Source organism: Amphiprion ocellaris, chromosome 3 (genome assembly GCF_022539595.1).
Source record: "Amphiprion ocellaris isolate individual 3 ecotype Okinawa chromosome 3, ASM2253959v1, whole genome shotgun sequence".
NCBI classification, from domain to species: Eukaryota; Metazoa; Chordata; class Actinopteri; family Pomacentridae; genus Amphiprion; species Amphiprion ocellaris.
Window position 1 is genome coordinate 38,796,613 of NC_072768.1, and position 288,358 is coordinate 39,084,970.

Here is a 288,358-nt window from a genome sequence, read left to right on the forward strand (position 1 = left end):
GCTCAGATTTTGCTCATTTCCATAACAATTTTGCACCTGATTCTTTTTGGTACTGTCATAAAGTAGAAATTTTAGTGTTTCTTTCTGTTTCTATAGTTTGTTTGCTTTAATAAAAGTGTAAATTTGACTGTATTTGTTCATGATGATGGTTATTAAAATTGTTTTAAGTGTTTAAATGTTTAGTAGAGTTCAAAGAACCAAGATGCCATTAAATTTAATGAATGATTGAATGTTTTTATTTTGGACATGTGAGAAAAAAAGACACAAGAACAAATCAAAATATTCAAAACAGCAAAACAAAGCAAAAAATAATAACCCAACATAACTGTTTAGCAGTAGGACGAAGCTTATTTCCTCCTACCCTGTCATTCACTCCCACTCGCATAGTTATTTATGTACATATTTACAAACTAAATAGAAAATATAATAATATAAATCAACAAATATGAAATAATCAGAGATAGACTGATATGTCAGAGCCCCTCCTCCTCCCTGTTGCTTGTGAAAACCATATTTTTGTACTGATTTACGTCACATGTACTCATGGTTTGTTTTGTTCTTCTTCTAAAGGTAACCTTAATCAACCAGCAGGGTATCCGGTTCCCATGGTAACTCAGGCCCCTCCCATACAGCCCCTACCGGTGAGGCCAGGTGTGATCGCTCAGGTAAGACACAGACTCAAACATGGCTTCATTAGACGTGTGATAAGGGCTGAAACATCAGAATCAGAAGATTTATTTTAATCCACAGTAACTTTAGTGTATTTAAAGAAGCCGTAAATATCAGCATGTAGTTGGTCAGAACAGTTACAGTAAATGAAAGGTCTCACTTTTATTCCACCAAGGAATGCGACAGAATTATGTGATGATTATCGTCTGTCTGCCTGCCTGTCTGTCTGCCTGCCTGCCTGTCTGTTGTCTGCCTGTCTGCCTGCCTGCCTGTCTGTCTGCCTGCCTGTTGTCTGTCGTCTGCCTGCCTGTCTGCCTGCCTGCCTTCCTGTCTGTTGTCTGTCGTCTGCCTGCCTGTCTGCCTGCCTGCCTGTCGTCTGTCTGTCTGCCTGCCTGCCTGCCTGTCTGTCTGTCTGTCTCTGTCTGTCTGTCTGTCTGTCTGCCTGCCTGCCTGCCTGCCTGTCTGTCGTCTGTCTGTCTGCCTGCCTGTCTGTCGTCTGCCTGCCTGCCTGTCTGTCTGTCTGCCTGCCTGTCTGTCTGTCTGCCTGCCTGCCTGCCTGTCTGTCGTCTGTCTGTCTGCCTGCCTGCCTGCCTGTCTGTCGTCTGCCTGCCTGTCTGTCTGTCTGCCTGCCTGCCTGTCTGTCGTCTGTCTGTCTGTCTGCTTCTCTGTCTGTCTGCCTGCCTGCCTGCCTGTCTGTCGTCTGTCTGCCAGCCTGCCTGCCTGCCTGCCTGCCTGTCTGTCTGTCTGTCTGCCTGCCTGTCTGTCGTCTGTCTGCCTGCCTGCCTGTCTGTCTGTCTGTTGTCTGTCTGTCTGTCTGTCTGCCTGCATGTCTGTCGTCTGTCTGCCTGCCTGCCTGTCTGTCGTCTGTGTCTGTTGTCTGTCTGTCTGCCTGCATGTCTGCCTGCCTGTCTGTCTGTCTCTCTGTCTGTTAGCAACATTACTCAAAAACAGACAAACGGATTTGGATGAAATTTCCAGGGAAGGTCAGAAATGACACAAGGACCAAGTGATTAGATTTTGGCAGTGATGCAGCTTATAGTCTGGATCCTCGGATTGGTTAAAGATTTCTGTATCATTGCCAGATAGCAGCACAGCGTACTGTAACCATGACAACAAGTGAACACTACATCAGCTGCCTGCTGACGATCACATGATTGTGATCCTACCACAAATCCACCACTGAGGACCACAAATGTTTATAAAACTGTAACTGTGAATAATTCCTACTTTTTAGAGAAAATTTTAATAGTTTGAAAACATTTTAAAGTCATTTTGAACAGATTTTGAACAGTTAAGGAGGAGTTTCGAGCAAGTTCTGGACTAATTTGAGTAATTTGTAGTCATGCATGGATTTCGAGTCATTTTTGACAAATTTTAACAACATTTAGAGAACACACTTATTTTTTAGGCAAAATTTGAGTCATTTGAATGTGTTTTTATTGTTTTTAGTCATTTTTGGAACCCTTCTCAGCCATCCTAGATGCTTAACTCATTTTGGACAGATTGTGAACAGGAAAAGAGGATTTTTTTGAGCAAATTCCGGACAAATTTGAGTGATTTCTAGTCATTTTGCACATGTTTTGACTCATTTATTGGACTTATCAGGACTTCAGTCATACAATCATACGACAGCTGAGCAGCCTTGGCAGAGTAGTGCACTCTCTGAGTGCTTTTCTTGTTACCTATATTTGACACCAGGATCGTGTTCTAGATACGATTTGTTCTGTGCCAAAATAATTTTAGAATTGTGCTCAGCAAAAACCAGAATTGGTGTTTAGATTGTGACTGTACGGATGAAGTTCTGAGGCTCAGAAATGCTGGAAAAATGCGTAAATCAGGACCCACCTCTATGTACTTCTAGAAATATTCACAGTATGAAGGTAGAACTTGGCATGGCTTCAATAAATATACTAAAGTTACTGTAGAGAAACAAAAAAACCTGCTAATTCTGAGGGATTCAGGAGGGAGGCCTTGACTGAATAGTCTTGGAATGAATGTAACAGGTTGTGGCCCCTGTTGGGGATCTGTAGAAGGTGTAAATAACCTCCCCGGGTCTCCTCCTCCGTCCTGCAGCAGGCCTGGTCCAGTCGGGGGCAGCAGCTCCTCGTCCCGGCAGCCTGGCAGCCGATGACTCCCGTGGGTCCTCCTCCATCCCACCCGCCTCCCCCACCTCCATCCTCCCTCAGCAGTGACACGGCGTCCGGCCCACAGAGGATCAGCGACTGGGGGTGAGTCACCAAACTCTGAGTCACCCGCAGCTCAAGTCTGGAAAATCCCAGCCTGCAAGACTCACTGCTGCTTTTTTATGTTGCATCCTGCATGGAAATGTTTTCTGAAATACCCGAGTTGTTCCTGGGAAGCACCTCAGTACATATAGAATAACGGCTCTAGTGTTATTTTAGAGTTCTTGTCATGAGTTACAACAGTTTTTGCTTCCGTCAGAGCCTGTATGAAGCAGAATGTTTCCCTTGCACTGAAGAAAACTGGAGTGTTTAAAGAGACAAAGAACTATACATAACCTTCATACTCCCCTTAGTAGACCCTTCATACTGTAAATATTTCAGATAGGTGTCAGATTTTACCTTAGTGTTTCTCCTCCTAAATGTCATGGTTCTATCTGCTGGACTGATGAAGTTCTGAGGCTCAGAAATGATGGAAAAAGTCCATTAAAAAGTGATAAATCTGGACCCACCTCTATGGAACTCTGGGAATATTCAGTCAACTTTGTACTTAAGTTACTAAAAATACAAAATAAACAGATTCTGAGGGGATGACCTCCTGCAGGTTTGGTAGGGTTAGATTCAGGTCATATAAATGCAAGTAAACTTCGTCGGTGTCTGATTTGGAGATCTTCAATCATGTCTGCAGGAAAGTGCGTTCCCACAGCAGCCATTACAATGCAGTGATGCAGCAGCCCCTCCTGACCAATCAGATGCCAGCCCTGTCTGCTCATCAGCCAATCAACATCGGCATAGCTCATGTTGTGTGGCCTCAGCCGGCCAATAAGAGGAACCGACACGGTCACAACAGGTGGGATTCAGCTCCTGTTCGGTTAAACTGCTCTGACAGTTTGTTTATGTCTCATAAATGTTAATTATTCTGATTAAAGGAACCTGTCCCACACCAGCAACGTCCACATATCAGCCTGCCGGACGCCTAAACTGGCCGACGTCGTTGGCCAGGCGGTGGTGGGACGGGAGGAGCCTCGGAGGACGGCGCCTCCTCTGGTGGAAACCAGGCAGCCGGAGGTCCAGAACACGGACGAGGAGGAAGACGACGGCGAGGAGGAGGTGAGCTGCTTCAAAGACGTGGTTCCCAGTGGGAGTCTGTCCAGGCAGCAGCAGAGAGACGTGGCAGTCCTGATGGGCGACACGCCGAGTCCAGCTGCCAGCGTCATCAGCATCAGGAGTGACCTGACCGACGCCGAGGACGAGAGGGAAGATGAAGACCCTCAGAGGTGCCGTCTGACCGAGTGAGTAGGAAAACATCTGCATTTCAGGGCCGGTATTCTGCATTTTTATGGTATTTTATGTGGTTTTTTTTTGTAACCAGTCTCCAATAACATACATTAAATGCACCATTTTGGCTCTGATGCAGCCTCTCTCCGTCCTTTAACATCTTTCTGAAGTCAGATTCATTTTGAAAATCTCAGTTACGCTGAAAAATGCCCAAATAATTCACTTGTGGTCGTTAGGGCAGCTGTAACTTATTTAGCCCATGCAGCTAGGCTAATGCTATCACTAAAAGGTTTGCTGCGCCTCTTAGCCTGCAGTTAATGCTACTTGGAGCATCGTAGCATCTTTCTAAAATTAGATTAACTTTAACAATCTCAGTTTCCCTGTTCTGCTTACAATGCCAAAACTTGCTGGTGCAGCTGGAACTTATTCTGCTGATGGAGCTAAGCTAATGCTATAACTAAGAGGTCTGCATGCCTTTCAGCTTGCATCTAGCATTATCTGGAGCATCATTAACACCTTTCTAAAGTAAGATTAACTTGAAAAATCTCAGTTACACTGAAAAATGCCAGAATAATTCATGTGTTGGTGTCGATGCAGCTGGAACTTATTTAGCCCATGCTGATAGGCTAATGCTGTCACTAAGAGGTTAGCTGTGCTCCTTAGCTCGCAGCTAATGTTATCTGGAGCATCATTAACATCTTTCTAAAGTAAGATTAACATAAAAAGTCTCAGTTCTGCTGAAAAATGCCCAAATAATTCCTTTTTGCAGGTAGAACGTATTTAGCCCATGCTGCTAGGCTAATGCTGTCACTAAGAAGTTAGCTGTGCCTCTTAGCCTGCAGCTAATCAGCCCATTAGCTGCTTTCACGCTAACAGCTAGTGGCTAAGCTAGAAGCAGCTGTAGATGAACCTGAAACGGTGTCTGGAACACAGTAACTAAAATAGCTTAAAGGTCTGGACCTTAGTGAGCAGTAAAAGTGACGGAACAGTTAAAGATTAACACAGCAGAGAAGAAACTGTGGGAGATAAACATTCTGAATCTTATCGTAAATAAAGGAGAGCCTCGTAGCGTCAAGGAAGTCTCTGACATCATGTCTGTTTCTGTAGCTCACAGTCAGTCACAGGAACTGATTAATGAAGAATGTTATGAATGACAGCATCCCTGCTATAAAACGCTGGACATCCTAAAGACTGTTTGGTAAATCCGTCCTGTCGTGTCCTCAGGTGTAAGGAGGAGTGTGAGTGTGAGGCCTGCAGAAACACCAGCATGTCCATGGAGAGGGTTTGTTCCCTCAGCAGCCCCGACAGCAGCCTCAGCACCAGTTCATTCGCCTCCAACTCGCTGCAGTCCAGCCCTTCAGTCTCACCCTGCAAGAGACCCAACAGGTAGCCAGTCAGTGCACGTAAAATCAGCCAAATCACGAAGAAAACTCACTCACAATCTGCTAGATTTGTGTCTACATAACTTTAATGAAGCCATGCAAAATGTTTACCTTCATACTGTGAATATTTTACAGTCACAGGCCCATGAAGTACACAGAGGTGGATCCAGATTTATCTAGGTAAAGGAGATAGGAGACAGAAAACACATTAAATCCCTTAGATAGATCTCTGTGGATATGAGCCTTGAAAGTTTACCCCAAAGTAAAGTGTTTCTTAAGTTTTCTCTGGTGAATTATCAGAAAACAGAAACACATCCAGGGTACCAATCAAAAATGGTCTAGAACAAACCAAAATGTGTTCAAAATGACACAGAGGTTGTTCAGAATTACTCAAAATATGTCCAGAATTATTTTAAAAAGTCCAGAATGATGAAAATTATTAATTAAATTATCCAAAAATACTGAACACAATGTCCAAAATGAGTCCAGAAAAACCCATAAAATGACATGAATTTCAAAGTTTGCCCACGTTTTTAGTTTTAGATTGTTTAATAAAAATGAAATTGCCCAAAATGTCATGAAAGTTGCTCAAAACTACACAGAAATTGTCTCTAAATTTCTCAGTAAAGCTCAAAAACTGTTCAAAATGACAACAAACAACCTAAATGACACAAAACTATCCCCAAATTGTTAGAAATTTGTCCAAAACATGACAAAACCTTTCAAATAGACTCAATATTTCCCCCCAAATTACACCAAATATAATGAATTACTTAAATTTATGGACTTCAAGGACCTGGAACTCTGGAAATATTCCCAGGATGAAGGTAGAACTCTGGTCATGAATAAAGTTAATGGACATGAAGAACCAGATGAGACAATTTGTGAATCATTTAGGGGAAACACTGAGTCAATTTGAAGGTTTTTGTCATTTTTTTGGGACAAAAATTAACAGTTTTGTGACAATTTTTGTGTAATTTTGGACTTCTTTTGTCATTTTTCAGCTTTTCCTGAGAAATTTGAGACAATATTTGTGAGAGACAAAGACAATTTCAATTAAATTTTGGATAAAAGAAATTTTCAAGCAGTTTAAGACAGTTTCCAACAAATTTCCTGTAATTTTGGATCATTTTGAGTCATTTCGCACAAATTTTGAGTAATTTTCTGTGATTTTTGAAGCATCGTGGACTAATTTTATATCCTTCTGCAAATCTTCAGTTTGGATCATTGTGGGGTCATTTTGGGTAAATTCTGACTCATTTTGGACAATTTTCTTGTCATTTTCAACAAGTTTTGTGTCAACTTGGATCTTTTCTAATCATTTTGGATCATTTTTGTGTCTTTGGGATCATTTTTTAGTCATTTAGGACAAATTTCATGTCATTCTGAACTCATTTTCTATAATTTTGGATCATTTTCAGTCATTTTGGACAATTTTAATGTCATTCTGGTTCTCACCTGGATGGATGTACAACTGGTTTCAGTTTTTATTTTATCAGAACTCAGATGTGTTTTCATCCAGATTTATCACTTTTTAATGGACTATCCAGTTGTCACAGTCTAAAGATTATTAAAATTTGATCAATTCTGGACAATTTTAGAATCATTTTGGACAAAATTTCAGGTACCTTTGAACATTTTTTGAATATTGTGGGGAAATACTGAGTCATTTTGGAAGGTTGTCATTTTTTTAATCAAATTTTAATAATTTTGGGACCATTTTGTGTAGTTTGAGCCATTTTGGACAAATATTGAAAAATTTTAGCCAATTTTTATATAATTTGACTAATTTTTAATAAAAAACACATCTGGGTTCTGATAAAAACTGACACCAGATCAGTTTCACGTACATACAGGTGTCACAAATTCCACCAATTCTGGACAATTTTTGAGTCATTTTGGACAAAATTTCTGGTGCTTTTGAACCTTTTTTGAATAGTTTGGGGCAATACTGAGCGATTTTGTCACAGCCTAAAGCTAATCAACATTTGAGTTCTGCCGGGTATTTTTTTTGTAGGTTTGGACAAATATTGAATCATTTTTGACACGTTTTTGTCATTTTGGACACATTTCGTTTTCGTGTATTGAAATAATAAATAAAAGCTGTTTTTTTTTTTTTACTCAGCATGTCTGAGGACGACGGCCATGAAAGCGGCTGCGACACGGTGGAAGGTTCCCCCACGTCCGACACGTCCACGTCCCCGCGTGGCAACAGCTCCTACCGTTACCTCGACAACGGCAACCACAACAACCGGCCGCCGCTGGCCGCCATGGTGGCGCCGCTGCCTTCGCCCAGCCTGCAGGGCCGGAGCCACGGCGGCATCAGGACCATGGTGGTTCCTCCCATGAGGGTGCAGAACAACAACACTCAGGACAGCGAGGAGCGAGTCCAGAGAACCGGTCGGTGGATTTATTTACCCTCAGAGAAACATTCTGTGTTTTAGTAGAGAATCTAGAGCTGCTGTTTGTGTGTTAACCCACATTTTTAAAGCCCTAAACGTGCCTCATCTCCACCTGTCCTGTGGTCTGTCACCTGTGCTCTGGCAGCGTCTTGCCTTGCAGGTCATGTGGAAGCAGTAGGGCAGTACCGCCCCCTAGTGGGTCATAGAGGCTATAACAGGTGATCCGGAGACACCAGCAGAGAACTGCTCTGGTCTGATAGCTCAAAGATGCATCTGCTGAAGGCAACGCTTAACGTTGTCTGACAGTTTATGGCTTTCCTTCCATCAAAATATACAATAAAATCTTAACCCTTAGATGCATAAATGGATCAAAAATGACCCGGTGAGGTCGTTTTATTACAATATGTTCATAATGAAAAGTTTTTATCATTTCATTTTCCAGCTGTTCCTCAAACAAACAAACCAAAATCTGTTCAGAATGACACAGAAGTTGTTCAGAATTACTCAAAATTTGTCCAAAATTGTTTTAAGAAGTCCAGAATGACTCGAAAATTGTCCAAAATTATAGAAATTACACAGATATTGTTGTAGATTTCTCAAAAACTGTCAAAAATGACTCAGTATTTGTCAAAAATAACTGAAAATTTCTTCAAAATCACACAAATTTTCTATAATTGCAAAAAAATTATCCAGAATTAATAAAATTTCAATTAGCTGGAGATTGTAGCACCTTCAGTGGATATAAAACTGATTTGTTGACAGTTTTTAAACAGAGCTCAGATCAGAATGTGATTAAAAATATTATGAAAGATGTCCAAAATTCCACAACAGTCGTCTTAAATTGCTCACAATTTATCGAAAATGAAAAAAAACTGTCTAAAATGACTCAGATTGTTCACAGTGACACAAAAATTGACAAAAAAAAAAAAAATCCAGAAGTACTCAAATTTCGATTGTCTTCAGACTGAGACACCTGGATGGATGTAAAACTGATCTGGTGTCAGTTTTTACCAGAACTCAGGTGTGTTTCTCCTCCTAAATGTCATGGTTCTATCTGCTGGACTGATGAAGTTCTGAGGCTCAGAAATGAGGGAAAAAGTCCAGTAGAAAGTGATAAATCTGGAACCACCTCTATGGACTTCATATACATACGATGAATAGATATGAACTCATACAACCAGGAGTCGAGGATAAGAATCAGATTTTACAAATTATTTAGAGGAGCAAGTGTCCAAAACCACTCAAAGTTGTCCGACATGACTTGAAATTTGAACAAACTTGAAATGTGTCAATAACCACTATAAACCTGTCCAGTATGATTAGAAATTTGTCCAAAATGACTCAAAATAGTCTAGAATGACTTGAAATATGTCAAAAATTACTCAAGTCATCCAGAATTACTCAAAATTGTCCAACATATCTTGAAATTTGCACAAAATTACTTGAAATATGTCAAAAGCTGCTTAAAACCTGTCCAGCATGACTTGAAACCTGTCCAGTATGATTTCAATGTGTCCAAATTACTCAAAAATTGGCCAAAATTGGTCAAATCTGGATTACCTTCATATTTTCTGAGCTCAAATCTGTAGTTTTTTTAGGTTTGGATGGAAAGACGGATGCATTTTATTTGCTACCAGACCAGATTCTGTTGTTTTCTCTTTGCTGGTTTCTGCTACGGAGCTGAAGTCGCCCAAAGACACTGATTTGAGATCAGTTTAACTCATTTTTCTCCAAAGATTTTCACCTGTAATAACAGTGGAGTGAGTTTAGAGCTGCTACAGATCAGAGTCTTTGGATTGATTTTGCTCTTTAGGTGTCCTTTTTTCCTGAGTGTCGGCGATCTGCTTTTCTTTCCCAACTTCATTTATATTATCATCTGCTTTGATGGTGCTGTGTTTTATGTGGAAATTCACAACTATTTACACGTGAAGTTCTTCAACTGGCATCAGAAATAGCAGCTAAAATGAAAACGTGACACTTCTGAGACATTTCTTGTAAATAAGCTGTGACTGATGATTTGTGTTCTCTGGAGTCAATTCTTTGTAATGAAATGACACTTTTTTTCCGCAGAAATTGTAGAAATTGACATATTTCTGCAGGAGCAAGTGCCTTTCTATTACTAGCATGCAGCTGATCAAGTGCAAAGTCTGTAGTTAGGCCAAAATGTTTTGTTTATCACCTTCAACCCTCTGAACTCCAAGCAGTTTCTGAGCGTTTTTTGCTTCTGTCAAAATCTTCCTCACCGTGGGTTTATTTTTAACTGCAATATGAAGTCCTGCAACTTTTTATGGGACCAGAACAACCATAGAATGCAGTAATTTATACCCTAAAAAAGGCAAAAGTTGAGTTTCTTTGACTATTTATTTTACAAAAATTAAAAACAAACAAACTTGGAAACAACATGAGTGCCCACGAGTGTTACAGTACTGGAAAAACTTTTTAAATCTACATATTAAAGGTATTTTTACTGCTTTGTTTTGCGTATTTAAACACAGCCTGCAGTTCAGCCTAATTCAGTTAAAAACTCTCAGAATTTCTCTAATGTGACTGTTGGTCGCTGCCGAGTCGCTGTTAAATTCTCATTCACACAAAGAAATGCAGAATTTTTATTTTTTTACAGAATCTTATTATTGGAAACTGTTTATTTCTGGTGAATTTTTGAATAAGACAAATAGAATAAAGGTATTTTTGATCAAATATCACAATTTTACACTTAGTTTTCAACAGAACCACACGTCACACATGATTAGTTGAAGCTTGTATTGAAAACCTTGAGATTTCTCTCTGTTTTTATAATTTCTGACTCCAATAAAGGGCAGAATTTTGCCAGTTTCTTTTGAGTTTAGATGTTAATGCATGAGTTAAAATGCAGCTGTCTCTTTAAGCTGTCAGATTTTACCTGCAATGTTTAGATTCTGATAAATCTGTAAACATTTAGTCATGTGGATTATTTTAAAATTAAATTAGCTCAGTAGTAATAATAAATCCACCCTGGAGTTTTGTTTACATATTAAACTGTATTAAAACCTCATTTCCTGTCCTCTGTGCTGAACTGTTTTCTCTCTGCTGTGTTCTGGTTTGAAGTGTTTAGTCTCTTGCAGACTAAACCTGCCTCTTTATTTCGTCCTGACTAACCCGTGCCTCCGTCCCATCCAGCCTCAGAGTCCTGGTCCCGGTCCAAAGGGCGCTGCAGCCTCGTTGGTCAGCAGAACACTCCCTCCTCCGTCCCCCTCCTCCCATCCGGCCCTCACCTGTCCAGGCAGCAGAAGGTGACGGCGGGGCAGCAGCAGCATCCTCTGGGCTTTGGACAGGTCGGTTCACTTAAATATATGAGAGGTGTCTAGGTAGGAGAATGTTTTGGAGGTTAGTTATAGCAGGACTCAGGCTCTTTAGAACATTTTGGCCCAATTTTGTCTGACTGGACAATGAAACCAGTAGAAATTACTCCTTGTTTCAGTTGTTTGTTTGATCTCCAGACTACTGCTTTCTATGTTACCACTGCTGCAGCCGACTTTCTCCCTCGCTGCACATCTGCGTATCGATAGACGCCACATTTACCAATGTTGCCTCAACGTCCTGGAATGCAGCCTGCAATATGTAATGCTAGATGGTGGAAGTACTCTCTGAATGTAAAGATCTCTGCTGGTTGTTGCTTTGGAGCAAAAGTTACCCAAAAGATAGTGATCAGTTGTTCATTGTTGAGTCTTTGGATCCACTTTGCTCTTTAGGTGATCTTTCCTGACTGCCAACAGTCTCGTTTTTCTTTCCCCAACTTCACTGATGTGAAGATTCTGAACTTTTTAAAAGTGAAAGACACAGTTGATGGTTCTTTAATGGCAGCAGAATTGACGTTAAACTCTGCTTGTTTGCTGGTTGTTTACTAGTTGTTTACTAGTTGTTTGTTGTGTTTCAGGTGCAGCCGTACATTTCCAACCACATTTCCAACAAAGAGTGGAACGGCAACTATGGTCCTCTTCGTCCTCACGCCTTCATCCCCCCCACGGTCCACACCTTCAGCCACCTGCCCCACAGCAGCCCCACCCACAGCCAGGCCGCCCCCCACACCCTGCTCTCCTACCCCCCCAGCGGGCCCCTCGCCTCCGCCCACCACCCCCACCCCATCCTGCCCTCCCGCCCGCCGCCTCCCCCCCTCCTCCAGCACGGCTACGGTCTGTCCCACCCCCAGGGCGGCGCCATAGTCCACCAGGTGACGCTGGGCCTCGGCGCTCCTCCCCCGCCTCACCCCCACCACCCTCACAGGCTCCTCCCCTCGCCCACCATCCACCCCCACCACCAGCCCGGCTACGCCCACCACCCGCACCAGTTCAAGCCCCCGTTCCCTCCGCCGCCTCACCCCTACATGGCCTCCCCCGCCGCCTACACCGGCTTCCCTCTGAGCCCCACCAAGCTCGGCCACCACCCCCAGTTCTCCTACATCTGAGGCGGCAGCAGCAGCTCCTCCTGGTGGGGAAGTGGACGGGTGGCGGGACGTGGTCTGGACGAGCTGCCAGCAGAGGACAAAACGGACTCCTGTGACGACGAGGACGAGGAAGAAAGACGGCGTGTCGAGAAAGATGTTTCGAGGACGGATAAATAAACGGTCGCACCACGATGAGACTTTCCTGAAGCATGCGTCGCGTTACCTCCTTTTTTTGGTTGTTGTTGTTTTTCTCGGAGGCTGGAGATCTTTGCCCCCCTTCCCTTTATCTTCGTTGCCTTGTAGCTCGGATCTGTCGCTTTGAAGCCATCCCAGTCTGTTCCAGCGCACCATTTCACCGTCTATGTTTCAGGCAGACTTTTCTATTTTGTTGTTGTGTTTTTTTGGTTTTTTTTGCTCCTGCCGCCTCCTAGTGCCTTAAAAAAAAACCTCCTTCAGGAACTTTATAGATTGTAAATTTAAAAAAACGGGGCTTGCAGCACTTAAAACCTTCGGGCTCAGCGGATGATCATGAATATGAGGCTTAATTATGGATTTACTTTTAGCTAGAGGCTGCACATATATAGGGCTTTGACTGAATGAGCTTTTTATGTAGATATATAAAAGAAAAAAAACAGTGATTTGATATTTTGATAATCAATTTCTATTCACTATAGTACTTAATTCATAACAGTATTGTCACTGTTTACTGTAACTGCAATACAATCTAGATAGACTCTGGGTTGCTGTGTTTTTATTATTATTATTATTTTGCATTTAGGCATTAATTAGACTTTGGGAGTGGCTTAATTAGAGGTAATTCTTTTTGTGTTTTTAAAGCTTCTCAGTGTTTGAATAACCTATCAACTTACAGTATCATTGCTGGGCTTTTGAGTATTAGAGCTGTAATTGTTTTGGTTTTTTTTGTCCATGTATTGAAGCCTGTTGTCAGTTTTGATACATTCCTTCAGGGTTTGGATGCATAGCCTTGATTTTTATTTCTAATTCTGGTGTTATTTTTGTTTTATTTTACTCCAATCAGCACCAAAGACTGTTTGTTAATCATTTCTCAAAGCATCGGTCGATGATATTTCTCCCCTTTAGAAACAAAAAAAACACGAGGTTTTATTTTTCTGAGCTTTGTTTGGCATAAACACACAAAAAACATGTATTTGGAATGTATAGATAATAATAAGCTGCTATGTACCGATTATCTGCCACTTCGTAGCTGTGAATCTAGAGGATTAATCTCATCCTAGCCTGCGTTCTCTCTTTTTGTGTCGTAGTTTGCGACGAGTAGATCTGACAGAAGTGGGTTTTATTTTGATCCTGGAGTATATTGATGCTATTCCTATATGCTAGTGCCTCTGTATATTGGCTTTGTTGTTTATTTGAAGTGATTGTAAACTGCTGTAATGGAAGTTTTCCTCTTTTTTTTAATTATTATTATTATTTTGTTGCTTATTTTCGTGTTTTTTCTTTTGTGCGTGGTTATTTAGCATCAGTATTTCAAACGTAGGCTGGGTTCGCTCTTTAAATTGCTGTTTTTTGGTTTTCCGTTATTGGACTGTATTTTGTCTGCGACTCTTCGTACTGTACAACTTAGTGCCTTCTTTCAAACAAGTGGCTGAAGGATGATTTGTAGACGAGCTTCTAAACAAAACAAAAAAAGAGAAGAACCCCAAAGTTAGTTGTTTGTTTGTTTGGAGTCTGTAAACAATCTTTTTTCTTCTAACAGAATCCTAAGAAAGTACAAGTCAGGGAAGGTTTTCTCAGCAGGAACGCCGTGCAGCACTCGATAAAGCTAAACATAGGGCCTGATTTTACACAAATGCAAAGCTTTATTGTCACTCGGTGAATGTATTTGTGCATCTGGAGACACCTCACAGCGTTTTCTCATGTTTCTGTATGCAGCTATTAGCACAGGCAGACACAGTGTTGGGTCAGAAATGCTTTACATCCAGCCGTCAACGTTCAGCTCCAAAGTCGTCCCACCTTAATCTACTTACCGTATTACGTTATAATGGTTTATTTTGCTGTCGCTTGGGTGTATTTTGTGTAATTATGCTAGTGTGTTGGTGGCTTTGGAACGAGAGGACGCACCGTTTGACCTCGGATTTAGAGGAGATGGTTTTAATTGTAACCCTGTGGTGTGCAGCCTCTCCATGTGTCTGTTTGTTTGTTTCTGTCGGCTCAGAACAGACGATGAGACGAAGGAAAAGGATCCGTTCTGTCGCCTCCATGCAGCTTTATGGCACACAGTCCAGACGGGTGAACTACGAAGCCAGATTAGCCAGTTAGACAGGTATGTTGAGCCTTAAAGTCAGAGTTTTTAGTGTTGTAAAGCTGCTAAACCACCATTTTAACTGATGCTGCACAGCTAACCTTCTCTAGAGGAAGTTTAGGACTTAAATCAGCTTGAAGAAGCTCCACAATTCATATCTGCAATTATATTGAGTGACTGTATGCAGAAAATGCATAAATTTGCTGCCAGGTTCATTTTGTAGCTTTATTTCACCTTGATTTGGCCAAAAACTAAAGTGATTTCAACTTCTGTTTCATTTTGCAACAGTTTCAGGCTGAAAATGTATAAAATATTTCTTGTTTTTCAGCTCTAATGTGCAGCTGTCAGTTAGAAATGAACCTAAAACAGAGTTTTTACTGTCACAAAGATGCTAAATCACTATTAAAACTGATTCCACACTGCTAACCTGCTCTAGAGGAGTTCCAGTTTAGAGTTTTGGATTTAAATTGACTTTAAGAAGCTCCATAATTCCCTGCTAAAGTTATATCTGCAACTATGTTGAGTGACTGTATGCAGAAAATGCTTAAAAAAGGTGTTTATCAAAGAGAATATTCAATTAAAACCATTAATTTCACTTTTATTTGGCCAAAAATGAACTAACTTCAATATTCCCTTCATTTGGGGACAATTTCTGGCTAAATATGTTGAGTTTAATGTTAAAATATTTAAAGTTTAACAACTCAGAAATAAGACACATGATTAAATTAGTAACATTTCTGCTTTTTCCTGTAACAAATGTTTTAATTTCCATTATAATTATCTATTATAACAACCTGCTCCTATTGGCTAAAGTAGCCGGCACACGATTGCTGTCAAAATTAGTGCAAAATGAAAGGAAATTAGTTGAAAATTAAATAAAAATTGTCCTTAATTGCTTGAAAATGATCCAAAATGTAATTGAAATTGTCTAAAATTTCTTTTAAAAAAAAAAGTTGTCCAAAACGATGCACAAATTGTTCAAAATTACACAGAAATTGTCCAAAAATACTCAAAAAAAAATGTAGAAATGGCAGAAAAACTCCAAAAGCATCCTTTTAGTGTGAACGTGCTCAGAGTGTAATGAAGAAAACTTGGTTAGAATGAAAGAATGCCATCAACATTTTTTGATTTGTTCAGGTTTTATTAATCCAGCTAACTCTAGAAAAGCCTGACTTTGTTAAACTTGCTTCACATTTCATCCCTCTGGAGCTGAAACCAGCACATGGAGCATCAAAAAGCAGGTCTGAGGACTCATATTTCTAAAAATATGATTAAAAACATGAATTTTCTGCGTTATTTCGCCTCTGACTGCTATAAAAACCACCAAATCACGGATCTCAGCGTCTCATTCGTGTCCTGAGCTGAAATATAAAAACAAATGACTCCTAAGACTTGGACTAATTATTATTATTCTCATCATCATCGGGTTGTTGTATTTAGACACGTAGAAAATGGCTAAATTTGAACGTGTTACTGTTCTGTGTAGATTTGTGTGGCTTTCTGATTTCATTTTGTTGATTCTTTTTTAAATGCTACACTAGTCGGACATGTAGCGACTGCACTGTGCAATATAACGACAATATACGAGGACTGGGAAGATGATCTGGGGTTCGTAACGATGTGTGTCCCCCCTACTTTTAGTTCTCAGTCAGTTTCTATGTGACCGAGCCTCGTGTACTTCGTCACAAAAAGCGGGTTTCCTCCTCGGTGACTCTTATTGGTGAGTGTCAAATTATGAATCGATGGTTGTAACTATGTCAAGATTCACTTTGAATTAAAAAAAACAACAAAAAATATCTCTTGCTTCAAGAAGTCGCTGTCTGTCGTCTTTTTCTGTTTGTTTTCTGAGTGGTTTAAAAGCTTTTATTTTAAAAGGACACCGTTGTTAGTAAAAACCAGAGTTCTACCTTCATCCTGTGAATATTTCCAGAGTTCCATAGAGGTGGGTCCAGATTTATCACTTTTTAATGGACTTTTTCCATCATTTCTGAGCCTCAGAACTTCATCAGTCCAGCAGATAGAACCATGACATTTAGGAGGAGAAACACACCTGAGTTCTGGTAAAATCTGACACCAGATCAGTTTCACATCCATCCAGGTGAGAACCAGAATGAAAAATGATCCGTAAATACAGAAAATTAGTTCAGAATGACCCAAAATGACAAGAAAAGATCCAAGTTGACATAAAACTTGTTGAAAATGACAAGAAAATTGTCCAAAATGAGTCAGAATTCACCCAAAATTATTAAAAAATGATTCGACCGACTGAAGTTTTGCAGAATGACACAAAATTAGTCCACGATGCTTCAAAAAATTATAGAAAATGACTCAAAATTTGTGCAAGATGACTCAAAAATGATCCAAAATTATAGAACGAGTTCAGAATGACATGAAATTTGTCTAGAATGACTCGAAAATCATCCCAAAAATGATTCAAAATGTTGAGAAATGATCTAAGTTGACATAAAACTTGTTGAAAATGACCACAAAATTGTCCAAAATAAGTCAAAATTCACACAAAATTTGTCAAAAATGATCCAATCTGTCTGAATATTTGGAGAATGATGAAAAATTTGTCCACGGTGCTTCAAAAATTACTGAAAATAACTACATTTGTGCAAAAAGACTCGAAAATGATCCAAAATTTACAGAAAATTTGATAATTATTTGCAATATTTCTTTATAATGTGCAATATTTTTTGGACTATGAAAAACTATTTAGCTTGTTTATTTTTCTTTTCAGTGATGTATAGTTCCTAAATCTTTTTTTCCCGTATGTTTATGCAGCATCTGGCACAATATTTCCCTTCAGGATTAATGATAAAATCTTATTTTTGATTGATTAATTAATTAATGCAGACTGTATTTGATCCTCATGTGCAGGTTACTAATGACTTTACAGATGCAGAATAATAATTATTTCACAGATTCCTCTCCAGTAATTTGGAGGTTTTCTGGCCGAAGCTCCACCAGAGGTCGCCGGCTGCCCGCTCATCTCTGCCGGGCCTCAGAGCAGCAGAGCGGGGCTCCTGTCGCTGCCCGCCCCGGTGTCTGGAGCTCTGCTGCGGCTGAATAAAGGCGGTGGAAGTGACTTCTGTCCTCTGCTGTCATCAACGCTCCGACCGGACATTTAACCGAGTCACCGGACAAACGGCCCGGTTCGACCTGCAGAGGCAAGCTAGCAGCAGTTAGCCTCTCCTTCACAATAAAAGCCTTTAACTGGCGCTGAAAATATATATTAAAAAAAAAAAAAAAACACCTTTTTACTAATGTTCTAACAGTGAATGGAAGCATAAAAAACAGTAATACTAAAAAAAATTAACTGACTGTGTGAAATTACAAATAATAAAATTAGCTGCTGTTAGCTAGCCAGGTGTGCAGAAATGCTAATTAATTTATAGTAAGATGCAGAATTAAAACAATGTCTATTTTCTTTAAATGTGTGTGTATTATTATTTTAAATATTATAGGTTATAATAGGTGTGCTTAACTAAAACAAATTTAATTAAATCATAAGTATTTACAAATGTGTTACTAAAAAACTAAATGTGGAATCTTGCAAAATTAGCATCTTACCCCACAACCCAGTTTTTATATAAATTCTTGTCACATAAAGTTAAAATACTCGTGCTTTTACAGCAGATTTGCTAAACAGGTTTGTTTTGTGATTTTTTTTTTTGTAATATGAAAAATACATTTTTGATTTAATTTGCAAAATAAAATACAAAAATTAAATATAAAAAATGTAATAAAAATAAAGTGAAAAAAGGTTAAAAAAATTCTATAAAAAAATAAGTTGTTACAGCAGCATGGATATTCAGATAAAATTAAAATTGAATTAAATATTAAAAAAGTATTTAAATGAAGTGAAATAGGCTAAGAAAATAAGTAAATTAGAATAAAAATTAAATGAAGTTGTTACAACAGCATGGATATTCAATAAAGAAATAAAAAAAAATAACAGAATATTACGGTATAAAGTAAAGGTAAAATACAATTAAAAATGTATAAAAATAAGGTAGAAATATACAAAAAAATCACATAAAGTTCTTACAGCAGCATGGATATTCAATAAAGTGGTTAAAAATAAGATGACAGAATATTAGGGTATAAATTTGTGTTGTTGATCCTTTGACTAATTTTACTTAAAAGTCCAACCAGGGACGGAAGTTGAAAATTAGCTCAATGCTACACACTCTATATGTAATGCATCACTTCTATGTGTTCGATGATAATTGCATGGTCCCTGATCAAATAAAAGTAAAAACTAAACAATAAAATTCTATATTAAAAAAGTTACAAAAATAAAGTTAGCAAAGCTTTACATATATATATATATATATATATATATATATATATATATATATATATATATATATATATATATATATATATATATATATATATATATATTTATATATATATATATGTATATAATAGAAAAACTGACAGAATATACAAGAATTGCCGTATTTTCTTTAGAGCGTACAGAAATGTGCAAATGACATCAGAAGGTGCAAATAAGTTTACATTTTCTACATCTTTAAAAGTTACATTTTTTTCTCTGTAGCCATTGAAATAAAGTAAAAGTAAACTTCATTTTTACAAATAAAAAAAAAAATCACAAATAGGTCTTTTTGTGGTCAAGTAGGGAGGCTCCCAACAAAAACAAAAAAGTATTCTAACTTTATTTTGACTTATATCACAAAAAATCATATTTTCTGAAAAGTCTGGTGCCTGTAACAACTCTGCTCAACAGTTGCAACAAAAACTCGGAGACAACCACTGCACGGTGAAAAACAAAGGTTTATTGCCAACTAAAAGGAGTTCACAATGCTGTCAAGGCCCAAACGACACAAAAACCCACAGGTGAGGCTGGATCTCCACAGAGACCAGCTCCTGTCAGCGAACCCTGTCTAGACTGCAGAGGAGAGCAGTTAAATGCAGCTGAACCGCTGATTACAGGTGTGGTTCAGTCAGGTGGAGACCCTCAGCTCCTGATCAGACACACCTGGTGTCCACATGGAGGGTCGTCACACCTGTAACAACTTCGTTTTTTAAAAATTAATTTAGGATTTTATTTGTCTTTACAGTTCGGATAAACTGGTCCTTTGAACACATCCTGCCAAAACAAACGACTTCCGGAAAGCGCTTTTATTTTGAAGGACGGCTCAGCTGTTGTTTCAGGCTCGCAGTTGCGCATTGACGCAGGGATGGAGAGCAGCGCGCCGCGGCCGCAGTAGGACGTCGGAACCGGACCGAGCTTCACACAAACACGACCGGAGAGACGCGGAACAAAAGAACCGGACCGGCGGCGGCAGTTCGACCCTCGGAGCCGCCTGAGGGCTCATGGAGAGCGGAGCCGCGTCTGTCCGCACCGGGGGCGCGTTGATCGGAAGCCTTTCAGCCCAGCGGCGCCGTTAGATGCTCCCCGTCCAGGATTAACCCGATGGCTCCCAAACATGCGCTGCTCTCCGGGCGGGTCAGGGGGGTAGACGGAGGGGACGAAGCCCGCTGTCGGTGCGGGGACGCGCGGATGGATGCTGTGGGGACTGTGGCCGCCTGCTCGCCCGGGAGGAGGACGCTGAGGCGGGCGGCGGACGGGACGCTGGCCCGGTGGACGGTGGTGCTGCTGCTGCTGCTGCAGAGCTCGGACGGTAAGATGCTGCTGTTTTCCTCCTACCTGTAGAGCGGATTATTACCTGAGATGTTACGTAAACACACCGTTTATCCACATTAATGCGGGTATCTGTGCGTGATTGGAGGTTTTCTGATGCACGGAGAACCTCACAAACAACATGTGCCATTAAATGGAGAATCAATGAGCTGATTTTTGGTGCACATTTTCCCTCCACACGACCAATTAATCACATTTCGCGGCTCTGATTTGATTAAAAAGCGCGTATTTCCTGATTGGAACCGCCTCCGTGGCTTCGCTCGGGGCCCTCTCCGGTGTCACGTCCCCAGATAACGCAGCCGGAGCGCACCGTGGCACCGCAGCGCTGCGCATTAAAGGCAGGAGGAAACTTTTTATTCATTCATGGAGCCGCGGAGCCCCGCAGGTCACCAACGTCCAGCCGCAACACAGGAGGGACGTTTCATAGCCGGAGCGCATGAATTATGGATGAGCTGCGCGTCCTCAGACATGCGAGCAAAACAAAAATAGCAGCGGCAGGTTTTCAGGCACGTCGCTCCGCCTGCAGCTGGAGCCGAGAATTAAGGCAGGAGCTTCAGAAGATGCCCCCAGCTAGGGCTAATATTTGGGGAAAAATGAAGGAAAAGCGCGTTTATTCGAGCACAAATGCGCAAAAATGTCGCTGCGTTTTGGCACCAAATCGCCACAAAGAGTCGTTTGAGTCGTTTTTAACCGCAAAAATCCATCAAATTGTGGTAAAAACGCACCAGAATATTGGTTAAATCCAAAGGTTAATTATACAAACACGCTTTCCCACATGTGAATAGTTTAATCTGCGGATATTTCGAAGTTTCTTTCAGCCAAACTCACCAGATGTGAATGAAACATCTGCAGCACCAAAGGGTGACATTTATAAAAAACCCAAATGTCAAATGTCCTGTTTCCTTCCAAGAATCATGACTCAGACTCACTTACACTCTAAAAATAGAGTTTAGGCTCAACAAAAAGAATCAAAGCATCAGTGTTTAGAGTTAAAACAACTTTAAATGACATTATGTTCAGCCAAGGAGCGATAATGAGTTAAAGGAATCAGATTTTCCTCTAGAATTAAAGACGTTTTTATTTAAACGTCTGAAATCATCCAGATCCTGAACTCAAAAATCCAGTTTTCAAGCCAATTTCCTGAAAGTACATCAACTTGAATGTAATTTTAAATCAATTAATGCAGAAATTTGAGTTCAAATTACACAAAAATATTAAGTTGATGCAACACAACTCATCAAAATAATGCTTCAAACTGTAAATGTTCATCTAAATCAGTGTGTTAGTCAGTAATATATGTGTGTAGACTGTAAAAACAAATGTTTAGGCAAAAATTAAACACAAATGCAACAATTTGGATACATTTTTTTTGAGTTCAGACAACTTCTAATGAAATAATGTTCAGCCAACAAGCTCTAATGAGTTAAAGTAATTAGATTTTGCGCTACAGTTAAAATTATTGTTGATTAACCATCTGAAATTGAACTCTGGGTGAAAAAAAAATTACATTTTCAAGCCAATTTTATCAGGTTACCTCAACTTGAAAGTATTTTTGAATCAACTAGTGCAGAAATTCGAGTTTGAATTACACAAAATATTAAGTTGATGCAACACAACTCATCAAAATGTTTGTCTAAATCAGTGTATTAGTCAGTAATATATGTGCGTAGACTGTAAAAACAAATGTTTAGGCTCAACAAAAAACATTCAAGCAACAGTTCGGATCAATCTTTTTGAATTGTGACAACTTGTAATGAAATTATGTTCAACCAACAAACTATGTTGAGTTCAGAGAATTAACTACAATCAACCATATTTTGGATTACTTAATAATTAGCAGCATAAATACAATTTTTTAAGCTTTTAAAGACTTGAAATCCTGAAAAATTAAGTTATTAAGCCAATTTTATTAGTTTATTGTAACTTCAGCTTTAAATCAATTAACACAGAAATTTGAGTTGAAATGATGCAAAAATATTAAGTTGAAGCAACAGAACTCATCAAAATAATGTTTTAAATTTGAAATGTTTATGTGAATCAGTAAATTAGAGCATTTAAGACTCAACAAAAAACATGAAAGCAACAGTTTGGATCATTGTTTTGAGTTCAGACAACTTCTAATGAAATTATGTTCAACCAACAAACTATATCAAGTTCAGAGAATTAACTTTTCCTCTACGATCAAAGTTGTTTTTAATCATCAATTAAATAACTGGTGGCATAAACACAAGTTTTTAAAACATCCTGAACTCAAAATGTAGAAAAATGAAGTTATAAAGCTAATTTCATTAATTTACATCAACTTAAATTTGAAAAACTTCAGACATTTGAGTTGAAATTAAACAAAATATACAGTTGGTATAATTACTAACATTATTATTGGTAATATCAGGTCCTCTGAATGAATTTTTAGAGTTTAGGTGTTTTTTCTTTCAAGACAAAAAAAATCTAGATAAAACATCAGTGAAAACTTTTCATTTTAACTGAAAGAAAAATGGTTAAAAAATTATCTAAAACTGAAAAGATGAGCAAACAGGGTCAAAAATAGAGAATAAAAGCCCCTTAAATGAACCTCTGTGTCTCTAAACAAACATTTCATAACATTTCATTACAAACAGAGAATCTGCTTCATGTTGGGATTAAAATCTGTTTAAATGTCGACTTTTATCCTTAGAAATTAACTTGAATGTGCAACAAATATTACATTTACATGCTCATTATTAGTTTTTCTACCTATATATGGTACTTAGACTGGTTAATACTGGTTTTTACTGTAAAAGAAATCCACATTCGCACCTTTTTTCTTTAATTTCATGTATTTTTTCACCGTATTTTCCTTATTTTTATTAAATTTAACGTACGTGAGCTACAAGAGGATGAATAAACTATCAGTATATTAATTTATCTTAGATTTAAATGCAGTTTGGAGACACCCACGACTGATTTACATCATTTAACAACATCTAGAAACCTGATTAAACTGTGGTAAATAACCTAAAATGAGCGTTTTACCGATAAATAGTTCATCAGTTGATTTCCTGGCGTTTATTTCTGTAATTATTTGAGCGTTTAGCTGATCAGGAGTCACCTCATCGACCTGTCAGGATTCATTTGAAGCCCAGATTTGTGAGATTCTGCTGGTTTTGAGTTTTAGAAGATGTCCGGAGCATTTGGAAGAAGACGGTTCAGGTCTGCAGCGAGTCGCCAACTCGTCCTTCTTCCTCTGTTTTCTCTTCGCTGCTCGTATTTTTGTTTATTTCTGCGTCCGTGACGGTTGAAAGAAGTCGTTTTTCCAGGCTGCCTGGTGTGTTTGTGTGGGCGTTTAGTCTCCGATCGGTCCTCGGAGATGTTCAGTCGATAGCTGAGATCCGTTGCCATGGGAACCGATCGGTGGAGGGATTGAAATAACAGCAGAGTAAAGTGGCAGGTTGATGACACAGCAGCAGCTCAGACGCAAACCTTCTGCTGCCGTTTTCTCTCCGTCAGTAAAGTTCAAACCTGTTGAACGACAGAAATCCACCTGTAGGACGGCGCTTTGTTGGAGTTTATCAGCAGAGAGCAGCGATTAAAGCTGAGTGTTTTCAGTTTAGTGTCTCACAGGAGGAAAGAAAACAGAAAATATTCACGTTTAAGAAGCTGAAAACAGAACTGAAGCGGTTTGAATGAATCTGTCGAATCTAGAAGATGATCCTGGTTTCAAATTTAGGTAAACATGAGAAAAATTTGTCAAAAATTACACATAAATTGACCAAAATTACTTAAGAATTTGTCCAAAATGACTCCAAAAATGTGCATTTTTCTGTAAAAATGAGACATTTCATTTGCTATAACTTGTTCTGACTGACCACCGATCACACTTTACTTGGAAATTGTTGAAAATGATCCAAACTCTATCAGAAATGTAATTTTTAGTTGAAAATGAGATCTTTTATTTTATATAACTTTGTTCTTTCCAACCAACTGTCACACTTTACCTGGAATTTTTTAAAAATGACTCCAAAAATGTTCCAAATCACTCAGATTGCAGTTTTACTGTTCAAACTATCTTCTATCTGAGATGATATAAACTTAACTTTGGTCCAAATAGACTTAAAAGCTCTGAAAATGAACCAAAAATAGTTCAGAGTGACTGAAAGATTATCCAGTTTTATTGACTTAGTGTTCAGACTGTGAACCTGGATGGATGTAAAACTGATCTGAGGTCAGTTTTTACTTTATTTTTGTGTTTTTCTACAGTGTTCTGATGTTTTATAATTTGGTTCTTTAATAATGAGTGTGATTCTGCTAACGAGGCGCCGCTGAGACGATGATCCAGACCATCGTTTATCTGCTGTCGTCAATTAAACTCATCGATCGGATCCTCAGAGTCTCTGGAGGCTGAAGGAAGATTCAGAACCAGATTTAAAGTTTAGATCTAAACGTCAGGAAGTGAACGTTGTAAATACTTTAATTAAACTGTAGTTTTACAGAGTTTCACTGTTTTAAATTTAAAAACTTTAATTTACATTTTATCTGTAAAAATAAGACAAAAGCTGTAAATAACGTCCAGATGAAAATTCAGACGTAATGAATTAAAAATATTAATTGACCAATATGTGCTGCCTTTAGGGGAAAAGAAAAGAAAACAAATACATACATTTATACAAGAGATAATCTGTAAATGAAAACAGAAAAACTAAATAACGGTTGACAAATGTTAAAATTTTATTTATTTATTTATTTATATATATATATATATATATATATATATATATATATATATATATATATATATATATATATATATATATATATATATATATATATATATATAAAGTGTAATTAATGAATTAATGAATGGAAACTATTAATTGAATGATATTTGCTAACTTTTGGGGGAAAAATGTTATTTTGGTCAGATTTAAATCTGATAAAATTATGTAATTTTACAGTAAAGTTTTTGGGGAAGAAAACAGAAAACACACAAATTACAATTTGAAAAAACAAAGAATTTTTGTTGTGGATGTTTTATTTTTATTTTATTTATTTTTTTAGTAACATAAGAATGATATTTTCTTATAATAAATATAACTACATATCTGTAATTTAACAAAACAGTAAAATACCTTTTAAAAAATTATTTTACCATTTTTGAATCTTTAAAATACTTTTTTTAATTTGTAAAAAATAAGATTAGTTTTGGCTGATTTAAAAACAATTGAACAAAAAGCATGTAATTTTACAATCAAATATAAAATTAATACATTTACCATTTTGTAAAAATACTGATCTTTGATATTATTTACTATTTAAGTTAACATTTTAAAACTGTATTTATTTTATAACGAAAAAACAAAAACAAAAAAGGGGCAAAATTGACAAAAAAAAAACACTAAATTTGAAAAAATTACAGTTAAAATCAGTAAAATAAAAATATAACAAGCATTTTTTTACATTTCATCTCTGTTTTAGTTGCTCGTGTTGTTTTTTTGGTCATTTTTATGTGTTTTATCACCAAAATAACGGTTTAAAACTCATATTGTGCTGAACTTGAGTCGAATTCAGTCAGAAGGACGGAGCTTCAACGTCGTAAATATTCCTCCGTCTTCTGCATAATTCATGACGCAGCTTCTCACAAATCACTCCGAGGCAGAAACTCTTTGGGAGAAACTGATTTCTGATCCCGATTAGCCACACGTTGTGTTTTGCTAATCTTGCGGGGACTCTGAGCAGCACTTTGATGCAGGAAGAGTCTCGACATGCGTCTAAAGCTGCAGCTTGTCCTGCGATGCGCTCTGCAGGTTTACATGCAGGTTTTCACACAGCTGTGGTTCCCTCCAGATGTGGTGCTGCATTTTAATCAGCGACTAACGAAGCTCTGCAGCGTTTAATAAGAAACAAGAGGAACCCGATGTTTCTAAAGGGGTGGATTCACACGAAATCCTCACTAATGACACGAATCCAGAGAGACGATGGACTTTATCTGCAGAGATGTGAACGTTTTCCATCTGTTCCTGTGGGCTAAAGAAGAGACACGAAGGTCGAAAAATGTCTATAGAGATCAGAATTATTATACTGATGTCCATGTTGTGTTACGTTCCTGCTAATGTGCAAAAATCTGCATCAAAATAAGACTTTAAAAGAATTTAGAACATCTCCCAGAGGCGAAATTTACATATTAAACACCTCACATGCAGGTTATGCTAACTGCTAACTGAGCTTCTAGTCTCCATTTTAGCGGCTATTTTAGCTACGTCTGTGTTGTGCTACGTTTCTGCTAATGTGCAAATATCTGCAGCAAAATAAGACTTTACCTGAATTTAGAACATCTCCTGGAAGCAAAATATACTTAAAGTTGTTCCAAAATGGTGCTTTTTCTTATTGATACATGCTACCATTTACAGATGTTCCCTAAACGCCTCACATGCAGGCTAAGCTAGCCGCTAGCTCGGTGTCTGTACACAGAGAAGCTTCTAGTCTCCACTCAGTTCCAGCAGATCAGACGAAAATATGGCTTTAAAAAGTGTGAAATGAAATGTTCTAATGACAGATTTACCAGAAAACCAGTGATTTTATCCACATCTGCTGTTTTCTAGATTAAGTTTTTACTGAATCTTGATGCTACAAATTGTTTATTTTTGATGATTGTTTAGATAAGATACGTAGAATGAAGTGAATCTGATTAAATGACACAATTTTTGGCTTAGATTTGGTTAATTTTCCCAACACAACGATATGTCTTGGGTGAAAAAAAGATCGACTGCTTCTCTAAATGAGCATTGGAGCTTAAACAGTTTGAGTCAAAAAATGTTTATTTATCGGTGAGAATCTTAAAAACAGATGGATTTTAGATTAATTCTGCAGCTCTGCTATGAACCATTCATTCAGTATTTGTACACAGTTGTGGTTTTGTGTAGATTTCCTTTTTTCACTCACTAGTTTCCTCTAAATAGAGTTCTGGGAACCGTAGGATTGTTAGCAGAAAGCCTGATTTTCTCATTCCTGTGTGGAGGTCAGGACAGATCAGAAGTTTCATAACTCACTTATTAACATCCAGATGAAATATGAATAAACCCACACAGGTGCTTTTATTACCGACCGAATATCAGGACTCTCCAGCCGCCATTCATCTTAATAATATCTGGACTTTTAATACGGCGACGAGTCAAACTGTCTGCTGGGATTGAGGCTCTGAATGACAGTTAGCCGTTAGTTTACACCCACATGGTAAAAATGAAAGATCTATTTCATCAGCTGGGGCCAAAAAACACTGGAAAATAACAGAAAAAAGCATTTAGTAACAATTTTCTGTCATTAAAATTCATTTTTCAGGCCTCAATTTATGAGATTATGTATATTTTTTTGGGCATTTTAATGCTGGCAACAACAACAACAACAACAACAACAGTAAGCCAGTATGCAAAAAATACTGTAAAATAACGGAAATGAATCATCCCGTAAAATATAGTAATTTTCTAAAATGAAAATCCCTTTTTTTCAGTCTCAATTTTCTGCAATATTATGTGTATTTGTGAGCTTTTTAATGTTTCATAGAATATTTAAAATATATTTTCATATGTAAATATATTAAAATTACCTGTTTTTTTAAAAAAAAGTTAGATAAAAAAACATTCATTGTCATTTTATTATCAAGAGGCAAAAAAAATACTGTAAAAGGACAGAAAATAACTCTCATGAAATATAAGATTTTTCTGTAATTAAATAAATTTTCTAGCCTCAATTTTGTGTGAGATTATTATTTTTTAATGTTTATAAGAAACATTTTCAAATGTAAAACAAATAAATTACCTATTTAAAAAAGTAAATTAATACAATTTAATAAAAACACTCATTAAATATTTTTACTGAAAAACATCTGGAATTATATAAAGTATTTTATTTAACATAAATTGATGTAAAATTACTTCTTTTTCTAAAAAGTAAGAACAGTACAATAAAAACACGTAATATTCTGGCAGCTGGGATGGAAAAATATACTTTTTAAAAACAATAAAATTAATGATTTGTAGAGCAACTTTTTTATCACATAAAAAACAAAAAAATGGATCCAAATGTTTTTAAAAAAATGCAGCTTCTGTAGTCTTTTTATTTGCAGTATTTTGATCTCACATGCATGATTAATTATATTTGTCAAATCTGTTGGAACCACTCGTTATTGATGATTCCGTGAACTGAATTTGTGTTTTAGGTTTTGTATAAACCTGATAAAATAATCAGAAAGGTCCTTGAACGTGTCGTTTTACCCTCAGAATGTGGAGCTGATTTTACTTCTTCTACTTTCTTCCTTATTTACTGGATTCAGTTTGTTGGCAGCAAAAAAACCCTGATGGACACGAGGAACAATCAAGTAAATTTCACTGATGATCCAAACGTGGAACGTCAGTCATTATTTCATAGCTGAAATGGAACTAATGGATTTTATTTTTCTCTCCTGGATCCCATTACTGGTTTTCAAGGTCGGAAAATCCATTTTGTAACGTCGGGTTGAGAGAACCGTTGTGGAGGTTTGTGCTGTCAGCGAGGACGGCATGATTGAACGGACGGAGAAAGGTTCCGGCGTGACCCCGTCATCGAATTATTTCCACGAGGTCCTGAACCCCCCATGATGCAACAAATGGAAGAAGTCCTGCTGACGGAGCAGAGAAGTCGCTGCTCCGGGCAACTCGCCACATGAAGCCCGGAAAGTGGAAATTTCCCCGCAGAGGTAGACAGACGTGGAGGAAGTTTTATTTTTTAAAAACATGAAGTGAAGAGGCAGAAAATATCAAATCTGGGCAACAAGAGGGAAGAAAAACAGAACGAGATCAGCCTGCGGAGAAAATAAAGAGCAAAAACCAGCATCGCAGTTGACGGAAAGTCGTACGGGAAACAACGGAACTTCACTGTCAGGACTATGCAGTCACTGGTAGTCCTGGTCAGGTTCACACCAAACATCTGGACTCCATCTGAGTCCAACTAATTTATCTGAACAAAGAATGTTCTCCAACATTCATCAGGCCTCTCTTAACATCTTGCAGTTTTTTTGTCCTTTTTCATGTTGTTTCATTTACGGCACCAAAAAATATTGTTTCCTTGTCTGAAAAAAATCCAAAAATTCAGCAAAAGAAATCACCAAATTTCTGAAAATTGGCAAAACTTTCAGGAAGAAAATTCCATTAATTCCTTAAAAGTTTCCCTTAAAAGTTTTATTTAAAAATAACTGGCAAGAAATTTTTTTTAAAAAGTAAATATTTTCAAAAATAAGAATAAAAATCTTCCAAAAAAATCCTAAAAATATCTAAAGTGATTCCATTTATATCAGTAAAACTTCTAATATTTTCTTTAAGAACATCCACATAAAAATCAACCAAAATCCAGCGAAATTCACTGGATTTTGGTTGATTTTTTTGTGAATGTTCTTAAGAAACGTTTTTTTTAGCATTTCTTTTTTCCTTCAAAAGATGTTCAAAGATTTCCCAAAAATGTTGAAAATTTGGAAGCTTTCACTGTGAAAATATATATTTTTCCCACATTTTCAAACTTTAAAACGGGTTAATTTGACCCTGAATACGACATGAGGATCAACACAGTTTGGATGATGAATGTATCCTGGAAATAATACAGAAAGAAATGTTCAGTCCTTCATTTCCCTTCACAGTCTGGGTTTTCTTTTCATACCTTGTGTCTTTCATCTTTCGCTTGTAAGAGCTGAATCTTCTGAGTAACTGATTTTTTTTTCTGTCCTGTGCTAAGCGTCAGGACTTGTTAACCAGAAGATTTACTTTCTGTCTCTAAAATAAAAAGAAACCCTGCATTGCTTTAGTCCTACTCCCCGCTGCTCCTGTGAGGCTTTTATTCCATCACAGCAACTGCAGAACGTGTCTTCAAGGTGTGTTTGTATCGTTCATTCCAGCCTCGTTTGAAGCCGCTACGCCGCTCACTTCAAAAAAAATAAAAAATCAGCTCCTGGGAAATCTGCCCGGACACAGAAAACGCAGTCTGAAAGAAGTCAGTTTGCTCAGATGAAACTTGCACGGCAGAGGTTTTTTTTTTTAGCTCCTCGTAGCCACAGGAGGCCGGATTTATTTCTACTGTAGCGTCTGAGAAAGAAAGAGGAAAGTGCCGAGTGGGAAACAAAGCGAATGAAAATGTAATCATGCTTGTGAGGATTTCTAGCTGCTCGACCTCGACTCCTTCAGCTCCTCCTCGGATCGCTGCAGCTGCTCCAGCGCTAACAGCGTCCGTCCCCGTCTTTCCCTCTCACTCTCTGATGTGTCATTTGGCCTCCAAGCCAGAGTTGTGTGGCACAGCCACGTCTTTTTCCTTTTTTCTGTCTGAGGATGCAGTTCTGGCCTTTAATAAGCTTCATTCACTGCAACTGTTGCATAAGATGCAGTGAAAACATGGATGTGTGGAACCGATCCTTTATTGACCAATATTCCTGTCAATAGTTGCTCCGTGTTTCACTGGCAGGACGATGCATGAAGTGAAGCTTCGTTAGTTGCATCATTCCATCTCAAATGCATCCATAAATGTCCTCTGTCAAACACCTGTTGTACCCGTGAAGCCCCAAATCCTGGTCAGGAGAGACACAAAACAACCACAAAGACACACAAACGACCACTAGGAGACGCAAAACCACAACAAAGTGATACAAAAAGATGCAAAATTACCACAACGTGATCTAAAATGCACACAGAAATACACAAAATGACCACAAAGACGCACAAAAGGACAACAAAGAGACACAAAATGACTACAAGAAAACACAAAATGCCTCCGTGCTTCACTGGCAGGACTATGGCTTCACTGTGGTGGTCCTGGCTGGGTTAGACTCAAAACTACCACAAAGTGACGCAAAACTGCCACAAAAAGACACACAACGACAACAAAATGACCACAACAACACATGAACAACCACTAGGCGATGCACAACGACCACAAAGAAACAGAAACTGACCACAAAGAGACTCAAACAACCACAAAGACACACAAAAAGACAACAAAGTGACACAAAATGACTACAAGGACGCACAAAGTGATTCCGTGTTTCACTGGCAGGACGATGCATGTAGTGAAGCTTCGTTAGTTGCATCATTCCATCATGTCGTCTGTCCAACACCTTTTGGACTCATGCTGCCCCAAATCATCACAGTTTCACTTCCGTGCTTCACTGTCAGGACGATTCCTTCATTCCGTCTTAAATGATCCTCTCTTTCTGTTTGACCACATCTGATTTGCCTGAAATTTTTATGACATAAATTATAGAGATTTATGAAGATATTTGTAGAAGTTTCGCTTGATATATTGAATGCTTTGACATAAATGTTTTAAGAATTTCAGCTCGTTATTCCTCATTTTGAAATTTGGACGACGATGTCTGAGAAACTATTGAAGGTAAAAACCTGAAATTTTCACTGTTTTCTCATCATGTCGCTGATTCAGAATCTGTAATTCTGCTGTCAGGACAAGAACATTTACACAACAACTGCAGGTTTTAGTATTTTGTACATGGATTATTAGAAATGTGTTGGGTAAAATGTCCTCCAGTTGTGGGATGACCCGACTAACAGACAAACTCAGCAACCAGCTGGTGAACACGTCGTCTAATTTTACAGTATTTATTTTATGGCTAAAAAGGCAGAACTGATAGAACTTGTGGCCAAAACTGTGGAAATATGACTCAGGTTCTCATCTCTGTGCTCGTTTGTGATGCAAACAGGAGTGAATTTGACCTCGGCCGGGACTTTGTGCGATTATCCTGGATGTAAACAGCAACTGGACTGAATAATGTGGAGTTCAGGCTGCAGAACGTTTGGACAGCAGGTCAACAGCAGAAATCATAAACCACCGTACGATCCTCTGGCTGCTTTATTCAGAAGCCCTCCAATCAGCAGCGGTTCAAGGAATCTGTTTCCACACGGCAGCTTGTTTGCTTCCTTATGTTCGTCTGCTGAACCAGAGTCTGTGTAAACGGAACAATTGCTTTCGATGGCAAAGGTAATTATTCCCCGGCGGCTTTAACCGAGTCGCTCCTGACCTCCCCGTCTATTTACCAGCCCCAAGAAGGAAATCTGCATGAAATATTCATGGCTGCGCATAATCAGACATGCTGCTGGAGACCTAGTTTAGGTGTTAGCGAGCTGTGAGCGCTCAGCAGCCCACATTTAGTCAGAGAGAGAGAGGAGTGTTTAAAAAGCGGAGCTCCAGAGTGAAGATCAGAGCTTCAGTCAGAACACAGAGGACCTCCTGATTAAAGCAGCGAGTCGCTCCTCTGCTTTTGTATTTTTCATGCTCTGGGACTGAAGTAAAGCGCCGTCACTCAGCGCTGTGATTTTCTTCATGTCTCGCTAACCGCTGGAGAAGAACTCTGCTCTTCTGCTTCAGACGGTTACGTAACGGGGGCGGACTAATTAGTGAAACTTCTTCAAACAACACCAGACCGTGTTTTTGCTTTATTTTTTTCTCTCGCCGAGGAGCCTCTGATGGACATGAACGAGGTTATGGATGATGACGACTGCACCTAATGAGAAAGGTGGAAAAATGACACAAAAAGATGTTGACTGGACATGAAAAGATGCAAAAATGTCACTAAAAGGCGCAAAAATGTCACTAAAAGATACAAAAATGTCACAAAAAGATGGAAAGTTCCACCAAAAGATGTAGACAGGACATGAAAAGATGCAAAAATGTCAGTAAAAGATGCAAAAATGACACAAAAAGATGCAAAATGTCATAAAAAATGGAGAAAATACACAAAAAGATGTAGAAAGGACATGAAAATATGTAAAAACATGCAAAACTGTCACAGAATTGTAGATGTGAAAATGTGAAGAAACACCACCACCAAACAGCTTTTTGTTTTGTCTTCCTCTGACGGACGAGGACGAGTTTACGGATGATGACGGCTGCATTTAATCACATTAATGTCTGATTTGTGCTGCCGGTAATGAAATGGCACTCTGTGCTCACACCATATGTGTCCCATAAAACACACAACACACACTCGCTCAGCGCCGCCACCGGGGACACGTTAAGGGCAAACACACATCAGGTGCTCGGGGCCAATCGGATCGACGCCGCTCCCTCATTGGCTCGTCAGGAGTCACATGGCGCTTCCTGCAGCACTTTTGGCTCGTGTTTTTTTTTTTTCTTTTACTGGAAAATCAATACACACACACACACACACACACACACACACACACACACACACACACTAGCATGCAATGTTTAAAACTCCTCCAGAACATCCCCTGATGATGCTTTTTGCTTTGTGTGGCCGTACTTGACTTAACAGCTGATTTAGAAGCGAACTGGAGCTTTGAACTTCCCTCTCTGAGAGCCGTTGTGCGTCTGAATTTGTGTGTTTTTGCACCACAAAGAAGCTCGTCCTGATTTGTGACGTTCCTCAGAGGAAACGCTCGTCTCCAGTAATTTGACAGTTGTTGTTTTTGTTCTTTAAAAACTGCCGTTTCCAGCTGACAAACACATGACAGCTCCTGAAGCTGCATCTGATGTGACTGGATTTTCAAACATGCAGGAGACAAACTGTGTCTGAAACCAGAAAGGTGTATCTGTTTGACAGAAATGAAACTGCACTAAGATTTTTGATGAGATTATGTCGTATTTTAGACAACATGCACAATGAGTAAAATCAAAGAAACTGTCTGCTGTATTGTTTCTGGAACCAAAATGTATTTTATTCTGTTTTATTGTTTCTGTCGATACTCATTGATCCCCATAGTCATACTTTAAAGAGAGAAAACTCTTCTTGTTTTAAATAATTTGTCTCATAGGGCTGCACATTTAACCGAATATTGACCATTTTTGTCGTTTAAATTATTGTTTTTTTTGCTCCTGTCATATTTTTCCTCACTGTGGTTCATTTTTCACTGCAATGTAAAGTTATGCACCTGTATGGAAACAGAACAACCATGAAGGAGAGAGAACTCAGAGATGTCTTCTGTGCAGAATGACACAGTTAGAATAACAGAAAGGGACAAAAATAGCTCGAAAAGATGAAAAAATGACCCAAAAAATGCAAAAATGTCAATAGAAGATGTAAGAATGACACAAAAAGAAGGAAACATGTCACAAATGATGTAAAAATGACACCGAAAGATGCAAAAATGTCACTAAAAGATGCAAAAATGGACCCAAAAAGATGCAAAAAATGTCACTAAAAGATGCAAAAATGACCCAAAAAGATGCAAAAATGGCACAAAAATATATGTAAAAATATCACTAAAAGATGCAAAAATGACATAAAAAGATGTAAAAATGACCCAAAAACATGCAAAAATGTCACTAAAAGATGCAAAAATGACCCAAAAAGATGCAAAAATGGCACAAACATATGCAAAAATGACACAAAAATATGTAAAAAATATCACTAAAAGATGCAAAAATGACACAAAAGCATGCTAAATGTCACTAAAAGATGGAAGAAAGGCACAAAGATGTAAAAATGACCCAAAAAGATGCAAAAATGTCACTAAAAGATGCAAAGACAAATAGTAGCTCTACATACTATTTATATTTACTCTGAAATTAAGCATTTTTCACATTTTACCACTACTGTTGATTTTGTTTTTTTACATTCAAATTGTCTTCATAATGATAACAATCAATTTTACTGTAATAATTTCCTTTTTTCCAGCATCTTATCTCCATGACAGATGCAGTGTAATGAACTCTAAACCCTTCCCATGCGCTGAAACCTGCTGCATTTTCCTTCAGAATCCAGTGTTTTGAAGCAGCTGTGTGTTGAGTCAGTATTTATGAGGAAACATTAAACCTGTTTCCACTGAGGCTCTCAAACTGTTTCATTGCTGCGCAGCTTCGACGTCCTGATACGATAAAACTGCATTGAGTTTCCCCCCAGTGACTGAAAACAGACGCTACTTAATCCAACAGGCGGCTGCTCTTCACTTTACCTTCAGCCGGTTTAAAACCCGACTCTAAAAATAAAAGCTGCCGCAGTGTGTTCTGTTGTGAGGATGCAGAGAACAACTAAAAGCCATTAGGAGGTATTCTGGGGTGTCCAATGACCCGAGAGGGAGACAAGATCATCGGCTGTCGTTAGACTCCGTTCAGGTCTGAACCGTCAGCGGCAGATTGGAAATGTGTCAACGGTAAACAAAGAGCCGCAGTTTTCACTGAATCTGGCTTCTTTTTAACAAGTAGGAGCTTCATTTATCAGCATGTCCATCTCAAACTAACATACAGCAAAGTATCCACCACAAAGAGACTCAACAAAGAGACACAAAACCATCACAAAGAGACTCAACAAAGAGACACAAAACCATCACAAAGAGACTCAACAAAGAGACACAAAACCATCACAAAGAGACTCAAAGCCGCCTCAAACAGATGTAAAACCAACCTAGACAGACACAAAACTACCATGAAGAGACACAAAACAACCACAAAGTGATGCAAAACCAACCTAAAGAGATGCAAAACCCCCACAGACACAATGCGGTAACAAAGAGGCTTAAAAGTCATCCCAAAAAGACACAAAACCACCACAAAGAAACACCATATGACAACAAAGAGACAAAGATACTCTAAACAGAGGATCGTCCATTACTTCATGATGTCTTTGTCTCATTTACAACATAAAAATGTGACTTTCTGTGTAAATAAGCATCTCTTTAAACCTCTATCTATGTTTCTCCCTATGAGAGGTGATCAACTGATACCAGAGAGGATTATAACGGAGTCTGGTTTGGTCTCGACGGTGAACTACTTCCTGCTGTTTGGTAGACAGATTGAACTTCCCACTCTGTGTGGGTGGAAAAGGTCTTCCACCAGTGACCTCCACAGACTTTAATCTGGGCAAACAGGGCGACAGTGTGGCTGTCAGAGAGCAGGAAGGCTCCGGAATAATGGAAAACCTCCGTCATTATGGCTTGTAAACAACTCTGACACACAGTCCTTCATCTTTTAGGTCGATGCGGTGAATTTATTAGAAGTTATTGAAACATCTTGTAGTTTCAGAGCAACGTTTGGACGTCCTCCACATTCTAATAGGCTTCTACAAGAAGAACATATGGAAATGATATCAGAAACTGGTGTTTTAGGATCGATTTCAGGTTGTGTTTCTAGTTTTCACCCCATTTAAGAGTAATGTTCAGTCTGTTATTAGCTCTGTTTTGGTCTCCACCGACACCCAAAGATAATATACAGTATATGAGGCAGAATAGGACCTAATAGATACAATATCATCCATTCTGATCATAGAATAAAGGAAAAGAAACCCAACAGAATGGATTTAAAATTTCCAGTGTAGTTGTAAGAAATGTACAAAAATGGAAGTTTGTGACATTAAAGGTGTATTTTAACCCAAACCATGATCCTTTTCTAAACTGAACCAATGAGTTTTGATGCCTAAACTGAACCAAATACCAAGTAAACACCAAGTGACACAATACAACAACTAAGAGACTCAAAGTCGCCCCAAAAAGATGCACAACCAACCCGAAGATAGTCAGAGTCACCGCAATGAGACACAAAACAACCAGAAACACAATATGACAATAAAAATGCACAAAACGACCACGAAGAGACACAAAACCACCACAGAGACACAGAACTACCAGAAAGAGACACAAAAGCACCACAAAGAAACACGGAATCATAACAAAGAGACAAAAAACTACCATAAAAGATTTAAAGTTACCCCAAAGGGATGCAAAACCACCCTAGCAAGACATAAAACTGCCACAGAGACACAAAACCAACATGAAGAGACATAACACTACAATAAAGAGACACAAAACTACAATAAAGAGACACAAAACTACCATAAAGAGACTTAGTCGCCCCAAAGAGATTCAAACCACCCGAAACAAAGACAAAACTCCAACAAAGAAAGAAGAAGGAAGACTTCACAGCTTCAGTGACAACCGAATACACAAAAGAACAAACTACGAATAGTTGACACCCGCAACTTTACACCAACACGCTTTAAAACTTCTCTCATTTTGTTGAGAGAATAAAAAATTAAGTCAAATCTTCTTCCAACTCGACTCCCTCAGGAAACACTTCACCAGCCAACAATCATTAATGTGTATTTTCACAGCATCGAACTCGGCTGGAAACGCTCCAGATTTTGATTTTTCTCTCAAAAACTGTGATTCACCGGCTGTCCAGAGCGGCAGAAAGGTTTGAGGGCAGCACTGAAAGTTTGGAAGCAATCCTTCGCGTTTCTTAAACTCGACTTTTACATACTTTTGTGCATTTTTATGCTGTTGACCTATGAATCAATCCCCCCGGCGGCTCGCTTAAACTCTCAGATACGTCTCGGTTTTTTTCTACCACGTCGAGCAGCTCAGTGGTTTTTTTGTCGAGCCTCAGGGATCGGACTGGCAACCCACAATGCACCGGGCTCCTCTTCCCTCCTTAGTTAGCAGCACAAAGTTCCCTGTTCTGCTCCAGAAACTCCTCCTCTTCCTCCGTCCTCCTCGCTTTCATGTCAAAACTGCAGAATCTGTTCATTAAAATCCTTCCTCGGCTCCACCAGACCCTTAATTAGACCCTGTTTACTCTTTGGTGATTCAGTCACATTCACTTTAATCCACTTTTTTAAAAATCCAGTTCACTTCCTGCTTGGATTGGGATAAATTCTGTCTCAGGTCCTGCTTTCCTGTCAGATTCGTTGCAAATTGGCTTCACACAGTCAAGATTGTTGGCTTGATCTGAATGTGTGCCTCTTATCTTTGGCGGCTTGGTGTTTGTTTTAAAATAGACTAAAACATTCAGATTTGTGTCTTTTCTGCATCGATTATAGTGGAAATGTCTTCAGTTATGTAAACGAAACCACAAAATTCAACAACAATGAATAAGATTATTTCAGACCAACACTCTTTTCTGTTGAGTTGACGTCTTTTGAACGTGTTGGCTTCATGTCTGGATGTAGATCCCGCTCACTTTTCCATAAAAGTGAGCTCCGAGGCGACCCACCACAACGCAGCTCAAAACGTGTTGCAACGCAACCAGCATGCAATGCGATGCGTTCCACATAGACAACAAGAAAAGCACTCAGAACACAGTCCTCCTCCAAGGCTGCTCAGTTGTTGGATCATTTCTGACAGATGAAATCTGGAAAAAGTTTGTGGCAGAAATCACGGCAACATAGAACGTATCCATTTAATATAGATGTACCCACAAACCAAATGACCTTACACTGAGCACAGACGTGTGTTATGCATGTGTACTTTATGTACGGATACTGAATCATGTGACCTAAATATGTAGCTGGTGGCAGGAATTGATGGGACTCAGAAACACCCCCACAATTTAATCAGTTGTTCCTTGGATCATTTCTGATGGATAAGTCCTGATAAGTCCTCAGTGGTGGATTTGTAGTAGGATCACAGTCATGTGATCATCAGCAGGCAGCTGACGTAGTGTTCTCTTGTTGTCATGGTTACAGTGACGCCGTGTCGCTATCTCACAATGATACAGAAAACTTTAACAAATCCGTGGATCCAGACTATAAGCTGCATCACTGCCAGAATCTAATCAGATGGTCCTTGTGTCATTTCTGACCTTCCCTGAACATTTCATCCAAATCTGTTGGTCTGTTTTTGAGTAATGTTGCTGACAGACAGGCAGACATACAGACAGGCAGACAGACAGATAAATGTACGCCGATAGTCATTCATTACTCTGTTGCATTTGTTGGTGTAGTAATGAATGGGATGGGAGAAATTGACAGATCCATACCTTTAGCTATGACAGTCCTGGTAGCAGCTAATGGTGTCGCCATCCCATAATAGACCACTTTTTGAGACATAGAGTCTTAAATTCTTGAATATAATCACTATAATTACACTTTGAGTTTGCAGTAATCTGTGAATGTAGTAGAAAGTTGAAAAATACAGATAATTGTTGAAGAAGTTTGGGGTCACTTAGAAATGTCCTTATCATTTTTTCAATGAAGACAACATTAAATGAATGATAAATCCAGTCTAGACATTGTTAATGTGGTAAATGACTATTCTAGCTGGAAACAGCTGATTTTTAATGGAATATCTCCATAGGGGTACAGAGGAACATTTCCAGCAACCATCACTCCTGTGTTCTAATGCTACATTGTGTTAGCTAATGGTGTTGAAAGGCTCATTGATGATTAGAAAACCCTTGTGCAGTTATGTTAGCACATGGAGAAAAGTGGGAGTTTTCATGGAAAACATGGAATTGTCTGGGTGATACATGTCTATTCATGGATTCAGTCGTCAACCAAAATTGATTTGAGTTGAGAAACTTTGCCTAATGTTCTACTGTTCTGTTCTACATTCCGTGTTGACGACGGAGGTTTTGCCTCTTTAAAACTCCTCGAAGTCTCCACTCCAAACCTTTTGAAACCGTCGGAGGAACAAACGAGGTTAGCGTCGTCCATCCATCCGTCTTCCACTGCGTGCACACAAACACTTCCATCGCCATCCGTCATCGTTTGTCATCCCTGAGTCGTCGTCACGGCAGCGAGGCCTCGGCGGCGGCGATGGCGGGTCGGCTGCAGGAAATGAAGCGGGGGATGAGATGGGAGCTGGCGTTTGTGTGTTTTCTACAGTTTGCTTCTTGTCTCGTGTCAGACCGAGCTGCTCTTTCCATTCTTATCTGCGTGTGAGCGTCGGTTCTTCGAGGTTTCCGTCCACATGTGTTGCTGTAAACGGACTGGGGCAGATGTTGTAATGGTGTAATTTCACTGGATGCATCTCGCTAGTAAAACACAGGAAGGTACTGAGCTTAGCGGCGCTTTAATCCCTCATTTTTTAAAGTGCAGCATTAACCACCAGCACAATGATGCAGGTTTTTTAGGGTTTTATTCTTAGAGAGCCTCAGTGTGAAACCTGAGACTAATATTGAAGATGGATTTTATTATTTCAGGCTCTCTCCAAGGCCGAGCGGTGTGTGTTTTAGGAGCCATTGCAGTCGATAAATTACACTTAAATCTGCATAATTGAGGCTGGCATCATTTTAAAGCTTTTGGAGAAAATAGGTGGAATCCTTCATCCTGAATCCGACCATAGAGGAAAGTAAGCTTTAATAATTCGCTCTTTTCTGCTCATGTCCCGAATACGTTAGAAAACTGAGAATCGAAGGACCTCCACTGCTTCTGTTTATACGTTAAATACAGTGTTGTGTTCATGCAGTGTGGTGTTGTGTTAATTCAAGGCAAGTTTATTTGTATAGCACCCTTCATGTCCAAGACGATTCAAACTGCTTTACGTAAAACTTTAACCCTCCTGTTGTCTTCACTTATGGGCACCCAAAAAGGAATCATTGGAGTTTTCTTCCTGAAGGTTTTGCAAATTTTCAGAAATTTGTGGAATTTTTTTGCTGAATTTTTGGATTTTTTTTCCAGACAAGGAACAATATTTTTTAGTGCCCATAAATGAAGACAACAGGAGGGTTAAACATGCTGAAATGATTGGGAACGTTGTCCAGAATGGCTCAGAATTGTCTGCATGACTGAAAAAAACAACCAAAAGTACTAAAATTTGTCCAAAATGGCTCAGAATCATCCAAAATGATGGAAGAAAAAGTCCAAAATGACTTAAACTTGTCTGAATTACTGAAAAAAAGGCCCAAAATGATAAAAAATATGTCCAAAGTGACTTAACCCTGGTGTTGTCCTCCAGGTCAAATTGATCTGTTTTAAAGTTTGAAAATGTCTGGGAAAAAAATATGTATTTTCACAGTGAAACTTCTGATGTCCACATTTTCAACATTTTTGGGAAATCTTTGAACATTTTTTGGTGGAAAAAAAGAAATGTTAAAAATGTTTCCTAAGAACATTCACATAAAAATCAACCAAAATCCAGCGAATTTTGCTGGATTTTGGTTGATTTTTATGTGAATGTTCTTAAGAAAATATTAGAAGTTTTACTGATGTATATGGACTCACTTTAGATATTTTTAGGATTTTTTTGGAAGATTTTTACTCATTTTTTGAAAATATTTACAAGAACTTTGTATTTTTTTTCTTTTAAGGGAAACTTTTCAGGAATTATTGGAATTTTCTTCCTGAAGGTTTTACAAATTTTCAGAAATTTGGGGAATTTTTTTGCTGAATTTTTGGATTTTTTTTCAGACATGGAAACAATATTTTTTGGTGCCTGTAGATGAGGACAAGGAGGGTTAATATAGTGTTGTGTTCATAAGTTACTGTGCAGATCGGTGCATCTACAGCTGTATTAAAAGTACAGATCAACGCGTTCATGAAGGCGTTTAAATGTAAAAGATGGAGGGGTTTGGAGCCTGAAAGGTCTGAGATGTATTTTATCAAACAGCAGCTTTGTGTTTTCTCTTTTCATCCTGGTATCTTTAAGGAAAACAAACTCTACAGCCCATTGATGTAGATACAGACCGTCGATGCTTGTTGCTATTCATGGCTTTGTGCATCCAGACCAGCAGCTGTAGTCGACTGTAATCCTGGACACTGATGGAGCCTCCAGAGTCTTTCACCCCCACAGAGGAGGAATGGTGGTTTCAAAGAAAGAAAACAACAAACCACCCTGGCGTCTTGTTCAAATGGTGTTCTGGTCCACGGAGGAGAGAAATTACTGCACTGAGAGGTGAAAGGAAACTTTGAAAAGCTTAGAAAGTTCATCCCAGGCGAGTTTTTTAAAAGTCTGACGTCTCTTTTACTGGACCATGTCGCCTTTTCTGAACATGTAAGATGATTTTTACCCCATTTAAGAGATAAATTAATGTTTTAAATAGTATTTTTTTCCACAATTTACTGCTATTTTACTGATTTTCTTCTTAATGTGTCCTTAAATTACAGTAGCTTTGAAAAGACACAAAAAATACACTAATTTCCATGTTAACCATAAAAAAACAGGGCAAAACTCTTAAAATCTGTGGTTTCATACGTGGTCAATAGTTTTTAACGACGTTTGTCCATAAATTACAGTTTTTTACTGTATTTAAATCATCAAAACTGCTATTTTACAGATATTTGCCCATATTTAAAATTTAAAAACAAAAAAAATATTAAGGATTTAAAAATAGTAAATGCTTTTTAAACAGCAGTTTTATTTAGATTATATCTAGTAAAATCACAGTAAAAATATTATTTTACATGTTAGCTTTACAAAAACAGGTTTAAAACTGTAAATAATGTCCAAATCAAAAATATGTATTTGTATAAATGGTATTTTGTTCTTTTACAGCGTTTGATCATAAAATTACACAGTTTTACTGTATTTAAATGTGCAAAATTATAGTTATTTTGCAGATTTGCTGCTATTTGAAAGAAAATTATGTATACTAAAGATTTTTTAGAAATATTATTTTACACTTTCTCTCTGTTTTGTTAAATTAAAGATAAAATCACAGAAAATAGGATTAATTTGCAAAAAAAACCAATAACTTTCTGCCAAGATTTCAATCTGGACCAAAATAGCAATTTAGCTTTTTTCTTGTTGTTCTGTTGTCTATTTTTATTTTAGATGAATTTAACATATTTATTGTTGAATCAAACATGTATACAGATAAAAGCATTATAATTTCTAATCCAAACATGTACAGAGGCCTTGTTGTCGTCCCTAAAAGGACAATTTCCAATGTGAAAAATGATATTAATTGAAAATAAACACACAAATTCTAATTTCTAACCAATTTTGTTTGCTGGAGTTTTATCCATTCAAGGATAACAGGCATTTTTGTTCATAAAATGATCAGAAACAGCAAGAATATGTAGATTTTTGTCAAAAAAGGAAACATAGACTCTTCAATAAAACCCCTAAAGCAGATTCTGAGCCAGAAAAAAACCCTGAATTTCATTTTAAGCTCCGGAACGTTTGTGATTCTGGTTCTTTCTTTAAGCTCCTTCTGCAGGATTTCCTCTTTTATATTTCACCAAAAGATGCAGAAACGTCATCTGGCAGCGGAGATAATTCCTGTTTGTAGTGTTTTTATTTTATTTTCATGCAGATCAGCTGCTGTGTTTGTCAGGTTTCTGTGGAGAAGAAAAGCTGAATCTAAAGAGCAGCAGTTCGGCTCCACTGCAGCTTCCACTTCTGTTATTCCATCATTATTTAACCGTATCAAACACGTCCATTTTCAATTTCAGTTCTACAGCGACGAAGCTACGAAGCCCTGATCTCTTAGCGTGGCGTCGTCACGGAAACGTTCCTGAAAACAGGACACAACACTGTATGAACATAAAGAGGTTAAAAAACCAAAATAAAAACTGGAAAAATCTAAATGTCTGCATCAGCAAATAGTTTAATTCATGCAATAATCTTCCATCTCCTTTAAGGTTCTTCTTCTACATTCTGACATTTTAATGCCAAAAAATGTTAAAAAGCAGAAAAAGCACGTTGAATTTCTAGAAATATTTAACATTTTTCCAAGTGCCAGATGTTCACAGATGACAAGAAAAGTTCAAGATCCAACAAATGTTTTAGGTTTTATTATTATTATTATTATTATTATTATTTTTTACAATTCTCAGCTGTGATAAATGTAGTTGTGGTGATTTTGGAAAGACAACATGCCTTCATACAATGGAAATATAGTGCAGGACGAACAAAAGCTGTCCAAAACAACCATCATTACTGTGAATATTAACTAAGTTTGGTTAGAAAATCTTTTTTTTAAAACTCACAGTGGTTCTTTCTTTGTTCTTGGTGAAGTCATTTAGAAAGAAAAATGGTTTTGCAGGTCAAAAGTTAAAGCTTTAAGTTGTGATTTTGACTAAAATTTAGAAAGTTACCACCTCAGTTCGTCACAAAGACCAAAAATCAAAGGATTGATTGTCTGAAATAGTGCAATAACCTGAAAGAACCAGCTCAGATTGTGTAAAAGCCCACTTCTAGAGAGCAGACTGTAAACTGGTGGCAAAGATCACAGAGCAAATGTCTGCAGATCAACACGTCTGAGTCGGATATTCAGCCAAAGCAGCTCTGAAGCTGCTGCAAGAAGAAAAACCAACAGAAAGTTCAGAGGAGATCTGCAGCAGGAGGAGGATCAGTAGAATCTGTGATCAGACGGATCAACAGATTCTGTCCAGCATCACATCTGAAGCTCCGCTGAGGAGGAAGTTCTCCACCATCAGAGTCCATCAACACTTTCTGTAGCGTTAAAGTCTGATTTACGGCTGAGACGGACTGAAAAACACGTCAGACAGTTAACACAACAAACACACAAATATCTCATCACACTGATGGAAAAAAGCAGGGATTTTCTTATGTTCTGGAGAACAAATATATCCATGAACCTCAGGAAATCATTTATCCTCTTAACCCTCCTGTTGTCCTCATTTACAGGCACCAAAAATATTGTTTCCTTGTCTGAAAAAAATCCAAAAATTCAGCAAAAAAATTCCCCAAAATTCTGAAAATTTGCAAATTCAGGAAGAAAATTCCAATAATTCCCTAAAAGCTTCCCTTAAAAGTTTTTTTTTTTTTTTTTAAATCCCCCAAATTTGGCAACAAAATTCTTGTAAATATTTTCAAAAAATGAGTAAAATCTTCCAAAGAAATCCTAAAAATATCTAGTGATTCCATATATATCAGTAAAACTTCTGATATTTAAGAAAATTCAGGAAAAAAATCTTCATTTTTTTGTGAATGTTCTTAAAGAAACATTTTTTTAAAATTTCTTTTTTCCCCACCAAAAAAGGTTGAAAAAATTCCCAAAAATGTTGAAAATGTGGAAATTTCCACTGTGAAAATGTTTTTTCCCACATTTTCTAACTTTAAACGGTTCAGTTTGACCCGCAGGACGACACCTGGGTTCATAAGAACAACAACACAACTCCCTCTTTTCTCTGGACAATTTACTTTTGATATTTTGTCTATTTTTCTACTTCTCTGAATGAAAACCTCCACCAGGAAATAAATGAACCTACTGACAGAAACTTACGCACAACAACACTATACTGCAACACAAACACACTATATGAACACAACAGTATCGTGTTGTGTTCAGTGTGTGTTGTGTGCTTGTGTTGCAGTATAGTGTTGTTGTGTGTCTGTTTTCATCAGAAATCAGAGCTGCAGACTGTTGTTGCCTCTGAAAGTGTTTGTGAGCGTCGCTGGTTTGCGTGTTTGTGTGTTTGTGACCTGGATCTGGTCACATGACCTCGTCGGCTGGTCACATGACTGGTCACATGGGATGTGAGCCACAGTTGAGCAGCCGTCTGGTGGACTCTTTAATTACTGCCTGACTGACAGTAAAACTCTGGTTTGTTTTCCTCCACTGCAGCAGAAGTGAAGGATGCAAACGTTGGTCCTGGTTTGACCTTTTAGCAACAAAAATCACATTTCTGCTTTAAAATAAACTGATGTCATGAAGCTTGTTGTTTGTCATAATGATGAGAATTCTGCTCCATCATGTTTATCCTCACTGTAGCTACATTTATCGTCACTAGAGTCTCATTTGTAATCATTGTGAGCCTCACTGCAGGCTTGTTTTGACTAACAGTGGGCTCATTTCTCCTGACTGTACACTCATTCTTACTCACTTTATGCTCATTTTGATTCAATATTGGCTCATTTTTTGCAAATATAGGCTTATTTTTGAGTCGTTATGGGCCCATTTTTCCTCACTCTATGCTTATTTTGACTTAATGTAGACTAATTTATCCTCACCGTAGACTGATTTTGATTCATTGAGTGATCATTTTTGCCACTGTGAGTAATTTTTTCCTCACTGTTTGCTCATTTTGACTCATTGTTGGTATTTTTTTCCTCACTCTAAGCTCATTTTGGTTCATTGTAGACTCATTTTTTTGTCACCGTGGGCTAATTTTTCTCACTCTCAAGTCATTCTGACAAATTGTGGCCTCATTTTTCTTACTTTAGGCTCATTCTGATTAACTGTGGCTATTTTTTCCTCACTGTATGAACATTCTGACTCATTGTAGATAATTTTTTTGTCAGTGTGGGATCATTTTTATTCATTGTGGGTCCATTTTTCCTCTCTCTAGGCTAATTTTTTCCCACTGTTTTCTCATTTTGACTCATGGGCTCATTTTTACTTGCTATATGCTTATTTTGACACCTTGTGGGTTAATTTTTCCTCACTGTATGCTTATTTTGACTCATTGTAGGCCAATTTTCCCCACTGTATGCTAATTTTTCATCACTGTAGACTTGTTTTGCCTCATTGTGATTTAACTTTGCCGTACTTCAGGCTCATTTTCCTTAGTTTAAGCTTTTATTCCTCACTGCAGTCTTATTTTGATCTTTGTAGTCTCCTTTTTCCTCACTGTAGGCTGATTTTATTAAAGTCTGGTTTCCTGAACAACATAATGACGGTAATAGCAGCATAAACAACGTTTTAAATCTCCAGGAGCCGACGGTAGAATCGGGCAGCAGCCAGAAAACTAAATATCACCATCCGATGCCAGACGCCTGATGAGGGGCATGAAGCCAGATGGATCTCCCAGTAGACCTCCCCCCGTTATCTGGCTCACAAACCCAAATTATTACCGTTACTGAGCTACAACTTTAAACACGGTGTCGTGATAATGACCTGCTGAGATCCGCTTGGATCCTGGAGTCGTACAAACCACATTTCAGGGGAGTTTCTCACCTTCATACTGAGGATATTTCCAGACTTCCAGGTCCTTGAAGTACATAGAGGTGATTAAGTTATGCAGAATGAAGACAAACAGATGCAGAAAATGACCAAAATGTGACAGAAAATGATCAAAATGTGGCAAAAAATGGCTAAAATATGACAGAAGATGAATTATTATGACAGAAAATTACCAAAATGTGACAAAAAATGAATAACTGTGACAGAAAATGGCTAAAATATGACAGAAGATGAATTATTATGACAGAAGATGACCAATATGTGACAGAAAATGACTAAAATGTGACAGAAAATGACTAAAGTATGACAGAATATGAATTAATGTGACAGAAGATGACCAAAATGTGAAAGAAAATGACCAATATGTGTCAGAAAATTACTAAAATGTGACAGAAAATAACTAAAATATGACAAAAATGACAATGTGACAGAAAATGACTAAAATTTGATAGAAAATGAATAACTGTGACAGAAAAAGACTAAATGTGATGCAAAATTTCACTAAAAATGACCAAAAGTGATTCAAAGTGATTAGAAAAAGATGGTAAACATTATAATTCTATGCACTCCGGGTGTCACAAATCAGTTTTTTTTGTCATTTTGAAGATTTTTTGTGTCATTCTGAACAAAATTAATTTAATGCAGGAAGCAGCATCATTGACTCAGATTTAAAACCTCATGAACGCCTGGTATTTTTAAAACTGAGAATATTTCATGATGTTTTCCCCCTGCAGCTCGGAGGTCAGGTGGATTCTCCAAGGTCAGGACTCGCTGCGATCAACAGAATCAGAGCTCAGTGAAGCGTCTTTGATCTGGATCTCTGCAGCATTTCTAGAGCCAATAATCCAGTTTAACCTGAGCTGATGTGCTTCAGTCCGTCTGGTGTTGTTGATCCTCTACAGCAGAACAATATGTTCAGCTTAAAATCTGGTAACACAAAGGTTTAGAGCTGTTATTATCAATAATATGAGATTATATATAAACAAGTACATCATCAGCAAAGATTCAAACTGGCTCAAAAGCAGTCGAAATTAAAAAAGTTTGTTCAGAATGACACAGAAGTTCTTCAGATTTGTGACGCCCGCAGTGGATGGAATTGTAATGTTTAGCATCTTTTTGTGATAATTTTGAATCACTTTTGGTCATATTGCGTCAAATTTCACATCACGTTTTGTCATTTTCTGTCACGTTTTAATCATTTTCTGTCACGTTTTAACATTTTCTGTCACATTTTGGCCATTTTCTGTCCCATTTAGTCATTTTCTGTCATATTTATTAATTTTCTGTGACATTTTGGTCGTTTTTTTTGTCACATTTTGATGATTTTCTGTCACAAAACTCCATTCTCCAGGATTTGCTGACGAAGCTCCTCCTCCAGCTTGAGGATGTGCTTATGAAAGAGCTGACCATCTTGAATCTTTTCAGCCATCTCTGTCTTGTCACTGACAGTTGTTGACTCATTATGGTCTGAGCCCAAGGTAGTCTCAGTAGAAGGCTGGTCCAAAGAACTCACTAAAACTTTAGCTGGATGTTTTGTTGATGTCTGGACTTCAATTCTTGGCCCTTTAGTCATTTTCTGTCATATCTGTCAAATTTCAGACAACTTTTCTGTCATTTTGAACATTTTATCGAATCATCGTGGACAAATATCGAGTCATTTTTGACATATTTTTAATCATTCTGGCCAAATGTAATTAAATTTTTCTGTAATTTTGGCTCTTCCATGCTGTCACAGAGGCCGTATTGAGCGGATGTGTTTGGTGCTTTAATTCTAGGTCACTCAGCAGGGGTCTGAACCCTCAGAGCCGCCGGCCTCCACATCAAACGGAGTCTAAATATAACCTGTAGATGATCCTGTTAATGGAAACAGCTGAAGCAGACGTTTATTAGAGGATGTTATTTTATTAAGAAGACCTTGTTGTTTCCGTGTGTGTTTTTAAACCCTGGTATTTTTATTTTATCCCGCCATTTAAAATCACCTCTTCTGAGCTGAGTGAATGCAGGCTGCTAATGCTCCGTCTGAATCTGATTTCTGTGATCGAAGCCAAAACAAAAAATAAATAAAACTCGATGACGGTTTCAGACCCAGAAAGTTCCTTTAATTACTGTCACTATTTCAAGGTGAAGCGTCACATTCAGCACAGAACGCTCCGTTTCCTTCTTTATCCGTCCATGGCGACGGTTGCCCCGACGACAGCATCCCCGTGGTTGCCATGGAGACCCAGGAGGAGGCAGCGGCAGGCGGCCTCTGTTGTCGAGATGATTTACTAACAGCTCTGGTCTGTGTGATTTTAGACAGATTTATAGCAATTTTTGATAAATCTGAGTCATTTTTGATGATTTTTTATGTGATTTTGGACAAATTTTATGTCATTTTGAACAATTAAACAAGTAATCTTGAACTTTTTGAGTCATTTTTGTCCAATTTTGAGTCATCGTGGACAAATTTCTAATAATTTCTAACTAATTTGAGTACTTTTGGATAATTTTTGTGCCATTTTGAGTCATTCTGTGTGTTTTTTTTGGGGGGGGGCTTTTTTGCTGTTTTTTTAAACAATTTCTGAATAATGTGTGATAGGCGCTCTCATTTTTACCTGAAAGATATTTTTATGTGTCAGTTAGGACACGTTTAGAGTCATTTTCACCACATTTGAATAATTTTGGATGATTTTTAATGTCATTTTGGACAACTTTTGTGTCATTTTGAATAATTAAACAAGCAATTTTGAAATACTTGACTCAATTTTGGGTAATCTTTGACAAATTTCTAATAATTTCCAACTAATCTGAGTAATTTTGGATAATTTTTGTGTGATTTTGGACAACTTTCGTGTCATTTTGAATAATTTTGTGTTTTTGAAGTTTGCCCCGGCGACAGCATCCCTGTGGTTGCCGTGGCGACCCGGGAGGAGGAAGCGGCAGGCTGATTTACTACCAGCTCTGGTTTGGGTTCTGCAGTGGAGATATTTCATTGTTCTGCATTCTATGGTGACAGCAGCTTTCTTTGAGCCTCTGAAGATTAACATAATATGAAATATCTCCTTTCTTTCCTTTATTTCTGTGTTCGGTTATGGAAGCAGCTGAGCGCAGATGCTTCAGAAGCTCTCAGAGAGGTGAAAACACAGATATTATTCCTCAGTTTGTCTGTCACTGCAGTTATTGGAACAAACCTGAACCTGATGCAGCGATTCTTTCACATCTCAGCCTCCAAACACCCCGAGTGTTCAACTTAAACAGCTGTGAAAAGTGACATTTCAGTTGACATTTGGTGACTTTTTCTGCTCCCTCATCCAAAGAGTGGAAGCCTAAAGCCTGCAGTACGCTGCACTAAAGGGGAAAAATAATGAGGAAACAGTTATATTTATGTTCAGAGTTTTAGACGTTATCAGCCCCTTAAATGGTTCTCATTCCTATATATATATATATATATATATATATATATATATATATATATATATATATATATATATATATATATATATATATATATATATGGACCTTATAGGCTGTTATCAGCTCATTTATTGGTGGTGAAGTGCTGGTTTTCCATATTTTCAAGATGAGTTATCTTGGACAAATTTCTAATAATTTCCAATTAATCTGAGTAATTTTGGATGATTTTTAATGTAATTTTGGGCAACGTTTATGTCATTTTGAGTAATTAAACAAGCAGTCTCAATATATTTGAGCCATTTTTGTCCAATTTTGGGTCATCTTGGACAAATTTCATATAACTGCCGACTGATTTGAGTAATTTTGGATCATTTTTGTGTAATTTTGGACAACTTTCATGTCATTTTGAACAATTTTGTATTTTGGGGGGGGACTTTTTTGGTCATTTTTAATGTGTGATCAGTGGTCTCATCTTTACCTAAAAACTGCTTTTTTGAGTCAGTTAGGAAACATTTAGAGTCATTTTCAACACCTGAGTAATTTTTAAAATCATTTTTAATGTAATTTTAGACAACTTTTATGTCATTTTGTGTTTATTTTTGAACAATTTCCAAGTAATGTCTGAACGGTAGAAGCCTAAAACCTGCAGTACGCTGCACTAAAGGGGAGAAATAATGAGAAAAGCTTTTTATTTAAATGGTTAACCATTAAATGGTTCTCATTCCTGTATATATATGAACCTTATAGGCTGTTACCAGCTCGTTTATTGGTGTTGGAGTGCTGGTTTTCCACATTTTGAAGGTGGACACTTGAGTTTGAATCCAGTTTTAGAACAATATTATGGTTGTATTTTGTCATTTGAGTCTAGTTTTGACTTTTGTTCACACTTGCTGCTTTTCACTCGGTGTTTTCACTTGATTTTTGGTTTAGTTTACTGTTTAAACAGGTTCAATTTAGCTTACATTAGCTATTAAATTATACTGAGACAGTAGTAGTGATTTCTAACTCATGTTAAACAGGAGGTCATTAACCGTCACAGAAGGCTTTGTCATTGCGCCCGTTGCTAGCTAAACTCCCACAATGCTCTCTGTTTTAACATGAACTGTAGTCTGATTGATGCCTCCTCTGGTCTGTACAGGAAGAGGCTCCACCTGGTGGAACAACCAGGAACTACAGCTGATCTATGATACATTTTCTTACATGCACAACCTTCTTCTTTTTCTACCTTATTGGTTAACATATTTTTATCGGTTAAATTATTATTGTATTTATTCATTAGCACACCTTGTTATGATCCAGCCTCTAGGGTCAGCTGGATGTAACAAATCACCAGAATGTTATTTGCTTCAGGTAAAGGAATTTATTGCTCAGTAGCAAATGGAACATAAACGTGATCAAACAGAGAACACAAGACTGGTGGGTGTCGCCAAATCAAAGAACAAAATCAAACCAAACGAAGGCTAAAGCTACGTGTCCACTACATGTGATTTTCCTGCATGTAAACATGCCGCATCTGAAAATCGCACGGATGGCGGGCGGTCACTGGCGGACCACAACATGGTCACATGACAGCGCTCTTCATGAAGCCACAGTCTTCATTAAGACTTCATTAAAAAGTATATCCGTCATCAATCAGCCTTGCATTTTGTGCTGCGTTTATTTTTCTCCTGGGCTGGTTTTTAGATGTGAAGGTCATGCAGGACGTGCTGTACGTTGATGAATTTATCAATAATTGTACGTATTTTCTGAATTAAAGAGGCGTCAGTATTTATAATTTCATCGCGTCCAGGAGCTTTTCTTTCTTCTATATCGTGGCCTGTTATTGAACACGAGGACTGATCTCGCCTTGGCTTTTAAGTCGATTACGCCTGAAACGAACTCGTCCTGAGGCTCCGATGTTTCAGCTTCAGCGGCCCTCAAACACCACTTTAAAGTAGCTTCAGCCGAGTTCAAAGAGCTGCCATGTGGCGTCTCTGGAGAAATCTGTGGAAGGCCCTGAGCACAAAATGACTGATGACTTCAAGCGAGGGGCTAAGCTGCTTCTGAAAGCCAAGGTCAGGAACTAGAGGACATGTAGAGGCTTCTGAAGGGAATATTTACCAGGAAAGTGATCAAATATGACAGAAAAACCTTCTCTCTTTGTTTTCTTTATGCCTAAATACACACATTTCTTCTTGTTCTTTCCCCTGCAGACTTAAAGGCGACCTACATTTGGTTTCAGTTTAAAAAGCTGCAGCTATAAACTGAATTTACGCTCATAGAGAGAGTCCAGGCCTCAGAATCCTCCATAGAAGTGGAACTGATCAGATTTAAACTGAAACACTTCATGATGGTTCTGCAAGAACATCAGCAGAATGTAGATGATGCAACTTATAGAAACCAAGGAAATACATCCATCCATCATAATTACATTTAAAATTACTTTATTATTTAGTCCACACAAAAATGAATAAAACTGCGAATTATATCCACACAAAACCAAAATCCATATTTCCACTGCTAATTAGATGCATTTTAAAACATTTTGTAACTATGAAATCAAACAATTTATTCCATCATTATTGTTATTTACAGATATCTTCTGTTATTTTAAAGAAATGTGGAATTAAATCATTATTTTATCATCATAATTCCATTTAAATGTGTCTAAATGAGGCTGAAACTGGCTGTTTTTTGCGTCTCAGTTTCGTCTTTGTGGTGCAAGTGAGAAAAAACACAACAACGAGAGAAAAAAAATCAAACCTGTGTCGCCATAAAGCCTCTATTTTGTGGTTTTATGTAAGAATGAAGAGTGTTTTGTGGCTCGGTGTGATTCTGTGCTGCATGATGCTGTTGTCGGGCAGTTTTCTTACACTTTGGCAGCTCCGGCTGAGAAACCCGTGGCTCGGTTTCAAGTCCTGCTCCTCAGAGAATATTAAACTTCTGCTCCGGTGTTGGTTTGCTGCACGTATTTCAGATACAAAGGAGCAGAAGCTGAGATGTTCCGTCACATTTCTGCATCTTTACGGCCATTTTTCTGATGATTTAACGCTAAAAGCTCCACCTAAAGGACTTCATAGATGGTCTGAGGTGGTTCCTCCAGCAGACAGATGGAGGCTCTGAATAGATCCAGGAAGTGCTTCATGTCCGTCCTGTTGGACCACATCTCCTGGACCTCGACCATCTTCCTCCCACCGAGTCTCCAGCCATCACCAGAACTCCCACTGCAGCCGCTACAGCTTTATTTTTATAGAAGGAGAGGAAAGAAGCTCATCTCCTGCTTTCAGATCATCACCTTAAACTGTCCTTCAGAGAAAAACTCCGTTCTTGCAGCTGAAATCAGAAGAATTTTAATTAAAATACACTTCGATCACTAAATAATTAATATAGAATTAGTAGAATAATAAATAATTCTTAGTATTCAGGCTGGGAAATGACACAGACATCTGATTATTATTATTATTCACATAATTTACTGAGCCAAAGCCAAATTACTGTGATTTATCTGCTTTACAGAAGAAAATATGGTTAATATTAAGAATTTATATACAAATATTTATGGAAGGTATCAGAGTAGTTTATATATTTAGGATTAAAACAACAAAATATAAATTATGTAAAATCTCATATAGAATAAAGGCCAAAATGTAGTTTAAATATGGAAAAAATTACTATTGTTAAATATATATATATATATATATATATATATATATATATATATATATATATATATATATATATATATATATATATGGATATATATTTAACAATAGTAATTGTTTTCATCATTAAAACACATTTTTACTTCATTAAAAAAAACATTAAAGTAGTAAATTTTTTAAAAAGTAAAAAAAACTATAAAAAGCCAAAATATAGATTAAAAAAATCATTAGAAATTATTTTTATTTTTATATATATATATATATATATATATATATATATATATATATATATATATATATATATATATATATATATATATATATAATAATGTTTTGACAGATTTAATCAACATTTTTGTTTTGAAAAAATCTGTTATGCAAGATAAATTTATTTTAAAAATATATTTTATATTAAATTTGAATTCAAATATATCATTTATTAAATAAAGAGGAAATATTTGTGAAATTACAAAATTTGTGAATATAAGTCTTTATATGTTAAATAAATTTATTTATTAATAAATGGAAATTTTAGGGTTTTTTTATTAGTATTTTTTCTACAGATACAGATTTTTAATGTTATTTTACATTCAGTTCATTCAGTCATTTCTGGCAATTTTATGGATTTTTTGTGCTTCACTAAAGTAACCTGGAAAATGGACGATTTTAAACTCCAGAATCTTCATTAGTTCTTATAAAGTTTCTTTATTTGTCGTCTGCTCTGTGAGATAATGATCGAGATGAAACCTCGTTGGCAGATTAAACCTCTTCCTCCTCGGCTCGGTGCTCTTCTCACTTCCTCACCGCCTGGGCAGCTCTGGGCTCTGATTGGTCGATTCCAGACACCTGAGGAAGCTGCCAGCGACCTGCAGAGCTTCATGGTGTGTGTTGGAGCTGCAGAGGGTCAGCTGGCAGGGCGTCAGCACACAGTAGCGGTGCGGTCTAAATCCTGGAGCTGCGTCGCTATCTGGGATCGGCTGGTGGGGTCTGGTGGGTTTGTTCCACCTTTGATCCCAGCAGTGGGTGGGTTCTGGTGGTGGAGTCATATGTTGCTCTCAGCCAGAGCAGCTGCTGGACGGTGGGAGAAGATTTCAGCCCTGAAGCCTCCTTCACTCAGTTATTCATTGAACCTGGATGAATTTAGAGTCATTCTGGACAAATTTCATGTCATTTTATGGGTCTTTCTGGACTCATTTTGGACATTTTGAAGCCATTTCTATATTTTTTGAGTTTTTTTCAACAATTTGTGCATCATTGTGGATAAATGTTTGTAATTTTAGGCACATTTTTAGAAATTTTAGACAATTTCAATTAAATTCTGGAAAAATGTCACATCATTTTGACTAATTTTTGATGTATATACTCTGCTGAAAACTGACACTAGATCAGTTTTACATCCATCCAGGTGTTTCAGTCGAAACACTAAATCTGGTTTCTGTTCAGAAACATTTCTTTCTATAATTTTAGACAATTGTTGACTCAGAAATTGGATCATTTTCAAGCAACATAGGACACTTTTCATTTCATTTTCAGTATATTTCCTGTAATTTTGGATCATTTTTGAGTCATTTTGCACAGATTTTGAGTCATTTTCTATCATTTTTGACTAATTTTGTGTCGTTCTGCAAATCTTCAGTCAGTTTGGATCATTTTTGAGTAATATTGGGTGAATTCTGATTCATTTTGGACAATTTTCTTGTCATTTTCAATATGTTTTATGTCAACTTGGATCTTTTCTCATCATTTAGAACAAATTTCATGTCATTCTGAACTAATTTTCCATCATTATGGATAATTTTTGAGTCATTTTGGACAATTATTCATTCATTTTTGACGTGTTTTTATTTTATGATTACGGACAGACCGAGAAATGCGGAACAAATTCTGTGTAATTTTGGACAATTTTTGAATCCATTGGACAAATATTGAGTCCATTTTTACAGGTCGTGTCATTTTTGAGACATTTAGAGAAGTTGAGATGGTTTTTCTGTAATTCTGGACATATTTTCATGACATTTGAGTGGTTTTCAGTAATTTTAGATAATTTCTGTCTCATTTTGTGCAATTTAATGACAAATATTGAGTCATTTTTGACAGGTTGTTTGTCATTTTGCACAATTTTTGAGAAATTCAAGCGTCACAGCCTGAAGCTAATGCAAATTTTAGACATTTGGGACTAATTTTAGATCATTTTGAACAATTTTTGATTTATTCTGTAATAATATTGAGTCAATTTTTCATTTTGAGAAACTGGGATGATTTTTTTCTGTACTTTTGGACATATTTTCAGCACTTTTGAGTAATTCTGAATAATTTCTGTCTCATTTTAAATAATTTATTTTTTTATTTTGAAGAAATGTTGAGTCATTTTGACAGGTTTTCATCATTCTGGACACATTTTGTATGATTTTGGATTTTTTTGTGGAATTTTCAACAGCTTTTGCATCATTTTAAACATTTTAAGTCATTTTGTACAAATATTGGTTCATTTTGGACAGTCTGGATGTCACAATGCAAATTTAATTGAAATCTGAGAAATTTCGGATAATGTCTGTCTCATTTTGAACAATTTAACAAATTATTTTGACCAAATTTTGAGTAATTCCAGCGTCACAGTCTGAAGCTAATACAAACTTAGTTCATTGTAGAAAAAAATAGTCATTTTTACAGGTTATGTCAATTTGGACAAACCATTTTGAGAAATTTGACACATTTTTTGTCATTTTTAATCTTTCATGACATATTTAGAAGTTTTTAATGAATAAAAACACATTTTGGGCTATTTTTAGGTCACTTAGGTCAATTTTTGAGTCATTTGAGACAAATATTGAGTCATTTTGACATATTTTAATAATTCTAGACACATATTGTGGAATTTTGGATTTTTTTGTGGAATTCTCGCCAATTTTTGCATCATTTGAAACATTTTTTTAAAAAAATCGTTTTGGGCTGATGTTGGTTGATTTTTGACATTCTAGGTGTCACAATGTAAAACTAATCGAAATCTGAGTAGTTTTGGATAATTTGTCTCATTTTCAACAATTTAATGAGTCACTTTGGACAAATCTTGAGTCATTTTTGACGGGTTTTTGTCGTTTTGAACACATTTTGAGCCATTCCGGTGTCCCAGCCTGAAGCTAATCCAGATGCATTAGAGGAACCTTGGTTCACTGAGAGGAAACGATGTCGTCTCTTCCCACGTTCTGCTGGTCTCTGGAGGACGACGGCTTAATTAAAGACTCTGAAGCAGCCATAAAGCATCTCTAGCCGACAGCAGAAGCAACTTTAACCCTCCTGTTGTCTTCATTTACAGGCACCAAAAAATATTGTTTCCTTGTCTGTAAAAAATCCTGAAAATCAGCAAAAAAATTCCCCAAATTTCTGAAAATTTGCAAAACCTTCAGGAAGAAAATTCCAATAATTCCTTAAAAGTTTCCCTTAAAAGTTTATTTTAAAAAAAAAACAAAAAAACCCAAATTTGGCAAAAAAATTCTTGCAAATATTTTCAAGAAATGAGTAAAAATCTTCCAAAAAAATCCTAAAAATATCTAAAGTGATTCCATATATATCAGTAAAACTCTTTGTGAATGTTCTGAAGAAACATTTTTAACATTTCATTTTTTCCACCAATAAATGTTCAAAACTTTCCCAAAAATGTGAACATCAGAAGTTTCACTGACATTTTTTTTTCTCCACATTTTCAAACTTTAAAACGGATTAATTTGACCCGCAGGACGACACGAGGATCAACCTTAATTTATCAATAATCTGATCCAGAAACACCACATATCCTCATGGATTCACTGGATCTCAACGCTGACATGTAAAAACAGCATAAATCCTGATTTACTTATTTATTTATTTATTTTTATTTATTTTTATTTATTCATTTTGGTGGTGGTAATGCCCCCCCTCCTTAGATGTCATGCACATACTGCTTTTCCTCTTAGCATTTAGCACATGAAAAATCATGAATTTTGATTTTTTTTTAATATAAAAGCAACACTGGCACCATATAAACTGGCATTTTAGATTAAAAAACATATTAATAAAACACTGTGTTTACAAAAATAGCTACACCGAGGACCTTAAAGACAAACATGTCACACCTGAGAAAACACTTTTTAGGCTTTTATTCTGAAGTCTTGTCTTTAAAGTGGCTATTTTTTAAAATTATTTTTCACCAGAGGGTGTTGCTCTTTTTTCAGATTTGGAATATATAGCAAATACATGATTTCCTGTCAGCATTTAGTATATGAACAATAATGATAAATAAAAATTATCAGGAAAAAACCCTATAAAAGCTACATTCTGGACCTTAAAGACAAAAATGTCAATCAAGAAAACAGTTTTTAGGCTTTGATTCCAAAAGAAAAACAACACATGTAATCTCAGCAATTTTTTTGTCATTTGAAGCATTTTTTTGAGTCATTTTGGACTAAAATTGTGTCGTTTTTCACAGATTTCAGTCACTTTGGACAGATTTTGAGAAGATTTTTATTCATTTTCTGATCTTTCATGACATTTTGAGCAATTTCTGATGGAAAACAAACACATTTTTCACCAATTTAAGGTCACTTTGAACAATTTTTGATTTATTTTGGACAAATGTTGTCTTCTTTTTTTTTACCGGTTTTTGTCATTTTGGACAGATTTTGAGATACTTGGGGTGATTTTAGTGTAATTTTAGATCTTTAATGACACTTCATTCAATTTCTGATATAGAAAAGACATTTGAATTGTGTTAAAAACTGCAACCAGATCAGTTTTACATCCACTCCAGGTGTAGCAGTCAAAATTGGAGTCATTTTGGATCATTTTTGTTGAATTATTTGGGACGAACATTGAGTACATTTTGACAGGTTGGTTTAATCGTGGACACATTTTGAGAAATTTGAATGATTTTTGTGTAATTCTGGACATCTTTCATGACATTCTGAGCAGTTTGAGTGACTGAAAGACACATTTGAGTTTTGTTTCATGTTAAACAATTTTTGAGTCATTTTGGACAAATATTGAGTCTGTTTTTGATAAATTCTGGGACAGTTTTGTGTAATTTTGAAAGATTTAGTGTGATTTTGAATGCATTTTTTGGGGTGATATTCAGTCATGTTTGACAGGTTTTGTCATTTTTGAACAAAAAATGTTGAGAAATTTGAGGAGAATTTTGTATAATTTTGGATCTTTCATGACATCTTGAATAAAAAGTTCTGTTCAAAACTGTATGATCAGTTTTACATACAAGGTGTTGAAATCTGGTTTTTATAATTGTGGACAAACAGTCAATTTTGAACAAATTTTGAGAAACTGGGGATGAAGTTTGTGTAATTTTTAAAGATTTGAGCAATTTTTTCAGTCATTTTGGATGATAGTCAATTTTGACAAATTTCTCTCATTTTGAACAAATTGTATGACATCTGAGTTGATTTTTGTGTAATTTTCAGTCATTTTGAGGTGATATTTAGTCATTTCTGACACACTTTTGTAATTTTGTACAAACTTTGAGTAATTTTTTACCATTTCCCTGTCATTGTGAACATATTTTGGTTCCTTCTGGACTATTTCAGGTCGTCTCGGCTCGTCGTTGACCACGTTCTAGAGTCGTTCTCCTCAGATGTGTGTTTGTTCTAGGAATAGTGAATCCAGCGGCTAGCACGGCTAACACGGCTAGCACGGCTACCCAGCAGATCAGATTAGCGTGTGTGAAATCAGCTGATTAGGGTGTGTGTCCTGATTTATTCGCTCTGGAACATCTAAATTAATTCCCTATGCTTTATCCTCTGAAAACATAAGTGACCTACTTTAGATGTTATTTCTACAGTTTTTTTTTCCTTTTTAATCCCTTTAGATGAGTGAGAGACAGAAGTCCTTATAGATGTCTGATTTCTGCACAGCAGCTTTAAATCCCCTGAGGACAGTAATGAGTTCAGGTTTCTGAGTTATTTTGGAGAAATATTGGGCCTTTTTTTCTTTTAATTTTGAGAAATTATACAGCTTTTAGGTGACTGCTATGTGTTGTCATGACAACCTTCATTAATTCTTGGGGGTGAATCTAAAAAAGAAGTTATACAGAGGACCCTACAGACAAAACTGTTAAAAAAAAATAAAAAAACATGCATAAAATATTATATATTAATATTATTTTCCCCTTCCAGTTATTTCTTTTTTAATCCAGGATCAGTAACCAGCATCATAACTACCACATAATCATCCATTTTCAGGATTTTAATCCTTTAAATGCCAATTTGTTTACAGGTGTTGCTTAAAAAAAATGTTACATGTTACATGTATGAAAATATTTTTTTCATACATGTAACACTTAACCTTCGTGTCGTCCTGTGGGTCAAACTGACCCGTTTTAAAGTTTGAAAATGTGGGAGAAAAAAAATATTTTTACAGTGAAACTTCTGATGTCCACATTTTCAACATTTTTGGGAAATCTTTGAACATTTTTTGGTGGAAAAGAAGAAATGATAAAAATGTTTCTTTAAGAACATTCACATAAAAATCAAGCAAAATTTGCAGGATTTTGGTTGATTTTTATGTGAATGGTCTTAAAGAAAATATTAGAAGTTTTACTGATATATATGGAATCACTTTAGATATTTGTAGGATTTTTTGGAAGATTTTTACTATTTTTTTGAAAATATTTACAAGAATTTTCTTGCCAAATTTGGGGGATTTTAAAAAATATTTTTTAAATAAAACTTTTAAGGGAAACTTAAGGAATTTTTGGAATTTTTTTACTTTTACTTTACTTTATTAGGGTTAAAGGACAATTTCTCTTTTGAGTCAGTAATTAGCACAACACTGATTATTATTATTATTTTGCATTATCAGGTACCAAAAAAAACTAAACTAAATGATTTTTGTGTAATTTTGAAATATATTCTGTGATTTTGAACATTTTTTTCAATTATTTTGGATAAATATTCAGTCATTTTTGACAGGTTTTTAATCAACTAAGTAGTTTTTACATCCACTCCAATAATCACAATCTAAAGACTAAATTTCAATCAACTTTTGTGTCATTTTTTAATAAACAAACAGTCCTTTTAGACAAATTTTAGGTCACTTGTAACAGTTTTGGAGTCATTTTTGATGAACTTTTGTCATTTTGTACAAATTTGGATTGATTTTGGATGATTTCTGTTTCATTCCGAGCAAATATTGGTTCATTTTTGGGATGATTTTTGTGTAATTTGTCATTTTGGACAAAAAAAAAGGTTGAGAAATTTGGGACAAATTTTGTATAATTCTTGATCAGTCATGACATCTTCAATAAAAACACATTTGAGTTCCATGAAAACCTGCAACCAAATCAGTTTTACATCCATCCAGATGTTAAACTCTAGAGACTATCTGTTTTTTTAAAAATAATTTTGGACAGTTTTAGAGTAATTCTGGACAAATAATTAAGTCAATTTTAAACAAATTATCAGTCATTTTGGATGATATTCAGTCTTTTTTGACAGGTTTTGTCATTTTGTACAAAGTTTGAGTCATTTTAGGCAATTTCTGTGTCATTCTGATCAAATTTGGGTTTGTTTTTGACAGGTTTTGTCATTTTGAGCAGGTTTAGAGTCATTTTGGACACATATTGACTCAACTGTGACAATTCTTTTGTCATTTTGAACAAATTTTAAGAAATTTTGCGATGATTTTGTGTGATTTTGAACAATTTTTTCAGTCATTTTGTTCACTTTTGACAGGTTTTTGTCAACTAAACTGTTTTTTCATCCACTCCAGTAGTCACAATCTAATAACCAAGTCTCCATCAACTTTTGTGCCATTTTAAAACAAGAATTTTTTTTTGGTAATTTTATACAAATTTTAGGTCACTTTGAAGAATTATGGAGTCATTTTTGACAGGTTTTGTCATTTTTTGCTGCTCAGAACTCCTAATTAACCAGCACTTCTGCTTCTTCTTCCTGTTTTTGTTTCTGCAGCAGCTCTGGGAGCTCGTGACGAGGAGACGAGGCCGGTCGACTCGGAACACAAAGACGAAGACGTTCCTGCCGCCGCCTGGCCGGAGGGGAAAGTGTTCACCGAGGCCAGAACGGCGGTTTGGACGGAAGCGGGAGTCGAGGCCGGGGTGTTTGCCGAGACGGGGATTATGGCGGGAACTGGCGCCTGGGCCGAGGTCGGCGTGGACTCGGAGGGGGGCGGCCTGCCAAGCGTGCCCAGGGGCCCTGCAGCCTGGCTGGGCCAGCAGAGGCTGCAGCCGGGGGCCCACAGGGAGCAGCCGGACCTGTCCTCGGTCCTGGATGTCCTGGCAGAGACGCCTAATAAACCTTTAGGGCTGCTGTCTAAAGCCGCCTGGGCATCCAAGGCCTCCTCATCCTCTACAACAACCACTAAAGCTTCCTCTTTGCCTTCATCGTCCTCCTCTTCCTCTCCAGACACCAACAGTCAGACACACAACACATCGCACAACTCCTCCAACAACGACAGTCTGGGTACGTCTGCTGGTTCAACATATTCCTTTTTAAATGAAGCAGATCAAGTTTTTCTACAAATCTGACACCATTTTCCCAGATAATACACACTACAAGTACATTAAAGGGATTAAAATCAATCCAGCATGTGATCAACACAGCTGAATACAAGGTGAAGGTAGTATTTGAGGGTTATCTGATTTAGATAGCTAGCCGACGCTCATGCTAACAATGCTAAGCTAGGAGTTTCAAATGCTAACACAGGCTGGGAGTGTCTGACAGTGAAGAGTATTAGATGGTAGGATGTACTGTGTCTCTACAAACTCCAAAAGATGTAGAAAACCTGTATTCTCTACATGATGTCAGTAAATGTATCATAGATCAGCTGTAGTACCTGGTTGTTCCACCAGGTGGAACCTCTTCCTGTTTAATACTGTAGAGACCAGAGGAGGCGTCACTCACACTACAGTTCATGTTGGCAAACAGAGAGCATTGTGGGAGTTTAGCCAGCAACAGGCACCATGACAAAGACTTCAGTGGTGATTAATGACCTCTGACCAGTAAATGTGCTGAAATACTGCAGTTGCAGCTCGAATTATACGCTCATTGACTAAATAAATATATCTACAATGCCTACTTTGTGTTATTAATTAATTGATAATTGATGGACAAACCTGCTGGTTGAGAAATTATTCAAAATTAGTATCTCTAATGTCCTGCCGTTGCTCAAACTACAAGCATTTCATGTTAGCTAGCAATGGGCACCATGACAAAGACTTCTGTGGTTGCTAATGACCTCCAACCAGATTTTATGTACTTAAAACAAACTGGAATCAACTAGTTTCCCACTTTAATTAATTTGTATGAATAATTAATGAATGATAACCCGACTGATCATTGATGGAGATAATTATTGAAAATTTATATCTCTAATGTCGTGTCACAAACAGAACTCTAACAAAACTTCCAGATCAGGTCTTTGACATTAAATGGAAACATCCCTAAAATGAAAATTTACTGAACTTTCTTTGAAAGATAATTGTCATATTTTATTTTTGCTGCAACCAGCCGCTGCACTGCAGACCTGTCAAACTGTGATTCTTCCACATGCTCAAACATTTTGCTTCAAGCACTAAAAACAGATCTCCACTGTTTATCTGAAAACTTCTGAAGGGTTGTGTCTTTCTGTTTTTAGCTTTTCCAAAACCAAAAACAAGAGAAGAAACTGATTAAATGGTCCATTTTTTAATTCGCACTAGCAGAAGCTGCTGTGAAACTTTGAAAGCGTTCTCGGTTCATTAGTTGCTACTTCCAGAGGTTACTTTCAAAGCCAAGGAGCACCTTAGCAGCTAACAACGTTACCACGATGGATTACAAAATAAAGAGTCTTCCCTCTTGAAAATGCGAGACAAATTAGTCAAGATAAGAAGCTGTCTGGGCATGTTCATGGAAACGAGGGGGATTTAAATGCTGAACTCAAGGTGAAGAAAAATCAAGTCATCAAGCCGATTTTAACAATTTACCTCATTACATTTTAAACTACAAACTCAGTTAAGATACACAAAATATTAACACCTTGAAGTACTTTTTAAAGGCTCCCTGCAATAAAAAACACATTGAACTGTGTAGTATTAATACAGAAATGCATACTTTATGCAAAATCATAAGTACATTCAAAATAATTGGTTGTTCTTTGGGAATAAACACACATTTCATACGTTTCTCAACAGTATCTTCTTGTGCTTTCACACTTGAAGTTTACTTCCTCTGACTGTGATTTCGACCCAGAGGCGGCAGATTTGTGCCTGTGAGTTATTTTTCATCTGTCAGTAACAACCAGGAAATGTCAGACTTTACTACTTTCGCTTTTATATTGCACAAACCCGTTAATAGACAAAACTGCCTGCAACCACAAGATTTGCGTTGGGTTTTGAGGAACCCTCGGGTCTTTTATCTGACCAATCACCTCATCTCATGCTAAAAAAGAAAATGGATAAACGGTTCAAAATGGTTCAAAATGACATGAAAGTTGTTGAAAATGACACAAAATTTACTGGAATTTGTTGGAAATTACTAGTAATGTGTCCAAGGTGACTCAAAATTAGTCCAAAATTACTCAAATTGTCCAAGATCACTTGAAAATTGTCCAAAGTTATAGAAACCAGATTTAGTGTTTAGACTGTGATGCCTGAGTGGATGTAAAATTGAATTGGTCAGTTTTTAAACAGCGCTCTAATGTGTTTTTCATTCATGAGAAATTGCTCAAAATGTCAAAAAAATAAGTCTACATGACTCACAAATTGTTCACGATGAGATGAAAAGTTCTCCTGAAGTACTCAAAACCTGTTGATAAAATGCTAAATCAGATCCAATGGCAGGATCTGATTTGTCCAGAATGATTCAGACATTTTTAGTGTTTAGTTTGTTTAAATCCCATTTGAGACCAGAAACCTGATGTGTCGCAACTCTGGATGTCTCAATCTGAGCTGTGATTGGAATCAGGCCTGATCCAGGCATTTATTAATTAATCTGCATCACCTTTTACCTAATTCTGATCCATTGTTTACGTCTGCTGTGACACGTGTTGTAAATTAGTAAACTAGCCAGTGGCACTAACCATCCATGATCAGTTGATTACACAAACTGAGTACAGTGGACATTTATCTCATGTTGATATTGATCTGTTACATGTGTCACTGGGATATAGGAAACTAATTTGTTTTAATCAAATGAGCTCTTGTCAGAGGTCATTAATCATCAAAGAAGCCTTTGTCATGGTGCCCCGTTGCTAGCTAAACTCCCACAATGCACAACGTCTCCTCTGGTCTCTACAGTATTAAACAGTAAGAAGCTCCACCTGGTGGAACAACCAGGTACTACAGCCGATCTATGAGACATTTACTGACATGCACAACCTTTAATCGGTTCATGTATTTTTAAGCGCTTGAATTATTAACGGCTATTAATCAGTTAACTGATAATCATTACTATCCCATAGGTAAGTGCAATTCAAGATATAAGTAGACAACCCACCCAAAAAGAGACTATGAAAGGGGAAAACCACAGTGGAGTTATTGATGATTGTGACCAGATTTGAGTGATTAGTTTAGTTTTCTTAACCCTCGTGTCGTCCTGTGGGTCAAAATTGACCCGGTTCAAAGTTTGAAAATGTGGGAAAAAAACGTATTTTCACACTGAAACTTCTGATGTCCACATTTTCAACATTTTTGGGAAATCTTTGAACATTTTTTGGTGGAAAAAAGAAATGTTAAAAGAGTGAATTTCACTGGATTTTGGTTCATTTTTTGTGTGACTTTGCTTGAAGAAAGTATTGGAAGTTTTACTGATATGTATTTAATCACTTTAGATATTTTTAGGACTTTTTTGGAAGATTTTTACTCATTTTTTGGAAAATATTTACAAGAATTTTCTTGCCAAATTTGGGAATTTTTTAAAAAATATGACTTTTAAGGATCTATTGGAATTTTCTTCCTGAAGGTTTTGCAAATTTTCAGAAATTTGGGGATTTTTTTGCAGAATTCTTGAATTTTTTTCACACAAGGAAACAATATTTTTCGGTGCCCATAAATGAGGACAACAGGAGGGTTACGTCTTTACTGACATCATGTAGAGAATACAGGTTTTTGTTTGGAGCTTGTTGAGGCTTATGACCACCTTCCTATGACCACCACAGTATTTTTTCCTTCATACATTGCTGAGCTTTTCAGTTTTTAAGCATATACATAGGATTTGAATGATTTAATGCACTTGAAATGTGCATTATCAAGGAAAATCATGTCAGATTCTGTATCAGCAAATACTAAATCTTAAATGACTTGAAAAAAAAACCATAATCAGGACATGCCTACCTAAAAAAGAGGGTGGGAAATGACAAACATTTAGGTGTTTTGTTCATTTGCATCCTAAAATGTGTTCTCTTCATCATTCCTAACCATTATTTCCAGCAGTGCTATCATCACTTCATCCTCCCATCACCATCGTCCTCATCCTTTTGTCTTCATCTTTACCATACTGTCATCCCTGTCTTCATCATCATCATCATCTTTGTCCTCACCACCATGTCTTATTGCCATCATCAACAAGGTAAATCCTCCACAGATACTTCAGTTTCCGTCCAGAGAACCAACAGAACCTAATATTCCGCTGCCTGATATTTCCCGTCACTTCGGCTCACATCACAAACCCAACAGTCGCTGTCCTCGGGAGGTTTAGGGAGGCAGAGATTGAATCTGGGACTCAGTCTGAGAACGATTGATCGCCTCCCTCTTGTTTATTCCAGCCTCCTCCACTCCTTCCATCAGTTTGAGTCTCATATTACTATGTAGATGGAGCCTGTGGCATTAAAATGCTGCTCTGGTTTGCACGTTAAAATTGGATTTGTATTCCCTGTGTAAAATTGGAAATGATGTGCACTTCATCTTGTGTAATTTCAATTTGACAACAACCTCCTCGCCCTCATTGTTCCTCAGTCATGAGAAAACTGACAATTGAGTTTTGCCAAGTTTGTTATGAACCCGCAAACCGTTTCATCTGCATAACTTTTTACTTATTCATTTGGAGACACACATTTATATATAATTTAGAGTGTTAAAATACGACTTTCTTAGAAAATTGTTTTGACACTGAAGGAATCATGTCTAGAAGAGGATCCTGGTATCTAATGTAGGTAAAAATGAGGCCTTTCGTTTACTATAGCTTGTTTTAACCAAACATCCCATCTCATGTTATACTCGAAAATTTGTTGAAAACAACTAAAAAATTTATAAAAATACTCAGAAAATGGTTTAAATTGATGTGAAAGTGGTCCAAAATTACACAAATATTCTCAAAAATGACAGAAAATTGTTAAAAATTACAAGAAATTTGACTCAAAATTTTACAAAAATGACTCAAATTGTCTAAGAAATGATCCTTTCATTGTCTAGAACTTGTGAACAACCACCTATCACATGCTGCTCATAAGTAGTTGAAAATGGCTCAAAAAATGTCTAAAATACTCAGAAAAATGGTCAAAATGAGGTGAATGCAGTCCAAATTGCTCAGTTTTGTCAAAAGTTAAGATATAAAATTTGACAAAAAAGCCTTAAAAATTGGTCCAAAATTACTCAAAAATGTATGTTTCGCTAAAAATGAGACCTTTAATTTGCTATACCTTGTGTTGACAAACCACATATCATACAATACTCATAGATTGTTCAAAAAGTCTCCAACCCTCTAAAATTTGCCATAATTATTAGAAATTTGTCGAGAAATGACTCAAATTGTCCAAGATTACTTGAAAATGGTCCAAAATGACCTCCTTTGTTTTTAAGTACAAATGATCCTTTCATTGTCTAGAACTTCTTATGACCAGCCACCTATCAACATGTTGGTATGAGCCTCGAAAATTTACCCAGAATGCACTTTTAAAGGTTTCTCAGGTGAATTATCAGAAAAGAGAAACAGATCCAGGATACCAATGATTGTTTCTATGATTCTATGTCATAGATATTAAACTGTTTGCACTAGGATACATCCGTGATTATATCTACTAGTACCTGCTCAACAATGGTCCAAATCGACTTAAAAACTGTCTAAAATTTGTTCAGAATGACACTAAAGTTGTTCAAAATTGTCTAATTAAGTCAACAAAGTCCAGTATGACTCAATAATTGAAACCAGATTTAGTCTTTAGACTGTGATACATGGAGTAGATGTTAAAATTCATTTGGTAATTAAATTAATCAGAAATTGCTCAAAATGTCATAAAAGATGTCCAAAATTACATAAAAATGATCCCAAATTTCTCTGAATTTGTCCAAAATGACAAAAACCTCTCAGAAATGACTCAATAGCTGTCCGAGATGACTCAAAACATTCTTCAGAATGACACAGAAGTTGTCCAGTATTACTTACTTTTTGATTAGCTTTAGATTGTGACACATGGAGTGGATGTAAAACTAGTTTTGTTGCAGTTTTTAAACAGAACTTAAATGTTTGTGATTAATCAGAAATTGCCTAAATTGACATAAAAGATCCAAAATCACAGAAATATTGTCCAAATTTCTCAAAATGACAAAAAGGGTCAAAATTGACTCAAAATTATTTTAAAATAAATCAGAAATTGTTCAAAATGACCTAAAGTGAGTCCAGAATGATTCAAATTTGGATTAGCTTTAGACTGTGATACCTGAATTCCTCAAAAGTTGCCCAAAATAACTCTTTTATTGTTCAAAATTAAACAAAAATTATCCAAAATTACTGACATTTTGGTTGGCTTTAGATTGTGATGCCTGAATAGATGTACAACTGATCTGTTTGCAGTTTTGAGCAGGGCTTAATTTGTTTATCAGCCATCAAAAATTGTTAGAAGTGGCAAAAATCCATCCAAATGACTCAGAAGTTGTTCAAGATTACATGAAAAGTTCTCCAAAACTAGTCCAAAATAGTCCAAAATGAGTCAAGCATTTTTAGTGTTTAGACTGAGACACCTGGATGGATGTAAAACTGATCTGGTGTCAGTTTTTACCAGAACTCAGGTGTGTTTTTCCTCCTAAATGTCATGGTTCTATCTGCTGGACTGATGAAGTTCTGAGGATCAGAAATGATGGAAAAAGTCCATTAAAAAGTGTTAAATCTGGACCCACCTCTATGGACTTCAAGGAAATATTCATAGTAGGAACCTTGGAAATTCACCGTTTGAGGATGTGGAAACCATGAATTGACCTTCAGCTCCTTCCTTCAGAAAGACAGATTGATTTTAAAACAATTAGTGTTAAATTTAATGGCAGAATCTCCAACATCCTTGAATTTCTCTAGTTTCTAAATGTTTTTCTCCCTACAGAGGAGTCGGTGAGCAGCCTGCCAGCCTGGGATCTCCCCACCGTCCCGGAGTCGCTGCTGTCCACGGTGGGCGACCACGACATCACGCTACCAGCCAATGTCACCAGCCCGTTCTCCACCCACCAGTGGAACACCACCATGCCGGTCCGCACCAGAAACACCTCGCGGCTCACGACCACGTCGACCACCACCACCACCGTCGCTCCGCTGCCGCCAACCACCGCCTCCACGTTCTCCAGCACGGCGCCCCCAGAGCCCACCACGGCTTCACCCACCACCAGCCAGGACACTGTGACCGACCTCCAGCTGACCACGGTAACCACCACGACGCCCGCGATGACCACTCCGACTGTGACCGAGGTTGCAACGCCGCCGCCCACCTCTGGGGGCGCTGTGACATCACCGCCACATACCAACACCATGGCAACCACGCAGCAAACAACTAGCCTCAAAGTTACCACGATGACCACAACAGAACCTACAACCACCACTACAACTACACCTGCCCCCACTACCACCGCAACTACCACCGTCCTCCCAACTACCACTACTACTACCACCACCACCACTACTACTACTACTCCTGCTCCCACTACTACCACCACCGTACCTACAACTACTACTACTACTACTACTACTACTACTGCTCCCACCACGACCACCACAACAACAAAGGCTCCTCCCACCACGGTGTTCGTCCCGGTCCAAACTACTCCACCTCCTACCGTGACCCAACCACCTCCATCCAGTACCAGCGCCGAGGAACTTCCTCTGCCTTGCAACGTGACGGAGAAGTTCTGGGTCAGAACAGGTACGAGACGAAAACCTGATCATGAAGAATATTTGGAGTTTTAGTTTTTATTTTGGCTGCAGAGTTAGCATTTATATGTACACCAATAAGATGTAAGAACACTGTCCAGTTTGTTTTAACACATGAACTCCGGTCGAGTGTCATTAACCACCACAGAAGTTGTTGTCATGGTGCCCGTTGCTAGCTAAACTCCCACGTTGCTTTCCGCTTGCCTATATCAACTTCCTGTAGTCTGAGCGACGCCTCCTCTGGTCTCTACAATTTTAAACAGTCATAGTCCTACATGGTGGAACATGCACGACCTTCTTCTTTAATCGGTTGCTATATTTTTAATCCATTAAATTCTGAATGACGATTATATGTGACGACTGTTAGATATTAAATAATAAATAATCCTTGATTAGGACATACCTACTTCATTGTGAAACGCGAGTTTCGGAATGTCTTCGGGGTGAAAAATGTTTAAGGTGAAATGCGAGTTCTGGAATGTCTTTAAGAAGTAACGTGAGTTCCGGAATATCTTTACAGTGAAATGCGAATTCCGGAATGTCTTCAAGACAAAAAATGTTTTTAGGGTGAAATGCGAGTTCCAGAATGTCTTTACAGTGAAATGTGAGTTCCGGAATGTCTTTACAGTGAAACGCAAGTTCCGGAATGTCTTTACAGTGAAACATGAGTTCCGGAATGTCTTTACAGTGAAACGCGAGTTCCAGAATGTCTTTCCAGTGAAACGTGAGTTCCGGAATGTCTTTCCAGTGAAACGTGAGTTTCGGAATGTCTTCAAGATGAAAAATGTCTTTAAGGTGAAACGCGAGTTCCGGAATGTCTTTACAGTGAAACGCGAGTTTCGGAATGTCTTTACAGTGAAACGCGGGTTCCGGAATGTCTTTACAGTGAAACGCGAGTTCCGAAATGCCTTCAAGATGAAAAATGTCTTTAAGGTGAAACGCGAGTTCCAGAATGCCTGCAAGATAAAAAGTGTCTGTGAGGTAAACGCGAGTTCCGGAATGTCTTTGCTGTAAAACACGAGTTCCGGAATGTCTTTACAGTGAAATGTGAGTTCTGGAACGTCTTTACAGTGAAATGTGATTTCCGGAATGTCTACACGATGAAAAATGTCTTTAAGGTGAAATGTGAATTCTGGAATTTCTGTTGCTTTGGAGCGCAATGTACCGTCAAACTCTGTGTCTTTTTATGAAACTTGCAGACTGAAGTTTTTATAATTGAGTCAGTTAGATTTATGTAGTCACTACAGTATCAAACAATAAAAGGCTCCACCTGGTGGAACAACCTGGTACTACAGCTAATCTACAAAACATTTTCTGACACGCACGACCTTCTCCTTTAATTGGTTAATATATTTTTAATTTGTTAAATTATTAACAACAGTGTTATGTGATGGCTGTTAGATACTAAATAATAAATAGATCAAACACCTTGATTAGAACATGCCTATTTCATTGTTAATGTATTGTGAGTTTAAGCTGGTTTTCCAGGAGTTTCTGTTGCTTTACAACATACCATCCAATTCAGTGTCTTTTCATGAAACTTGCTGACTGATGGTATTTTTATTTAATAAGTTAGATTTATTTAGTCACTACAGTTTTAAATCCAAAGTTGTTTAATTCAATCCAACTGGACTTTAAGAAGGTTCCTTGAAGACGTTTCACCTCTCATCCAAGAGGCTTCTTCAGTTCTGGTGGTGGTTGATGTTGCCTCAGCTTATAACCTCTGTGAGGCGTGGTCAGTGTTATTCACATTCTGACGACCATTGCCAAGGCCCGTCTGGCTCCTCAACGATGGTCGTTGGGAGCCAGGGAGTGACAAAGGGGGTCGTTGAAATGCGAGTTTCACCGAGCCCTCGTATGCTAATGGTGGTCGTTAGCATGAGCAGTTTGAACAGTTTTAAACAGTAAGGTGGAACAACCAGGTACTACAGCGAACCTACAAAACATTTTCTGACGTGCACGACCTTCTCTTTCTTCTGCCTTATCGGTTAATATACTATTATTCTGTAAAATTATTAACAATTGGATTGCAACTCTGTTTCAGCAGATCCTATATATTAAATGACTGGTCAGATCGGGGACAACAGCACTTGATCAGAACATCCGTTTTTCTCAACAGTTATTAAAACCGGAATAATTTCCAACACATGTGAGAGAGAAATCCTGAATTTGTAGTGAACCTGCCAACTGTTTCATTTGTGTTTGGATGCATGTTATTTTTATTGCTTTAGAGGAATTTAAGATGTGCTGCTTTGCTGAGAGATTAATGCATCTGCATCCAGGTGCAGATAAAGTCGGTGAATAATCTTTTTAAAAATCAAAATCTAATCATAATTACACATATTCATGCAGGTATAGATGTTTACAGTGTGAAGGAATTCAGTCAGGAATATGTGACAATATCATGTAACATCAATATTTTAAAGGGTAAAAATAGCAATTTTCTACATGTTTGTCTACATTTTGCCTCTAAATTTTAAAAGGTTAATGCACGTTTTTTACCTATATGCTCATTTTGATCCAAACTACACCACCTCCTATCAGGAAAGTCCTCTACACTGCAACATCCATCCCATCACTAGGAATACAGGAGCTATATTTATTAACATATATTAAAACTGAAGTAATTTGTGGGAGGTAAAGAAAGAGAAGTCGTAAGATGACCGTCTAAGACATCAGGACGCTGTCATACAGGACAAGCTCCTGTTATTGCACGGCCCCTTTTTCAAATTACAGACGACATAATCAGTGTTATGTAAATGTGGGCTTTAGCCGTTGTTCTGGAAAAAATGATTACAAAGTATGATGAAAAAACACGAAATGAAGCTCAGGAACAACGTGTACCGGTTACATGACCAAGATGTAGGAACATTTACACAAATTAATTAAAACCTGCACCAAAGCGAGCGCAGATTTTCCTCAAGCAAAGACACAAGAATAGGAAAAATATTAATAAGAACAAGCCAGAGATCGCAGCATTCTATTGGATGTACCAGAGTTTTTACTCAGGCTTGACAGCATTTGTATTTTTTAGGGTTTTCCTTTGTTGTTTTTTGAGCTTGTAAAAGTTCTGCCTCTTCTGGTAGAATTCATTCACATACTAAGAAAACTGCAGTTACTAACCAACCTTCATCTGGGAGACGGTCAAATTAAACATGAGAAAAATCATGTGTTATGACCATTAGCCCTTCTGTTACGTTGCAGGTCAAATTGACCCGTTTTGAAGTAAAAAAAATCTTTTAAAATGAAAACTGTTAAAAATATTTTTTTGGTGTCAAACTTCTTCTGCTTCTCTTAATAAGTGTAATCAACATATAAAATGGAAATGGTTCATTTTCAAATATTTGCAAACCCACCCTGAACAGAAGAGGTGTCTTATGTTAATTTATCAACACCACGCCATTAAAAAAAATTAATTTAAAATGTAAAATTAAAAAAAAACTAGGGCTGGGACTTTAACGCGTTAATTTCGATTAATAAAATACAGCGAAATTAACGTGTTAAAATTAATAAAACAATTAATTGCACCCTCCTCAGTTCCCTCATTTCTTCCACACCTGTAACTCTGATGAACTCTCCAGCCCAGTAGGTGGCAGTAATGAACCTAAAGTCTGTTTGTAGCCATGAAGAAGAAGCACAGGAAGTACTGAGTGAAGTCAGGCACTGGTGAACAGTGAAGGAAGACCAGATTGAGCTTGTTGGGCAGAAGGTTTTCTTTTAAAAATCTTCCTGATGGCAGCTTGGATAAAAGCCTGGTTGTGTGCAAATTGTGCAACAAAGATTTTTCTGATCACTGCGTCACTTCAAGCCGACGGTATCACCTCAATGTAAAACATGTTGCTGTTAGCACCAGAGCTAACGTTAGCTACGAGTCATGCTAACGGCTAACGGTGTAGCCATCCCATAATAGACCACTTTTCTAGACAGTGCTTTAGTTTACAGAAAGTCTTAAAATGTTGAATAAAATCGCTATAATTGCACTTAGATTTGCAGTAATCTGTGAATGTAGCAGACAGATGAAAAATGCAGATAAATAGAAATGAAACATTTTTGTGGTTTAAGTTTTTACTCCATTGAGGCTCTGCCTCCTGGAGGAGGAATAACCTAAACAACAAAAAGATCTCTTTAAATAACTTAATTATAAACTTTTTGTTTATTAAAAAATTACATAAATAGAAATTGATATTCCTATAAAAAGAACCATCAAAATTCCACCATTTATCAGACCCAGAAAAGATGAAAACAGAATGAATCTCTGGATTTTCAACTTTCTGAAGCTCCTTGAACTACTTATGCTGATTTTATGTGCCATAAAGTAGAAAAAACAACTAAATTCAGGCTTTAAGTCATCAAAATCACTTTTTTCTATATGTCCCATTTTCCTTTATTAAAATACATTTTAAATTATAAACACATATGTCTATTCATTGATTCAACTGTCAACCACAATTTTATTTGAATTGAAGAACTTGACTTATTGTGTCAAATATTGCTACTTGACAAAACTGCAATTAATTGCGATTAATTAATTACAAAGCCTGTAATTAATTAGATAAATTTTTTAATCATGTCCCACCACTAAAAAAAACTTTCTTTGTAGGGCTTCCTGATTTACATTTTTAAAAGTTGCATTTTTTATGAAAAACAAGTAAATTACCCTCATTGAACCGTGATCTATGAGAGGTAAAGAACCCCATGACACTAGACATTGAATGAAATGATTAGTAATGGAGTTAATAATGAGATATAAACAATGTTTGTTGGGATTTTGGGGTTCCTGACAGTTTTGATTAATTAAACATCATTGCTGTTCCTGGGAAATTAACCTAACAAGAGGGTTAAAGCATGTAAAAATGTTCTAGGAGACACCTAAAACTACACTTATTATGGAGTAAAGGTCCATTATATGAACTCTCTAATAAAAAGAAAGACATATTTCATAATGTCTGTACTTTCAGTTGGGGTCTAAGTGATTCTATGCCTGTAACACAAGCAGCGAACCAGACTAATCTTCAAAATATTCTGCTCAGACCTTCAGTATTTTTTCACTTTCTGCTTCACAGTTTTGTCCATCGAGCTACGAAGGAACCGCCTGGACCTGATCCTGAAGCAGAACCTGTCTAAAGGCCTGAGCCACGCCCTGCAGAGAGCCCTGAACGACTCCACTGCCTCCGCTCAGGTTAGTGCTGGTTTACAGTTAACTACAGCAAATACAGATCAGTGTTTGTTGCTGGTTTAACTGCAGTAACCACTAGTTACGCAAGTGTGTTTATGTAACCGGAGCTTATCAAGCAGTCTGTGGTCGTAAACAGTGCAGTAGTTGGTAAATGTAGGTCAGCTGGTGTCTGGAGTCTGTTCTACAAAGCATTACTGTCAGGATTACTGGTTAAATATAATCAAAATAAGCTGCCTAGATCTACAGTAGATGTTTACCTCATAACTATTCACCAATAACTAGTAACTAAATGTGCTAAACACAGGTTACGAGGTAATAAACATGTTAGCGGCTACTAACCACAGCTAACCAGTAAATGCAGATCAGTGACTCATAAACACAGGTTAGTAACTAGTAAACTTTAGTCAGTGATTAGTAAACACAAGTAAGTAGCTAGTAATCTTCACCCACTGGTTAGTAAACACCGATTAGTAGTTAGTAAACTTCAACTGTTGGTTAGTAAACAGGTCAGTAGCTCGTAAACTTCAGTCAATAGTTAGCAAACATCGATCAGTAGCTAGTAAACTTCAGTCATTGGTTTGTAAACATCATTCAGTAGCTAGTAAACTTTAATTGGTGGTTAGTAAACAGAGGCTAGTAGCTTGTAAACTTCCATCATTGGTTAATAAACAAGTCAGTAGCTAGTAAAGTAGTCAGTGGTTAGTAAACACAGGTTAGTAGCTAGTAATCTTCAGTCAGTGGTTAGTAATCACTGCTCAGTAGCTGGTAAACTTCAATAAGTAGATAGTAAAAACAGGCAAGTAGTTAGTAAACTTCAGGCATTGGTTAGAAAACATTGATCAGTAACTAATGAACTTCAGTCAGTGGAGAGTAAATACAAGTCATTAGCTAGTAAACTACTCAGTGGTTAAAAAACACTGGTCAGTACCTAATAAACTAAAGACAGGGTTAGCAAACATCAATGAGTAGCTAGTAAACGTCCATCAATGATTAGCAAACACAGGTCAGTAGCTAGTTATCTTCTGTCATAGGTTAGTAAACATCGATCAGTATCTAGTAAACTTCAGACAGTGGTTAGTCAACATTGATTAGTAGCGAGTAATCTTCAGTCATTGGTTTGAAAACATTGATCAGTAGCTAGTAATCTTCAGTCATTGGTTAATAAACACTGGGCAGTAGCTGATAAACTTCAATAAGTAAATAGTAAAAACACGCAAGTAGCTAGTAATCTTCAGTCACTGGTTAGAAAACATTGATCAGTAGCTAGTAATCTTCAGTCAGTGGAGAGTAAATACAAGTCCTAAGCTAGTAAAGTAGTCAGTGGTTAGTAAACACTGGTCAGTAGCTATTAAACTAAATTCAGGTTCATGTATTGTAAGAACGGTCCATATGCTAATAATCCAAAGACAGGACAGGTGAGTGACTAGTAAACATATCAGTGGGTAGTAAACACTGGTCAGTAGCTAGTAAACTGACTGGTAAATGCAGTTTATTGACTAGTTAACACAGGATTAAACAGGCTGGTGAGTGGCTAGTAAAGACGTTAGTGACCGTTAAATACAGTTTTGTGGCAAGTAAATGCAGGTCAGTGGCTAGTTAACTCTGGTCAGTGCTTAGTAAACAGAGATTCCCTCTTGGACTTAATGTTTGGTGTTTTTTCTGATGGAAGGAGACATTTAAGGTGGAATAAACTCAGTAGAAATCCTGTTTGGGATCAATACACGACTGTTATCATGGATTAGTTGACTGAAATTTTGTATTTAAGCATTTGAATTTGAGTCATTGCTGTTCAGAGGTTCCATGGTTTTCAGACTAGTAGCTCATTTTTGCTTCTGTATTCACATTTTTTATGCTCTAAATGTAAAATAGAAAAAATGTCTACCTGCTGCCTAAGCTGGATGAAAGCGTGTTTCTGTCTGACTCTGCAGATAAAATAATTATAAATAATGTGGTTCTCGGTGTGTCATCACTTGATGGCGTTCTGCAGTGTTTGTTATTCTCTGCTGCTCATAAGGACTCGTCTGCTGGGTGACTAATGCAGACTTCTGGCCTGCTCAACACTCACTGTTTGCTCAGAGAGGTTATTACACACTCTCACACACCGCGATGACCAATAAATCCACAATAAATGATTCATTCCTGCCGTTTCATCGCGGCGCAGTCAAGTGATCCTCCCGTTCTGCTGCTCTTTGTGTTTAAAGAGTCTATTTTTGTTTCTTCTTCCTGCGTGTTTTCTAACTATTTACATTTCTGGTGTCGCTTCCTTCTTCCTCCTTCTCCTCGATCCGATCGCTGCCTCCGTCTGACTTCACTGATTTTCTGTCAGCTGTTTCTGCCCCCAGCGTCCGTCCGTCCATCCACCTGCCTCCCTCTATCCGTCCGTCTGTCCGTCTTCTGTCTTCATCTGCTGCTTTTTCTATTTTTATCCAGTTGTTTGTGAGGCTACACTGTGACAAGAGGCCGGCGAGGCAATAAATACTGTGTTTTGATGAGACGCACGGATGTTAGGAAGAAATATGAGGCAATGCTCATGAAAGCTGTCATGTGATGCTTTCAGCTCCATTCTTCTTTGTACAATTCAGCAAGAAATATTTAAATCCTACACTAGAAATCTAAAAGTATTAACTAGAAATTCCCAAACCAATACCAGAAATCTTAAAATCCTTCGCTAGAAATGTCTAAATCTACATTAGAAACCTTCAAGTCTGGAATAAAAAAATGTTCAAATCTATGGCAGAAATTAAATTCTTCACTAGAAATCCTTACATCTATATTAGAAACCTTAAAATCTATACTAGAAACCTAAAATATTTACTAGAAATCTTCAAATCTTACACTAGAAATCTTTAAAGCCCCATTAAAAATCTTCATATCTTTACTAAAATCATCAAGTCTGTGTTAGAAATTGTCAAGTCCCTCACTAGAAACATTCAAATCTAGACTAGAACTCTTCAAGTCTGTAATAAAAATGTTCAAATCTATAGCAGAAACCTTTAAGTCCTTAACTAGAAATCTTTAAATCTATATTAGAGACCTTGAAATCTGTACTAAAAACCTTCAATCTAAACTAGAAATCTTCAAATCTATACTAGAAACCTAAACTCTTTACCAGAACTCTTCAAATCCTTCACTACAAATCATTAAAGCTATATTTGAAACCTTCATATCTTTACTAAAATTGTCAAATCTGCTCCAGAAATCTTCAAGTATTTCACTAGAAACATTCAAATCTATACTAGAACTCTTCAAGTCTATAATAAAAATGTTCAAATCTACAGCAGAAACCTTTAAATCCTTCACTAGAAATCTTTAAATCTATATTAGAGATCTTGGAATCTGTACTAAAAACCATAAATCCATACTAGAAATTGCCAAATCTAAACCAGAAATCTTCAAATCTTAACTAGAACTCTTGCAATTTACACTTGAAATCCTTACATCTATATTATAAACCTGAAAATCTTTACTACAAACCTTTAAGTCTCTCTAGAAACCCTAAAATCATAACTACAAATCTTTAAATCTTCACTAGAAATCTTCAAATGTATATTAGAGACCTTGAAATCTATACTATAAATTGCCAAATCTAAACTAGAACTTGTGCAATCTGCACTTGAAATCCTTAAATCCACTTTAGAAACCTTATAATCTTTACTAGAAACCTTTAAACCATCAACCAGTTACTCAACCTTTATCTACACTAGAAACCTTTCTAGTTTTTCACTTAAATGAAGTTGTCGGGTACATATAGTCGACGAGAGACGAGGAGGAAGTGATGAGCTTCAGCTTCACTGTGAGGTTTTTACCTAAATGAAGATGTTAAAGATGGTAAATCTATATTATAAACATTAAAATCTTTACTAGAAACTGTTAAATCTGCACTAGAAACCTTTAATTCTATATTATAAATCTTCAATCTTTAGTTGAAACCTTTAAGTCTACTCTAGAAACCTTTAAATCTCCACTAGAAACCTTTGAATCTGCACTAGAAACCTTTAACTCTATATTGTAAACCTTAAAGTCTTTACTAGAAACCTTTAAATTTGTATTATAAACCTTAGATCATTACTAGAAACCTTTAATTCTAGATTGCAAACCTTAAAGTCTTTACTTGAAACCTTTAAGTCTACTCTAGAAACCTTTAAATCTATGTTATAAACATTAAAACCATTACTGGAAACCTTTAAGTCTACTCTAGAAACCCTAAAATCTTAACTAGAAATCTTCAAATGTACACAGATCTTGTGCTGTATCACAGAGTCGTATTGTGAGCTTTCCATTACTGATATATTGTGATACTCTGACTCTCAGTAAAGACTCTTCTTCCACCTGCTTCCCTCCGTCCGTCTTCATCTGCTGCTTTCTATTTTTATCCAGTTGTTTGTTTGCTCTTAGTGACTCAGAGTCTTTCATCAGATCAGTTATTTGGTAAATCAGACCAAGGTAGAAAACGGTCCAGATCCTTGAAGGCCTTGATATGTTTGCAGGTCAGTATTTAGCCTCCTCTCCGTCGTCGGACAGCGTGAAATTAGCATCCAGCAGTATTTAACGTGTTGCATCGCTGAACAGTGTGTTTGACTATAATTGCCTGCAGCAGCGTCCGGTTTAACAGCCTTCAAGTGTTGGCAGGAGGAAGGAAGCGACAGCTGAGATCGAGGTCGTCGCAGACAACACAGATTTTCAAAATAAAAGCTTCTCCAGGAGGCAGGAGGACTGATAATGGATAAAGCAACCGCTTAGCATGTGTGTGCTGCATAAACAATGAATCTGTGGTTTATTTTAACACACTGTGGCTCTTTCTACTTCATAAAACACTAATAACTCGTACATAAATACAAATGGATGCTCAGTAACAGCTGGACTCATGTATTTCTTTATCAGGTTTAAAATATCACATATATAGTCAAATATTCAATCAAGCTTTGTTTATGTAGCACACGTCAGGCAATAAATGCAACTAAACGTGTTAATTATAGCGTTTATTAAAATTACATACAACATAAAATTTATTAAAAAACAATAATAAAACAAGGTAGGAGAAAATGATAATACATAATAATAATAATTGTGTTGCATAAAAGTCTTTAACCTCTATTTGTTTGCAAATATAGGTCATTTTTACATACATATTTCTATATATTTAGCAATTTTATAAGACACCATGAAGCTGTTGTTTAAACAATGAAAATTCTATATAGTATTATAAGAAAATATCATATTATAGTCATTATTCTTTATTCATCTATGCATTTGTTAAAAAATAAACTCAACTTAATTCTGCTAATAATAATAATCAATAAAATTAAACAATTTTACATGTGGTGGGATACGGTATGAACTTATTCAAAAATAAAGTAAAGTATTAGAAAACAGAAACACATCCAGGGTTCCAGTGATTGTTTCTATGACTCTATGTCATTAAACTGCTGCAGTTTTACTGTTCAAACTATGATACATCCCATAATACTGATGATCAAAGTTGTTTTTTTTTAACAGAACTCAAATGTGTTTTTCATCAGAAATTGGTCAAACTACAGAAAAGTTGTATAAAATTGTTTTTTTTCCAAGTCACAAATTTCTCAAAATTTGTCTAAAATGACTCAAAGAATTGTTCAAAATGACATGAAAGTTCCTTAAAATTGCACAAATTCATCCAAAATTATGGAAAATGTGTCTTTTTTTTAGTATTCTTACACTGTGACACCTGGATGGATGTAAAACTGATCTGGTGTCAGTTTTTACCAGAACTCCGATGTGTTTCTTCTCCTAAATGTCATGGTTCTATGTGCTGGACTGATGAAGTTCTGAGGCTCAGAAATGATGGAAAAAGTCCATTAAAAAGTGTTAAATCTGGACCCACATCTATGGACTTCAAGGATCTGGAACTCTGGAAATATTTATAGTCTGAAGGTAGAAACCAGATACAAAGCGTTAAAATAATTCAATTATCTCCAACAACAACCACTTGTGTCTTATTGTAATTAAGCTGAAGACGGTTTTCTGCCTCCTGAAGGTGATTAAGGATGGAAGTGAAGGTGGAGCCATATTAATTATATGAAATAATGAGTCTGAAGGGAGTTTATACATAACATTATAACAGGTAGAATCCTTATTTCTACTTTTAACTCCAATTATGCTGCTAATACATGCAAACCGAGGAGCTTAAAACAAAACATTGACCAGGCCGCTGATGTTTGATGAGCTTTTAGTTAAAGCAAGGCGGAAAATCTCCTGCAGAAGAGTGAACATTTAGTTCCATACTGATTCCGTTTGACTTAAAAGATCCAAAAGCTCCTTTTTGTTTTCTAATGAAATGCAAAACCCAAAGGTGGGCTTCTGGAATAGAAGGAGTGTCATTAAAAACTAAAGAGCTGCTCAGAAAACTGGAGCGGAAGCTTTGACAGGAAGTTAAAACAATGAAAAAATGTCTTGAATAAAGATGTTGGGTACGTATAGTCGTACAACCTGGTTTGATTCTGAGATGAGGAGGAGGAAGTGATGAGATTAGGCTTCATTTTGGGTCTTGTACTCAAATAAAGTTGTCGGGTATGTATAGTCATAGAACCTGATTTGGTTCTGATGAGATTCAGCTTCACTGCGAGTCTTCTACTTAAATGAAGATGTCGGATATGTATAGTCGTAGAACTTTGTTTGATTCTGATGAGACTTGACTTCACTGTGAGTGTTTTACTTAAACATGTTGGTACGTATAGTCGTAGAACCTGGTTTGACTCCGAGACGAGGAGGAGGTGATGAGATTTGGTTCCACTCTAAGGTTTTTATTTAAAGAACGACTGAGCCAGGGGCAGCGAGTGCTAAGAGAGGAGGATGAGGATGAGGAAGATGAAGCCATAGTAACAACAGCCGGAGAAGGTGGAGGAAGGTGGGCGGCTTCACTTCCACAAATACAAACCTTGACTCACCAGCGATTGATGTTTTCCAGGACTGCTGAGCTAAAATATGTCCCGGAGGCAGATTTAACTAAAAATATAGAACGAGGATCATGAATATTCAGAGCCTGATGTGTTTTTATTTTAAATCCACAGCAGAAGAAGATGCTTCATTTCAGTTCAGTCCTCTAAGCCACTGTCACGTGGAAACACTGATTTATTCCTGATATGTCGATCTGGAAACACTGATTTATTCCTGATATGTTGATCTGGAAACACTGATTTATTCCTGATATGTTGATCTGGAAACACTGATTTATTCTCTGATATGTCGATCTGGAAACACTGATTTATTCTCTGATATGTTGATCTTTGCCCACTGAAAAAATAATTTTAGAATATTTTTAATTCCGTTTGGTAGCATTTTGTTCTTGTTTTGTTAATTTACAGATTATAACTAGAAAATCACAGAAAAAACTGTTAATTTACAAGTTAACTGTAAAAAATTTATGTTTTTCCAATGGCAATTCACCCTTTAACCACATTTGAGCATAAAAATACTCTGTTTCTGATGTGTTTAAATAAGAAAAAATACCAAATTTTTACAGATATGTTTGAAAAATATATTGAAAAATGATTTTTGTAGATATCTAATAACATCATAGAAAAAATTATTAATTTAAATGCTAAATGTAAAACGTCAGGCCAAAACTGTAGCTAATCTGAATTTTTAGAAATGGTAATTTGCTCTTTTGCAATATTTGACCACAAAATTAGATTATTTATTTGATTTTTATTTAATTTTTTTTTACTATATTACCAAAAGAAATCAAAATTTTACAGACATTTGCTGTTATTTAAAAAATAAGTCTATATATTAAGGTTGTCTGTTATTTTACAGATTTACTCCGTTTTGTTAAATTACTGACTAACAAAACAAAAAAATTACATGTTGACTGTAGAAAAACAGGATAAACTGTAACCAATCTGTATTTTTCCTAATAGTAATTTGGTCTTTTACATTTAACTAGAAAATAATTCTTTTTAAATCAGCAAGAAAAATTTAAATTTTACAGATATTTTTTTTTTTTAAATCAGATTTTTTTTAAAAGAACAATATATTGTAAATCATGTTTTAAAAGAGGCTGATACTATACATATTGCTCACTTTAAAAATCTGTGTTTTTACACAGGTTTCTTGTATTTAATTTGGTGAAAAATTTTGTTATTTTAGAGATAATTACAGTTATTTTGAAAAAAAACATGTAAATTAAGGATTACAGATAATAACTAGTAAAATCACAGACATAAAGTATGAATTTATGTATTAACAATAAAAATAAGGAGGACATAAAAAACTGTATTTTTATAAATAGTTATTTTTTGTGTAAAATTGCACTTTTTAAAAAACCTTATTTAGATTTTATAGATTTTTATTTAGAGATTTTATATTTATATTTTATATTTAAGATAAGCAAAAAGCAGATATTTGCTATATTAAGGACTGGAAAATCACTTTTTTAACTTGTTATTTTACAGATTTGTTCCTGTTTTGTTAAATTACAGATAACAGCTGTTAAAATCCTATAATAAAGGTATTAATTTACATATTGACTGCGGAATGATCCAAAATTATGCAGAATTGGATGTTTAGTGTTTAGATTGTGATGGCTGGATGGATGTGAAACTGATCTGGTTGCAATTTTTGCCACAACTCCAATGTGGTTTTCATCAATCAAAAAAATAATTAACATGTCATGAAAGTTTTCCAGAATTAAGTGGAAATTCTCCTAAATTTTTCATAATTTGTCAAAAATGACTCAAATTGTTCAAGAGGACATGAAAATAGCTCAAAAAAGACTTGAAAATGTCAAATATGACTCAAAAAGATCTTCAAAGTTTCCTAAACACCGTCCACAATTAGATCTGTCAAAAATAAATCGAACTCTAGAAGTGACAACTGGAAAGGATGTGAGATTAACTTGCTTGCAGCTTTTAGCTGAGCTCAAATGTATGTTTTATCCATCAAAACTCATGTCTTAAGTCGTCCAAATAAAACTAAAATTGTTGTAAATTGTACAACTAGTATTTTTTAAAATTTAAATCAATCCTTATTTTGCAGATATTTGCTGTTATTTTACAGTTTTTGTACGTTACAGTGGTCCAACATGGTCTTTTCTGCCAGTTTTTCTTATTTCCAGATGCTTTTCTGTGTGTGAGATCTCTGAAACAAGCAACCTGCAGATAAACAACCTTGTTTTTCAGACACCTCTCGCCTGCCTGTCTCCAGATACGCTTGTGATTCTAAAAAAAACCAGCCGACTCTTGTTTTCTCCGTCCGTCAGGTGGAGCGAGACGACTGCAGCCCCACCAACGTGACTCTGGGCTACTACGTGACCAGCGGAAAGACCGTCTACATCTCCTCGCTGGTGGTGGAAGCCCTCAACGTCTACGGCTTCGACAAGCTGCTGTCCGACATCCGGCAGCACACCTCGCTGGTCAAGGCCGTCCTGGTTCCTGTGGCAACCTGGATACCGATTCCCAGCATCCACCTGCAGCTGAAGACAGGTGATGGAGGCCGAACAGCAGCAGAGAGAGGCTGGATGAATGTGGATGAATAATAGCAGCAGATACGAGTCCGGGGAGGAAAACACGGGGGACGAACAGAGCCGAGACAAAATTAGAAAATTCTGATTACATGTCTGCTCTCCTTTACTCTAAATCCCAGACAAACTCCCAGGATTGCAGAGCAAAGGCAAATTGGTCCATTCATTTAGTCGGCCTCTTAAGCCTCTTAGAAAAACACACATTTCTGCACACACTCGTTTAGAGTGAGTCTGGTGGGAGCGAGAGCAGCAAAATCAGTGCAATTAACAAACTGTTGCTTCACATTTACACGTGTAGATTAGCATGACTTCACCAAAATGAGAATTTTACTTTTTTAAATCCATGTGGTCCAGACTTTAGAGCTGATTCATGTCCAGAGACAGACTTTAGCAGGTTTTTGTAGTGGAGTTATTGTTATTTTGGTGTTGACTCTTTTGTTTATTAGAAAGAAAGCTGATCTTTCAGAGGGAGCTCCAACTAATTACTTTACCGATGTGCTATAGGAAGGCATGACTTCCCACACATCACGCTAATGAATAGCAATTTTCATTAACATGCAGAAAGTTAGAAAACATTCAGGTAAACGTACCACGAAACTGTTCACATTCAGTTCACGACACATTTTCAAATCTACACTCGAAACCTGCAGATATTACAATGGAAATATCCACTTCTTTCACAAGAAATCTTCAAATCCTACACTAAAAATCTACAAATAATCAAATCGTACCCTGGAAATCTTCAAGTCATACACTAGAAATCTTCCAATTCTAGTCCTAGAAGTCTTTATATCCTTCACCAGAAATCCTCGAAGTTAGACTAGAAATCTTTAACCCTTTTCAAATGCTACACTAGAAAAAGCTCTAAATCTAGAAATCTTTATCCTGAAATTTTCAAATGTTACACTAGAAACCTGCATATCGTACAACAAAAATCTTTACATCTTTCACTAGGATTTTAAAATATATACTAGAAATCTTCAAATTGTACACTCAAAATCTTCCAGTTTGTGCTAGAAATCTTCTAGTTCTACACTAAAAATCTACAAATAATCAAATCTCACCCCAGAAATCTTCAAATATTCAAGTCCTACACTAGAAATCTTCCAGTCCTGGTCCTGGAAATCTTCCAATCTGAAGATATTATATCTATATCTATATATATCTAGAAATTTTAAAATCTATACTAGAAATCTTCAAACCTTCAAATCCTACTACCAGAAACCTCCATATCTTACAATAGAATCGTTCATTTTTTTTTCTCCAGAAAATTTCAAATCTATTCTAAAAAATTTAAAAATCTATACTAGAAATCTTCAAATCCTTCACAATAAATCTACAAATCTTTAAACCTATACTAGAAATCTTCATACCTTCAAGTCCTCCACTATAAATCTCAAATAATGAAATCCTACACCAGAAATCTTCAAGTCCTACACTAGAAACCTCCCAGTCTTTATTAGAAATCTTCACATCTTTAAATCTATACTAGGAATCTATTCTGTGACTCTTACAATGGGAGGGAAAGCAAATCAGACAGCTTATTATATGAATAAACTCATTATATAACACGCTGTTTTCTGCCTTTTTACACAGATATAATGTTGTATCATGGAATGGTTGTATTGTGAAGCCACAGTTATCTGTTTGTGTATATTTCAGACAGTCGGTGTGATTATCAGTTACTGTGAGATATTCCTCCAAGGCATTAACATAAAACCCATCAGCTCATAAAGCATTAATACAGATTCCAATTTACTGCCTCAGCACCGTTTACATAAAACCACCAACTGGGTCAACGGTGGAGACGAACACAACGGGATCTTTAGAGGAGGTTCACAACCGCTCTGGATGTAGGTCAGAATATTGTTCCTCTGTAGAGGTTTTTTAGGAAGAAGAACAGAGTTCAGGAGGAGACAACTTTAAAAACGTCCTCCGTAATCTGCTGATGGGTTCAATATTGTTCAGCTGCTGCTTGTTCTCGTTCTAGACGCTGGAGATAATCCTCTTTCTGCGATTTATCGGCCACACTGAGCTCTACTTTCATTAATACCGAAAACACGGATATGCAATCCTCATAGAGCTGCATGAGGCCACAGACTTTCAAAATAAGAGTCCACCTATATCCTAGTGGTTCAGCTTGCAGATGTGATTTCAGATAACTAGTGATTTAGACCAATTAACATCAACCATAATACATTCTGGAATTTGTGGTATTTAAATAGATTCGGCACAGATGGAACTTGATTTTCCTACTTCTTACCAAAACAAACTCAACTGGCTTCATCTATAAATAACCTAAATGTCAATATTTAATAAGATATAAATATTTTAAAAAATTAAAAAATGACAAAGATTGAGAATATTAAAGGCTTTAATTTAATAATATATTGTTTTTTGTGTTGTTTTTAATAAGTAGGATAGTTTAGACTTCTTATAACTGTCTTTAACAGCAAATAAATTGCATAAATAATGTACAGAAATTTAGGATTGACTTGCTTTATATATTTAAATATAGACATATTATAGTGAAACAAGCCAACTTGTTTTATTCTTACCACAACAATTTCAACTGGTTTCATCTAGAAATTCAATAAATGTTAATGTTTCATAAGAGTTACATATTTAAATTATGTAAAACATACAAAATCCACAACAGTTGAGAATATTAAGGTCTTTCATTTCATAATATAATAATTATGTTGTTTTTTGATAAGAGGGCTGGTTTTACAGTTATCACAGCTTCCTTTAATCGAAAATAAATTGCAGTTGCATTGATTTAATACCTTGACATAGTGCGTAATGTTCAAAGGTTTAAGGTTAATGACCACTTTAAAGCTTAATTAAAAAGTATTTGTATAAATAGACATTTTTAGTAAATTTTTTGTGGTGTTCCGCAAGGCTCAGCATTGGGCTACTTATGTTTATCATTTAAATACACACAGTTTTCAAAAATATTCACATTTGTTTAATTTATAGATGAGACCAATTTAGTTTTTTGTGGTAAGAATTTGAAAAATGTGGATATTGTGATTTTTTTTTTTTTACCAAGCTACATTGAACATCAAATCGGTGAAGTTTTGATTGTGAAACTCAGTGTCTGAAGTAAAAAAAAAAAAAAATTGTGGTGTTCCGCAAGGCTCAGTGTTGGGCCTCTTATTTTATATCATTTAAATAAGCATAGTTCAAAAATATCCACATTTATTTAATATACAGATGACACCAATTTAGTTTTTTGGTGGTAAGAATGTGAAAAAATGTGGATATTTTGAACCTTTTTTTTTTTTTTTTTTAACCAAGCTATAAACAAAATCAAAATCTGTGAAATTTTGAGACTCAAAGAGTGACGGAAATACAATTCTTAGCAGCAATAACAGATAATAAATGAGGCTGGAAGCCAAAAAATCGAAACAGCAAAAGTCAGTTTATCCAAATACTTTCTTAAACCAAGCTTTTTTATAAGCTCTGCGCAGTTTATTTACAATAAACTTGTGTACTTTTCTTATTATATATAAAACCAATGCAAATGCATTTTGAGCAAACAACAGCACTGTTGCATTATTACATTACAAGACTGTGTTAATATCAAACTCTGCAGATTTTTGAAAGAAATACCATATTTTACTATATTTTCTTGCAGTGTTGAGGTTCGTCGGCCCGACAGACAACATCTACTCCTGTAGTTTCATCCAGATGTTGGAGCAGAGGTTGGAAAACGCCTTCGATGAAGCTCAGGACAAAGTGTTGGAGACGTACAACAGACTCACTGTGGAGGTAATGTATGGAAACTGTTTATTTAAAAATGCAGCAGCTAAATGTGATATATTTGCATCCTAAAGAGGAATAATAAAGCTCTGCCATACGTAGCGGTCACGCTGATTACTGTGCAAATGGTTTATTTCTGCAAGCTGGCATTTCACTGTTTAAATTAGCACATGAAATTGGCTGGTAATTTTCCAATAAAAGGTCTTAAATGTCAGACAGCTTTGTAGCAATTTGCACTTTAAAGCGAGGACGACTGCAGACTTACATAACCGTTTATTTCTGGAGACTCAATCAAAGCTCTTCTGTCTGTCTGCACAGCTTCTTTCCATCTCTATCTTCTTCTTCTTCCCTCTTTTCTCCGGCCATCAAGGTGTCCTCACAACCTCACGATACAGAACATGCACACACCATCATGGCTATAAAGTAGGTCCATTCATTATTCATCCCCTGAAATATCCACGCTCATGCAGGAATGTGATGGGAGTTCCTCGTATCACTATCATCCGCTTTACTACGATGACTCAGTTCCATTTATTTCCAGCTGCTTGTTGTTATTATTATAGAGGGGAAAAACATGGTTGGTTCAAAGTGCCTCAATGTACCTGGAGAGCCGTTTATGTTCATTGCAGACATTTTGTTTGGAAAACCTTCCAATCATAGACTAGAAATTCTTCCAATTGAGAAAGCTTTAAATCCTTCACCAGAATGTTCAAATTTAGACTACAAATCTTCAAATCTTAAAATTCTACACTAGAAAACTCCCAGTCTTTATTAGAAATGTTCAAATCTGTGTTGGAAATCTTCAAGTCTTTAAGTCCTGCACCAGAAACCTACACATCATACAATACAAACCTTCAGTTCTTTCACTACAAAATCTCAAGCCTGTACTAGAAATCTTCATACCTTCAAATCGTACACTTGAAGGCTTACGGTCTTTGCTAGAAATCTTCAAATCCTACCCTTCAAATCTGCAAATAATCAAATCTGATCCTAGAAACTGTCAAATCTTCAAGTTCTACACTAGAAATCTGCAAATAATGAAATCTTACCCTTCAAATCTTCAAGTCATACACTACAAATCTTCCAGTCCTTATCCTAGAAATCTTTAAATCATTCACCAGAATTCTTCAAATTTAGACTAGAAATCTTCAAACCTTCAGATAAAACACTAGAAAACTCCCAGTCCTTATTCGAAATCTTCAAATCTTTAACTTCTACACTAGAAACCTGCACATCTTACAATATAAACCTTCAGTTCTTTCACTAGAAAATATCCAATCTGTACTAGAAATTTAAATCTTCAAGTTCTACACTAGAAATCTTCCTATCATACACTAGAAACCTTCCAATCCTTGTCCTGGACGCCTTCACTAGAAATATTCAAATTTAGACTAGAAATCTTCAAATTTTCTAGTGCTACACCAGAAACCTGCATATTGTACAATAGAAATCTTTAGTACTTTCGCTGGGAAATTTCAAATCTATGCTAGAAGTTTTAAAATCTATAATAGAAATTTTCAGACCTTCAAATTGTACACTCAAAATCTTCAAGTCTTTACTAGACATCTTCAAATCCTACTCTAGAAATCTGCAAATAATCAAATCTGATCCTAGAAATCTCCAAATCTTCAAATCCTACACTAGAAAAACCTTCTAATCGTACATGAGAAATCTTCCAATTCTTGTCCTGGAAATCTTCGAATCTGTACAAGAAATTTTAAAATCTATTCTAGAAATCTTCAGACCTTTCCAACTGTACACTAGAAACCCTCCAATCCTTGTCATAGAAATCTTCAAATCCTTCACCAGAATTCTTCAAATGTAGACTAGAAATCTTCAAACGTTTAAATCCTACACTAGAAACCTCCCAGTCTTTATTATTATATCATCATTTAGCTACAGATATGTGAATTAAAGATGGAGCTATAAATAAAGCAGTGCGATCCCTCCAACGCTGCACCTATGGGGGGGGGCTCATAGAATCCGAATGAAACATTAAATTGTTGTTTTTGTGCGTCTCCAGGTTCAGAGTGTGTCCCAGGAGCCCGGCTCTCCGTCGGTGACTCTGGTCTACGTGGTGAAGAACCAGGACGCCATTCTGAACGGAACCATATCCAGTGGCCTCCTCAACCAGCTGACCGCAGAGCTGGTGGGCTACTTCCTGTTCTACCCACCGCTGGTCATCGCTGAGCGTAAGTACAACCAGAATGTGCCGGTTTTAACGTCGAATTGGTCGTCCCTGATTGATTTTAGGTTGAATTCCAGCCAGATTGGTTGTTGTAGAACATCTGAGGAGGATCAAAATACCTGATTATTCTCTTGACATGTTTACAAAAAGGGTTTCTTACCAAAATAAATGACTACATGCAAATTCACGAGGCCCAACAAACAGGTTGAATGCATTTCCTCCTTCAGAAACCATTTTCTAGGTCCAGTTTTGTTTATTTTTTGTCTTGCATTCTTTATATTATTGGTACGATCACGTCTTTTTGAGCAGAATCTGAATTCTCCTGACGAATTTACTGTATATAAAGTTGTGCATTTGGCTGCTTGATGGTTTAAGTTAACGCTAAACTCACAAACCTCCTGTGTGGATGAATTTCTTCAGTTTCCAATCCATAATCTGTTCTGTCCACCGCTGGTCATCGCCGAGCGTAAGTAGAACCTGAGTGTGCCGGTTTTTAACATTGAACTGGTCGTCCTTGATTGATTTTAGGTTGAATTCCATCTAGATTGGTTGTTGCAGAACCAGTGTTTGGCTAAATGCTGCAGAAAGATTTTAACTTTACAAAATGCACCGTCTCAGACTTGTTTGCCCAAAATAAAACAGCATTAAGTTTGGCTGCCATTTCAACAGTTCTGCCCTAAAGTGACATTTAGCAGCTCTGAACTACATCATAAAACATTATTCAGACGTGACATTCTGTTGTCCTTACTTTAGCTCGTTGTGCTCCTCATAGTTAACTTAAAGCTGAAAAAGGTGAGGCTTTTCTTAGGCACTGAAACCTTATCTACGGTTTTCATCATCTACCTTGAAGAACGTCTCTTTTATTACCCTCTTACCTCCCCTTCTGCACCTCTTTGCAGTAGAATTTCTCCGAGGTACAGACACTAATAAACCTGGACGCGTTGTACGTTTTGCTGTACTTTTGCTTCAAGAAGAGAGTCTGAAATGTGTCGGAAAGGTGTGAGGAATCCGTATTTTCTCTCACCTGCATCAGCTTTGCCCTCCGGCTGGTGAAAACAAAGACAGAGGCTTTGCCCACATTCATGTTCTGAGCTCTGTGTGAACTCTGAGCAGCAGGAAGGGAACCAGAGAGTACAGGGTTCTAAAAAAAGACTTGAGTGTTTTGGTGCTGAAGGCTGAAAGGCTGGAGGAAGAGTGGAAGTGAAGGATGTCGGTATCGACACAAGACGAACGAAGGGCAGAAAATAACCCGAGTGCTCTCCAAGAAAGAAATCTGTCAAATAAAACTAAATAAACTGCAGCGTTAGATAAAACGGAACGTTTTAACTGTAGCGTTTGAAACCGTTTACTGTTATTTCACAGATTTTCCCTCTTTTGGTAAATTACAGGTAATAACCTGTAAAATAAGAGAAAAAGGTGTTAATTTACATGTTTGTCATAAAAAACAGGCCAAAGCTGTATTTAATTTAGCAAAAAAACAATCATCATTTTACAGATATGTGACATTTTCTGAAAGAAAAAGTATATATTAAAGATATTAAAATGGTAAATGATTCTTAAACAGCTATTTTACAGATTTCCCCAATTTTGTTAAATTACAAATGAATTAAAATTAAATTATGACTCTATTTTTTTTACTGTTTAATTCAGCAACACAATCATTATTTTGCCATTTTTTGCCATTTTATAAAAGATGTATCTATCTATCTATCTATCTATCTATCTATCTATCTCTCTATCTATAGTTTATCTATCTATCTATCTATCTGTCTATCTATCTCTCTATCTATCTATCTCTCTATCTATAGTTTATCTATCTATCTATCTATCTGTCTATCTATCTATCTATCTATCTATAGTTTATCTATATATCTATAGTTTATCTATCTATCTATCTATCTATCTATCTATCTATCTCTCTATCTATAGTTTATCTATCTATCTATCTGTCTATCTATCTATCTATCTATCTATCTATCTATAGTTTATCTATCTATCTATAGTTTATCTATCTATCTATCGATCGACAGACAGACAGACAGACAGACAGACAGACAGACAGACAGACAGACAGACAGACAGACAGACAGACAGACAGACAGGCCCCCAAAAGATTTTTCCTCTTTTGGGTTGTAAAATGACATGGAAAGGGATTAATTTACATGTTTACCTTAAAAACAGCCAAAACTGTAAATATTGTCCCATCAAAAATCAAATTAACTCTTAAACCATGAAATGACACTTTTTTACTGTATTTAATTCAGCAAAAAAAATCATTTCATTATTTTTGATTTTTTTTTTTTTTTTACACTTTTTGAAAGTGTTCTTTTACAATGTGTAACCATAAAATTGCAACCTTTTACTGCATTTGAATGGCCCAAAAATACTGTATTTTACAGATTTTGCTGTTATTTTTACTATATTCACAGTTTATATTACAGGATTCCACCATTTATTAACTGTTGTTTTTGGCATCCTCGTTCGAAGTTCTTTTATGTGTATATATATATATATATATATATATATATATATATATATATATATATATATATATATATATATATATATATATATATATATATATATATATATATATATACATATATATGTGTGTGTGTGTATGTGTGTGTGTGTGTGTGTATTCATATTTCTGTTAAAAACACTAAATAATAATGATTTGTGTTTTTTGTATCTCTAATTTGTTCATCATTTTAAACAGAAACCAAGACACGACAACAATGAAAACCCATAAATACACCTGTGAATCATGGACAGTTAAAACATACAGCCAGTAATACGCAGATGTTTGTAAGAATCTGACCTCGGTTTGTCTCATTTGGAGTTTTTACCGTCATAACGCCACAGAAACTGGACATTTTTCAGACTGCAGCGTCTTTGTGTTAATTCTCCAGCCGTTACATAACAGCTGTTGTGCTGCTGGGCTCATGCAGAACTCCTCCAACGACTACTGAAAAGAGTCCAGCGTGGAGCGATGCATGATTCATGACTTAGCGTATGTTTGACCTGCTTCTCGACAATTCAACGATTCCGTCTGGATTGTTTAAGTAACCGACACTGTCAGACGATAATACAAACTCCAGCGTGGAACAAACCTCACAATTCAACTGTGTTAATGTACGGTTTTCAAAACGTGTTATCAAAAAAAAAACAATAAGTTCTTTTACTATGTGAAACCTTTGTATTTAAAGGGCCTAAAAATACTGCATTTTACAGATTTTTGCTGTTATTTTCACTGTTTTCACAGTTTCATATGTTACAGTATTCCACCATTTATTAACTGTTGTTTTTGGCATCCTTGTTCGAAGTTCTTTTATGGATTATTTTCACAGTTTGTACTAGGATTAGGCCTTATTTAGTCAGTTTATATTCATTTTATATTCTTTCCTTTTTTTAAATCCTCTTCTCCATGAGTGTTTTCTTTCAAATGTCAGTTTAAAGAGTCACCAGAAATGAATCACAGTAGCTATTAATTACTGCAGCAGTTCACACAGACACTGTTTGTTTTGGTTATTTCCATCTAATAAAAGACATTAGAAACACGAGTATACCACCATGGACGACCCTCATGAGCTCCGTTTGTACCACCTACTAAAAGACGTTAGAAACACGAATATAGATGAGGGTCGTAACCATGGTTGACCCTCATCTGCTTTGTTTGTATTCCAGTCCGGCCTCTGAATCCATCTGTGAGACTTTAAAAGGGCAAACAGCTGTTCGGCTCGTATCGTCTGAATCGTGCCACGGGCGATCTGTCGTCCACGTCCCTTGAATGAGCTAATTTTAGCCCGCCAAGATCAGATTAGTATCTGTTTGTGCTCTGAACACCCGAAGGGCTGAAACATCACACTTCACATGGTCCAAACCCCACTTGGCATCGCCATGGAAACCCAGTCTGCTCCACATTTAACTCTACATCCTGTAGATATTAACATTTTTAATCTTATATGTGTCGCCTATCTGCTCTGAGTAAATACAGCCTGTAGTTCAACCGAAACCTCCCTAAACTTTTATTTCCTGACGGTTGGTTGCATCTGAGTCAGTAGGGCTACACAACTGCACCCAGGAGCCCAGAACTTTTAGTTTATTTATAGAAACTGGTCAAAGCAAACTCTATATTATTGGCAATTCTTCAAATGAAACATGCAAAATTAAGGGATTTTGTGATCAGTAGTCAATATGTAAATTAATATATTTTTTCAATGCTAGTATCTGTTATTTAACAATAGAAATTAAAACTGTATTTACCATTTCTCATTAATATACATAGTTCTTTACAACACTGAATTATGGTTTATATATTTTGACTTTTCTGACATGAATTCACCAAAAATTAAAGACTCTTTCATGTCCAACTGAAAATTATTTCTACAAAAGCCATGTCAATTAATTAAAACTGCAAAATTTGTTGTTTAAAAAAACAGAGAAAATCAATAAAATAGAAACTAAAAATGCATTTACCAGTTTTCAATCCTTAATATACGTGCTTCTTTACAACACTGAATTATGTTTTATATATTTTGACTTTTATTGACAAGAAGTCAAAAAAATAAAGACTCTTTTATGTCCAAGTGAAAATTATTTCTGCAAAAGGATGTCAATTCATTAAAACTGCAGAATTTTTTTGTATTTTTTTTTTTGTATTTTTTTTATTTATTTATTTTTTTAAACAATCTTGTTAGAGCAAACTGTCTGTTTTGGGAACTTTTAAAAATTAAACATGCAGAATAAAGTGATCAATAGTCAATATGTAAATTCATATTTTTTTCGGTGATTCTTCTAGTTAGTATCCATTATTTAACAAAACAGGGAAAATCAGTAAAATAGCAATTAGCATTTGTTAATCTTTATATACATAATTCTTTATAACACTGAATGATGTTTTATATATTTTGACTTTTTTTGCAAAAATTTGCAAAAAACAAATACTCTTTTGTATCCAAGTAAAAAATATTTTCTACAAAGCCATGTCAATTAATTAAAACTGCAGAATTAGTATTTTTTAAGCAAACCAGGGAAAATTGGTAAACAACAATTAAAAGTGTGCTTACTATTTTCAGTCCTTATATACATAATTCTTTACGACGTTGAATTGTAGTTTATATATTTTTACTTTTTTTGAAAAGAATTCATCAAAAGGACTCTTAAGTCCAAGTGAATTTTTTTTACCAAAAATGAAACATGCAGAATAAAGTGATTTTATGATCAATAGCCAATGTGTAAATTAATATTTATGTGATTTTACTAGTTAGTATCTGTTATTTAACAAAACGGGGAAAATCTGTAAAATGGCAGCTAAAAATGTATTTACCATTTTTCAACCCTTAATATACATAATTCTTTACAACACTGATAATTCAGTGTTGTAAAGAATTTGTAAAAGTTTGTTTTGACAAGAATTCACAAAAAATAGTCTTTCACATCCAATTAATTGAAACTGCAGAACTTGTAGTTTGTTTTTGTGTGTTAGTTTTCGTTAGAGCAAATTGTTTATTTTGTCAAATTCTTAAACAAAGCATGCAGAATGAAGTGATTTTGTGTTAAAATACAACAATTTAAAAGTTTTATTGGCAGAATGTTCTCTTTGGAATGGTATGTCACAGATTAATAGTCTGAAAAATGAAAATCTGAAGATATTTTGTGATAAATTCTGTAATTTATGATTTTTTTTTTACATGTCTTTCAAACCCACTCGCGTGTTTTGGAGATCAGAGGGTTTAAGGCCTGCAGGGTGATTGACTGGATCAATCAATCAGCAGCATGGAGATTAGATTAGTATCTATTTGTGCAAGATCTCAACACTTCAGGGGCTAAAGAATCTCCCTTGATGTTGTTCAAATCCACTCCTAAACCCCGTCTGCTGCCGTTGTTTACCAGGTGAAACAATGAACAACTGATTATGGACCGGTGTGAATTGATAAACCAGATAAACGATCGGTTAAAGAAAGGCTGTATCTGATGAGAGACACATCGGTCACAACGTTTAACAGCTCAGGCATGTGTGGAATCGATTTTAGCACAAATGGATAATCAATTATCAGATCGACCTGCGCTGTCTGTTTGCATGCCGAGGCCTCTTCTGTCTACAACACATCTCTGTTTGACTGTGGAGTCCATTCGAGCCAAAGTCAACAGCAGATTTATTCATCGTCTGTACTTAGAGGATAAAATGTGAAGCCCTCTGCCAAACCGCTCTGCCAAAAATGTAGCAGGTTCAGATTTACACACTGCATAATAAAGAAAAAGGTCAATTTTTTTACCATCCTGCATTTATTATTGAAGCAAAGACTAAATGAAATTTGGCATCTGTATATCTACACAGGTTTAGCTAATTAGCTGCCAAAGTTATATTTGTTTGCACGAGTTTTGGTGCATATTCTGACCCTGAAGGGCATTTTTGTCATGTTTATGTCACAATGGTTTTGAGAACCTTTGACGTTTGATGATTTTGTTAATTTTGTGGGACATGTTGATAGAAATCAGGATAAAACTGAAGTCTTTGTCATTGATAGTGAAACTCAGAGAAACTTAATGTGAAACGGCATTAAAACCAAGACGTAAAAAAAATTGATATTTTCTCTCTCAAGTCAAAACAGAGACACTGCTACACCTTTTTATTACCTGCAGGATTATGATGTTCTGATCTAAGTGAGACGAATACATTTAAACTCGTTTAAGTTGCACTTTTTTTGGCTAAAACTAAAAGTAGAGCACACATTAAATCAGTTTTAAGATCCTTTTTACTAGTTTATAAAGTTCTTTATGATGTCAGCTCTTGCATATTTATTTATCTGTAAAAACATCCTACCTGCAAATCCATTTTAAAGGTTCAGTATCTCCAGAAATAAAACTCCTGCAGCCGTGAAATTTGTTGAGGACACAGAGAGAATAGTTTAGAGTAGAAAGTTCCTGTAAGTGTATCGAGAAAACCTCTTACGGGAAAATTCTTTAAGATGAAATCAGCCTCATATGTTGTTAAATTTCCACACGAAGACAACTCTGCACTCATCTACCATGAACATCTAGACCCCTATGAACATGTAGACCTCTATGAACACCAACATCTAGACCTCTATGAACACCAACATCTAGACCTCTATGAACACCAACATCTAGACCTCTATGAACACCAACATCTAGACCTCTATGAACACCAACATCTAGACCTCTATGAACACCAACATCTAGACCTCTATGAACACCAACATCTAGACCTCTATGAACATCTAGACCTCTATGAACATCTAGACCTCCATGAACACCAACATCTAGACCTCTACAAACATCTAGACCTCTATTAACACCTAGACCTCTATGAACATCTAGACCTCCATGAACACCAACATCTAGACCTCTTTGAACACCTAGACCTCTATGAACATCAACATCTAGACCTCTCTGAACACCAACATCTAGACCTCTATGAACATCTAGACCTCTATGAACATCAACATCTAGACCTCTATGAACACCAACATCTGGACCTCTTTGAACACCTAGACCTCTATGAACACCAACATCTAGACCTCTTTGAACACCTAGACCTCTATGAACATCAACATCTAGACCTCTCTGAACACCAACATCTAGACCTCTATGAACATCTAGACCTCTATGAACATCAACATCTAGACCTCTATGAACACCAACATCTAGACCTCTTTGAACACCTAGACCTCTATGAACACCAACATCTAGACCTCTATGAACACCAACATCTAGACCTCTTTGAACACCAACATCTAGACCTCTTTGAACACCAACATCTAGACCTCTATGAACACCAACATCTAGACCTCTATGAACACCAACATCTAGACCTCTATGAACACCAACATCTAGACCTCTATGAACACCAACATCTAGACCTCTATGAACACCAACATCTAGACCTCTATGAACACCAACATCTAGACCTCTATGAACACCAACATCTAGACCTCTATGAACACCAACATCTAGACCTCTATGAACACCAACATCTAGACCTCTATGAACACCAACATCTAGACCTCTCTGAACACCAACATCTAGACCTCTATGAACACCAACATCTAGACCTCTATGAACATCTAGACCTCTATGAACATCTAGACCTCCATGAACACCAACATCTAGACCTCTACAAACATCTAGACCTCTATTAACACCTAGACCTCTATGAACATCTAGACCTCCATGAACACCAACATCTAGACCTCTTTGAACACCTAGACCTCTATGAACATCAACATCTAGACCTCTCTGAACACCAACATCTAGACCTCTATGAACATCTAGACCTCTATGAACATCAACATCTAGACCTCTATGAACACCAACATCTGGACCTCTTTGAACACCTAGACCTCTATGAACACCAACATCTAGACCTCTTTGAACACCTAGACCTCTATGAACATCAACATCTAGACCTCTCTGAACACCAACATCTAGACCTCTATGAACATCTAGACCTCTATGAACATCAACATCTAGACCTCTATGAACACCAACATCTAGACCTCTTTGAACACCTAGACCTCTATGAACACCAACATCTAGACCTCTATGAACACCAACATCTAGACCTCTTTGAACACCAACATCTAGACCTCTTTGAACACCTAGACCTCTATGAACGCCAACATCTAGACCTCTTTGAACACCTAGACCTCCATGAACACCAACATCTAGACCTCTATGAACACCAACATCTAGACCTCTTTGAACACCAATATCTAGACCTCTTTGAACACCTACACCTCTATGAACGCCAACATCTAGACCTCTTTGAACACCTAGACCTCTATGAACAGCAACATCTAGACCTCTATGAACACCAACATCTAGACCTCTTTGAACACCAACATCTAGACCTCTTTGAACATCTAGACCTCTATGAACACCAACATCTAGACCTCTATGAACACCAACATCTAGACCTCTTTGAACATCTAGACCTCTATGAACACTAACATCTAGACCTCTATGAACACCAACATCTAGACCTCTTTGAACATCTAGACCTCTATGAACACCAACATCTAGACCTCTTTGAACATCTAGACCTCTATGAACACCAACATCTAGACCTCTTTGAACATCTAGACCTCTATGAACACCAACATCTAGACCTCTATGAACATCTAGACCTCTATGAACACCAACATCTAGACCTCTTTGAACATCTAGACCTCTATGAACACCAACATCTAGACCTCTATGAACACCAGGTTCTGTTTCCTACCAATGAGTCCACATCAACATTTCGTCTAAACATCTAAAAACTGGAACCTTGTCTGGTCAAACTTTCCACACATCAGATTCTACTGATGTTAGAGCCTCAAAAGTTGCTGAAATTTAGACCAAAGTCTGTATTTTAGGAGAAATATGGATCTATTCATATATATTCACTTAGAGGAACCTTCTGGGGACACAATACCAGTCTGGTTTACAAATGTTGCACTTTTTTCCATTTTCAAGGACATGTAATTACATATGTGTTGTCTGCTGGATCCATTTTATTGATTACATCTGCTGGAAACTATTCTGTCTGTGTCTTCACCAAATTTCATGACTGAGAGTTTTATTTCTGGAGATATTGACCCTTTAAAATGGCGTCTCAGGTTTTTTTGAGGGTAAAAGGTGCTATAAAAAATGTGATTGATTTATTGATTGAGTTAGAGACATGGAGGCTTAAGCCAGCTTGAACTTTTAAACCACCATTATCTCTTTTAATTAGAGGAGCTCCCTGTTTTGTTTTTTTTTTAATATATGTTTTCGTCTTCTTTTTCATAAAGAATTATGCAGCTACATTTTCCGGATGCCGTGTTGATGAAATTAATGCAGCGGATTCATCTGCATGCCGAACAGATTCTTTAATATTCACCAACCGAGTCTGAACCGTCACACTCCAGTGCTGTTTGTCTGCAGTATTTATGTGAACTTGTTTAACTCCAGTGAAGAGTGCAGTGAATGTGAATACAGAACCGAGGCAGCAGCAGCAGCAGCTGCAGAAATACTGGCTGGTTGCAGCAGCTGAAAACACCGAAGGCTCTGCAGACATTCAGCTCAGACAGATGGGAAATAAGGAGGCAGAGGCTGACGGATGAATCGGATGCAGAAAAGAGGTGGACGGACTGAGGGAGTGATCATGTGTAAATAAAGACAGACGGAGACAGTTGACCAGACGGGAAAGAGTTTTAGGAAATGAATAGTCTGACAAGTAAACAGGTTAAGAAAGAGATGAAGGCAGAAGAAAGAAAGGCTGCCGCAGACAAAAGCAAAAATGAAACCCGGCAAAGAGAAAATCTGTGACTCGCAAATGAACCGCTGTCACATTTACATGACCTCTGGAAGCTTTTAATCAAATCATGTCAGAAATAATTAAAATACGTCAATTAGGGAGATATTTAGCACAGCATGAAGCTCATAGTTCCATTTTTAACAACCCACGACCTTCGGTCTGTGCAGAAATACACTGAAGTTCAGCTGAGGTGAATGTGAGGCTTCAGCAGTGACAGCTGGATGAACCTGACAGTCACGAAACAAACTTTACTAACAGACATAATACCTGAGAGACTGTTGTCAGATTCTGGTGCTGCATCACTGCATTCACACCTCAATATTTTATTTGTCCTAAAGACTCTGCAATATAGTTATAGGATTATTATGTACACTACTGTTCAATGGTTTGGGGTCACCCAGACAATTTCATGTTTTCCATTAAAACTCACACTTTTCTCCATGTGCTAACATAACTGCACAAGGGTTTTCTAATCATCAATGAGCCTTTCAACACCATTAGCTAACACAATGTAGCATTAGAACACAGGAGTGATGGTTGCTGGAAATGTTCCTCTGTACCCCTATGGAGATATTCCATTAAAAATCAGCCATTTCCAGCTAGAATAGTCATTTACCTCATTAACAATGTCTACACTGGATTTATCATTCATTTAATGTTGTTTTCATTAAAAAAAATATGCTTTACTTTCAAAAATAAGGATATTTCTAAGTGACCCCAAACTATTGAACGGTTGTGTAAATATATATACATGCTTTTTCTTTTATATATATATATATATATATATATATATATATATATATATATATATATATATATATATATATATTTTTTTTTTTTTTTTTTTTTTTTTTTTTTTTCTGAATTAAGTACAGTAAAGATGAATTAAATTGATGGGACAATAACTACATTTTTGGATTTTTTTATGGTAAACATGTAAATTAATGCATTTTTCTATTATTTTAAAAAGTTGTTTTTACCTTTGTGAACAGAAACTTGAAGTTGCTTCCAAACATTTCTCCAGTAGTGTATATTTTATGTCTGTTGTGAAATGTCTCTTGCAAGTAAATAATCAAAGCTAAAGAAAAGTGCAGGTTGTAGCGTAATCAGGGATGACATTTACTGATTACAGGCCTATTATTATAATGTTTCCAATGTTTATATGTGTTTGGTTTGTTTGATATGTCTGTTTATATATTTGAAAACTAGACTGCAATTAACATAATTCATATATCTCCTACTCTTTAACATGCTGAGACTAATTCAGATTTTTTATTATAAAATACCTTTCACTGTAGCATAAAAGCTAATTCTGTGAACTCAGTTTAGTTTGTTGGTTTGAACATAATTGCAGTAAAAGTTGTCATAACTCAAAAAGAATATTTCAAAATGTTATGTTTTTGTTGTTGCCCTTGAATTGATAAATTTCAACTGTGGCTGCTGCTAAAGAGACTTAAATTAGACTTTCTTGTTATCATTTCTTAACTGTAACTTTTTCTTTCTCTCTCCAGCTCTTGAATACCATAACCTCAACACATCGATGGCAACCAAAAACTACTGGGTGAAAACAGGTAAATTACAGACACATCAACACACAGGAAGAGCTCGGACATCCATTACTGTTGTAATACTAACTCTGACCTGCGGAGGCATTGTTGAGTTTTACGGCTGAACTTTAACCCTCACACACACCTGCCAGAGATTCATTTACCATTTACCACACACACACACACACACACACACTATCACACAGCAACACACAGTAATACACACTGTCACCAACATGCACACACAATAACATACAGGACACACAAACACACACTGTGTCTCCTCCTGATGTGATGTGAACTGATCTCAGTCAGGAAGCTGTGAATTATACATCAATAGAAGAGCAGCTAAAGACGCTGTGAGAGGGAGGTAGGGGGTTCTGTTTCCTACCAATGAGTCCACATCAACATTTTGTCTAAACATCTAAAAACTGGAACCTTGTCTGGTCAAACTTTCCACACATCAGATTCTACTGATGTTAGAGCCTCAAAAGTTGCTGAAATTTAGACCAAAGTCTGTATTTTAGGAGAAATATGGATCTATTCATATATATTCACTTAGAGGAACCTTCTGGGGACACAATACCAGTCTGGTTTACAAATGTTGCACTTTTTTCCATTTTCAAGGACATGTAATTACATATGTGTTGTCTGCTGGATCCATTTTATTGATTACATCTGCTGGAAACTATTCTGTCTGTGTCTTCACCAAATTTCATGACTGAGAGTTTTATTTCTGGAGATATTGACCCTTCAAAATGGCGTCTCAGGTTTTTTTGAGGGTAAAAGGTGCTATAAAAAATGTGATTGATTTATTGATTGAGTTAGAGACATGGAGGCTTAAGCCAGCTTGAACTTTTAAACCACCATTATCTCTTTTAATTAGAGGAGCTCCCTGTTTTGTTTTTTTTTAATATATGTTTTCGTCTTCTTTTTCATAAAGAATTATGCAGCTACATTTTCCGGATGCCGTGTTGATGAAATTAATGCAGCGGATTCATCTGCATGCCGAACAGATTCTTTAATATTCACCAACCGAGTCTGAACCGTCACACTCCAGTGCTGTTTGTCTGCAGTATTTATGTGAACTTGTTTAACTCCAGTGAAGAGTGCAGTGAATGTGAATACAGAACCGAGGCAGCAGCAGCAGCAGCTGCAGAAATACTGGCTGGTTGCAGCAGCTGAAAACACCGAAGGCTCTGCAGACATTCAGCTCAGACAGATGGGAAATAAGGAGGCAGAGGCTGACGGATGAATCGGATGCAGAAAAGAGGTGGACGGACTGAGGGAGTGATCATGTGTAAATAAAGACAGACGGAGACAGTTGACCAGACGGGAAAGAGTTTTAGGAAATGAATAGTCTGACAAGTAAACAGGTTAAGAAAGAGATGAAGGCAGAAGAAAGAAAGGCTGCCGCAGACAAAAGCAAAAATGAAACCCGGCAAAGAGAAAATCTGTGACTCGCAAATGAACCGCTGTCACATTTACATGACCTCTGGAAGCTTTTAATCAAATCATGTCAGAAATAATTAAAATACGTCAATTAGGGAGATATTTAGCACAGCATGAAGCTCATAGTTCCATTTTTAACAACCCACGACCTTCGGTCTGTGCAGAAATACACTGAAGTTCAGCTGAGGTGAATGTGAGGCTTCAGCAGTGACAGCTGGATGAACCTGACAGTCACGAAACAAACTTTACTAACAGACATAATACCTGAGAGACTGTTGTCAGATTCTGGTGCTGCATCACTGCATTCACACCTCAATATTTTATTTGTCCTAAAGACTCTGCAATATAGTTATAGGATTATTATGTACACTACTGTTCAATGGTTTGGGGTCACCCAGACAATTTCATGTTTTCCATTAAAACTCACACTTTTCTCCATGTGCTAACATAACTGCACAAGGGTTTTCTAATCATCAATGAGCCTTTCAACACCATCAGCTAACACAATGTAGCATTAGAACACAGGAGTGATGGTTGCTGGAAATGTTCCTCTGTACCCCTATGGAGATATTCCATTAAAAATCAGCCATTTCCAGCTAGAATAGTCATTTACCTCATTAACAATGTCTACACTGGATTTATCATTCATTTAATGTTGTTTTCATTAAAAAAAATATGCTTTACTTTCAAAAATAAGGATATTTCTAAGTGACCCCAAACTATTGAACGGTTGTGTAAATATATATACATGCTTTTTCTTTTATATATATATATATATATATATATATATATATATATATATATATATATATATATATATATATATATATATATATATATATATATATATATTTTTATTTTTATTTTTTTTTCTGAATTAAGTACAGTAAAGATGAATTAAATTGATGGGACAATAACTACATTTTTGGATTTTTTTATGGTAAACATGTAAATTAATGCATTTTTCTATTATTTTAAAAAGTTGTTTTTACCTTTGTGAACAGAAACTTGAAGTTGCTTCCAAACATTTCTCCAGTAGTGTATATTTTATGTCTGTTGTGAAATGTGTCTTGCAAGTAAATAATCAAAGCTAAAGAAAAGTGCAGGTTGTAGCGTAATCAGGGATGACATTTACTGATTACAGGCCTATTATTATAATGTTTCCAATGTTTATATGTGTTTGGTTTGTTTGATATGTCTGTTTATATATTTGAAAACTAGACTGCAATTAACATAATTCATATATCTCCTACTCTTTAACATGCTGAGACTAATTCAGATTTTTTATTATAAAATACCTTTCACTGTAGCATAAAAGCTAATTCTGTGAACTCAGTTTAGTTTGTTGGTTTGAACATAATTGCAGTAAAAGTTGTCATAACTCAAAAAGAATATTTCAAAATGTTATGTTTTTGTTGTTGCCCTTGAATTGATAAATTTCAACTGTGGCTGCTGCTAAAGAGACTTAAATTAGACTTTCTTGTTATCATTTCTTAACTGTAACTTTTTCTTTCTCTCTCCAGCTCTTGAATACCATAACCTCAACACATCGATGGCAACCAAAAACTACTGGGTGAAAACAGGTAAATTACAGACACATCAACACACAGGAAGAGCTCGGACATCCATTACTGTTGTAATACTAACTCTGACCTGCGGAGGCATTGTTGAGTTTTACGGCTGAACTTTAACCCTCACACACACCTGCCAGAGATTCATTTACCATTTACCACACACACACACACACACTATCACACAGCAACACACAGTAATACACACTGTCACCAACATGCACACACAATAACATACAGGACACACAAACACACACTGTGTCTCCTCCTGATGTGATGTGAACTGATCTCAGTCAGGAAGCTGTGAATTATACATCAATAGAAGAGCAGCTAAAGACGCTGTGAGAGGGAGGTAGGGGGGAGGCAGAGGGGGAGGGAGAGGGGAGGTAGAGGGGAGGCAGAGGGGGAGGTAGAGGGGAGGTAGAGGGGAGGTAGAAGGGGAGGGGGAGGGGCAGGTAGAGGGGAGGTAGAGGGGGAGGGGGAGGTAGAGTGGGAGGGGCAGGTAGAGGGGAGGTAGAGGGGAGGCAGAGGGGGAAGGGGAGGGAGAGGGTGAGAGAGAGGGGGAGGGAGAGGGGGAGGGAGGGGGGGAGGTAAAAGCGGAGGCACAGGACAAAGTAGAGTTCCAGGGTGAGGCTTCCTGTTTCTCTGCAGTGATCCAGGACGTAGACCGATCCTCTCTATCAATAACCTGTCTGATTTCTTCTTCTCCTTGTTTCTCTGCAGTGATCCAGGACGTAGACCGGTCCTCTCTATCAATAACCTATCTGATTTCTTCTTCTCCTTGTTTCTCTGCAGTGATCCAGGACGTAGACCGGTCCTCTCTGGAGGAGAACTACCAGAGCTTTGCCAGCCTCATGGAGCAGCGTCTGGCTGAGCTGTTCCTGGTGGCTGGGAGGCAGGGGTCCAGGACGGTGAGGGCCAGGAGGGCCACCACGGTGGGGGGCTACACCGTCCAGGTAGGGGTTAATGGTTATTAATTATTGATTATTGATGTTTTGTGAGGTAAAGATGGAGATTCAGAAGTAAAAACATCTTTGTTCTTGTGTTTTTCCTTCATACGTGACCTCGGTTCTCCGTGTCGCTGCAGAGCTTCATGTTGGTCTCAGTCGACCAGTTTAACGAATCATCGTCCGTTTAATAAACTCACGTCCTTCTTTTAACCGCTAAATCAAATGACCATCCAGGCTCCATTAAAGCTGCATAGTGCTTGGTCTTTTGTCGCTGAATTTGTGGGGAATTTTCGCCTTTTTTTGTCATTTCACAACTTGTTGGGACAATTTTGTGTCTTTTTGTGTAATTTTGCGACTTTTTATGGTGATTTTGTGTCATTTTGTTGTGATTTTGCGTCTCTCTGGAGATTTTGTGTCTTTTTGTTTTATTTTGCGACGTTTTTTGTGGTTTTACATCATTTTGTTGTGTTTTGAAGTCTTTTTGTGGTAATTTTTGCATCTTTTTGTTGTGATTTCACAACTTTTTGTGACAATTCTGTCTTTCTGTGGTGATTTCAAGTCTTTTTGTGATGATTTTGTATCTTTTTTGTTGTGAGGGTTAGGGTTTCATCATTTTGTGGTGATTTTGTTTGTTTTTGTGTAATTTAGCATCTTTTTGACGTGATTTCACAACTTTTTCTGACAATTTTGTGTCGTGTAATTTTGTGACTTTTTATGGTGATTTTACATCATTTTGTGGTGATTTTGTGTCATTTTGTGGTAATTTTGCATTTTTTGTAGTGATTTTGCACCTTTTTTCACATCTTTTTTTTGTGACTGTCGATGATTTTGTGTCTTTTTCTGGTAATTTACAAAAAGACAAAGTGTCTGATGTGTGATGAAAGGAAGTTGAGATTTGCCGTGACTCCAGTTATCTCGGTGCTGATCAAATCTGATGCTGGCTTCTGATTGGACGGCTGTAGAAGTGGCAGGATGAAGGTTTGAAGTGCGTTGGTATTTCTGTGTTTAGCCTGGACTAAAACCTGCTCTCTAACCTGCTACAGATGGTCTCCATGCGTCGGCTGCCTGGTCCTAAGAACCCTGCTGAGATGACGTACTACGCCCAGCAGAACGGAGCTCCCATCACCGGAACCAACGCCGCCAAGACCCTCAGCAGCTTGGACTCCCAGACCATGGCGCTGACGCTGGGATACTTCGTCCAGGTCCAGGCTGAACGTGAGCATCTCCTCACCTGTTCACTGTTCTGATGTTTCCAAGTTAATACAGAAAACAGAATCAGGCAGAATGTGAACGTCTCCTCAACATGATGTGTTCCATCATGTTGTCATCAAGCATGTGGACCAAGAACCGGACGATATGCAGCAGACTTGGTTTAGACAAATAGAAAACATGTCGACAAGCCTAGAAACAAATCTAATACAGTTATTTTATTTAGTTAGTTGTATGATTTCTGAAAATACAACTATAGCAGGTTGTGATTTCCAGTCTTTCTGTGGTGATTTTAAGTCTTTCTGTGGTGATTTTCAGTCTTTCTGTGGTGATTTTCAATCTTTCTGTGGTGATTTTCAGTCTTTCTGTGGTGATTTTCAGTCTTTCTGTGGTGATTTTCAGTCTTTATGTGGTGATTTTAAGTCTTTATGTGGTGATTTTAAGTCTTTGGTGATTTTCAGTCTTTCTGTGGTGATTTTAAGTCTTTATGTGGTGATTTTAAGTCTTTATGTGGTGATTTTCAGTCTTTCTGTGGTGATTTTCATTTTTTCTGTGGTGATTTTCAGTCTTTCTGTGGTGATTTTAAGTCTTTATGTGGTGATTTTAAGTCTTTATGTGGTGATTTTCAGTCTTTCTGTGGTGATTTTCATTTTTTCTGTGGTAATTTTCAGTCTTTCTGTGGTGATTTTAAGTCTTTATGTGGTGATTTTCAGTCTTTCTGTGGTGATTTTAAGTCTTTATGTGGTGATTTTCAGTCTTTCTGTGGTGATTTTCAGTCTTTCTGTGGTGATTTTCATTTTTTCTGTGGTAATTTTCAGTCTTTCTGTGGTGATTTTCAGTCTTTCTGTGGGGATTTTCAGTCTTTCTGTGGGGATTTTCAGTCTTTCTGTGGTGATTTTCAGTCTTTCTGTGGTGATTTTAAGTCTTTCTGTGGTGATTTTAAGTCTTTCTGTGGTGATTTTCAGTCTTTGGGGATTTTCAGTCTTTCTTTGGTGATTTTCAGTCTTTCTGTGGTGATTTTAAGTCTTTATGTGGTGATTTTCAGTCTGTCTGTGGTGATTTTAAGTCTTTCTGTGGTGATTTTCAGTCTTTCTGTGGTGATTTTCAGTCTTTATGTGGTGATTTTCAGTCTTTCTGTGGTGATTTTCGGTCTTTGGGGATTTTCAGTCTTTCTGTGGTGATTTTAAGTCTTTATGTGGTGATTTTCAGTCTGTCTGTGGGGATTTTAAGTCTTTATGTGGTGATTTTCAGTCTGTCTGTGGGGATTTTCAGTCTTTCTGTGGTGATTTTCAGTCATTCTGTGGTGATTTTCAGTCTTTCTGTGGTGATTTTCAGTCTTTGGGGATTTTCAGTCTTTCTGTGGTGATTTTAAGTCTTTATGTGGTGATTTTCAGTCTGTCTGTGGTGATTTTCAGTCTTTCTGTGGTGATTTTCAGTCTTTATGTGGTGATTTTCTGTTTTGTTGGTGAATTTGCATCTTTTTGTGATGATTTTGGCTTTTTATGGTGTTTTTGAATGTTTTTGTGACAATTTCATGTCTTTTTGTGGTCATTTGGAATTTTTTATTGTGATTTTCCATCTTTTTGTTGTGATCGCAAGCCTTTTTTTGTGGTTTTGCCTCACTTTGTTGTGATTCTAAGTCTTTTTGTGATGATTTTCATCTTTTCATGATGATTTCAAATCTGTATGTGGTCATTTCACATCTTTTTCTGTTTTTTTATATCTTTTTGTTGTGATTTCAAGTCTTTTTGTACTAATTTTGTGACTTGTGGTGATTTTGCATCTTTATTTGGTTTTGCCTCTTTTTGTGGTGACTTCATTTCTTTTTGTTGTGATTTCCACTCTTTCTATAGTGATTTTGCATCTTATTGTTGTAATTTTAAATGTCTTTGTGGTGATTTTGCATCTTTTCATGGCAATTTCAAGAGGGAATGAATGGATGGTTTCAGACAGAGCAGGAGGAGAACTAGCAGAGCTACCAGACAACAGTCCTGAAACTTTTTGATTGCACTACTATATCTGATTGGCCACTGGTTCCAAACACATATTTACTGTTCCAGCATTTTTTTCCTGAATATCAAACTATTCCTGAAGCTCCAGTTCCAGACTTTCCTTCTTTCTATTCATTGTTCTGATGTTTTCATATTAGTGCACAATTTGTTGCTCAGTTAAACGACACACTTTGACCTGCGGCAGATATTTTAAACAGCACAGGTGTGATAATAACAGCTTCTATTAACTTCATCTGGGCTTTTCCTGCTGCTTTTACTCCACGTTTAGAAATGTTAGTACACAAACACGTGCACTTTGTTCTGTTTTTACTCAGTTTTTCTTTCTTTAAACGTAGAACTGTCGACCCTCTGAGCTCATTTCCACGGTGGAGGCTGAAGACGTTCCTCCTTTAACTGCTCTTTAGGGTTTATCTGCTGAACTCAAGCAGAACAGCTCCGGCTCGCTCTGACATTCTGCAGCATTTGGGTTTTCCATAAATTTCCATACATTTCCATATTTAGCCTATGCATCCAATAAGGCTTCAGAGCTCTGATTGACAGATTAGAAGCTCCTTGTTTCATCTGATGCAGCGTTCAGGTTATCAGGTGTTCACCATGTTCACACTGTTCAGGACAAACTTTTCACACAATCTCTAATTACCAAACTGGAGAGAAGCCACCAGAACTCTTCATAGCTCCTCCTGATGCCGTTTAGGCCTCAAACGAACAAAATGTTCCTGCAGAATTCAGTCTGTTTAACTTCAGTGGAAACCAGCTGCATTAATCCTCAGAGTGAAAACTCCTCCAGGAGCTCAGAGAAACGAGAAATTAGGAAGATACTGGAGTGAAAAACGAGAACAGGAATGTTTTCTTTCACACAATGTAGTTGAGTAAGAAAATAAAAGACACACATAAGAAACAAGACCTAAATGTACCATTTAAAGATAGAGTAAACAATTCTAGTTCAACACACTTTTTGTTTAATTCAATGAAAATCTTTTGCACGTCTTTTATTTTTATTTCTCTCTGCTGCTACTGCAATTAATAAAACAGACTAGAAAATATATCACTGTATTGGTATTTGGACATTATAAGAACTTGTTAACAAGGTAAAAAAAAAAAAAAGATTTTTACCAGATTGAGTATGAAAATATGCAGTAAACTGAATATATTTGCTTTGTGGACAAAGTCATATTTGTCAACTTTTTTCACTTCTTTTTTGACATTTTATAGCTTAAATAATTATTAATCAAGAAATTAATCAACAATAAAACAGCAAAATTTGCGCCACTCATGTCTAATATTCTGAATTTCTGTGATTTATTTTTATATATTGTTTTCTTTTTACAAAAATAATTTAAATTCAACATTAAACGCCAAAAACACACATGATCTTGTGTCAAAAATAAGGTTGGAAAATGTATTTTAATTATAGAAATTTGTGTTTGCATTATTTACAGTAATTTATATATTATTTTAAAATATATATATTTTACTGTTCTCTTCCACTCTATTCTATAAAAATCTGTATTTTTACAGAATTTTATTTCTTTTTATTTTACCAGTTACAGATTTTTTGAAATACACAAACATTTAAATAAAAACACAAAAAATAGACAATAAATTTACGTGCAAAATGTAATTTAACATTATAAACCTGTCATTTGAAACAACACAAAATCATATTTTTAACATTAAAAATGGTGAAAATAATTTGCAAATGTTTATGATTTCAGAAATATGTCCTTTTTATTTAATACTTTTTGTTGTAAAATTCAAATAAATGTAGAAAATTGGAAAGAATTACTGACAAGTAATGGAAGAAATTAAATATTAATATACTGCGGACAAAACATTTGTCATCTTTGTCAACATTTTTTTCCATTTTCTGACTTTTTTGTCCAAACAATGAAATAATCTTTAAAATGTTACTTTGATCTTGAACTCCTGATCTCTTCCTGGCAGTGAAAATGCATTAAAAGGACTAAATAATGACTGAGACGTTAAATCAGAATGTTTTTTCCTGCAGCGGTGGTGAAGACTCCCCCCAGTAACCTGTGGATCATGGCCGTCCTGACGCCGCTCTTCCTCCTCTTCGTCGTCATCGGGATGGTGGCCTTCATCCTCTGCAAGAGGAACCGGGTCATGTTCAAAACCGGAGCCTTCAGGACCTTCAAGACCCGATCCAAGGTCCGAAAACCTGACTTTACCACCGTCTGCTGCTTCAGTTTATTCCCCTAAATGTTCCCCTCTACTTTCCTCTTCTACTCTTTCTATTATTCTTTCTCCTTCTACTCTTTCTATTTTTTCTTCTTCTAGTCTTTCTATTGTTCTTTCCTCTTCTACTCTTTCTATTGTTCTTTCTTCTTCTACTCTTAACACCATAAACCAACTCTATTGATGTGTGTTCAAACATCACAGCTTCGAATGAGTGAATCCCAGAAACTAAATTTAGACTCTAAAAAGTAATTAAGTCGACCCGTTCTCACCACTTAACCCTCCTGTTGTCCTCATTTACAGGCACCAAAAAAAAATATTGTTTCCTTGCCTGAAAAAAATCCCAAAATTCAGCAAAAAAATTCCCCAAATTTCTGAAAATTTGCAAAACCTTCAGGAAGAAAATTCCAATAATTCCTTAAAAGTTTACCTTAAAGTTTTATATATATTTTTTTTAAATCCCCCAAATTTGGCAAGAAAATTCCTGTAAATATTTTCAAAAAATGAATAAAATTCTTCCAAAAAATCCTAAAAATATCTAGTGATTCCATATATATCAGTAAATCTTCAATTATTTTCTTTAGGAACATTCACATAAAAATCAACCAAAATCCAGTAAATTTCACTGGATTTTGGTTGATTTTTTGTCAATGTTCCTAAGAAATATTTTTAACATTTCTTTTTTTCCACCAAAAAATGTTCAAAGATTTCCCAAAAATGTTGAAAATGTGGATTTGTTCAGTTGGTGAAAATGTATTTTTTTTCCACATTTTCAAACTTTAAAACAGGTCAGTTATGACCGGCAGGACGACACGAGGAGTAATTAAATGCTTGTTTTCAAGATTTACTGATTTAAACAAACCGTTTAGGTTGCATTCTACTATACACCATACACTGATTTTGACGGATCATTTTCTGTTATTTTACTGTATATTTTTACTTCAAAAAACTTTTTATTTGCAATATTCTGCCAGAATATTAGTTTTATTTATGTATTTGTTTATAAATTGTTCTAATGTTTTCTATTTTATTCTCTTAAAGTTATATTATGTATATTTTTGTATTTCCAGAATATTTCTTCTATTTTTTTTATTTATTATTTTATTTATTTATTTATTTTACAATTTTTACAATTTAACAGTGTTTCTATTTTATTCTATTTAAACTGCATTATGGTATATTTTTCTGTATTTATATTTTTTCCATATTCTGCCAGAATATTACCTTTATCTTTCTTTCTTTCTTTCTTTGTTTCTTTCTTTCTTTCTTTCTTTAAAATTAAAATTCTATTTTTTAAAAGTATTTAAATTTTCAAGTATAATACTCAAATTCCTAAAATTAGGTAAATATTCACAATGGACAGAAAAATGAATACTATTTTTTACTTTTTTCGTTCATTCTTACTCTTAAAAAAATAATGATAACGATAATAATGAAATCAATATTAAATCCCAAAAATGGTTATCTTCTGTTATTTACCTGTTTTTGGAAGCTTGTCCAATTTTTTATTTAAACTTTCTATTCTGTTCTGTTCTATTCTATTCTGTTCTGTTCTGTTCTATTCTATTCTGTTTTTTCTGTTCTGCATTAATCCTCCCTGATTTGTTCCTTTGACTCTCTTCCTGTTTAGACGTCGTATCGAAGGGAGGGCAGTTATCACCACCAGGTAGTAAATCAGTCCCTGACTGGTGGATCTCTGCCTGGATGAGTGGATTAGTTGATTAATTACATAATTAATCAATAAATGAATGGATGAATCAATGAATGGATGAGGATCAATTTCTGCCTCTTGCTGTTTGCTGCCTGCTGCTGTTGTTGCTGCTGTTGCTGCTGTTGCCGGGTAAAACTCTGCATGTGGCTGCTGTACTGAGGACATGAATTATTCCTGCGTCCTGATTGGCTGTCTGAAATCAATGAGAGGAGGAAGGAAGGTGAAAACATCCAATAATCGGGCTGTAAAAGTCTCAGATCTAAAACGTCTTTGTTTGATTAATGAGGAAAAGCAGCGTTTGTGTTTTTATCGGCCGAACAAACTGCAAACCAAACAGATCTGCTTTTATTTAGTCCAGAAAGAAGTTCTGTTCCAACATCAGGTTCTCCAATAAACAGCATTAGACTTATGGTCGGGTAAAAATCATTTATCTTTTTTCCAATTTTACATTTGCCTTTAAAATTATACTTTTAGGTTTTGTTGCCGTATTTAACTCAGCAAATAATATTATTTTACTGATATTTCTGTTATTTCAAAGAAAAGTTAGGTAAGTGTAATTGTAAATAATCAGTAAAAATCCAGATTTTTACCAATATTTGCTTTTTTTTTTACATCGAGTGACTGTAAAAATGCAATTTTATTCTATTTAAATCAGCTAAAAATGATAATTTTACACAAATTTTCAGTTATTTTCACAGTTCTTTTTTTAAACAGGTTTTTCGCATTTTGTTCAATTACATCTCATATCTGATAAAATCTTATTTTTTAAATTTTATTTAAAAAAAAAACTTGCATATAATGTCCACATGAAAAATCTCTGAACATTTGACGGTAAATTACAATTTTTCCTTCATTAAAATCAGCTTTAAAAACATCATTTTACATATATTTGCTGGTATTTTCACTCATTTTTACACATTTTGAGCGTTACAGTGGTTTTAATACTTATTTTTGTCTCCTCTGCTGTGAGATTTCTTTTTTTCCACAGTGCAGATTTAAAGACCATTGCGACAGTACAACACGACATGTGAACTGTTGCTTTTCAAGGTTATTCCCTTTGGCCTTTCTGAGAATCCATACCGTCCTCACGCACGACACGATCCGTTACCCATCAGCCACTGGGGCTAACCGGCTCCTCTATAATCCATACTGCATGTTGGCACAAGTGGACTTTTTATTTTACTGATTTCTGCACAAGGCTGCAGGAAAATGAACGTTATGGATTTTCTAAGAACATGCATCATCTCAGCGGGTGGGCGCTACATGCATGACATGAGACGTTACCCATCAGCCATTGGGGCTAACCAGCTCCTCTATAGTCCATACAGGGGTCCTCAATTTACGATGTCCTCAACCTACGTCGTTTCGTTGTTACATCGGTACTGGTTACAGTACCCCTGTACTTAGTAGTACATGTGGCCTTTACATTTACTGCTTTCTATGTGAGGTTGCAGGAAAATTTACATTTGGATTCTCTAAGAGCCTCGTCTGTCAACAAGCATCACCTCAGCGGGTGGGCGCTACATGTATGACACGATCCGTTACCCATCAGCCACTGGGGCTAACCAGCTCCTCTATAATGCATACTGTATGTTGGTATATGTGGAGCTGCACTTGAATGTTGGAAAATTAATGTCTGGATTCTCTAAGAGCCTCGTCTGTCAACATGCATCATCTCAGCGGGTGGGCGCTACATGCACACACTCTCCAACACGCTACATATCGGTTTCCGTGTGCGGCCGCAGCCACATGTGTTGCGGCTCCGTGACCGATGCATTATTAAAGAGCGCCGTCAGCCGCCTCACTTCACCTCACACGCTCGCAGGATTCAGCATGCATCGCCGAATGCATTCCATTTTAGAGCGGCTCGAAATAGAAAAATCAGGGTTTGGTCCGCGTCGTTGTGTAACCAGAAGTGGGTCGATCTCTGCTCCTCTTTTTATATTTTGTTCTCTATTCCTTAAATTGAAAAGTGTTTAATAACGCAAAGAACGTGTTCGGGCCTCGGAGGCTTTAACTAAAAAAAAAAACAAAAAACGTCTCTTTATGACTTCAAAGGTGCCGCTAAGCTTCATTATTTATTTCTTTCCCCGACTTTTTCATTACTGCCAGCTCTGGTGTTTGGAGGCTGATAAAAACCGATGGGGAGGAGGGATGTCCGTCCAATTATTTTTATCTGAAATGGAAGAAACACTTTATCTGGAGGGTTTCTACGCTTTAAAATGCAGGACACGGTGTCGAGTTGGAGTTCTGACATTTGTTCAGCGGTGAAGGCTTGTTGATTAAATCATAGTGACAATAGACTTGTTCTGTTTGCTGCTTCAGACATTTGTGATTTTAACAACTTATATCTGTCCACTTGGAGGAATCTGAAGATCTTCAGACAGAATTGACATTTAACATAAGAATTAACCAAATCTGCTAAAAGTTCTCCTCAGAATCATCTGGTTCTTCATCTCCAGTAACTTTATTAATGATCAGAGTTCTACCTTCATACTGTGAATATTTTCAGAGTTCCAGGTCCTTGAAGTCCATAGAGGTGAATGCTCCCTGTAGAAAGTTCTAGAGTAGACCTACTGACAATTTGTCGGTAGGTCTACTCTAGAACTTTCTCCAGTTGTCGGTAGGTCTACTCTAGAACTTTCTCCAGTTGTCTGTAGGTCTACTCTAGAACTTTCTCCAGTTGTCTGTAGGTCTACTCTAGAACTTTCTCCAGTTGTCTGTAGGTCTACTCTAGAACTTTCTCCAGGGGACGTTCTCCTTTCCTGCTTCCAGTCTTTAAGTTTAGTCTCACTTAGAACATTCCAGATCCTTGAAGTCCATAGAGGTGGGTCCAGATTTATCACTTTTTAATGGACTTTTTGACCAATTTTTAACATCCATCCATCCATTATCTATACACCGCTTAATCCTCACTAGGGTCATGGGGGGGCTGGAGCCTATCCCAGCTGACTCGGGCGAAGGCAGGGGACACCCTAGACAGGTCGCCAGTCTGTCACAGGGCTACATACAAAGACAAACAATCACTCTCACATTCATACCTACGGGCAATTTAGAATGATCAATTAACCTCAGCATATTTTTGGACTGTGGGAGGAAGCCGGAGTACCCGGAGAAAACCCATGCATGCACAGGGAGAACATGCAAACTCCATGCAGAAAGATCCCGGGAAAGCCGGGACGTGAACCAGGGATCTTCTTGCTGCAAGGCGAAAGTGCTAACCACTACGCCACTGTGCAGCCCCCAATTTTTAACATTTTTGACTAATTTTGGAAGGTTTTTGTCATTTTTGGACAAATTTTAATAATTTTTGGACATCTTTGTCATTTTTTTAGCCATTTCTGGCAAATACTGAGAAATTTGAGAAGTTTTTGTGTAATTTCTGTAGTTCTGTTAAAAACTGACACCAGATCAGTTTTACATCCATCTAGGTGTCTCAGTCAAAACACTAAATCTGGTTTCTGTTCAGAACCATATTTTTTTTGTAGAATTTTAGACAATTGTTGACAATTTTTATGTCATTTCCAACAAATTTTCTGTAATTTGGGATCATTTTCGAGTCATTTTGCACACATTTCATTTTGGATCATTTTTGTGTCTTTGGGATCATTTCTGAGTCATTTAGGGCAAATTTCATGTCATTCTGAACTCATTTTGCGTAATTATGGATCATTTTTGAGTAATTTTGTACACATATTCAGTCGTTTTTGATGAGTTTTTATGATTCTCGACAGACATTCAGAAATATGGAACAAATTTGTGGAATTTTTGACATTTTATCAGGGTTTTTTTTGCATATTTTTGAACAACTTTCATGCAATTTAAAACTATTTATTAGTGATTTTAAACAATATTTTCTTACTAATTGATGGATGAAACACACATTTGAGCTGCATAACTTTGAGGCCAGAACTTAGTATCATAACTTTATTTTTTCATCCTCTAATTTGACTTTAATCTCCTGTATTTTAACTAAATTCCCTCTGTTTAAGGCTAATGTTGCTAAATGTTGGTTTAATATCATTATTTTTATTTAACAAAGGTTATCATGAACAACTTTACTGGTAGAAAAGAGTTTACACACATATTAACCACCATAAAATGTATGTTTAGTGGTTGTTTTTATGTTTAACTGCATAATATTAAAGTTACACAGGATGGAAGCATCTTTTTTTTACAATGTTTTGCTATGTTTTCTGCAAAATAAGTTGGATGTTGTATGTCTGACTGTGTTTGCTGCTTTGTTCTTTGACTTTAACTCCATTTTTAAACATCTCAGCTGCAATTTTCTCGATGTTTTCTGCATATTCTGCTTTGTGGGTTTGAGTCACAGTGTTTCCACCTCATCAGCCTGCATTGTGTTGTAAATCTGGGAAACTCTGCTGCTGATTATCACTTTTACAGGTCTTTGCATGAGCTTCAGGAAGTCGCTGCTTGTTTTCGTGTCTCTGTGTCGCTTTTGTTCCATCAGACTTGGAGCTACATTGATAAAAAAAACAATAAAAACTCCATTTTCTGTCCCCGAAGCTTCGACCTCCAGTCATGTCTCTGAGTGTTTTTTTGTTTTTCTTTCAGCCTGTTCAGGGCTTTGACTACGCCAAGAAGCACATGGGTCGGACCGGCGACGACGCCACCTCGGTTACCAAGGAGACGCTGGTGCTGGGACTTCCTGTTCGAGACGCTCCTCTGTCGATGTCGCTGGACAAGAAGGTTCACCAAGACGGAACCGGTAGCAAGAGGCCTCCATCAGCCGATCCGCACAAAGGAGGGTAAGAAACGGAACCTTAAAGTTTGGTTTTAATCAGGTTTTTGGGAAATAATTGGAAAAAAAGTGACTTTTGACATCAGGATATCAGCGTTGTTAGGCAGGATGCTCGACAACCAAAGAACTAACACATTTCTAGTAATTTTTTGACTAATTTCAACAGTTTTTAAAATATTTTTGGGCAATTTTGGGGCAGGTTTTTGTCATTTTGGACAAATTTTGAGACATTTGAATTGGTTTTTATTAATTTTTTTGACAAATGTTTGATGAGTTTTGTTAAAAACTGCAAGGAAATCAATTAGTACCCAGAGGTGTGTGGACATTTTGAGATTTTAATTTACTTTTTTCATCATTTCTGAAAGAAAAACACTTCCAAGTTCTGCTAAAAACTGACACCAGATCAGTTTTACATCCATCCAGGTGTCTATAATTTTAGACAATTGTTGACTCAGAAATTGGATCATTTTCAAGCAATTTAGGACAATTTTCATTTAATTTAAACAAATTTTCTGTAATTTTGGATCATTTTCGAGTCATTTTCTGTAATTTTTGAAGCATCGTGGACTAATTATATTTACTATAATTACTATTATTCAGATTTTTGTGGCCTGTTTTTAGAGGTTAACTGTTTTTTTTTTCCCTGTCATTTTACTCGATATCAGTAATGTGGGGAAAAGCAGTAAAATAACAGTGTTTATATATATATATATATATATATATATATATATATATATGTATACTTTAAAATGTATTTTTTAAATAAACCATGAAGTTAATAAAATTAAAATTATTATGATAAAATTTGATTTTGGTTTCATTAGTGTTTTTAAAGCTATAGATAAAAATATGACTCACACCTTGAACCTTACAGAACATTAATTAATATATTTAAAGACAGATTATGAATTAATTACTATTTATTAATTATTGTTCAGTGTTAAAGCAGCAACAGTTAACTGGAAAGAAATTTAGATTTATTTTTCCTTTGGTTTGTTCTTGGGTGGAATAAAACACGTGTGATCGATGCCTGCTGGTCGTTAAGGAGGCGTCATAATTCATAATTCATAAATTGATCACAGTCGGTTTCCAGCCGGAACCACAAAGTTCTCCAGCAGCTGTTGGAGCCAGAGAACGAGGCGGAGACAAACCCTGAGATCGTCCAGACGTCAGTGTTTGCTCTGGAATCTCAGCGAAGCCTCCGACAGACTGACTGGATGTGAGGATAAGTCCAGAGTTAACGAGAGGCTGTTTGGAGACAAATACCTCGAATCAGAGCCGGAAAACTGGATGCAGCAGCCTGATGTGAGGAGGGAGGGAGGGAGGATGCTGTTAGCGGGTTAGAAGAACATAAAATAAAGATTTCTGTGATTTAACTCAGGAATTAGATGTAAGCGTCTCTAATCCAGGAGCTAATCAGCAGATAGCAACAGGGTTTTATACAAGTTTGACTCCAGAATGTGTGTATTTTATTATTATTGTAAGTCTGACGAGGATTAAAACACCTGATTATTCCTGAATGGATCATTTTATTTACGTCTTTTAGCCAAATTTGGACTCCTTTTTGACCGACGCTTCTCGTGTTTTTTCTTAACCCTCCTGTTGTCTTCATTTACGGGCAACAAAATATTGTTTCCTTGTCTGAAAAAAATCCTAAAATTCAGCAAAAAAATTCTCCAAATTTATGAAAATATGCAGCAAAATTTGCTAGATTTTGGTTGATTTTTTTGTGAATGTTCTTAAGAAACATTTTTAACATTTCTTTTTTTTCCACCAAAAAATGTTCAAAGATTTCCCAAAAATGTTGAAAATATGGACATCAGAAATTTCACTGTGAAAATATATTTTTCTTCCACATTTTCAAACTTTTTTAAATTTTAAAACGGGTCAATTTTGACCCACAGGATGACATGAGGGTTTAACAAAACAGTACAAAAATAGAGCTTTACATCGACTTTATCAGTAGGGTTCAAGTAAAGAAGGTTTTCTTCGTGTCCGGAATGTGGACTAGTTGTAGTGATGGGACAATATTTTAAAAAATGTGGTGTTATTTATGTTGCATGTTTGCAATTCTTGTAATTTTTGCAAAAAAAAATTTGCAAGCAACTGCAATTATTGTCGATTACGTTGGCAAATATATATATATATACAGTATATTATTGGAATGTTTAGTTAAAATATTAAACATTTAACCTCATATTCTGCTGCAGAGGACTAAAATCAATTATACAGCAATGAAACTACAACTGTAAAGCTAAAAATGATGCAGGAAAATTTGCCAAAAGTGACATTAATTACTGCTTTTCTGTGTCCAGATTGTTTCAGCGTCTCATTTAAACCCAAAGGGACCCATTAAATAAAGTTTCACTCTGGATGAAGCGTTTTCTTGACATTTCCAGTGAAGGACAGAAATCTGTGTCCTCTCGTTAGCAGAAATGACCAGAGCTGGATTCTCTCCAGCCGGAATGTTAATGAATGTCACGGATCGGTTCTCCAGAACACATTTTTATGAGTCAGAAAGAAGCTTCTCGCTGCTAAACTTTTAGCTGCTTTCAGGGAAAGAATAAAAAAGGCTTGTGGATTCATTAAGTAGCTCAGATTTATCTGTAAGAAAATGTCCTAAAACTGAACCGATGCACCTCAGACTTTTGTTTTTTAACATAAGATTCAAACAAAACGAGAGAATGTTGTTTCTACTTGATCTGAAAAGCTCAATGCTGCTTTATCGGTCTGTTAAAGACGAAGGTCACTTTGACATTATTGTTCCTCTGAGACTCTTTCAGATGGAAAAGTTTATTAAAAAGACTCCTAAAAGCCTAAAAGCACGCCATCCAACTTTCAGAAACACATTCAATGTTTGGGCTGAATGGCTGGAACCGAAAGGTCACAAATAAATATGTTTCTGCAAATAAAAAAAAAAAAAGAAAAGAAACTTTAAAACTTTTGGTTCTGTTCATCCTTTACTTATAAGAAACAGATATACAGTAAATGCAGTGATATTTAATTCAGAGTAAGGCACTAATAAACTAAAGACTAAATCGACTGTGTAACAAATCATTTAATATCAACTGATAAACTGCAACTAAACTAAACAAGCTAAAAACAGCCTCATAAATGAACTTACTGCTGTTATATGGAAATGTTTGATAATCATATAGATCCTGCTGCTCTCTGATGCTGCTGATAAACTCAGAGGAAATGATCCGAAACAAGTGGAAGCAACAAACTAAACTTCACCTCCTGTTGAGGCTTCATCAGTTTAGTTTGTTGCTTCCAGTTGTTTAGGATTATTTCCTCTGAATTTACAGCATCAGGATCTATATTAGTGTCACATATTTATGTATAACAGATAGAACTTCATTAATTAGGCTGTTAATAAATACAAATTAGGCCCAACATGGAGACATGATCCATCAGGATCTAACATTCAAAAACAACAGCAAGTCACTTAAAATACTTTTCTTTTGTCTGATGCTGCTGATATTTAATAAATTCAGAGGAAATATTCCTAAACAACTGGAAGCAACAAACTAAACTTCAGCTTCAGTTAACATTTCATCAAAACCTGGATTATAGTCATGATTAATTACTTATTAATGTTTGTCTAATACTAGATGGAAAACACTAAATGTAAACAGCCTAATTAAGGAAGTTACTGCTGTTATACATAAATGTGCACAGATTCCTGGCTTTGTAGACGCTCATATGGATGCTGCTGCTCTCTGATGCTGCAGATATTTAATAAATTCAGAGGGAATAATCCGAAACAGCTGGAAGCAAAAAATTAAACTTCACCTCTTGTTGATGTGTCATCAAAACCTGGATTATATTCATGATTATTATCAGATTATTATCAGATTACTATTACTTGATTTGCTTACAAATAAACTCAGAGCAAATAATCCTAAACAACTAGAAGTAACACCTACGGTCGAAACCTGGATTATATTCATGAATGGTGGCTGTTCAAGCTGTATTTTTATGGACATTTCAGTTTTAGTAGATGAGAACTTGGAGAGCAAAGTAACTAAGAACAGTGTTTTACAATTTATAAATGCAAACTGTGACTTTTTCACAGTTTTTGATGATTTTGGGATGAATATTGGTACTGAAAAATGGGAAAAAAAACTCCCTGAAAACACTTCATACCACTCAAAGCACTGTTGCTTGTGCATGTAGTTTAGACCTTTGCAGATTAGAGTTTTTTTTAAAGGTTTGTGTTAGAAAATGCACCATCTTTTGTTTGTTTTCCCAAGAGAGAGACACATTTTTACTAAAATGCTAATCAGATCCATGTAACGGCCGAAACGTTCAGGTACACACCTCACAGGGCTGGAGAAACTCCAGAGGATTAGACCTATTAACTGCACACTTTATTGTATTTCTGTTAATATGCACCATTACAAAGGATATTAGAGAAATTTAGGTCGCATTAAACTGCTGCTAATCTTCCCGTTTTATGGAGTTTTGTCTCAACTTTTCTCCAAAGTCCAGTATTTTATCTGCTTGCAGCTCTAATCTCGCTCGTTATTGTTGATTTTCAAACATCCGTCGGAATCACACAAAATTTAAATGTTCTTCTCCCAAAAGACTCCGACCGGGATTACGAGTTCTAATCTGCGAACAGCGGAAACGTTTAACAGTTTTCGGTAAACTTTTCCCTCCCCAGACGTCTCCCTGCTACGTTCCCCCTTAAGGGAAGCCATAAACGAGACGCCTCCTCTCACAGAAATGCAAATGCCGGAGATGCACACAAGACGTCAGGAGGTGGGATTAGTTGTGCTTTGCTTCCCGGGGATGATAAGCGCATGTATATTTATATCCCCAGCCGGAGGGAAGCGTTCTGTGCAACAGTGATGTCGGTGTGAAGTGCTGGAAGAGCTGCCACAGTGTGATAGTCTGCCTCAGCGACCTGTACGTCTTATAGGGAGCAGATCTTCTAAATAAAATAGTAAAAAAAGGGTTGCAGAGGTTATTCCACCACCTGGGTGAACACTAATTACATCCCCTATTCTCCAAGCGGAGCAGCATGAATGGATTTCACACCGAAATGACAACAAAGGACGCAAATAATGTTGACGTTTATACAGAGGCAGGAACAGGAGGGGCAGTTAATCACGAGGTAGATAAGAGAAGAAAAACCCTCCTGGACAAGAAAACAAAGCATCAAACCGTCTTTTTATACAAGATTTATTCAGTAGTTTACTGAAAAATGAGATTCTAGATGTTTATTGTGTCACCGCTGACAGATGCGTGGCCTTCACATCTGTTAAATGACCCTTTTAATAGCAGAAAGTATTTAGATAATACATCCAATGTGGACTTTTTCTCGCTGTAGGAACAGAACTCCAATGTAAGTCGTGGACCTCCTGTACAGGATTTATTCAGCAGTTTACAGGGATCTGTAGTTGATAACATGGTACGGTCTACGGCATTTCATTGTTTCATTGGAACTGGTTACGCTGCTTGGAACTAGTTGGTGAACGGAGCGGATAAGTACGTTGTCATGTAACGCTACAAGAGGAAGACGGCTTTGTTTACATTTGCCAGTTGTACGCTACGTACGGTATTCATGACTTTTCTGAAGAACTGATTGATATCATGATGTACTTCATGTGAGTTCTGACTAACGGTGTAAACTGACTTATGTCTCGCCGTAGGAACAGAACTCCGATGTAAGTCGAAGACCTCCTGTACAGGATTTATTCAGAAGTTTACTGTAAAGGGAGATTTTGGACATTTATTGTGTAACCGCTGACAGATGACCTTCACATCTGTTAAATGACCCTTTTAGCAGAAAATAATGGATAATACATCCAATGTGGACTTTTTGGACGCTTTGTTGTGCATAAAGATTCACAATTCAAGCACTCGAGTAAAAAGATGCAAATAATGTTGATGTTTATGCAGGGGGTCCTCGACTTACATCGGAATTCCATTCCTATGGCACGACGTAAGTGAACTATCACCGTAAGTCGGAACTCACACACTCCTATGCGACCCCTGTGTATAACACAGTGGTAAAATCACAATCTGGGACATAAAAACACTGTACAGGAAAAATAAACCACGCCATGTGACGACGTATTCGTCCGCTCCGCTCGCCAACTAGTTCCGCGTAACCAGTTCCGACAAAACGAAGAAACGGCGTAGGTCTAGGACGTCGTGAACCAAGGACCCCCTGTACTTAAATTGAGATTTCAGACGTTTATTGTGTCACCGCTGACACATGCATGATCTTCACATATTATAAATGACCCTTTTAGCAGAAATTAGTTCACATGCTGTGGATAATACGTCCAATGTGGACTTTTTGGACGTTTTGTTGTGCATGAAAATTCACAATTTAAGCACTCGAGCAAAACGATGTGGACGAGTAGGAGGTAATTCCAGACACATTGTGGGAGTACGTCTGAGTCTTTATTTAGCTTCCTTTACCTGACTTATAGGACCTTTGAGCGTGTTTAGACAACGCAGTAGAACCTCTGAAAAACTGCCAAATGAAAAGGTGCTTTGGTGAAGAATTTTTCATAGCCCGCTAAGGCTTTCTGACACGTCATTTTGTCGGGAAAAAAATGTGCTAACACAAACCTTTCTTTGTATTTTTGACCTTTTACATAACTGATGCTTTCTGTGCTCCATCTTTGTAGTGTTATCCTCTTCTAACTCTCACTTTCTGCAAAGTTTCAGAGCAAAATTTGTCCTTCAGTAAGATTTTTCTTATGTCCGACACAAAATGTCTGTAAAAATACTTTTTTATAATGTTAAGGATTTATAATGAATGTAGTGTTAGAGGGTAAATGTAGTACTAGAGGGTAAATGTAGTATTAGAGGGTAAATGTAGTATTAGAGGGTATAGTAGTATTATAGGGTAGATGTAGTATTAGAGGGTAAATGTAGTACTAGAGGGTAAATGCAGTATTAGAGGGTAGTTATAGTAGTATTATAGGGTAGATGTAGTATTGGAGGGTAAATGTAGTACGAGAGGGTAAATGTAGTATTAGAGGGTAAATGCAGTATTAGAGGGTAGTTATAGTAGTATTATAGGGTAGATGTAGTATTAGAGGGTAAATGTAGTACTAGAGGGTAAATGTAGTATTAGAGGGTAAATGCAGTATTAGAGGGTAGTTATAGTAGTATTATAGGGTAGATGTAGTATTGGAGGGTAAATGTAATAGAGGGTAAATATAGTAGTATTATAGGGTAGATGTAGTACCTTCATTTTCATCTTCAAGGTTGCTGTTTGTTGATAAAAACAGCAGTGATTATTTTTGTGATTGCTCATGTTGTCAGAGCAGAGAGTTAGCCGGATGCTAACCTTGGATGCTAACCAGAATGCTAAACTGAATGCTAACCTGGACGCTATCTAGAATGCTAACCAGAATGCTAACCTGGACACTATCCAGAATGCTAACCAAAATGCTAACCTGGACGCTATCCAGAATGCTAATCAGAATGCTTACCTTGATTCTAACCAGAATTCGAACCAGAATGCTAACCTTGGATGCTAACCAGAATGCTTACCAGAATTCTAACCTGAATGCTAACCTGAATGCTAACCTGAATTCTAACCTGAATGCTAACCAGAATGCTAACTTGAATGTTAGTCTGAATGCTAACGTGGATGCCAACCTGAACGCTAACCAGACTGTTAAACAGAATGCTAACCCGGACGCTATCCAGAATGCTCACCAGAATTCTAATCGGAGTGCTAACTTGAATGTTAGCCAAAATTCTAACCAGAATGGTAACCTGGATGCTAACCAGAATCCTATCCTGAATGCTAACCAGAATTCTAATCGGAGTGCTAACTTGAATGTTAGCCAAAATTCTAACCAGAATGGTAACCTGGATGCTAACCAGAATCCTATCCTGAATGCTAACCAGAATGCTAACCAGGATGCGAACCAGAATGCTATCCCGGATGCTAACCAGAATGCTATCCCGGATGCTAACCAGAATGCTAACCAGGATGCTAACCAGTTTATCCTCTACAGTGATTATTGATTGTTTTGTTCTCTGTGATCTGAGCTGCAGATTTTCATGAACAAAACCTGTATTTCTGAGTAAAACCACCTGTAGTTGGTCACGTCGTGTAGCTGCTGCTGCTCCCAGGCCTGCAGGCGCTGCGTGTTCATGTGGTCATGTGTTCATGTGTTTATGTGTGTGTTCATGTATGTGTTCATGCATGTGTTCATGTGTGTTCATGTGTTCATGTGTGTTGGAGAGTAAACTCTATTTCCGCCCTCGTCCATGTTTATGCTTCAGTTTATCGTCTGCCCTCGAGTCAACTGTCTGTGTGTGTAATTGTGTAATTGTATTATTCATGTTGTGGGAACATAAATGTGTTTTCGTCCTCGTGGGGATAAATTCTGAGTTCATGCGACAGGAAGCATCAAGACTCGCTTCCAAGGTCAAGAGTGTTCACTGTCATTCCCACATATGACTGTAAAAAAAAAGACAATCTCTGGAACAATTTATTAGTATTTTACAGATTTCCCTTGTTTAGTTAAATTACAGATAATAACAAATAAATAAAAATAAAGCATTTCAAAAATAATTATGGAATAAGAGCCTTAATTTACTTGTTGACTGTAAGAAAAACAGCCACTGTGCATAACGTCCACATCAAAAATCTGTATTTTTTTTAGACGTTTAAATGTAAACTCTACAGTTGTACTGCGTTTAAAGCTGCCATAGTGTTGTTATCTCACAGATATTTGTCCTTTTTAAATGAAAGTTCTGTATATTAAGGTGACCTCTGTGTAGATGTGAGATAAAAAGACTCACAGTGATGATGTTATGTAATAATATAGGAGATGTGGTTGGTGTAGGTCGATGTCATGTCCTCTGTGTGTTACTGTGTGTTATTGTATATTAGTGTGTTGTAGCGTGTTCTTGTTAGTCATACATGTGTGCTGAGCTGTTTCCACTGAAGCCCTTCAGCCAACCTGCCCAACTCCATCAGGACTGTTGTTGCTCTGGTCGTCCTTTACAGTCATCCTGGACTAATCTAAATGTTCTCTACTTATTGTAGCACGTTTTTATAGAAAACTGGTGATAAAAATGAAAAAAAAAAAAAAAAAAAAATGGCCACACAATAGTTGCCTTCTGGTGTTGACAACATCTTGCAGAAGTCAATTAAAGAACACAAAGAGACACAAGACAACGAGACTATAAACTGTCTTGTTTTGGTTCAGTTTGCCTCGTTTTCTTTCATGGACTTCAGGTGAAATGTTTGAAAGGAAACTTGCAAAAGAACTGATTATAGTTTTACTTTCATTAGGGTTTTTTAGTTTTACATCTATGAGCGTCATAGAAACAATCATTGGTGCCCTAGATGTGTTTCTGTTTCCATTTGGCCAAAATTAAATGTCTCATAATTGGTCCAAAATGAAAGTAAAAAAGTCAAAAATGAGCCAAACATTGTTCAAAACGCCTTGAATTCATAAAATGGACTCAAAATCTTTCCAAAACCACAAAAATCTTCCCAGAATAACTCAAGAATTGGTCAAAATGACTTGAAAACGGTCCAAAATGACTCACAACTTGACCAGAATGACAGAAACCCTTCCTGAACGGGACTCCACATTTTGCAGTAAATTTTATAACCGACATTGAGCATCAGTATTGTGGGATGTATCCTAGTATGAACAGTAAAACTGCAGCAATTTAATGACATAGAGTCTAGAAACAATCATTGGTATCCTGGATGTATATCTGTTTTGTGTTAATCCACTAGAGAAAACTTTAAAAAGTGCATTCTGGGTAAACTTTAAGGCTCATATCAGCATGTTGATAAGTGGTTGGTCAGAACAAGTTAGAGACAATGAAAGGACCAATCATCTATCAACATGCTGATATGAATCCTGAAAGTTTACCCAGAATGCACTTTTTAAAGTTTTCTCCATCTTTAGTCAGAATTATTCAAAAACTGTTACTTAGAAACTTGTTCAAAATGACAGGAAAGTCATCAAAAATCACATAAAAACTCAATATTGTTCAAAATAACATATAAGTTGTTCAAAATTCCTTAAGAAATGTTTAAAAATTACAAAAAAACTGTCCAAAAGTCCTTAAAAACTGAAAAATTACCCCAAATGTGTCCAAAAGTAGTCAAATTTTTTCAAATTTTGCTCAAAATCATTCAAAAATTCATCCAAAATGAAAGAAAAATCATCTAAAATGAATTTTTATTTTGCTATAACTTGTGCTGACCAACCACCTACCAACATGCTGATATGAGAGTTTATCCAGAATGCACTTTTTAAAGTTTCGTCTGGTGAATTATCGTAAAACAGAAACACATCCAGGATACCAGTGATTGTTTCTATGATTCACATTATGATACATCCCATAATACTGATGCTCAAGGCTGGTTATAGAAACAAAACAACAAAAATCTAATTTAGTCTTCAGACTTTGAGACTTTAAATGTGGCTTATTTGTCTTTTTAGGTTTACATTCGAGATTTTGAACACAAATCTAATTTTTCTTTGCATCTTTTTGATGGAATGATATTTCTGGTTGGTAGATTATTTATTTGCAGGAGTAATAGTCTTAAACCACATTACTATTTACTCACACTCACATATAGAACAACACAACATGTTTTTGGCTCGTAAAGTGTTTTTTAATCTTTTTTTACTAAATGTTTTGCTAATATCAGTTCATGCTCTCTTCTTTAATTTCCCGTTAAAGCTGGCAGCATGTTCCAGTAATAACCATGAGGTGATGCCCTGTTTGTGTAGTCGCTCACCCGACTCTCTCCCTCTCTCTCTTCCTCTGTTGCCATGGCGACTGCAGCCGGTTGCCAAGCGAGGAGGACGGCTCGGTGTCGAGCAACGGATCCGGAAAGCTGAACACCAGCAAGAGCTCGTCGGCCCGAAGGACGGCGACCGGCAGCAGCAAGAACGGAAAGGAGGAGCTGCAACGGAGGAACGGTGAGGACCAACCGAGTCGAAGAATAAGAAAAACAACACAGAAAAGCAGGAAAATTCTGACAAAATGAGAAAAATGAGACCCCACATGAGAAAAGAAATGTAAAAATTGGAAAAACAAGCCAAAAAAATTAGACATAAAATGAGAAAAACAAGACACAAAAGCAGGAAAAATTAGACAAAATCAGAAAAATCAGACCCCAAATGAGGAAAAATTTGGAAAAAAGACAAAAAAAGAGACATGAAATAAAAACTAGACAAAAACAGGAAAAATGACACAAAATGAGAAAAAAGGAGAAAAACAAGAGAAAAATGAGACATGAAATAAGAAAAACAAGACACAAACAGGAAAAATGACTCAAAATGAGAAAAAATGAAAAAAACAAGGGGAAAAATTGAGACATGAAAAAGGAAAAACAAGACAAAATGAAAAAATGAGGAAAAAATATAAAAATTAGAAAAATAAAAACAAAAAAACAGGACATAAAATAAGAAAAAGAGACAAAAGACAGAAAAAGACACCAAATGAGAATTTTTTTTAATAGAAAAACAAAAAAGAGACATAAAATATGAATAAAAAGACACAAAACAAGTCAAAAGAGAAAAAAATTGAAAAATTAGACCCCAAATAAGAAAAAAAAAAATTCTAAAAACAAGACAAAAAATGAGACATAAAATGACAAAAATGACAAAAAATTGAAAGATCAGACTCCAAATGAGAAAAAAATGTAGAAAATTAGAAAAGCAAGACAAAAATGAGACATAAAATAAGAAGAACAAGACAAAAGACTAAAAAACTGACAAAAAAAATCAAAATGAGAAAAACAAGAAAAAGAAGAGACATCAAATGAGAAAAAACAAAACAAGAAAAATGAGACTAACTGAGATTCCAAATGAGAAAACAGTTAAAAATAAGAAAAACAAGACAAAAAAAAGAGACACAAAATTTGAAAAATGTGTCGACTGATAACACAACGTCCTGCATGTGAGATTTCTGTGTTTTGTGGTGGAGAAGCTTCAAATGTGCAGCTGATGTGTTCACTGACACCATTTTCTGCTGGTTGAAACAGCATTTAGCTTTTTCTCACAGTACAGTTTAACACGTCCCAGCAACAAAGCACAGGTGGAATAATGCAGTTAATGATGGATGACCTCTTTCAGTGTCTGGTCTTGATGTTGAACATGAATCTCACACTGTCTGGGTTTACGAGGACGCTTTAACAGAACAAGGAGAAGAACTAGGGGCGCATTGGAGCTTTGTTGGCTGTTTCACTGGCTACTAACCAAGAAAAAATGGCCACAAAATAGAAAAGAAGAAAACACCCCAATACAGCATCATGTGCATCCATTTTACTCATCAGATTCTGTTTATACTTTAGGTTTTGCATTTGCTACCAAAACCTGCACCTAGAAAAACCTCAAAACCTTATTTAAATTTGGGTGCCGTTCCCATTAGAGTGGTGTTTTTGTGCAACAATACTCTGCTCCCAGTGCTCCTGCAACATTCAGTAGTTTATTCCCTTAAGTGTATCTACCTCTAGTTGTCCCTGGAGGCTCTACAGTCCTTCAGGTCTCTACATACAGGATCTTACCTGAGATTTTTTTCACTTCTTTTGGCATTATCAGGACCAATTTCACTGCATGCAAGCTGCCAGTCACGATATAATGATTGTTGTGGAACTAGGACACGTGAAAATGGACGTTCTTGCAGGACTTTCAGGATCATCTACCACAGGATCATCAAGAATTTAATCATTTATAGGTGGTGGCTCCTTTCTGACCCACAAATGGATGGATAGTTGGTTTAAACAGCCTTTAGGTGTCGTATCCATTAGAGTAGTCTCTTTATGCAACGATACTCTGCTCCCAGTGCTCCTGTAACACTTGTAACGTTCCTGGAAGCCCAAGTCCCAGTTTTCCCTGAAGTTTATCCACCTCCAGTTGTATCTGGAGACTCTACAGTCCTTCATATTTCTACATACAGAATCTTAGCTGAGATTTTTTTACTTTTTGGCATAATCGGGCAATTTTCACTGCATGCCAACAGTGCAAGCTGCCAGTTGCCCTTTCATGATTGTTTTAGTACTAGGACATGTGAAAATGGACGTTCTTGCAGGATTTACTGGATCATCTACCACTAGAACTTCAGGAATTCAATCATTTATCAGTATTGGCTCCTTGCTGAATGTCAAAAACTCCCAAAAACTGGATGAATAGTTGTTATAAACAGCCTTTAGGTGTCGTATCCATTAGAGTAGTCTCTTTACCCAACGATGCTCTGCTCCCAGTGCTCCTGCAACACCTATAATGTTCCTGGATGTCTTAATATGTAAAAATGTGGTGCACCAACTGCAATTACTGTCAACTTAAATTTCATTTTGGAAGTATATGTTCCAGGTAAGATACTAGATCCGTTGTTGGGTTTAAGCAACACTTGACAATTTGTTCAAATCCTTCATCCAGTGTCCAAAAAACAGACTTTACAATAAAAATAAAAAGATGTGATTTTAAACACACCAAAAGCTGCTCATTCTTACAGTTAAAGGCATCGTGGATCAACAGATCTGTTACATAAACTCTAAAACCTCCTGCTTCTTGTTCACTGACATTCTGGGGACGCTGTGATTTTCAATCTCTTTTGCATCAGCAGACCAGCGTTCGTGGCAATTTGTGTGATTTATGGTGTTTATGGGAGCGAATGAATGAAGGAAAACCCCGGGGAGAGGAGGGAAGATGAGTAATCGTCTCATTTTCTCAGAACTGGAGATGGACAAACGTAGTGTCTTCAAAAGAAAACAAAAAACGAGCATAAGAACGGAAACACTGACGCTTCTGGTGAGGAAAATCCAGATGTTTAGGACCTTTCCTTCTCTTTTATCTGCACATTTGCATATAATAAAACTCTGTCGCTGCTTATTGCATTTTAAAGCAATTATCCTTTAATAGTTAATGGTGCAGAGAAGCTGAAAAGGTGAAGAAAATACTTAACAAAAGGTCCTGGTTGGGATTAAAGTGACTCAAATCGATGCTCTTCTTCACCTAAAGGTTAATGATCAACTCTTTCTTTTATGTCCAATATGTTGAAACCTTAAAAACACACGAAAGTCCATTTTTTAACCTCGTTAACGGGACGGTTTGGTGGTTTTTTATGTGCTGGAAGACACATAAAGAGCAGAATAAGACACAGATTCAAACTTTTAAGCTTTCTTATGTCACAAACCTTAACAACCAATCCTGTCATTATACCTCCATGTTTGATTAATTACTACAATATTACAGCTTGTAATTGTGTAGAATACAGTAGTTTTGCAGTGTTTGAACATAGTTTAAAGTGAGCTGGTGTGTTTGAGCTACAGAAAAGTCCTAAATCTCCACATTTTAAGTCTTTCTAAGGCTGAAATTGATGATTTTTATGAGAGAAACCTCATAAATGTGCAACTTTAATGCACAGTAATGACGTTTTAGGGGTTAAATCAATAACCGGAGTCAGACTTTAAAACAATGATCATCATCCATAGTAACACAGCTGAAAACTGTGCATGTGTGTGGCAGTTTAAACAGGAACTATTTAAAAGTGTTTCCAAAATAAAAGTGGAACTGTTACTGAGTATAAGGTGGTCATGGCGATAAAAGACAAACTCTTTAATTTTTTACAGCCTCAATTCTTCAGAGATCATCATTAGAGATGTGAGCAGGGAAGTCAAAGCAACAGACATTTAACAAAATAAGACAAAAAAACTCAAAAACACTGATGCAAACTGTTCCAAACATGACTTTCTAGAGTGTAAATCTTTTTCTGGCGGACTAAACAGTATGGAAGTATTAGAACCGCCCCTAGTAACTAAAAACATCTAATTAGGAAGTGAATGTTGGCGTCATCGCAACAGTGTAGAGCTGCATCTGAGCCATTTTAAAGCAGGAATGGCACATTTTTAGGGGCTACAGCAGCAGAAGACCACATCTGCATGTCAGCTAAGAACTGGAAACTGAGGCTACGAATCACACAGACTCCCCAAAATTGGACAATAGAAGATTAGAAAAACATTGCCTGGTCTGATGAGTCTCCATTTCAGCTGCGACATTCACAGTTTGGCATAAACAACATGAATGCTTGGATCCATGGAATTTGAAAAATTAGACAAAAAAACCCCCCAACAAAAATAGATTGAAAATGACAAAAATGGAGGTAAAAAACAACAAAAATAGATTGAAAATGACAAAAAATTAGACAAAAACAACAAAAAGATTGAAATGACCAAGAAATTTACAAAAAAAACAACAAAAATAGATCGAAAATGACAAAAAATTAGACAAAAACAACAAAAAGATTGAAATGGCCAAGAAATTTACAAAAAACAACAAAAATAGATCGAAAATGACAAAAAATTTGACAAAAACAACAAAAAAGATTGAAAATGCAAGAAATGAGACAAAAAACAACAAAAAGAGATTGAAAATGACAAAAGGCAGATAAAAAATGTTCCAAATGAGACAAAGCAACCTTGAAAAGATGCAAAAATTAACAAAAACTGTCGCTAAGTGACCAAAGTCACATAAAAAATGTTCTAAATGAGACAAAAAAAAACCTTGAAAAGATGCAAAAATGACTAAAAGTGACGCAAAATGACCAAAATCAGACAAAAAAATATTCCAAATGAGACAAAAAAACCTTGAAAAGATGCAAAAATTATTTTAAAAAAGCGACAAAAAATTTTAAAAATCAGACAAAAAAATTTCCAATTGAAACAAAAACAACCTTAAAAAGATGCAAAAATGACTAAAAAGTGACGCAAAATGACCAAGGTCACATAAAACGGCCCAAATGAGACCAAAACAACCTTGGATGCCACCTTTTCCTAGCTAATAAAGTGGACAGTGAGTGTGTAACCTCCATACAACTGCAGACTTACAGCAGCAGATTCACCGTCTTTACCTCCCTGAGCTCAGAAAACAGCTGCAGACTGTAATTTATTCAGCAGCTGGTGTTTCTGCAGGTCAGAGTTCAGGTTCTCTTCATGTCCAGTCGGTTCACAGACGTCTGGACCTCGACCGTCGGCAGCAGATTAAACAGCAACCAGGAGCAGAGTTGAAGCTTTGAGCTGCATGATGTGGGTCAGTGAGTCACGGAGGAGTCGCTTCAACACAACGACGTCCATCTGCTGCTACATTTAAACACAGTCATGCTGTTAGCTAAGCAAGTTCTTCATCAGGACACAAACCTGCATCTTTGTTTAAACTCCTGGGACTAAAACTCTGTGCTCAAATTGCTTCAATCTAATTTTGCAGTTTCCATCACAACGAGTTAATCTCATATTCGAGGCGACTAAAGGAGACAAATGTTGTTGTTTTGGAGCAGAAAACAAAAAACAACCAGCAGAGGCTCCAGGAACTCTGGGAGGTTCAAGAACTTCACATGTTCAGAGGGTTCCTGCAGGAAACCCATTGAAATACCATCTTTATGTAGAATAAACCTGCATTTACACTTAGAATATAATCAGCTTATCATAAAGGAACAGCAGTAGTAACAGTATCACCATGTTCTGTTTGAACGGTTCTTTAAAAATCTCTTTTTCATAATATATACAATCTTTCTGTATTCTGGGTCAGGAAGATAAAACCAAAGTCCTAATTGCTGCTGTTTTTTAAAGCACTCTAGAGATAATTCATTATTTGGAGCTTCAGGATCATTTTCCTTCATTTTTGTTTTTTGGCAATAAATTCTGGAGCAAATTTGGAATCTTGTCTGACTTTCTGCCAACAGATTTGTGTGTAAATGACTCAAATACTAATGTTCCTATTTGCAAAAATATAAAGAAAGTCTCCATTTTAATTAGTAAATGTACAGTACTGTCTAATATTTATTTCTTATGGTTGGAGAGTAGATAATAATAATTTGAGAAAATAAGCCCGTATTAATGCCACAGTGGTGAATAAACGGCGAAGGGGAAACATTTAGGAAACAATAAAAAAAATAAATAAAAGTACTAGTTCAAATAATACTGACAGAGAGTATTAATATTGCATAGATTCGTTCAGTATTTAATAAATAAATGACAATATTGCACAGATTCTGGTATATGAGAAAAACTGATATTGCACAGAATGTTTTAAATGTACAAAATATTCATAATTTACAGCAAAATAATGTGTTAATATCACACATAATAATAATAATAGCAACAATAATCATAATCATATTCATAATCATAACCAATTAATTCACAGAGGTGTTCCACAGGGTTCAATTCTTGGCCCAACACTCTTTAACCCTCGTGTCGTCCTGCAGGTCAAAATTGACCCGGTGTAAAGTTTGAAAATGTGGAAAAAAATATATTTTCACAGCGAAACTTCTGATGTCCACATTTTCAACATTTTTGAACATTTTTGGTGGAAAAAAGAAATGTTAAAAATGTTTCTTAAGGACATTCAGAAAAAAATCAACCAAAATCCAGCGAATTTCACTGGATTTTGGTTGATTTTTTTGTGAATGGTCTTAAAGCAAATATTTTACTGATGTATATGGAATCACTTTAGATATTTTTAGGATTTTTTGGGGGAAGATTTTTACTCATTTCTTGAAAATATTTACAATTTTTATTTATTTATTTATTTATTTTTTTAATTTCTTGCAAAATTTGGGGATTTTAAAAAAAAATTAAACTTTCAAGGGAAACTTTTGAGGAATTTTTGGAATTTTCTTCCTGAAGATTTTGCAAATTTTTACAAATTTGGGGAATTTTTTTGCTGAATTTTTGGATTTTTTTCAGACAAGTGAACAATATTTTTTGGTGCCTGTAAATGAAGACAACATAAGCATTAAAGTCAGTTTGAGAAACACTTCAGGACCGCTGGACCACTGTTTTCCTATTTTAAAAGTCTTTGCGTAATTTTTTTTGTAATATTGTGTGATTCGCTGTACATGTAATCTGTTTTTGTTGTTTGTGTTGTTTGTGTTTCGCCTCTTGGCCAAGTCGTTACTGAAAATGAGAATCAGTTCTCAACTAACTTAGCTGGTTAAATAAAGATGAAATCAAATTTGAAAAATGATAATAATACAAGTTTAACATGGGACACCAATTTCTCACATTTCAAAATAATGCAAAATTAAATAAAAATCATATTTACTGATTAAAGTAAACCTTTAAAGCTGCAAACATTATTTAGATGAGCTGCTTTGATTCAGTAATCTTGCATCAACTTCATATTTTGTGTCATTTAAACTCAAATTTCTGCGTTAGTCGATTAAAAACCAAATTCAAGTTGAGGTGACTTCATGAAACTGGCTTCAAAACTTAATTCACAGTAAATTTGCAGTGAGAAACTGGTTTTATTTCAAATTACCCTCCTGTGTCTACTCAACACTAGAGCAAGTTTTTTAAATTTGCTAAGTTAAAAACATTGTGTTCATAATTATAGTAATTAAAAACGTAAGACATCCTTTAACATAGCACAGAAATACTGCTGGGGTTAGCTTCGTTTTAATGAATAATTACATAAAAACTCATATTTGTGCCCCCAATCATGAGATAATTAAAAATACTTGATTGATTGTAGTGGAAAAGCTAATTATCCTAATTAAATGTAGTGTGTTAGTTGGACTTAACTGCATTAGAAGTTGTCATAACTCTGAAACATTGATGCTTTAATGTTTTATTATTGAACTGAAACATTATTTTTTAGATAATTGAATAACTTCTGCTGCAGAAAGGAAGAAAACTCGATTCTAAACTCACATTTTCTCTCCTTTATTTGCTATTTCTTTATACAAAAGACCAGACAACGTGGCCTATTCTGCTGCTCGTCCTTCAGCACCAGATCTTTATTTTCAATCTCTTTCTTTAAAAAGCAACATGTTTTCCCTCTAAATGTTTTCTTTCATTTGATAACAAGGGTCAAACTTCTCAAATGTTAAATAACATCAGCAGAAGCAGCCAAACAACAACAACAACAACAACAATTTGTTCTGATTAAAAGAAAATAGCAGGTCGGCGAATAAAAGGAACAAAATAAGAAACATTTGATTGAACATTTTGATGTAACTTTGCACAAAATGAAACCTTGAAGCTCAAACATTTGCTTTCTTATGCTGACCAAACCGAAGCTGAACATACTGGAGACTTCTTTTCTTTTCTTTTCTTTTCTTTTCTTTTCTTTTCTTTTCTTTTCTTTTCTTTTCTTTTCTTTTCTTTTCTTTTCTTTTCTTTTCTTTTCTTTTTGGTGCATTTGGCTCCGTAGCTCAGCAGATGTGTTGCCTTACTAACCTAAATAGTTTTCTGCAGTTTCTCTTTCACACGTTTCACAGGTTTAATGCTGCATTTAATCTCGTTTTCCTTCCAAATGTTGTGCTTTTTTCTCTGGAGAATCTTTCATTTCTGCCGTGTCGAGAGTTCAAGTCGTAGGAGGGAACGTTCTGTCGTCTGTTCTTCTACTAACTCAAAGCTGCTCAAAGTAACAAAAGGACCAAAATGTGAAACAACAATTCAGCAAAAGTGAGCTGGAAAAATATTAATAATGTAGTGAATAAGTCTGATGAAATCCCTGCACAGGAAAACCAGAGCAGCTGTCATGCTAATGTAAGCTAAATGTCAGCTAGCATCTCAAAAATTTAGCACATCGTGGAAAGGTTGAATGTTTTCCATCCGTTATCTAATAAAAATGAAAACTGAAGATATTCTAGACTCATTAAAGTGAAAATATTTCAAGCCCTTTGTGTCTTACATTTGATGATTATGACTTACAGGACAAAAAATGAACTGAAACTGAGGCTACAATTCACACAAGCTCACCAAAGCTGGACAATAGAAGATAGAAAAGCATTACCTGGTCTGATGAGTCTCCATTTCTGCTGCGACATTCACAACTTGGCATAAACATGAAAAAATTGATCCATAAAATAAGAAAAGGGAGACAAAAAAATGAAAAATCGATTGAAAATAAGAAAAAACATAGACAACAATAACAAAAAGAGACTGAAAATGACAAAATTAGATTAAAAAAACAACAAAAAAGATTGAAAATGACAAAAAACAAAAAAGATTGAAAATGACAAAGAATATGACAAAAAAAACAACAGAGATTGAAATGATTTTTTAAAAAATTGATAAAAACAAAGAGATTGAAATGATTTTTAAAAATAGATAAAAACAACAAAGAGATTGAAAAAATGATTTAAAAAAATTAGATTAAAAAACAGGAAGATTGACAATGACCAAAAATTTGACAAAAAGAAAAAAAGAGATTGAAAATGACAAAAATGAGACAAAAAACAACATAGAGATTAAAAATGATTTAAAAAATTAGATAAAAGAAACAACTAAAAGATTGAAAATGACAAAAAATTAAGAAAAGACAACAAAAAGGTTGAAAATTATTTTTAAAAATAGATGAAAAAACAACAGAGAATGAAAATGACAAAAATCAAGACAAAAAAACAGCAAAAAGATTGAAAATGATGAAAAATGATGATGATGGACATGAAATAATGTGACGAGGCAATCAGAGAGCAATGTGGGGGTTTAGCTAGTAAAGGGGCACCATGACAAAGACTTCTGTGGTGTTTAATGACCTTCTACCAGAACTTAAGCTTTTAAAACAAACAGGATCAACTAGGATGATGTTCACCTATCAAAGCTGAATTTGTGGCTCTTTTCATGATAAATGTCTGCTATGCTCAGTTAGTATGACTGATTAATCCATTATTGACTGTCAGTTATTTATTAAGAAAAACATTCAAAAATTTCCATCCTTAGCATCCTGCTACAAACGATTCTCTCTCTATATGACACTTGTGTGACAAAAAAAGGGATCAGTTTAATATTTTCCATCAGTTACTTGATAAAAGTGAGAACTGAAGATATTCTAGACTCATCACATTTCAAGTGAAATATTTGAAGCCTTCTTTTTGTCTTAATATTCACGATTGCGCCTAATAGGTCATGATAGAATTTGACTAATATTATGGGATACTGTTCCATAATGAAGAAGATATGGAAATAACTTTTGTTTTTGGCCAAAACAAAGGGAAATTAATCTTACTGATTGAATATATTTTCTGATAAATATGTGTCCATGTTGGCAAGCAGAGAGCATTGTGGGAGTTTAGCTACCAACAGAGCACCATGACAAAGTCTTCTGTGGATGTTAATAACCTCCAACCAGAACTCAAGTGTTTAAGAGAAACTGGGATCAATGTGGACAGTCATATATCAGAGTAACAAATTAAGTGTCCATTGATGAAAACAGCAACATCAGCACGACATAAATGCTTGCTGTGCTTAATTTGTGAGCCGCAGATGATCTATTAAGGAGAATATTCAAAATTTGCATCGTTAGCGTCCTGCTCCAAACTGTCCTCTCTCTTTACTTGTGTGACAGCGGACTTCAACAAGGTATCATGCTCCAGGTTTCTACGGATACAGATCAGTTCAAAAATACCAATTTAACAGACGATTTAGATCCCAAGCTCTGAACAAAACCTCCTCCAGCTCAAGTTAGCAGTGCAGCATCAGTTACCATGGCGATGTAGCTGTGCAGCATCAGTTACCATGATGATGTAGCTGTGCAGCATCAGTTACCATGGCGATGTAGCTGTGCAGCATCAGTTACCATGAGGATGTAGCTGTGCAGCATCAGTTACCATGGCGATGTAGCTGTGCAGCATCAGTTACCATGATGATGTAGCTGTGCAGCATCAGTTACCATGGCGATGTAGCTGTGCAGCATCAGTTACCATGATGATGTAGCTGTGCAGCATCAGTTACCGTGGTGATCTAGCTGTGTAGCATCAGTTACCATGGCGATGTAGCTGTGCAGCATCAGTTACCATGATGATGTAGCTGTGCAGCATCAGTTACCGTGGTGATCTAGCTGTGCAGCATCAGTTACCATGGCGATGTAGCTGTGCAGCATCAGTTACCATGATGATGTAGCTGTGCAGCATCAGTTACCGTGGTGATCTAGCTGTGTAGCATCAGTTACCATGGCGATGTAGCTGTGCAGCATCAGTTACCATGATGATGAAGCTGTGCAGCATCAGTTACCGTGGTGATCTAGCTGTGCAGCATCAGTTACCATGGCGATGTAGCTGTGCAGCATCTGTTACCATGACGATCTAGCTGTGCAGCATCAGTTACCGTGGTGATCTAGCTGTGCAGCATCAGTTACCATGGCAATGTAGCTGTGCAGCATCTGTTACCATGGTGATCTAGCTGAGCAGCATCTGTTGCCATGGTGATCTAAATGTGCAGACACGGTTACCGTGGTGATCTAGCTGGTTAAAATTGAAAACTAACACCTTCATCTCACTTTTGCTTGAAACTGGAATCCGACTTCATTTGCAAACTTTTTCCTCCTTTTATATTAAACTCTGATTTTAAAAAATACTGCCCAACCCTGACATCTAGACTGTCTCTGTGTGCTTATTTCTGACCTGTTTGTGTATTTCTTCCCCTCAGACCCTTATGAAGACCACTCAGGCTCCCTCCGCCTCATCACCATCAAACCCATGACAGCCCAGCCGACCTACTCCTACCCCTCGTCCTCCTCCCACAGCCAGGACTCGGTGGTCGTCAACGGGGAGGTGAGTCTGTACACAGCGTTCAGATACACTTCCTCAGAGCTCTGCTGCGTGTTGACAGCGTAGAGCTAAAAACTAGGACATCATGGGGATGAGTCACTCAGACAGATACAGTAAAGCAGCCATGTTTGTGTCGGTGATACCAGGAGAACTAAAAGACACAGAACCCTGTCCGGTGTGAGATCAGGTCGTACAACTAAACAGATAAAAGCTTTGAGGTTCATCTATTGTTACCTCCATCTGCTCTGCTTCCCCTCCTCCACCGTCATATAACATAACGACTCCTCCGAGACACGCTGTGCTGCTTCTGAATTTAGCTGCTCCAAACTCCACTCCTCTGGATCTGCAGCGACTCATGATAAACCGTCCATCAATCTATTAACACCACAGCAGATAAAACAAACCCTCAGGGAGTCTCCGGTTTTACAGCTCATCTGCTGCCATTTACTGACGCACACGAGCAGAAAAGATCATGTTTAGTGTGTGATATGCTCTTAGGTTATCTGACCGAGGGGATGATGAACACTAAACATCAGGGATCAAGTTTATTTTTGCCTCTGAGCCAATCTGCAAACACTTCATATTCAGTGTTTGCAGACAGCAGTGATTCCTTTCCATGATTTTGTCAGATAATTAAAACAGTTTGTAGCAAAAACAAGCACTTTTTCTTTGATGTGGACAAACGACTGATGCTAAAAATGTCCAGATCAAGTGTTTGTTGTCATTTAATATTTAGCGTTAATCAAATATCTATGTAGTATTAGAGGGTAAATGTAGCATTAGAGGGTAAATGTGGTATTAGAGGGTAAATGTAGTATTAGAGGGTAAATGTAGTATTAGAGGGTAAATGTAGTGTTAGAGGGTAAATGTGGTATTAGAGGGTAAATGTAGTATTAGAGGGTAAATGTAGTATTAGAGGGTAAATGTAGTATTAGAGGGTAAATGTAGCATTAGAGGGTAAATGTGGTATTAGAGGGTAAATGTAGTATTAGAGGGTAAATGTAGCATTAGAGGGTAAATGTGGTATTAGAGGGTAAATGTAGTATTAGAGGGTAAATGTAGTATTAGAGGGTAAATGTAGTATTAGAGGGTAAATGTAGTGTTAGAGGGTAAATGTAGTGTTAGCGGGTAAATGAAGAATTAGAAGATAGGATATACTGTGGCTCCACCAGCTCCAAAAGATGTATTAAGCCTCCATGATGTCAGTAAATGTACTGTAGATCAGCTGTACTTCCTGGTTGTTCCAGCAGGTGGAGCCTCTTACTGTTTAATACTATGGAGACCAGAGGAGGTGTCACTCAGACTACAGTTCATGTTGGAAAGTAGAGAGTATTGTAGAATAGAATAGAATAGAAGAGAATAGAAGAGAATAGAATATTCTTTATTGTCATTATACAATGTATAACGAGATTGCAGAGCTTCTCCTTTACAGTGCAAGGAAATCTTAAAGTAGTGCAAAAACTGTCTATTTACATATATACAGTATAAATAACAGAGATAAATAACGGAGTGAATATAAATAGCAGTGAATGAGACAGTGGTGTATATTGCACAGATGCACTACGTTGTTGGCTTTGTGTGAGACCTGTGAGAGTTGTATGGGTTTAGCTAGCAACGGGCACCATGACAAAGACTTCAATGGTGATTAATGACATCTGACAAACTCTCATGTGTTTAAGACAAGCAAGGACTGGCTAGGACAATTAAAATAAGACATCCCTACTAAAAAAGGAAGAAAAAACTTAGCTAAAATGACAAAACTTAAACTTTGGTTTCCTCAAGGCAAATAAACGAATGAAAGACTTCAATGAAGACTTAAACTTCCTGTCTGCAGGCAAACCACGGTGGGCTGAAGCAGAAGTCGGACATCGAGCACTACCGGAACAAACTGCGTCAGAAAGCTCGGAGAAAAGGCTACGGCGAGTTCTCGCTATCTGAGACCGGTAGCCACGGTTACAGCCACCGCGACTCCAGGCACAGTCGCCACGACAACGGAGTCAAAGAACCAATGACTGCCGAGGAGAAGAGGGCTTCGTTTGCAGGATGTCATAAGAGGTACGTGGTGGCTCAAGATGAATGTACCGTCAACCACAACAACACTGAAAACAGAATATAAATATGGGCGATAATCCACCAACTGCTGATAAAACAGATATTTAATATTTAATTCCAAACTTGCAGAATTCTTATAACCCTATTAAAATATCCTGTGGTACAATACTCCATAATTTTTGTGCTACTTTTATCTTGCGTTACTGTCATAAACACTTGTGTCTATGGTATTTTGTGCCTTTTTCCATGGGATTGTTCCTGTGCTGTACTGTACCAAACATTTTGTGGTACCATATCATACATTCTGTTGCACTGTACTACTCATTCTGTAGTACTATAGGATATATTTTATGGTACTAGTGCCTCATTTTGGGTACCATGTCGTAACAATCAAAAGAATCAACCAAAGAATAGAAAAATGTGTGACGACGTCAAATTAGAGGATTGGACTCAACTGTCAAAGTAGACTACTGTTTTATTATAAGGATTTCTACCCTTACTGTGGTACTTTTACCTCATGTTACTTTAGTAAATTATCAGGTATATGGGGATGTTTATCACGGGATTGTACCTCAGGCTCTGTTGTACTGAGTCATACACTCTTTAGTGTTGTACCACATGTTGTTGTAAACTTTAGTGATACTCAAAGGTTTGTATGGTATTTTGGGACATTTTACACATTGTACAGTGCCTCTACAGTGCTTTACCATGTATTTTGTGGTACTGTACTAAGAAGAAGATAGACTACAGCACTGGTAAATCTGTTGTTTTTGCATATCCAAGCTTGTTAAGAAGTTGTGCAGGAAAACCCAGCTGTAAAGGAGGGACCTGGTATTGAACCTGCAACCTTATGATTAGATGACAACCAGGTCTACTAACTGAGCCCAAAAAACCCAATTCTGTCCTGGTTCTTATGGACTTTTTAATATACTACACATTCAATGTCATGTAATATATATCCTGTAGTAGTAGTACCTCACGCTCCTGTAGTAAATTACTGCGGTACTTAGTGTGGTATTTTACTCCTGAACATTGCAGAAGATTAAACAAAGAATTAAAGTATATTTGACAAGCCCCAAATTAGAGGATTAAACTTGACTATCAAAGCAGAGTCCTGATTCATTGTCTTGGCCTAAAAAGTTCTTTGATCCTTCTGAAAATTTCCTACGGTACAGTGTCATACAGTTTCTGTGGTACTTTTACTGTATGTTTCTGTAGTAAATTCGTGTGGTACTCATCTGTTTGTACAGTATTTTGGGACATTTAACACAGGATTATACCTCAGACTCTGTGGTACTCCATCATGTTTGCTTTAATATTGTACCACGAGATGTTCTTGTTGTAAATTTCAGTTTTATTCAGGTTTCTGTGGTGTTTTAGGAAATTTTATACATTGTCCAGTGTCTCTGCAGTACTTTACCATGTATTTTGTGGTACTGCACTAAGAAGAAGCCTTTACTTGTCACAGTTACTACACAGCACTGTAAAATCTGTTGTTTTTGTATGTCCAAGCTTGTTAGGAAGTTGGGGTCAGAGCACAGAACCTCAACCACTAAGCCACAAAAAGTGCAATTCTTGATGAGACTGCAAGTATGATTGGTGAAAACAGCTACTTGCAGTCATTAGAGATTGTCCACTTGAGCAAATGTAAAGGAGAAACCTGACATTGAACCTGCATTCAAGTTATATCCTCCACATCCTGTAGTAGTAGTACCTCATGATCCTGTGGTACTGTACTGCATGTTCCTGTAGTAAATTACTGTGGTACTCAGTGTGGTATTTTTAGGCCTGAACACTGCAGAAGATCAAACAAATCAAAAGAATCAACCAAAGAATCAAAGTATGTTTGACAAGCCCCAAATTAGAGGATTAGACTCGACTATCAAAGCAGGATCCTGTTTCATTAAAACTCTTCTGTAGTTTTTTATTCCTCATCATCATTCAGGCGGTTAAACTAAGTGCTGTTCAGCCGCCTGATGATGTTCGGCAGAATGAATCTCCATTTCATGAAATAGTTTTATTAATGCCTTTTCACTTGAGTCTGTACTAATATAATGCAAAATAAATGGCATTTTTACACCGAGAACGATAAGCTAACGAGATCTGTGGCTGTGCAGCAGAGTTGCTAAGCAACACATAAGGAGAGAGTGAGTACTGAGGGGTGAGTTTTGGTCAGCACATTAATATTTTACTGTTCGTACAGATGAGTGTCTGCTTTGTTTCTCTTTGTTGCCAACAGATTCAACACACTCAGCCTGTAGATGGTAAATAAATCCAGAGAAAATCACCTGTTGTCTTCTGAAACTTCAACTTCAGCAACAGAAAATCTAGAACTTCACAGTATTTTAACAGCAGTTTGGTTGTTGTGGTTCTCAATTCAGATGTAGTTCAAATTAAATGGGCTGTTTGATAAAGATATGTGGCTTCTTTCTCATAAACAGGTGATTTAGTAGCATAAAATGTGATGAAAACAACATTTAGATTAGCAGAAATCCAAGATAAATTAGTAAAAATTAGTCAATCCAAGCTAAATTCAAGGAAAGTAAAATGAAGTGGTGATCCGACCACTAATGAATTGTGACAGTTGTTTTGTATCCGACCAGTTAAAATACAGCAGCATTTCTCCTGATGGATTCATGAATCATTTTCTGTAAATATCATTTGTCTACATCTTCTTTTCCAAGACACTGAGTGTATAAATACTGCAGCGTTACCTCGAGGTCATCGGTAGTAACTCTGACTCACAGTTTGTGTTTCCGTCCACCAGGTACTCCCACCCACGAGAGCCCACCTACTGGAGCCGGCAGTCCCTGAGCAGCCCGAGTCCGGTGGAGACGGAGATGGACCTGCTGGTTCTGAGGGAAAGATCCAGGAGGGGAATCCGCAACAACGGCTACGATGTGAGTAAATGGACGAGATTTAGACCGACTGAAACGGGAAAACGATCAGGGATGAAAACAGAAATTTCAATGATTTGAAGGAAAGATCCCAGGAAACCTTCAGGCTAGTTCATGCTTTCCATGTTTGCAACTTCTCAGGGGTCTACATGGCATAAATTTCATCCACCCAAGATTGCAAAAAAGATCCAAACAGAACTCTTGCAAACTGTCCAAGTATACAAACTGAGCATGAGCCAGGAAACAAATGGCACTCAAAACTAAAGATGCCAACCTTTTAGGTTTTGCAGTAGGGTGTCACTTGGAAGCAAAGTGACCCCTCACAGCCAAAAACACCCCTGTAGATATGTAACATTAGGTTGTCTTCATCCAGATTTCAAACTGGACCAACATGGCTGCCTGAAATGTGTCTCTGGTAACGTTTGAGGTGAAAAATACCACTAAATCTTTCTTCAATTTAACAACAAATGCTTTAAAAGACCTTTAGGAGTTTCCAGAGTTGGTGAGCCGTCCTTGATTTGCATAAAGTAGCCAGGACCTCAACAAATAAGGAATGGACAATGTGATGCCTTTTGTCTCTTGACACAACACCACTAGAATCCCAAGAGTCGAGCTAAATCAGATGAACATACTTCAAAAAATTCTCGATCTCACCAGGAAAGAAGGGACGTAACTCCCATTTTGTGTCCTAAAAGTCAAGTAGTTGAAGCAGTAAGAGAATAAAGGATGGGGAAAACTTGGTTGTTGGTGCAGGATAATATATCCGTCCATCCATCCGTGACAGATTGGACTTCTACCAGTTTCCCAAAGTGAAGTCGTTATTTGATGTGAAGGTCATGCATGCTGTTGAGGAGAATCTAGAGGCTCAAGGTCACAGGTCCACCCATTGCGTCCCCAAAAGTTCAATTTCCAGTGTAAAAAGAATAATACATTCGTCCACTATTGCACAGTACAAGTGGTAGAAGCAGTATCTGACTTCTATCAGTTTCCCAAAGTTATCATTCGATGTGAAAGTCATGCATTCTGTTGCAGAGAATCTGGAGGCCCAAGATCATAGTTGCACCTAATGCATCCCCACTAGTTAGATCTCCAGTGTTCAAAGAATAATATATCCCTCCACACAGTAGAGGTGGCAGAAGCACCATCTGACTTGGATCAGTTTCCCAAAGTGAAGCCAATTTTTGATGTTAAGGTCATGCATGCTGTTGAGGAGAATCTAGAGGCCCAAGATCATAATTCCAGCCAATACGTCCCCACTAGTTAGATTCCTCAGTGTTAAAAGCAACAGTTTCAAGCTACATTAGCAATAATAACCCAATGCTTTGGAGGCTGTTTAAGTCGAAATCATGTTTAAATTTATTCGAAATCTTTACCCACAGCATAAGACAAACGCAATATTTTTATCACTTTGATTCAAATACACAAGCCTCCAAAGCGTTTTTCTTGTGTATATGATAAACATTTATAACCTGTTATAGCCATTTGGGTCACTCTAGGTAGACTAGAAAGGATTTCTGCCATCACCATGACTTCCAAAGTGAAGTTGTCATTCAATGTGAAGGTCATGCATGCAGTTGTGGAGAATCCGGAGGCTCACGGTCACAATTCGAGCCAATGCGTCCCCACAAGTTAGATTTCCATTGTTAAAAGAATAGTACATCCATCCACAATTACACAGTACAGGCGGTAGAAGCACCATCTGATTTGGATCAGTTTACTAAAGTGAAGTCATCATTTGATGGGAAGGTCGTGCATGCTGTTGTGGAGAATCTGAAGGCTCAAGGTCACAATTCCACCCAATGCAACCCCCAATGCGACCTAGATTTCCCAGTAGTAAAGACAAAAGTTTTGAGCTACATTAGCATTAATAACTAGACACATACCCGATGCCATTTCTCTCATAATACAAAACAAACAACTTTGCTGGTTTTCAACGACTTTACTGCTCAACTGAAGAATGCAGCAGAAGTGTACACCTCTTAGACAAACCTGAAGCCCGTAAATAGAAATGATGTGAAATCAAATGGGGATAAAGGGAGCAAATACACTAACAAAACCCTACATACCACATTTACAAAGACGACTAATATACAAGTGTAGTAATTAGAGGTCTCTTGCCACTTTAACCAGAACCTCTGATGTAAATATGGTCTGTTAGCAGAAGGTATGCATTTGCAAGATCATCATCAGCTTTCAGGTCTGTCCTGACACAAATGAAGATGTTAAAATGAGGCTGCTGCAGAGTGAAGCGCTGCCACTTTGTAAAACTGATAAAATAATCTTCTAAAAAAGCTTTTATGACTTTAATCCCTCCTTTTACTTCCGCTCCGATGCCTTCAGCCTCAGACCTGAAGGATTAACAAATTACCTTCCGATGAACTTTATAAACCTGCACAGAACAGAACAGAGAGATAGAAGGGGAAAGAAATTAAGATGAAGAAGGAGGAAGCGACAAAAAGATTAGAGAAAGCCTGATTCCCTCATTTGAACACGAAAAAAGGAAGAAAGGCTGCGATAAAATGAGTGAAATCTCTTCATGCTGCCTCTTTGATGCACCATAGTAACAGCAGCCACCTAGCTGAATGTCAATGACTCTGAATATGATTACAGCCTTTTCATGGATTCAGATGGGAGACTCGATAGCGGTTAATAGCCTCGGATGCAGCAGGCGGTTGGAAACAGGAACACAGTGTTCATGTGTCTGTAGTGTACGTCTTATCACTCCTGTTTTCATGCTGTCGAATCGATGCCATGAGCAACTTGTTACAGCACACTTTGTTTTTAGGATGTTTGGAGGTGAGGGTGGTTTGTTTGCTGCAGAAGAAATGGTGCTTCCACATGATATATGTAGAGATTAGAATACACAGCCTGCAGTTCAGCCGAGGAGGTTTTCTGACACGATTGCTGGTCACAGATGAGTTGCTAATGGCTACACAGTTGTCCAGGAAGTGCAGAAGAAATGGAGAATTTGGGGCTTTTTTGCATTTTTTTTAAATGTGTATAACAGACTGATTTTGATTAAATGTCACATTTTTTAGCTCAATTTTGGTTAAATTTTCTGATGGAACCGGACAGATGAGTAGTTCAAGAACCATAGGAAAGTTGAAAATCTGCTGTTTTTATAGTTTCTGGCTTTGATAAATGATGTAAATGTATGTCAACTGCAGAAGAAAACAGTGGTTCCACATGCTATATATAGACAGAATACACAGCCTGCAGTTCAGCCGAGAAGTTTATCCGATGAGTAATTTTTGCAAAATTTGGGTTTTTTTGCATGCTTTTTTTTAAAAAAGATGTGTATACCAGACTGATTTTGATTAAATGTCACATTTTTGAACTCAAATTTGGTTAAATTATCTGATGGAATAGGACAGATGAGTAGTTCAAGAGCCATAGGAAAGTTAAAAATCTGCTTTAAAATTCATGCAATAAGTGACTTATTACAGCACGTTTTGTATTTAAGATGTTTGGAGATAGAGGTGGTTTGTCTGCAGTGGAGGAAAATGGTGCTTCCACAAGCTATATGTAGCGATTAGAATACACAGCCTGCAGTTCAGCCGAGAAGTTGTTTTTGATGCGATTGTTGGTCACAGGTGAGTCGCTAATGACTTCACAGTTGTTTAAGGAACACAGGATCTCCCAAAAATTTTGAGTCCAGTTGAGTTTGTTGTGGAAAAAATAAAGAGTCAGTTTGTTTCACTGTACCATGTTGATATTTAAGATATTAAGACAAGTCAATCATACATTTCTGAACATTATTTACGATGTGAAAGCATAAAACCAAGACAAATGCCATTTATTTGCTTTTAAACACTGCTGTAAGGAGTGTAAACCAGCCTACTTATCGAAAACAGCCAACAAAACAATTATATTATTAAATTAAAGTCTTTAATATTCTCAAATGTTGTCATTTTTTCTATATTCTCCATAATTTAAATATGTACATGTTACGAAACATTAGCATTTGGTTTATTTATAGTTATTTATAGAGTTTGTTGTGGCAAGAATTAGAAAAATCAAGTTCCCTCTGTGCAATCCATTCAAATACCACAGATTCTAGAACATGTTATGGTTGATGTGAATTTGTCTAAATCACTAGTTATCTGATATCATTTCTGCAAACTGAACCACTGGGAAAAAAGTGGACTCTTATTTTGAAAGCCTCTGGCCTCATGCAGGTCTTTAAGGATTGCGTATCCGGTTTGTTTTGGCAAATTTTTAGACAGAATCCCCTGTAATAGCGTGATTTTGATTAAATATCCCAGTTTTGTGCTCAGATTTGGTTAAATTTTGTGATGGACGGGACAAATGAGTAGTTGAAGAACCATAGTAATGTTTAAAAATGTGATGCTTTTATAGTTTCTAACTTTGATAAACAGTGTAAATGTACCTTTACTGCAGAAGAAAACAGTGGTTCCACACGTTATATGTAGATATTAGAATACACAGCCTGCAGTTCAGCTGAGAAGTTTTTCCGACGTGACTGTTGGTCATAGTTTCATTAAGGAGGGCAGAATTTTAATCTGTTTACAAAATCTCACAAAAACTGTTTACTTTTGGCAAATTTTTAGACAAAAACAAGTGATTTTTATTGAATGTAATGATTTTCAGCTCAGATCTGGTTACATTTTCAGATCTAAACAGTTGCGGAACCACAGGAAAGGTGTGAATCTGTTGGTTCTTTGTGTTTTTTTTAATAGTTTCTGTGTTTGTGTGTCTGTACAGATCTTTTTTCATTCTTTAGAATTGATGCTGCTTATTACATCACTCTGTATTCATGATGTTTGGAGGTGGAGGTGGTTTTGTCTGCAGCAGATTTGTGCTGTTTTGGATTCTGTACTTGTGGTTTAGGTAGTGTTATGTAACGGCGTAATATTGTAATATCGTTCATCAACTTTTAGCGGCAATAGCATCATGTTTTGTGATCCTATTATGAAGTTCTGTTGCCTGAATTAATCAACCCCAGCAAACTTTAATTAAAAACTGACAGTGAGTTATTGGAATTTTTGTTACATGTCTGAGGAACTTATCTGATGGAAGTCACTTTTTTTTCTGTGATCCTGCAGAAATTTCATCAGGATACGGCTGATGGAGCCATCAGAGCTGAAGCATCATCATGTATTAATTTAAGTTGAATTACCAAGTCCACAAGTTATGTGTATTACATCTAATGTGTCTTGTAGAGGAATGATTCCCAGCAAGAATCTTATGATTGGGAACCAGCAGGAACCAACAGTAGAAAAATAAACAGAAACCACACAATGCATGCTGTTGATGTTGTACAGGTTGTTCAGCATGATGTGTGTTTGGGCTCATTTTCTGGTTGAAACATACAACTGTGTCCAAGATCAAGCTTCTGCTGATGGTTTTAGGTTTTCCTGAAGAACGTGGAGGTGATCCTCCTTCTTCATTATTCCATTTACTTTGTGTAAAACTCCAGTTCCACAGAGCATGATACTGCCACCTCCATGCTTGATGGTAGGTTTGGTGTTCTTGGGGTTAAAGGTCTCACCTTCTCTCCTCCAAACAAATTTCTGCTCAGTTTTTCTTCCATCTGACCACAGAACTTTCCTCCAGAAGGTCTTTTCTTTGTCCATGTGATCAGCAGCAGACTTGAGTGGAGCTTTAAGGTTCTGCTTCTAGAGGAAGAACTTCCTTCTTCATGGATCCTCTCAGCTCATGTTGATGTAAAACCCTGTGGACACTGACAGCTGTGTTCCAGCAGCTTCTCATTCATTCAGACCTGCTTTCTGATGATTCCTGGTTGACTCTTGACCATCCTGACCAATGGTCTCTCAGCAGCAGGTGATAGTTTGTGTTTTCTTCCTGATGGTGGCAGTAACACAACTGGACCATGAACTTTATTCTGACAAACAGATGATTCTGGATCTGAAGCTGCTTTCAAATGGCTCCAAGTGTCTTTCTGACTTGTTCAAGGCAATGATTTGCTTTTTCAGATCTTTGCTGAGCTCCTCAGACTTTCCCACTGTAGAGTTTGAGTCTAATGAGTGGATCTATTGTGTTCTATTTAAACTGGATCAGAGGAATCAGGAGCTGTAGTCGATTATAATCACTCAGGAGAAGTTAAGAGGCCATGAAACTAAGAAAATTTGATTAATACAACTTTCGATATCAACAAAACTCAATTCAAGTTGCTGTATGTATATTTATGACCCAGAAGACCTTTAATAAATCTTTGAAAGAATCAAAATCCATGATTATTTTTTTGTGACACAGATTCATGTCATCATCATAGAAAATTAAGAGTTCCAGGAGTTATTGCAAACTCAAGACTGTCATGATATACATGGGCTTTACAAATGTATTTAAACTTTTGTTCATTGCTGTAAATATCTGCATTTTATGCTGTAAATATTTCCGGTCAGATCAGAGGTGGTGGAGCAGATATTGTTGTGATAATCTGATGATATGAGAATAGATTTGTGGCAGATTTATTCACTTTTCATGGTACAGGTTTACAGCTGGAACATCCTGACGCTAACTTTAGTTGATTTTTTGTTGCTTTTTCATTGACTTATGTTTGCATCAACACCAGAATCTGCTGCTTGGCAACCTTTAACTCATGACTTTGTTTCTAAAGTTCCTGGATGTTGTGTCAGCTGATCCTCGTTCTCCTCCTCAGGGCGAACCGGAGCCGTTCGAGGAGACCAACGTAGACCGTCTGATGAGCTCCCTCGGCTATGGAGGCGGATCCACCGGAACCGGCACCGGCAGCCTGGGGGTCAAGGCCCACCGCGGCTCCGACTCGTCCACGCTCAGCTCGCAGCCGTCCATCGACGAGGTCCGCACGCAGATGCACATGTTGCTAGGCAACGCCTTCAGCCTGGCGCCGCCGGACCACGACCCCCCCTCACCACCGACCAGGTAACCTCACTGTTCACCACATCGCCATGGCAACGTGCAGTGAAGTTAGTTGTTATTTTGAAATTTTTTTTGAGGCCTTTTGTTCATTTTTGAGTAATTTCAACACATTTTGAATAATTTTTCATAATTTCCAAGTCATTGTTAACAAATTTGCGACAATTTTCATGTAATTTTGAACAATTTTGAGCCATTTTGCACATTTTTCCAGCTATTTCTGAGTATTTTCTCAATAAATTTCATGTCATTTTGATGTTTTTTGCCATTCTGGACAAATGTTCTGCAATTCTGGACATTTTTTGGTCTTACTTCAAGATTTTTTAGACAATTTTAATGCCATTTAGAACAATTTGAGTCATTTTGAATGGTTTTTTGCCATTTTTGAAAAATTAAAAAAATTATTGGAACCATTTTCATGAGAATTTGAACAACATTCATGTCATTTTGAATAATTTGAGTCTTTTGGGACATTTTTGGAGTTATTTCAGCTATTTCTGAGTAGTTTTTCCATACATTTCATGGCATTTTGATGGTTTTTCCCATTTTGGACAAATTTTGAGATATTTTTGACATTTTTTTGACTCATTTCAGTCTGTCTTATTCGATTATAAATTTCATTTAGGACAATTTTGAGTCATTTTGGAGATTTTTTTTGAGTCTTTTCAGCTATTTCTGAGTATTTATTCAACACACAGGTTGAAATTGAGTTTTTAGGAGCATCCAGCCCACCTCCAAGCTGTTTCCTCACAAACAAAAACTAGATTTATCTGCTCGATTTCGGCTCAGTCCTCCAGAGAGGCTAAGGGCAGAGTAGGTGCGACGACTAAACTTTGTGTTTTGTGTTTTTCAGCCACCACCATCATCACCACCACCACCCCCACAGCGCCTACAACCCGTCCCACACCAGCCACTACAGCGACGGGGTGACCAGCGCCCCGGGGACCATGAACCATCCATGTGGAGGCCGACAGAGGAGCACCGGATACGAGGACATGCACCAGTGCAGCCTGCCCAAACCGGTAAGAACTGCAAGTACAGAGCATCCGGAAAGTCTTCATATCGCTCCACTCAGATATCACGTGGATAAATATTCACACCCTTTGCTACGAAACCCAAAACTGAGCTCCACTGACCATCTTTGAAATGTTTCTACAACTTGGTTAGAGTCCATTCAGTAGATTGGACATGATTTGGAAAGAAACACACCTGTCTATATGAGGTCCCACAGAGAATGTCAGAGCACAACCAAACCATGAAGTTAAAGGAATCGTCTGTAGACCTCTGAGATGGGGTTGTAGACCTGGGGAAGGGTTCAGAAACAGGAACATCCTCTGGATGTTCCTGTTTCTGTTCAGTCGGGAAATGTTCAGGTCTTTCCAGAGATGAACCAGATGGAACATCTCTGGAAAGACCTGAAGTGTTCAGGACCTTCTGCAGCATTGAAGGTCCCAAAGACCCAGTGGTCTCCATCGCTGGTAAATGGAAGAAGTTTGAAACCATGAGGACACACCACCTATAGCTGGATGCTCGGTGGAGAAGTCAGGGAGTTGACCAAGAACCCGATGGTCACTCTGACAGAGCTCCAGCGCTCCTCTGTGGAGATGATGATCTTATCCAGGTCGTACATATTTCATCTTTCAGTAAATATTTGCTCACAGACAGAGTTGTGTAACTGTTATTACCCTGTGATTTAGGAATTAACCCCCCACGACTGTGTTTGGAGCGTCAGAATTTACTGACCTGGATATGATAATAACACCCAATAATAAATGAAACAATAATAAATAAATAAACCTGCTCCTTAAACACTCCAAGCTTTAGAACTGTGAAGATGGTTGAAGGATTCTCAGGCAGGAAAGACTTCACCAGATACGTCAAGAAAAGGACAATATTCATGTCATATTGGACATTTTTTTAATTATTTCAACAATTTCTAAAGATTCTTGAACAACTTTCATGTTATTCTGAATATTTTTTAAAGTCACTCACAGTGTGGTTTAAAGTCTTTACTGGGATTAAAGGAGACGAAACTGAGCAGAGTCTCCATGTTTTAGATCTGTGATCAGACACAACTCTGATTATTTCACCCTTTTATTAGTTTAGTCTTGAATTTAGGTTGCATTTTGCTGATACACTCTTCAACTCTCTTCCTGCAGGGTTTCCGGTTCACCCAGCTCCCTGACATGGGCATCGGTTCTCCTCCTCCACTGATCCCATCCAGACCAGGACCTCCACCTGGAACCTCCCTACGACGGTAACACCACCTCAGTATTACAGAAACACGTGAATTTAATTAACAAAACACACTTTTAGATGAAGAAAAACCACAATAAACCTCCACCTGACCTCCTCATAACCATCTGTTCTTCATCCTCAGTAACTTTATCAATGATCAGAGTTCTACCTTCATCCTGTGAATATTTCCAGAGTTCCATAGAGGTGGGTCCAGATTTATCACTTTTTAATGGACTTTTTCCATCATTTCTAAGCCTCAGAACTTTATCATTCACAGATTTCTTCACAAATTTGACCAATTCTAGACAACTGTCCCGTCATTTTGGACAGAATTTGAGTAATTTCAACCATTTTCAAGTATTTTTGTACAGTTTTTATGTAATTTTGAACAATTTGTGAGTCATTTGAACACATTTTTTTCATATTGGACAAATTCTGAGACATCTTGGCCAACTTTCATGTCACTTTGGTTCATTTTTGATAAATACAAAACACATTTGAGTTCTGTTAAAAAACTGCAACCAGATCAGTTTTACATCCATCCAGGTGAGAACCAGAATGACATAAAATTTGTCCTAAATGACTTGAAAATTATCCCAAAGACACAAAATGATGCAAATTGACGAGAAAAGATCCAAGTTGACATAAAACTAGTTGAAAATGACAAGAAAATTGTCCAACATGAGTCAGAATTCACCCAAAATTACCAAGAAACAATGATCCAAATTGACTAAAGATTTGCAGATTGACACAAAATTAGTCCACGATGCTTCAAAAATGATGGAAAATGACTCAAAATTTGTGCAGAATGACTCGAAAATTATCCAAAATTACAGGAAATTTGTTGAAAATGCAATTAAAATTGTCCTAAATGACTTGAAAATGATCCAATTTCTGAGTCAACAATTGTCTAAAATTATAGAAAGAAATGGTTCTGAACAGATTCAGTGTTCAGACTGAGACACCTGGATGGATTTAAACTGATCTGATGTCAGTTTTTACCAGAACTCAGATGTGTTTCTCCTCCTAAATGTCATGGTTCTATCTGCTGGACTGATGAAGTTCTGAGGATCAGAAATGATGGAAAAAGTCCATTAAAAAGTGATAAATCTGGACCCACCTCTATGGAACTGTGGGAATATTCCCAGGATGAAGGTAGAACTCTGATCATTGATAAAGTTACTGGACATGAAGAACCAGATGATTGATGTTTCATGAATAAATACCAGGAGAATATTAATGGAGCCTCCTTCAGCTCCAGATGTTTGTCTGCATCTCCTTCATTTGGATGCTGCTGTCTTCAACACTGCAGAGTGGTTTTCTTCTTATCATATGGAGGCACGTGATCGCCATCTAGTGGAGAAAAAACAACATTTACTGGAAGGAAAACAGCTGCAGAATCTGGATTTCTGCAGGAAAATGGAAGAACAGTGCACTGATTTAGTAAAATCACAGATATTTAACAACGTTTTCTGAATTTTTTTCTGCATTTCTTCATTTTGAGTCTTTCTTTTGATTGAATTTAGACTCAGAATCGTGAACATTTGGTCATTATTCTGCTTATTAACAGCAGAAACCGGTGACATTTTAGCAGTTAATCAGTTATCTGGGTGTTAATTCCTCAACATCAGTCCTCTGAGTTATTATATTTATTATATATTTATGTCATTATATCAGGTTTGCATAATTTTTTTAAAACTTACAACAAAATTCTATTCAACCAACAAAACCTGGTGAGTTTTTAACGTTATTTTAGGAGAATTTCTGTCGTTAATTCATTGGGATCATTGGGATTTTCGGCAGTTTTTGGCTTTTTGTGTTTTTCTTCAGAAGAAATGAAGTAATTGTGCAACTAAATTGATCCTAGTTGCGTGTCTTTTTGTTTTTTCTGTGGTTGAGCTGCAGGGAAAATATAGAATAAGTTAGATTTCATCATGTTCCATAATTAGAGCTAATGTCGACTCGTTCATTTTTGATGGCGGGAAATTAAAAAAACAGATGTTCGAGCATTAAAACTGTGCTGTTGCCTCAAGTGTTGTGTTTTATTGGGATCATTTTCATTCAAAAAAAAATCTAAATCTTTCAATTTTATCCACAAAGATGGTGTTTTAGGGGTTTCATCAATGAATTAATGACTGGAGAGACTGGAAAACTTTTGAAACTTAATCTCAAATGGAAATTTTAAGGGTTTTTTTTAGTTCTTGCACACTTGACCAACATTTCAGCATTTTTTATAAATCACTTTCTACATTAAACCACAGAGGGACTTAAAATTGATTAACTTTGCACTTTAACATAAACCTTTAATGCATTTATTAAGCTTTAAACTTCATTTTTTTCCATTTTTCAGTGTCTTTTATGATCTGTTAGAAAGTGACTTTCTGTAATGTCTTTTTTTGTAGAATTTTGACACTTTTTTACAAGGTCTTTATGCATTTTTTGTTTAGTTTTGCGCAGAATTTACTCAAAATGAAGTTGTATTTCTGCCCTGCGTTGCATTTTAATGACAATAAAGCTTCTAATTCTACTGACTTCTAGACACTCGGGTCCAAACATTTCCAGTGTTTTGCAGAGTTCAGTTCCTGGACAATTTTCAGGTCATTTTGAACAATTTGAGTGATTAAAGACGCTAATTCTACATCCACTCTTCTTGTCACAATCTAAAGCCAAGAACTGTGGACACATTTTGAGTCATTTTGGATAAATTTGATTAATTTTGGACAACTTTCATGTTATTTTGAATATTTTTTTAAGTAATTTTGTGCATTTTTGAATAATTTCAACACATAAATGACTTTTGATACTTTCCACACCATTTTCAACAAATTTGGAACAATTTTCATGTACTTTTGGACAACATTCATGTCATTTTAAATCATTTTTAAGTCACTGTGGACAGATTTTTGTGGTTTTTTTAAACAATTTTTGAGAAATTTTTGACAGCATTCATGTTGTTTTGACTCATTTTGTGTCGTTTTGGACATTTTTTGGAGTCATTTCAAGAATTTTTGAGTATTCTTTCAAGAAATTTCATGTCATTTTGATCTATCTGGGTCATTTTGGACATGTGTTTTTCCATTTTTTACATAAATTTTACATCCAATTTTAGATACATTTTGTCTTTTGTGTTTCTGTGAGTCATTTAGACAATTGTGGTCATTTTGGACAAATTCTTGCCATTTTTGACTAATTTGGGACAATTTTTCCTGTCATTCTGATTAATTTTGAGTCATTTTGGATTTTTTGTGTCATTTCAACAATTTCTGAGTATTTTTTTGGACAAATTCCGTGTCATTTTGAACAATTTGAGTCTTTTTGGACAGGCTTTTGCCATTTTGACACAAATTTCACATTCACTCCTACTGTCAAAATCTAAAGCAATAATTCAGCTTCAGTGTTTTCAACCTAAATTGCACGTAAATTATTTCACAGTTTTTGGACATTTCAACCTGTTTCCACCTCAGATTCATCCACCACCATTGCAGTAGAAACTAAACAAAATGAGTCTAATATATTTGGAGCATTTTGCTTTAGTTTTGTGGCGCTTTATCACCTAGAACACTTCATTTCCATTTGATTCCATGTGCAATATTTGACTTTCATGTACAAAACTATCAATGTAATGTGCAATACTACATTTTTATATGTGACTTTACATATTAACTGCATTTTCCAGCGTTACTTTATTATTTTTACTGCTTATTATAGCTGATTTACTTGATCTCTGCAGTGTATCGTATTAATAAAGTCTCAGTTTAGCTCGTTTTAGCTTAGCTTAGCGTAGCTTAGCTTAGCAAAGCAGTAAAGAACTTGCTAAATTGTTGGCACCTCTTGGGTTTAATACGTATCTTTCCTCTCCACCAACAGTTCCACCCCTGACGTTAGTCTGAAGCCTCGAGTGACGGAAGCCTCGGACCTGCAGGCCCAGCAGCACAACGGCGCCCCCTACCTGCCGCTGTCCAGGACGCCCTTCCCCGCCGTCACCGTGGACCAGTCCATCACCACCTACTCAGGTAAGGTAGAGTAAAGACATTAGCATGGAGGCGACAGGAAGCCGGCGGGGCAGTTTGATCATGTGATTCATTACATCACACAGGAAACCCAATAACAGCCGTCTACGCGATATCGGCCAACCGCCCCGGCTACTCGGATTACTTCGTCATGTCGCCGCCGTCCTCGTACCGGAGCCCGTCCTGGATGTCGTATCCACCGGAACCGGAAGACCTGCCGAGGCAGTGGAACGACACGCCGGTCAGACACGTCTGCTCTGTAGTGAAGATCAAAATACTGCGACGCTTTGTGCTTTCAGCGCGTAAAGTTCTTCTTCTTCTTCTACCTGCAGAACTCACGTCACCTGGAGACCATCTGCTGAAGTCGTCCTCCTGCGACACTGAGTGGAAACAGCCAAAAGCTCGGTGGGTCGACTGTCCTTTGTTGCTGGTTTGTCTGAGGAACTTTGTTGAACTTTACCTTAGTGGTTCTTTATGTTCATACGTGCTTCTTTTAGAGGTGGAGTTTGCACCTTTGGAGAAACCTTGTTGGTTTTTAGATGGTGAATATGTCCTCCTCTGAGCGTAAAGGTGGACGGACCACACTAGGATTGCTCAAAACCACTTTGTTGTTGTGTGCACTTCACCCCTTGACGCCTATTGTCATGAATTTGCAACATACCGCAGACTGCAGCCGAGATAGCGTATCCACTCCCCCAGTGCTGGTTTGTGCATATTCAATACGTACCTCGGAAATTTATGTTGAATTATATGTAGTACAAAAACAGATTTGCAAAGAACACAACCTAAATTACCAATAATATAATCAAATTTAACAATTTTACTAACATATCTGCTATAAGTGTAGGCACCAGATGTTTTCCATTTGCAGTTACAGCCTGATTTTAGTTACTCCAGAATCTAAATCTCAAATTTTACAGTAAACAGTATCTCAGTAGCACCACAGAGCAGTTTTTTAAAATGATTCTGCAGCACTAAAGAGAAAAACGTCCCCTAGAGACGTGAATCTTTCACTGTGCTGCGTTTAAATCTGCTTTTCTTCGTTGACGGTTGTTTTCCTTGGTTTTTAAAGCCGTCAGCAGCTTTTATTCCACCCGGACGGCGAAGCCATTATCTGGTCTGGAGTTGAGATTTCAGAGCAGCCTGCAGGTCAACGGCTGACAAGAATGAAGCTTTTTTTTTAGTCAGTCGGTTTAAAGATAATTGGGATTCTGTGCAGGTTATTGATGTGGAGGCAGTTTTGGCTGCATTTGCTTACCGCAGCAGATCAAAGTGTTCATGTTTTAGACCAATAATTAACAAATACTAAAGAGAATTATGAGACAAGATCACAACCAGCAAAGAACATCTTTAAAAATTAAGTTCTAAGATCTGATTTAGAGGAAATTAAAAAGCTTGTAGAGCTAATTATGGGATTTAAACAATATTAATATCAAACTTGTGTTCATAAGACATGGTAAGAAATGACATAACACTTAGAAATTCCTTTTAAATAACGTGGAAATACTAGTTGGACCAATTAATATGGTTATTAAATACATAACACTTCTGAAATCCCTTTAAATAATGTGCAAAATGCTGTTGAAGCAACCTCATTTTATGAGTAATCAACTTTGAGAACATGCGTTGACGCTACCAATCATTGAGTAATTAAAAACACCTTTAACTGTAGAGGAAACGCTCATTTTCTTAACCCATTATAGTTTGTTGGTTGAACATAATTTCAGAGTTGTCTTAACTCAGAAAACTGTTGCTTTTATCTTTGTTGAGCTGAAACATTACTTTTTCTAGTGCAGGTGCTTCGGTTGCCTTTCACAGTACCAGAACATGCATGCTAAGCTCATTAGCGACTCAAACTAGCCTTTAATTGGCTGTAAAAGTGGGTGTGAATGCTTGTCTATCCTGATGTGCCGGCGCTGTGATTGATGGTATCACGGCCGTCATCCAGAGTTATCTGGACAGATCCAGCCTCCCTACAACCCTCTGGGGTAACTGGGGTAACTGGGCTGATGGACGATGTTCCTCCTGGCAGTTTGGTCACCATTTTATTCTGCACAAGCTGCTGAAGAGGGAACATAAAAGCTTAAACACCTCACTGGTGCTCAGTCAGCAAACATGTCAGCTCTTAGTTTAGTCTGGTTATTAATGAAAATCAATTGGATCAAAAGTATCCATACACCTTAACAAGGTTCTTTTGGTTTCTGTCCACAAGCTTCTGGTTTATCTTCGACTTCTCTGGACAGAAGTGGTTCAGTTCAACTGAATCTGTCGTCTTTCTATTCCTGCCTCTATCTGTTCCTGCAGGTGCCTCTTTGGACCTTTGAGGACCCCCAACTCCCTGAAATCTCTCCAGAGCTCCATCTTCCCTCCTGGGCTTCGTCCTTCCATCCTAATCCCCTCCAGCGTCCCACAGTTCCTCCTGGACCTCCTTCAGCCATAATCCCATCTTATCTTTCTGTATTCTGAGCCCCTCGGCCTCCACCTACCGGGTTCTGCAGAGTCCTGCGGAGGCCCGAGACACTGCTGAACTGAGCTGAGCTGAACAGAACGCAGCGCTGAGCGACTCTGCCAGCCATTGATCGATTGATTGATTGATTGATTGATTGATCGTACAGTAACTGCCATCTGACCCAGCACTCGATGGCTGCCAGCGCTGCTCCGTTACAGCGGTGATAACTGGACCGAACCGGGCCGAGCCGAGCTGAGCCGTCCTGGACTCTCTTCCCCACCACGAAGCTGGGAAAATGCTCGGACTGTCTCGAAACTGTGCTTTTTATTGACGAATCCAAATTCCTACAGTATGTAAACCTTCTACGGCTGGTTAATATGTGTATTTTAAAACTACTCGAGTAGTATAATCTGAGGAAAAAGGAAAAAAAAATCTCTCGTCTTGAGCTGTCTACAATTTCAGTTTTTGGATATTTGTGTGCTTTTGTCTTTTACTTTTGTGCATTGATTATTATTATCAATGGGATTATTGTACAAAAAAAAAGAAAACCAGTGAGTGTTCTTTCATTCACCTGATTTTGAGGCAAAAAATATCTCGGAGGGCTGAGAAGTCGGCGGCTTTAGTTGTCTGTGGTTGATGGCATTTCTGTACTTTTTAAAAAGAACTACTCTTCGTTTTTATCTTTTTTCCTTCATCGGACTCGAAAAACAAAGGATTAGTCGCTACGTTCCGTCCATCATCTGATTATTAAAGTTTCTGTCTGCAGACTCGAGTCAAACCCGACAAAATCCTGCAGTTCTGTGATTTGTAGCTTTGCAGACTTTAAAAAAAAAAAAAAAAAAAAAAAAAGAAGCTGCATTCGAAGAGATTTCAGCTCCGGTTTGACTCGAGTCTATGATTCTGTGAACTCTTAAAAAAACAGTTCTTTTACTTGAAAGGTGTCTACTGTATTCTACTGTATAAGGAACTTTTTTTGGGGTTATTTTTTGGTCTTTCTTGGGGAACCGCCGGGTCGATGTTGGATTGCGGTGTAGTGTGAGGGCTGTATATGTAATGATTAAATGTATTCCTGTACATAGCAGATGATCTAACGAAGAGATTTATGCAAGCTAGCGCGGGAGGGAAACTTTGCTTGACATTGTTCTGATGCCATCTTCCTTTATTCTGTCTCCATTTTTGTAACTTTTCCCAACATTTCGAACACGATCCATCACCAAAAAGGAAGCAGGTTGAGAGGTTGAAGCGAGCTAATGTCATCATTTATGTTTGGAGCAAAGCTAATAGCCATAATAGTTGGAGAATAATGCAATTTCTTTTGGAGAATGTGATGGTTTTTAAGTATATCGAGCCTCATTTTTACTGAGGAGGACTGGATTTGTGGGAGCACGCTGTATGTAAAACTCCTCATCGCTTAGATGGTACTAAAGGAGGAAATAGCCATAACTTACCTTCACCAAGTGGACAGAAAGACATGCAGCGTTGTTTCAAAATGATGCCAAATGAGAGTATATTAGAAAAGATAGAGATGGTATAAATATAAATACATGTGAAAATAGATGAGATAGATTTAGTTGAACATGAAACGAGCACTTTTATATTAAAAAAAAAAAAAAAAAAGCCCAAAGTTTGGAGGAATCGATGCACAACTGCTGTTTTACCCCATGAATCTGCAAAACGTTGTAGAAATATGTAAAGCCTGGAACTGGAAATGCAAAATTGTCATTTAAAAAAAGAAGTTTTTGTAGCTACCGGTGATAATAACTGATCAGAGGAAGCGTTTATATCATAAAATAAGTCACAAAGTGAGACAAAAATGATGATTTATAGCCAGATTTGAATGTTTTTTGAGTCGAAATGCTTAAATTTGACAGTTTAAGGCCCAAAAATCAAGTCTGGCAGCTTTAAAACTGCATTTTCACCCATTAAACCACTTTTAGAAGAGGAGAGATTTGCAGAAAAGATGTTTTAATTGCAGAATTAACGTAGTAAATGTGGAAAAAAAATTGATTTTCAGGCTGTCTTTGGTCAAAAGTTGTTCTCTTGACCTCTAACATTGATGATTCATTCAGCATTTTGACCATTTAGATTTATAAAAAAAATATGTTTCGAATGTGGAAATAACATAGGAAATGTGGTGAAAGAAACATTTTCAAGCTGTTGTGGGTCAAAAGTTGGGTTCCTGACCTCAGATTTATGAAAATCTTAGCTGCTGCTTCACTTCTATGAACTTTTTTCTCCCAATAAATTGGAGTTTTAAAATACTTTTGCATCCTTAGTACAAGATTGTAGCTACTAGTGATGGTAACTGAGGAGTTTACATTATAGAATAAGACATAAAATGATGTGTTTTGGCCAGATTTGGATCTTTTTTGAGTCGAAAAACTAAAATTTGACAGTTTTAGGTGAGAGTTTTGACAGAAAACATGTTTTAATTGTCAAATTAACTTTGAAAATGTTCTTTTTTCCCACATTTTCTGACTGGTTCAATAAATGGACTTCTGACCTCAGAAAATGTAAAATTTTAGCTGCAGCGCAGCTTAAAGTGAAACTAAATAAGGTCTTTTTCCAGTTCAGGTGTTTATTTGAGATCCCCTTCTTCTCTAAATAATAAATATTAGATGTGAATCTTTAGGGAAAACAAGTGAAGGTATGAGGTTTGTGTTTTTGAATCATGTTTCATCCTGTTTTAACTCACTGTACAGACTCATGAAGATAAAATCGCCTCCACTCACCTTTAGTTTGACTTGTTCAGAGGGTCGGGAGGGTTTCGGACTCGATGCTGTAAGTTGATGTGCAATGTTTGTGCTTTACACGAGTAGCGGCGAGACGCTTTCACCGGCAACGGACTCGGAGACGGACGACTGTCAGAGTTTTTTTTTCCCGCCGTTTGAGCCGCGTCACGATGCTGCTGTGACGTCGTGGCGGCGCTGATGATGTCACACTGTTGTCACTCGGGTGTCGAAGTCGCAGTGACGACAAAATACGAATGCTGTTGGATGTAGTTATGCAGAAAAAATTTTTTGGTGAATTTAAACAATAAAGACGAATTACAAACCTCGGCTCCTATGTGGTTTTCTTTCAACAGATTTGAATGACATCATAAAATCTGTTGGGTCAAAAGTAGACATATACCTAAGTTTGGTTCTTTTGGTTTCAAGCTTCTGGTTTATCATTGACTCCTCTGGACAGAATTGGTTCAGTTCAACTAAATTTGTCGTCTTTCTGACTTGTTTCTTCAGGTTCTTGATGGGTCTAAGTCAGGACTTTGGGGAGACCAGTCTAGAACCTTCATTCTAACCTGATGGAACCATTTCTTTACCACGTCTGATGTGTGTTTGGGCTCATTGTCTTGTTGAAACATCCAACTGTGTCCAAGATCAAGCTTCTGCTGATGGTTTTAGGTTTTCCTGAAGAATGTGGAGGTGATCCTCCTTCTTCATTATTCCATTTACTTTGTGTAAAGCTCCAGTTCAACAGAGCATGATACTACCACCACCATGCTTCATGGTAGGTTTGGTGATCTTGGGGTTAAAAAAAGACCCGCCTAAGACAGTCTGAAATCAGTCCTCAAAAAGTCTAAAACCAGGACTAAAACCAAACCTAAACCAGTTAAAAAAAATTACTCAGAACCAGTCAGAATACAGCATGAAACCAGTCAAAAAAAAAAATCTAAAACCAGTGCAATATCGGAACAAAAATCAAACCTAAACTACTCCTATAAAAGTCCAACGCCCATCCAAGACAGTCTGAAACCAGTCCTCATCCAGGACCAGATCCAGAGTGAAATAAGTCCTAAAACAACTTTAAATCACATCCAAAACCAGGAGAACCAAGACTGAAACCAAACATAAACCAGTCCCAAGAAAGTCCAGAACCAGTCCAACATCCAGTCTGAAACCAGTCCAGAAGCTCTTCTAGAAAGCCCAGAGCATGATACTGCCACCTCCATGCTGGATGGTAGGTTTGGTGTTCTTGGGGTTAAAGGCCTCACCTTCAGTTTTTCTTCCATCTGACCACAGAACTTTCCTCCAGAAGGTCTTTTCTTTGTCCGTATGATCAGCAGCAGACTTGAGTGGAGCTTTAAGGTTCTGCTTCTAGAGGAAGAACTTCCTTCTTCATGGATCCTCTCAGCTCATGTTGATGTAAAACCCTGTGGACACTGACAGCTGTGTTCCAGCAGCTTCTCATTCATTCAGACCTGCTTTCTGATGATTCCTGGTTGACTCTTGACCATCCTGACCAATGGTCTCTCAGCAGCAGGTGATAGTTTGTGTTTTCTTCCTGATGGTGGCAGTAACACAACTGGACCATGAACTTTATTCTGACAAACAGATGATTCTGGATCTGAAGCTGCTTTCAAATGGCTCCAAGTGACTTTCTGACTTGTTTAAGGCAATGATTTGCTTTTTCAGATCTTTGCTGAGCTCCTCAGACTTTCCCACTGTAGAGTTTGAGTCTAATGAGTTGATCTAATGGGTTCTATTTAAACTGGATCAGAGGAGTCAGCAGCTGTAGTCGATTATAATCACTCAGGAGAAGTTGAGGTCACGAAACTGAAAAAAAAAATTAACACAACTTTCTTGATCATCAGAATTGATAATTCAAGTTGCTGTATGTTTATTTTTTAACCAGAAGAGTCCAATTAACACAACTTTTGAGTTGAACACTTGAATTTGACAGGTTTCGGTTACAGAAAATTTGCTTTGATTATCAAATTAGCTTGGAAAATGTGGAAAAAAAGAACATTTTGAAACTGTGTGGGGTCAAAAATATGTTTTGAATACAGAATTAACAGAGGAAATGTGGAAAAAAGAACATTTTCAGACAGTTTTTGGTCAAACATTTCCCCTTTGACCCTAGAATATCTCAAAACATAGCAATCAGTGATAATTAGTTTGTTTCATTATATAATGTGGAGCTCCTTGTCAGGTTTAAGTTACGTGTTATATCTAGAATTGGTTGTTTTTTAAGAGTCAAAGCACTTAAATTTGATGGTTTTAGGCTAAAAACAAGTCAGGCAACCAACTGATTTCAGTAGATTTAACCTAAATCTGTAGCATTGATACAAATTTTTTGACTTAATTTGGATAACTTTGCTGCAATTCATTGAAACTGATGCAATAGTTCCCTTTTTTATGGTAAAACATGATGTATGAAGAGCTGTGCGAGAGCAGAATACAACATTTTATCTTCTGACCACTAGAGGGAGGCAAACACACACCGTTCAGGTTAAATCCACATCGGCTGCTCTCTAAAGCATAGGCGTTTCTAGAACATTTTTGGGGATGCTCAAGCACCCCTAAATTGAATCCCAGCACCCCTAAAATTTGAGGGGGGTTTTGTATTGCATGTCCTTTTATTAACAAACCAGAAAAGTGTAAAAACCATACAGTACTTGGTTGATAGGTAATGTCTTAACAACAAAAATACTGCAACCCCCCCCAATCTTGCCTCTAAAATGGTTTGATCCCCTCCAACTTTCCCACCTGGGCTCTGAGCTTCTACCTGCACAGAGCTCAGCTGCCTCCCAGAGATGTACAGTGATGGTGGAAGTAGCTGCTTTAAACCAGGAGATGTGGCACAGTTCTGAACTTCTACCACCCAATACCAACTCATTATTATCATTACAAGTCCTTATTTCTGCTGCATTTAATCACAGGTTCCTGTTTATGTTGTTAGCTAGGAGTTAGCTGATGTTCTTTCTAGCTAGCAAACGTTCCAGGTGGTGATGTTACGAGACGTGCCGAGGTTTCGAAGCATGTTGAGTAATGGAGGGGGCGTGTCCACGAAGCGCGTATCGAGGCTTGCTTCATTTAGGGGAGGAGCCAAAAATGATGACGTTCGAAGACTCGCAAGCCGGTCGTACCACGTGACTGGTTCAGGAAGTGGTTGGCAGGTTTGACGTTTAATTCAAAATATCAGGGGCAGCGAAACGCAATGGATTCCCTCGTTCACATTTATTGGATTTTTACCTGCTGTATCTTTGCATTCAATCGCTTTGAGACTCTTTTTTTATATAACCAGCCAGAAAGAGAAGATTCTCCTCTGTCTGGGAATACTTTGACCTGATTTCTCCTAATAAAGTAGGCACATAACAAGTGTAATATGAATAACTGTGACAACACCACACACCGCTTGTTCTAATTTCTCCTTTTCTGGTATTTTAAAAGGTGAAGTGTCTGTTGTGTTCCAAGGAGCTCGAGAAATATTGTCCAAAAAAAAGAAGCTGCTGGTGTGTCAAGTTCATGTGTTCATATTAAAGCCAAGGTGCTGCTGACTGGATGCCCAGGTTCAGGTAAGAGTGTCAGATCAGATGGTCTATCAGGAGTAATGTTGGATCAATGTTTATTTCTATTATTAGATATAAAACGCATTGTTTGATTATTTGCCTTTAGGTTGACAGTACAAAGAGAGAGAGCGTATGTTATTTATTAGTATTCTTATTGGTATTTTTTCATATTTATGTAATTTTTCATCTAGTTGAATACAATCTATTTGTGTATGATCGTCAGTCCAAAGAGGGAGATGAAAAAGGAGAGGAGAGAGTTTAAGGTCAGAAAGAACCAGGTAAGAAAACAAACAGAGAATCATGGCAGCAGAACAGCAACTGTTAAGCTGACAAGCATTTAAAGAACCTTTATCAGATTGGATGGTTTAGTCTCAGACTTTTTCTTTCACAAATGTGGGAATGAAATTGCGTTAAAATGTACAAAACAGTGAACTTTATCTTGCCTGTCCGGGAACATCTGGGTGCTCAGCATCAGTGTTTCCAACTCCTCAGTAAGGAAAGTAGCTATTGGCTGTCCTAGAAGTCGCTAGAAGTCGCTAAATGACATCATCGCCTAATTTGCATCATTTCCTGTTTGCATGTAATTGTAATCAACGTTGTAGGAGAGATAAAAAGTGAGTATAAAACACCCAAAATCTGTTTCTGAACTAGAGGCTGAATGCAGGGATTTATTTTAGTGACATTTTCATTTCCATCCCGCTCTGTAAGCAGGACGGATCTGCAGAGACTTTGATTCATCTGCCGTCTGGACATGGAGTGATGTGGGTCTCCTTCCTCTAATCAGACAGTGGGATGCTGCAGGTCACTAGACTGACCTCCTGTGCTTTGGAAGGGGAGGAGCTCACAGCGCCACCTGCTGCTTGTTGAGGACAGTAACTGCAGAAAGATCCCAGCTTTCATGTCAGACAGGGGCGGATCCAGATTAATTTTAGTGGGGGGGCACAGGGGGGTACAACAGATATTTTGGGGGGGTTGTAAGAAAAAATGAAAGCTGCTACCAACCTCTCGCTTTTACAAAGTATTTTTCATGTGTTTTTTGGCTCTTTAACCCAATAGGAAAGCTGTATATGACCTTTTCATTTTGAACTGTTAACATTCAAATTATGATGGACGTGTTTCCTTGTTTATGTGAATTACAGCATCATTAGCTGCAACATCTGCCTGTTCTGTAAAACTGGTAGCTCAATGACAGCATCCTGAGGGCATTTAAGTGACAAATATTGAGCAAGAACAGCACTATTACAACCCTGTCAATTTCCACTTCTTAGAATGTTTACTGCCAATTATCACACATAAAACAAGAAATAATATTCTGTACTTTTACCAGCCAGTTCTCAGCTGTAAACCATAAACATCACAGGGTTCTGTATGCTAATCAGTCTAAATCACAATGAGTACTACTCAATACACAGTGAATAAATATTATCTGAAAGTCGGGTTATTGTTGTTTATCAGCACAATACAAAAAGATTCATGTTAGACATATTCCAGTTAAGACTCTGGAATATCATGATTTATGTAAATTTACCTCAATAATATGAATGTTCAGGTTAAGATTGTACAGTGATATTTATTATGTAAGTTTAGCTGATTAAAATTTATGACTCTGCACTAAAATATTATTTATTATTTAAATTTACATCATTATTATAATATTTAGGCTCAGACCCGACAGTATTGAGATTAAGAAATCAAATATTCTATAAAATGTAAATACACTGAACTCATTTGGATATATTTAAGTGAGACTCTACAATATTATTTATGACACAAATCTAAATCAAAATTTTACTAATTTTTACTCCAAACATTTACTGGACTGATTTAAATATTAAAATCGCTCCTTTCTAATCCTCTGCTGTACGTTCAAACCTGAGGCCTTAAATAGAAACACACAAGTATCTGATTGAAGGAACTTCTGCAGAGTCCTGTAGAGTCGTTTTAAAAATTTTGTTTAATATCATACTTACATGTTTTGTATCGTGTTTAATTTTCTAATTCAATATTTTGGCAGTTTAATGTCAGTTAATTGTATTAAATGTTTAATTTCATTAAACTGCCAAAATATTAAATAGAAAATTAAACACGATACAAAACATGTAAGTATGATATTAAACAAAATGTTTAAAATACAATTATTACAAATTACAGAGAACATATTTCAGATAATTAAACATTTAAAAAAAACACATTTTAAACAAGAATGATATTAAACATTTTTAAAAAAATACTTTTTAAACAAGAATGATATTAAACAACAAATTAGTATCTGAGTGAGTAGCTCAGGGGATAAGAAGACAGACTACCAACTGGAAGGTTGCAGGTTCAAGACCTGCCACTGGCCTTTTCTTTCTTTGTCAGGATTTTGATAAAAATTTAAGAAGGGTCTGGTCTTATTTAACATTGATAAACACTCTTTATTCTTCTACCTCAGAATAAGATCTGCATGTAAAGCCTATGGGGTTCCCTGGGGATCGGAACTGAAGGATCACCCCATTTCTAAGCTGTTACTAGATGCCCCCAAAAGGATAGTGTCTTTTTTTTATGATCAATTGCTGAAACAAAGTGTGGTGCCCTCTGTGGGGATGAAAACATGGGAACAAGACATTTCAACAGACACATTTAAACCAGACTGGCAATTAATTTGGTGCAATATCGAAAGAGCTTCCAAAAATTCTAATCATCGCTATATACATCTGAAGTATTGCCATAGAGCATATTTAACTCCATTGGTGAGGCATAGAATGGGGGCAGCACCTGATCCCTACTGCCCTTACTGTCTCCCGGGAACTTTAGGCTCCTTTATTCATGTTGTATGGGAATGCCCAGCAATTCAGGAGCTCTGGATGAAGGTGGTGAACTGCCTTAGTACATTAACAGGAGTCCCTCTACCAATGGATCCCGTGGTACACGTTTTGGATGATGACTCTCAAATATTGCTTCATGGAAAGATGCGTAAAATCTGGCTGGCAGGTCTCACGGGGGCCAAAAAGATCATTGCTCAAAGATGGAAAACTAATGATGTATCATTCACTCACTGGCGTCACTGTTTTCTGGACATTGCTTATATGGAATTATCTGCTGCAAGGATTAACAATGCAGCATCTAATACAACTGAACTGTGGTCACAACTGATAGAAGATCTTGGAAAAATACTCTCAGAATGAAGTGTTATGTAACTGCCATTTATATGTTTTGTGATAATGTAGTTGCATGACATGTATATGTACTGTAGCTTGTTGATGGCAGGGGGATAAAGGGAGGGAGGATGGGGGGGTGGGACTGAGGGAGGGAGGATGGGGAGTTGGGTCAGAACGTGTGATGTTAACAAAGTTACAGAAGATCACCAGTTATGGTTACATTGTACTGTTCAATGTACATGCTTTAAGTATACTGTGATTTTCTCAATAAAAAAATGATGATTTAAAAAAAAAAAAAAAAAAAAAAAAAAAGAAGGGCCTGGTCTTGAACCAGCAACCTGCAACCCGAAAGGCAAATCCTTAACTCACTGAGCTACAGATCAGATGGAAAGAAATAAATACGTCATCCTACTATGGAACCAATTTGACATGTTCAGGTGTTCTTTGTGTGAAAACTCAGAGATTTCAGGTATCAGAAGGTGGTTTTCAACTTTCTTTGTTAACTTTCTGCTTCAACTTTAAACTAAATTTACTTCACTAAGCCAGCCCTCTGGACTTCCAGGAAGCTGTGTTCCTATTGGCTGTCCAGGTGGCTGCTTGGTGTTATCAGGAACACCTGAGCAGCTCAGTGTCTTCCTGCTTTATTTAGCTGCAGACAAACATTTCCTCTGTTTCTCTTCACCAGTGAACTGGGTTTGGCTCCATTGCTGTAGTTTGTTCTTTAGACATTGGTTTGCAGCTTCCAGCAGTAAAATCGTCTTTAATGTGTTTCTTGGTGTGTTTTAGGGCTTTGTACTGAATAGTTGTCTTGGTAAATGTGGCTCTTTGGCCACAGTTAGTACATGGTGCTAATGTGTGCAGTGATTAGTGGATTTGGTGCAGCTGAGTTGTGTCTTTATCTTGGCTGTAGTGAGTCTTCAGAGGTTTCTGGTCAGACACATTCTGTATTCTTGTTTGAGAACCAGCGTTGGTTGTCCAGAAGGTAAGAGTTCCTGTCCTGATTCTCTGTTCTCAGAGGTTCTCTGGTAGGCTGCAGGAGACTTTAGTGTTTGGGTTGTGCTAGTGTGGTTTTTGTATGGTTTCATTTAGACGACTATCTTGAGGCCCCTCCATGTGGTTTAGTGAGGTTTTCTGGAACAGTTCTACAGAGCAACCTGCAGCAGAAGAGACTTTGAGAGTTTTTAGGAAGTTCTGGAGAGCAGACTTTAGAGCAGCAGAAACATTTGTCAGCAGTTTGAGCAGGAGAAGGTGAGCTTCAGAGTAGAAATGAGACAGAAACCTTCTTGATCCGTGTGGTGAGGTCCTGTACCAAGAGTTTGAGCAGGTTGTGAAGAGTCTGTAGTTCTTTGGTCTGAAAGCACAAGAAGAGTCGACTCATTAAAGGAGAAAACAGGAGATATTGTTGGTTCTTCTGTCGCTCTGCAGTTTCCTTAGACTGAATATCAAGTTTATATTTTAAATGATTTCCCATGTGAGCCCAAGAAGACTTCAATAAACTCCCTCCATCCCCTGGACACAACATATTTTATCACCATGTTAAATCTTTCTTTAAAATATGTTTTTGAGTTTTAATCATAGTTTTAGTAGTTTTTTTCTCTTTGCTTGTTTAGTTTTGTCATCTGTGTGAAAGGTGCTAAACAAATAAAGTTGAATTGATAAAGTGAATAATTGACTAACTCATGATTGTGACAACAGAATTATTTTCACTGTGATTTAAGGGTTTGTTTCATTTTTAAGTTTGGGGTTAAAATCTTGATAGAAAAAAGATTAAAGCAATAAACTACATTTAAGAAGCAATGAAAGGAAAAACACATTTAACACAATATAACTTTAAGAAAGAAAATTAAACATTAAATACAATTAAATTATATTAAACAGACAAAATATTTAATTGGATAATTAAACAGAAGATACAAAACATGTAATTATGAAATTAAACAAAAATGTTTAAACAAAAATATTAAAAATTAAAGATGAAATATTTGAGATAATTAAACATTTAAAAAATACAATTAAACAAGAATATTAAACATTTAAAAAAATACAAAACATTTAATTCAATTATTAAACATTTAAAAAGACAAAACATTTAATTAAAAAATTAAATGTTTAATAAGAAAATTAAATCTTAAAGACAATAAAACTTTAATTAGGAATTAAACAGAAAATCCAGTGAAGCATTTAAAAAGAAAATTAAACATTAAACGGTGGTAAAACATTTAAAAAGAAAAACCTTGACAAAGATTTAATCGAAAAATTAAACATTGGGAAAGAAAAGGAAATTTTTCAAACAAGCCGATAAAACATTTGAAAAAACAACAATTAAACATTAAAAAGACAAAACATTTGGAAATCAAATCAGACATTAGAAAAGAATAAAAGGTGAGAAAAGAGCAAAACGAAACATTTAAGAAGAATCAAACTAAAGACAAAACATTTGAAAAGACACCAGTTAAACTTTAGAAGATCAAATTAAACAGAAGAGACAATAAAAGGATCAAAAAGAGCAAAAACAGATAAAGGTCTTCAAGCGTTTTCTAGTCTGAAATGAAAACATCAAGTTGTTTCTTCAAACATTTCCTTTTTCTATGTTCTTGGTTTGATTATGGACAGATTTACTAAGAACTCATTTCAGAAAACTGCTTTCCAGATAAAGTCTACTAGTAGTTGAAGGCATCGATCAAACTAATGTTACCTTCTGATCTCCACAAACTTTACTGTTCAGTGAAGAGAATCAAAGTTTGTTGAGGATTTCTAAAAAACACACAGGTGAAGGTCTGAGAAGAACTCAGATGGATGATCTAAATGTGAAATCAAGACTCATGGTCACAAGTTTTAAGGCTTCTGTTAACCAGAAAGTTCAAACTAACAGAGAAGTACTGAGAAACTTTTAGGATTTCAGTCCTCAGACTGTCTGAAGGTTCAAACTATCAGAGAAGTACTCAGGAACTTAGAAGATATCAGTCCTTGGACTGTCTGAAGGTTCAAACTAACAGAGAACTACTGTGGGACCTAGAAAATTTCAACCCTCAGACTGTGTGAAGGTTCAGTCTAACAGAGAAGTACTCAGGAACTTAGAAGATATCAGTCCTTGGACTGTCTGAAGGTTCAATCTAACAGAGAACTACTGTGGGACTTAGAAAATTTCAGCCCTCAGACTGTGTGAAAGCTCAGGTCCTGAGGACTCGGGAGGTCTGGAGGCTTTGGAAAGTCTTGGAACTGAGGGTTCCACCCTCCAGCACAAAGGCTGAAGTCCAACCTCCTGAGAAAAACGGTCGAGTCGAGACTCAAGTTAAAAAAAAACTCGAAAATGACAAAAAATAGATGATAAATGCGCAAAAAAAAGGAGATTTAGTATCTGAGCGAATAGCTCAGGAGGATAAGAAGAGAACTACCAAGTGGAAGGTCGCAGGTTCAAGACCCGCCACTGGCACTTTTCTTTCTTTGTCTTTGTCAGGATTTTGAGAAAATTTAAGAACTGTCTGGTCTTGAACCAGCGACCTGCAGCTCCATAGGCAAATCCTTAACTCACTGAGCTACAGATCAGATACAAAGAAATAAATTCGTCGTCCCTTTGACATCGTAGTTACTGAAGTGACCACATGGGTGGAGCCAAGGCGGAGTCTGGGTGGAGTCAGGGCGGAGAGTAGGCGGGGAGGTGGGTGGCGGCCTCCCCCCTCTACTCCCCCACCTTCTCCCCACCACCCACCACACCTTCCCCCGCCCGAGGAGTTTTTCGAGTCTCCACGAGTTCTTCGAGTCTCCACAGGTTTTCCCCAGTTTCTGGAGTTTCCACCAGGTCAGAGGCAGAACAAGTTGTCATGAAGAGGTGTTGAAGTCGGTCAGGATGGACTGACTTTTTACAGCGACTAGAAGGAAGACCACTAGAAGAGCAGGTCTTTAACCACCATCCATAAAATCCATGGAGTCGCTCCACAGAAATGAAGGGAGATCAACTTTTATCAACCTCCATCCACATGTTCAACTTCATATCTTTACTTGAACATTTTTAGCACCACAAACCTTTAGTATCACACTTTATTATCATTTATTAGGACTTTCATGGAATCCACCAGCAGATTTAGTTTTTGTTGACAAACTTTATTCTTGTCGTCGTGTGACTGCAGTATTTAAAACTCTTCCTTCTATTTGACCTCATGTTTATTAGTTTTAGTGGAGAAAGTTATTTTAATTGTCCATTAGTCTCTTAAAAACCAAATAATAAATTGGATTAGTCAAGAGCTTTAAATTTCTTATTTTGTCATATTTTTAAAAAATACAAAAAATATAAAAATAAAGCATCTTGAGACAGTTTGACCTGTAATTGGCGTTATATAAATAGAATTGAATCAAAACTGTATGTATCTTGTAATGTTGGAGTAATTCAGACATATATGTTGGAAAACACATTTTCTTTGTCCATTAATCTGTTGATTGTTTTCTCCACTAATTCAATTCTTGTTTTGGTTTATAAAATGTCAAGCCCAAATATATTCCGTTTACTGCCATAAAAACCAAAAAGATTTACATTCATGATGCAGGAATCAGGCAGTTTTTCACTTTTTATCTTAGTTTAGTCAGAAAGATAGTTGATAATGTGTGAATTGTTGCAGCTTGTGAGCCGTAAAAGGTTTTAATCTTTGGGGCCGAGTGTCAGAAAACATTTAGAAACCAACATCAACAAAACACTCAACAAAGATTTGAACATCATTAAAGGGAAATCCAACTTTTGCATGACAATGTCTAATTAAAGGACATTTATTTCCAACGTAAATGTGTGATATTCATCCTCTGGAGCTTTCTCTTCACATCGTCTTCCACCTGGACTGGTTTGGTCGGGAGCATGTGCAACAAACATTTGAAAAACTGCACTTTAACATCAATGAATGACACTGAAGTTTAATCTCTACATAAATGAGACTGAGTCTGGATGTGCTGCTCTGTCATTAACTCCTAAGTTTAGGGAAAGTTCAAACAAAAGAGGACAGTTCAGATCAGACTTGAGAATGAGCTTATTTTGAACAAACATCTCAGACTTTCTGAGCTTCAGCACCTCTAGCAAGATATTTTAACAACAAGCAACTCAAGAGATCCAGAAGTTGGAGAGAGTTAGCTTTAGCTGAACCAAAGAACATGTGGGACGCTAACCTAGCAAACATTTCAGACTTTTCTCTGGGAATTCTGAGAAATAATTGACTATTTAATGACAGAGCTACACATCTTAACTCAGTCTCATTAAAACAGACTCTAATTCAGTGTCATCCATCCATATTAAAGTGCAGTTACCCAAAATGTTTGTTGCATGAGCTCCAACAAAACCTGTCCAGGTAGAAGGCCACTTTGACAAACAGGAAGTGGAAGATTCCAAGCAGATTTATAGAAGGGGGAACCGGACTGTACTAAGTGTGGTCCAGTATAGAGGGGTGTTTTGTGGGTTTTTAAGGCTGATAATGATTATTAGTGAGACAGTTGGAGTAGATAGTCATTTGCAGTAAATGAAAGTATTTACAGTATTTCTTAATTGATTCTCAATTCTCAACACTGTCAAAAAAAAAGCGATTTTTCAACATGTCGTGAAAATGTGCCATATGATAAAATAATGTAAAAGAAGCCATGAAAAACACTCAAGAAAGGTTTTCTTTGAAAAAAAAAATCAGCATGAATTTTGGCGCAAAAAAAACGCCATAGTATACTATGTCGAAAAAAAATGCCATTTTTCAACATGTTGTAAAAACGTGCCATATGATGAAATAATGTAAAGCAAGCCATGAAAAACACTCCAGAAAGGTTTTCTTTGAAAAAAAAACAAATCATCATGAATTTTGGCCCAAAAAAACGCCATAGTATACTATGTCGAAAAAAAGCGATTTTTCAACATGTTGCAAAAACGTGCCATATGATGAAATAATGTAAAAGCAGCCGTGAAAAACACTCCAGAAAGGTTTTCTTTGAAAAAAAAATCATCATGAATTTTGGCGCAAAAAAACGCCTTACTATACTATGTCGAAAAAAAAATGCGATTTTTCAACATGTTGTGAAAATGTGCCATATGATAAAATAATGTAAAAGAAGCCATGAAAAACACTCCAGAAAGGTTTTCTTTGAAAAAAAAATCAGCATGAATTTTGGCGCAAAAAAACGCCTTACTATACTATGTCGAAAAAAAATGTGATTTTTCAAACATGTTGTAAAAACGTGCCATATGATGAAATAATGTAAAGGAGGCCTTGAAAAACACTATGGTAAAGTTTTCTTTGAAAAAAAAAAACCATCATGAAGTTTGGCGCAAAAAAACGCCATAGTATACTATGTCAAAAAAAAATGATTTTTCAACATGTGAAAACATGCCATATGAAGAAATAACGTACAGTAGGCCTTGAAAAACACTATGGTAAAGTTTTCTTTGAAAAAAAATCAGCATGAATTTTGGCGCAATAAAACGCCATAGTATACTATGTCGAAAAAAATGCCATTTTTCAACATGTTGTAAAAACGTGCCATATGATGAAATAATGTAAAGCAAGCCATGAAAAACACTCCAGAAAGGTTTTCTTTGAAAAAAAAATCATCATGAATTTTGGCGCAAAAAAACCGCCATAATATACTATGTTGAAAAAAAATGTGATTTTTCAACATGTTGTGAAAACATGCCATATGATGAAATAATGTAAAGAATGCCGTGAAAAACACTATGGTAAGGTTTTCTTTGAAAAAAAAATCATCATGAATTTTGGCGCAAAAAAACGGCATAGTATACTATGTTGAAAAAAAATGCCACTTTTCAACATGTTGTAAAAACGTGCCATATGATGAAATAATGTAAAGGAGGCCGTGAAAAACACTCCAGAAAGGTTTTCTTTGAAAAAAAAAAAAATCAGCATGAATTTCGGCGCAAAAAACGCCATAGTATACTATATCGAAAAAAAATGCCATTTTTCAACATGTTGTAAAAACGTGCCATATGATGAAATAATGTAAAGGAGGCCGTGAAAAACACTCCAGAAAGGTTTTCTTTGAAAAAAAAATCATCATGAATTTTGGCGCAAAAAAACCGCCATAATATACTATGTTGAAAAAAAATGTGATTTTTCAACATATTGTGAAAACATGCCATATGATGAAATAATGTAAAGGAGACTGTGAAAAACACTATGGTAAAGTTTTCTTTGAAAAAAAAATCACCATGAATTTTGGCGCAAAAAAACGCCATAGTATACTATGTCAAAAAAAAATTGCAATTTTTCAACATGTTGTAAAAACGTGCCATATGATGAAATAATGTAAAGGAGGCCGTGAAAAACACTCCAGAAAGGTTTTCTTTGAAAAAAAAATCATCATTAAGATTTGGCGCAAAAAAAACGCCATAGTATACTATGTCGAAAAAAAATGTCATTTTTCAACATGTTGTGAAAACATGCCATATGATGAAATAATGTACAGTAGGCCTTGAAAAACACTATGGTAAAGTTTTCTTTGAAAAAAAAATCATCATGAATTTTGGTGCAAAAAAACGCCATAGTATAGTATGTCGAAAAAAAATGTCATTTTTCAACATATTGTAAAAACGTGCCATATGATGAAATAATGTACAGTAGGCCTTGAAAAACACTATGGTAAAGTTTTCTTTGAAAAAAAAATCATCATGAATTTTGGCGCAAAAAAAAAACGCCATAGTGGGCGCCCGTATAGCTCAACGTGTTGAGCAGGTGACCCATGTACAGGGGCTGGTCCCCGACGCAGCTGGCCCGGGTTCGATTCCCGCTCGGGGCCCTTTGCTGCATGTCTTCCCCTGACTCTTCTCCTGTTTCCTGTCTCTCTCACACTGCACCTATCCAATAAAAGCCCATAAAAAGCCAAAAAAATAACTTAAAAAAAAAACAAAAAAAAAAAAAACGCCATAGTATACTATGTCGAAAAAAGTGCGATTTTTCAACATGTGAAAACGTGCCATATGATGAAATAATGTAAAGGAGGCCGTGAAAAACACTCCAGAAAGGGTTTCTTTGAAAAAAAAATCAGCATGAATTTTGGCGCAAAAAAACGCCTTACTATACTATGTCGAAAAAAAATGTGATTTTTCAAACATGTTGTAAAAACGTGCCATATGATGAAATAATGTAAAGGAGGCCTTGAAAAACACTATGGTAAAGTTTTCTTTGAAAAAAAAAAACCATCATGAAGTTTGGCGCAAAAAAACGCCATAGTATACTATGTCAAAAAAAAATGATTTTTCAACATGTGAAAACATGCCATATGAAGAAATAACGTACAGTAGGCCTTGAAAAACACTATGGTAAAGTTTTCTTTGAAAAAAAAAATCATCATGAATTTTGGCGCAAAAAAACGCCATAGTATACTATGTCGAAAAAAAATGCGATTTTTCAACATGTTGTAAAAACGTGCCATATGATGAAATAATGTAAAGGAGGCCGTGAAAAACACTCCCGAAAGGTTTTCTTTGAAAAAAAAATCTGCATGAATTTTGCCGCAAAAAAACGCCATAGTATACTATGTTGAAAAAAAATGCGATTTTTCAACATGTGAAAACATGCCATATGAAGAAATAACGTACAGTAGGCCTTGAAAAACACTATGGTAAAGTTTTCTTTGAAAAAAAAAATCATCATGAATTTTGGCGCAAAAAAACGCCATAGTATACTATGTCGAAAAAAAATGTGATTTTTCAACATGTTGTAAAAACGTGCCATATGATGAAATAATGTAAAGGAGGCCGTGAAAAACACTCCAGAAAGGGTTTGTTTGAAAAAAAAATCAGCATGAATTTTGGCGCAAAAAAACGCCATAGTATACTATGTCGAAAAAAAATTGCGATTTTTCAACATGTTGTAAAAACGTGCCATATGATGAAATGATGTAAAGCAAGCCATGAAAAACACTCCAGAAAGGGTTTCTTTGAAAAAAAAATCAGCATGAATTTTGGCGCAAAAAAACGCTATAGTATACTATGTCGAAAAAAAATTGCGATTTTTCAACATGTTGTAAAAACGTGCCATATGATGAAATGATGTAAAGCAAGCCATGAAAAACACTCCAGAAAGGTTTTCTTTGAAAAAAAAATCAGCATGAATTTTGGCGCAAAAAAACGCTATAGTATACTATGTCGAAAAAAATGTGATTTTTCAACATGTTGTGAAAACATGCGATATGATGAAATAATGTAAAGGAGGCCTTGAAAAACACTATGGTAAAGTTTTCTTTGAAAAAAAAACCATCATGAATTTTGGCGCAAAAAAACGCCATAGTATACTATGTCGAAAAAAAATGCGATTTTTCAACATGTTGTAAAAACGTGCCATATGATGAAATAATGTAAAGGAGGCCGTGAAAAACACTCCAGAAAGGTTTTCTTTGAAAAAAAAATCTGCATGAATTTTGCCGCAAAAAAACGCCATAGTATACTATGTTGAAAAAAAAAAATGCGATTTTTCAACATGTTGTAAAAACGTGCCATATGATGAAATAATGTAAAGGAGGCCGTGAAAAACACTCCAGTAAGGGTTTCTTTGAAAAAAAAATCAGCATGAATTTGTGCGCAAAAAAACGCCACAGTATACTATGTCGAAAAAAAATGCGATTGTTCAACATGTTGTAAAAACGTGCCATATGATGAAATAATGTAAAGGAGGCCGTGAAAAACACTCCAGAAAGGGTTTCTTTGAAAAAAAAATCTGCATGAATTTTGGCGCAAAAAAACGCCATAGTATACTATGTCGAAAAAAAATTGCGATTTTTCAACATGTTGTAAAAACGTGCCATATGATGAAATAATGTAAAGCAAGCCATGAAAAACACTCCAGAAAGGGTTTCTTTGAAAAAAAAATCAGCATGAATTTTGGCGCAAAAAAACGCTATAGTATACTATGTCGAAAAAAAATTGCGATTTTTCAACATGTTGTAAAAACGTGCCATATGATGAAATGATGTAAAGCAAGCCATGAAAAACACTCCAGAAAGGTTTTCTTTGAAAAAAAAATCAGCATGAATTTTGGCGCAAAAAAACGCTATAGTATACTATATCGGAAAAAAAATGTGATTTTTCAACATGTTGTGAAAACATGCGATATGATGAAATAATGTAAAGGAAGCCTTGAAAAACACTATGGTAAAGTTTTCTTTGAAAAAAAAACCCATCATGAAGTTTGGCGCAAAAAAACGCCATAGTATACTATGTCAAAAAAAAAAGATTTTTCAACATGTGAAAACGTGCCATATGAAGAAATAATGTACAGTAGGCCTTGAAAAACACTATGGTAAAGTTTTCTTTGAAAAAAAATCAGCATGAATTTTGGCGCAAAAAAAGGCCACAGTATACGATGTCGAAAAAAAATGCGATTGTTCAACATGTTATAAAAACGTGCCATATGATGAAATAATGTAAAGGAGGCCATGAAAAACACTCCAGAAAGGGTTTCTTTGAAAAAAAAATCAGCATGAATCTTGGTGCAAAAAAACGCCATAGTATAGTATGTAGAAAAAAAAATGTCATTTTTCAACATATTGTAAAAACGTGCCATATGATGAAATAATGTACAGTAGGCCTTGAAAAACACTATGGTAAAGTTTTCTTTGAAAAAAAAAATCATCATGAATTTTGGCGCAAAAAAAACGCCTTACTATACTATGTCGAAAAAAAATGCGATTTTTCAACATGTTGTAAAAACGTGCCATATGATGAAATAATGTAAAGGAGGCCGTGAAAAACACTCCAGAAAGGTTTTCTTTGAAAAAAAAATCAGCATGAATTTTGGCGCAAAAAAACGCCACAGTATACTATGTCGAAAAAAAAATGTAATTTTTCAACATATTGTAAAAACGTGCCATAGAGAACTACTCAGGAACTTAGAAGATATCAGTCCTTGGACTGTCTGACAGTTAAATCTACCAGAGAACTACTGTGGGACTTACAAAATTTCAGCCCTCAGACTGTGTGAAAGTTCAGGTCCTGAGGACTCGGGAGGTGTGGAGGCTTTGGAAAGTCTTGGACTTAGCTTTGGTCGGGAGCATGTGCAACAAACATTTGAAAAACTGCACTTTAACATCAATGAATGACACTGAAGTTTAATCTCTACATAAATGAGACTGAGTCTGGATGTGCTGCTCTGTCATTAACTCCTAAGTTTAGGGAAAGTTCAAACAAAAGAGGACAGTTCAGATCAGACTTGAGAATGAGCTTATTCTGAACAAACATCTCAGACTTTCTGAGCTTCAGCACCTCTAGCAAGATATTTTAACAACAAGCAACTCAAGAGATCCAGAAGTTGGAGAGAGTTAGCTTTAGCTGAACCAAAGAACATGTGGGACGCTAACCTAGCAAACATTTCAGACTTTTCTCTGTGAATTCTGAGAAATAATTTCCTATTTAATGACAGAGCTACACATCTTAACTCAGTCTCATTAAAACAGACTCTAATTCAGTGTCATCCATCCATATTAAAGTGCAGTTACCCAAAATGTTTGTTGCATGAGCTCCAATAAAACCTGTCCAGGTAGAAGGCCACTTTGACAAACAGGAAGTGGAAGATTCCAAGCAGATTTATAGAAGGGGGAACCGGACTGTACTAAGTGTTGTCCAGTATAGAGGGGTGTTTTGTGGGTTTTTAAGGCTGATAATGATTATTAGTGAGACATTTGGAGTAGATATTCATTTGCAGTAAATGAAAGTATTTAAAATCTTGGAGTTAAACTTAGAAGAACACAAACTCTAACAGAAAACTTTGTTGATATGTTTTCGTTTTGTTTACAGATGTTAAAGGAGTTTTATTGGTGACGTCTAACCAATCAAATCACTCCATAAGACAGAGCGACCACAGGTAGATAAAGGTTCAGAGCAAAGTAAATGTATTTATTACCAGTAAAAAATCAAATATCAATAATCAGTAAATCAATCAGCCCACAATTACTACAATTCTACAGTGTATGTCTCTTTCCTTTGACTTGTTATTTGTACAATCTACGATGTATATTTTCTACTATACTACTACGTTTGTTTCCTCCTCCTCTGTTGTTTTCTGGATTGTACTCAGCTGCATGTCTTCGTCCACCAGGCCTCCGTTGACTCGTCCCACCTGCCGTCTCTGGAGCTGAAGCTGGACTGGAACAGACCAAAGTACAGTCCAATCACGATGCCAGCTGCCTCTCAAAAGGCTCCTTCATCTGGCAGGTGGCAGCACTTCTTCTGAGGGGAAGCTGAGCTGGTCCAGCAGAACTTTGGAGATGTGTTCCAGTGGTTGGTGGATGTGTGGGGAGATAGAGAGGGACCTTTGAATTGTTCACAAAGGAAAACAGGGAACCCATTGGTAGTTTTAGTTTAGGGTGCTACTGAGGTGTGTTTTTGGGTTTTAAGAGGTGAACAGGAAGAGGTTTTTTTTCCTACTGATTATCTTTTACTTTGTTTCTGGTTGGAATGTCCATCAATGTCAACATGAAGTTCACTTTTAGTTCTGTTTATTTTTATTTTACTAACACCCATTTGCTTTTAACCCCCTCACATGTTGTGTTGTTGTAAACTTACTCTTTCAAATAAATCCTCGTCTAACCCTCTGGAAACCAGCGTTTGGACTGTTTTTGTGTTGCTCCTCACCTCCTTCAGACAGCCGGGACAAAACAACGTTTTGTGGACTAAAGGCTTTTCTATGACGTTTTTAGAGCGACATGCTATACTATGACGTTTTTAGAGAGACATGCTAAACTATGATGTTTTTAGAGTGACATGCAAAACTATAGGCTTTTTTAATAGACATATTACTATGACGTGTTTTTTGTTTTAGTTTTTTTGTTGTTTTTTCAGCAACATATAAGAATTTGAACAGTTTTAAAAGTTACTATACTTTTACTTGTGCAATGAAATTATTATTCTATGGCATTTTTTAGATGACATATTATACTCTGATGTTTTCATGAATTACATACTATTTTGACAATATACTGCACTATGACATTTTTTGAACCACATATCATACATGACAATTTTAGGCAACATCCTATCATTTTGCAATTTTTGAACCACATAATAATCTATGTTTTTTTTTCTCTTGCCAACATGCTGTACTATGAACTACAGGCCATACTATGTTATTCTTGAGTAAAGCATATTATACTTTGACATTTTCTGAACTACATCCTATACTATGGCGTTATACACAGAGTGCTTTGGTTATATGTTGATTTATAATCTAGATTTTTTTCTGTTTTGTTTTTTGACAGGATTACCACAGACCTGACTGTGAACACCGTTGACACCCACCTGAGGGAGACGCTGTCTAAGATCTCAAGGCTGCTTGGTCGTGGTCTTTCTGGTCCTGCTCCAGAACGCCTTCATCAACTACGTCTTCTTTTGAAGAGGCCCTCAGATGCTGCAATCTCTGACCTTCAGGAGGAACTGCTACTTTCACTCTGTAACGAGACGGTGGTTATTTTAAAGACCCAGCTCCTGGCGGCTTTGAGTGAAAATTTAACATCCATCAAAACAGAACTACAGACAGTTAAATCTGAGCTGTCGGTCAGTATTTCAAACATCAAGTCCGACCCGGCTGCCCTAAAGCATGCTGTGGGTGAAACGAAAACTTCACTCTCCACATCAATGATGAGTCACACTCCAAAGCAGAGCACCTGTCTGCTGAACTTTTAAAAGTGGACAATGAAAAGTGGAAACCTACATGGAGTAAGTAAAGTAGACGGACAAGTAAATAAGTCTGTACACAACATATTAAAAAGAAATCATGCTAATAAATTAAGTCCAAAGAACCGAATTCGCCAATATACTGGAGACCAGAGCTATTTAATTTGATAAGTATAACCTTGTTTAGTAACATTTCAATTATTTGAGAGCAGTCCTAAAGAACTGCCTGTAATCCCAATCATAAAATGGGTTTGGAGGAAGAACATAGATGGTAATCTGGATATACATGAGTTAGGCTTCATAACTACTATTGGTAGTATTGGTAGTAGTAATAGCAATGTGACTACTACTAGTAGTATTGGTAGTACATTAGCTGCTGCTGATACTGGCACTGCTACTACAACTTGTAATATTATTACAAATGCTGATACTACTTCTATGACTCTGACAGCTGTTTATACTACTACTGCTGCTTGTACTTTTAGTATTACTACTACTGCTTGTACAACTATACTACAGCTACTATTAATCGTCTGGTATTTCGTTGTCAAGCTGCTAGCTCGCCTTAGCGTTTTGCTAGTGGCTAACTAGTTAGCTCTCATAGACTGGAAGCTGTCAACAAGATTTAATAATGAAAAAAGAGCCAAAAACTATTCTTACCTATGAAAAGTCATTCCAAGTTTCCTTGTCTCAATCGTACGACGTAGTGTGTAACTGTATGCAGCACAGTGAGACGGCATACTTGTTGTCTCCGTTTTCACGCCGTCTACATCAACAGAATGCACTGAAACTTTTCCCCCACTAGCTTAGCCTCGCTGTAGCACGCAGCTCAAAGGGGCGTGGCCTATCTACTGATTCATATCTATAGGCGTGGCCTATCTACTGATTCATATCTATGGGCGTGTCCTATCTACTCATTCATATCTATGCCACTAGTCTGGTGCGATTAGGGTTGCCACCTTTCAGAAATGAAAATAAAGGACGTCCACCACGGCTCCTCAGGGCCACAGTTTAGTAAAGTTGGAAAGATATTCACAGATTCAGACTTCCAGCATCAATAACTCATATATATGTTGTGAAAACATAAACAATGCCTCTTTTCCATCATTATAAGGTACACAATGTGCTACTTGATAAAACTGGGCTTGTAGCACATTGTGTACCTACAGAGTACAAGATTGAAGTTATTGAATATTTGTCTCTCTTTACTGTTGCAGAGGTTTTGCAAATTGCAGACGGACCCTGTTCACTCCATAGACACCAACGTTATTCCTGTAGCTTGAAAGACAGCTACTTTTGATAAAACTGGGCTTGTAGCACATTGTCTGCCTTGCAACAATGGGAAAGAGGCACCGTTTATGTTTTGACAACCTATATCTAATGAGTTATTGATGCTGGAAGTCTGAATCTGTGAATATCTTTCCAACTTTACTGAACTTGGGGCCACTACCACCTAAGGAGTGATATATTTAATTTTGAAAAAAGCATTTAGCCATATTTAAAGTTTTAAGTGCTTTATTAACACGGAACTAAGAATTTTGTATTGTTTTATTATCACAGGTTCTGTCTGAAAAGAGGTGGCATCATTTTAAACAGTGAAATCAAACTAACAAAATGTAATGACCAACCAGTGAGCAATACTGGATTCTGCAAAAACATAAACAACTGAATGCAGAATACTGTACAAAGAAATTCTCTACAGACATTTTTTCCCATCTAAATCTAAATGTTACCTTAACACAGTTAATGTATTACCTTATTTATGTGTGTATGCATGTATTTATTGATTTATTTAGTACTGTTAACATATCAGAGTTCTGAGTGAATTTTTCTCTAGGCCATTTATTGATTACATATTGGCTATTAAATAAATGTTTATTAAAAACTAAAAGGCATTAAAAAATACTAAACAACTTAGGCATTTATTGAGTCACTAGAATACTGTAGAGTACAGACCACATCAGCATGATTATAAGCATCCTCTGGTAAATGAACAACCAGATACTGATGTCTCTCACCATATGGACTTCAGGAGATGATTAGATGATGATAAACTGTGACCTACTGGTTGGGTTCTCTCTGTTCTCATGGTTCTTACATGTTGGTCTCCTGATGCTGCTTTACTTCAGCTAATCCATGAGCAACAGAAAACACAGTTTGCCTTTTACCCACTGCCAGGGGTTCCACTCTTCCCACTCACGTCTGTACATTTGCAAACGTTTTTGCTTCTGTGAACGTGGTGGGGTTTCGGGTGTAAACATTTTTAAACACGTGGCTGCAGCGTGATCTGCTGGACCTGGCATCAGGTCCTCGCTACGTGGGTCCTACGAAGTTTATTATTGGCTGCCCTTAATATTTCCTGTGTTTTATTTTGTTCTTTATGCAGTTTTGATGGCTGTGTGACAGACGTGTACGGGACATTTATGAAAATACGGAACAATTTGCGTCCCGTATTGATTCAATACGGGACGCTACAATTAATTGTCAAATAAAGGACGATTCTGTATTTTAAGGGACGGGTGGCAACCCTAGTTCTGATGCAGTCTCCATGATGACGTTTCACGAGTACGTCAGAACGTAAGTCCGGACAGTTACCTACTGAGAAACGGCCATAGTCTTCTTACCGCAAAGGTCCAAAGCTGCTCGTCTTCTCCTCCGGCATCAGGAAACGTCTTCAAAGCTTCTTCAAATCCAAACGAAATGCAATCAAAAGATCAAACTAACGTCATTGGTGCAATCAGTTGCAGTCGGACAACGAAGTTGCGTTCAGGACCGTCGGAAATCGGAGTTTCAGTAATGTAAATTTCCAATGAAAATTTTGGGGGGGGCACACGGAGTGGCCAATCAGATCACGGGGGAGGGGGGTGGCACTGATGTCAGAGTCTCCAAAACGCCAGAAAAAGTCGTTAGATTTGTCGCTAGTTGCTTTTGACAAAAAAGTCACCAGGAGGCTTTGGAAAGTCGCCAGATTTAGTGAGAAAGTCGCCAATTGGCAACACTGCTCAGCACACTAAACCTCTGATGCTAGAATCGCCCCTGCTCTAAAGTCTTATTTTTACTGCTGAAAAGTGCTTTTCTCTTCATATCTGCATGCAAAAGAAAAGCAGGTCTTTTCTGTTTTAAATTAAGGCTGACACACGATAAATAAAACATGTTTGTCGAAGCGTTTCTGACCCTGAGATAAAAGCCAAGCAGCCGGATGAGGCGACCTTCAAACGCAGAAGACGGAGTTTCATGGAAGACCTTGAATCCCAGCTGCTTTTTTACGCCTTCGACTCAGTGTCACCAGCTTTTTGTGTGTGTTTCTGATAAACCTGCTGATTCCTGGATTCCCTTTAAACATGCTGACATCAAGAGCTGGACGACTTCCAGCTTCATTCAGGGTCCAGGTAGTGAAATAAAATCAGTTTTCTCATCAAAAAGCCAAAGAAAATGGTGCGATTTCTTGGTTTTTCCGTATTAATTTTACTTCTTGTGTTGATTTGTGGTCATCACTTCACAAAGAAAAAATGGGAAAATGGAAATTACACCAGGGAAAACAACAAACCAGTTGAAAATGATTGAAATATAGGGTGGTTTTCATTTACAGGTGGCCAATCAGAACGTTTAAACTGAAACTTGCTTCCTGATGTAGCTCAATAATAGATATTTAGATTTTAGGGGTTCAGTAAACCAAACAGGAAAGTTGCCATAAAACATAAAAATGTTGGTCTTCTTTGTTGTTTTGGACCCAAAACTAAGCTCTGTATGATATTTTGGCAAGATTTTAAAAATTTCTGGAGATGTTGAACCCTAAAAATGACATCTTAGGTAAGAATTTTTTTTGAACATTAGGCTTTGGAAGTTGAAACTATTCAAATTTATTTCTATACATCCATATATATACACTTACAGGAACTTTATGGAGACACAATACCAGCCTTGATTGGAAATTGTACACTTTTTCCCCATTTTTAAGGGTCAGTAATTATTAATTATTGTATTTTGGACATTTTTTGTCATTTTAGTACATGTTTGAAATCATATTGGACACAATACCACTCTTGCTTGAAAATTTTGGACTTTTTTCCCATTTTCAGGGACCAGTAATTAAAAATTTGACCTCTGCTGGATCAGTTCAATCATTCTGATCGGCTGGAAACTATTCTGTCTGAGTCCTCACCTTGGGAGTTTTATTTCTGCAGATTTTTTAGCCCTAAACATTGCAGAAACACTGCTATCTGAAGGGTTGGGACGTTTGTGCACCAAAGAGCCAGAACAGTGAGGTGAAAGATGCTAAAACATAATGAAAAGCCCTTTCACTTTATTATTGCATGCATTTTTAGGGTGACGCAGTCAGTTACTGGATCTAATCACATATATGTACACTTACAGGAACTTTCTGGGGACACAATACCACTCTTCCTTGAAAAGTTTGGACTTTTTCACATTTTTAATGGTCAATAATGATAAATTATTGGTATTTTGGACATTTTTTTTATCAGTTTAGTGCAAGTTTCAAGTTATATTGGACACAATGCCACTCTCGGTTGAAAATTTTGTACTTCCCCCCCATTTTTAAGGGTCAATAATTATTAATTATTGGGATTTTGGACTTGCACTTTTTTTTTTCCATTTTCAAGGACCAGTAATTGAAAATTTGACCTCTGCTGGATCAGTTCAATCATTCTGATCTGCTGGAAACTATTCTGTCTGGTTTTATGGTTGTGGGAGTTGAATTTCTGCAGATTTTGAGTCCTAAACATTGCACAAACATTGCTATCTGAAGTGACAATAAGAAGTTTGTGCACCAAAAGCCAAAACAGCAAGCTGACAGATGCTAAAACTCAATGAAAACCCCTTTCACTTTATTATTTCATGCATTTTTAGGGTGACACAGTCAGATAGTGCAGCTTTAATGTGTCTGAATCGTGTTTTGTGTTTTTTCGAGGTGAAGGAGCTCATTTGGACAGATTAAATCAACACGGCTCTGTCTAAACCCTGGAACAGCCTTTCTTTGTGCTGCTCAGGCACCTTTTCTCAGCTAATCTCCTTGTTCTCGTCAGCTAAACGACGCCACGTTTCGCCCAGAACAGCATCTTTTTGTTCCTCGGCTCTCCATCCTGTGTGGCGTAACGATTTAACCGAGGCTCTGTTTAATCTCTGCAGTCTGTAATTAACGGCTCATCTCTCCCAAGTCAAACAAAGGGGAATTAGAGGAGCTCTCAGATCAGATTTCAGAGCTTACGGCGGAATTAGACACTCACAGTTTGTTCACTTGGAGGAGTGAATTAAGGGGAGAGTTTGTCCGAGTCGAGTCTGGGTTTGGTTTTTCCTGATGGTCGACTGCTGCTGCTGTCGTGGTTTAATAATAATAATAAGGAGGGAGGAAGGGGAGTGTTTAGCTGGTGTTAATTAAGTTTGGACAGCCTCTCCGGGGAACCATTATGGAAGTCTTATCTGCTAATAAGAAAAAGGAGACACTGTAATTATGGTTCTATGTACAGGAGAGCAGTCAGGGAGGAAAATTATTCTCTGCTTTTAAAGCAACGCAAACGGAAACTTTTTTAACATTTAATGGCGAGGTATAATTCTAGCTCAAGATGTCTTTAATAGCGCTCTGACCTTTCAGTCGGGGTTAATTATAGCAGAAACTGTGCTCAAATTATTCACTTTTAATTAGATAATAGCTGGAATAATGCAAATGTAAAGGATTTTCTTCAGAGCACAGCAGGTGAAGTGAACATACGGAGCTTCAGCAGGGAAGAACAGGAATAAATGGATCATTAATTCATGTTTTCTCTGCTTTGAAATGAGCTTTTCTTTTAATTGCACCATGATTTCCTCAGATTAAAATAGGTACATGAGAAGCCATTGTAAAGGTTCAGTATCGCCAGAAATAAAACTCCAGCAGCCATGAAATGTGGTGAAAACTCAGAATAGCTTCCAGTAGATCTAAATGGTCAAATGGATCCGGCAGAGGACACATTCTTAATTACTGGTCTTTGAAAATGAAAGAAAAATGCAAAATGTTCAGTCCAGGCTGATATTGTGTCCCCATAAAGTTCCTCTAAGTGAATATATATATGAGGATGGATCCATATTTCTACTAAAATCCAGTCTTTGGTCAACATTTCTCCAACTTTTGAGGCTCTAACAACAGTAGAATGTGATGTACTTGTATTTGTTCTCTTGTGTTTCTGTCTCTACGCCAAGTTTCCATCCTAAACAGTGAAGTGAGTGAAGATTGATGATCCTCATATCTGTCCAGAAACTGGAGCTCAGAGGAGGTTAGCTTAGCTGGTGGCTTTTTAAAGTCATCTTTATAGAACTTATAAAACCTCAAACATCAGGAGTTTTGAGACAGAAAACCAACTTTACTGCTTTTATAGTCAAAGACAGTTTAAATACGCTATCTGGCATCAGTTTTAAAGACTGAAAATGAAGGTTTGGTAGGTTTATGAAGATATATTTTACATAAAAGTAAAATAAAGACTTGTTTAACATTTCCCAATGTTATAGGAGTCTGTTTTCTGTAGTTTGCTGGTTCTACTAATTTGGATTCTTCACAAAACTAGCAGGAAAACATGAAAACTGTCCAGAGAAGATGAAGGCGGCTGGATGAAACTCACGTGAGGTTATGGTAGATTTGATTTAAACAGCCTTAATATCCTCAAAACCTGGATTTAGACAAGAAAAACTGACCTGAAAACATGGAAACAACATAAAAATGTGTTTGTTTCAGTAGAACTGAGCTGTCCAGATACAGATCTACTCTATCCTATATTTAACTCTCTTATTATTCTAACATATCCAGAGTGTGGCCTGAACTTTACGCCCACATGTGGCTGTTAAACGTCTCCTTCTGTGTCTAACAGCCTGCAGCGTTTTCTGGAAAACTTTCCACAAGAAGCTGCTGAGATCCAAACTGATACTGGAGGAGATAAAGCTCAGCCTGAAGTTCTGGGATGGACGTATTTCTGTATGAAGCTGCATGAAAGGAGCGAACAAGAGCTGCTGAGATCATCCAGTGTTTAAACCTGAATGAGACGCAGCAGCACTGAAGGATTTCTGCACAGATTTAAAGCACTTTACTGTCTGGAGGTTCTGTGGTCGCAGCTCTGGAGAAACTCCAATCACACACTAGTCTGAATGCCATTGTTGCTGAAACACCTCCAACATCTCAGCAGTGCTTTTCACCAGTAGATGGCACTGTGAGATCCTCTGTGAGATCCTCTGTGAGATCCTCTGTTAGAGTCTCTGTTAGATCCTCTGTGAGATCCTCTGTGAGATCCTCTGTGAGATCCTCTGTTAGATCCTCTGTTAGAGTCTCTGTTAGATCCTCTGTTAGATCCTCTGTTAGATCCTCTGTTAGATCCTCTGTTAGATCCTCTGTGAGATCCTCTGTGAGATCCTCTGTTAGATCCTCTGTTAGATCCTCTGTTAGAGTCTCTGTTAGATCCTCTGTGAAATCCTCTGTGAGATTCTCTGTTAGATCCTCTGTTAGATCCTCTGTTAGAGTCTCTGGTAGATCCTCTGTTAGATCCTCTGTTAGATCCTCTGTTAGATCCTCTGTTAGAGTCTCTGGTAGATCCTCTGTTAGATCCTCTGTTAGATCCTCTGTTAGATCCTCTGTGAGATCCTCTGTTAGATCCTCTGTTAGAGTCTCTGTTAGAGTCTCTGTTAGATCCTCTGTTAGATCCTCTGTTAGAGTCTCTGGTAGATCCTCTGTTAGATCCTCTGTGAGATCCTCTGTGAGATCCTCTGTTAGATCCTCTGTTAGATCCTCTGTTAGAGTCTCTGTTAGATCCTCTGTGAGATCCTCTGTGAGATTCTCTGTTAGATCCTCTGTTAGATCCTCTGTTAGAGTCTCTGGTAGATCCTCTGTTAGATCCTCTGTTAGATCCTCTGTTAGATCCTCTGTTAGAGTCTCTGGTAGATCCTCTGTTAGATCCTCTGTTAGATCCTCTGTTAGATCCTCTGTGAGATCCTCTGTGAGATCCTCTGTGAGATCCTCTGTTAGATCCTCTGTTAGATCCTCTGTTAGAGTCTCTGTTAGATCCTCTGTGAAATCCTCTGTGAGATTCTCTGTTAGATCCTCTGTTAGATCCTCTGTTAGAGTCTCTGGTAGATCCTCTGTTAGATCCTCTGTTAGATCCTCTGGTAGATCCTCTGTTAGATCCTCTGTTAGATCCTCTGTTAGATCCTCTGTGTGATTCAGAGACAAAACTCTGCAGGATCTGATCCAAAACCACAAACTGCTGCTTCTCTTCTCTTCTCTTCTCTTCTCTTCTCTTCTCTTCTCTTCTCTTCTCTTCTCTTCTCTTCTCTTCTCTTCTCTTCTCTTCTCTTCTCTTCTCTTCTCTTCTCTTCTCTTCTCTTCTCTTCTCTTCTCTTCTCTTCTCACACAAGATCAGATTCTATCAACATCCTTCAACTGAAAACAACAAACAGAAGAAAACATGTTGAGAAACAGACTGAGGGAAAAGTGGTTCCAGACTGATTTCATCCAGTGGAGACACCAGGAGTTTTTAAAACACATGAAAACTAAAACAACTGAGATCCAAAATATGATTTGAATATAATGTGTAATATTTGTTTTCAGCAGTTTCAGTATCATCTGTAGCATCTTGTTCTATGTTCAATATTTCACTTTCATTCACAGCATTTTAATTACATGTTCCATATTTCAACTCCATTTCATATTTCAGCTCATTTTTGGGTGGAATACTTCATTTTTTTATCTCTTTTTAGCTGCAATATTTCATTTTCATGTAATTTCCAGGTGGAATATTTCATTTTCCTCTCATTTTTCAGATACAATATTTTATTTTCACCTCATTTTTTTCAGGTGCAATATTTCACTTTCAGTTCATTTTCAGGTAGAATATTTCATTTTTATCTATTTTTTAGTTACAATATTTCATTTTCAATTGCAGCATTTCTGTCTCATATTTCAGGTGAAGTATTTCATTTTATTTCTTATTTTATATACAATATTTCATTTTCAGGTGCAGCATTTCTGTCTCATATTTCAGGTGAAGTATTTCATTTTATTTCTTATTTGATATACAATAGTTTATTTTCAGGTGCAACATTTCATCAATATGTCATTTTGCATGTGCGACATCTCATTTTCATCTAATATTTCAGTTTCAATATTCATTTCCATTGAGTTCCAGTATTTCATTTTCAGGTGCATTATGTAATTTTCATCTCATATTTCAGGTACAATATTTCATTTTCACTATTTTTCAGATGCAATATTTAATGTTTTAGATGGAATATTGTATTCTCAGGTAAGATTTCATTTTCATCTAGTTTTTTAGTTCCAATATTTCATTTTCTGGTGCAGTATTTTATTTTCATCTCATATTTCAGATACAATATTTCATTGTAATCTCATTGTCACTTGTAATATTTTAATTACATGGGAAAGTTTCATTTTTCATCTCATATTTCAGGTGTAATATTTCATTAGCATGCCGACATTACTTATTACCTCAGTATAATTGCCAGCATTACTTTCTAATGTACTCTTCTAGTCTTATTCTAGTTTACTTATTTTATTTCAGTGATGTATAGGACTGATATTTTACCACTTTTCTACATTTTTGATGCTACATTTTTTATGTCTTTTTTTTCTCTGTAATGTGCCTTGCACAAGTATTTCCTTTGGGATTGATGAAGTTTCATCTCATCTTCTGTCCATGAACCTTAGAATTAGGCTCTTTTCAGCTCATATTATGAACTTTATCTCGTTTACAGCTCTGAGTTTTGTGGCCGTTGTGAAGGAAAGTCATCATTTACGTCCCTGTTGTTGTGTTCCAGTCCGTCCATCCATTGCTGTGACGGCGACACATAAAACAACAACGATCCCCCCGAGGGTCTACTGCACTGCTCTCCACATTATCTATCCATGTTTCCCTCTCCTGTTCCTTCACCTAAAATCAAAGCTACTGGATGAATAAAATAAATGCAGCTCGGCTCAGAAACAGTGAACAGAGGAGCAAGTTGTTGGAGATACATTCAGCATGGAGAAACATCTTTCTACATGGAAATATTCACATTGGAAATGACTAGAATTTGGTCCAGAATAGTTCAGAATGGTCCAAAATGATTGGAAGAAAAGGTCTAAAATGACTTAAATTTGTCTGAATGATTGCAAAAAAAGGCCCAAAATGATTCCAAATTTGTCAGAAATTATTTTAAAATTCCTTTAAAAATTGGTCTGAAATGGCTCAAACCTGCCCAAAATGATTGGAAAAAAAATGTCTAAGACTTTCCGAATAACTGAAAATAGACCCAAAATGACTAAATGTGTCCGAATTGACTGAAATCTTGTCCAAAGTGACTTAAACTTGTCAGAATAATTGAGAAAAGTGTCTAAAATGACTTCGACTTGTCTGAGTGACATTGTCTTTCCATTTTTCCCTCCCCTGTTCCTCCACCTAAACACCTCCGTCAATCATCCATCATTTCCGTCTATTTTAGTGTCTGTTCCTGCAGCTGTGGGTCTGAAAACGGAGGTGTGATCGTGTTAATTGGCGTCGAAGCTTCACTTCCCTGCTGCCTCCAACGCACACGAAGCCGCTCTTTGTCCAGAGGTTGAATCAACACCTGATCGACGGCGTTAACCTCGCGTGACATTTGCCATTCGTCCCATCGAAAGGGGAGAAAATCATGCTAATTATGAATCCATTTGACAGGTTTTAAAAGCAGGCTTTCATTTTCATTACCCACTTAATCATTTTCAGGGTCGTGGAGCCTCGAATCGAAGCGTCGCTGGGAGGTCAGCAGAGAGTCGATGCATTCTTACAATCTGCAGGACAACAAGATGAGAAAAAAGACCAGATTCATGTCATCAGGAGGGAAGAAAAGCACCAAGAATCCAACCACTAGAGAGTTTTTTTATTTCTGAATTGTCCAATCAAGTCCGTAAAGATTCTGACTGATGGAAGAGTCGTTTGCTTTGAGTTTTTTTAAAGCCAGAAGTTTTAATTTGCATGAGCGGAGATGGACGGCGGCATCATCTATCACCGCAAGAGCCAAAAATTAAACGACAAAACACACCAAACACCTCCACTCTGGAGCTGATGTATGGATCTGTGATGTGCAGAAAGATGGAAACTGAGAGATAAGTCTTTGAAAAGAGAAAAGAAACACTTCACTTTGAAGTCATCAACAGAGGAAGAAGAAATAAAAAGACTAAATGTTGTCTTAAAGTTTGCATCGAGCAGATTGGACTCTTTCATATTCGGAGAGAGTAAAGAAATATGACTCGCATGAAAACAATAAAACGCACAAAACCAGCACAAGTTTTCCCAAAGGATTTCAAATATAATCTGCATAAAGACTTATTTAAGAATGAAAAAGCTCAGGCAACAAATTTATCTGCAGCTTTATTGGCAAATTTGTTCAACGCAAAGAAGTTAATTCTGCTGAAATAAAAATATGTTAAATTACTAAATTACAGAATCTTTCACGCAAAAATCCCAACCAATAAAGTACCCGAGTTACTAAAGGTGTCAGGTACATTTAGTGGGCTTAAGTGTCAGTGTCCACAGGGTTTTACATCAACATGAGCTGAGAAGGAAGTTCTTCTTCTACAAGCAGAACCTTAAAGCTCCACTCAAGTCTGCTGGACAAAGAAAAGGCCTTCTGCAGGAAAGTTACCATCAAGCATGGTGATGGTTTATGTTTGGTTTCAGTCTTGGTTCTCCTGGTTTAGGTCTCAATTTTGTACTGGTTTTTGACTTTTTTAGGACTGCTTTTAGACTGCATTCTGACTGGTTCTAAACATTTTTTTGGACTGATTTAGGTTTGATTTTGGTCCTGGTTTTAGACCTTTTTAGGACTAATTTCATACTGTCTTAGGTGGGTCTTGGACTTTTTTTTTTTAACACCAAACCTACCATCCAGCATGGAGGTGGCAGTATCATGCTCTGGGGCTTTCTAGAAGAGCTTCTGGACTGGTTTCAGACTGGATGTTGGACTGGTTCTGGACTTTCTTGGGACTGGTTTATGTTTGGTGCTCCTGGTTTTGGATGTGATTTAAAGTTGGTTTAGGATTTATTTGACTCTGGATCTGGTCCTGGATGAGGACTGGTTTCAGACGGTCTTGGCCGTTTTTTTCAGAGTAGTTTAGATTTGTTTCTTTTTTTTTCTCCTACCTTTATTAATCCCCAGAGGGAAATTCTGTTCAGAGCGCAGAGTCAGCTGCTTCCTGGAGCAGGAAGGGTTAAGGGTTGCTCAAGGGCCTGACAGTGGCCACATCAGGGTTTGAACCAATGACCTTCGAATCAGTAGTCCAGAATTTACTCATTGCGCTACCACTGCCCCCAAAACTTTTAGCACAGGATGGTTTTGATCCATCGACCTCTGGATTATGGGTCAAGCACCCTTCCACTGCACCACTCTGCTTCACAACTTCAGACTACATTCTCACTGGTTCTGAAGATTTTTTTGGACTCGTTTGGGTTGGATTTTGGTTTTAGACTTTTTTAGGACTGGTTTCAGATTGGTTACAGACCTCAAGAACACCAAGCCTTTTTTTTTTTTTTTTTTTTGTCTGCATTTGTTCTCATTGTTTAACTCCACAAAAGAGGTGTCAACATTGTATGAGATTGATGCATATTTTAGTCTTGCAACCAAAAAAAAAAAAAAAAAAGAACACCAAGCCTACCATCAAGCATGGAGGTGGCAGTATCATGATCTGTGGAACTGGAGCTTTACACAAAGTAAATGGAATAATGAAGAAGGAGGATCACCTCCACGTTCTTCAGGAAAACCTAAAACCATCAGCAGAAGGTTGATCTTGGACACAGTTGGATGTTTCAACAAGACAATGAGTCCAAACACACATCAGACGTGGTAAAGAAATGGTTCCATCAGGTTAGAATGAAGGTTCTAGACTGGTCTCCCCAAAGTCCTGACTTAGACCCATCAACAACCTGAAGAAACAAGTCAGAAAGACGACAAGTTTAGTTGAACTGAACCAATTCTGTCCAGAGGAGTCAAAGAAAAACCAAAAGATTGTGGATGGAGCAACACATTCCTTGAGTTCTGTCGAAACTGACACCAGCTGACCTCTATTCTTTTCCTTACTCAGCAGCTCGTCTGCTTTGTGTCGATCCACTCACTTTCTCACAAAACGTCTCGACTTCTTCGCTTTCTCTCTGACTTTTCTCTTTACTTCTAACTCTTCTCTCCTGCCCGAGGCGCCCACTCACTGCTGCACCCTCTCACCACATCTACCTGCTAAACATCTGCTTTAAGTGCTGCTGAATTTAATTAAAGCTTGACTGACACTGTTTGCACAAAAAGACAGAACAGAATGCTACTCGGTGTTCCTGGTGACAAAAACTCACCGGCATACATTAAAGCAATAAGTTCGGGAGTTTCTTTTCTACATTTGCATGAAGGCGCCTTGACATCGGCGGAGGTCGCCTGGAAACTGAGCAAAGAACTGAAGAGGGCGAGATGACAAACAGCTGCAAGTGGGTAATTATTTTTTAAGAAAAGCGTGAAAATGTTAACAGGATAATAGAACCTTAATAGAATAATGGAGCGGGTGAAAAATGAAGGGGGGTGGCGGCGCTAAGAGGAGTAGTCATCTAATTAACTTTCACTGTGGCTCCATTTCCATCACAACAGCAGAACGACTTCTAAAAAGAAAAGCTGCAGAAGACACTGTGCTGGAAGAACGACAGAAATGTGGCTTTTTAATTTTTTAAGAGTCTTACAATTGAGCGTCTTGGATTCATTCCCCGTCCTCGCTTTTAAAAGAAATCTCATTAGTGCTGCTGTTGACCAAAGAAAGAAAAAGGGTCATGAATAAACCAGTTAAAGGAATATTTGCAGAAAGAATAGATGAGTGAATATGAGACAGATACACTGATGTTGTAGATGATCCCTGCAGGAATATGAAGTCTGTTTGTCACCACATTTCTTGTGTTTGCTGTTGAGCGTTGAGGGGAAGAACGTACAAAATCTACACTGAACTCTTCTTATCAGCTCCAGAAGGAGTTCCAAGGTGGCGTTTTACAGCTCTGCTATTGTGGAGATTAAAGCTGCACTGTCACTATCTTTATCAGGCCATCTATTGTCTGTATAAAGTGTGCTGTACTGTGAAAGACTCTGTTGTTCCCCTCAGCTCTGTGGAGCATTTTAGCGTCTTCTGGGTCAATGTTTTGGTTTTACGGACTCCGACTTCACCTTCTTCTTGAACAAAAAGAAAAAAAAATCTCAAACTATCACCTGCTGCTGAGAGACCATTGGTCAGGATGGTCAAGAGTCAACCAGGAATCATCAGAAAGCAGGTCTGAATGAATGAGAAGCTGCTGGAACACAGCTGTCAGTGTCCACAGGGTTTTACATCAACATGAGCTGAGAGGATCCATGAAGAAGGAAGTTCTTCCTCTAGAAGCACAACCTTAAAGCTCCACTCAAGTCTGCTGCTGATCACATGGACAAAGAAAAGACCTTCTGGAGGAAAGTTCTGTGGTCAGATGGAAGAAAAACTGAAGGTGAGGCCTTTAACCCTAAGAACACCAAACCTACCACCAAGCATGGTGGTGGCAGTATCATGCTCTGTGGAACTGGAGCTTTACACAAAGTAAATGGAATAATGAAGAAGGAGGATCACCTCCACATTCTTCAGGAAAACCTAAAACCATCAGCAGAAGGTTGATCTTGGACACAGTTGGATGTTTCAACCAGACAATGAGTCCAAACACACATCAGACGTGGTAAAGAAATGGTTCCATCAGGCTAGAATGAAGGTTCTAGACTGGTCTCCCTAAAGTCCTGACTTAGACCCATCAAGAACCTGAAGAAACAAGTCTGAGTCAGAAAGACGACAAATTTAGTTGAACTGAACCAATTCTGTGCAGAGGAGTCAAAGATAAACCAGATCGTGGACGGAAACCAGAAGAACCTAGCTGAACCAAATGGCCTTGCTGTATGTATATTTTTGATCCAGCAGATTTTATTATATTTCCAGAAGACATTCAATATATCTATGAAAAAAACAAAATATATGACTGTTTGTTCGTGACAAAGATTCATGTTTCAATGATTCCATCAGAGAAAATTTTTAGGTCGAGGAGTGTTTTAGGGGAAAGGCATATGTGTGTTCCAACATGGCTCAATAGCGTCCCCTGGAATATTTCAATTTTTTTTTTACCACCAGTACATGTGAGCTAGACTTATGAACTTTGGTACGAATATGTAACTCATCAAGACGCACAAAACTGTAATTGACACCCATGCCCAAAACACAACAGGAAGTTGGTCATTCTGAATTATGTGTTATATTTTAGAAGATTTTGGGTGATTTTTGGACATTTTCAAAAGCTATAAACTCAAACAAGATCACCCTGAAAGAGCTTAAATTTGGCCAGGATGTACACCAGTAATGGGTGATCAAAAGCTCCCAAAACGCTCCACAAAAGTCTGAGGGCGTGGAAATGATGGCCGGCGGAATTTCGACATTTCGCCATGAAACAGGAAGTACTGTCTAACTAGCCTGTACATGCATCAATCTGCCTCAAACTTTATATGTATGATCAGAGTCCGGCCCTGATCCAGTCCATAGGCTGATATACATTCACAGTTATAGCGCCACCTGGCGGACATGCTTGGATTCGCTGACCAGCGAGGATGCAAGGACCCGACCAATGCTGCTTGCCGCTTTAATTCAGTCTCATTCTGCTCTCATGCCTAAAATAAAAACAGTCTGGTTCTTCTTAATTAAAAACTCTTCCTGCATGATAGATTTGATCTGCTAAATTAGTCTGAATATTCATATTTGCACAGACAAGATTTAAGTCACATCGGAGAAGCAAGTCAGGTTTTACTCCCCTACAGAAAAGGGTAACCCAGACATGACCCCAAGAATCAATCACTTTTATTATCACCTTTTAACTATGTGACCTTTTGGAATTTCTCACTTTAATAAAGCCTTCATTCATCTTCCTCTTTCCAATTATGATTTCATCCAGCACCTCCAAGCTGCTTCTTCCTTTTCACCTCGTGTGATTCACAAGTTTTTCGCCATCAGAGCTGCTTCTGGGTCGAAGAAAAAGACAGATTTTTCCCTGTGAATAAAGAAGCAGGAGGACAAAAAGCCGGCAAAGAAACCGGACATGGAAAGGCGACATGAATTCAGGCTTCCACCTGTTCCATTCCCACTGATTTATGCAGCTTTTTACCGTCCTGTCACCGGCTGGTAGAAGGTCACGCTCAGTAATGCACTTCTGCTCCACTCTCTATTCACTTTTTTCTTATTTACTAATATCTTAACAGTTTTTTCTCTTCGGGCCATAGCAGCCAAATGGAGAAAAATGATTGTCTTGCTGGTTATTGAATGAATAAATCACCAGTGACGCCTTGGGTTTTTGCCTGGGTGTGTGTGGTTGTGTGTTGCTGATGTTGTGGGGACCTAAATGTGTTTACGCATTGTGAGGGTCGTCAAAGCATAAAACTAATAAATTGTGAGGTCAGGGAGTGTTTTTTGAGGTTACGTCTCCAGGAAATGAATGCAAGTCAATGCAAAGTCCTCTGAAGTCTGCGTGAGGTCAAGTAAACAACTTCAAAGAGGATGCGCTTAGTTTTTCTATGCCAAAAGATGAAATAAAAGCTTTTCTGTGTTGATATGAATCTGCACCCTGAATGATGATGCGGTTTATTGATAATTTTTGAGGGAAGAAACCGTTTAATACTGTTAAACAGCTGGAGGGAGTGAATAAAACATGAAACACTGATGTAAATGTCATGTTCTGGCAATTCAGAATCAAAGAGGAACAGCTTTTTATTTACAACAACACAAGGCAGAAATCCATCACAGATGAAAGTGAAAATAGTCATAGTTCATATAAAATGAACCAAATATGAGTAAGAGTTCTCATCAGAACCTCCTCAGAACCATCTGGTTATTCATCTCCAGTAACTTTATCAGTCATCAGAGTTCTACCTTCATCCTGGGAATATTTCCAGAGTTCCATAGAGGTGGGTCCATATTTATCACTTTTTAATGGACTTTTTCCATCATTTCTGAGCCTCAGAACTTCATCAGTCCAGCAGATAGAACCATGACATTTAGGAGGAGAAACACATCTGAGTTCTGGGGAAAAAAATGGAAAATTGCCACAAAAAGGCTTAAACTACCAAAAACAGGGTTCAAATCACCACAAAAATAGGTGAACATAGCAGAGAAAGACACAAAATCTTCACTAAAAGAAGCAAAATGACCACTGAAGAACCATTTGGTTCTTCATGTCCAGTAACTTTATCAATGATCAGAGTTCTACCTTCATCCTGGGAATATTTCCAGAGTTCCATAGAGGTGGGTCCAGATTTATCACTTTTTAATGGACTTTTTCCATCATTTCTGATCCTCAGAACTTCATCAGTCCAGCAGATAGAACCATGATATTTAGGAGAATTGGTTTGTCAGAACAGTTATAGACGATGAAAGGATCATTTTACATAAAACCTAAAAATAAATGTTGTCTATTTCTTGAGTAATTTTAGACAACTTTCATGTCATTTCGTACATTTTTTTGACTAATTTCCGACATTTTAGTAATTTTCAAAAGTTTTCCAATTGTTGTTGTTCAAAACAAGTTCTAGACGTAAACAAATGAGATAATTTTGGACAGTTTTCAAGTCATGTTGGACAATTAGAGTCATTTATAGAAAAATTTATAGAAATGTTGGTACATTTTGGAGACTTTTTTTGAGTATTTTGGACACTTTCTAATCATTTTTAACAATTTCTGATTAACGTGTAGTAGTTGGTTAGTCAGAATGAGTTTTAGACGATGAAAGGATCATTTTTATACACAGAAGAGTCCAGGATTAACTTAAATAATGTGTTTTCAATCCCTCAAAATTCTGGAATGACTCTGGTTCTGTAACCCAGAATATATTCACAGTATGAAGGTAAAATCTTGTGTGGTTATGATTCTGTTGGGGTCATGTCTTTTTTCAATAACACTTTAACATTATGGTTCTTTTATTGCATTTATTTTATGTTTTAGATGCCAATTGTACACCTTTAACTGTTTTTCTCAGCTTTTTCTGTACCAAATGGGGGTGAAAAGAACATTAAAAACTCGTCACCTGGAGAACAATGAACCCTGATGACAGTAAACAGCATGGAATTGCTTTAACTTCATAAATATAAACTCCTGTGGAATAAAAGATTGTGTTTGTGGAACGTTTGTTAGCGACTGACAGTAATCAGTGCAATAAGATGACATGTAAACAGTGAAATGGACCCAATCAAAGGCGTCGTGTCGGTTATGGATCCCCTGGCTTCGGGGTTTTTCGTCTTTTTCCCGGTGTGCAGATCTTCCACCACCTGCAGCTCCGTGGAGAAAAGGTTGAACAAAGAACATGACATGACTACTTGCAAGGATGCAATTACATCAGTGGGCCGCTGTCATGTTTCGGTAAGAAGCTGCCGTGTGCTGAGTCCGGGGTATAATTGTGCTTGTCAGAGGGGATGATGGATGACGGCAGAAAGTCTCCAGCTCCGGTAATGACTCGCATTAGGGATAGTTCATCCAGCGAGGTAATACATTACACAGCCACGTTAGCATTTATTCAATAAAACTGCAAGTTTCGCTCAGCGGCGAGTAATCCGATATCTTTTCTAATCGTTTCAGGGAATGTTTGAGCGATTCGAAAAAGCCACATGCTCTCGTTTTACTTTTAGAATAATGAAAAACGGAACTTTCACGATGCTTTGTGTTTTTAACCCCAGAAAATGTTGAGTAGAACCAACAACAAAGTTATCGTTTCAGAAGTAACAGTACAGCAACTGCAGGAGAAGGTTACAGAACCAGCAGGGAACGTTCCTACAACATTATCTACAAGTTCTAATCATGTTTTATGGTTTTAATCAATGTCCCAAGAATGGATGTAACTTCCAACAGAGTTCCTATGAGGGTAAAAGTGGACTAAGACTTTTAGAGTTTGTTGAGAACATAGATAAGCTTTTATGACTTTTACAAGGAACGTTCTCCAAATGTTTTCCACATGTTACCGACACTTAAGATGATTGTTTTAATTATTAAATGTTCCTGTAATGTGACATATTAACAAAGGTGGAACACTGAACTGCAATGTTCTGAAGATGTTTTGGGGATGTTGTTGAAGGAACTAGTTCTTCTATAACATGACGAGAACACAGGAAGGTTGTTCTCAGTGACACATTCCAAAACTATTTTTAAAGATGTCAGGGAGACCTCAGATAACAGAACGTTCTTTATCAGACTGCAGTTTGTGAACAAAAGTGGAACATTTAGCTGTTATGTTCTGAAGATATTCTGGGGGTGTTGTTGAGGAACACGTTATATAATGATTTTAAAGGCAAATCTGGGCGTTGAGGTGTGAAATATCTTGCAAAGTGTCCCCATAAGGAGTCAAAATCATCCTACAGAGAAGAAAAATGAGCCCAAAGTGAGTGGAAATGAGCATATGATCCCTGTTCCAGCCCTTTTCCTTCCTTTCTGTCTCCTTGTCCACTCGTCCTCCTGCTCTTCCTGCTTCATCTGCCTGCATTCTGCTACCTGCTGATTACTGTGATGAGTGTCAGCTGCAGTAATCAGTTCACTCCATTCACCTGTTCACAACCACCTCCAGGTGTTTAAAGCCAGTTCATCCAGTCACTCCTCGCTGGACCATAGACTCTGATCCCCTCATGGACTCTGTTTTACGACTGATCCCAGCTGGCCTCCAGTCTGCCATAACCCAACCTGGACTCTCATCACCCCCCATCCCTGGATACCCCCCTGTCCTCAGTCTGCTGACTTCCTGCAGGGTTTCTGCAGGGCATTAAAAAGCATTAATAGTCATGAAGTTGATTTTGCAAAAATTAAGGCCTTAAATGGCATTAAAAAGCATTAAATTTGCTTCTCAGTGGCATTATAAATTCTTTCTGCAGTTTTCAAGAAAATATTTGACAATAATAATATAGTAATGTAAAATTATAGACTGTGATTTTTCAGATATGTGCGTCTGCGTAAACATGCCGAAGCATTGCGATAATTCTTCCAGCCAGTCGGGTACAATTTCCAAAAACTGCATGTTTTTAACCCTTGTGTCGTCCTGCAGGTTAAATGGACCAGTTTTAAAGTTTGAAAATGTGGAAAAATATATATTTTCACAGTGAAACTTCTGATGTCCACATTTTCAACATTTTTGGGAAATTTTTGAAAATTTTTTGGTGGAAAAAAAATGCTAAAAATGTTTCTTTAAGAACATTCACATAAAAATCAACCAAAATCCAGCGAAATTCACTGGATTTTGGTTGATTTTTATGTGAATGTTCTTAAAGGAAATATTAGAAGTTTTACTGATATATGGAATCACTTTAGATATTTTTAGGATTTTTTTGGAAGATTTTTACAAATTTTTTGGAAAATATTAACAAGAATTTTCTTGCCACATTTGGGAGAATTTTTTTTTTAAATAAAACTTTTAAGGGAAACTTTAAACGAATTTTCTTCCTGAAACTTTTGTAAATTTTCAAATATTTGGGGAATTTATTTTGCTGAATTTTTGGATTTTTTTCAGACAAGAAAACAATATTTTTTGGTGCCCGTAAATGAAGACAACAGGAGGGTTATAGTGGGCGGCAGGCTGGACCAGGTGGAGGAGAGCTGGGAAGTGGGGAAACGCAAATTCCAGCAAAAATGGCCAGAAAACGTGGATTTCAGAGAATGACTGCAGCCAATGGGTGGTCAGGGCTGGTTTCTGGATTCAGAAATAGTGAAATGTAGGGACAGTTTTCATATAAAAGTCATCTTTTACGAATAAAACAAACCCATGTAATTTGTTGAGTTCACGGTCGTGGCATTAAAATTTACAGTTTAGCATTAAAATAGCATTAAAAAGCATGAAATTTGACTGGCTGATTTGTGCAGAAACCCTGTCCTGGAGCTCCTGGATTCCTCGTGTCTGCTTACCTTCCCCTTAGTTTGGCTCCCCCTGGGTTTGTAAGTACACCATTTGTTGATTTAGTTTAGTTACCCAGTTTGGGGCTTTCCTTGTATTCCTATGTAGAGTGTAGTTGTTAGTTTTTGTTTTGTAGTTTTGCGTATTTTTGTATTAGGTCTGGTTTAGTTTTTCCCCTCCACTTTTGTTTCCTGCTCTTCCTTGGGTTGAGTTGTTTTTCTATTAGAATACATTTATTAGAACCTTCCATTTGCGTCTTACCTGTGTCTGTACTTGGGTTCTCAGACCTGCCTCCCGTAACATACAGTGAGGAAAAACGAGCCTACAGTGACCAGAAATTAGCCCAAAATGAGCTTTACATGAGTAAAAACGAGCCCACTGTTAGGAAAAATGAGTCAAGTGTCGGTCAAGCGCAAATGTTTAATGTAATCTGTCCCTGTGGGCTGATAATAGGTAATTGAAACCTGGCAAATTAATATTTCGATACGTTTTATCAGGCTAAAAATTGACGACCCGATCAGCTGACCTCACCATGAAAACCCTGCAGACAAACATCGCTGCTTCTCATTGGACAGCAGCTTCGTTCCGGCCTTTTCTCTCACTACTAGCGACGGTTTCTGCTCTGCGGTGGTTTTAAAATGGAAAGAGGAGCTGGCTGGCTGCTGGGGCCTCCACATTAACCACAATCATTATTTGAATTGTTCAGCGACTGCAGCAAAGTGTTGGTACTTTCCATAATAATAGAGAGAGAGCTCGGCGCTAATGGCTGCAGGCTGAGGAATTTTGAAAAACGGTCATAACCGCATCCCGACGGAGCGATGGTGCATAATTTATGGTGTTTGCTATGCTGGGAATTCACTCATTTAGTGGCATCAAGTAAAAAGGAAAGTTAAAGCTACACTGTTTTCAGTAAGAAGACACATTTTATAAAGCTTAGACGATTTCCTTTTGTTGTAGAGACAATTATTTCTCTGTAGATTCAATATACGCCACATATACTTTATTTGCACAGACAGGAGCTTTTTGGGGCCAAAAATTTGCACCTTTATTCCATTTTCAACCACCGATAATTTAAAAACTGTTCTCTACAGGAGCCATTTGAGCACATCGAGACAAACGAGACAAAACTACAAACAGATCCCAAAATGAGCCCATAGTAAGTCAAAATGAGCCCTCGGTAGGTAAAAAATGAGCCTTCAGTGAGGAAAAATGAGCCTTAAATGAGTGAAACTAAGCCCAAGGTGAGGAAAATGAGTCAAAACAGAATCAAAAATGAGCCCACAATGAGGAAAAAATGAGCCCAGAGGGAGTCAAAATGAGCTTACAGTGTGGAAAAATTAGCCTAAAATGAGTCAAAATGGTTCCAAAGTGAGGGAAATGAGTCAACAATGAATCAAAATTAGCCAAAAGTCAGGGAAAATAAAGTCATAATATGGAAAAATCAGCCCATAAGACATCAAAATCAGGTTAAAGTGATAAAAAATGAGTCCACAATGACTCAAAATGAGCCTAAAGTGAGAAATATGAGCTCAAAGTGAATAGAAAAGAGCCAACAGTGAGAAATAGTGAGCACACAATGAATCAAAATGAGCCTACAGTGAGGAAAATTAGTCTAAAATGAGCCTGCAATGAGGCAACAGTGAATATAAATGAGTCCCCAGTGAGGAAAAATCAACACCCAAAGAATCAAAATAAGCCCACAGTGAGGAAAAACTAGCCTAAAGTGAGACAAATTAGCCCACGGTGATTAAAAACAAGGCCAAAATCAGTAAAAATGAGCCCACGGTGAGGAAAAATTCACCCCTGATGATGTGGTTTGGACCTTTTTTCTAACTTTCTCCACCTGCAGCCGTTAAAACTAAGAGTCCCCATTTTTAAAGTTCAGATGAGCTCCTTGTGATAACTTCTCCTCTGCAGATTCTATCTGTGTGAACAATTACAAGTTTGCTTTAAAGAGGAAACTTGCAGAAGGTGAAGGGAGTAATCTGGAACCCCCCCAGGCGACTGATGTGATGTGTTTACCCATTTAGACCAAACATTACTTTCTGTGTCGGCTCGGAGCTGAAAAATAAGCAGCTTTTAGCCACCAGCCTCGTTCGATACGAGTTTATCTGCTGGGACTTTGGCTGGAGGTCAGAATGATCTTCTTCTGCAGGAAAACAACAAGACGGGGACACTTTCTGGGAGGTTTTTTCATGTTTGGGACAAAGTTTTATAACGACTGGCAGCAGAGATGCAGTAAATCCAGATGATTCTCTTAACGTTTTCCTGTTTCCTGTCTAGAAGATGGCGTGAATTAGAAGAGAAAGCACGTTTGTGTCGACGCCGATGTTCTGTTCGCTGTAGATCTTTGTTTTTCATCTTCACTAAGTTCACTTACAACAACAGCAATTACTCGGGACAAACAGATCTTCATTTCCACTTCCTGTTTATCGCCACTCTCATTAGGTTTGCTTGCAGCAGCTGTTTGCAGCAGAAAGCTCCGATAAAACCGTCCAACAAGCATCTATCAGGTGAGGCAAAGTCAAAAACAGAGCTACAAGGAGAGAGAAATAAAGTTCTGACCCTTAAAGTTTACCCAGAATGCACCTTTTTCAGCAGATAACACATCCAGGGTACCACAGCTTGTTTCTATTGGACTCTATGGGAGAATGGTGCTGCAGGAATTACCATAGTTTTAATCACTTTAGCAAATAAAATCGCAAATTTAACATTTTGCAATTGTCAAAATACAACAAAATTAGTTCTTCCGCAGAGTGAATCATGTCTAGAAGATGGTCCTGGGATTAAATGTAGGTAAAAATTAGAAAGTTACTTGAAATTTGATTCAAAATTCAAGAAAAATGACTTTAAAAGGTGTCCAAACTGTCTCAAAAATGAGTTTTTAGGTAAAAATTTACTGACCAACCTCGAAATAGTTGAAAATGACCAAAAAGACGTCCAAAATTACTCTGAAAATTGTTCACAGTGACAAACAAGTTGTCCAATTGGACAAAAATTCTCCAAAATTACTCACATTTATTGTAAATCACTACAAATCTGTCCAAGATGACTTGAAATTTGACGAAAAATACTGAAAAATTTGTCTAAGCTGACTAAAAGAATCAGTTTTTAGGTAAAACTGAGACCTTTTATTGTCTATGATTTATTATGGCCAGATGTCATGTTACTCAAAAAACATCCAAAATTACTTCAAAAATTGGTCGACAAGACTTGAAAGTTGTCCAAAATTACTCAAAATTATCGGAAATTGCTAGAAATTTGTCCAAGATGATATAAAATTTGACAAAGGTGACATATATTTCTCCAAACTGACTCAAAAATTTGTTTTTAGGTTAAAATTGGACCTTTCATTTGCTATAACTTATTCTGCCCAACCGTCTATCACGTTAACACAAAATTCTCCTCGGAGACCCTGAAGGCTTATTTGCTTCAATTTCCTGAAATATTAAGAAGGAAAAAGATTCAAGGCGCTCTTCTAGCTAAAAAAAAAAAAAGAAGTCCTTTTTCAATGGCTATTTTATGATGAAATTCTAAAAACCTAGACGATCTTTGTTGAAATGAAGCACAAACAGAACTCTTCAGAGCACACAGTGTTCCTCTTCAGCTGATGGAGGACGACCGCAAACACCTGAGCAGCATACTCTGGAGAGCCAAACACAATGGGACACAAAGGACTCTAAGGATAGCAAAAAAGAGGAGAAAAACAACAATAAACCCAAAAAATATATACAGTATTTAACTATTTAGCACCAGCACCAAACATGTCTCTAAAAACATACATTCCTAAAATACTAAACTGCATTTTTATTAAAACAAACGCAATTCTGTTCTGAAACAAAAATGTTTTTGCACCTGTGAGAAAAGATCCACAAAGTCTACAAAAATACATAGAATAAATGGTAAAATTAAGTTTAATTTTCCCTCTTTTATTGTCAGTTTTTATTCTGTTAAGTTTAAGCACCAAATTTACACTGTTAGATTCTCCATCTGCTTGCTTCCACTGGGATGAATCACAGTATAGCTGTTCATTTCTATGCAGACAACTCACTGATATTCATATGAGATTTTCTGGGCTGAAAAATACATTTTCATTCTGTTAAAAACTACAACCTGATTAGTTTTACATCCAGTCTAGGTGTGATAGTCTAAAGACTTAAAACACTGGTCATTCTGGATAAATCTGAGTGATTTCTGGCACACTTATCAATGCTTTCACACTGATAACTACGCGCTAGAAGTTCAGTTTAGGAAAATTAGGGTTTCAGTTAAAAAAAAAAACCAACCCCTTTACAACATGTTTGGCGCAGTAAACAAACAAAATAAAGAACTAAAATATTTTAATTGAAAAGATATTTTAGATGCCTCACAAACATAACCCGGCAGAAAATACATTTCCATCAACATGCGATTAATTATATCATTAATACTTTAACTTGTGCTTGCTTTGTGTGTGCTTTACAAACAGGACAAAATAAATAAATAAATGAGGACACTAAGGAAGGTCACTGAGCAAAACAAATTAATACAGGAACAAAAATAATAAAACTAATGCGTGTTTCTATGGATGTCAAGTTGAAACTGTTGAAACTACAATATATCCCATAATACTGATGCTTAGAATTGATTAAAGAAAAGGGAATTGATAGTTGAAGTTGTTTAAAATGGTAAAAATCTATTCAAAACGACTCACAAAGTGTTCAAGAAACCATAAAAGTTGTTCAGAACTACTCAAACGTGACTGAAAATGAACAAAAAATTGGCCAAAATGACTCAATAATTTGCTCATGATGATGTAAAAGTTGTCCAAAATCACTCAAATTTCTCCAGAATGACTCACTTTTTTTCATCTTTAGATTCTGATACCTGGATGATGTAAAACTGATTTGGTTGCAGTTTTTAACAGAACTCAAATGTGTCTTGCAGCCTTGAACATCTCGTGTAAATCAATGAGTCATCTGCATAGAAACGGACACATGGTGATGTTAAATAGATGGAGAATAAAAGTGGATCTAAAATTGAACCTTGTGGTACACCACAGCTAATTTAACCTACAGCATATGTACTTTTTAAAAGGTTAGAACAAAACCAACTAAGTAATGCAGTTTAGTTTTATACGAACATAATTGTGGGTTGATCTGCGTCTTCATTTAGACCATAAATAAATGAATATTAGTTGTTTTCTATGACAGCAGGCACCATTTAATCAAACAAATGTACAATTTACTGCACAAATTTAGTATAATAGGGAAAAAAGGTGTGTGAATAATGCCTAGTTTCCTACACAAGATATGATCTACCTAACGTAACTGTTTTTGGTAAATGAAAATCAGGCAGTTCAGCGAGTCACTAGTTGATTTTCAATGTTTTCTGTCCTGTAACTTCAGACGCCAACTTGGTTGCAATTTTTAACAGAACTCAAATGTTTTTGTCAGCCATGAAAATATCATGTGAATATCACAGAGTCGTCAGCATAGAAACAAACAGACACATCGTGATTCATCCTAGTGGAAGCAAATACATGGAGAATAAAATGGGATCTGAAATAGAACCCTGTGGTACACCACAGCTAATTTAACCTATAGCATACGTTGTTTTTAAAAGGTTAGAATAAAACCAACTAAATAATGCACGAGTTGTAGAGGAATGTAAATGTGGGGAGACTGGGTTGATCTTGATTTAGACCTGAAATAACTGAATATTAGTTGTTTTGTTTTCTGCAACTAAATGTTGTGACACTGGGTTCCCTATAATCAAACAAATAAACTTAACTTCAAGGAGATGTACAATTCTGTCTGCAGCCATTGGAATTATACAATTTACTAACAAACAAAGTATAACTGAGAGAAAAAACCCAAAAAGGTGTACGAATAATGTCTGGTTTGCTACACAAGATGGGACCTATCTAATGTTTAACTTGCTTAAATATGGTAAAACTGGGACACAGTGTTTTTGGTAAATGAAAATGAAGAACTTCAGTAAGTCAGTGTTGATCTTCAGTGTTTTCTGTCCTATAACTTCAGAAACTGAGGTGATTTCCCAGGAATACCTCCTCAGTTGTGGATAATTATGTCAATTAAACCCATTTACAACCTAAAATCTGTCATTGCAAGGCTGGTCTGGGTGCAGACGGGTGTCTTTTTATGTTTATATGTTGTTGTTTGGGTCTCTTTCCTGCAAAGGTTTGATTCTGGGTGAACTTATGTTGCTCCTTGATGTAAAGGTTACAACAAAAGTAAAAACCCAAAATAACTGAACAAAAACTGCCAAGGACAAGCCGAGTTAATGGACTTCTGCAGCAGAGGCAGATACGAACAGAGCCTGAGGGGGAAACTCTAAATATACGACCGATACGACCCATTTGCACTTTAATGGCTCATCAGACAGATGTGTATACGTGTGTTTTTGCAGGTAGACATTTTCATTTTGTTGGTGTCTGTATGAATTGAAACTTTCTTTCTGTAGCCTGCTGATAAATGCAGCGACTCTTCATCACATCGGGAGTCTGTTCGCCGCCTTTTCCTTCTTCTTCTTCTTCGTCTCTGCAGTATCGACTCAAAGCTGATAGTCGTTGAGAGCCAGAAAGGCTTTAACCGAGTTGTCACCGTTTGTAAATCGCACAGCAGGATGACGTGGATTCACAGCAGCTGGTGGAAGGAAGTCAATGCAGTCAAAGAAAAAACTGGAAATATCATTACTCCGCCTGACAGGCTGCATGTTTAGCACATTTTCACAGGAGAATAAAGGAAACCTGCTGTTAAAATCTCTTTCTGGCACATGTAGAAGCAAATATATTTCATCTTCTCATGCCTGCACACACTTTTTCAGCTGATTTGGACGTTTTCCTGCATCCTAAACAGGTTCAGATTAAATGTAATATACATATATTTGAATATTAAAGGTTCCTTGATGTGTGGTTTGGTAAAATCCCTGCAGCGATTTTTATTTTTATTTCCAGTTTTTGGAATATTTACAACCAGTGAGGCTTTAGGAGAAGAAAAATACTCAAATTTAAGCCGTTAGTGTTGAATTAAGGACGTTTTAACTTGCTGTAAATGTGTTTTTAAGTGGGAAATTATCGGATGGACACATGAGATTTTGGGGAGAGTTCTGTTTAAAACTGACACCAGATCAGTTTTACATCCATCCAGGTGTCACAGTCTAAAGATAAATGGAATTGGACCAATTTTGGACAATTTTGAGTCATTTTGGGCAAATTTTCAGGGCCTTTAGTACATTTTTTTGAATAATTTGGGGAAATACTGAGTCATTTTGGAAGGTTTTTTTGTCATTTTTGAATAAATTTTAATAATTTTGGGACAATTTTGTGTAATTTTGGACACAGTTCATGTAATTTGACCTTTTTGTTTAAATGAAAAACACATCTGAGTTCTGCTAAAGACTAACACCAGATCAGTTTTACATCCATCCAGATGTCACAGTATGAAGTTAATCAAAATTTGCCCAATTTTGGACAATTTCTGAGTCACTTTGGGCAAAATTTCAGGTCCTCTGGAACATTGTTTGAATAATTTGGGGAAATACTGAGTCCTTTTGGAGGGTTTTTTGTCATTTTTGTTAAAATTTTAAGACATTTGGGACAGTTTTGTGTCATTTTGAACAGTTTTTTTGAGCCATTTCTTTCAACTGTTGAAAAATTTGGGACAATTTTTGTGTAAATTTAGCCAGCTTTCATGTCATTTCACCAATTTTTAATGAAAAACGCATTTGAGTTCTGCTAAAAACTAACACCAAATCAGTTTAACATCCATCCAGATGTCACAGTCTAAACACTAAATCTGGGTCTTTGTTCAGAACCATTTTTCTATTGTTTTAGACTCAGAAAATGGATAATTTTCAAGTAATTTAGCTTTAGGGCCAAGCATTGTTGACTAATTTTGTGTCATTCTGTGACTCTTCAGTGAGCTGAGCTTGATAAATTTGGTGGTTTTCATTCTGTTTTGGAGCAAATCTGTCCCCCGGTGCAGCTTGTTCACTGACTTCTAAGTGTGTAATCTAAGTTTGGGAGCATCGGGCTCTGCTTCGTTTGCAATCAAGGAAAAATCCATTCAGCGATTCCAGCTGCTGCAGGGAGGAAGCACTTTTATTTTCTAGTTATAGGAGTCATTCCTTTGTCCCAGGGTTCTGTGTTCTCCAGATTTATGTGGCACATAATGGGGGGAAAATGGCAAAAAGTCTTCTGGTTCTATACGGCTCAGACAACCCTCAGAGTCCAGTTTATTTGGTTTATGTGGCTGATAGTGTAACAGGAGATGTATTGGAGGCTCAACAGCGACTCTGGCTGCACATGTAGCATCACAATAACCAGCTTCTTCCTATTTACAGCGTTACTTTTCCTATTTTCCTATTGGTATTGAAATTGAAGTTATTGCTATTGCAGCCTTGAGGAGCAGTCACTTTGCATTCCACATATACAGTATTTTCTCTATATTACGTTCCATAGCAATATGAAACAGTTAAATCATCTTATTTTGCAGCAATGAAACAGCAGACAAGGTTTAATTTTAATTTTGGAAAGTGATAGTAAACAGCACTGCCAATGAAGCATCCAATTATGAGCTAAAACCCTGAAGAAGTAAAAAAAAAAAAGTGGATTTTGATGATATTCCTAAAGATAAATGAGCAGAAGGAACCCGATTCACTGTCTTTTTGTCAAATAGCAACAAATATCCATAATAATAATGACATTTTTACTGGTTTAAAATAAGTTTAAATGATGAGAACATTGAAAAACTGTTAAGAAAATACAGTAAAAATTGTGTAATTTTAAAGACAAGAATTTCGTCATTTAACCAAAACAAGAAAAATCTGTAAAATAACAGCAATGTTTTCAATAAATTCCAAGGTTCTGTACCGTTCCATATTGTCCAAGCTGTTCTAACACATTCTAATTACCCTCATTCAGTGGAAACAGCTGTTTTAATCAATTCAACAGGTGAAAAACAGCAGCTCTCTGCAGCTGGTTTGTGGACAATCATGGTTAAGACAAAGGAGCTCACTGAAGACCTGTGGATGCTCACAAGTCAGGAAAGGGCTACAAGACCACATCTAAATGTTTTCTAAGCTCCAGTGGCTACAGTGCAAAGTATTATTAAAAATACAAGACGTTAGACACTGTGGAAAATCTCAGAAGACATGGTTGGAAGCCAAAAGGGACAGCTGTGCTGGCCAGGAGGATAGTGAAAGAGGCGGAAAAGGATCCAAGGATCACCACTGAGGCCATCCTGGAGAATCTGGGCCCTGCAGACCAAAGAGGACACCACTTCTCCAGATAAGACACACAAAAATCCGTTATATTTTTTATTTAATGTTCAATGTCCTTGTGTGTTTCTTGTGTTTTTACTTCCACCTTTTGTCACCTTTCCCTCCTTTTTTAACATTCAATGTCCTTGTGTTTCTCTTTTGGTTTTACTTCCTCCCTTTGTCACTTTTCCCTCCTTTTTTATTTAACGTTCAATGTCCTTATGTGTCTCTTGTGTTTTTGCCTACTCCTTCCATAAACACACACTGAGAGAATCAAACTGGATTTTACGACGGTTCTATCTAAAATTAAACCAACCCTACAGTGACAGTAGAGAGTCCACAGCTGTGAATATGTAGAACGGTGTTCATGTGTGGCCTTTCATGTGTAGGATGTCGCGGCATTTTAATCAGCGCGTCAGTCCCGAGCTGCCGATGTTGACTCAGAGCATGTTTGATCAGTCCGCTGTTTTTTTCCAGCATCCAATATGTGAGCAGATGATAACACTCCGCCGCCGAGTTGGGCCTTATCTGAACCACTACGGATCGAAAGTTTAAAAAGGGCAACCCTTGCGGCATGAGAAAGACAATCAATTTCTGTCCCAATCACAGATAAGATGAAGATGCCAGATGAGATATTCAAAGTGCTGGTGGCGGTGGCGGGCTGACATACCGATTAGCAGCAGATTTGTTTTTTACGTGCTGCAATAGTCGGCTGGTTAAATCTCCTGTATCTCAAACTGCTGTGTCTCCTCAAATACTCCTGACAGACAATACCTCCCACTTAATTATAAAACCCAACCTGAGCAGAATATAAAACAGGACTGGAAAAGATGGAAAAACTGCACACTACAGTACCCTCGAGGGAAATAAGGTTTTATTTATAGAAAGATGCACTTCTTCAGGACTAAAGAAAAGGCTCGAAATCAAGTAAAGCAGTTTTAAAATGTGAGTAATGTTGACCTGTAGTCACCAAGGACTTTATGTTACTCTTGAATGGCGCCACAAGCTAAGAGTTTTCTTTAAAACTTACAGAATGTCAATTAGAAGAGTCGTGTCTAATGAAAGTATATCTACCAGGGTACTTTCAAAAGTACAGATCCTAATGTAGTAGTACCCTTTGTCACAGCTTCACTGCTTTTTATTTAATGACTGTGTTCTTGTGTCTCTTGTGTTTGTACTTCCTGCCTTTGGCACAGTTTCCCTCCTTTTTTAAAATTTTGTTGTTCCCTGTCCTCATGTGTTGTGTTTTGGCATCCTCCCTTCATCACCATTTCCATCCTTTATTTATTTTGACATTCCCTGTCCTTCTGTGTCTCTTGTAATTTTACTTCCTCCCTTCGTCAGTTTCTCTACTTTTTTGAAAAAAAGGCGTTACCTGTCTCTTTGTCTCGTTTTTTTTTTACTTTCTCCCTTTGTCACTGTTTACATTCCTTTTTTTATTTTGACATTCCCCATCCTTGTGTGTCCTTTTGCGATTTCAATTCCTCCCTTTGACAGTTCCCTCCTTTTTTATTTTGACATTCCCTGTCCTTCTGTGTCTTTTGTACTTTTATTTCCTCCCTTTGTCATTTTTCCCTCATTTTAAAAAAATGTTGACGTTCCTTATCTTTGTCTGTCTCGTGATTTTACTTCTTTCCTTTTGACAGTTTCCCTCCTTTATGAAAAAATGATGTTCTCAGTCATGTTTTTTTTTGTTTTTACTTCCCCCTTTGTCAATGTTTCCCCTTTTATTGTCTTTTTGTGGTTTCGCTTCCTGCATTTGACACAGTTTCCCTCCTTTAAAAAAAGACATTCCCTGTCCTTGCCTTTTTTGTTTGACTTCCTCCCTTTGTCAATGTTTCCCTCCATTTTCTCAAAAAACGTTGATGTTCCTTGTTTTTGTCTCTCTTATGATTTCACTTCTTCCCTGTGAGTTTCCCTCCTTTTTGACATTCCCTGTTGTTGTCTCGTTTTTTCTTTATTTTCTTCCTTTGTCTCCATTCTCCTCCTTTTTAAAAAATGTTGACATCTCCTGATCTTGTGTGTCTCTTGTGATTTTGCTTCCTGCCTTTGACACAGTTTCCCTCCTTTTTAAAAATTTTGACGTTCCCTGTCCTTACTTGTCTTTTTTGTTCTAACTACCTCCCTTTGTTATGGTTTCCCTCCTTTTTTAATGAAAAAATATTGACATTCCCAGTCCTTGTGTTTCTTGATGTTTTGACTTACACCCTTTGCCACCACTTCCCTCCTTTTTAAACTTTGAATTTCCCACTCTTGTGTCTTTTGTGTTTTTGCTTCTCCCTTTGTCACTGTTTCCCTCCTTTCTTCCTTTGTTGCCATTTTCCACTTATTTTCATTTTGACATTCCCTGGCCTTCTGTGTCTCTCATGTTTTTACTTCCTTCATCACTGTTTCCATCCTTTCCACCTTCCAACTTTTCCAACTTACATATTAGCTTTACTCAAGCGTAAAATGTAACATGTTTTTGCCATCAGACTTAATGTCCTTTGTAGAAAAATGTGAAGAAACGTGGACATCAATGCTAAAGAAACAGAAACTTTTCCATTTTAATCAAATTTACGCACTTCAACTGACATTAAAACCCCAGTTTTAAAGGATAAAGTGTTATTTTAAGTCAAAAGAAAGAGAGAGTTTATTCAAAAGAGTAGCTGAAACACACTTTACCTTGAACAGTCGCAGCTTTATTGTGCTGCCAGGGGATTATTTTCTGGCTAATCTGAGCTCTTGTTTACAGCCTGAATACATGTGTTTCTTTCTGTAACATTTAACCATAGTTTCCCTTTGAGCCTACAAACTGTACTTTTCATTTGAGGCTGAAATCAAATCAAAAGCAGTTCTCAGTAATTTGTGACGTTAGCGCTAATGTTCTCTCAGTACGGAAACTGTTTTCCCGGCATCTGATTAGGAAGATAAAAACCTCACATACATCTAAATTACGCAAAGATTACAATGTTCTGTTCTGCGCAATCAAAAACCTCCAGCCTGTTTTAAATAGAATGGCTACTTTCTGTGCCAGGATGCCGGTAAATCCAGCCCCTTTAAAAATGAATCACAGCTTTTTGAGTCTCTCGAGGGGCCGAATTGCTTAACAAATGAAATTAAAGAGCTCTGCAACTGACAAAACATGTGATTCATCGCCGGGAAGGAAGAGTCCTCGAAGTTACGAAGAAAAACGCTGAATAAATCCAGCTGTAAATGCTGGATGCAGACATCCACTGCAGCTCTTCACACCTAGACGACTTCCTTGCTGGTTATATATGCTCACAGGTTATATTTTATGCATTGCGATTTAGATATGTGCTGCTTGGAGATGCTCCAGAATCTCCCGAAAGGCCACGAAACCCACCGCAATGACAGACTCCGAGTTTCACACGAGTGGGTTATATTTATGCACAGTGATTCACACCGGAGCTGACAACTTCTCGGAGATGTTCCAACTCCGTTCCCCCCCAGAAGGCCTCGGGAAGCATCTTTTTCCTTTTCAGAAACAAGTCTTTGTAACTGCTACTTTGGAGAGGAGATAAGAGAGAAAATGTGCTGCTTTTCTTGTTGTCTAACATTAATTACACGCTGCGTGGGTTTAAGTAAATTGAGAAAAGGCAGCACATGAAAAGTGTCGGTTGTGTTTGGCAGATTTTTCTCCCACCTGTGCGCTAAAACTCTCCTCTACATTCCACAGTCAGGTTGAAAAACAAACCCGCAGTTTAGCAAATAAGTGAAGCTGCAGACAGGAAACCTCAGGTATAGAAATGTTGATTCTAATCAGCTTCCTGCCCCAGATGTTGCAGCAGCTGTTCCACTCTTTGTGCATTTCTTTCTACGTTCATACCTGCCACATGCACCTGAGCCAACTTGTTTTGTAATCGTGCAGCTCCGCCGGCGTTTATGTGCTGAAGCATGTCGATGTAGGCACAGCTAATAAGATTAATCATGTTGGAATTCCTTGCAGGTGTTCAGCTGGCATCGCATCACTTGGCACACCTGAAAGAAACCTCCACGTTACAGATGTGCTTCTCACTGCCACGACACGTCAAAATATCCACCGTGAGAAAAAAATGGGTCAGCTGGTGTGATGTGAAACCTAATTAATTCCAGCTGGACGCTCTATTGTGATGATTTCCCAGCTGAGGATGTGATAAGACCAGTTGGGTTTCTGACAACTTGGCCTGAGAGTTAAAAGGAAAAAAAAAAACAAGGCAGAGGACACATTTTAGTGTTCAATCAAGAGGGAATCATGGGTTCAAAATGCATTCAAGTGTATCTAGTTACCTACAAAATGTACTAATTATGTAGATATAAATGTAAAACGCTGAGAAGCTGCAACACTGACGTCTTAAACATCTACATCTGGGGTATTTTGTCAAAAGAGCAGGATCTTTATTTAGTGTAGCGAGATATTTATTAGACTACTGACCTTTTTCCTTTGTCACAGTTTCCCTCCTTTTTTTCCCACTGTTTCCCTGTTTTTGTATTTTAAAATTCCCTATCCTTGTGTATCTTTTGTGTTTTCACGTTCTCCCTTTGTTATGGTTTCCCTCCTTTATTTAAAAAAAAAAAAACTGACATTCCCTGTCCTCATGTGTCTCTTGTGATTTGGCTTTCTCCCTTTGTCACAATTTCCTTCCTTTTGTAATTTAAAATTGTATATCCTTGTGTCTTTTGTGTTTTTAATTCCTGCATTTGACACCGTTTCCCTCCTTTTTAAAAGCTGGAATTTAATAAATGCATTAGTGAAACATTTACTTGATGACTGTGTAGCACTTGCTTAGATGTGGGCCAATAGCAAAGCTAGCTAGTTAACTAGGTTCTGGAGGAGTTAGTTAAGAAACGGATATATTTGCAATTTATAACAGCCGGCAGATTTATTGCAATTTAACACACTAACAACTTTTAAACAGTACAATATAAAAAAGTTAGAAAACCCCCAAAAAACACAAAATAGTCTCTTTGCATAAGAAAATAAAGAGTAAAATAAAATAGAAAATGTCCTGAATGTCTCTCTGGGAGATTTCCTTGGTTTGTGTCCCTCCTTGTGTCACTTGTTCATTAAAGTTTTCTCTCTTTACCTCTACTATACCCGGGTAGGATAAATGTGTGTAGTTCTGATTGTTCCTTATCTGGAAATCCTTGGAAACAACACAACTGATTCTTTCAACGACGGTTGAAACAGCTGGCCACACTGCCTCAAACATTCCTCTCCAGAAGTTCTCGCTGGGTCTGGCTCGCCATCGCGTTCAGCAGAAACTTAATCCAAGTATCTAATCCAGTCAAAAAACCAGTCTGCACATACAGTACAGAGCAATCAGAATAAATCATCACAAAGTGCTTCTAGTCTATATAAAAATGAATGAATGAGATCTCATCAAATTCCAAAATCCATGTTCTTAGCTGTTCTTTACACTGTTTTTAACCCTATTCTGTTTAAGGCCTTTAAGTGCAATTTTAAGAGCATTCCAGTCCAAAAATACATTGTTCTGCAATGTTAAATTCACAGAAGAATAACTGTATTATATTTAACATGAAATAAATCATTTTCCATGAATTCAATGATTTTTACTTTCAAACAACATTAAACCACAATAGTTATTTTAACATACACTTGTCATGAATTAGCGTTATGTAAACACATTTAAACACAATATTACAAAACATTCAATGCTTCAGGAATTACTCCAACTGGTTTTAGCTTATCTTAACTCTATACACGCAGACATGAAACAGCTACGCTGCACAAGCTAGCGGTTTGCTACGCTATTAGCCCTAAGCCTGTGTCTCTCTGCACGCGCTGCAGCAGCGTCTGCTCAGAAAGGCTGCGCAGAAGATCAACAGACCCGACGTCAGGGAGTTAACCCTTTAGTGGCCATGCATTTCTGTGCAGGTTACAACTGCATTTATTAAATTATTCCTAAATATTCTAACACACTTGAGTCGAAAAAACTAAGCAGTGTTCAGTGATCTTCAGTCCACTTTTAAATGTAAAATAATTATTTGTAAAATATCTCATTATGGACTGCACAGTGAGGTAGTGGTTAGCACTTTCACCTTGCAGCTAGAAGATCCCTGGTTCGCGTCCCGGCTTTCCCGGGATCTTTCTGCATGGAGTTTGCATGTTCTCCCTGTGCATGCGTGGGTTTTCTCCGGGTACTCCGGCTTCCTCCCACAGTCCAAAAATATGCTGAGGTTAATTGATCATTCTAAATTGCCCGTAGGTGTGAATGTGAGAGTGATTGTTTGTCTCTGTATGTAGCCCTGTGACAGACTGGTGACCTGTCTAGGGTGTCCCCTGCCTTCACCTGAGTCAGCTGGGATAGACTCCAGCCCCCCCATGACCCTAGTGAGGATTAAGTGGTGTATAGATAATGGATGGATGGATGGATGGATGGATGGATGGATGGATGGATGGATGGATGGATATCTCATTATACAGTTGTAAAGTAGTTTTTGTTCTTGTGTCTCTTGTGTTTTTACTTACCCTTTCGTCAGTTTCGCTCCTTTTTCCTGTCACTGTTTCCCTCTATTTTATTTTGACCTTCCCTGTCCTTGTGTGTCTCTTCTGTTAAACTATTAAAGAATATTTTCATTTCCAATAATGTTCCTACGTAGTTAATATGTTTTAATGTCAACATTCAGAGGATGTTTGTAGCAACACAGGTGATGTTCCATGAAGACCAAGGAGGAACGTTCTCAAATCGACCTCAAAAAAAATTTTTTTTCAGATGTTCTCAAGGTCTCAGATGCCTTCACACCACGTTCTTTTAACATCATATATTAACAAAAGTGGAGCGTTCTTCCTGCAATGTTCTGAGGACGTTTTTTGCAGATGTTCTTCTATAAAACATTTACACAATGATACGAGAGAAGAATGTTCTCAAAGCAACATTTGGAAAGCATTTTCAAGATGCTCTTGAGGTCTCAGATGGCAGAAAACTCTCAATAATGTGTTTCAGAGGGAACAACTTATAGAACATCCTTCTATAACAAAGGTCTGAAAACAACATTCACAAAATGTTTTCCTGAAGTTATGGAGGCCTCGGATGACAAAATGGTTTAAATATAGAACGTTCCTGTAATGTGATATCTTAAAGGTAGAAAATTTAGCCTTTTTGTTGAGAGAACTCTTTATGGAATATATAAAATGTTCCCTCAATGCTGCAGAGTGTTAACATCTTTAGTCGTCTTTCCTTTAAGAATTCTGGGAACAATATGAAAACTTCCCACTGAAAACTTTAGTAGAACTTTGCAGAATGTTTTTGGAACGAAAGCATTGTAGCTAGGATCCAATGTTGTTGATTTCTGTTCTGTTGATTACAATGTGCCAAGTAATTGTTCTAAAACAAGGTGAGAATGTTCAGCTAAGTTCTAGTAACATTTTCTTTAAGTTCCCAGAGTGTTTCTCCAACGGGTTCCTAAAACATTTTACAAATGCTGCGTTGAGAACATTCTTACTTTGTTAGGACGTTACACTGTGGGAACATTTCATAGAAGAACATTTTCAACATTCCCGAAACATCCTCAGAAAGTTACAGGTTCCACCTTCATTAAAGTACTAACTTACAAGAATGTTTTTTGAATGTTGTTCTGAGAACGTTCTTGGTTTGTTGTCGTAATCCGACAACATCCTCTGAACATCTTAGATTTCTTTTAAACATTATTACAACGTGTTGGTAATGTTGTGGGAACGTTCAGTACAATCAGATAATTAGAGAAAACCTGTGGGGGAATTCAACTTGAATCCACAATATCGCAGATCCAAAGCTGAGATCTGTTCTTTCTGAGATAAACTTCAGGCTGCAGAGGGAAGATAAGATTCACTGTTATTAAGTGCTGTCATGGAGGTAAACAACAACAACAACAACAAGAAAGAATAAAAGAAAAGGATCAGAACAGGCTGACATTTTATCGTTATCAGTCTGTTCTCCGGAACATCACAGCGACTTTATCAGACAGAAGCTGGCATTCAGACAGAAGCTTTCATGACAGAATCCAGTCAAAAAGGTCAGGAAGAATCAGTGGGAATGAAAGTCTGGATGAGGAGGGAATGTAAGATGAATGAAATGAAGTGTAAAACAGAGATTCGTCCACAGTTAACAGGAGGAGAAAGATGCTGTATCTGCTGTTTTACTGCTGCTTCTCTCAGATGTGGTTCAAATTTATCACTTTTCACTAAAAAAATACTGCAAGAATTAGATAAAACATAAATATGTAGAAATACAAGAAAATCTGGTTGAAACTTAAAGGAAAACTGGAAATGTATTCTCTTATTTACAGTCGTGAACAAAAATTTACACATCAAGACAGTCCTGAGATTCCAGTGACTCCTATAACTGAATTTCCTATGATGAAATCATTGAAACACACAAATCTTTGTCACAAAAAACAATCATGTGTTTTGGTTCTTTCTTCGAGTTATTAAAGGTCTTCTGGGTCAAAAAATAAACATACACCAACTTCAATTGAGTTTTGGTGATGCAGAAAGTTGTGTTGATCAAGTTTTCTTAGGTTCATGGCCTCTTAACTTCTCCTGAGTGATTCCAGTCGACTACAGCTGCTGACTCCTCTGATCCAGTTTAAATAGAACCCATTAGATCCACTCATTAGACTCAAACTCTACAGTGGGAAAGTCTGAGGAGCTCAGCAAAGATCTGAAAAAGCAAATCATTGCCTTGAACAAGTCAGAAAGTCACTTGGAGCCATTTGAAAGCAGCTTCAGATCCAGAATCATCTGTTTGTCAGAATAAAGCTCATGGTCCAGTTGTGTTACTGCCACCATCAGGAAGAAAACACAAACTATCACCTGCTGCTGAGAGACCATTGGTCAGGATGGTCAAGAGTCAACCAGGAACCATCAGAAAGCAGGTCTGAATGAATGAGAAGCTGCTGGAACACAGCTGTCAGTGTCCACAGGGTTTTACATCAACATGAGCTGAGAGGATCCATGAAGAAGGAAGTTCTTCCTCTGGAAGCAGAACCTTAAAGCTCCACTCAAGTCTGCTGCTGATCACATGGACAAAGAAAAGACCTTCTGGAGGAAAGTTCTGTGGTCAGATGGAAGAAAAACTGAGCAGAAATCTGTTTGGAGGAGAGAAGGTGAGGCCTTTAACCTCCAAGAACACCAAACCTACCATCAAGCATGGAGGTGGCAGTATCATGCTCTGTGGAACTGGAGCTTTACACAAAGTAAATGGAATAATGAAGAAGGAGGATCACCTCCATGTTCTTCAGGAAAACCTAAAACCATCAGCAGAAGGTTGATCTTGGACACAGTTGGATGTTTCAACAAGACAATGAGTCCAAACACACATCAGACGTGGTAAAGAAATGGTTCCATCAGGTTAGAATGAAGGTTCCAGACTGGTCTCCCCAAAGTCCTGACTTAGACCCATCAAGAACCTGTGGACTGTGGGCTTGTTAATCCCACTGTGGCTGAACTTTGCTTAGTATCTTAGCATAGCACTGAATATCTAAAGTTAGGATTAAAATTAGATTAGTCATAGATAAATTTGCACAGCTGCAGCCCATTTCATCTTCACAGGAAATTGAATCATTTAGTTCATTAAGAGGCTGTGGAGCAACTGTGGTATCAAGAATACTGGAAAAGTGACACGTTAACGATGTCACATGACCCAAAAGGTCTTAAAGTTCAGTCAGTAATTGTCTTAGAGTTCCTGTGATGTGACAACCGGAGCAGAAAGTGTCAGACTGGACGTTTAAATCTGGAGATGAACAACAACAGTTTGATCCCAGTGAAGTACTTATCATAGTTTTAGCACCATTAAGCCCCAAACATCTCACCCGTCCAATGTTTTCACACAACAGATTCATCATTTCCATAAATGTCCTCAGAGTAGTCAGGAAATTATTCTTTTCCACACAAAGCGAAGGTTCTGAACAGATGAGCATTAATTGTGTGGAAACAGAAAATACCGGCGGCTTTAGGGGAAAACAAAATCAAGTGTTTTTCACTCGATGAATAATTTATGACAGCATGGATTTTATTTGTTTTTTTGCTTTTAATTCTCCTGCTGAATCCATGCAGACCTCACACACTGAATCATGAGGCTTTTGAAGTCGGCAGCACATCTATTCAGGAGGAAGAAAAACTGACATTTTAACAAATGTCAGGGCAAACCTTTATTTTCCTTTTGGGTTTGAAGGTGAGACGCACCATTAATGGATTAGCACCCATTAGCTGATGTTCTCACAATAATTTATCCTGTCTGTCATCAGTTAAAGGTCTCACAGTGAAAAAATATTTCATTGTGTTTTGTAAAGCTGATAATGTTTATTTCCTCCAGTTCTCAAAGTACCACAAAATTAGAAAACCTCCCAGATTTAAAGGTGGGCATGAATTCATGCTACTTCACACCAACCAATAGTCATCCAGTTCAGACTCTGAAACTTCGCCCCCTTACTGCCTCCAGTTGAACCAATCAGGATGAGCAGCTGCCCCTCAATCCACCAAGTTTACTTACTTTCTCAAAAGTTGGTGAAATGTGGACCAAAGACTGTATTTTAGTAGAAATATGGATATATCCATATATATACACTTAGAGGAACTTTATGGGGACACAATACCAACCTGGTTTGGAAATGTTGCACTTTTTTCCATTTTCAAGGGCTAACAATGATTTGCTATTGTAAATTTGGACAATTTTGAGTAATTTTGTGTAATTTTGGAAAAATTTGAGAGGTTATGAAGATAAGATAAGATCAGTCCTTTATTTCTCCCCACCCCAGGGGAAATTTACATTGTTACAGCAGCTTATGTAGCAATAGACATAGTAATAGGAATAAAATAATAATAGAACAGTAGTAATAATATTTACAATATATACAGGGGTGAGAGATGAGGATGAAATAGTACAGTATTGACACACTGTAAGACAATGACAGTATAAACAATCTTTATCTTATTTTAGACAATTTTGTTCCATTTTGTACAAGTTTCAAAGAAATGTTATACAGTTATTTGGGTCAAATTTAACTTGTGTTGGACAAATTTCAAGTAATTTTGGACAATTTTGATTCATTTTGGACAAATTTCAAGTCTGAACATCACATTCTGCTGATGTTCGAATTTCAAAAGTTGGTGAAATGTCGACCAAAGACTATATTTTAGTAGAAATACGGAACCATCCATAGATATATGCTTACAGGAACTTTATGGAGACACAACACCAATCTGGTTTGGAAATTTTGCACTTTTTTTTCCATTTTCAAGGGCTAGTAATCATTCATTATTGTAAATTTGAACAATTTTGAGTAATTTTGGACAGAATTGAGGGGTTATAAACAATCTTTGTCTTATTTTAGACAATTTTGTGTTAAGTTTCAAGCAATGTTAGTTATTTTGGTCAAATTTGACTGAAGTTGGACAAATTTCAAGTAATTCTGGACAATTTTGATCCATTTTGGACAAATTTCAAGTCTAAACATCAGATTCTACTGAGGTTAGAGCCTCAAAAGTTGGTGAAATGTCAAACAAAGGCTGTATTGTAGTAGAAATATGGATCCATCCATATACACTACCCGTCCAAAAAACAAAAAAGTCGCACACTCTAATAGTTCATTGGACCACCTTTAGCTCTGAGAATGATACATTTGCCATAACATCGTTTTGATAAGCTTCTGCAATGACACAGCATTTATCTCTGTCCAGAATTGGATTCATTTTCTACCAAGATCTTATGCTGATGATGGGAGAGTCGGACAAAGTCTTCTCCAGAACATCCCAAAGATTTTCAGTAGGGCTGAGGTCTGGACTCTGTGGAGGACAATCCATCTCATGCTCCCTGATCCACTCAATCACAATGTGAGCCCATGAATCCTGACATCATCATCTTGGAAGAAAAACTCCACTGATGGAAAGACCTGGTCATTCAGTATCTTCAGGTAGTCAGCTGACCTCATTCTTTGGGAACATAACGTTGCTGAACCTGACCAACCCCAGATCATAACCCTAACCCCCACTAGCCATGATGAGGGCATCACTTCATCTGCCTCTCTTCTTACCCTGATGCCCCCATCACTCTGGAACAGGGTAAATCTGGACTCATTAATTGGGGCCGAATATCCGGAGCCCAGAAACTGCTATTCGGGCCAGCCCTAGTTCTCCACTATCCTTCAGGTTTTAATAATGTGTTGGACGGTTCTTAGCCTGATTTTAGTAGTTTCATCTCCTTAGTTGTTTTCTTTGCTTGATGCAGGCCAATAATTTGACCCTTCTGAGACAGATTAACATCCTTTCCATGACCACAGGATATGTCTTCTGACATGGTTGTTTAAGAAATGAGAAGCTGCTCACTGCATCAGCTGGGGTTAAATAAGTTGTTGTCATCACTGCAGTAATTATCCAGTGGAAGGCTCTGACCTGTTTGCTCAGTTTAATCCAGGTGGAGATTTTTCTTTGGCCAGGCAGTGTATTTACACTTCCAGGAACTTTTTGGAGACACAATACCTGGTTTGAAAATTTTGTACTTTTTCTTCCAATAATTAAAAATGTGTCCTCTGCTGCATCCATTCAGTCTTTTGAAACTATTCTGCTTGAGTCCTCACCAGATTTCATGGCTGTTGGAGTTTTATTTCTGCAAATATTGACCTCCTAAAATGGATTTCAAGGTAATATGCAAGAATTCGCAGGTCTGAAAACATGAAATTCTTTCACACATTTTAGTTTTTGACCTCAGTTAACACATTTTTAAAGAAAGTCTGAGGCGGTGCAGCCACGTATTTCTTGAATTCTGTCTGAATTGACACCAACTGACCCAGAAAATGGAGATTTGAAGGAAACTTTGATGCCCTCGTGTTCAGAATTATATTTTCCTCGACGTCGCTGCACCTCCAAACCACATGTCCAAAAATGCTTCTTTTTTTAATAGACGGCTCCTAATCTGCAGCATGGCATCGCGGAGTGTTGAGACGGGAACAGAAATATGCCTTCACATCATCTCCTGAAGTGATTACTTTTCACCATTAGCGCCATGTTTGTGTGTTGCAGCTTCGCTAGCCTGGATCCAAACCCCAACGCAATCAGTTTTTAATTTCCCTGAAATCAAATTACATGGAAGGGCAATAACCGGAGCACTGGACTATAGGAAAGTCATCTTGGAGATTATAAATCGACCCCGGAGTGTGTAAGTGCACGGATTCAGTGTGTGTACATGCTGTATATGTGTGTGTGTGTAATATATACCCAACAATAAAATCAGCCACACTGCAGCCAGCTGCTAATGGCGCACGTGGAAGCCTGGAATGGAAAACTAATGTCACAGATAGATTCTGAGCAGGTAATCAAGCCTGTAAAAATGTGCTGACTGTTTCCTGTAAACTCCTGCAGCACCGTGCCCAATTAATTAGCTCGTTAAAGAAACAACTATTAGGAGGCGACGCCCGGCTCCATAATTCCTATTGATCGGCTACAACCTGCTTCTGCATGTTCCACTCAAAGCTGGTTCTCCCACAGAGGTTTGCAACAAAGTGGGACATTAAAACAGAACACTCTGTACAGATTCTGGAGCTCCTGTACTTTTAAATGAGTTTACTTTGCTGTTTGGGGTTTTATAACTTATATTCTTAGAGAAAGAAGGCAAAAGTCTGCAAGTTTAAAAACATCAGGTCAGTTTTATTTCATATAATTGTAAAGAAAAGGGTTAGAATGATGAATTTTAAACAAATTGCTCTTATTTTATTGTCTGTGTTTTGTGAAATTACAAATATCTTCTAAAATCACAGAAAACGTGTTTATATATGCGTTAACCCTAAAAAAACAGACCAAAAATCTGTATTTATACAAAAAACTTTACAATGTTTGACCACAAATTCACACCATTTTTTTGTTTAAACCAGCAGGGAAAAAAAACTTTACAGGTATTTGCTGTTATTTGAAATAAAAATATGTATAGTAAGGATTGAAAACTGATAAACAATTGTTTTTAACTATAATTTCACAGACTTTTCTTGTTTTTTTTAAATTGCAGATGATATAAAATAAATAAATGTACATGTTGACTGTAAGACAAGTCCAAAACAAAGTAAAAAAGCCACAACTGTAAATAATATCCATATCTAGAATCTGTATTTTAACAGATATACTACTACTGACACACTTTTGTATTTTTAATTAATTGGGTTAGGGTTAGGGTGTCATTCTGCAAATCATCGGTCAATTCGTATTATTTTTAAGTAATTTTGGATGAATTCTGGACAAATTTCTTTTCATTTTCCACAAGTTTTATGTCAACCTGGATCTTTTCTCGTCATTTTGGATCATTTTTGTGTCTTTGAGCTAATATTTGAGTCATTTAGGACAAATTTCATGTCATTCTGAACTACTTTTCTGTAATTTGGGATAATTTTAAAGTATTTTTGGAATATTTATTGCTTAAAACAGAGGGATGTTCTTTGGTCTTCGGTTTCAGGAGCTGAGGAGGCTTTTAAAGGAATGCCGTCCATCAGCCCAGACCTTTTATGCGGCATTAAGACGAGGATAAGAGCTGCTCTCCACCTGAGATCTTACTGCAGCGTCGCATTCATTTACTAAACACACTCAAGTGCACGTCTGCTTGCTGAACAACAGAGGAGAAAGTGATGGAGCTAAAACCGCTCTGAGAGGAGGATTCGTAGAGATTTAAATCAATCAGCGGCAGCTCTGCGGGGAAATCAGAGGCCGACGGCTGATTGATAGATTAGTACCGAGACATGTTCTGTCAACTATCCCGGTCTGGTTCCAAATCCCAGACTTAATGCAGCCACATTATCTGCTCTGGCTTTTCTTCTCTGCAGGAGTTTGGTTTGAATGTGTGTGGCAGGCTCCAGTCGGAGGGATTTGGTTAAACATGCAGAATGGCTTTGAACCCGGGGAGTTTGGCTGCCATTGATCCTCAGCTCAGTGGAAAGAAAAGACTTTAATTGGCCTATTGGTTTCTGAGCTTAAGAACTCTACTCTGTGGGATTAGAGTTAAACAAAAAGCAAATTTTACTTCCTCTTCACGACCTCCGTGTATGAGTTCTCTACGAAATATAAATACGCAGCGCAGACTGAGCTCTCACTTTTGCTGAAGCAGCTTTTCCTGGGTAATTCCAACCAAAAGTTCCCACCTGAACCCCTCAGAATGATAATATTTTATTCTACACTCGATCCAGCCCAGGTCGAAAACTACAGACCAGTTTCACTCCTACCCTTACTGTCTAAAATACTTGAGCGAACTGTCATCAACTGTCTTGAAAGTGAAAGTAGATTTGCTCTTACACTAAAAAATAACTCAAGGGACCTATTCCTACTACTTAATTAAATGTATATCTAATATCTAATGTGGTTTTCCTGATGTTGTACAGGGCGAATCGACACCACAGAGCATCTGAAGACACATGAACCTTGAAGGTTAGTTGGTCATCGATTATGACCCCCAAGTTTCTGGAAGACTTTGTGGCTGAGATGACAAGGAGCTCAATCTTGGAGAGGTTGAGTTGAAGGTGGCATTTTTCATCCATGATGAGATATCTGCAAGGCATGATGAGATCCGGGCAGAGACAGTGTGGTCGTCTGGGAGGAACGACAGAAAGAGTTGGGTAAATTTTGAGAAATTTGAGATCATTGTTGACAGCTTTTATGACATTCTCCACAATTTCAGATGAATAAAAAAACACATTTGAGTTCTGTTAATAACTGCAGCTATATCAGTTTTCCATCCATCCAGCAGTCGAACTTCTGTGAAAATGGACCGACTCCACCGGCAACTTTTACTAATACAGCAAAACAGCAAAAAAGTACAACAATGTAAGACACAGCGATGCATTTTAATAGTTTCCAACTTATTAAACATCAGCAGAACGTTGATGAATCTAGTCTTGATTAGAACCGACACAGTCATTTAACACCAGAGACAGAAACATGAAGCTGCCAAAAACATCCAGAGAGACAAGCTGCTCAATCATAAATGTGAAAATGACAAATTTGTGGTGAAAAAGCTGTTTAGGAGCTTCAGTGTTTGATTCAACAGATACATGGAGGTGACTGTGGTGCATTAAAACACTAACTAGTCCATTTATCACGTTGTTGTTGGTTGTATCTGTTGATAATAGGAGATGAAAGCATAGTCAAAGTTCACGGTTTTAAAATGTCACTCCGTAGTTTTTGTATTTGTCATCCAAATGTGATCTGTAACGGTTTTTATTGATGAAATTAATGCTGGAGTGTTTGTTTGTTGATATGGAGATACGGCTTCTAAAGTGACATTTAAAACTGGAAGTTTAGGTCAATTCCTTCCAAAATCTAGTATATATAGCTACACATGGCTAAGGATTCAACTTCCTTAAAGATGTTCACCAATAAAAATCAAGATTTTTGTCCATATCTTGGGTTTTACATGCTTGAAGATACATAATGAGTAAAATGAGCCATCAAAACCATGGATAAGTGTGACAATGACAGTCTAAAAAACACAAACTCAGACTGCTGGGGTTTACCAAACTGAAAGAATCATTATTTGAGGACGCAGCAGCATAACATGCATGACCTTCTTCTTTTTCTGCCTTGCATCAACAGGAGCCAGTTGAGGCGGTTTGGACATCTGATTCAGGTGCCTCTGGGGAAACTTCCTTTGGAGGTTTTCCAAACATATGCGTCTGGGAGGAGACTCCGAGGTAGACCCAGAACCCGCTGGAGGGATTATGTATCTCATCTGGCCTGGAAACACCTTAGGATCCCCCAGGAAGAGCTGGAAAGCATCGATGGATGGATGGATGGATGGATGGATGGATGGATGGATGGATGGGCGGGCTTGAAGCATGGTTTTGGTAGCATCATGGTGTGCAGCATGGTGGTGGCAAAATGTCTGAAAAAAGAAAAACAATATTAAAAAATGCCTCAAGATTGTCCAAAATGATAGGAAAAAAATCGAAAATGACTCCAGAATAGTCAGAAATGACTTTAACCCGTCCAAAATGGTTGTAAAATTGTCCAACGTGATTAGAAAAAAATCCCCAAGAGCTTTCTAGAAGTGCTTCTGGACTGGTGTCAGACTATTGGACTGGTTTTGGACTTTCTTGGGACTGGTTTATGTTTGATTTCAGTCTTGGTTCCCCTGGTTTTGGATGTGATTTAAAGTTGGTTTAGGATTATTTCACTCTGGATCTGGTCCTGGATGAGGACTGGTTTCAGACTGTCTTGGGAGGGACTTGGACTCTTTCAGGAATAGTTTCGGTTTGGTTTTGGTTCCAATATTGAACTGGTTTTTGACTCATTTAGGGCTGGTTTCAGACTGTATTCTGACTGGTTTTGAACATTTTTTTAACCCCAAGAACCCTGGATAAGCAGAAGAAAATGGATGACTGGATGGAAAAAAAGCTCTCAAATACAACTTTAAAGTGTTTTTAGGGTGTAGTCAACAACCAGAGGTCAATTTTAAGGAGTTAAGTCGCACAGAAAATGTAAAAAGTCCACAAAAATGAGCAACACATTGCTGGAAGCATCCGCCTTTAAAAGGTGTTTGAACCAACAGCTGTCATGTTTTTGAAAAAGATGGACAGTTGTCAGTGTTAACCTGCACAAACGATAAATGTGAACTCCAGCTCCGGTACAGAGATGATTTATAAGACAGTAACGTTTCAAACTCTCCTGACACTTCCTGAGATCCAGATTGCTTCTTGTCAACACATCAGCAGCATCCGGGGAGACGATAAATGACAACCTGCTCGGATGCAAGACGCCTGAGTGAAGTTTCCAATTTGTCTCTCGTCCTGCAACACATCAAACGTCACGACGACAGGAAAACGACACGAGCCAGAAGGCTTTCTGAGGGACGGAGCTCCAATTCATGCATCAGGAAAACACTGATCACCTCCTCCAGAGTTAAAAGACTTTTTCACTTTGGAAATTTAAATATTTCCAGAGTTCCAGGTCCTTGAAGTGCATAGAGGAGAACGTCCCCTGTTTGTATACTCGTGAACTTTCTCCAGGGGACGTTCTCCTTTCTTGCTTCCAGTCTTTAAGTTTCATCTCACTTAGAACATTACAGGTCCTTGAAGTCCATAGAGGTGGGTCCAGATTTATCACTTTTTAATGGACTTTTTCCATCATTTCTGATCCTCAGAACTTCATCAGTCCAGCAGATAGAACCATGACATTTAGGAGGAGAAACACATCTGAGTTCTGGTAAAAACTGACCCCAGATCAGTTTTACATCCATCCAGGTGTCTCAGTCTAAACACTAAATCTGGTTTCTGTTCAGAAAATTGTTGATAACTTGGATAACTGTCAAGCAATTTAGGACAATTTTCATTTCATTTTCAACATTTTTTTTTGTAATTTTGGATCAGTTTTGAGTCATTTTGCACCAATTCTGAGTCTTTTTCTATAATTTTTGAAGCATCGTGGACTAATTTTGTGTCGACCTGCAAATCTTCAGGAAATTTGGTTCATTTTTTTACCAGAACTGAAACTCATCCTGGTGTCACAGTCTAAAGATGAAACATTTGTCATTTTTGACAAATATGAGTAATTTTGTCCATTTTTTTTGTCATTTTCAACAATTTATCAGTATTTTGGACCATTTTCAAGCCATTTTTACATTTATTTTTTAGATTTTGAACATGTGAGTTCTGATAAAAACTGCAACCAAATCAGTTTAACATCCATCCATTGAGTTGCAGCAGAAGTTTCCATTTTTTTCCACTTAGGTCTTTATTTAACCCAAATATAAATTGTAAAATCCTGATTTCGTCATCACACTTTTCGTTCTTTCCTTTTCCTTGGACCTACTGGAAGAAAATGGAGGTCAAGCTGCAGCAGTGAAATGCAAAGAAACGTGGACAGGAAAGCAAAAATGTTGCACTTTCGCTCACTAGTCTCTTTCTTGTAATTCCTTCAGAGGAGGCAACATTTAGTGGCCAAAATGTTGCACTTTTGCTGAAACTAGAATGCTGTTTTAAAGGGAAGAAGTGTAACTTCTAGTTTATAGAATCCACAAAATTAAAGTGCCATCATTACAAACAGAAAGATAAATGAGTTTTATTTGAAACAGGACTTAAAAATACACTTTTTTACATTGTTATAATTCAGATTTTAACTCAAAAAAGTCTTTTTTTTTAATGCCGGGATGAAATTACTCCAAACGTTCTTGCAGTGCAGGTTTTTGTTCAGTAATTTTATCTTTAAGTAACCTTTAAATGGCAGAAACCTCCAGAAATAGCTGCATGAATTCTGGAATAAAGACGAGTGTCACATCTTGTCCGAAGCAGAGGACGTATATGATCATAAATAGAAAATATAAATGTGTTTCCTCCTGTCGCAGCCCTCAGGCTCACCGTTCCTGCTGTAATGGAGGAAATATTACGGTTTCATTATTGCTGTGGATGTGGTTTCGCTGCAGCAGATGACTGGATGTTAGCAGTCCAGTTTGTCACATTAGCGTGATGCATAGCACCTTTCAATCAAAAAAACAAGCCGCACATGAACGCCTCCTTTGTTTCGGACTCTTCAGGTGCGGTAATGAAAACACAAAACACCTGAAACTGATTGCTTCTTCTGCGTCAGCACAACGTGGCACCATAAAAATGATGGTGAACGGAGCCGGTCGTTCATAACGGATAACGAAGCTCCCATTTATCTCTCTTTCACCGTCCCATGTCCGTCTCCGCTGCTCCCTAACGGATGAAATACAGCCACGAGGAGTATTTGTGGTGTTATTCTTGTTTTATTGAGCAGAAACAGCAGCCAGATTGTGCTGCCTCAGCTCCGAGGGTAAATCAGAGCTTCCAGCAGGAGGAGGAAGCTCATTAATGTGGATGAAGCGGGACAGATGAGGCCGAGCAGGAAAACCTGTTCACCTGGAATAAAGAGGCTGTTTGGTTACCTGGGAGGAAATAAAATACTTTAAAAAACAGAGACGTAATTCTAATTTGTCCTGAAACAAACCGCAAGAAGTTCAACCACTAAAGTTCACCGATACACTGATGTGCGGTTGTGTGTTTGAGAACAACTTGGCAGATTGATTTTTGCTTTTTGGTTTGGATTATTGTGCTTCTAAAAAATTGTGTTTAAATTCTAAACTATAATCAAGTCTGTCGTCACTTTCAAGGGTAAGTTCAATATTGAGAGTTAAATAATATGAAATACAAATGTAAATGTAAAATAAGTGCATCCCGAAATCTTGATGCTGCCACCACCATGCTTCACATCATGATGCTGCCTCCACCGTGCTTCACATCATGATGCTGCCTCCACCGTGCTTCACATCATGATGCTGCCTCCACCGTGCTTCACATCATGATGCTGCCACCACCGTGCTTCACGTCATGATGCTGCCACCACCGTGCTTCACATCATGATGCCGCCACCACCGTGCTTCCCATCATGATGCTGCCACCACCGTGCTTCACATCATGATGCCGCCACCACCGTGCTTCACACCATGATGCTGCCTCCACCGTGCTTCACATCATGATGCTGCCTCCACCGTGCTTCACATCATGATGCTGCCTCCACCGTGCTTCACATCATGATGCTGCCTCCACTGTGCTTAACATCATGATGCTGCCACCACCGTGCTTCCCATCATGATGCTGCCACCACCGTGCTTCACATCATGATGCCGCCACCACCGTGCTTCACACCATGATGCTGCCTCCACCGTGCTTCACACCATGATGCTGCCTCCACCGTGCTTCACATCATGATGCCGCCACCACCGTGCTTCACATCATGATGCTGCCACCATCATGATGCCGCCACCACCATGCTTCACATCATGATGCTGCCACCACCGTGCTTCACAGTGCAGTGGAGAGGGTTTGTTTGTGATGATGTTCAGTGTTTGGTGTCCATCAAACATATCATCTAGTCTGAAGGACTAAAAGCTCCATCCTGGTCTCCTCAGACCAAAGAACCTTCTTCCAGGTGTCTTCAGAGTCTCCACATGTTTTCTGGTGAACTGTAGTCCAGATTTAATTGGAGCTTTTTCCAACAGAGTCTTTCCCTTTGTCTCCGTCAAGCCTTGACTGGTGAAGAACAGACAACAGTTGTTGGATAAACAGTCTCTAACATCTCAGCTGCTGAAGCTGGAACTCCTTCAGAGGAGTCATAGGAGACTTCGTGGCCTCCCTCACTACTCTCTTTCTTGTTCAGTCTCTCAGTTTTCGAGGACATCCTGCATTTTGACAACTTTTGACTCTTCTCCAGTGTTATTTGCCTTGTTTGTTTGTTTTTTTTAAACTGTGAGACTAAATAATATTTGTGATCCAAAACAACTTCCACTTCCAGAGCTTTATTAAATGTTGGCACTCTATTTAGAGAAAACTAATCATGTTGTCACTTAGTTTTTATGGTACAATTACAGAATGAACGATCTGTTATTACTGTTATGAAACTGAACTGTAATGAAACACTAGTTGCTGAGTGATGCTTAATGATTAGCGACCTCCTTTTTCTAGCCCACAGAGACCAACCGGTCCACTCTTCCTACGTATTCTTTCCTATTAGCATATCATGCACAGTAGTAGAATCTGACATGACAGACTCTTTTGTAAGAAGTGACCACTGGATGTCCACTTAACTCCCAACATCTCTTCGCCGTAGCCTAGCAACACCTCGCTCGATCGGATGCCGACGCTTCTGAAACATTGCCAAACGTCTGCTGGAGTTTTTGCACAGAAATTTCCCAACAGTTGGATGACAGCTGACATTATCATGGATTCAAAAAGACGTTTCACGGAGCATTCAGGGGTTGACTGACTGTTCTGACACCAGATTCACTAACAAAGAGACTCATTTTGTCGAAAAAGCAACGCTGGAGCCCACAAACTGTAACAACCATTTCTAAACCAGAGCTGCGGGAAGAAATACTGTCGGCAAAGGCAATAAAACACTGTCCCTTCCTAACATAATTACACCGGATTAACAAGCGGTGGAAATTGTTTGCGGCCTCTATATCATGTTTCTGCTGCAGCCTAAGAAGCGTTATTAAAGAACAACTAAAATAACATGGACTGTGTGTCAGATTGTCCCATTATTCTGCCGACGGATCGCTGATTGGGGGATTAGGTTTGTGGCAGTTTTTCTTCTGCCTCTTCATGGCTGCTTTTATTAGAAACAAGAAATAATTGCAGCTGTAATTGGTTTCCTTGCATAGGAATACACAATAAGGCCCGGGTCAGGTGTGACACAATGACAAACAGCAGAGGAAGTAAAACTCTACCGTCACCGTGATGCACTCGGCAGCTTTTTCTGTTCTTTTTCTTAACTTAAATTGTCTGTATTTTTGAGGGGAGGCATGTGAAGTGTTGATCATTTGGAAATCATGATGACACCAGTGCTGCCGAGCTGCTTAATGAACCGTTTAGAATGACAGCTGCTGTATATAAATATGAAGTTCGGCTCAAATTAGTAGTAAAGATTCCTTAACAGAAGCAATAATGAAAAGTATTCACTCCTGTTGGAAGATTCCTCCTTCTTATTTCTTTTCAACACTAATTCATAGTTAATATAATTTTGGTTTGTGGACACAAATTTACAAAATTACGCTCTTTCATGTCAAAGTGAGAACAAATTTCTACATAGTAATGTCCATTATTAGAACATACAAAACATTAAATGTGTGTCTCTAAATCATGATGCTGCCACCACCATGCTACACATCATGATGCTGCCACCACCGTGCTTCACATCATGATGCTGCCTCCACCATGCTTCACATCATGATGCTGCCTCCACCGTGCTTCACATCATGATGCTGCCACCACCATGGTACACATCATGATGCTGCCACCACCGTGTTTCACATCATGATGCTGCCACCACCATGCTTCACATCATGATGCTGCCACCACCATGCTTCACATCATGATGCTGCCACCACCGTGTTTCACATCATGATGCTGCCACCACCATGGTACACATCATGATGCTGCCACCACCGTGCTACACATCATGATGCTGCCACCACCGTGTGCTTCACATCATGATGCTGCCTCCACCATGCTTCACACCATGATGCTGCCACCACCGTGCTTCACATCATGATGCTGCCACCACCGTGCTTCACATCATGATGCTGCCACCACCGTGCTTCACATCATGATGCTGCCACCACCGTGCTTCACATCATGATGCTGCCACCACCGTGCTTCACATCATGATGCTGCCACCACCGTGCTTCATATCATGATGCTGCCACCACCGTGCTTCACATCATGATGCTGCCACCACCATGCTACACATCATGATGCTGCCACCACCGTGCTTAACATTATGATGCTGCCACCACCGTGCTTCACATCATGATGCTGCCACCACCATGCATTATGGTAGGCATGGAGTAGTTGTTATGATGAGTTTGCCAATCATAGCATCTAATCTGATGGACAAAAAGCTTATCAGACCAGAGAACCTTCTTTTTTCAACAGTGTCTTTCTCACTGTTCCGGAAAGCTCCGACTTTCAATTAAAATGTCAAATAATTTAAAATAGAGCACCTAAAATTAATGCATGCCCAAATTATGATGGTGCTGCCAACGTGCTTTACAGTGAGGATGGTGTGTTTGTGGTGATATTCAGTGCTTTGGGTTTAAATATATCATCTAGTCTGATTTACAAAAAGCTCCATTTTGCTTCAATCAAACCAAACAACCTTCTTCTGGTTGACTCCAGAGTCTCCCACAGGCCGTCTGATGAACTCTAGTCCAGACTGGAGGAATGTGTGTCAGATCGTTCTATTATTCTGCCAACAGGCCGCTGATTGAGGGATTAGGTTTGTGGCAGCTTTCTTGAGCCTCTTCATGGCCGCCTTTATGAGAAACAAGGAATAACTGCAGCTGTAATTGGTTTCTTTGCATAGGAATACACAGTAAGTCCCGGGTCAGGTGTGAGACAATGACAAACAGCAAAGTATTTCCATCCTTCACCGTGATGCACTCGGCAGGTTTTATATTCCTTTTTAAACTTATTTTCTCTGTATTTCTGGGGTGAGATGCAAATTATCACTCTGAGCTAAAGGAAAAAACATGAATATTATATAATCCCCTACATCCTGACACCAAAGCACACACCTTTTCACCCTCAGATGTCAGGTGTTGAGGTTATTCAAACACCTTTTCGCCGAAGGAGCTTCTCCTATGTTAGCTATGGAGCTAATTGGAGCGAACCCTGGTGACTCCCACATATGCAGCCATATGGCAATTATTCATTGACTCTGAATGGGGATGACACTAATTAAAAGAATTACATTTCAGGCCTTTGAGAAAGTAACACAGGCGCTTTGTCCTTGTCATTATAATGATGTGTTCGCCTTTCATTCCTCTGCTGAGATGATTTGTCAGAACTTAGCAAGAGAGATAGAGGAGACCTTTAAATGTTGGCAACAAACAAGCCCATATATTTAAAGCTGCAATATTTGATGCAGAAGAACTCCTGAAATCCATCATGATGGAAAGCATAGTAGTGGCAGCACCATGGTGTGAAGCATGGTGGTGGCAGCATCATGACATGAAGCATGGTGGTGGCAGCACCATGACATGAAGCATGGTGGTGGCAGCACCATGGTGTGAAGCATGGTGGTGGCAGCATCATGGTGTGAAGCATGGTGGTGGCAGCATCATGGTGTGAAGCATGGTGGTGGCAGCACCATGACATGAAGCATGGTGGTGGCAGCACCATGACATGAAGCATGGTGGTGGCAGCATCATGACATGAAGCATGATGGTGGCAGCACCATGGTGTGAAGCATGGTGGTGGCAGCATCATGGTGTGAAGCATGGTGGTGGCAGCACCATGACATGAAGCATGGTGGTGGCAGCACCATGGTGTGAAGCATGGTGGTGGCAGCATCATGGTGTGAAGCATGGTGGTGGCAGCATCATGGTGTGAAGCATGGTGGTGGCAGCATCATGGTGTGAAGCATGGTGGTGGCGGTATCATGGTGTGAAGCATGGTGGTGGCAGCATCATGACGTGAAGCATGGTGGTGGCAGTATCATGGTGTGAAGCATGGTGGTGGCAGCATCATGGTGTGAAGCACGGTGGAGGCAGCATCATGATGTGAAGCATGGTGGTGGCAGCATCATGACGTGAAACATGGTGGTGGCAGCATCATGGTGTGAAGCATGGTGGTGGCGGTATCATGGTGTGAAGCATGGTGGTGGTGGCATCATGATTTGGAGATGCACTTATTTTATGTTTCATATTTTAAATTAATTTATATTATTTTGTAGAAATCAGTCTTGTCATTAAAGAGTCTGTTTTTTGTAAATTCTTGTCCAAAAACCCAAATTATATTAACTGTGACTCACATCATGCAGTTGGTTCAGTGCAGCTACTACTGGAAAAACAGAATGAGCAAATCTATCTTTAGACTCTTTGGAGGTTGGCCACTAATGAAACTTCCAGAAATAAAGAAATCTTTCTTCAAAATCCCATCAACAATCGGAAAAACACTAAAAAACAAAATTCCATCCATGCCAGGTGACTCTGACCTTGTACCGTTATAGCTTCCTCAGTTTGACTGTATTTTAATCGTACTGGTCTTTCCAACTAGCTCTCTGCAGTGTGACCTGTTGTGTTTAGCTTTCCATCCATTAATGCTAGGAGTGTACGCACGTCTTCTGACTGACAGCTTTCCTCAGTCAGACATCAGTGCTGTGGAGCTGTTTGATGAGCTACATTTCCATTGATAGTTGCTGTAAACCAGGGGTGTCCAACATACGGCCCGCGGGCCAAAAGCAGCCCGCCAGAAGGTCCAATCCGGCCCACGGGATAACTTTGTGAAGTGTAAAAATCACAGCGAAGTCATTAACTGCAAACTGTGAATTTGTATAGACTATAGATTGAAAATAATTTTCTGACCTCGACAAGTTGTTTTAATCATAAAGTAAAATACTAGATTGTTCATTGTTCTTTTGTCATTTTGTGTCTTATTTTTGTCATATTTGTCTTGTTTTTGTTGTTTTTTGTCTGACTTTTGTTGTTTGTCTCATGTTTTTGTTGTTTTGTTTCTGTTTTTTGTCGTTTTGTGTTTCCTTTTTGTCCCGCTTGTGTTTTTTTATCTTATTTTTGTCATTTTATGTTTTGCTTTATTCATTGTTTTGTGCATCAGTTTGGTTGTTTTGTGTTTTTTTGTGTTGCTTGTGTTGTTAGTCTACTTTTTGTCATTTTGTTTTTTGCCTTTGTCATTTTTGTCTTGTTTGTGTCATTTGTAAAATTTTCTCTCATTTTTGTCGTCTGTCCATTTTTTGTCTCTTTTGTTTTGTTTCATGCTGTTTGTCTCATATTTTGTCATTTGATTCTTGTTTTTGTCGTTTTGTCTCATTTTTGGGTTTTTTTCTTGTTTTTTGGTGGGTTTTTTTTGTCTTTTTTTGTCTGACTGTCGTTTTGATCATAAAGTAAAATACTATATTGTTCAGTTCCAGATACCTGCGATTAAAATCTGGCGTTGTGGTTATTTATAGGTAATTATGCTCTTCTTTTACTGTTCCGGCCCACTTGAACCCAAATTGGGCTGAATGTGGAACCTGAACTAGAATGAGTTTGACACCCCTGCTGTAAAGGATCCAAATTTGGGGTAAAGGCAACTCAATAAATGCAAAATAACCATTTAATATAATATAATAATAACTCTTTTTTTCAGAATTTCACTAAAGTTGAGCATCCGTCACTGTGTTTCAGTTTTATTTGTTTTTCATCTAACTTGAAATCCAATTTAGCTTCTATATAAACGCCCGTGTTTACCAGGAGCTTCATTAAATGTTTGCGCCGCTGATACCTGAAATGTGTCGCAGTATTTATAGAAAACTAATCATCTTGTCACTTGTCATATTAGAATTACAGAATGAGGAATGGATGTTGTTGCTGGGAGATGAACCAACAGTTTTAATTACGTTAGTGCTAGTCTTTAATTATGCTGTACAGGTGATCTGTGGTTTCTGTTTAGGGTTTAACCTCTGTTATACAAGAAAATACCTGTTCTTATGTATGTTTTTCGTGTTTTTTCTTGTTTTCCTACTGATATTTCTTAAATGTTTGCATTATAATCCCCTCTATGCTGCTTTAATGATGCACATTTTACCACTGTTGGATTGATAAAAGCTTATTAAACACAAATTCTTGAGCTGATTACTCATAAAAATAAATTGTTCCAATTAGATTTCCACCTTTTTTTAAAATAAATGTTTAAGTATTGTATATTTATTTACCATAATTATGAACAAAAGTGTATAAACTGGCAAATGTGAAACATAAGTGTAACCCAGTGTTAAAAACAGGAATAAAACTATAAATATTCATGCTTGAAAAAAAAAAATTAAAAATTAAAAATATTGTTAAAACATTAAAATAGAAGTTCATTAAAGATGTTGATAAACTGCTAAAAACACAAGAAATAAGTAAATATATTTAGATTAACTTAGGTATTCTTGCTTGACAACTTAAACAGCCAATGGCTGTATATCCCAATGTCAATATCAGCCAATCAGGTAGGGGTCACCTCCCGCCTTGCTCCTGAGCTGCGCGTGCCCTGTACGTGCTCCTCAGACACGCTCGAGCCGCGGACAGAGAGAGATCTTTCACCGATGGTGGAAAAGCTAACGCGACAGTAGCAGCGTTTTGTGGAGACATTCGGAGATTTGGTGAGCAGAAAACCACTAAAACGTGTGTAAGCATTGAAATATATAAATATAATGACAACTCGTTTGTTAAATTTAAAGATATCGAGAGATTCAAGGCTGTGAACCCTCGTGAGCTGGAATTCCCCTTGCTGCGCGTGGGCTTAGCATGGTAAGTCCCATTGAGTGTGTGTGTGGGCTAATTTAGCATGCTAATCGCCGCTAGCTTAAATGCTAACCTCCGATTGGAACTTCTACTAGCTTTTCTTCAAAGAAAATGCATATTTTGAGGCCACACGCCTAACAATGGGTTTATTTTACCAGATAACAAATGTTACTTGAAGGTTCCTGTGAAAATTATGTTGTAAAGTTGTGAAATGTGCTGTATTTTGTGTTTGTTAGCACTCGTTTTTATTTTCTATGGTGCTAATCTGTGTATTAATGTCAAGTGCATTTACCTGCACTTTGCCTAAATTTTGATACATTTAATACATTTACAAGCCAATTGTATTTCTAATCCATTTCTAAAGCAGTTTTGGATTAATTTATAGGTGTATTCACCCTATACTTTTGAGCAGATAATCTAATTACTTAATTACTAAATGTAAATTATTTTAATTTCATTTATTGGTAATTTGATAATGTAGAAGGTTGATGTTGAATTATAAATTGTTGTACAACGTGGAAAAAGAATGTAGAAACTATTGTAAAGCCTTTACAAACCGGGTAACAAGCTATAGACACTGCAGGTCATAGGTGAAGTTGCTTTATTCTGACCTGTTCCTCAGGTCAGGTTTTTTTTGGATCAGATTTGGAAATCTTGAGAAGAACCAAGGATCAGCTTCCAGTACTGGATGGCGATCGTCAGCCCAAAGAGTCGAACAAACTGGTAGCTTGTAACCCAACTGGTTACAAACACATAACCATGAACACTGAATTCTGAACCATTGACACTGAAAGACTAAAAAAAAACAAACACTAAAGACAAAAAGGACTATTTTTATTTCATTTTATTTATCTTTTATTTTTGAAAGCGCCATTTTTTTTCTTATTGTGCAAAAACCCCTTCACAATTTAAACTTTGCAATTAAATGCAAATTGTCTTTTAATACTGTGTCATCTCCCTTGTTTTCGCACACCCTGGGCTCCTGCGAATTTAGAGTCTTCTGATCTGGCCTATCCTGCTTTCTACTGTAGTACTTTGGTTAAAGGTAACTATACTGCTGTACCTAGTACAAAGACAGTACAGAAGCACTTTAAGTGTTACATTAGGTTGCTCAAGATGAAGACATTTGTTTTTAAGCCAATTTCATTAAGATATCTGAACTTGAATTTAGATTTTAAATGAACTAATACTGAAATACAAGTTATAATAAGTTAATGCAACAGTATTATGTCAGCGCAAACAAATCAAATAATGTTTACTTGTAGTGAAATGAATTTTTATGATAAAAGAATGTTGTTTTTCTCACAATCTCACAATTTTTTAAGGTAACATAATTTAACCTCAGAGTTTACAACTGATTTTACATCAACATTCATACTGAAGTGCAGAAAACATTTAAAACCAAACTAACTGGGAAACCATAAAAATATAGATTCAAGCAGCTTTAATGCTTTTAACCTGCAAAAATCTCTAAATTTGATTCCTGACTATGAGTTGTGTGTGTTCTTAAAGTCAGTTAATTCCCATCTGAAGTTCCTGCAGTAGAACCAAGTTTGAGCCACTTAATGAACACTTGTGTAGAACCCTATTGGAGTGAAAAGAATTATTTTTCGTCCAAAACAATCACATTTTTGAGGCCTAAACATGCTCAAAAATTTCCACACATATCAGAACTGAATAAAAAATTTATATTTTATGGGATGTGCGCATGTGTGTGGAAAAATGGCTCCATAGCGCCCCCTGCTACCTGACAAAAAAAGCGTCTTGGAGCCATACCATAAACCCAACAGGAAATCCGCTATTTTGAACTAATTGTGACATCTTTGGGCGATTTTTGTCATTTCCACGGGTTAACTCCTGATAGGGGTAACTCCAAGAGATCTCAGATTTGGTCAGTATATACAGCAGGCCCTAATGATGAAAAGTTATCAAAATGTTCCACAAAAATCAAAGGCTGTAGCCATGGTGACCCCCTGAACTTTGATGCTTCGCCGTGAAACAGGAAGTGCTGTCTAACTCCCCTGTCCATGCTCCAGTCTGCCTCAAACTTTACGTGAATGATCAGTGTCCTTCCCTGATAACATCCATATGATGAAATACATTCACAGTCATAGCACCACCTACTAGCAACAGGAAAAGTCACGTTTTACACTTTGATGTGCTATTGTTAGCCCGTTGACCAAATTAACCTCAAATGTGGTGATATAAGCCTTAAGATGTTGATGATGATTCATGGAGAAAATGGTGAGCTGTTGTCAAACATTGTGTCTGAGGTGGCGTGGCGAATTTTGATGTCTCACCATGACTCCTGAAGTGTTTATATCTCAGCTGCACATGATCCAATCTGACCCAAACTTCATTTGCTGGACATAGTCTGGGTCTGAAGACATCCACATTCCTAAAGTCAGTCATAGTCATAGTGCCACCTATTGGTAACAGAAAGTTATAGTCATTACATTTGCATGCACCATTGCTAGAAACTGTGTAATATCAGCCTTGAAATTGGTCAGCCAGGTCTTAACATCGTGACAATGCCACAGTGTGAACCCTTTGAGATTGTACAGTTTTGTGGAGAAGAATCAGAAGAGGAGCTGGTCCTTTGTGATTGTCAACAACACAATCTTGCTACTGATTCCCTCGACTGGAATATGTTGAGCAATCATCATCATCAGATGGGGCAACACTGAAATCATGTCTTTCGTACAGAGATCTCCATCAGTAACCATGGAAATCCACATTATAGTGAAGCACCTCTTTAATCCAAAGCCTTTGAATCAACGTCAGCTGTGATGTGAAGCGATGAGCGAAGTCGAGGCCATTTAAAAGGGATTGTGGGGAAAACAACCTTAATGTTTCTGCTGCCTCATAAACAATCACTTAATCAAGCTGAATTAATTTCCTGCTTTGCTTATTTTTTTTTCTCACCCCCTCTCCTCGTTATTCTTTTTTTCAGCAGTTTTTTTCACTCTTAAAAACAAATCAACGGTAAGAAGCTTTTCAAACTAAAAGCCTCAAAGTTAATCCCGTTCCTTTAAGGGATCGCTGTCTAATTATTAGATCTTCCATTTGTAATCTTAAGGGATTAATTTTCCTTAAGAACTTGGGTCACAATAGTTTCCTCAGACTAAATAATAATAATAATAATAATAATAATAATAATAATAATAATAATAATAGCTCAGGGAACACAGCGAACCGCTTTGCCTGAAGGTGAAATCAGAAATCTGATTATTTGTTCCTTTTAGGCTGCAGCTGATTAGTTTTTTAGCAGGACTGTACAAATTCGCACAAAGAGCAGCAAACATAATGACTAGAAGGGGAGAGAACAGACAGTAACACTGACAAACAGCAACTGGATGAAGTAAAATAACATTTTCTGGTTCTAGAGGTAATTGGTTTTATCAGGCAGCAGGAGAACAGTCAGTTCTTGAAGTTTATGATGTTGGAAAAATACGCATTTTAAGGATCTGACAAATTGTGATGGCTGAAATAATACTGAAATAAAGTTAACTTTTGTGCACAAAATCAGCTTTAAAGAGAAAACAAATAATAAACAGTCATGCAAAAAAGGAGTAAAAATTAAAGTGGTGAATGATAAAATAACAAAACACATTTTTTTCAATTCTGATGGATGGATGGTTGGTTGGTTTATTTGGATGGAGGATGGATGGACGGTCGGATGGATGGATGGATGGTTGGTTGGATGGATGGATGGTTGGTCGGTCGGTGGGTCGGTCGGATGGATGGACGGACGGACGGACGGACAGACAGCCATAATTAACTAATCATTGACAAAGTCCTTGTAGCGGCCCCTTGGATTCATTCAGCAAGACGCAGAGTTTCAAACAGGTGTTGATTTATTCTTACTCTCGACCAGCACGTGTACCATAAGCACCATGAAAACTACAGAATTAAACAGAATACAAAATGCTTCACTGTAGTATCACAAACAATTCACGTATAAATCATGTTTACATCCAATACAAATAAACGCAACTCATCTGATAATAATGCATATTTAACATTTTCATACCTCATTCCGCCGTTCCAAGGACGCTAATTTAAGTGTTAGCCATCAGCTAGCATGTTCTCCAGCTGGACATACACACACACGTCGCTGTTCAGAGCTACGAATACAGTATAATGAGGTAAATCACAATGTAAACCCTTCCTTAATACAATTCAAACAGATAAATGTGATGTATAACTACCTTGTAGACAGCCTTTACCGTTTCTCCGACGATGCGTGAGCACAACGTTGTTTAGACAAAGAAACGGGAAGTTCGGCGTCACAAAAACCGCAGAAGAAGAAGAAACGCTTGCTTAACAAAATAAAAGCGGAACAGACCACAAGGTGGCACTGCAGGGCTACAATGTCTTCTTAATACATAAACAATACTGTGCAGGAGAATAATCATACAATTTATCTGACATTTATAGTCCTTTATTATTCTTCCAGAGTGGTTTATTGAGATATGCTGTGTTTATTTTCGGTATTTATTTCTGTAACTTGTTCCTGACATTTTAATTATATCTGAGTGTCCACGAATGCTACGAATAAATTATCCACTGGAATCATTTAATTTGTCTGAACTCGACTGAAAAGATAAAATATAAAAACAACTAGTTTATGTCAACTTTAAATAGAGCAAAAAAAACACTTCAGTACAACGTCAGGAATAAAATAAAACGTGTAACTCGAAAAGTAAATGAAAAAATTTGTAAAAACAGCCTTTTGATAAAAAAATTATTTGAAATGAATACTGTTGAAACGATCTTTGAACATCAGATCAAAATGTTTTCCTCAAAACATTATTAGAACTTGTTAGCTAATGTTGTGGGAATGTTCGATGCTAATTAGAGTTTCTCTCCCAGAAAACAAAACTTATTTGTAACGAGAATGAACACAAAACTCTTTTCCTATCGGCTCCCTGTAAACAGTTTCATAAGTTTAAACCTGCAGTATTCTTCTTCTTAACACTGGAATCTCTAAAAAAAAAAAGTGTTTGGGATCAACAAAAATAATTAAAGCAACAGTTTGTATCAATCTTTTTAAGTTAAGACAACTTCTAATGAAATTAAATTCAATCAACAAGCAATACAGAGGTTAGTAAATTACCCTTTTCTCTACAATCAAAGGTGTTTTTAACGATTACTTGCATAAAAACAACTTTTTAAGCCAATTGCTGAAAGGATTAAGCTGTTCCGAATAATATTTCCACTCGGTTTATAAGAAAATTTAAATTGTTGTGTATTTAATTAGATTTTTTATGAATGCAGGTTGGAAAAATACATTTTTAATTTAGTTTTCAAGCTAATTTCATTAAATTACATCTACTTTGCAGAAATTCGAGTTTAAATTACACATAATATCATTTTTATATCAACACAACCAATCAAAATAATGTTTGAAACCTGAAAGCTTCATCTAAATCACTGAATTACAATTTTCATTTTGCGTTTTTATGTGCATTTCATTACATCTCAGAGTGTAGCTCCACCTAAAAACATTGTTTTTCTGAAAATTTTTAAGCAATGGAAGGAAATAGTCATGAATAGATGATTAAAATATGATTAACTTCACAGCTTACACCTGATATTATATTAAAAATATAAAGACTGAGCTGCAGAAATCATTTTAGCCAAAAACACCGACTCAGGCAGCTTTAATGCTGCTCAACCTCTGACTTATGCTAAAATCTCCAAGTTTGATTCTGTGAGTGTCTTTAGGTTCAACCAATTTACATCTGATTTCTGAAAAAAAAATAAAATTGTTACCAGTAATATTTCCACCCTATTTATGAGGAAATTTGAATTGTTATGTACCTAATTAGAATTATTATGAATGCAGGTTATAAAATTAAAGAAATTAATTTGTTCTGATGCAAAGTAAGTAGAGGAAGGGACTTGAAATATCCCTAAAAATACCTGAGAACACATGAAAATTTGCACACATTAGGGCCGGCGAAAAATTTGATATTTTAGGGGAATGGCACACAAAATGGCTCAATAGCGCCCCCTGCAATATTATGAAAATTCATTCTTGAACCATGTTTCCTGTACAGCAATAAAATTTGGTGCGCATATGTAACTCCTCAGGGTGCACAAAAAAGACTTTTACACAAATACCCAAAACACAACAGGAAGTCGGCCATTTTGAATCATGATTCATATTTTGGACATTTTTGTGTTATTTTTGGGCATTTTCAAAAGTTATAAACACAAACAGGTAGGGCTGGGCGATAAATCGATTTTATCGATTAATTCGACTTTGTACTTAATGTCGATTTGTTTTAATGAAAATCGATTTTCTCATCAACATCCACCACCAACACCTTCCCGCTGGGCTCCCGTAGTTCAGAGTGCCCCCCCCTCCCCCCCGCGCTTGATACACAAACAACATGGCGGCGAGTGGTGCAGATCTAAAGGCTCGTGTCCACTAGATGCTATTTTCCCACACAGCAACGCACCGCATCTGAAAATCACACGGACGGCGGGTGGTCACTAGCGGACCACAACATGGTCACATGACAGCTCTGACCAACAGCAGGCCGCTACGTGGTCACATGACCGAGCTTTCAGCTGGACAGTCCTGCAGACAAGTCAGATAAACACAGCGGCTCGGCCGCAAACTTTCCCTTTATTTCAAAAAACACGTCAATGAAAAGTATTTCTGAAAGCATTTGAGGCAGAAATAATCTGCAGCAGCTGAATCTGTCCTCGTTTTAGGTCACTGACGCCTAGTTTAGAAGTTTGAGGACAGTTTCACGATGCGTGGAATCTCCACACCCGCATTCAATTTGCATAAAGTAAAACAGTGGTTCTCAACCTGGGGTCCGCTTTGTCTGCTCTGAGGCTGTGATGTTATAAAAAATAGATTTTTACATTCTGGATAAAATCAGAGTAACAGACTCGCTGTGTCATCACAAGTCTACTTATAAAACATTTTAAAAACACATTTATTTGGTCTTTCTTCAGGTTGGCTCTAGTTCATCCCGATTCATTAGTTTGTGTTACAGTTAGAAAATTACTGATGGAAACGGTGTCTGAAAAACGCAAAACAGGTGAAGATTCATCAGTACCTAAAAACTCCGGCTATACTTCGAGTTACCTTAAATTTGGTTTTATTAAAGAACAAGACAGAATTGTGTTATTTGTGGTGAAATGCTCGTAAATGACAGCATGAAACCAGCGAATTATGGAGACATCAGGAAATAAAACAGTTTGGTAAAGTCGGAAAGGTATTCACAAATTCAGACTTTCGGCATCAATAATTCATTAAATATACGTTGTCTAAACATAAACGATGCCTCTTTTCCATCGTTGTAAGGTAGACAATGTGCTACAAGCCCAGTTTAATCAAAAGTAGCTGCAGAAATAACATTGGTGTCTATGAGCAGCTGGTTGTGAGACGAGTGAACAGGAACCATCTGCAAAATGCAAAACTGCTGCAAACAGCGAAGAGACACAAATATTCAACAAATTTACTGCAGCCAGCAACTGACTCCTGCTGATCATACTACAACTCTTGGTTTAATATTAAATATTTTTTCTCATAGTTGTAAGGAATTTTTTTAGTTTAAAAAAAAAATCAATAACTCTTATGCATTGTAGTGTCAACAAATTTACTGCAGCCATAAACTCTCTCCTCCTCGTCATAGTACAACTCTTGAACTCTTGGTTTGATATAAAATATTTTTTTTGTAATTTTAGGGAATTTTCTATTAGTAATACAATTCAATAACTTCCCTCTTATGTTTTGTAGTGTACTTATGTGGTGGTGGTGGTGGTGGGTGGGGTGCAGCTTATAGGAGGGGCTCCAAGCCACACAGGTTAGGAACCACTGAAGTAGAAGTCAGTCTACTTTATGCAAATGAGCTGCAGCCCTCTCCAGGTAAACACACCTGATCACAGCGGGAAACGGGTTAGAGAAAAGCTGCAGCTCCGTCGATGACAAGTTTCCTGGCGAACTTTTCCTGTGTTGAACGATAAGATGACGATGTGCTGAGGCAGCGTTCTGCAGGGTCAGAGCTCACATCCGTTTACCTGCATCCATTTACAGGAAGGAAAATAAACCAGCAGCTACACGTCGCCTCGGGCTCAATGTGTGGACAAAGTGTGGAGCCGCAAATGCTGATTTGTGGAGTAAATGTACAGGAAGCGGCGACTAATCTCGGCCGGTCGAATCTCCCGGGACGCTGAGGCTCATTCGGCTCTTTAAACCCGCCGAGGCTGAGGGTGTGTTTTGCTGAGACAGTGATTCATTAACATACATATGAGGGAGGCGAGCTCGCCAGAGACTTTGGAAGATTTTAAACTCTATAAGACTTTGACAGTGAGGTCATGCTGGGATGGAAATTAGACGAGGGGATCCCTGTTTGTCCTTGGCGCTTTATTTCCGTGGAAAGTGGTCAATTAGTTCCCCAAGTGTATCAGGTGGGATTTAGAAATATGATAATACGCGCAGGAAAAATGGATGAGTCGGCTTAGGGACGATGCGAAGGCAATTTAAGGGCTGCACAGCTATTGTAAGCGCTGCGAGCCTGCAGAGCCTCGGGCCTTTTAGTGAGGTAATAAAGGACGGGTGGTGTGTTCTCCAGCAGCACACATGCAGATACTTGAGAGGATTTAAATGGGATCTTCAAGGACTTTAATGCCACAAAATTCTAAGAAGGGAGCCCTGCGACGCACACCTCTGGACTCCAAGAAGAAAACTCATCTTGCAAATGGAAACTTTTATTTGTGCCATTGTTTGGTTTCATGGTGAGCAGATAAACGATTTAAGGGAAGTGGAGGATGGATACTTTTAAAGGGTTTAAGAGCGACTTTTTACAAGAACTCAGATATTTGTTGGAATTTTAAAGAGCATAAAACCAAGCAGTGCATCTCTAAGATCATACAGGAAATCAGAAGTAGCTGGAGGTTGGACTCTTTTATACTATATATAGATGAACTGCAGTTTATCACACTTCTTTACTGTATTCAGCATGACCAAGACTCTACAACCAAGCTTTAACCCAGTATCAAACATGCTACAACTGTTAGGCTAGACCACTAGTTACCCTACTTTAAGTGAAGCTTCACTTCATCTTTATCTTTAAGAAATGTGAAAAGTTTAGCTACACCAACATGGCAAAAATGGTTTACTACAGCATTTTTTTAAATATTAATTTAGCCATCCATTTTCTACATATACACTATTGGGTATCTAATGTTTGAAATCTGGAAACCAAACGTCCAAGTGCCAAAAACTGCAGTTCCTTGAATGTCCTCTAGGGTTGGCCCTGTAAGTGAGTCATCTCCATAGATCCTTATGTTAAAATATACAACTTTAAAACAGAAATAAACATGTTTACAGCCTGGTAGTAAAATGGTTTTGGTCTCTTTAGCTAATTTTACCTTTCAAGATGACTGTGAAGGAGGAGAACTTTTCTGTAACTTAGCCATTTAAATTGTATAAAGACTAAAAGTTGTGCTAAAACAAGGGCTTGACTTCTTTAAATCACAGGTGGATGCCATCATAAGCAGGTCTTTATATCGATTAGCCAGGAGTTATTACTAATACTGGCCACAGTGAGCTTCAAAACTGCTGTTCGGTACATCTAAATGTGACATCATGGAGAGTTCATCCATCTTTATACACAGTTTTAGACAGTTTATTCAAAACCGCAAAGATCAACTTCTCATTTCTCTCAAAGAAAGCTCAAGGGATCGTCATTAAATTCATTATCTGGGAACAAAGAGTGCATCTCTGGGATCTCTAGAATAATTCAATCTTTTTGTGAAAAATTTCACGGTAATCCATCAAAAAGTTTTCCAGACACTCGAGTCTGAACCAAAGTTGTGGACATACAGGCCAAAAATGTGCCCATTTGATTTTCCGGAGTGTGTTTCTAGCAGCGTTGTGGTGCAGTTAATTAAAGCAGTGGGGCAACTGGGGCCTTTGTTTACTACGAGCTGGCCCGCCCAGATTATTAGCAAGTACAACAGCAGGAGCAGAGCCAACACAAGCCGCCATCTGCTGCCACGACAAGCCCATCACCTGTAGGCAAGGCTGTCAGTGGCCAACATTTGTCCTTTAATCAGAGTGAAGGACTGCCAGTTAGTAGCCCCCAGCAAGAAGGACAACAGCTGGTGGAACAGTGAGGCTGAAACCAGCAGCAGCTTTACAAGGAGCGGAAAACAGCGTGAAAGTGAACAAACGGCAAACTTCCTCATTCTAATTTATAGTGGGACGAAAACAGCTTCATTGCACGGCAAAAACTCAAAATCTTGCCAAGTCTGTTTGTCTTATTTTTAGTCAAAATGTCTCATTCCACCTAATTTAAGATAAATTCACTTAACAAGAGACATCTCAGCAGATGGAGGGACTTGTTTTAAGACAATGCATCTGAAATATCTTGTTAAGTCAAACAATCTTGAAATTATTTTGTTTTGAGTTGAATTTTACAAGAAAACTCAAAATAAGTTTAACCCTCGTGTCGTCCTGCAGGTCAAATTGACCCGTTTTAAAGTAAAATATATTTTCACAGTGAAACTTCTGATGTCCACATTTTCAACATTTTTTGGAAATTTTTGAACATTTTTTGGTGAAAAAAAAAAAGTTAAATATGTTTAAGAACATTCACAAACATTTTTTGTGAATGTTCTTAAAGAAAATATTAAAGGTTTTACTGATATATATGAAATCACTTTAGATAGTTTTAGGATTTTTTTGGAAGATTTTGACTAATTTTTTGAAAATATTTGCACAAATTTTCTTGCCAAATTTGTGGGATTTTTTTAAAAATAAAACTTTTGAGGGAAACTATTAAGGAGTCATTGGAATTTTCAGAAATTTGAAGAATTTTTTTGCAGATTTTTTTTTGATTTTTTTCAAACAAGGAAATAACATCTTTTGGTGCCCGTAAATGAAGACAGCAGGAGGGTTAATACATCTCAAATTAGGAGGTTACATGAAAGCAAAAATCTATTTTTAAGTGACATACTGCTATTTTTTAGCATGTCTGGCTTATTTTCAGACACCTAAGCTTGACAATCCTGGTAACATGTAGCTTAAAATAAGTTTTCCCAGCTAATTTTAAGATCTCAATATTCTAAATATCATATCTTATTTCAAGAAATCTTACCAAGCCATTTTTCACTTGTTCTATTGGCAGATTTTTTTTCACTTATTTCAAGGTAAAAGTTCCTTGAAATAAGTTTTTTTTTCTTGTTTTGAGAGGAGCATTTTTTCCATTGTGGAAGTAGGTGCAAGAAGAAAGGTCATGGGGTTAGTAACATGTGGAGGTTTATCCTCTTCTATGTTAGTTCATCTGTTAGGTTAATAGGTGGATAATGGCAATTAGTTTTTGTTTTTTGTTTAGCACAGGTAGAAAGCCCTGTGATTCTGGCACCACAGGGAAGGTCATAAGGTCACCAAAAGTCTATGTAAAGTTTTTACTCCGCTTGGAAGTTTTGCCCCTTTTATTGGTTTTCAATGACAAATCACGGTCAATTTAATTTAGCTTTTTTTGACACGAATTTCCAAAACAAAAGTCTTCTGTCAAAGCAAAAACAGATTTCTTCAAAGTATTGTCAATTTGTTAATAACACAAAATGAAAAACTAAATATTGTGTATGTATTTACTGTTCAAATGATACTGTTCATGATGCTGCCACCATCATGCTTCATATCATGATGCTGCCACCACCATGTTTCACATCATGATGCTGCCACCGCCGTGCTTCACATCATGATGCTGCCACCACCGTGCTTCATATCATGATGCTGCCACCACCGTGTTTCACATCATGATGCTGCCACCACCATGCTTCACATCATGATGCTGCCACCACCGTGCTTCATATCATGATGCTGCCACCACCATGCTTCACATCATGATGCTGCCACCACCGTGCTTCACATCATGATGCTGCCACCACCATGCTTCACATCATGATGCTGCCACCACCGTGCTTCACATCATGATGCTGCCACCACCATGCTTCACATCATGATGCTGCCACCACCGTGTTTCACATCATGATGCTGCCACCGCCATGCTTAATATCATGATGTTTCCACCACCATTGATGGTGTGTTTGTGATTATGACTAATGTTGGTGTCCAACAAATACAAATAACAAACAAATAGCTCAGAGGAGTCATAGGTGTCTTGGTGGCCTCCCTCACTGGTCTCTTTCTTCTCAGTCTCAGTTTTTTAGACGTCCTGCTCTAGTCAGATTTATTCATGTTCTACATTCCTTCCTTTTCTTAATTATGAATTTACCTGGACTCTAAGAGATATTTTGTAATTTCAAAATGTTCTTTTGTGACTTTCTGACTTCTAATACCAAACTGGCTGCATCTGTGTTGAAGTAGTCACTTCAAATAGGGTGGATACTTACACAATCACATATTTTACATTTTATTTTTTTAATTAATTGACATTACTTTGTAGGAATGTGTTTATTGACCTTAATGTCCAAATCAGTTAGAGTAGCTGTATATGTTTGTAATAGATGTATTTAGGTCCTAAGCCAACAACCAGAGAAGGACTTTCAGAATAAAAATGCCAACTTGATGAAAACTTCCTTCTTCCAGATTGCTGACTCACTTCTTTTCTAAAGTATTTTCAAGCATCATTCTCCAAACTCTGTCCCCTCAGGATGATGTCGCTGCTATATTTATCTGATTAAGATGCTTAGTCTGGCTAACAAACCGAGAAATATCATAAAAGACAACCTAGTCTGACAGTGACACCTAATAAGAGACAGAATCCACTGTAATTTCTGCACCAACAGCTGCAGCACAAAGTACAGCTACAGCACATTTGCAATGTGACTCTTCTTTTGTTTCAGTTTGTGTTTTAACAACTTTTTGTTTGTTTTTGCAAGAGCTAATGCTTCCCTCCATTCATCATCCCAGCCTGGTTGAGGGAATATTTCTGCCTTTCCTGCAGCAACGGGCTGTGAAACCTGTAAGTGAACTGCGACAAACATCAGCCTTTATGTGCTGTTAGTGGCAGTTTACATGCGTTCTTGCAGGAAATGTGCAATAGAAAAAAAAGTCATGACAGAGCAGAAAGAAATGCAGCCTGACATTCAGTTCAGCGAGATGTCACATCTAAATGTGTGTGTGCATCCATGTCGGTTTCTCCTGGATGAACTCTGCAGCACTTTGCTACGTCGACAAACCAGCAATAAAATATAAAAACATCTCCGGAGACATCGACCCAAACGTTCAACGGCTTAATCTGACTTTCCACCGCCTCAGTCGATTGTACTTTTATTATATCAAGAAGATCAGAAGTCCACTCGATATCCTGCAGCGTGTCGGCCACAATCAATCAGCTGCAGCTGTGAATGTCGAAAGGATTTTTAGTTTGTCACTGACTGAGTTTATTTCCAGGGTCAATGAAGACACTCTGAACACTAAAACCTTATAAAACAGCACAATGACACCGAGGTATACATTTCTACTAAAATACAGACTTTGGTCAACATTTCAGCAACTTTTGAGGCTCTAACATCAGTAGAATCTGATGTGTGGAAAGTTTGACCAGACAAGGTTCCAGTTTTTAGATAGACTAAATGTTGATGTGAACTTATGATAGGAAACAGAACCTGGTGTTCATAGAGGTCTAGATGTTGGTGTTCATGGAAGTCTAGATGTTGGTGTTCATAGAGGTCTAGATGTTCATAGAGGTCTAGGTGTTCATAGAGGTCTAGATGTTCATAGAGGTCTAGATGTTGGTGTTCATGGAGGTCTACATGTTGGTGTTTATAGAGGTCTAGATGTTGGTGTTCATAGAGGTCTAGGTGTTCATAGAGGTCTACATGTTGGTGTTTGATGTGCAGTGAGAAGCTGCTTAATTTTGTCTTCATGTTTGAAATTTAATGACATATGAGGCAGATTCTGCTTAAATATTTGTGAATTTTTCACTTGCTTTCCATTTTCAAGGACATTAAAAGACATTTCATTAAAAATGTGTCCCTTGAAAATGAATGGATGAATTGTACTCGAAGAGTCTGTAACTGCACTTGTGTCTGGAGTGTGTATTTTGACATGTTTCATGACCCTCTGCTGCTCTCTAATTCTTCCTTGAACGTACTTCTCATCTTTAGGTGGGTTGAGACGACGCCATGAGCTTGTCGTGTTGCCGAACTGTATGTTTGTTTGTGTTTATCATGTGTTCTTGTTTGTCCATTTTGAGTTGCATATAAATATGTATAAGGATATGTAATTTCAATAAAAATTTGGTTCAAAAAAAAAAAATGTGTCCCAAATTCTAAATAAGTAAACTGTACACTAAATCTGAGACGTTGCAGCAACATGTTTCCTGATCTATTGACCATTTAAAGTCTGGTAATGTGACATTCCAAACGCAGCATTAGCTGTGGCCGGTGTGGAACATGTCTGAACTAATTGGCAGCACCTGGTTCGTTCATGCTTCACAGTCGCTGCTTCATCAGCCTGTTAGCTGCCAACTGATTAGCAGAGATCCCTGCAGTGCTGTTTGTTCTCCTCACTCATGATGGTTGTCTGTTACAGTGTTTCACTGAAAGTAACCATATAATCATCAAATATGGTTAAAAACTCGATATAAATGTATTGGACTGGACTAAGTCAATACCTAACTCTGCTTGTTCTTACAACTCGTGTTGTTTTAGCTTTGAACTGGGTTTTTAACAAATTGGATGCAAGGGAAAAAACACATTTGAGTTCTGATAAAAACTGACACCAGTTCAATTTTATGTCCATCCAGGCGTCACAGTCTGAAGACAGACAATTTGGATAAATTTTTAGTAATTTTGAATAATTTTCATGTCATTTTCAACAATTTTGCAGTATTTTTGGACATTTTTTTTTTTTTTAGCATTTTCAACAATTTTCATGTCATGTAATTTGTGAGTCATTTTGTCTTTTATGTCATTTTGTCACAATTTTTTATGAACTTGGGACACTTTTCATTTAATTTTGGACAACTTTCACGTTATTTTGAAATATATATTTTTTGGACATCTTTTGAAAATTTTAAAAACATTTCATTCTTAAAATAATTTTTTCAATTCATTCTAGTTTGTTTTCCTTTTATTGTTTGCCTTCTTGCATTTATTTTACTTTTTTAAAAAAATTATTCGTTTATTTTCTCACATTTCATTACAACATTTCTATTTTCTTTAAATACATTTTTTAAAAACATTTTATTCTTTTAATTGTTATAATTAATTTGTATTAATCACAATTGATTACAACATTTGGATTTTTTTAAATATATTTTTGGGACAGGGGCTGCACAGTGGTGTAGTGGTTAGCACTTTCGCCTTGCAGCTAGAAGATCCCTGGTTCGCGTCCCGGCTTTCCCGGGATCTTTCTGCATGGAGTTTGCATGTTCTCCCTGTGCATGCGTGGGTTTTCTCCGGGTACTCCGGCTTCCTCCCACAGTCCAAAAATATGCTGAGGTTAATTGATCATTCTAAATTGCCCGTAGGTGTGAATGTGTGAGTGATTGTTTGTCTCTGTATGTAGCCCTGTGACAGACTGGTGACCTGTCTAGGGTGTCCCCTGCCTTCACCTGAGTCAGCTGGGATAGACTCCAGCCCCCCCATGACCCTAATGAGGATTAAGTGGTGTATAGATAATGGATGGATGGAATGGATTTTTGGGACATTTTCTGAAAATTTTAAGAACATTTTATTGTTTTAGTCATTATCATTTAATTCTTTATTTATTTTCTTGTCTTTTTTGCATTGTTTTATTGATTTTTATTCGTATCATTTAAAAAGATGTATTCATTTATTTTCCTCACATTTCATTAGAACATTTGGATTTTTCAAAATTCATTTTTGAGAATTTTTTAAAAAACATTTTATTTTTTAATTGTTATTATTAATTTTTAAAATTTATTTTAGTTAATTTTACTTTCATCATTTGCTTTGATGCATTATTATTTTGGGGCCATTTTACAGGACAATTCAGTTTTGAGATGCTTCATTGTGGGTTTTTTCATTTTATTTATTTATTTGTTTTTAAAAATTTATCAGTTTATTTTTGTCACATTTGATTACAACACCTGAATTTTTTAAAAATATATTTTTGGGAAAATTTTTAAAACATTTTATTATTTATTGTTATTAATTATTTTTGTTTATTTTCCTTTTATTGTTTACTTTTTTTACATTCTTATTTTGGGGCCATTTTACATTACAATTTACTTAGAATTTTTTTTCTTCGTTTTTTTATGTTTTTTGCACATTTTTTGAGAAGCTTCACTGTGTTTTGTTTTTGTTTTTTTCAGTTTGGGGTCATTTTATTCATATTTTTTTCTCAATTAAAGAAAACCAAAAACATTTGGGTTCCTTTTCTTTTACTTTTGTGAGAATTTTTATCATTTTATTATTGCCTAAATCTCTGCTTTCGGCCATTTTTCCATCTTATTCTGAGCTCAGCCTCCTCATCTTCCTCCCTCCATCCTCAGCTTGTTAAAAGTGACTGACAGCAGCAGATATTTGTGGTGAGAGTCGACCGTCGAGGCTTTAAAATGGAACAGAGACGTCCAAGCATGAGGCCTGAACGAGTCGCATCCAGAGAAGAGATTTAGATTAAACTACAGCGAACTGATTAAACTAATTCCAGACTTTATAGCATTTATAATCAAGTTCTGGTTTCTACCGGACCAGAACCGCTGCAGAAATGCCTCTAATGTGGAGCCGTGTGTTGGTTTATTTGGTTCAGCGTGAATCTCATGAATCCTGACAGAAATCATTTCCATCCTATTCTCTGTCAGAACCAGAACCACGGTCCGTTCATGTGTCCACTATGACCGCTTTTAGCTCCACAGTCATGTTTTTTTCATAGAACGACTGAAGAAATGTTTAAAATGACTCAAAAGCTGTCCAAAATTATTGAGAAATTTGTCCAAAATGGCTCAAAATTCTCCCAGATTATTGAATAAAAATGTCTAAAATTACCTAAAGTCATGCAAAATGATTGTAAAATTGTGTAGCGTGATTAGAAAAAAATCATCAAAATGACTAACTCACCTGAATGACTAAAACAATGTCCAAAATGGCTCTAAAGACTTACATTACTTACATGTCATTTTGGACATTAAAAAAATAATTTAAACAATCTTCATGGAATTTTGAACAATTTGTGAGTCATCTTGGACATGTTTTCGTCATTTTGGATAAATATGAAGAAATTGATTACAATTTTTATGCAATTTTGAACAATTCGTGTGATTTTTGAACAATTTTTTGAGTCATTTTGGAAAAATGTTGAGTATTTTGCCTTTTTTGACAAATGTGAGCAATTTTTGGACAACTTTCAGGTCATTTTGAACAAATTTTGACAATTTTGGGGCAATTTTCTTTCAATTTTGGACAACTTTAATGTGATTTTGACTCATTTTTAAACGATGGAAAACACATTTGAGTTCCGTTTAAAACTGCAACCAGATCAGTTTTACATCCATCCAGGTCTTTCAATATAAAACCAAAACATAAGCACAAATTTTGAGCCATTTTGGACAAATTTCGGTAATTTTGGACAACTTTCATGTCATTTTCACTAATTTGTGAGTCGTTTTGTCTGTTTTTTGTCATTATGGGCAATGTTTTTGTGAAATTTGGGACAATTTTCATTTAATTTTGGACAACTTTCATGTCAGTTTGACGAATATGTTGTCAAACATAAATGTTTCTACATATAGAAGGATTTGTGCAGCATTAATGACTCTAAATACACAATTATCCTGCACAGTTTTATTATTTTCCACATACAAGGAAGCTGTACAGCATTTCTATGTATTTCCTGGGTTTATCTTATCCTTCTACATATATTTCTTTGCACTATTTCATCTGCAGACTTCCACACTGTGGCATCAATCTTTATTTTCTATTACTATTATTACATTTTTAACCAAAGCTTCTGTCAAATCTGAAAGGTTGAGTTGTTTGTGATTAAATTTAACAACTACTCGGCCTTCAAGCTGCCAAAATCCCAAATGTTCTCTGGTATTCATCTTTTAAACACAGTAAGTGTCAGCTGGTGTTCATCCTGAAAGAGCATTAAGGGTGTATCTGCTGGAAGGTGACGGTGTGAAAGAGTTTTAGTGGTAATTTAGGCTCATTTATATCTAATTTTAAATAAATAGAAGCTGTGAAATGTACTTTAAAGGTGAGGTCGAGCAGTTTGTCACACAAGTCAGTGAAAAATTCAATGAATTTCTAATTATTCCTCACTTGGAAGAAGGTAGAGGCATTAGATTTCATTAATTATCGAACAGAAAGAGGACAGAGTTTCTGTTTCTCAGTGGAGGCTGAAGACATTTTTAAGTACAGTGAGCATTTTATGCAGTCTTAAGTTGATTAAATATCTAGAAAGATTGTTGTAGTTGTGCTTTTTCAATTGTTTACGGCGATAGTGTCTTCATTACGCTCAGGACACCTGCAAAAAACAATCATGTTTTGGTTCCTTCATAGATTTATTAAAGGTTTTCTGGGTCGAAAGTACACAAACACCTCAGTTTGGTTTAAAGCTTCTGGTTTATCTTTGACTCCTCTGCACAGAATTGGTTCAGTTCCACTAAATTTGTCGTCTTTCTGACTTGTTTCTTCAGGTTGTTGATGGGTCTAAGTCAGGACTTTGGGGAGACCAGTCTAGAACCTTCATTCTAACCTGATGGAACCATTTCTTTACCACGTCTGATGTGTGTTTGGACTCATTGTCTTGTTGAAACATCCAACTGTGTCCAAGATCAACCTTCTGCTGATGGTTTTAGGTTTTCCTGAAGAACATGGAGGTGATCCTCCTTCTTCATTATTCCATTTACTTTGTGTAAAGCTCCAGTTCCACAGAGAATGATACTGCCACCACCATGCTTGATGGTAGGTTTGCTGTTTGTGGGGTTAAAAAAGTCTATGACCTGAGACAGTCTGAAACCAGTCCTAAAAAAGTCTAAAACCAGGACCATAACTAAACTAGTCCAAAAAATGTTCAGAACCAGTCAGAATAAAGTCTGAAACCAGTCAAAAAAAATCTAAAACCAGTACAATATCGGGACCAAAATCAAACCTAAACTACTACTATAAAAGTCCAACACCCACCCAAGACAGTCTGAAACCAGTCCTCATCCAGGACCAGATCCAGAGTGAAATAAGTCCTAAAACAACTTCAAATCACATCTAAAACCAGGAGAACCAAGACTGAAACCAAACATGAACCAGTCCCAAGAAAGTCCAGAACTAGTCCAACATCCAGTCTGAAACCAGTCCAGAAGCTCTTCTAGAAAGCCCCAGAGCATGATACTGCCACCTCCATGCTGGATGGTAGGTTTGGTGTTCTTGGGGTTAAAGGTCTCACCTTCAGTTTTTCTTCCATCTGACCACAGAACTTTCCTCCAGAAGGTCTTTTCTTTGTCCATGTGATCAGCAGCAGACTTGAGTGGAGCTTTAAGGTTCTGCTTCTAGGGGAAGAACTTCCTTCTTCATGGATCCTCTCAGCTCATGTTGATGTAAAACCCTGTGGACACTGACAGCTGTGTTCCAGCAGCTTCTCATTCATTCAGACCTGCTTTCTGATGGTTCCTGGTTGACTCTTGACCATCCTGACCAATGGTCTCTCAGCAGCAGGTGATAGTTTGTGTTTTCTTCCTGATGGTGGCAGTAACACAACTGGACCATGAACTTTATTCTGACAAACAGATGATTCTGGATCTGAAGCTGCTTTCAAATGGCTCCAAGTGACTTTCTGACTTGAGTCATTTTAAGCATATTTCCATGTTTTTAATAATTTTAGACATGTTTTAGTCACTTTGGACAACTGTTGAATGAATTTATGAGTCAGTGTAGACATCGCCATCAGTTTGGACCATTTTTTCGTCAGTTTAGACAGTTTTGGTTGATTTGGGCAATTTTTAATTCATTTTAGTTATAACTGGTTCTGAACATTTTTTGGTCTGGTCTTGGTCTGATTTTGGTCCTGGTTTTAGGTCTTGCAGTCATCTTGGACTGTTCTCGAGTCAATTTGGATGATTTTTGAGTTAATTTGGTCAATTTTAGCATCAGTTTGAGCAGTTTTTGAGTCATTCTAGAAATATTTTCAGTCATTTTAGAATAGCTTTGAATAAATTTGGACAAATTTTGAGTCAACTTTAACAATTTTTGCATCAGTTTGGTCAAGTTTTTAATAATTTTCAACATATTTTAGTCACTTTGGACAATTGTTGAGTGAATTTATGTCCATGTAGACATCTCCTCAGCGAGTTTAGGCTGTTATTGAGTCAATTTTGGGCAATTTTTTGCATCAGTTGAAGCAACTGTTGACTTCAAGTCAATGATTTGCTTTTTCAGATCTTTGCTGAGCTCCTCAGACTTTCCCACTGTAGAGTTTGAGTCTAATGAGTGGATCTAATGGGTTCTATTTAAACTGGATCAGAGGAGTCAGCAGCTGTAGTCGACTGGAATCACTCAGGAGAAGTTAAGAGGCCATGAAACTAAGAAAATCTGATTAACACAACTTTCTACATCAACAAAAGTCAATTCAAGTTGTTGTATGTTATTTTTGTCCCAACAGATTTTGTCATATTTCCAGAAGACCTTTAATAAATCTGATTGTTTTGTGACAAAGATTCACGTATTTCAATGAATCCATTGTAGAAAACTGGAAAATCAAGACTGTCATGATAAATATGGTCTTCACAAGTGGATGGAAACTTTTGTCCTTGACTATTTCTTTGTAGATTTTCTGGTGGCTGATGGTCCTACAGTCCAGCAGGTGGAGGTAGCGCACCTTAAAACTGGTTTGTTGACCATCAATAAACGCAAAAATAGAAGAAGATGTAACTATGAGGACAAATCTGAGGCCTTGTGACCACTCTGGAAGCTTCACTTGAACTTCTAACTCATGTAAGTTCTGGATTTTACCCAGAAGAGTCGACATATCTGCCTAATCATTCGTCTTCGTTAGACGAGGTTGAAGCAAGGACCTGAATGAAGCTTTAAATAAAATGACTTCTTGAAATGATTAGAAGTTCTACGACACATTTGAGCCTGATATCCAGGCTGTTTTAGAACCCTAAAATCCATTAGAGGAAATAACTTCTTAGATCAGTGTAATATTCATATTTAATTCACCTTTTAGCTGCTGCATCTCAGCTTATTGTCCTCATCCAAAGCTTATAGGAGCAGCCAGGTTGACTGAAGACAAATGCTTTGGTTGCTAAAGCGACAGAAACATTCAGAGAAAAGGATTTCACAGTCGGCTGGATTCTTCTGACTTAAATATGAGAGAAAACGATGTGTAACCTTGAATGTAAATTTTGAACAGGATTAATGCTCTGGTGGCTTTGAAAAGCAGCCAATACTTTAATTAAAAAAAAAAATCACTATAATTACAACGTTTATCAGAGGAAGAAACTTAAAGAAGAAAGAATGTTTTGTAACATTTTCAACCTTCCTGTAGTCCTTAAACTTTTTGTGGCCAAATCAAAGCTTCAAATTACGATATTTAGTCACAATCATTTTATTCTGCGTGTCTAATTCAAAATGTCACCAAAAATAAAACATTTGCTTGAACCAGATTCTGTAAAAAACAAAAAATTCTGCATTTCTCGGTTCAACCGTGAAGCCTTTAGTGACCCAGCCACGACCAACAGTCATAAGACAAAAATTCGGGAAATTTTTGACATTTTTGCATCTTTTATTGACATTTTTGCATCTTTTGTTGGCATTTTTTGCATCGTTTTGGGTATTTTTTTTGCATCTTTTAGTGATATTTTTGCATAATTTAGTGACCATTTTGCGTGTTTTGTCTAATTTTTCCATCTTTTAGTGTCATTTTTGCATGTTTTGTGTCATTTTTCTTTCTTTTTTGTCATTTTTTAATCTTTTTTTGCATCTTTTCATGACATCTTTCCATCTTTTAGGGCAATTTTTGCATATATTTGGGTCATTTTTAGCACCTTTTAGTATCATTTTTGCATTTTTAGTGACATTTTGCATCTGTTTGGGTCCGTTTGGCTTTTTTTAGTGAAGTTTTTACGTTTTGTGCTACTTTTGCATCTTTTCATGCTACTTGTGTCTCTCTGTGTCATTCTAACTGTGTCATACTGACAGAAGACATTTCTGTTTCAGTTCTCTCTCCTGCTTGATGGTTGTTCCGTTTCTTTAGAAGTGCAGGACTTTACGCTGCAGTGAGAAAAAAACTCTCTGAAACTTCTTGGAGTTCAGAGGGTTAAAGTGTTCTTTTACAAACAGAAGATCTGGTCTGTCTGAATGAAAACAAGTTGCTTGTTTGACTGCAGGAATGTTTGTGCTGCTCCACCTCCAGGTTGTTTTCATTGTGAGGTCGCCGGGTTGCTTCTGGACGGCGGGTCAGAACGTCAGCCATCCGTCAGACGCTTTAGAAAGCAGAGTGGCTCCAGATGGGATCCGTCACGCCGAGGCTGTTTGCTTCAACCATCTCCGGTGAACACACGAACACAACTCACACATGTTCAGCACGAACCAAGTTTCTTTATTCATACATTAAATAAACATGGAACCTGATCAGAGCTGGTTCTAAAATAGAGGGAAAAATGTAATAATGGAACAAGCTAAACTTAAAAACATTATGGCATCTTTTAGGGACATTTTTCCATCTTTTAGTGACATGTTTCCATCTTTTAGTGACATTTTCCATCTTTTAGTGACATTTTTCCATCCTTTAGTGTCATTTTTTCATCTTTTAGGGACATTTTTCCATCTTTTAATGATGTTTTTCCCTCTTTTAATGACAGTTTTCCATCTTTGTGACATTTCCATCTTTTAGTGAAATTTTTCCATCTTTTAGTGACATTTTTCCATGTTTTTGGAAATTTTGCCATCTTATTGTATCATTTTCGCATCTTTTTGTGTCATTTCTCCATCTTTTTGGATCATTTTTTGCATCTTTTAGGATCATTTTTGCATCTTTTAGTGACATTTTCCATCTTTCAGTGACATTTTTCCATCCTTTAGTGTCATTTTTTCATCTTTTAGGGACATTTTTGCATGTTTTTGGAACACTTTGCCATCTGTTTGGATCATTTTTGCACCTTTTAGAGACATGTTTACATCATTTTGGTTCTTTCTTGCATCTTTTAGTGACATTTTTGCATCTTTATATGACATTTTTGCATCTTTTTATGTCATTTTTCCATCTTTAAGTGACATTTCTGCATCTTTGGAACATTTTTTGCATCTTTTAGTGTCATTTTTGCATCTTTTATTGTCATTTTCCCATTTGGTACATTTTTACATGTTTTTGTGTAACTTTTTGCATCTTTTAGTGACATTTCTGCAACTTTTAGAGCCATTTTTTGCATGTTTTATTGACATTTTTGCATCTTTTTTGTGTAATTTTTCCATGTTCTTGGGTCATTTTTATATCTTTTCGTAACATTTTTGCATCTTTTAGTGACATTTTTGCAGGGTTAGTGTTATTTTTGCACATTTTTGATCATTTTTGCATCTTTTAATGGCATTTCTGCATTTTTTTAGGTACATTTTTGCATCTTTTGGGATCATTTTTGTATCGTTTAGTGCCATTTTTTTAAACAATTGCAGAGGGTTAAAGCGTTATTTTACAAACAGGCGACAGGACGAGAAGATTTCACGTCAATATTCTCTGTTTGAATAGTTGCATGTTTGACTGCAGGAATGTCGTTTTCATTCTTAAAGATTTCTAAAAAAAGAGGAACAAATATAATAAAGGAACAAGCCTAATTTTTAAAAAAAGAAAAAGGAAAGATCATCCCAGTTGCTTCGGCTGAGTCTAAACTACACATTTAATATGAGACCTTAAACCCCAGAATTTCCATAATCCCTCATAGTTTTCTGTGCTCTAATAAAAGTTGAGGAGATGGAGGAGTGAAGGGGAGCAGTGATGGGCAGAGTGACAGTTTCACTAAGTAGCTTCACCACAAACAACCTGGAGATACTTTGGCGACACCTGCTGGAGGAAAAACTCTCCTTTCATGTGATTGTTTGTCTGCTGGAGCTGGAAAACAGAAGATGCACCACAAGTCCACGAAGAAATCTTTGCTTTTATTTATCCAATAAAACCACAGCGGTTTGCATCTTTTAGTGTCATTTTTGCATCTTTTTGTCATTTTTGCAGCTTTCTGGGTCATTTTTGCATCTTTTAGTGACATTTTTTCATCTTTTAGTGACATTTCTGCATCTTTTGGGTCATTTTTGCACCTTTTAATGATGTTTTGCATCTTTTAGCAACATTTTTGCATCTTTTAATGACATTTCTGCATCTTTTGTGTTATTTTTGCATATTTTTGTGTATTTTTTGCATCTTTTAGTGACATTTTGCATTTTTTAATAACATTTTTACAGCTTTTAATAACATTTACGCATCTTTTGGGATAATTTTTTGCGTATTTTAGTGACATTTTTACATCTTTTTGTCATTTCTGCATCTTTTAGTGACATTTTTGCATCTTTTAGTGACATTTTTGCAACTTTTTGTGTCATTTTTGCATCTTTTAGTGACATTTTTACATCTTTTGATTCATTTTTGGATCTTTTTGTGTCATTTTTGCATGTTTTAGCGACGGTTCATTTTCTGTAGCTTGGAAAATGTGTTCAGTTTGGAAAGATGATGCACCAGATGTCCACGAAGAAATCTGTGCATCTAATCAGCAGGGAGGTTTATCCAATAAAACCACAACAGTTTGTTCTGTGAAAGATTTATAAGCAATTAAATGAATTATCTGGGGAAGAAGCAGCTTAATTAACCATCTTGGAGGTGCTTTGTTGTTTCTATTAAATCAGAATGCAGCTCACATGTGCTTAGATGTGTCACATCCGAAATATTAAGAGATTTTCTTATTCTTTATCATAAAATGGAAGAAAGCAAAATATTTTGTGCCATTTTTTTCTATCTTTTAGTGACATTTTTGGATCTTTTGGGGTAATTTTTTTCATCTTTTTGGAACATTTTTGCATCTTTTAGTGTCATTTTTTTTTATCCGTTTGTGCATTTTTTCCCATCTTTTAGTGTAATTTTTCCATCTTTTAGTGTCATTTTTCTATCTTTTAATGAAATTTTTGGATTTTTTTGGAACTTTTTTGCATCTTTCAGTGTCATTTTTCTATCTTTTAGTGTCATTTTTCCATCTTTTAGTGTCATTTTTCTGTCATTTAGTGTCATTTTCCATGTTTTTTGGGTCATTTTTCGGTCATTTAGTGTCATTTTCCATCTTTTTTGGGTCATTTTCCCTCTTTCAGTGACATTTTTGCATCTTTTTTGGGTCATTTTCCCTCTTTCAGTGACATTTTTGCATCTTTTTGGAACGTTTTTCCAACTTTGAGTGACATTTTTGCATGTTTTGTGTAATTTTTACATCTTTTTTTCCATCTTTTAGTGTCACTTTTCTACCTTTCAGTGAATTATCTGGGAAATAAGCAGCTTAAATAACCATCTTGGAGGTGCTTTGTTGCCTTTATTAAATCAGAATGCGGCTCACAGTGTCACATCCGAAATATTTAGAGATTTTTTATTCATTATTTATCTTAAACTGTAAGAAACTGGCAGCAAAAATGCGGAAAAATGAACAAAAACCTTCGTGGAGTGCGTAAAAATCAAGGAAATTGTGCGTAATTTGGAGCACATTAACGTCTTGGTAACTACTCTGAGTGAACAGATCAGGAAATTCAATTATCTTAATGTTTCCGTGAATAATGGTGATTGTGCGTAATTGTGGAGCGAAAATTGCGCACACGAGATGCGGGTTAATGGATGTCATGGGTCACATTTAATCCCTTTTCCACTTTTAATACATCTATATAAATAAAAAACACTTTTTTGAGCCTCTAATTCTTTGGCCACAGAGTTGATTAATTTAAATCTGGCTGGATATTTCCCCCAGCGGCCGCTCCGTGTGTGAGGTTCACACACAGAAAAGAAGCGCGTGTGAGTTGCGTGTGCGTGGCTATTTGCGGGTGGGACCGACGCGGCTCCTGTCAGAGCGCGGAGCTCCGGTTTGGACCTCAGAAGTGAAGCAGATCCGGTGTTCGGCGGCTCGGGGCTGCCTCCCGGTTCCTCCCGGTTCCTCCCGGTTCTCCGTCGGACTGATCTGGGACCAGCAGCGGCTCCTCTCCCGTCCTCCTCCCTCCTCCTTCGGGTTTCTCTCCACTCCGGGATGGACTGTGCTCGGCTTCACCTTTCCCTCCGCCGGTGACGCCTCGGTGGGAGTTCCTGTGGGAGGGAGCAGCAGCAGCAGCAGCAGCTCCGCTCTCTTCGCTCTCTTCTCCCCGCTGGGTTCCTTTTTCTTTTCTCTGGGTTTTTATTTTTTTGCCAGCACCACCGCCACCAGCACTCATCTCCAGGGCTGCAGCTCCGACATGGGAATGCATGTGCATCTGCTGCTCCTGCAGTACTATCTGGTGTCGAGCTTCGTGTGCAACGCGGTCGCCTTCGTGGAGGAGCCGTCCGGAGGCAGGTCGGACGGCTACTGCGGGAGGATCCTCCGGGCGCAGACCCAGGGCACCCGGAAGGATGGGCACCACGAGTTCAGGCTGCGAGTGGAGGGAGACCCGGAGAGCTACCAGCCGGGCAGCACCTACAGAGGTTGGTGCTTCTGTGCTTTCTGTTTTACGCTCCGTTTACGCAGCAGCCGGTGCGTAAAAAAATCACCAAATGTCACCAACTGGACCCTTTGGCAAGTTGAGAAACTTAAACATTCCGTTTTTTATGCGCGTTTTATGACCAGAAACACAGATCTTTTCATTCTAAGCGTCAGAGATGTTAAGTTATAGCAGGAATCTGAGCGTTGAGGAAGTCCAGGTCTGATAAAGCTCCTCGGTGCTCCGCTGTCTGACCGATGTTCACTCCCAGAGGCGAAGAATTCACCAACAGTTAGACTGCTTTCATGTCATTGCACCAATTTTTTAAATTTAAAAACACATTTGAGTTGTGGTAAAAACTGACACCAGATCAGTTTTACATCCAACCAGGTGACACAATCTAGAGATGATTGAAATTTGACCAATTTTGGACAATTTTTGAGTAATTTTGGACAAAATTTCAGGTCCTTTTGAACATTTTTTGAATAATTTTGGGAAATACTGAGTCATTTTAGAATTTTCCTTTGTCCTTTTTGGATGAATTTGAATAATTTTGGGAGAATTTTGTGTAATTTTAGCGAACTTTCATGTCATTTGACCAATTTTCTTAAAAAAAACAAAACAAAAAAAACAACACATCTATGCTCTGGTAAAAACTGACACCAGATCAGTTTTACATCCATCCAAGTGTCACACTCCAAAAGACAAAAAAAATTGGACAAATTTCAAGACATTTTGGACAATTTTTTGAGTGATTTTGCCAATTTTGGAGTATTTTTGAGCAATTTTCATTAAGTTTTGCACAATTTTTGTGTAATTTTGGACCACTTTCATGTCATTTCACTAATTTTTAAAGGATTGAGTTCTCTTAAAAACTGACACCAGATCAGTTTTGCATCCATCCAGGTGTCACAGTCGCCCCAAAATTGGTCAAATTACATGAAAATGGTCTAAAATTACTCACAAATTGCATACAAATTTCTCAGAATGTGTCCATGACTTGACAAAATGACAAATTGTCCAAAATGACTGAATAAATTTGACTAAAAACTTCATAATGACTCAAAGAATGACACGAAGTTACTCACATTCTCCGACGTTAGATTGGAGTGGACATAAAACTGATTGAGTTCATCTTTAATGGAACTTAAATGTGTTTTTCATCCATTAAAATGAGTCAAAACAGTTGAAAGTTGTCCAGCATTAAGTGAAAGTTGTCGGGGAGTCTGAGTGTTGATGAAGTCCAGGTCTGAGGAGGCTCCTGGTGCTCCGCTGTCTGACCTATATTCACTTCCTCTGCTCTTCCTGCTCCAACACTCTCTGGATCTGGCTCCAATTAAGCCCACCCCGACACATTTACAGCCTCCAACCTGACCACATTATAGGGAAGAGCAGAAAAAAACACTCCTGATGAATTCAATTCAATTCAATTCAATTCAATTTTATTTATATAGCGCCAATTACAGTCAAATTGTCTCGAGACGCTTTACAGAACCCATATGCCTGACCCCCAGAGCAAGCCAAAAGGCGACAGTGGCAAGGAAAACACCCTTTTAACAGGGAAAAAAACCTCGAGCAGAACCCGGCTCTAATGTGGGGGAACCCATCTGCTGCTGGCCGGGCGGGTTGAGAGGGACAGAAGAGGTAGAGAGGTAGAGATAGAGGGACAGAGGTAGAGATAGAGGGATACAGATAGAGGGGTAGAGATAGAGAGGTGGGGGGGTGGGACACAAGGACCATAAAACACAGCCACACATCTGAAGCATCCAGCATCCAGCTCTGGGACCAGGGACACTCGGAGAAAGGACACAGAAAGAAACAGAGTGAATGTAATGCAATAATGGTATATATAGTAAATACATAGGTAGTTAGAGAAGGGCTCAGTGCATCAAGAGAGGTTCCCCAGCAGTCTAGGCCTATAGCAGCATAACTAGGGGCAAACTAAAGGGACGTCAAGAGGGGAAGTCAGTTGTGCAAATGAAAACACCAGCTCACCCCGTCAGGGTCACCCAGTCAGCCCTAACTATAAGCTTTGTCGAAAAGGAAGGTTTTAAGCCTGGTCTTAAAAGTAGAGAGGGTGTCCGCCTCCCGAACCCAAACTGGGAGCTGGTTCCACAGGAGAGGTGCCTGATAACTGAAGGCTCTGCCTCCCATTCTACTTTTAGAGATTCTAGGAACAACAAGTAAGCCTGCAGTCTGAGAGCGAAGAGTTCTGCTAGGATAATATGGTACTATCAGGTCTTTAAGATATGATGGAGATTGGTTGTTAAGAGCTTTATATGTCAGAAGAAGGATTTTGAATTCTATTCTAGATTTAACAGGAAGCCAATGAAGAGAAACCAATATAGGAGAAATATGATCTCTCTTGTTAACTCCCGTCAGTACTCTGGCTGCAGCGTTTTGGATCAGCTGTAGATGTTTCAGAGAGCTATTGGGACAACCTGATAATAAGGAATTACAGTAGTCAAGCCTAGAAGTAACAAATGCATGGACTAGTTTTTCTGCATCACTCTGAGACAGGATGTTCCTGATTTTCACAATATTTCTCAGGTGGAAAAAGGAAGTCCTACAGATTTGTTTTATGTGCGAGTTAAAGGACATGTCCTGGTCAAAGATAACACCGAGGTTCCTCACAGTAGTACTGGAGGCCAATGTAATGCCATCCAGAGTAACTATATGCTTTGAAAGCAATTCTCTAAGATGTTTGGGGCCAAATACAATGACTTCAGTCTTGTCTGAATTTAGTAGTAAGAAATTATAGGTCATCCAGGTCTTTATGTCCTTAAGACAATCTTGCAGTCTAGCTAGCTGATTAGTTTCATTTGGCTTCATAGATAAATACAATTGAGTGTCGTCAGCATAACAATGGAAATTAATACAGTGCTTCCTAATAATGTTGCCTAAGGGAAGCATGTATAATGTGAACAGTATTGGTCCTAAGACAGAACCCTGAGGAACTCCATGATTAACCCTAGTATGCTCAGAAGAGTCATTGTTGACATGCACAAACTGGAACCTGTCTGATAAGTAGGATTTAAACCAGTCCAGCGCTGTCCCTTTAATGCCAATAGAATGTTCTAGTCGCTGTAATAAAAGTTTGTGGTCGATTGTATCGAATGCTGCACTAAGGTCCAATAAAATAAGTATAGAGACCAGTCCATTATCTGACGCTATGAGAAGGTCATTAGTAACTTTCACCAGAGCTGTTTCTGTGCTATGATGCACTCTGAAGCCTGACTGAAACTCTTCAAACAGGCTATTCCTTTGTAAATGTTCATATAATTGATTTGCAACTGTTCTTTCCAGAATTTTAGAGAGAAATGGGAGGTTGGAAATTGGTCTATAGTTGGCTAAAACATCTGGATCTAGAGTGGGCTTTTTAAGTAAAGGTTTGATTACAGCAACCTTAAAAGCCTGTGGTACATAACCTGTTACTAGAGAGAGATTAATCAGATCTAACATTGAGGAATTAATTAAAGGTAAAGCCTCCTTGAACAGTCTAGTTGGGATAGGATCTAAAAGACATGTTGATGGTTTGGATGTAGAAACTATTGAAATGAGTTCAGAGAGATGTATGGGGGTGAAAAATTCTAAATATCCATCTGGTCTTACAGCCAATTCTAAAGTATCTGTACTCGATGATACATCTGTGACATTTGCAGGAAGGGCCAGATTAATTTTTTCTCTAATCATAATAATTTTATTTGTAAAGAAGCTCATGAAGTTGTTACTGCTCAAAGCTAAAGGAATACAAGTTTCAACAGAGCTCTGACTCTTTGTCAGCCTGGCTACAGTGCTGAAGAGAAACCTGGGGTTGTTCTTGTTTTCCTCTATTAAAGATGAATAATATGTTGTCCTGGCATTACCAAGAGCTTTTTTATAAATTACTAGACTATTTTTCCAAGCTACATAAACTTCCTCTAAATTAGTGGAGTACCACTTCCTTTCCAGCTTTCGGGACGCCTGCTTTAAAGTCCACAGCTGGGAATTATACCAAGGAGCAGGTCCTCTCTGAGATAGAACTTTCTTTTTTACAGGTGCAACACTATCAAGTGTTGTACGCAGTGAGGCTGCAGCATTATTAACAATATAATCCACTTCTGTGGGGGTAAAATTATAATATTTCCCTTCCATTATATCAGTAAGTGGTGCTGGACTAAATAGAGAGGGTATTATTTCCTTAAATTTAGTCACCGAATTGTCAGACAGACATCTACTGTAATGATATTTATTCTTAACTCCTATACAATCTATTGTTGTAAATTGAAATGTTATCATAAAATGGTCAGAAAGAAGAGGGTTCCGGGGAAATACTGTTAACTGTTTGATTTCTATGCCATAAGTCAGAACGAGGTCAAGGGTATGATTAAAACTATGAGTTGGTTTATTTACATGTTGAGAAAACCCAATTGAGTCTAATATTGAATTAAAAGCAGTCGTAAGGCTGTCACTGTCCACGTCAACATGAATGTTGAAGTCACCCACAATAATGACTTTATCTGAGCTGAGCACTAAATCAGATAAAAAGTCTGAGAATTGAGATAAAAACTCAGAGTAAGGAGCAGGAGGACGATATACAACAACAAATAAAACTGGTTTCTGAGCTTTTAAATCTGGATGAGAGAGACTGAGAGTAAGATTTTCAAATGAACTGTAACTAGGTTTAGGTCTCTGGTTCATTTTTAAGCTAGAGAGGTAAATTGCTGCCACTCCTCCTCCTCAGCCTGTGATTGGAGGAACATCACAGTTAGTATGACTAGTAGGAGTTGATTCATTTAGACTAACATATTCTTCCTGCTGCAACCAGGTTTCAGTCAAACAGAACAAATCAATCTGGTTATCAGTTATCAAATCATTTACTAACAGAGATTTAGACGAGAGAGATCTAATATTTAACAGACCACATTTAATTGTCCTGTTTCTTCGCTCAGTTGAAATAGTGGTATTAATTTTAATTAGATTTTTATGGTTACTATGTCTTTTGTTTATTTTTGAATTGTTTAATTTATTGAATTTTGGTGGTCGGGGGACAGACACAGTCTCAATAAAGCTAAGTGATTTACTGGAGGGTGACAGCTGAGAGGAAACTGCAGAGAGGTGTGGAAGACTACAACTCTGCATCCTGGTCTGAACTCTGGGTTGTCATGTCCCAGAAAGGAAACTCAGCAGGTTTTACAGTCCAGAGTTAGATTTTAATGATGTCAAACAAGCAGGAGTCACCTTGATTCGAGTCTCCCCACTGAGCTCTTTGTTTGCTGTAGATTTTTTAGTGACATCATGTTGGAGCAACCTGTAGCTGAACTCAGAGACCTGTGAAGGACGGCAGGGAAAAAAAGGACAAAATTAGAGGTCGTTTTGAATAATTTGAGGAAATATGAGTTTTTTAAAATCATTTTTTGGGAAGAATTTGAATAATTTTGGGAGAATTTGTGTGTAATTTTGGACACCTCGAGTCGTTCTGGGCAGTTTTTTGTCGTGGACAATTATTGAAAAATTTGGGATGATTTTTGTGTAATTTTAGCCAACTTTCACGTAGTTTGACAAATTTTTAAGAAAAAACACATTTGAGTTTTGATAAAAACTGACACCACATCAGTTTTACATCCATCCAGGTGTCTGTCTGAAGATATTTGAAATTTAACCAATTTTGGACAATTCATGTGTTATTTTGGACAAAATTTTTGGTCCTTTCAAACTTTTTTAAATAATTTGTATTTTTTTTTAGACAAATTTTCAGACATTTTGGGGCAATTTAATGTAATTCTGAACCCATTTTGTCATTTTGAGCAGTTGTTTTTTGGACAAATATTGAAAAAAATGGGATGATTTTTGTGTAATTTTAGCCAACTTTCATGTAATTTGACCATTTTCTAAAGAAAACAACAAAAAAACGCATTTGTGTTTTGTTAAAAACTGACACCAGATCAGTTTTACGTCCATCCAGATGTCTCAGTGTGAAGCTGATCAAAATCTGACCGATTTTGGACAATTTTAGAATCATGTTGGACAAAATTTCAGATCCTTTAAAACATTTTTGGAATAATTTGGGGAAATACTGAGGCATTTTCAAAGATTTTTTTTGTCATTTTTTGGATGAATTTGAATAATTTTAGGTGAATTTAGTGTCATTTTGGACGTCTTTTGTCATTTTGAACAGTTTGTTTTTAGCCATTTTTGACAAATATTGAAAAATTTGGGACGATTTTTGTGTAATTTTCACAACTTTCATGTAATTTGACAAATTTTTAATGAAAAACACATTTGAATTCTGGTAAAAACTGACACCACATCGGTTTTCCATCCATGTGCACAAATTTCAAGACATTTTGTACAATTTTTTGAGTGATTTCTCCAATTTTTTGATATTTTTGCGCAATTTTCTTTAAGTTTTGCTCAATTTGTGAGTCATTTTGGTGGATTGTCCAAATGTTGGGGCATTTGAGACAATTTTCATTTAATTTTGGTCAACTTTCCTGTCATTTCACGAATTTTTAAAGGACTGAGTTCGAGTAGAAGCTGACACCAGATCAGTTTTACATCCATTCAGGCGTCACAGTCACCCAAAAATTGGTCAAATTACATGAAAATGGTCTAAAATTACACACAGATTGTCCCAAGTTTCTCAAAATTTGTCCTTTACTTGACAAAATGACAAATTGTCCAAAATGACTGGAAAACTGATAAATATGACTCAAAATTGTTCATAATGACTCAAAGAATGACACTAAATTACTCACATTTTTTGTCCTTAGATTGTGACACTTGGAGTTGACATAAAATTGATTTAGTTCTTTTTTATCAGAACTTAAATGTGTTTTTCATTTTAAATAATGAGCCAGTGACATGAAAGTTGTCAAAAATGAAATGAAAATTGCTGCAAAATGTAGTTTTTCAGAGGAAATGCTGTGAGGCGGAGGGTCTCCTGAACTCTTTTCTGCAGGTTTATGCTCTATTTTTGGTGTTTTAGTGAGATGCCGAGCTGATTTGACATGTTTTTCCTCCCTTCTTCCAGTCGTCCTCTTGGCCACCAGCCCCTCTTATTTCCGAGGATTCACACTGATCTCGCTGAAGGAGGGCCGGGAGGGAACCGCGGACGACGACTACACCGGACACTTCCAGGTGAGACCAACGTTCAGGTTACAGGATGGAGAAGAGAACGATGAGGAGGGGATGGGAGGTAAACAGGCAGAGATGTGAAGAAGTCTTCTTCATCAATGACCAGAGTTCTACCTTCATCCTGGGAATATTTCCAGAGTTCCATAGAGATGAGTCCAGATTTATCACTTTTTAATGGACTTTTTCCATCATTTCTGAGCCTCAGAACTTCATCAGTCCAGCAGATAGAACCATGACATTTAGGAGGAAAAACTACAACTAAAATAACCCAAAAAGCTGGAAAATTACCACAAAAACTGACAAATTAACCACAAAGAGACCAAATCACCAAAAAAGACCCAAGATCACCACAAAAAACAGACAAAATATCCACTGAAAGAAGCAAAATTACCACCAAAAGTCCAAAACTATCACAAACAGAGGCAAAATCAACACAAAAATAGGTGAATATGCCACAGAAAAACACAAAATCTCCCCTAAAAGATGCAAAGTTACCCCAAGTTTTAATTTCAGGTCCTTCTGAACATTTTCAATGATTTTTGAGTCATTTTGGAAGATTTATGTAATTTTTTTGGACAAATTTTAAGACATTTGGGACAATTTTGTGTAACTTTGGATGTCTTTTGTCATTTTGAACATTTTTTGAGCCATTTTTTACTAATATTGAAAAAACTGGGGTGATTTTTGTGTAATTTTAGCCAGTTTTCATGTAATTTGAGTAATTTTTAATAAAAAACACATCTGAGTCCTGATAAAAGCGGAAACCAGATCAGTTTTACATCCATCCAGGTGTCACACTCTAAAGATAATTGAAATATGACCAGTTTTGGACACATTTTGAGTCATTTTGGACACAATTTCAGGTCCTTTGAATATTTTTGGGCAATACTGAGTCATTTGGAAGATTTTTGTCACTGTTTTCAAATTCTAAGACATTTGGGACAATTTTTTGTCATTTTGAACAATTTTTAAGCCATTTCTGTCAAATTTTGAAAAAATTTGGTCATTTTTGATGTAATTTTAGCCAACTTTCCTTGTAATTGAAAAAGTTTAAAAAACTAAATGACAATTTATAGATACACAAATGCAATGTTGTAAGTCTCTCTAAAATGCAGGAGAACTCGGTTTTAGTCTGTTCGTTCTTTCACTACGGTTCTGTGCCACTAAATCACCTTTAAATTGAAGGAAATAAACTATTTCTCCAACTGGTAGCATAATTTCTTTCCTCTAGAACAGCTTGTGCTTCACTGACAGCTGGTTTCAGTTTAAAAGTGAGCAACAACACGTCCCTAAACCGAGAACTAAACACAACTGAGCAGATTCAAAGCAAACTTTTGAAATTCTGCCAACAAAAAAAGAAAAAAGAGAAAATGCTAATTAGGTTTGGTTCCATAAATTCCTTTTCGGAGCCAATAAACTGGTCTGCAGAGTGTCGTCTGAAGGTGGCGCCGTGGGCTACATTAATAAACAGAGTAGAAGAAGACGGAAATGAAACCAATTGGTTGCCAGTAAAGCTCCAAGAAAAGGAAGAAACCAAAATCCTTTGGCACTTTTTGTTTCAAAATCAAGAAATTTTCATGTAATTTGATACATTTGTAATGGATGAAAAACTCATCTGAGTTCTGGTAAAAACTGACCCCAGATCAGTTTTACATCCATCCAGGTGTCTTAGTCTAAACACTGAATCTGGTTTCTGTTCAGAACCATTTCTTACTATAATTTTAGACAATTGTTGACTCAGAAATTGGATCATTTTCAAGCCATTTAGGACAATTTTCATTTCATTTTCAACAAATTTCCTGTTATTTTGGATCATTTTCGAGTCATTTTGCACAAATCTTGAATCATTTTCTATCATTTTTGAAACATCGTGCATTCATTTTGTGTCGTTCTGCAAATCTTCAGTCAGTTTGGATCATTTTTGAGCAATTTCAGGTGAATTCTGACTCATTTTGCACAATTTTCTGGTCACTTTCAACTAGTTTTATGTCAACGTGAATCTTTTCTCGTCATTTTGGATCATTTTTGAGTCTTTGGGATAATTTTATTGTCATTCTGGTTCTCGCCTGGATGGATGTAAAACTGATCTGATGTCAGTTTTTACCAGAACTCAGATGTGTTTTTGAATGAAAAATTGGTCAAATTACATGAAAATTGTGTGAAATTGCACAAAAAAGTCCCGAATTTCTCAATATTTGTCAAAAATGGCTAAAAAAATGCTCCAAAAGTACACTGTTGTCCCAAATGTCTTCAAATTTGTCCAAAAAATTACAAAAACCTTCCAGAATGACTCAATATTTCCCCAAATCATATTAAAAACATGTTCTAAAAGACCTGAAATTTTGTACAAAATGACTCGAAAATTGCCCAAAATTGGTTATAATTGGTCAAATTTCGATTATCTTCAGAGTGAGACACCTGGATGGATATAAAACTGATCTGGTGTCAGTTTTTACCAGAACTCAGATGTTTTTCCTCCTAAATGTCATGGTTCTCTCTGCTGGACTGATGAAGTTCTGAGGCTCAGAAATGATGGAAAAAGTCGATTAGAAAGTGATAAATGTGAGTTCTGGTAAAAACTTGGGGTAATTTTGCATCTTTTAGTGGAGATTTTGTGTCTTTCTGTGGTATATTTGTGGTTATTTGGGGTCTTTTTGTAGTGATTGTGCTGATTTTGCGCTGATTTTGCATCTGTTTGTGATAGTTTTTGACTTTTGGTGGTAATTTAGCTTCTTTCAGTGGATATTTTGTATCTTTTTGCTGTGATTTGGGGTCTTTTTTGGCAATTTGGTCTCTTTGTGGTTAATTTGTCTGTTTTTGTGGTAATTTCCACCTTTTTTGGTTATTTTAGGCATATTTTTTCCTCCTAAATGTCATGTGTCTCTCTGCTGGACTGATGAAGTTCTGAGGCTCAGAAATGATGGAAAAGGTCCATTAAAAAGTGATAAATCTGGACCCACCTCTATGGAACTCTGGGAATATTCACAAGATGAAGGTAGAACTTTGCTTTACTAAATAAACTAAAGTTATTGCAGATAAAAATGCAGCATGAGGACCCAGATCTGTGTTTTTTTGTGGCCTCTAATGTGGGTGTGACGTCATTTAGCCGAGCAGATGTTAATTAAAGACGCCCCGGTGGAGCCGTTGACCTCTTGTAGCTTCAGAGCAACACTTTAAACTGTTTTTCTAACAAACAAGCTGCTGCTGTTCGGCGGACTGGAAGCTCAGATGTGGCAATTCAGCAACAAAGGAGGGAATAAAATAATGAGAATGTAAACAGACTTCCAGAGGAGACTCCAGAGTGTCCTCAGTATTAATGAACTCATTTACAGACCATGGAAGCAGAAAACAGAACTTTACCAGTCGGTGTTGGATGTGCTGCTTCCTGTAGATATGATCTGATCTGTGCTGAGTTTGGAACAGGAACTGTTGTGTCCAGATGAAACAGACCTCGGAGGTTTCTGAGAGTCCTTTGGGCTAATTCGCGTTTCGTGCATGACCGCTGTGGATTGTAAAGTGAAGGCACATGTGCTTCTCTTCATGCCGCAGTAGGTCGTTGTGTTTCCTCGCTTTACCACTCAGGAGTCCTGTGGATGCTTCTGAAAGCCTCGCTGTTCGTTTTTTACTGAGGACAGCAGCTGGTTCCAGATCATGATCATTCCCTGAGTTGTGCTGAGCACATTGGGCGGACGTGGCACGGGGTTCCTGGAGATTTTAGAACTTCCTGCTGGGTTTGGGTTCAGTAGATGTCCAAATCAAATCAAGTCCTGCAGCTCCTATTTCAACTACAACTCCTCATGAAAAGTGTTTTGTTTTAAAGCTATGGCCTTTTTTTTAGTTGCAGTGTGGACAATCTAGAGTGGATGTTGGCTTCTTTACAGTAATCCACATAGGTCCTGGCAAATTTGGACGGATGACAAAATTTACACAAAGTAAACATGTGGAAAGCATGAATTGGACTTAACTCCTGCCTGTAGCTCTGTGAGGATGTTTTTAATATAGTGAAATGCTAAATAACGTTAGAAATGCACATTATCTCAATGGATAGATGGTAACGTTGGTTATCAATCAATTATCCATCAGTTGTCAGTGTAAGTGATTAATATTAACTCTACTCTGTTGATATAATGCCAACCAGCAACGGTAAAAGAAGCCTGGATACATTAGCTTCTTGGTTGAGCTCCGGTTGGAGGTCATTAACCTCCTCAGAAGTCTTTGTCATTGTGCCCATTGCTGCTAAACTCCCACAATGCTCTCTGCTTTAACATGAACTGTAGTCTGAGTGACGCCTCCTCTGGTCTCTACAGTGTTAAACAGCAAGAGGCTCCAGGCTGTACCTAACAAACAGAAAATTGAGTTTAAACTACGTCGTATGGTCAAAAGTATGTGGACAGCTGAACAAAGTCTACATACATGTCAGATTTAATCTGCTTCTGCAACTTTCTGGTGAGATGTAAGTTTGTTTCCATCATTCTTGCCTTCATTATACAGAACAGATGACATGCAACCCAGGTTTGGCTGGAAAAAAACATTGCAATGTGCGAAATTTTGAACATCTTTGCAGTTTTCATGTTTCACTGCATTAAATTAGATGGAAAAATCAGGCATATGTCCTCCCCGATTGTCCATCCCTAAATTTCCCTCTGTTTCAATCCAAATTCAGACTTCAGGAAGCAATTTGACAGTTTTTTTTACGAGATAATACCAAAATTATCAAATAGTTCAGGTTTACTCGAGTATCAACACCCTGAGTGCATCTGAGATCAATTATTCATCCGCTGTCAGTCGTGGAGCTCCACAACCATCGACATCCAGAACCAAAATTTTATTAAAATGCAGCCAAACAAACAAAAACCCTAATTTTTCTGGATTAATTTGGCTTCTGATGTGGTGTAAAGTCTCAGATGTCTGGCTGAGGTTCGACCTTTTAGCATCCTGCAGCAGAGTTGCCTCTGGGTTCAACTTTTCTAAACTGCAAAATGAGCATTCTTTGTATTTCTACAAAGTTTCTTCACAAATGCAAAACAAATAACTGCCATGGGAAAAACCAAATGAAAAAGAAGAATCAATTAAAAACACGAGATGCAGGAGAATAAACACCAGCGGTTGGAATGAAATTGTGAGTTTTGCTCCTCAGGCGGGATAAAGTTTGGAAATCTGGATGTTTTTCTTTTTTTTTAATTTGAACTTTGGTGTTTCGACTGGAGTTCTCACAAACTAAGCAGCAGCTCCTTGGTTTCGTCTGATTTCAGATGAAGGAAATTTGTAGCCGTCGGGCGGTCATGCGGCGCCACCAGCTCGCTTTAGGTTTAAACAGTTCAAACTCCAACATCTCGGCTCTATTTGGTTTCTGCTCCCTGCACAATAAACACCTCTCGGCCTAAACCTCCGGGTCCCAGCAGAGTCTGGAGGGAGGCTGAGATCAGTGAGCAGAAAGTGGAACAGTGAGAGCTGAACTTTAACACAATCGAAGCTGACAATCTGGCTTCTGCAATCTGTTTGATACATATTGGTAAATCCATCAGGCTGTCTTTGTTCTTTAACTGACGGCTGTAATTTACACTTTTGCAGGGGAAAAAAAAACAGAAAACTGATGAAAGCCTCCAGAGATGAGCAGCTGTCAGAGCGCTGTCAGGGAAAATATTCAGTTCTGGAAAGAAAGATGCGTTGCGTAACGTTGCATTATCTCAACGAAAACTAGAAATTACTTTGAGAATAACTTTGTTTATTAAAATTCATCGACATTTGCGCCGCTGGTGTATCACCATGTCGATAAGAGAAGATACAGAATTAAGATTTATTTGACTCTGGATCTGGTCCTGGATGAGGACTGGTTTCAGACTGTCTTGGGTGGATCTTGGACTTTTTTAGGCATAGTTTAGGTTTGGCTTTTTCATGATTTTGCACAATTTTTAAAGACTTTTTTAGGACTGGTTTCAGACTGTATTCTGACTGGTTTTGAAAATTTGTTTTGACTTGTTTAGGTTTGATTTTGGTCCTGGTTTTAGACTTTTTGAGGACTGGTTTCAGACTGTCTTAGGCGAGTCTTAGACTTTTTTTCACCCCAAGAACACCATCAAGCATGGTGGTGGCAGTATCATGCTCTGTCAAACTGGAGCTTCACACAAAGTAAATGGAATAATGAAGAAGGAGGATCACCTCCATGTTCTTCAGGAAAACCTAAAACCATCAGCAGAAGGTTGATCTTGGACATAGTTGGATGTTTCAGCAAGACAATGAGTCCAAACACACATCAGACGTGATAAAGAAATGGTTCCATCAGGTTAGAATGAAGGTTCTAGACTGGTCTCCCCAAAGTCCTGACTTAGACCCATCAAGAACCTGAAGAAACAAGTCAGAAAGACGACAAATGTAGTTGAACGGAACCAATTCTGTCCAGAGGAGTCAAAGAAACTTAGCTGTCGTTGTGATCCATCAGAGAGGTTTACATAATAACGCTCGGATGAAGTTTGCACAGCGATTCCTGAAAGTTTATTTTCCGCGAGCTAATTATGCGCCCGGATCTGCAGCGTCACAATTGTTATTGTGCAGTGGAAGAGCGGCCAAATGAACACAGTTGTGGTTCCCTGGACGGCGGTTTGTGTCTCTGCTCGCTCTCCGGTTGTTTCTGGCAGCCGTCCTGGAATGTGCCGGCCGCTGCTTCGCTAAAACACCTCAGCCCACAGTGGTTTTTTTCCTTCAAGCAATAATCTGCTCTTTGTCCCCGTCGCCGCCGTTAGAGGACTTCTGTCTTAATGTGTCGGACCTTTTTTTCTGAATGTATCGCCCCTCTGAGTTGGCTTTCATTGTCTGCCGCTGTGTGTCTTTGTGCTTATGTGTGCGCTGAATGGCCATGTGGGTGTAGTTGTGTGTTTTTCCCAGCCCTCCTTGCGATACCGCGGGACGTGGGTCATATTTATCTAGGCCAGCGATGTGTTATTGCTCAGGGAGCTTGTTTGGATAAGGCGAAGAGATGAGCAGACATGAGATATTATCTTCTTTCAGATTATCCAGGGTTCTGAGTTTAGCCGAGGATAAACAAACCCAATTACTTGAAGGTGCCACAGAAAAGTCACAGCCTTTAAATAGAAGCAGTGTACAGTCGTGGATGAAAGTTTACTTGGACTTGTAAAGGCCGTGGACATCACATGTCCTACAGCTCTGGATTTTCTGTGATGGAATTTTTGAAATGCACGAGTCTTTGTCTTTCATAGATTCATTAGCAGTCTTTTGGAAATATGACGACACCTGTTGAGTCAGCAATACTCATGCTGCAACTTGAATTATCAGTTTTGATGATGCACAAAATTGTGTTAATCAGATTTTCTTAGTTTCATGGCCTCTTAACCTCTCCTGAGTGATTACAATCGACTACAGCTGCTGACTCCTCTGATCCACTTTAACCCTCGTGTCGTCCTGCGGGTCAAAAGTGGCCTGGTTTAAAGTTTGCAAATGTGGAAAAAAATAATTTTCACAGTGAAACTTCTGATGTCCACATTTTCAACATTTTTGGGAAATCTTTGAACATTTTTTGGTGGAAAAAAAAGAAATGTTAAAAATGTTTCTTAAGAACATTCACAAAAAAAAAAACCCAAAATCCAGTGAAATTCGATTTTTATGTGAATGTTCTTAAAGAAAATATCAGAAGTTTTACTGATATATATGTAATCACTTTAGATATTTTTAGGATTTTATGGAAGATTTTTACTCATTTTTTGAAAATATTTACAAGAATTTTCTTGCCAAATTTGTGGGATTTTTTGTAAAACAAAACTTTTAAGGGAAACTTTTAAGGAATTATTGGAATTTTCTTCCTGAAGGTTTTGCAAATTTTCAGAAATTTGGGGAATTTTGTTGCTGAGTTTTTGGATTTTTTTCAGATGAGGAAACAATATTTTTTGGTGCCCATAAATGAAGACAACAGGAGGGTTAAATAGAACCTATTAGATCCACTCATTAGACTCGTATCTATATGTAAAGTCAGGAACACGTTTCCATCCACTTGTGAAGACCATTTAAATCATATTAGTCCTGAGTTTCCAGTGACTCCTAGAACTCTGAATGTTCTATGACTGAATGTCTGAAACACATGAGTCTTTGTCACAAAAAACAATCATGTATCTTCGACTTTTTTTTTTCACCCCAATAACACCAAGCCTAAAGCATGGAGGTGGCAGTATCATGCTCTTTGGAACTGGAGCTTTACACAAAGTAAATGGAATAATGAAGAAGGAGGATCACCTCCACATTCTTCAGGAAAACCTAAAACCATCAGCAGAAGGTTGATCTTGGACACGGTTGGATGTTTCAACCAGACAATGAGTCCAAACACACATCAGACGTGGTAAAGAAATGGTTCCATCAGGTTAGAATGAAGGTTCTAGACTGGTCTCCCCAAAGTCCTGACTTAGACCCATCAACAACCTGAAGAAACAAGTCAGAAAGATGACAAATGTAGTTGAACTGAACCACTTCTCTCCAGAGGAGTCAAAGATAAACCAGAAGATTGAAGCCAAAAGAACCTAGTTAAGGTGGAATTGGACAAATATTAGCATTTCTGTGTGTATATTTTTGACTGAGCAGATATTTTCTATATCTGTTATAAATGTGATTGTTTCTTGTGACAAAGATTCATGTGTTTCAATGACTCCGTCATATAAATCAAGAGCTATAGAAGTCATTGAACTGCCAGGATATACATGGTCTTTACAAGTAGATGTGAACTGTACATAAACTCAGCTTTGAGAGCTGCAGAGTGATTGATGGGGACCTGATATCTAATGTAATCACACTCAGAAGTAATCATCTGCCTCTTCATTATTACACTCAGGAGTTCACAAGGACAGCAGCTGTGAGCTTGTTGACTTCCAGTAATACCAGAGAACAGTTTACACAACTTTTATTTATTGTGGCTGATGAGCTGGTTGCTTCAGATACTTGAGGTTTGCATAAATAATGTTGTACGCTGCGCTGATTATACCACATCATGTACATTATGCATCAAGAGTGCTGGGCCGCAGCTTCGTCCTTGTTGTGCTTCTGGATTCTTTTGGGATTCAGTCGTGGCTCTTCAAGTGTTGGAGAAAATGACTTCCCACAAGGAGGTGACGGATTGATGTGAAAAAAAGTGGATTTTTACAGCCATTCAAAACAATTTCATAGATATAAGTGGTGGTTATGCAGATCTGAGTCACAGTTAATCAAACATAATGTTTGTTCAAGCTGTACCCAGAGTGGTTCCATTTAATAATACATTGAATTCAGTTAGCTTCTGCTGCACAGGAAGTGATTTTAGCAAATTGTGGTTTTAGATGTTACTGGGTAGTTTAATCACACTTATCAAAGAAACGGCTTTAAGTGATGCCAACCTATAACTATCTGTAGCGATTCAGAGAAACAGCGTCTAGCAGGGGAGTTAGCATGAGCTGCCTGCAGCTTCTCAAAGAAAGATGAATTTACTGGAATCACTTTTGATTTGTCTTTTTGAGTTAGCCACCTTTAACCGCGGATGCGTGTTTTCTGCCGTATATTTGTTTTTGATCTAAATACGTTTCAAATACAGCAAACTGTGACTAGTTTTGTATTTTTTTGACACGTCTTGTTTACAAAAGTTCTGGTCGGAGGTCATTAACCACCACTGAAGTCTTTGTCATGGTGCCTCGTTGCTAGCTAACCCCCTACAATTTATTTTGAATGAAACTTCAGCTCCTTTTGAACAATTTTTGAATAAATTGGGGAAATGCTGAGTCATTTTGAAAGCTTTTTGTCATTTCTTGGACAAATTTTAAGACATTTGGGACAATTTGGTATAATTTTGGACGTCTTTTTGAGCAGTTTGTTTTTGAGTCATTTTTGACAAATATTGAGAAATTTGGACGATTGTGTCTAATTTTAGACTACTTTCATGCAATTTGACCAATTTTTAATAAATACATATTTGAGTTGTGGTAAAAACTGACACCACATCAGTTTTTCATCCATCCAGGTGTCTCTGTCTAACTCTAATCGAAATTTGACCAATTTTGGACAACTTTGGAGTCCTTTTGGACAAGATTTGCGGTCCTTGTTTAGTACCAAGATTAACATTAAAAGTTAGTATATACTCTAAAATACATGTTCTATACTACAAACAAAACTTATATATAATTTTAATATCATCACAGATACTAAAAGTAAACCCAAAGTCTATATACAGTATTTTCACCGCATTAGAAACTTGGTTACAATTCCCACTCGTGAGTTCTGGTCTGAGGTCATTAACCACCACTGAAGTCTTTGTCATAGTGCCCCTTGCTAGCTAAACTCCCACAATGCTCTCTGCTTGCCAACATGAACTGCAGTCTGAGTGACGCCTCCTTTGATCTCTACAGTATTAAACAGTAAGAGGCTACACCTGGTGGAACAACCAGGTACTACAGCTGATCTCCTTATTTTTGAATGAAGATAACATTAAAATAATAACCTCCTGACACAATGGAAACTTCAGCACTTTGAGACGGTTTGATTGTGTACTGTAGGGAGGAATGTCGGCTATTGAGCGGTGGGATGAAGCAGCTCGATTGTAAACTGTACGCTGGAATGTCAGCTATTGAGTTATCGGACTCAGCGATGGGGAGGTCTTAAAACCTTTCTGTTATGTATCCAGGATTCAGAAAGGTCCCGTACAGGTAACAGAGTATAGATCCAGGAGCACGATTAACGCTGGAACCATCAAGGAAGTCATCTCTCTTGCCAACAGCGGCGTCAGCGTTGGAACTTCCATTTCATGAAGCACAGACTATTATTACCACCATCGACACACATGATTAGGGAGCAAAATGATCAGTTTTCCTCAAATAAAATGCAAAATAACATTTAATTTAAGTTCATTTTACTGTCTCAAACTGTATTTTTTTTGTACAATATAGCAAATGAAATTGAAGATTTACAGATTTGAATGCGAAACTGGAGAGTTAAAGAGCCAATGTGACAAACTACACTACTGTTCAAAAGTTTGAGGTCACCTAAAAATGTCCTTATTTTTGAAAGAAAAGCAGTTTTTTTCAGTGAAGATGACAATAAATGAATGATAAATCCAGTGTAGACATTGTTAATGTGGTTGACTATTGTAGCTGGAAACAGCTGATTTTTAATGGAATATCTCCATAGGGGTACAGAGGAACATTTCCAGCAACCATCACTCCTGTGTTCTAATGCTACATTGTGTTAGCTAATGGTGTTGAAAGGCTCATTGATGATTAGAAAACCCTTGTGCAGTTATGTTAGCACATGAATAAAAGTGGGAGTTTTCATGGAAAACATTAAATTGTCTGGGTGACCCCAAACTTTTGAATGGTAGTGTATTTTTTGTCATGCTGGCAGTTTAACTCTCCAATTTTGCACTTAAATCTGTAAATCTTTGATTCCATTTGCTGTATTGTACAAAAAAATAGTTTTTCACGATAAAATGAACTTAACTTTTTTTTTTTAGGAAAACTGATCATTTTGCTCCCTAATCATGTGTTGATGGTGGTAATAATAGTCTGTGGAGCCAGTATTTCTAAACACTGTGTGCACATCTGCATTCACATTTGTCATTGTGTTTGCATGTGGTTACTTGTGTTTGCTTGTGTGTCTGTTTTCCAGCCACTCGGTTTGTTTAGGCTACTGCCAAACACAATCAGGCTGAATAAAGAGCCACAGTAGTTCCCCTCCATCGCTTCTGGCCTCCAAACAATAAAAAAAATCCAAAAACTAAGCGGCGACATTTTCCGTGACACCAAACAACTGTAATTTTACTCAGCTTATTATTCCAGGAGAGCGGGCGGCGCCGTAATTTCCCATTTAATTAAGCATTTATTTGGCCGGACAGTAAATTGTCGGATCCTCGTCCAGTTTTTGGAGCTGAATTCTTTTTGTTTTTTCATGTTTTTTTTTTTGTGCACAACCTCCTACAGATGAGCTGTCAGTCACACTGTGTGGACAGCTGTGTCCAAGGGCAAAATTTCACCACCAGAAACCCAAACAATATGTCTTTCTGATGAGAATCTCTGCCAGCAAACAGACAGAAGTGAGTTTGGGCGGCACATGTTTGTCTGCAGGTCACAAAGAGGAGTGGAAGGGTAAATTCACAGCACGAAAGAATGAAAATAAATGCAAAAAACAAGAGCAGAACTGACAGCTTTTTCTGCAGAATGTTTCTAGCTTTCCTCATGACAACAAACTATCCAGTAAATAGATTCAGTGATGAGTCAAACAGAGGCAGCAGATGTGTTTACCAGTTCAGAATTAACTGCAGAGGC

General features: G+C 37.2%; 3 protein-coding genes and 2 long non-coding RNA genes across 10 annotated transcripts in view; 4 read left to right on the plus strand and 1 right to left on the minus strand.

Moving 5' to 3' along the window:
- The window catches only part of LOC111585676 (homeodomain-interacting protein kinase 3-like), a 57,218-nt gene extending 40,794 nt beyond the window's left edge, over positions 1-16,424 (plus strand). Inside the window, exons 11-18 of one of the 2 annotated variants that reach the window (XM_023295242.3) lie at positions 571-665; positions 2,743-2,897; positions 3,538-3,699; positions 3,779-4,141; positions 5,352-5,513; positions 7,635-7,909; positions 11,068-11,222; positions 11,825-16,424. In XM_023295242.3, coding sequence (XP_023151010.1) covers positions 571-665; positions 2,743-2,897; positions 3,538-3,699; positions 3,779-4,141; positions 5,352-5,513; positions 7,635-7,909; positions 11,068-11,222; positions 11,825-12,352 — 1,895 coding nt within the window. In that variant the 3' untranslated portion in view covers positions 12,353-16,424. The remainder of the gene's footprint in view (positions 1-570; positions 666-2,742; positions 2,898-3,537; positions 3,700-3,778; positions 4,142-5,351; positions 5,514-7,634; positions 7,910-11,067; positions 11,223-11,824) is intronic. The other variant, XM_055008710.1, reaches the window with a different exon arrangement.
- A 3,378-nt stretch (positions 16,425-19,802) lies between these two features.
- kiaa1549la (KIAA1549-like a) lies at positions 19,803-164,407 on the plus strand. 4 transcript variants are annotated; one of them, XM_055008987.1, is made up of 24 exons: positions 19,803-20,269; positions 61,817-62,326; positions 69,150-69,959; positions 75,031-75,146; positions 84,379-84,601; positions 88,280-88,413; positions 90,428-90,596; positions 102,410-102,469; positions 106,264-106,424; positions 107,462-107,633; positions 111,648-111,808; positions 113,466-113,501; positions 118,122-118,315; positions 129,115-129,251; positions 140,702-140,826; positions 142,658-142,878; positions 145,643-145,775; positions 152,416-152,657; positions 153,505-153,673; positions 154,811-154,908; positions 158,757-158,902; positions 158,986-159,140; positions 159,232-159,304; positions 161,204-164,407. In XM_055008987.1, exons 1-23 carry the CDS (start codon positions 20,062-20,064, stop codon positions 159,259-159,261), a joined length of 4,410 nt encoding a protein of 1,469 aa, XP_054864962.1. In that variant the 5' UTR covers positions 19,803-20,061; the 3' UTR covers positions 159,262-159,304; positions 161,204-164,407. The 4 variants fall into 4 exon arrangements, with proteins under 4 accessions (XP_054864962.1, XP_054864963.1, XP_054864964.1 ...); XM_055008988.1 differs by lacking the exon at positions 102,410-102,469 and adding an exon at positions 105,421-105,480; XM_055008989.1 differs by having other exon boundaries at positions 61,820-62,326.
- Positions 164,408-182,650: 18,243 nt separating this feature from the next.
- On the minus strand, positions 182,651-187,191 carry LOC129348125 (uncharacterized). 2 transcript variants are annotated; one of them, XR_008600582.1, is made up of 3 exons: positions 185,077-185,209; positions 184,042-184,190; positions 182,651-183,056 (listed from the first exon to the last, which is right to left on the minus strand). It is a non-coding gene; the product is annotated as an uncharacterized LOC129348125 (long non-coding RNA). The 2 variants fall into 2 exon arrangements; XR_008600581.1 differs by lacking the exon at positions 185,077-185,209 and adding an exon at positions 187,041-187,191 and having other exon boundaries at positions 182,652-183,056.
- A 54,959-nt stretch (positions 187,192-242,150) lies between these two features.
- Positions 242,151-264,824, plus strand: LOC111564137 (uncharacterized). The gene is made up of 3 exons (XR_008601214.1): positions 242,151-242,233; positions 242,312-242,381; positions 264,694-264,824. It is a non-coding gene; the product is annotated as an uncharacterized LOC111564137 (long non-coding RNA).
- Positions 264,825-268,362: 3,538 nt separating this feature from the next.
- Positions 268,363-288,358, plus strand: part of LOC111569225 (spondin-1-like) — a 159,412-nt gene continuing 139,416 nt past the window's right edge. The window contains exons 1-2 of the mRNA XM_055009128.1: positions 268,363-268,965; positions 275,974-276,080. Coding sequence (XP_054865103.1) covers positions 268,740-268,965; positions 275,974-276,080 — 333 coding nt within the window. The 5' untranslated portion in view covers positions 268,363-268,739. The remainder of the gene's footprint in view (positions 268,966-275,973; positions 276,081-288,358) is intronic.

What these genes read in the sequence shown, in the direction of transcription:
- kiaa1549la (XM_055008987.1), top strand. Translation starts at nt 20,062, where the DNA reads ATGGCTCCCAAACATGCGCTGCTCTCCGGGCGGGTCAGGGGGGTAGAC. An exon ending in TGGGGGGCTACACCGTCCAG is followed by an intron (nt 106,425 to 107,461) that starts GTAGGGGTTAAT and finishes AACCTGCTACAG; the next exon opens with ATGGTCTCCATGCGTCGGCT. An exon ending in AGGGCAGTTATCACCACCAG is followed by an intron (nt 113,502 to 118,121) that starts GTAGTAAATCAG and finishes TTTTTCTTTCAG; the next exon opens with CCTGTTCAGGGCTTTGACTA.